The sequence below is a fragment of the Bos indicus genome, chromosome 20, assembly GCF_029378745.1.
Source record: "Bos indicus isolate NIAB-ARS_2022 breed Sahiwal x Tharparkar chromosome 20, NIAB-ARS_B.indTharparkar_mat_pri_1.0, whole genome shotgun sequence".
Lineage (NCBI taxonomy): Eukaryota > Metazoa > Chordata > Mammalia > Artiodactyla > Bovidae > Bos > Bos indicus.
Window position 1 is genome coordinate 28,194,744 of NC_091779.1, and position 288,358 is coordinate 28,483,101.

The 288,358-nt window shown below is 38.1% G+C and overlaps 1 protein-coding gene across 2 annotated transcripts; it reads right to left on the reverse strand.

The window, feature by feature from the left end:
* Window positions 1–24,055: 24,055 nt before the first annotated feature.
* Window positions 24,056–220,798, reverse strand: PARP8 (poly(ADP-ribose) polymerase family member 8). 2 transcript variants are annotated; one of them, XM_019982970.2, is made up of 27 exons: window positions 220,661–220,798; window positions 219,535–219,636; window positions 218,512–218,566; window positions 120,533–120,570; window positions 112,302–112,391; window positions 111,674–111,744; window positions 109,963–110,040; window positions 108,584–108,678; window positions 97,162–97,222; window positions 96,623–96,713; window positions 83,885–83,951; window positions 79,150–79,275; window positions 77,745–78,309; window positions 76,203–76,253; window positions 76,012–76,107; window positions 61,068–61,160; window positions 54,103–54,228; window positions 52,801–52,866; window positions 50,292–50,359; window positions 48,576–48,624; window positions 47,404–47,516; window positions 47,098–47,170; window positions 45,395–45,464; window positions 41,760–41,833; window positions 40,352–40,421; window positions 39,409–39,493; window positions 24,056–28,642 (listed from the first exon to the last, which is right to left on the reverse strand). In XM_019982970.2, exons 1-27 carry the CDS (start codon window positions 220,689–220,691, stop codon window positions 28,540–28,542), a joined length of 2,607 nt encoding a protein of 868 aa, XP_019838529.2. In that variant the 5' UTR covers window positions 220,692–220,798; the 3' UTR covers window positions 24,056–28,539. The 2 variants fall into 2 exon arrangements, with proteins under 2 accessions (XP_019838529.2, XP_019838528.2); XM_019982969.2 differs by lacking the exon at window positions 220,661–220,798 and adding an exon at window positions 219,724–219,853.
* Window positions 220,799–288,358: the final 67,560 nt, after the last annotated feature.

Below are 288,358 nucleotides of genomic sequence, written 5' to 3' on the forward strand. Positions count from 1 at the left end.
AACAAAATAAAATCAATTATTTGCATAGTATTAGCATGAATCAAATGTATTCAAATATTTTGTATTTCACAGTAAAGTATTTTTAACTTTGTTATTCATTTTTCATGTTGCAGTATGTCCTTTTTAATGATGCTCTTTTATTTTTTTTGTTTTATCTTTTACAGCAAAAATATCTACATATTTCAAAAATATCAGATTGAATCATTCTTACGTGCTCCACGCTAGGCATGTTAAATTCCATAGTCATCTTCAGAGTGACTTAAAAATCTATCCAGTGTAGTCTCTCAATGCCAACACTTCTACCACTCTTTCCTTTCAAAAATAAGTTGCATGCTGAGCTGATTCACTTGTCACCATTCTCCTAATGCTTCCTTTGTGTGGTCTCCACAGCCTACTCTCAAAGCTGTACAAAGACGTGCCTACACAACAACTCAGGGAGGTCTCTACTGGGGCACAGGGATGAACGACTCGGCCCAGGAATCCTGGACCCATCCCTACACACCCTCCTACCTCCAAACTTCCTCCCCACACACATACTCACACACACACATCTTAGCCTCACGACATTTTTGTTCATGAAAAAGATGCTTTGCAAAGTCTCTGTTCAGGAGAATAATTGTAATGCATTTTAAAATATGAAATGTAGCCATATTTTTTTTCTGAACTAATGGCTAAGAAAATGATAAATATAAGGAATGACACTGTATTAGAAATTCAACTCATGCAACCGTAAGTAAGAAAAAAATCAATCTCCTGAAACCATACACATTTTTCAACTTTTCCTTTTCAATGCACTGCAAAGAATACATTTTCAATATATTACAAATAATACCTTGTTAGAGGAAATAAAAAAAGAGAGAGCGAGAAGAAAGAAATAAAAGTAGGAGTGGGAGAAGCTGTATAGATAAAAACTTAAAAAAAAATACAATCATTTCTCTTGCGTCTACCCTCTCTGTAAAACTCAATCAGCCAATAAAAAAGTGAATGCTTTTAAGGTTGATAGAAGGTTATAAGAGAAGTATTGTTAGGAGAAACACACTGATTGAAACTGCCCACCCTGGCCAGGCACCATAGTAACCATTTGCATGAGTTGTTTTATGGCAGGAGACCCTGATAAGGAATACGGAACTAATAACCCACCACCAACCGGAAGAGTTCGGGAAAGGTCGAAAGGAGATTCCGTGTGTCCGTCCACGTCCCAGAATCCCTCTCGCCAGCATGCATCTTGGCTGAGCCATGCGTGCGCCACCAGGAAAGACTCTGAATTAGAATGATTGGCCAAAGACCACCCGGAAACTAATCCCATCACCATAAAACCCGAGACTGCGAGCCATGCAGCAGAGCGGTTCTCCTGTGTTCCCTTACCCTACTGCTCTCCACTCGGGGCCCCTTTCCCAATACAATCTCTTGTTTTGTCAACACATGTGTCTCCTCCGACAATTCATTTCTGAGTGTTAGACAAGAGCCCAGTTTCGGGCCCTGGAAGGGGTCCGCCTTCCTGCAACATTATCTCTATGATTATAATACTTTTGAAGTTTCCAACCACCAATACTTCTGCGATTTGAATGTTACTGTGAAAGAGACAACATTAACATTTGCAGAATCTGATTGAGATACCAACAGGGAAATAACACAAGTACATGCAAATAGAATATCCCCACCAGAGGAAAGCATCAGGTGAATAGTGACATATACCAGAATACTGCTGGCATTTAGGGCTTAGTGTAATATGGAAAAATAGTGAGGCAAACAGGGGGAAAAAAATAAGTAAATGTGTCCTAGAGAAATGCTAGTCTGGAAAATTTACATTCTCCTTTTCATTTTTCTCAACTAAAAATACATGGTGGGGTTTGACTGGAAAAATGTGCGTATTTTTAATAGGAGGCTCTGTAAATGACCCATCGGGGAACATGGAAGAAAAGACAAGCTATGGCATTAAAATGACCTCAGTGGAGGCTGACACAACAAAGAGGTGAGAATTCGCTGTGTTCTGGCATTGGTGCCACTGAGCTGTATCAGAGCCCACGCCCCTTCCTGGTTCATGCCTGCAGCAATGGGCCCTGAATGGTCTTCCTGGGGAGGTATTTAAGCAACTGAGAAAACATAAGTATAAATACACTTAAACCTGACTGGAGGGCAAAGAATTTTTGTGTTAATTGCAGGCTGAGTTGTTTTTTTTAGCCCTGTGGCCTTGGGCAAGTTTGTAAACCTCCTCATTTTATCTGAGATTATAGTCATATACCCAGGAACTCTGAGATAAGGCACAGGAGGTAAGGTCTTTCTTTCTGAGATGCCAGTCTTCTAACTTCCTTTTCTTCTCTAAGGGCTATCTAGTGTTCTCAAGGCATTAATTCAGTTTCATGTTTGTTTGTACACCAATATTCACACAGTTCGGTAGAATTTTATTAGGATCCTTAACCAAAACTTAAGGATACTTGGAAGAAAAACTGTGACAAACCTACACAGTGTATTAAAAAGCAGAGACATCACTTTGCTGACCAAGGTCTGCATAGTCAAAGCTATGGTTTTTCAGTAGCCATGTACAGATGAGAGATTTGGACATTAAAGAAGGCTGAGCACCAAAGAAGTGATGCTTTAGAACTGTGGTGCTGAAGAAGACTTGAGAGTCCCTTGGTCTGCAAGAAGATCAAACCAATCAATCCCAAAGGAACAATCCTGTATATTCACTCATTGTTGAAGCTGAAGCTCCAATACTTTTCCCACCTGATGCAAAGAGCTGACTCATTGGAAAAAACGTTGATGTTGAGAAAGATTGGCAAGAGGAGAAGAGAAGACAGATGAAATAGATGGATGGCATCACTGACTCAGTGGATATGAGTTTGAGCAAAGATAGTAGAGGATAAGGAAGGCTGGCATGCTGCAGTTCATGGGGTCACAAAGAGTCAGACACAACTGAACAACAACAACAATCATAACTTATAACAAATAAAAAGATCTGCTTGATAAATATAACACTAATATAGAGCCCTCATATTTAAGATTCTCTCCCACATTTTCAACGGCTACTAGAAAAGTTTAAGTAGTCTAGTTGTTTTCAGAGAAGATTGATCAATCTCCATGCACAGTCATAGTGACATGACTGGGACCTACCATGGACCTAATTTCTCTTTATTTCCCATTCTGTTTTCTTTTTAGATAGCTTTCCCCTCTTTGGCTCCAGAGGACTTTTCTTTTCTTTACCAAATACTTTTAACAGCATCCAGCCCTTGAGGGCTATGTTTGTGTGTGTTTGGCCCAACTTCTCTATTTTTTTTATTTTTTGCAGTATTGCTTGTGAAATTTCTATTTATTATTTTGTAACTCTGTTTGTGAATTTCTGTTCTCAGCTTGCAAATAATTCCTGGATTTGGTTTGCCTTTCCTAATGTGAGGCATGAAACTCACTTGCCCTGGAGTTGCATACACAGTCATAGATCTGCCTCAATCTGCACCAAAACTCTGGAGAGTGGAATGCTTCTGGGGTTTTCTTTCCAGGTAATTCTTGGCAGGGCTGAAGACTCTAGTAGCCCCTAAAGAAATTTTGTTGTCTGGGCTTCCTGAAAAAGGGCCTCCATGAAATCACAACCTTAAGGAAACAGACCTGCTCTGCTGGAACTTTCTGGTTTCATGGGTTTCAAACTTGCCTCTCACAGCTCAGAGACAGGAGCAACAGGGCTACTTTGGGAAGGAGCAGCAGCTCTTTTTATCACATACTCTGATCTATCTGGACATCATTTATAAAATAACACTGACATTTATAAAATGCTATAAGATTTGAGTTCTTTTTAATCTACCACTGGGTTGTGTAACAATAAAAATACAGGCCGTCATGGAGCAACATTCAATAAAACAACATTTTATTGCTATAGAACTAGCTTATTGGAGCCTTACTCTAGGAAAGTCTGTAACTCGAGGAAACCAACAACAAATTACAGCAAGGAAACTCCTCTTTTTACATAATTTATCTTCCTTAATTAAAACTATATTTTTTAAGCTAGCTCATAAATATACAAATTACCTAAGATTGAGAAGGTGGGGGAAAGAACTCTTGGAAGCTACTACTACCATAATTTGTGAAAAGTGAAAGTCACTCAGTCGTGTTGAAACCTTTGTGACCCCATGGATTGTAGTGTACCAGGCTCCCCTGTCCATGGGATTCTCCAGGCAAGAATACTGGAGTGGGGAGCCATTCCCTTCTCCAGGGGGTCTTCTTGACCCAGGGATTGAACCTGGAGAAATAGTGTACTATTTCTCATCTTACTTTTCTTTTCACTTAATTTATTCCCATGTTTCTATGAAGTCTTTATAATTACCATTTTTAATAGTAACACAACTGTTTTTTCTCACTTCTGCTTTGTGATTCTGAGTTACCCCAGTGAATATAGAATTATGCGTTCTCTATGATGTATTAAGCAGAGAAGAATTATTCTTTTATTCAATCTGTGGCATTGCTGATGACTTAGAAGCACAGACCAAAAAAAACAAACAAGTAACTATGGAACAATGCAGAGAGCTCTAAAGGATTTATCTTAGCAGTATGCCCATCACCACAGAATCCCTTCCTGGTGTTCAAAGATGGCAACATCATCATTTGAGAGATGATTGCAGAGTCCCCTGGCCTCCAAAACAGTAGCAAAAAAAATGACCCCAGTAGAGCTCTAGAGTGCCTAACAAAGACTAACACTTGTGAGGGAAACGAGGAGTCACAGTGTACACTTGCTTGTTGTTTAAAACTTCACCTAAATTGAATCAAGTTGCTTGAAGTATTAACTTCAATAATAATTTGGTAAAGTTAATTTCTGTTGCTAAGCTTGCCCTGTTGTATTAAATGATAGCAAACCTGGTAAGATGGTTCAACCAATATCCTCTGACAGCCCAGTCAAGGAATTCTTCATGCCCCACATAGGGTTTACAGCATGGCCATTTTCCTGGGCATGGCAGTACAGGTGAAGTTCCCTTCCCACCACCCTCAAAATGAACTAAAGTAAAGGCAGACAACTTGTCAGGAAGGCCTGATACCAGTAATCCATGGAGTAAGTAAATGATACAGCCATTTTTGAAGCAAGATTTTGTACTAGAATTGAGAATATCTGGAAGCATTTTCAAGTTTTCAACACAATCAAGAATTCCTTTTCTAAAAACACAGTTCAGGATGGGGAGCACATGTATACCTGTGATGGATTCATTTTGATATTTGGCAAAACTAATACAATTATGTAAAGTTTAAAAATAAAATTAAAAAAAAAACAGTTCAAAGAATTTCTTCTCTAAATCTATAGAAAAATATTAAATTTAAAGATTAATATCTAAAATATGACACCAACAAACTAATCAATGAAATAGAAGCAGACTCACAAACATACAGAACAGGCTTGTGATTGCCACTGGGGAGGGGTGAGGATTAAGGATGGCGTGAATGGGAGTTTGAGGCTCGCAGACACAAACTAGTACATATAGAATGAATGAACAAGGTCCTACTGTTTAGCTTCCCTGGTGGCTCAGAGGGTAAAGCGTCTGCCTGCAATGTGAGAGGCCTGGGTTTGATCCCTGGGTCGGGAAGATCCCCTGGAGAAGGAAATGGCAACCCACTCCAGTATTCTTGCCTGGAAAATCCCATGGACAGAGGAGCCTGGTGGGCTACAGTTCATAGGGTCACAAAGAATCCAACATAACTGAGCGAGTTTGCTTTCATTTTCACTGTCTAGCACAGGTAATTAGATTCAATGTCCTTGATAAAATAGTATGGAAAAGAATATCAAAAAGAATATATGTATAACTGAATCAACTTGGCTGTATAGCAGGAATTAACACAACATTGTAAAGCAACTATATGTCAGTTAAATATTAATTGGGATGGATAAAAGAGTCAAAAGTAAAATTACAGTCATTTAAAAAATCTAAAAGGAATTATGTACAAATGTTTACTTGATATTTTGATACAGATAGATTGTTCATGTTCTATGTGAGGGAAAAATCATATGGAAAACAATCAATATGTTTAATTCTATAAATATTAAACTTTTATATCTCAAGATTATAGACAACATTAAAAGCCTGTCAAAAAGCTGGTAAAATATTTGTAACCAAATAACACTGTTAATAATCTTAAACTATATGTAGGTAATTAAATAAAGATAGCAAGGATAATTCAATAATTGAATATGTAAAAACCATAAACAGAAAATTTATGAAAAAATCTTAACAAAAAATGAGGATCAAGTCAACTTTTATTTTCCAGAAGATGGAGTCAATATATTTTCCCCATTCCTCAACCAAGAGCAACTGAAAACCCTAAACATTTTATATAAAGCAAATATAAGACATCTATGGAAGGTGAACAGAAGAAAGCAGACTCAACAAAGACCTGAGGGATAAAAGGGACAAGACAGCGGTGAGTTCTCTGTGGTTCTCTGGGGTGTTTTGGGTTTTTTTCCCTTGTATATTCCAGATTTAGAGCTGAAGAAGCTAGCAACTCAAAAATGTCAACAGATACAGACAAATGGGGCCCCAACAAAAGCTTTCTCTCTCTAGCCAAAGGATCAAAAAAGAGGCAGCCTAGCAAAAAAGAGAAGTATTAGACAATAAAGCTATGACAAACCTAGACAGTGTAATAAAAAGCAGAGACATCTCACCAACAGAGGTCTGTATAGTCAAAGCTCTGGTTTTTCCAGTCATCATATGCAGTTGTGAGAGTTGGACCATAAATAAGGCTGAGTGCCAAAGAATTTATTCCTTTGAATTGTGGTGCTGAAGACTATTGAGAGTCCCTTGGACAGCAAGGATATCAAATCAGTCAATCCTAAAGGAAATCAACTCTGAATATTTATTGGAAGGACTGCCGCTGAGGCTGAAGCTCTAATACTTTGGCCACCTGATACAAAGAGCCAACTCATTGGAAAATACCCTGATGCTGGGAAAGATTGAAGGCAGGAGGAGAAGGGGACTATAGAGGTTGAGATGGCTGGATGGCATCACTGACTCAATGGACATGAGTTTGAGCAGTCTCTGGGAGATGGTGAAAGACAGGAAAGCCTGGTGTGCTGCAGTCCATGGGACTGCAAAGAGTCAGACACAGCTTAGCAACTAAACAACAATAAGACAGTAATCATTCTATTCTAAGCATCACAGAAAACACACACACACACAAAACCAAAAAAAAAAAAAAATCTGGCTCACCCCTGCCCACACCAGCAAAGGCCTAATCTAGACTTCCATTCCCACCTGGCAGTCATGAAGTGTCCCTTCCATTCCCCAGGTATAGCGTGATGTCAGAGACACCTAGTCGTGAGGACTTTCATCATTGCCAGAGGAGTGAGGACAACCTCTCTATGTTGTTTCAGTAGCAGCCTTGTAAGGTGCAGTTACAAGGTACTCTTACTTTTGTCAGCCAGGGAAGCATCCACAGAGACCCAGTGTGGAGCCAGAATGCTCAATCTGCAAGAAGAGGTCCACTTACTCAGGTGTCTATGAAGCTGAGTAGGGAAGCTGGACTTCCTACCCCCACCTGGCTGTAATGAAATGACACTCCAACATTTTCATTCCATTCTCAAGAACCTAGGACCTGAGGATGTTTAAGCCATAGCAATATCCTGAGTGATAAAATTGCTTATAACCCCTTTTGCTGGCTTAACCTCTTTATGAAGTTTCTTCCTTGTTGGAGTTAAGATGAGACTTGTTGGATAAGCTAAAATAAAGAAGTAATCATTTCAAAAGATGTATATTTTATTATTTAAATTCCCTGTTGGGTATCCTGGTGAGGGAACTGATATATGGTGGCCGGGTAACTAATGAAGAGCCCATGAGAAAACCCAAAGACAGAGAGGCTGGAAGGATGGAAGAACTCGCTAATGTTGACATGGGGATCATTTGCGTTGCAATGTGGTACCTGCCTCAATGCAAGTGGGGAAAATGAGAGAGCGGCTGAGTTTCATGTCTGAGTATAACCATGTAGGACACAGAAACAGTGCATGTTGGGATCCAGGAGGTGAAGGTGACTTGTTTACCTGAACAGTCCGCAAGTATCTTGAGTCCAGCTTTGGATTTCCACAGGGTGTTTGCCTAGGCATTTAAGTCAATCATCTCTAAAGGTCAAAGAATGAGGGTGGGGCCATAGAATCTTTGTACTTCACAGATCCAATTGTTAGGGGAAGCACACTGAATGAAACCACCCACCCTGGCCAGGCACCATAGTATCCATTTGCATGAGTTGTTTTACAGACAGGAGGTCCTGCTAAGGAACACGGAACTAATAAGCCACCACCAACCAGAAGGGTTCGGGAAAGGTCAAAAGGAGACACCCCATGTCCGACCACCTTCCAGAATCCTCGCTGGCATCCATCTTGGCTGAACAAGGCATGCACCACCAGGAAGGATGATTGGCTAAAGACAATCTGAAAACTAATTCCATCACCATAAAACCTGAGACTGTGAGCCATGTGGCAGAGCAGTTCTCCTGGGTTCCCTTACCCTACTGCTCTCCACCTGGGTGCCCTTTCCCAGTAAAATCTCTTGCTTTGTCAGCACATGTGTCTCCTTGGACAATTCATTTCTGAGTGTTAGACAAAAGCCCAGTTTCAAGCCCTGGAAGGGATCCCTCTTCCTGCAACACAATCATCATAATTTGTTTTTATTCTTTGAGATGCACAAGTGAAAAGGCACAGATGTTTATTCCAGCAGTTGGGGCTACAAGGATCAGTATAGTTAAGCAAAGGTTCCAGATTAACATAATGGCAAAACCACTGCTTCCTGAGAGTCTGAGGTTTCTTTTCCAACCTCTACATAATTCTAGTCTGTACATGACATTTTGTGTGAGTGGAGTTTTAGGCAATTGGCACATTGCAGCCATCTGGCAGGCGGTGGAGAAGCACACCTCTGACATTATAAGATGATGCATCAGTGGTTAAAAACAAAACAAAAGGTGGTGATGTTTATTGTGATGGAGCTGCACAGACCCTGAGGGGCTCAACCGATCAGTATTCACAAAGGTGTTTTTAGACTGGAGCATTTACTGCCACTGAAAATCATTTTTAAACTAGATAAAATATTTTAGCAACAGTTGCTTTTTGCAACAAAAACAAACAACAGACAAAGAAGGTAGAAACTAAGCAATCATTAAATGCTCCCTTTGGTTTTAGAAAGGGTATATCATGGGTAACAAATTTGTGTGTCTGTTTATATCATTTTCTTTTTTTCAATTTTTCAATGATTCTTCATGATAAAGGCAAATAAATTCCTTAGTCTGCATGTGAGGCTCTTTGTAATTTAGATCTGATCATCTTTTAATTAAACTTCCACAATTCTCAGACAGCAATTTTATGTCCAACCCTTGAAAAACATACAAAATAGGTCCCTAAATACACATATCTTTCTTTCTTATCTTCTTGTCTTTATTCACATGGTTTCTGATTCTTGGAAAGCACATTCCTTACTATTGAGCTGAAAATTTCTCCTTCAAAATTCAATTTCCCTAAACTCTCAAACACACCAAGAAATTTTTTCTTTTGTATTCCTGTAGTGCATATCCATTTTATCATCTTTAATGTATACACTATAATATATAATATAAAGTATATTATATATAATATAATGTGTATTCCCTATGGACTATAGCCCGCCAGTCTCCTCTGTCTATAGTATTCTCCAGGCAAGAATATTGGAGTGGGTTGCCATGCCCTCCTCCAGGGCATCTTCCCAACCAGAGATAGACTTTGTGTCTCTTAATGTCTCCTGCATTGGCAGGCAGGTTCTTTACCAGTAGCACCACCTGAGAAGCCCATACATAATATATATATAATATCAGTTCAGTTCAGTCACTAAGTCGTGTCCGACTCTTTGCGACCCCATGAATCACAGCACGCCAGGCCTCCCTGTTCATCACCATCTCCCGGAGTTCACTCAAACTCATGTACATCGAGCCTGTAATGCCATCCAGCCATCTCATCCTCTGTCGTCCCCTTATCCTCCTGCCCCCAATCCCTCCCAGCATCAGAGTCTTTTCCAATGAGTCAACTCTTTGCATGAAGTGGCCAAAGTACTGGAGTTTCAGCTTTAGCTTCAGTCCTTCCAAAGAACACCCAGGGCTGATCTCCTTCAGAATGGACTGGTTGGATCTCCTTGCAGTCCAAGGGCTTCTCTAACACCACAGTTCAAAAGCATCAATTCTTTGGCACTCAGATTTCTTCACAGTCCAACTCTCACATCCATACATGACCATTGGAAAAACCATAGCCTTGACTAAACGGACCTTTGCTGGCAAGGTAATGTCTCTGCTTTTCAATATGCTATCTAGGTTGGTCATAACTTTTATATAATATAATATATAATATAATAAATCTGTAAGTAATATAATGTATAATATATACATTTTAATGTATATATTATAATAACCCATAATGTATTTATCTTCCCTCATTAATTCATTTATTCTTTTAACAAATATTGAGCAATAAATATGTGTGAGGCTCATTCTATTCACAGCGAATACAGCATTTGTATTAGTCAGGGTCTGGGATAGAAAACGCTTTGAGTATTTACAACAGGGAGTATTTAATGCAGGGTATTAGTTACTCCAGTGATGAAGGAGATTAGAATCCAAACAAGGCCTGAGGAAGCAGTCCAGAGATTAATAATAACAGTTAGCCTGCACTGCAGGAGCCAGTTGGAGCCCTGAAGGAGAAAATTCTGCTGGAGAGGCCACCAGAGAACAAATGGAGGGAGACAGACCCTGTCTTCTCCCTTCTTCTATTCCCCAATCTCTTGTTTTGATTTTCTTTATCCAAGTCCATCTGTAAGGTGGCTATGCGGGAGCATGAGAAATGCAGTCGGTTCAGCTCCTCTTGCAATGCAGAGCAGTGGAAGAGTGCAGAGTGGATCTCAAGGCCAAGATGCCCAGGACTGGCCCAGAGGTAAAAAACAAAAACAAAAACAAAAATAAAAAAACTGCATTTCACTGTCCTCATGAATATATGAGACATTCATTGTATTGAGTTTTTCAAAAAATTTGGGTTTTTCCATAGATGTTATGGAAAAACCCAAATGAACTTTTTGGCCAACCCAATGTTACACCACTGTATTTGTAACTCCTCACGTAGTAACTGCACATATTAGGTGGCCAGTTTACATTTTGAATGCCTTAATTGATGAATGAAAAAATAATTTGGAATAAATCATCTTTATGATCCCATGGTTTCCTCCATAACCGACCAACAACTTCATGAGAAAATACTTTGGGTGGCAGCTTTCTCTCTTAATACCAGATTTACTTCCCACGTGGGAATCTATGATTCCTATTATAGACTGTGTTTTCTCTGGTATTTGCTGTGGACCTCATAAATCTGATACCATTTGAAGGCTTTAGAGTCCTGAGGATTATCAAGATCACTCTATTCCAGGAGATATGAATTGTGAACATTTCTGGGTTTTGTTCCATTTTTAAAAAATCTTTCTTGCAGTAGAGTTGATTAGCAATGTTGTGTTAGTTTCAGGTATATAGCAAAGTGATTCAGTTATACATATACATGTATCTATTCTTTTTCAAATTCTTTCCCCATTTAGATGATTACAGAATATTGAGCAGAGTTCCCAGGGCTACACCTTGTTCTATTGTATCTGCAGGACACAGCCTGTCCCGGGAGCTCTTCTGGCAGATGCCACACTCAACGTTCTGTAAGCAGAGCAGTTAGATTTACTGTTGGCAGCTTGGGCAAGGGAGAGGGCACTGGAACTGACCTCAAGCTCTTCTGGAGCAGACTTTGCCAGGATTCTGCTGAACTTGTTGGCAAAATTCTCAAAGTGTTGTGCAAAGCATTTATATCAGCAGCTGTTCTTCTCACTTCTATAAGGATCCTCTCAATGGTGAAGGTCTTTTCCTGGGCCATTATAAATGCCAACAACATTAGTTCAAAGTGCATAGATTTCGTAAACACTGTATAGGAAGTGATTTAGTTTAGCAAACATTTTGGCATATTGATCCTGTGCTTGGAATTGTGCTGATCAGCGGGTAAGAGAGACAAAATCACAGAGCAGTTAAGCATCTGAGTTAGAGTTGGATGGCCTTGGTTCTGTCAATTCACTGAAATGTGACCTTGGCCAAATTCCTGTGTCTTTCTGCTTCAGTGTTCCAATCGTAAAATGGGCATAATAATGGGATCAACCTCAAATGTTATGGTGAGAACTAAATGAAGTGAGAACAATGCCTTGTATGTAGTATAGGTAAGCATCATCATCACTCATTAATACATACCTGCAGGGCAAGGATTGAGGCATCTTCCCCTTTTTATCCACCAAGTGCCCAGTGAAGAACCTGAGCACAGTAACTACTTAAGTTTTTTAGAGATATTAAAATACAGTGGAATGTCTCAAGTTGCTTACACTATTCCCTCAGTAAATGCCCTAATTTCAGCCCAGATTCATTCAATCAGGGAAAATGTGTACTGTATCTCAGCCTCTAGGATGTCTCTTGTCTTTCTCACTGCCTGTCCATCCTCAGTTTGCATTTTAGGAATACTGGGAGTTCAAAAGGGAGAGTGGAGAAGATAAGAGAATACAGAGATGAGAAGGAGAAATTTAAAGTGGATGGAGAGTTGCCAAAGCAAGACACAAATGAAGACCTCTAAAGAGAACAAAATTAACAGGAGACTATACTCTTCTCATGCTTACACACTGTTTCTACTCTCATGGGAGACCTCATGTGAGTCCCCTTGGTTAGTAGAACTCTGTCTCCTCCTTCCTCCAGGCACTCAAATCTAACTATCCTTGCTGGTCCAAGGATGTGTTCCTCCAAAGGCCCACAGGATAATTTTTAACACAAAACATAATTCCCTGAGAAGCTCGAGTAGGTACTGCTTAGAGGCTCTTGCTGTTTTCACTCATTAATTCACTCTGCACCAAGTAACTTGCTCATTAACAAAGGTATATTGAGCATCTACTCTGTAGCAGACCATGGACTCAGATACACAAGACAGATGAATAATTCTAGGGCCTTTGCCTTAGAAGATACAGAGACATCAGTGTAAATTAATAACTACATTAATGAGATAACTCTAAACAAAAGTATATATGGATGCCTTCCTCAAACCCTAACCTTTTCATTCTCTTCTCTTCATGTTCAGTTAACTGGGCAATTCAGTTTGCCTATTCAATAATTTTGTAATTTAGCACTTGCTATATGCTTTTGAACTGTGGTGTTGGAGAAGACTCCTGACAGTCCCTTGGACTGCAAGGAGATCCAACCAGTCCATTCTAAAGGAGATCAGCCCTGGGTGTTCTTTGGAAGGACTGATGCTAAAGCTGAAACTCCAGTACTTTGGCCACCTCATGCGAAGAGTTGACTCATTGGAAAAGACTCTGATGCTGAGAGGGATTGGGGGCAGGAGGAGAAGGGGATGACAGAGGATGAGATGGTTGGATGGCATCACCGACTCGATGGACAAGAGTTTGGGTGAACTCCGGGAGTTGGTGATGGACAGGGAGGCCTGGTGTGCTGCGATTCATGGGGTCGCAAAGAGTCGGACACGACTGAGTGACTGAACTGAACTGATATGCTAAACATTTTAGAAATTTGAAGAATAAATAATATTTTTTTCCCTCCCTGGATCTTTACAAAGTATTAGGGAGACAAAAAATAACTTAAGAAGCATCTCTTAACACACTCTGGTAAGAGTTCATGGAGAAGGTGGAGCTTAGCTTGGGCCTGCCGAGAGTGGGTTAGAGTTGACTGGTACCTAAGAGTCAGAGGAAGAGAAACTTCTAAGCAAAGGGAGAAATCTGTGGTCCCCAGGTGAGTAGACAGGCTTGTGGTGGGTGGAGGGACATGAGAAAAAAAATAATGGCTAAATTTGGGGCACTGGAAAGTAGGAATAGGGGACATAAGGCTGAATTGATAGAAGTCAAATTATGCAGGACCTTATATAGAAATTATATAGAAATTCCAGGAAAGAAACAGTTTAATTCATTCAGAGTATCCAGTGTATACTTTGCCCAGGACCCCATTTTGCACTTTCTGAGAAAATAAAGTGCTAATAAATGAATTACAGGTTTTCTTTGGTAAATTGAACACACGAGATAGTTCTGTTGTGAAGAGAAGTTGATATCTTATAGATTGGACTTAATATTTAACTTCTTGCCTTGGCCATCTTTGTCAAATGTCAGTGCCTGCCACTGCCTTTAAACCTTTTCACTTTGATGTCTGTTGTGAGGTCTGTTGGTGGTTACACAGAACATCACGGTTACCCAGATTCCTACACTGTGCTCACGTTGCTGCCTTTTGTCTGCAGGTCCTAAGAGGATGACAGCTTGTCAACCATATCACAACCCCACGGGCCAACCTTTCACCTCTCACCTTCCAGACTGAGGTTTTTGAAAATACATCAACAGGTATGATTTGAAATGTGGTTGTGGAGATGAAATGTGGGTAAAAGTGCAGTTTTAGTCACACTGAGGAAAATGTTTATTTCATTGGATAAATAATATGAAAAACAGCAGATGAATGGAAACATATATTGTTTGACTTGAATAGCTAGACGACCTGAAAGAAATAATAGCAGCAGAGCTACAGGAGAAAAAAAAAAAAACAGGTAAGTTACCAAACATTTAAACCAAAGTTGAATCTTGTTTATAAATCATAGCATAAGAAATGTGTGGGACAGAGTCAGGATTGATATGAGTCCTTTAGCTAGAGGGCTGAGAAACAATTTTCTCTTCTTCTTCTTCTTGGTCCATGGGGTCTATGGGGTTGCAAAGAGTCAGACAAGACTACGCGACTGAACTGAACTGATTCTTCTTGGTTTCAGAACCAAGATTATGCCCAAGACCTCCTAGCTTTCTTACTTTCCCTGTCATTTTGACCTGGGCTCCTTTCCCCTGTTGGCTGTGCAATGAATGCAAGGTGTTATGCTCACCTCCGCACCACATGTCAATTGAAAACAAAACAAAACACAACACAAGGCTAATCTTCCCAGGCTTTCTGAGGGTTTTCCCAATTGTGTAAAAGGACTTTAGCTTATTAAGAACCCCTTCTCAGCAACCACCCCCTTTTTTTCCCCTACAGAAAAAAAAGTAGTTCCATGAATAGAGTGAAGTCACTTCATCTAATGTGTCAAAGGAGACATCTTGTGTGCTCAGGAGTATCCTGGGAATTTCATCCCGAGGTTAAAACAGGAAGTTTATGGCTAAGGAGGAGGGGCGCCAACATGGAAACTGGAGTCTACACAGCTCTAAGGGAAAGAGTCTTCATGGTTTACTCTGCTTTTCATTTTCATACTCTGCATTTCTGTAGCCAGCAGCCACACTCATCCTGCCAAGCCTGGCCAGGCTGTGATGTGAGCCCAGGAAATGCCTGTGGTGCTTTTGGGACCTCCCCTGCTGGTGCCTTCTCCCACCCTCACTCTTTCCCTGGCCACCCCACTGGCTGCCAGTCCCTCAAGTCCCCTCCTATCCTCTGGATGGTGCTGCTGAAATTCTCACTCTACTATTGTGTGTGTGCTTAGTCGCTCAGTCGTGTCCGACTCTTTGTGACCCCAAGGACTGTAGCCCTCCAGGCGCCTCTGTCCATGGGGATTCTCCAGGCAAGAATACTGGAGTGGGTTGCCATGCCCTCCTCCAACGGATCTTCCCAACTCCGGAATCGAAACCAGGTCTCCTGCATTGTAGGCAGATTCTTTACCATCTGAGCCACCAGGGAAGCCCCTCTATTAGATGTGAGAACCAGATTTTAATAAAAACATATCATGGCAACTGCATTTTCAAAACAAATTAGGAAACAGCAAATAATTAGGATCCCAAGATGAGGTTCAATTATTTTCCTTTTTCCCAGAAGGAATTTCCAGTTTCTATTTGACAACCGTCACCATCTTCTTACAGTGAATTTGCAAAACGAGGTTTAGATATATTATTTTCCCTTAGTTTATAGTTTGGTACCCATGGAGTGGGTTCTGAGTTGCTCAGTTGTGTTCAACTCCTTGTGACTCTGTGGGCTGCAGCCCACCAGGCTCCTCTCTGCGCATGGGGTTTTCCAGTCAGGAGTACTGTAGTGGGTTGTCATTTCCTCCTGCAGGGGATCTTCCTGACCCAGGGATCAAACCTGTGTCTCAGTGTCCTGTGTTGGCAGGTAGATTCTTTACCACTGAGCTACCTGGGAAGCCCCATGAGTAGAATGGCAGAAATCACTGAAGGAAGTGTCTGCTTTGCCTGCAATATTTGTGCATTATATTTCTTGTTTATTCAAAAATATTTGCTGCTCACTTGCTCAGGGTGGTGGAGGATACCAAAAATAAATATAAACATTTTTTTATTTGGAGGTGGTTCCATTCTAGTGGAAGAAATGAGGTAAGTTTGGTGCTGTTACTTGGAGCAGGATGTGATGGAAACCACAAGAAATGTTCAAGTTAATGGCTATGAAATTGTACACAAGAAAGAGACTGTATCTGAAGAGAGAGGATTTCCTCTGAGAATTTTAAGAAAGGAGAATTAAGACCAATTGATCTGACAGTAGGGAAGGGTAGAGTGATTTGGATCAAAGAGAAACAGTGTAATCAAAGATGTAAATTTTGTGATATATAAATAAAGATGGGAACTGTTTGGTTTCTTCATGGAGGGCTGATGCTGTGTGAGGATGTGTGACCTGCAAAGTATTGAGAAACCACAGGATCTCTGAGCAGGGGAGTACCCTGACAAAGATGTTTTCAAGGCCCAGTGAGAGGTTTCTTTCCACGTCACTACATCATGCAACATCCCGGGTTGTAACTCCTTCTATATGCACTCTCTTAAAGACTGTAGATTGTAGACAGCAACCACTTCTTGAAGATGAAAGATGAGCGTCTAGAGACCTGTCACAGAGTCTGATACATACCATGGACTTAAAAAAAAAGTGTTTTGAAGAGATAAATGAAGGTAATAGGGTTGACAAGTACTGTAACAGTGCTGCTGCTGCTGCTAAGTCACTTCAGTCGTGTCCGACTCTGCACGACCCCATAGACGGCAGCCCACCAGGCTCCCCCGTCCCTGGGATTCTCCAGGCAAGAACACTGGAGTGGGTTGCCATTTCCTTCTCCAATGCATGAAAGTGAAAAGTGAAAGTGAAGTCACTCAGTCGTGTCTGACCCTCAGCGACCCTGTGGACTGCAGCCCTCCAGGCTCCTCCGTCCATGGGATTTTCCAGGCAAGAGTACTGGAGTGGGGTGCCATTGCCTTCTCTGACTGTAGCAGTACAGAGGAGTATTTTGGAAGAAAATTTGACAGTTTTTGGAGACTGATTTAATGTAATGGAGAAGAAAGATGGTTTTCAACTGAGTGAGTGAGACTGAAGGTAGTCTTGAACAGAAACAAGGTGGTCAGTGAGCCCTCAGCACTGCTATTCTGATGGGAAATATGAGGGTGCACGCTTCCAAACCCTCATCGGTAGAATTATCCAAGCTGAAATAGTATTCCCAATCCCTGTAAACAGATGTCAATCAGACAACATTATGAAACAAATCAGTATGTTTAAGAAAATTCATGTTGGATTACACATACTTTTTAGAACTTTTGTATACTAAAAAGTGAATCACGCACTTGTGTGATGCTTTTCGAATGTCTCTATGCAGCTTAATATTTTGCCTTATGTTTAATGCATGAACAATCCTTTTCACTTTCAATAAATTAAGGAAACTCCCATAAAAAGGATGGAAAGAAAGTTGTGGATCTCTTATTCATTAAATTATTATACTACATATAACAATAATTATTACACTATCTATGGTAATAAATGATGAGTCTGCCCTGTTACTTCCCTCCAAACAGCCTGTTGGGTAGCAGAAGTGGATAAGGTATGAAAGAAATGGACTGTGATCACCTTCAGTCCAAACTGGTTGAATTCACTCTTTTTCAATAATATTAATTAAAATGTAAATAGTATTTAATTACAAGGTTTTAAAAAAATTAAACACTGAAAGTTTAATAGGTAAAGTTTACGAAATTAAGCACATTAGCAAAGAAAGATTATTGATGATAGTAGGTAGAGTATCATGTTTAGGAATGCAATTTTTATACAAAAAGACCCAGAAGCAGTGGTCACTATGTCAGTTCTCCAAAACTATAAAGTACTGCAGGTCTTTGGAGCAGGGAGACATGGTTTATGGCTGGATGATCCAGAAAGTATTCATGTATTTCAAGGTATATGAGCTTAGCCTTGAATTATGGGTAGATTTGCAATAGGCAGAAATGCAAGAAAAAAGATTCCAAATAATAAATAGCAGAAAGCTATACTAATATGGCTGCTGCATATTAGAACTAGAATATTGACTAGGCTGTAAGCCTACAACTATTAAGAATATGTATCCCAGAAGTTAACCAGGAAACACATAAAGAATAGAAATGTTCCCAATTACACAGCTGCAAAAATTAAGTTAGATGTCACAGGGTATTAAGAATGTGTAATAAAATTCAAGTTTGTTGCAATTTATACCATGTAGGAAAAATGCAATTCCTCTGGAAAGAACTTTACTTCCTCATTGACTTATAATTATAGATATACTTAATTCTATCAATAATTTATTTTTATTGGTAATGAATATTAGTACTTTAGCCTAAAGCATTTCTATTCCTTGTATGCCAAGTAGTTAATGACCTGTAAATGAACTCTTAAATATGCTAAGGAAGCTCATTATTTAAGGTAATTATTTAGCAAAGCAATGATCCTTTGGTTATGCAAATTACTGACATTAAAATTATAACTTTGTAGGTATCCAGTTATATGTTTCATTCTGGCCCACAAAATGACCTTTCAATCCAAGTATTGCTTGCTCCAAAGTTAAGATGAATAATGGGAAGATGAAAATTCATAACTCAAGAGTGACAGAGAATATGTTACCCACATCTCAAATGTGTTAATCGTTCAGTTGTGTCCAACTCTTTGTGACCCCATGGACTGTAGCTCACTAGGCTCCTCTGTGCATGGAATTCTCCAGGCAGGGATGCTAGAGTGGGTAGCCATTTCCTTCTCCAGTGGATCTTCCCAACCCAGGAATCAAACTTGGGTCTTCTGCATTGCAGGCAGATTCTTAACCATCTGAGCCAGCAGGGAAGCCCACATCTAGGGATTTCTCCATTTTCTGCAGGTGATGGAGCTGGAGCCCAGGGTGATGACGATGCTAGCTTTGGTTTGTTATAGTCCCTCTGTTGGGTAGTTGTATACATTTATGAATATCATGTGCCAATTATAAGACATTTTTGGTTTTAGTGTCACTTTATTGGAAGACCACCCTCATCAGACGTGTGTGTGTGTGTGTGTGCGCCAAGTTGCTTCAGTTGTGTCTGACTCTGTGCAACTCTGTGGACTGTAGCCCGGCAGGCTCCTCTGTCCATGGAATTCTCCAGGCAAGAATACTGGAGTGGGTTGCCATGCCCTTCTCCAGGGCATCTTCCTGACCTAGGGATTGAAGCCGCATCTCATGTCTCCTGCATTGGCAGGCAGGCTCTTTACTGCTAGCACCACCTGGGAAGCCCCGCCTTCATCAGATAGACATTTATAATTTACTTTTTTTGTGTGCCTATTAAGTGACACTTAACCCAGTACTGGAAACAGTTTGTGTACCTATTTTTTTGACTTTAACATCATGTTGTTTGAAGGCCATTTTCATCAGATAGACATTTATGATTTACTTTTTTGTGTGCCTACTAAGTGCCAAACACTTACTAGGTAGTGGAAATAATCTGTGCCTGGTAGCATAGAGGAAGGGTGACCAGGAGAAAGCAAACAAATCAATATACCTTTTCACTGTATGTTGAGTGAGACAACTGAGTGATGGTCAGATACTCTGGGGATATTTAGAAGAAACATCTGGTCCAGACTGGGAGTACAAGAGGAGGTTTTGAAAGAAGTGAAAACAGATTGAGGGCCAAGGAGTAAGAATTGGAGACAGGGAGTCAGGCTGTCTTAGGCAGAGAGAAAAAGCCTGTAACAGGAGGTGAGTAGCTTTGGGCTATCCTCTGGACTGCAAATCACTCAGGGTGGCCGAGTGTAAGTATCCCAGGGATGGTGGTGAACAATGAGGCTGGAGAAGGAAGAGGGAAACAGGGAGCCAGAAGTTTTTATTTCTTTAAATGATAAGGGTTTTTAAATTCAGATTTGCATTTTAGGAAGATCACATTCACTTTAGCATTATGTAAGGGTGTCAAGACAGTTGTGATATTAATATATAAGGTTCTACTGCATAGCACAGAGAACTATATCAATGGTGTGGTATGTGGGAAGACACAAGTGTGTCTGTGTGCTCAGTCGTGTCTGACTCTTTGCAGCCTCATGGACTGTAACCCGCCAGGCTCCTCTGTCCATAGAATTCTCCAGGCAAGAAAACTGGCGTGGTAGCCATTCCCTTCTCCAGAGGATCTTCTCTACCCGAAGATCAAACCCACATATCCTGTGTCTCCTGCACTGGCAGGTGGGTTCTTTACCACTGTGCCACCTGGGAAGCCTACTATACTCAATATCCTGTAATAAACTGTAATGGAAAAAATATGAAAAAGAGTATATATATGTGTAATTGGATGACTTTGATGTATAGCAGAAATTAACACATTATAAGTCAACTATACTTCAATAAATTTAAACATATGTATCTAGTAGCCTATTTAGTAGGGACCAAATGTAGGAGAGTCTGTTGTGCACTGAGTTAACCCTTAGTTAATTCCTGCATCTGGGCACGTGAGATTTGAGGCAGTGTCTCTTTACTAACATACATGTCTAACATTCAGAATATTAACAGTCATAGGCTGTGCTCATATTTGCAAGTTCAATGTCTGTTCCAGGGAGAGGGTCTCAGATTCAGTCAAGGAGAATCACAGGAAGATATTGACATAACTCACATAAAAGTTAACAAAAGAAGCCACAGAAGAGACCAAGAAAATTGAATGCACTCAAGACAATCATAAAGGGGAATTAAAATGATCTGGATATTGATTGGTGGGGACTGAGTGACAGGAGGGAATAGTGGACACCCTGCCTCCTGGTTTGAGTCAACAGGTGGATGGTGTTGATTGATTTTTGGAGAGGAGTACAAGAGGAGAGAATGGTGGGGGTGCGGGGTGGGGATACTGGTGAGAGTTTATCTGAGGTATCCTAGGAGCACCGAGGAAGAAGTGTTTGTCTGGCAGTATTTGATTATATGAATTTGAATTCAGGGGAGAGGCAGGAACAAGAGCTGTTTAGAAGTCATCAGACAACAAGTGGGAGCTGAGTCATTCATGGCGGACAGCGTCCCCCAAGCAGAGTGTGAAGAGTAAGAGGCCACCATCCTGAGTGACAAGTCTTCAGTGTTGCCTGTGTTACAATGCATTGAACACACACACACACACACACACACACACACACACACAACTTAACAATTTGATGGACTTGAGCTCAGTCACTCAGTCTTTGCGACCCCGTGAACTGTAGCCTGCCAGGCTCCTCCGTCCATGAGGCAAGAATACTGAGTGAGTTGCCATTTCCTGGGAAATGATAAGTCACATCATAACAGACAAAACTTAACCAAACTCCCGCCACCAGTCTCTTACAGATCTTAGTGTTTAGCAAGCCTGCTTTGACAGGAGGAGGTGAAGTGTATTTGCAAACATGTCCCTTTATGGTCCCTCCCCTACAGTTCCCCTTCACTTGGCTAAATGTGTGTTTTTAGGCTTTGTGTAGAGCACATTGAGAGGCCATTGTCTTCAGGTAGTCCTCTCTTTCCTGAATACTAAAAAGACTTGGAGAATTTTAAATGATCTCCAATACAAAGTTGAGGGGAAAATTGTCCTCAGTTTATATCAAGTTATCTCTAACATACACATTTAGTTGCTTATTTCCTAATTTATTGCTTTTCCCTAAATCCTCTCCATTTCTTCTACCCATTCTTTTTCTCCGTTCCTTATCTACAAGCTTTTGTACCTGTCAGTATTACTAAAACCGACATTCAATGTTTCTTGCTTTCTGCCTTCTCTGAAATCCTTCTGAATACAGCTGCCAGCATGCTTCCAAATCTCCACTTTCATGAGGTCACAAGGGTTGACAATGATTTTTCCATGGCAGTCAAGTGCAGGTTTCTTTCCTTCCAGATTCTCCAGAATAAAACCACACCACCCAGCCTGTGTTATTGTACTGAACAATTCCTTGACAGAACTCTTCAAAGCAACCAGACTTAACTCTTTACTAACTCTTCCTGGGAATCTGCTATGATTCTTACATTTGCTATCCATTTTGCCAAGTGAGGACCTCAACCGTAATAAACATGATTTATTAGAAAGAGCACAAAGATGAAATTAAGAAACGCTTATCCTAGGTTTGGAGCCTAGGGATCCCTTTGGCAAGGTGTTTAAGTTCTCATCTACACAAGATAAACATATCTGCTAACACATTTTACAGTTATGTTGATGAAAAAATGAGATAAGTGCTTTCTAAACTATCAACAGCTACATAAAGCAAATCTTATCTAACTAAAAATTACTCTTATCTGAAACTCCAGAATACATGATTTTAAAACTATGTATACATATTTGGTATCTTTGAAATTTTCAGCCTTTTTAGATACAAGTTACAAATGACTACTATTTGAAATATTTTTAAAAAGGGACCTGGAAGTTGGGAACGGAGATAGAGGCCAACTATTCAGCGAATTCTCAACACTGGCTTTCAAAAAAAGTGGCCTGTATAACTTTTACTTAGTTAACCCGGAATGCAGAACAACACTCTTGCCAGCAACATTCCTATGAGGAGAAATGTCATTCCCTGTCAGAGAGAATGACAGCTTCAGCAGTCAGTAAGACTGAGCCATGAAGTCAAAAAGATAATCATTAAAAATTTGGTTGAGCAATCCGAAACTAAACACTCAAAAGCAGTTAAGTGCTTTTTGATATACATATTATCTACAACAAAGCAAAAGCAGATATAAAAGCAAATCATTGTAACTTTGTTACAGAAAGATTATGAAAAAGTGGTGAATAAGTAAATGGAAATTAGTAGTACACTACTCATCAACACTAATTTAAGGATTAAGTGTCCTATTAACAAAGGATTAAAGGATCAAAATGCCATTTGGATTGCAGTTTTTATTTCAACAAACAAAAGTATTTAGGAGCTTGTGTAGCTTCACTCAAGTCTTTCATCTGTAAGCCTACTTTATGTCTTATACCCGCTTTCCTTCTATCTTTGTTTTAAAGATTTTGTCCTCAGATAGGAGACAGACTATTAATTGTCCTCATGCCCACAGATCTCCCAAGCCATCTCCTCCATTGTTGCCTGTATTGTTGGTGGTTCCCATTCAGCATCACTGACTTTGGGCTATAAATGAATTATTTCCAAAAGTGTGTTTTCATTTTCCAAATAGATTGAAAGCTCCATGAGGTCAACACAAAATCTAATCCTCTCTGTTCCTTATACTGACCATCAAGGTACAAACTCTTAACAAATATTTCTAGAGTGACTGAAATCAAACCTAAAAAACAGAAATCTGTTATCTATGGTTTCACAGCTATAAAGGTAACATAAGTAAAATATTTATTATGAAAATATAAACTTAGCTCTTCACAAATATTTACTACTAAAGTGTTTAGAGAACAGTATTTATTTATGGACTAATATCTTATTCAGTTAATGAAGTGCATTTTATAAAAAGTGGTGCTTTAACAATCAATTTCCAATTACTAATCAAGTCAGAATGCTTAGAGAAGTTGGGACAGTTCATTTGAGATGCTCCAGTTGATACCATGCCAGTGGGTTTATAAATAGAGCATATATATATATATATACATATATAATGTACAAAAATGTTTTGTTTGAATTCTGTATTTCTTGATGGAACTTGAAATTAAAATGGTATTCACATGACCAAATTAAATCTACCGCAACTATTAATAGTTGGGGGAATATTGGCAAGAAGAGTGTTTTTTTAATTCGCTCTTATTTTAAAAGTATTTTTAAGTAAAAAGGGCAACATCATTTTTAGAGTTTGTTGAAAACTTCAAATATCTAGTCCCCAGAAGCAAGATTCATCATGAGGAATATCTATGGCCTAACCGAGTTTTCAAAATAGTGCCCACATATACCATACTTGTTGAACAAATTCAGATTTATTGAAAGTAAACATTTACATTGGCTACAATGTTAGAACTATTACAAAGCTGAATAAAAGAGGCTTAAGTAGCAATAGAAAGCAAGTGCAGTAAAAAGTGAATAGAGAAAATATTTGGCCTTAGTGATCTTTTGGCAGTATTTACATTATGTACATATTGTTAAATATTTATAGTAACTCTAAGGCACCAAAGGCTAAATAGCAGGTTGCAATACTATTTTGTGCACAAAAGTCAATAAATTTATTGTAAAGAAGGCTGTAGAGTTAAAGAAACATAGGCATGTCTTAATGGTTACATAAAGGAGTGGCTGTATTTTTTAAAATCTCAAATGATACATTAAATATTGGGCAATTGAAGAAATTATTTTCAGGACATTAAATTATGTTGACTATGTAAATAAGCACTATTTTTTACTGACTTGCTGGTAAATGTATAATGTAATCTATTCTTCAACACAGCTTTTTCACACTCATGGATATGTTTTGTCTAAAAACTATTTGAAATTCCTTTGAACTACAAAAACTTATCCTAATACATCAGAGTGTATACAAAATTCCCAAGAAAAATTTACTGGGTAATAATATACATCAAATTTATAATCTGACAAAAATTTAGCAGGCATTCAATGCTAGAATACTTGAATATTCAGTCTGCCATTCTGGTATAGCAGTTGGGTATTTTAATTCTTTAATTGTTAAGAGTGGGCAATTTTTTGCAGCTTCAGGTAAATGGACATAAAATTGACCCATGTAGAAAACCAGTATTAAAGGGAACTAATTATCTTTAAATTTTGCAGATTGAAACCCCTTCACATAACTCACTGGGTGATAACTATGTTATTCATCATAGGTGACTGAAATATCCATATTACCGTACTGTCAAGAGGTACTTGATAACAAAGATCCAGCATGGTCTTGACTGTTTAATTATTTGATCACTTCTGTTTGTAAAATTTTATTTGATCCTTATACTGGAAACCCAATTGATCTTAACAGACATTCTATCATTCGTCCTGAGGTAGTATTATAATGAAGAATTCAGCAGGACAATAGAATAACATATTTTTAAAATGTGCTTCAAGTGCCACCATGAAATCCATATATTTAGATGGCAGACAGTCCAAAGTTGAATGTCCCCTCATGACATACTAAATCGCTATCTGATGAAGTCATTCAAACTTTAACAAGGATGATGAAGTCTTCCTTAGAATTTTCTAAAACACCATGCCCTAAGGCAAATTATGGTATTACAGTATAAAGTACTGTTAAAATTCTTTCAGTGATAATAAAGACTCATAGACTTACATATTAAAAGTTTCCTTTCTTTTAGCTGAGGGGAGAATAATTGAGAGATTTCTTTTCTAAACTCTTAAATTTTTCAATGAGAAATATCACAGCATTAAAATAGCTTGCCTAAGTTTCTTGTATCACATAGTATTTGAGAATGAATTTAAGGAGGTGATACTCTTACATTTAAATTTAAAAACCACCTTCAAATCCAATATTTGACTGAGATTTGTTGAGCAACAAAATAAAAATAATTGTAACAGAATACAATTTAAGGCATCAAAGACCTCACCATAATGTATTTTATAGCACTCGGCTATAAGTATATTATTACTGTTTTTCTCTTCTTGAATGTTTGATCATTTTCTTCTCTTCTTAAATACACTGGACAATGACAGAGGATGAATTATTCATAGTGAAATGTTTACAAAATCAGTAACGCAGGAAAAAAAGTAGAACTAATAAATTAAGGCTCTTCTTCCCCTACTTTAAGAATGAAAATAAATGATTGCTTTTGCTCAGTGAGTTAATATTAAGCAGTAATGGCTACATCAATAATGTAACTATTACAAAGCATCAGTGAACAGACTTCAAATGATTATAGAAGAACAACACAATATCACATATTTGGAATCATCAAATAAGTCAAAAGATAATTTCTTAAAAGAAGTGACTGAATCAAGGCGTGATAATAATGTTTAAACTTCTAAATTTAAAGGACCTGTTTGGATTTTGAAAGCACGATATTCATCTACTAACAGGTATTGAAATTAGATTCTGTAGAAATAAAGATAAGCATCAGTATACTATAGTATTCCCAATATCAAAAGTCCAATTAAAAGAATGGATTTTAGAATACTGATTTAAATATTTACTTTTAGAATATTGGCTTAAAAAGGCTCTGACAGTTTTTCAAAAAAAATTAAAATCTGTCAGTCTGCCTTGCAAAATCATTCAATTGATTATCATTAGAAGACATTATCATAAAAGATGTCTATTATCTGTAATAATTTAGTAGGCATTAAAGCTATCAATTACTTCCCTTGCTCTGTTAGCTGAATCTACTTTCATGCTTAAGTTGATAGTAGAAGTTTGTATTATGAAGTTTTATCTCCTCTAAATAGTCTCCCTTGAGTCCTCCAAGCTCCCTTTCCAGTTCAACTTCTAACACTACACTCCTTACTGATCACTCAACTGTTAAATAAACCCTTACTGGATTGGTGGTTTTTAAATTATGCTTGGAGGTACTACAGAGAGTTTTTGGAGGTGCCTCAGTGGTCCTAGTGGCCAAACATATGTGGTTTCAGGATTTCAATTTCCAAATCCTGCTATTACAGCTTTATATTTGTCATATATATGAATGTTCCACAAAATTATTTTGAAAAAGTAATTTTTTTACTTTTGTTACTTTTTAAAACACAGTAAAGGGACTTGGGAGACTATGGGAGTCATGGCAGAAAGCAGCAAGCAGTCCTCTTGTCCCACGTAAAGTCTTCAAATATCTAGTCACAGAAGACTGAATAAGATACTGTACCTTGGCCCTGCCATACCAATATTATCCTTCAGTCTGGCCTTGAGTTCAGAGGCACAAGTCAAAACAGATCAATATTTTAAGTGGATCCTATCACAATGATGAATATCCCAACCACTTCAAGTCTATTTTTGCAGAAATAAGTGGCATATCAATTATTTACAATATAAGAAAACAAATGATTAAGAAATGCTTCCTAGATGGCAACCTTTAACAATGCGGATGACCTTTGTTCTCACCTTTTATACCAAAGGAAAATAAGCGCAGAATTTATAATATTACACTTGCAAATGAGTGTACATTTTAAATTTTTTCTTTTTAAATAGAGTCAGATATGAGCCTTGATTCAGGGTTTGAATGGAGTGGCAGACTTGCTAATTAAACTGCTCTCATGAATGGCCTTATTCCAAAAACATCATGCAGGAAAATAAACACTGTCAATTAAAACTTGTAATGAATAAGAACTCAGGATCCAAAGAAACAGAAACAATTTTGATGAGCACATGACTCGAAAAGAGAATGCTGAGAGCTGGTGTTACTGTTCTCTGTAAACGTATTCATATTCTTTTAATATAAAAGAAATTTCAAAGTTTGTCTTCTTTCTCAACATGAAAAACAAACTAAGCACAGATCTTAAATGAAAAAATATAAAAAGGCTGGTGTGGTATAAATAAATGTAAAAAACATTCCATTGTAGGAAATAAAAATATATATACTGTTTGGTTAAATTCAAGGTCTTTCTTTGAAACATATGATCATTCAAATACAGATTTAGTCCACCAGGGGTGTCTACATACCCCAGATTACAACATTATAACATTATAAAGAGTTTAACTGAAGGGAAAATTCTTTAAACAAATAGAAAATTTGTTTGCAAATATTTTCAGTGAATGAATGGTGATGAATTTGGCTCATATCTTGCTTTATGTCCAGAGAGAATATCATTTTCTTACTGAATATTATTTTCTTTCCATTGAATGAGAACAGAACTGTGGAGCTATGCCATCTTTGTTGTTAAAATACATATATGTGTAGATGCACACATATATGCACAATCAGACATTTGATGCATGAATCTATAGATACGTATATTACATACTTTTAGGCAAAGCACTGCATCTAAAGACCTAATTGTTTTCATATAAGGAAAAATAACAGATTAGGAAACATCCTTCCCCAAAACATTCGAACTTTCATACTGCTAATTATATAGCACATCAGAATGGGCAAACATTATACTTTTTGCAAAGTCTCTTATAGATTTAGACGCCATTATAAAATGCTTTCAATTCTCTTTTGGTACCCTAAGATGTCGGTATATAATATTAAATTTCCAATTAGAGAGTTTAATATAAAAATATCAGCACAAAACTGTTTTTTCAATCTGTTTATTGTGTGAGGAACCCAAACTTCAGTTTAAGTGCTGTGTAATTTTATTACTAGATTCCATAACCCTACAATTGATAAATTATATACCATTTTAGGTATTTAATGATATACTTAGAAATACTAAGAAAAAAATCAGTATTCAAAGGATTAATTTTGTTTATAATAACAATAAATTATTTTATCATCTTCTTCAGTTCAAAATCCAGCTTTGAACCCGAGGAAGGCTTTCAAATCATGTGAATTAAATGGTGGTCCTCTAACCAGTAGCAGTTTGATTACCAATTACTCGAAGGATCTCTTTGTGAATGCCTCCTTCTTGCGTGTTAATATTTGCGTCTCCCACTTGGCCATCTTCATAGCTAAAACACAAAAACATCAAACATTCAAAAAGATGAAACATTCAAGAACATTTTGAGAGCACTTAAGACAGCTTAGAAATGATCTCTGATACCTAAAGTACTGTCCAAAGGAATCAACAGAAGGACAATTCTCAGTTATATTTAATAACATGATCACATTACTAAATGCAGAAAAGGTCACATCACTAAACACATGATTATTCCACATCATGCCCTGATTTGCCCCTTCATTTTAAATTTTAACCCCCCATAAAGCATTGCTTGAATGCAGGAAGCATGCCAGTGTCTTTGGCCCTGTGAACACTTCCCTCAGCAGTTGTTATTTGAAGCCTGCTGAGAAAGAACATACTGACTTCAGTTTTATGTTCCTTGGTTTCTTGACTTCTTTGCTCCATTACTACTTCAATTATTTCTTTATTTTCTGATCAGTAACACTCTCAGAAAAATCACCTTACCTTCCACCATTGCTCCTGCAGGATTCTTGCCTTTTAATTACTATTTGGTTGTAATCAGTGCTGTATTTTTTTTTTTTTCCCTTATCACTGGTTGCTGTATTTAGTCCAACTAAATTAAAACCCTATTCTTATTTATGCTGGTACTACACATAAGAAAGCAAGTCTGCCAAGTTTAGCTAAGTAATAGAAGTGAAAATACATTAAAAGACTGCGATTACTAAGTCCTTTAGAAAGAAATAATTACATTTTAGATGATAATTCATTTCCTCAAATAAACTTACTTGGGCAATAAGAATTTCCCAGGAATGAATTTTTAAACTTCCATGATAATATTCAGAGTAGAATAAGTAATGAATTAATTTTACTTCATAAAAATGACTTCAAGACAGAAGCTTTAGAGAAGTGGTAATTACTTCAAAATAGATAACCAGGGGTGTAAGCACAGAGTCTCAGAGATTAATGTGTGCCACTGTCTTTTTCCCACCAAACCTAAAATTCTCCTGAAATGGTACAATACAGAAAAACAAAATAAATGACATATAACAATGAGAAGTTAGGTCTTTATATAATCAACTGCTTAAAAACCCAGTGATAACTGCATTTGTATCAAGTTTAAACTCCTAAGGGGGCTTCCTTGGTAGCTTAGATGGTAAAGAATCTGCCTTTAATGCAGGAGACCCAGGTTTGAGCCCTGGGTTGGGAAGATCCCCTGAAGGAAATGGCTACTCACTCCAGTATTCTTGCCTGGAGAACCCCGTGGACAGAGGAGCCTGGCAGGCTACAGTCCATGGGGTTGCAAAGAGTCAGACACAACTGAGAGATTAGCACTTTTTTAAAAAAACTCCTAAGAAATGGCCCAAGGTTGCCTACTTGGTTAATTCTTACTGTGCAAATACACACATACACATATGTATACATAAGGCATTCAGTGGTGAAACATTATTGTGAAAAAAGAATAGGATATATGGTACAAAGCCCAGTTGTAAATATTTTCTCAGGAGATCAAACAATATTCTATCATGTCCGACTTTTTACGACCCTATGGACCATAGCCCACTAGGTTCCTCTGTCCATGGGATTCTCCAGGCAAGAATACCGGAGTGGGTTGCCATGCCCTCCCCCAGGGGATCTTCCTGACCCAGTGGTTGAACCTGCAACTCTTTATGTCTCCTGCATTGGTAGGTGGGTTCTTTACCAGTAGTGCCACCTGAGAAGCCTCTGTTACAAACTAGAGAATGTGTAAAGCAAAACACTTTAGAATTATCCAGATCTAATCAGGTGTTTTGAAGCAAACTGTATAGAAATATATCTTATTGGACAAGTAAAATATGTTAGCCTTGTTTTTATATAAATTCTGGCTACTCACTGGATCAAGAGTAGGTTGAGCCATCCATAATTCTGAGCAAGGCTGGGGAAGCAACCTGGCTTGCAGGCTCAGCCCAAAGAAGATAATGGTGCTTTACCAAACCAACTGAGCTAGCTCCTCTAGGATACAGATTATGGAAAACTTTTTAAAGAGATTGACAAAAAGAGTATAAAGCAGACACAAAGAAAACCATATTGCTTTGAGAGAAGTGGGAAGAATGGCAGGTCCTAGAATTGTTTTGTTCTTGATGACTTTCCAATTTCAGGTCCCAGTCCACCGTGTAACTCCAGCCTAAATTTCCTCATAGGAGATTATGTCTATGATACTTTGGGTATAGTCAACACACCTACTGTGTCCCCTGTGCTTTGGACACAATGTGGAGTAAAATATTCTCATCTTTATAGATATCCCAGCAGCAGCCTACATCTCTCTTCTTTTTAATTTAAAGTGGATGTTGATTAAAATTTGTCTGTAATACGTCATAATTTCCATTTTCTCCTTAACCCACTGCAATTATTCTTCAGGTCCTACTGCTAAGTTGCTTCAGTCGTGTCCGACTCTATGCGACCCCATAGACGGCAGTCCACCAGGCTCCCCCGTCCCTGGGATTCTCCAGGCAAGAACACTGGAGTGGGTTGCCATTTCCTTCTCCAATGCATGAAAGTGAAAAGTGAAAGGGAAGTCGCTCAGTCCTGTCCGACTCTTCGCGACCCCATGGACTGCAGCCTACCAGCCTCCTCCGTCCATGGGATTTTCCAGGCAAAAGTACTGGAGTGGGGTGCCATTGCCTTCTCCCTCAGGTCCTACTACTATCCCGAAAAATACTGACAATGGTTGCCCCTGGCAACCAGAAGACTATATCCACTGTGTCCGCAGCATGGGATACAGTTGATGGCTCTTTTTCGTGAAGCTGTATCATCTCTTCCCTCCTTAGTTGGCCCTTTGATAATTAATTCTCAGTCTCCTTCATTGCATTTTCTTCCCTAACCTCCCATTTCAATGCTGGTTTTATTCACAATTCACTCCTCTGTGTTCTTTCTTTTCATGATATGCAAAGAAAGAACATAGTCTTTAGTCTCTCCCACTGTTGTTACTATCAGCCACTTGCCGATTCCTAAAACTGTATCTCCAATCCTTACATCTTGCCCTAACTATACACTTCCTACAGAAATCACAGAGGTGGTGTATTTAAAACTGAAATTTAATTTATTAATTCAAAACCGACTGCTCTTTTCTATTCTGTCAGTCTTTAAACTTGAAGTACTACCATCTATCAGGAATAACAGGAAAACCAGTTATTCTTGGTTATGCCATGTGCCCAAATCTAATAAATCATCTGGTTATCTCACTTCCAGTTTCCTACTTATTCTCACTTGCAACTTCTCTCAATCTGACACCATCAACTTCATTTAGGCTTTCACTGGTAAACAAATCTAATGGTAAAGAATTCGATTGCCAGTGCAGGAGATGCAAGAGACTTGGGTTTGATCCCTGGGTTGGGAAGATCCCCTGGGGTAGGAAATGGCAACCCACTCCAGTATTCTGGGCCTGGTAAGTTCCACGGACAGAGGAGCCCAGTGGGCTACGGTCCATGAGGTCACACAGTAGGACACGACTGAGTGTGCACACACACACACACACACACACACACATACACACTATTCGTCTAATGAGTGATTTTCAAATTGCACGTTGTATACAGTTAGCAGGCTCTGAAATTAATTTAGACTGTGCAGGCTAGCATTTTTCAATGAAATTAGAATAGAGAAGGGCAGTAAGTACCAACCAAGATTGTTCTTTCCCTGGTCCCAATGTCAAATACATTTCTTTTTGTAGTGAGAAACGCTGATCTAGACGATTCTACTAAACATGGTAACTAGTTTTTCTAGCTCTACACTTATCCGCACCATCCCTCCTACAAGACTATTCTCTGCCCTGCTAAAGTGATGCAAATGGCCATTGCTTTACTTGTAAAACAAGATCCAACGTCACTGCCATTCACTCTAGAGTCCTTCCTAATCCAAACATAAATTTCCTCTCCAGTCATGCCCCATCTCTCTCCCCTCACTCTATTTTCCATTCAGATGGAAGGGTTCTCTGTACCCAAATACACATTCACTGACACTCAAAAAGCCTTTGACGTTACAGAGAGGAGGTGAGACTCACATTCTTTAAATAAACTATAATAATTTAGAGAAAGAACATAAGGGAGAAAAGAACAGAGAGCAAGAATGAGAAATTGAGCTGAAAGTATCAGGAAAAATGCTTATTTTTCCATTGTCTGTGAAGCCCATAGGAAATACAACAGTTGAGGGCTGAAGGATAAAATTGATCAAAGGCATTTGGGTGTCTGAAACTATGAAGCATATATAATAATAAAGGAAAACCCAACTACCATTTGAGTTAGTCAACCAGCAGGGCTTAGATACTTGAATTACTAGTGGCATTACAGCGTTTACTATAATATAGCATATAGACTATTTTCAGTTATTATTATTACTAAGTTGTTAATGTAAAACTGTTGTTTTACGTTAAACATGTTGCAGTTTACCTACATCTAGAAAGCAACAAAATTTTAAAAAGAAATAGAGCAAGAATGATATCAACAGGGAAGTGATACACTTGAGTGGGGGTTTCTGAAGAAGGAAATATGAAATTATCTGCAAGAAGACAAAAATTACTTATGTTATTAGTGATATAAAAAGTGTGGAAGTGTTGGTTGCTCAAGTGTGGGCAACTCTTGGTGACGCCATGGACTATACCCAGCCAGGCTCCTCTGTGTGTGGGATTCTCCACGCAAGGATACCGGGATGGGTTGCCATTTCCTTCCCCAGGTGATCTTCCTGACCCAGAGATCAAATCTGGGTCTCTCACTGCATTGGCAGGATTCTTTACCACTGGCGCCACTTGGGAAGCTCATAGCAGCTTTGGGACAGTTTTAAGACTGGTACACATACATGTGTTTTCTGATTTCCTAAATCTGGAATCCAGAAATGGTAGTACTGCTTTTCATTAGCTGCAGGGAGGAGAAATTCACTGTGAACTGAATGACATTCAGCACGTCTCCAAAGTTCCTGTAAGAAATCTGATGCTGTAAGTGCATTGTCTACTTCACAGCCCATGTAGAAATCTCTTGATTAAGTTAGAACATTCAGTCTTTTGTCACTGCTTTCATTCAATATGTATTAAGTCTTTCTGCACAAGACATGAGATTCCCAAACACAGACAGAATTTGCATTTTACTAGGGGAGATAATAGAGTTATGCAGTTAACTGGAGGACAAGGCAGCCTGGGTGAACAAAGAAAGGGCAAGCAGAAGTCACAGTAAAGACAGATATCCTGTCTGACTGGGACGCCGGGAAAGGCCCCATGGAAAAGACCACATAGTTACGCCTGGAAAGGTTGATTAAAGGCTGAACTGGTGAGAAGGCCAAGCACTAGTACTGACTGAGCAAAGGCATGGTGAATGGGAACAACAGTTGCAAGTTTTTTCAAGAAATGGCTTGGAAAATAATTTTATTCAATGAGTGGTTTATATGGATAATTGAAGTCAAGTCAGATGGGCACCATGTTGCAGAATGCCAATTTTTTTGTTTTGTTTTGTTAATAACTATTAGCCTTCATGAACAAGGAATAATCAAACTCTCCTTTTGGAAAAATAATGTGGTATAAATTGTATGATCTTATTAACTGTTGTTAACTCTAAGGTGGGACTATGATGGGTGACTGTCTCTCTTTCAACTTGCTTTTGATTTCAGTGTCTGTACATTGAACAGGTACCACTAATGTAATAATGTTTTTTATAATCTGGCAGTATAAAAAAATAGGTTAGGAGCAATGAAGAAAGCAGAAGCATGGAAAATAACTAGCAATCTTCTGGTGTACTGCAGGGAGTTTACGATACACATGGAAACTCGTGAAAAGATGTACTTGGGAACCGATGACTAGCAAGCAAGGAAAAAGAAACTGAAAGCTACAGCTCAGGTTCCAAGTCTCCTTGATGTATGACGTGAGCAGAGATGGAGGAAGTTGTGAAAGCAGATAGGGGATTTAGCAATAACAGGCTCCACTTTGTACGTAATGATCTGAAAATTAGTCGACTTTGGAGGGGAGGGAAATATCCAGCAAGCAGTTATAAAATTGGCATTTCATTCATTCCTACTTATCTGCCAAGCACTATACTGGTGACCTATGTAGTGCCCAGTCTCAAGAGGCATACAGAGTAGTAGTGGAGGAGACAATACATAAAAAGAACAATCCAATCATAGAAACACATCCAAGGTGTTATACAGTAACAAAAAGGAGCAGCACAAAGGCATCAAGAGAAGTTTCTGGGAGGAGGGAAGATATACACTAAGATTTAAACGAGCAGTGGGAATTAGACAGGTAATATTGAAGAGATAGGCAATAGAGAAAAGAATGAAAGAAAGGATCCAAGCTTAATGAAGAAAGGAAAGAAGAACAGCATGGAGTGCAGAAATTCCAGCATACAGGTCAGATTGCACAGCGTAACATTCCAGGTATGAGACAGCGGCCAGTGGAAAATGATGGGCCATGCAGCTGGGCATCTCTTCCTCCTTCAACACAGTGGTGTTGAAAAAAAGAACAAAGCATCAAGGAGTCAGTTGGTTCCCTTTGTAAAGGAGACTGGACTTCATCTTATAAGCAGTAAGCAGCTATCAAAGACTTTTAAGTAGGGGAGTGATGTGGCAGTTTCAATCTTGGAAAGAGATCTGGGTTAGAGACAGAGAAATTGGATTTATTACAGACTGGGGATGAAGCAAAGCTCTCAGATCGTATCAGTTTGATGTCACACAGCTTATGTCACTGAGCCATGACTGAATGTCCTGTTGTCTAACTTCATAAATAAGCTGTCTCCTTGCTATGCTCCCATTCAAACACTGTATTTTTTTTGCAAAATCATGGTGCAATGTATCTCTTATTTCTCAAAATAGCCATTCTACAGTTCTTATTTCATAAACTTCTCTTATAGCTACCTTTTTAAGATATATTTCAAACTCTGACCTAAAATAAAAACCATACATATTCTAAAACATTTTCCTTTTTGTGCCCCCTCGCCTTTTTGTTCATTAAAAATTAACTGAAAAGCAGCTGTGTATCATATATCATACAAGCTGATTCAGGGCATGCAGGGCAGTAAAAAACAACAACAACAACAACAACAACAACAATAGGAGTTCTGCCCTTTAAGAGTTAACATATAGCCTCATGAAAGAGTCAGACACAACGAATAAACTGGATTTAAATGGAAGTTCTGCACTGAGCTGTAGGAATACCAGGAAGAGAGGTTAATTTTTATTAGGAGCTTCATGGAAGAGGTGGTATTTGAGCTAGACCTTAAAAAGTAGATTTAGATAGGAATTTCTGAAATTTAGCACAGATACCTGCTTCACCCCAGAACCTGAAAATACCCCACATCTCTTTTCTGCAGATGGTCTGTTTTATTTTGTCCTTTCTGCTCTTAAATTTCTGAACATCTTGAAATGTTTTGAAAACATATACCTTATATTGATATGACAAAGAAAATACAGTAACAGTTCATCTGCAAACCTTCCTGCTCTAAACCAAAGAACCATGCTAGAACCTAACCAAACGCTTAGGTGGAAATATCAGATAGAAAGATACAAAAACTGGCAGTTCTTAAAGTGTCCTTGGTCCCGAGTAGCTGAGGGAGAAGATACACTCCCACCTCTGCAAGTTTTCACGATGGCAGTGACGGGGGTAGGATAGCATGGGGTGCCCATGGCTCTAGATGCACCCAATCGATTGCCTTCTCTTGGATTTTATTATTCATTCCCATTTACGGAAAATATCAATATTTTCTGTAAATATAAAATATATTTGATATTTGATCAAATATATTCCAAAAGACCAAAATATCAAGTTTTCCTCTCCAGCTTTAAAATCCCCATTTAGTGTGAAATAAACATTTTTGTTGTATATGACCAGAGCACAAAGTGGTTTTTACATCCCCTGTTTAAGCCCAAATTCTGGCCCTTTAAAAACAGCTGCCTGCTTTCTATATATTGACATTAATGTCTTTGTGCACATGAGTCTCAAGATTAGTAACAAAATCAAGCTTTAGTTTGATCAGTTCCTAGATACTCAAAACTGGCTGGAATCTGTTCTTAAAATCTGAATTACTACATTTTGCCTGAAGCATATATATTTGGTTAAGTTTATTCATTTTTGGAATTTTCCAACAAAATTTTTTTCAAACTTCTTATTCTTCTGTTTTCCCTATCTGATATTGTCCTTTAAATTTTACTTTAAATTTTTTCTGATGCCCTAATCCCTAAAATTTCCCCTGTTTTCCCCTCATTCTCTGGTATTGTTTACTTTTTGGGAAGAATGTGATTAGAATATCACATAGCTGTTTTATTCTCTCCTTCATTCTGGAAATCAGATTAGCCTGGAATTTATTATAATTCACTACTTTATATCCTAGTCATCAGGAACAGTTCCTAACTAGAAATCACACAATGTGTAAAATAAATAAATAAAATAAGAACAGAAATTTAGTTTCTGTCTGATTACAGAATATTTGTGAAAACTCATTTTTTCTCAATTTATTTTTTTCCTAGATGCTACCGCTCACTGGGGAGTCACAACACTAGTAGAAGTCTGTGATTATATCTTTTATAAAGAAAGAAACTGATGGTTGTAATTAGAATGTACATTCATTAGTGAATTGATTTTCCTTTTGATGTGTTTTGAATCTTATCAATTTTCCTTAATTAGTCTCTTCTCTCCTGAGGGATGAAGGATGAAATCTCATTTGTGTTTATAACGAAATGAAAATCATTACCTTAATAGAATTTTCCCCATTTGTGTTATTTGGAAAATATCTGAGGATACTGAAAGTATTTTCTTCTCTTGTCTTCAGATGGTCTTTCCTCATTTTTTTCTTATGAAATACAGAAATCCTTCTCTCCAGTCAATATCCACATATGTGCCCTACTGATTTAGTTTAGATATAATTTGTGTAAAACTGCAAAGAAATAATACTACTTCTGAGCACTTTCATATCTAAAGTTGTTTATTTAGCTCAACAAATTTGAATTTTAGCATTAACACTAAATGGGGCTTCCCAGGTGGCGCTAGTGGTAAAGAACCTGTCTGATAATACAGGAGACAGAGTTCAATCTCTGGGTAGAGAAGATCTCCTGGAGAAGGGAATGGCAACCCACTCCAGTATTCTTGCCTGGAGAATCAAGGACAGAGGAGCCTGGCGGGCTACAGTCAATGGGATCGCAGAGTTGGACACGAATGAAGCAACTTAGCACACATAACACTAAAAGGAATAGATTAACTAATTAGGGACAGGCTAAGAAAAGGACTCTGGAGTTACTATTCCATCAAAGTTTCCAGCTCACACTCACTGAACAACTTTGTGATTGGAGGTGTCTTATAGAAATTCAATCTTCTAACAATGAATAAGAAGCAATATGAGCAAGAAAGATGAAAGGAAAAAAATATTCAATGACTGCCTTTCATGAGAGACCTGTGCTGTGCTATAACTTCATCTGAATTATAAACTTAAAAAGCAGATGCTTTCCTGGGAGCCTCCAGGGCCATGGAACGCCCTTCTCTACTTTGCCTTTTAGCCCAGGAGGCTGACTGTATGGACTTGATCAATAATTTCCCTTGCCCTCTAGTTTCCCGTAGAGTTTGGCCAATGGAGTGTCCCAGCAGGGCGCTGGCAGGAGGGCAACATCAAGGTTTTGCTTGGCTCCACCCCACAAGAGCCCCCTGGACTGCCCACGTCTCTGAATTGACAGCCACGACTCCTTTCATGGAGCCACGATGAACTAGAAATGTCTCTCCTAACAGGTTTTCATAACTGCTTTCTCTTCTTGTCTTTAGGGACTGGAGGATGTATAACAGCTCTGGTGCTACAAGATCCAGGTTATTGTCCTAGACCTATGATTTCCCAATAACCACACTTTTGTAAGTAATCTAATGTGTATATCTACCTAGATACATATAAGATCTGTACACTTATATACACATGTATACATACATATGGGGCCTTCCCTGGTGGCTTAATGCTAAAGAACCCCCCTGCCAATGCAGGAGATGTGGGTTTGATCCCTGGGTCAGGAAGATCCCCTGGAGTAGGAAATGGCAACCCACTCCAGTATTCTTGTCTGGAAAATTCCATGGACAGAGGAGCCTGGCGGATGACAGTCCATGGGGTCCCAAAAGAGTCAGACGTGACTTAGGGACTAAACAACAACACAGTACATACATACACAGTGGTTAAAGAGACCGTGTTTTTCTTCAAATCTTCTAAGCTATGGCTTTTAAACATCCATGTTTTTCACAGCTTATTAAAATAAAACAAAAACATTAATTTGATGAGAAAATGCTGTGCTGTGCTGTGCTTAGTTGCTCAGTCGTGTCTGGCTCTCTGCAACACCATCTACTTTAAGCCTTCCCGGCTCCTCTGTCTATGGGGATTCTCCAGGCAAGGATACTGGGGTGCCACGCCCACCTCCAGGGGATCTTCTCAACCCAGAGATCTAACCCAGGTCTCCTGCATTGCAGGCGGATTCCTTACTGTCTGAGCCACTAGGGAAGCCATGATGAGAAAGTTAAAGAAAGTGACGTCGCTCAGTCATGTCCAACTCTTTGCTACCCCATGGACTGTAGCCTACCATGCTCCTCGGTCCATGGGATTTTCCAGGCAAGAGTACTGGAATGGGTTGCCATTTCCTTCTCCAGAGGATCTTCCCGACCCAGGGATTAAACCCGGGTCTTCTGCATTGCAGGCAGACGTTTTACTGTCTGAGCTACCCGGGAAGTCCATGAGAAAATATCTGTTATATTTTGGCAGCTTAAGTGACCAAACAATAATATAGTCACTATTACCTCATTTATGGAGAAGACAGTAACGTAGGATATTAAGCCTTTACACTTACACAAAAAAGAATCTTGTGCAGACATGATCAGTATTTGGGACGACCCATATCTCTCCATGTTTGTGCAGGTCAGGTGAGGTGATCACTGTAAAGGGAAGAAAAAAATTAAAGAACTATTTTATTCTAAATACTATATCCCTTTTCTTAGAAATCCAAAAGCAAAACTGCATGTACAAATTAACATATGAAAAATGTTTCATCTTATTAAACTATCAAAAAATGTAAATAAAAACAGTGAAATGCCAAGTAGCAATTTTATGTTTGGAACACACTTGGCATAACAATAGGAAGGAAATCACTTTGTATTTATGATGGCAAACAGGTCCTGACTTGGGAACTAGGTAGAAGGTAAGCTAGCATCCTCTACAACTATCAAACGTTGAAAAACCCAGAAGACAGTTAACAGTGGTTACCAAAACTCCCAACAGAAGAAGAAAAAGTGAACTTTTAGCCAAAGTCAGATTTTAAAGCAAGAACAAAGGAAAGTATATGATATTGTAAATCACCTATCAATTTTCTATCCCAAGTTCAGAAAAGAAGAATAATTTCAGTGTAGGAACAAGAAAGACTTCCTGGGTTATCTACTCAGTGCTCAGTTCATCTTTCAGAGTTTTCATGGTATTATACATTCAGACACCAACATAAAGAGGAAGGGGTATAGATGAACAATAGAGATGAACAATACTTGATCAGAAAGAGATAATTACTCTTCTGAGATAGCTGCCAAGAATAAAATATAGCACTGTTTGAAACCTTGCCAGTTGTGCTCTTTGTTTTAACCTTTATGATCTCTGTTGTATTTTCCATCTATGCTCTTTGAGATGGTCCTAAGGAAGAAAGCTTTCACTAGTCTATTATGAGCATTTTGTAAACACACTTAAATTCTTAAGTACTGGTAAAACTGAGAATAAATGCTATGAGGACTATAAAACTTTCAACTTACCTTCACATAAGGCTATGCATTTTAAGTTACGGCTTTGCAGGAACTGGGATTGCTGTCCTTTCTTCTGTGACTAAATTCCAAAAGAATTTAAAAATTAGAGTAAAAATGGAACAGTCACTCAAGTGAAAAGAATCATCATTAAAAAGTAATCATCACTAAGATAGCACCAGAGTTTTAAAAAATGGCCTTTCTCAACTAGCAGTAATATCCTTGAGTTATCTCTTAATGTCAATCTATATTTGTTACATCACTTAATTTCTGTACATAATCATAATTAAATCACTTTCAAAATAAGTGACCTGAAAATACTTAAAAGTAGCCACAACACAGAATCAGAACTCAAATTTTAGTTTTACTGGAAGTCTAGCATCTCTGTTTAGAGGGAAACAAAGCTGCATTATCTTTTCAAACATTACAATCAATTTTTCTAGATCACCTAACTATTCAAAATCAACCCATTTATAACACATTAAGCCACAGAGGTTTCAGAAACATCTCATGTAGAAAATCTGGGGGTTTGTTTTTGTTTTCAGATATTAGCTTAGCTACACGTTTTTTTTTAAAAAAATCTAAAGTCACATTATTCATCAGATGGATTTTAATTTGTCCAGAATGCCTGTTTTCTCTGAAATAACAAGGGATTTGTGCTTGCTCTTCTCTATGCCTGGAATGTTCTTTCTTCCAGAGAGCACCATGGCTCGTGCACTCATCACTTATTTACTCAACCCAATAAGTTGAGTCAAGGTTCTTTACTCAACTAGAACCTTCTCCGAGTATTCTTTCCCCATCATCCCATTTAACATTCATTCAAGTTCCATCTTCAATCGATAGCATTCAGCATCCTCTTTCCCTGATTTTTATCCAGATTTACCACCATCTGATATTTTACTAAAATAAATATTTAATTAATTTATTGAAGTTTTCCTGGATGTGGACCATTTTAAAAGTATTTTTTGAATTTGTTACAATATTACTTCTGCTTTATGTTTTGGTTTTTTAGTCTGTAGGTATGTGGGATCTTAGTTCCCTGACTAGGGACTGAACCCTTAACCCCTGCACTGGAAGGTAAATTCCTAACCACTGGACCATCAGGAAGTCCCATATTTAATTTATTTATATCACTCAGTAGAATGCAGGTTTCAAGAGGATTTGTCTATTGTAGATTATCACTATAGCTCAATGACTAGGAGATGTCCAGCATTTTAGTAGAAGCTCAATAAATATTTGCTGCATACTGATTGAATAAAGGCATCTGGATGATTATATTTTAGGGTGAGTTTTGTTTCTGTATGAGTAATGCCTAAAATAATTTTGCAGATTTAAAAAGCCTGAGTATTTATCAAAATCTTGCTGGCTAAGAACGCTAGAGTTCACCCATCAGAGACAGTCACCCAAGTTGCTACAATACCTGTGATGCGTTGCTGTTTTTACTGCTTGAAGCCGGCTCATCCTTGGCTGACACCTTCTGCTTCTTGTTCATCCCTAAAAACATTAGCAAAGTAATAATTTAGGGACAAAGCTGTATGATGCAGCTCAAAATACAATCCATCTACACTGCCAAGTTCCACTTTAGGCAAAGGCTTGACAGCATCAAGCCACAAAGGCTCCTGAAGACAAAGGGCTCCTGAAGGATCAGCCACTATGCCCTGAGCAAGGAGGGTGGAAAGTCAGTGGGTTTGGAAGTTCTGGTCAAGTTACAAAGTGGAAAGTACAGTTTGTTTTTCTTTGTGTTGAAAAGAAGGATAGGCTCACCTCTTGCATAAAGTTGATATAATCAGAAAATTTTTAAAACTTGATTTTAACAGGCTTTTAGGACCAAACTTTCATTCTTATCATCTGGTGATAAGAAAATAGATAAGGGGTGGGAAATAGGAATGATTTAAAAAAGATATTAATACTGCCTCTTCATGAGTGGCTGATATATGCTCAATACCTATAGAGTTTACTATTCCTCCTAATAAAGGAAAACCAAGTCCTTTTGTCTAAGATACTCACAAATCTTACCAGACTCTGTTAACTCCATGGCTTTTTTACTGTGAAATATTTCAGACAAAATAGAAATAAAATTCCTATCTGTTTAGAATAGGTAGATTTGTAGCTATACTTTAAAAAAAAATGCTCATCTACTATCCTGAAGTTGAGACTCCTGTTTATTGCTGTTTCAATAAAAGGCTTAATGAAAATGGGTAAAGTCTATGGGCCAAATTGCAAATGGTGTGACATAAGCATTTTCCAAAGTAGACATTCCCCTAAAGATACACAAGTAGGTGGAGTCAAGTTGAGAAACAGGCCTAAGGTTTCAGAGACAGTTCTGAAGGAAGTGAAAGTGTAGTAGTCGCTCAGTCATGTTTGATTCTTTGCAACCCCATGGACTGTCGCCCTCCAGGCTCCTCTGTCCATGGGAATCTCCAGGCAAGAATACTGGAGTGGGTAGCCATTCCCTTCTCCAGGGGATCTTCTCAACCTAGGGATCGAACCCAGGTCTCCTGCAATGCAGGCAGATTCTTTACCGTCTGAGTCACCAGGGAAGCCCTATTTGAGGGAAAGGCAGAGGCTATTATATGCACCTCCTATAGCTACAGCCTTCAAAATCAAGTATGGAGGTACTTGAACTTATGGTAGAGGTTCTTACTTTTTCTTTTCAGATCAAGGACACTTAAAGAATTGGATGAAATCTATGGATCCTCTTTCCAGATAGATGCACATTCACACAGACAAATTTCACATTCATTTGTATCCCCCCTTTCCATGAACCCATCTAAAGAGTCTGTACACCAGGATATGAAGCAGAAAATCACAGCACTTGTGTTTTTCTTATCTATGCTGAGGTTGCATTTAGTTATTAAACCTGGTTTTATATTACTTTTTTATTGTCTTTGGTTTAGGAAGATTTAGAGTCTGACTTAAGCTGATTTGAATCATCTTCTCCACTGAACTATGTTATTTTCTTTCCTATATTATCTTATTCTTCTGATATTTATTTTCCTAGTGTTATTTGGGCATATTGTATTTTCAAAGATCACTGCAACAATATTTCTCAACAATATGCTTTTCAACAATGTGACTTCGCTGCTCTTTCATCAGGAAATGGAGTCTAATTCCCCAGCCCTTGAATCTGGAGGGCCTTGTGACTGCTCTGACCAGTATCTGTATATGGAGAGTCGCACCATATGACTTTTGACGCTGAGTCATAACAGGCATACATGTCCTCTTAGGACATGTACTCTGGAAAAGGTCAGGATAGAACTCTGAGAAATCAGATGCTGTGGCTGAAAGAGTATGAACTTGGACAAAACAATCAGAGAGGTGAGCCTCGTTAATGCTCCCCTAGTTATTAGACCTCTCTAAGTCACCTTTCCTATAACATGACGATCTTGAAACTTACCATACAGGCACCACATGAGCAACATCTCCTGAAGTTGTTTAATGGAATCATGTAACCACACACACACACACACACACAAGCACATAAGCAAAACCAACTACATATATGCAGGCATACAGAAGGCCAAACATAAAGCATTTAAAAGTCTAAAGGGAAATGCACTCAACACTGAGACTGTAGGAAAGGAGGAAAATTTTTCATCTGTTATTTTATACCATTCTGTGTAGTTTCAATTTCTTTTTTTTTGGAGGCTAATTACTTTACAATATTGTATTGGTTTTTGCCATACATCAACATGAATCCACCACGTGTGTACATGTGTTCCCCATCCTGAACCCCTCATCCAGCTCCCTCCCCATACCATCCCTCTGGGTCGTCCCAGTGTACCAGCCCCGAGCACCCTGTGTCATGCATCGACCCTGGTCTGGAAATTCGTTTCACATATGATATTATACATGTTTAAAGCTATTCTCCCAAATCATCCCACCCTCGCCCTCTCCCACAGAGTCCAAAAGACTGTTCTATACATCTGTGTCTCTTTTGCTGTCTCACATACAGGGTTATTGTTACCATCTTTTCAAACAAAGAACATAACTACTTTATATTTAAACAATACATTTTTGTTCTTAAAAAAAATCTGATCAAAGTGAAATATTCCAAAGAAATATTGCAAAGAAAAAAACACCCCAAATTTTCACTACCTAAAGATTATAGATGCTAACAATTTGGTAATCATTCTTGCCATATTTTGAATTCATGAGGCTCCTCCTTAGCACATGCTTTCAATTTATTCCAAAATTAAAACAATCTCACCAAAATATTAACAACAAATTGTCAACAAGTAGTATGGTTTTGAGGGTGTCTTTCTAAACCTAAGTTTTCCATATCATTTAAAACTTTTTTATGGGATATATAATAATACAACCCAATTCAATGGACATGAATTTGAACAAACTCCAGGAGACAGTGAAAGACAGGGAAGCCTGGCGTGCTGCAGTCCATGGGGTCGCAAAGAACTGGACATGACTGAGTGACTGAACAGCAACATAATGATCCAAAGGTAAGAAGTTGGCATGCTACAGAATTACATTCAATGATAGTGGATTAATTTGTATATAAACTTTGCAGTTGTCTCCATAATACTTTGTACATACTATATTATCAATGTTTCATGTAGATGGAATAAAAATAGAAATGATTGAAAATTAAAAGTAACATTAAAATTTGTCAATTTTTGAAATTAACAAAACATATATTCCATGTTATACACTAGGGGAAATATTACAAATCTTGGCATGTGAGCTTTGTTTTTATTTCTGACACTTATCAAATGACACTTATCAAATTTAATACAAATACATCAAATAAGCTTTGTTCACTTGATAAAAAGGTTGTATAGCTCAGTTGGTAGAGTCTGCCTGCAATGCAAGAGATCTGGGTTTGATTCTTGGGTTAAAGAGAAGGAAATGGAGAAGGAAATGGCAAGCCACTCTAGTATTCTTGCCTGGAGAATCCCATGGACAAGGAACCTGGCAGGCTACAGTCCCTGGGGTTGCAAGAGTCAGAGACAACTTAGTGACGAAACCACCACCACCACCTGGAATATACAACAGTAAAACCCTAATAAATTTGAGGTTAGAAATGGAATACAAGCTTACCTGAGTAACCAAATGATATGCTTGACATTGGACTAAGATAGATTCCACTTCCATACATTGCACCGTGGAGCTAAAATGGAAAGAGGCAGGAGAGGAAGCTGTCAGTTCATGGTTTTAAATCTTAATATTTCACAAGAGAGGACTATCGTCTCATGCTGGAACACTTAGCTCTTAGAAAATGTTTAAGCCTTTATTCCAAGGTCTATTTGGAATTTAAGAAGAGTACTAATATCTTTGTCCTTAAAGTTAAGAATGCATTGATATATGGAAAATGACAGCCAAGGAAAAAACATCCTTAGAAAAGATTTTCCATCCTATCAATGACAGAGAGTCACTTAGTATAATGTACTGGAATAGTATGTTAATGGCTCTAAAACACTGAAAACAGGCTGAAACATATATGACAGAAGGTTGATTAGGACTCATCTATTTGTGTATCAATAAAATATCCTATTCAGATTTTCATTATACTACAGTGTCACCCCATTCTCCTCCTTCAAATTTTTCAAGTTACAGAGTGCTTTATTAACTGAAACTCTGACTAGTGTACTACTCAGAACAATTAAAATTCTCTAATATTACTTCCATGTTTAAGGCTCTCATACCCTTTTACTGTGCACCAAATATTAATTCAATCAATTTGTATTTATGGACATTTATATTTAATTGTAGGGCTTCCCTGGTGGCTCAGAGGTTAAAGTGTCTGCCAGCAATACGGGAGACCCGGGTTGGATCCTGGGTCGGGAAGATCCCCTGGAGAAGGAAACGGCAACCCACTCCAGGATTCTTGCCTGGAGAATCCCATGGACTCAGAAGCCTGGTGGGCTACAGTCCATGGGGTCACAAATGAGCAACTTCACTCACTCACTCACTCATATTTAATTGTATCATCCCAACTGTCATCAGAGTTTGTAATTTTATACTGGTAACTGGGTTGAGGATCTCATTTCCTGACCTCCTTACATCATCAGATGAAAATGAGTGGGGTGGAATGCTGGAGATGAAGGGCATAAAGATGAGGACCACACCCACTATGTCCTGCTCATGTGCTGCCCTGGGGCTTGAAAGGCAGATAGCCTACGGCTTTTTGGTGTCCAATCTCCACTTCTCCACTTTGTTTATTCTTAGCCCCACCTTTTCTTCTGTTGAAGTATTCACAGTGAGATAGGGCTCAAGAAATGTGTATTGGATTAGTAGAGAGAATTCTTGTAAGGTTTTACCTTTTTGGGGATCATCTTTTTCTTGTCGTTGTTTAGTCGCTAAGTTGTGTCTGACTCTTTGCGACCCAATGGCCTGCAGTGTGCTAGGCTTCCGTGTGCTTCACTACCTCCCAAAGTTTGCTCACACTCATGTCCATTGAGTTGGTGATGCTATCCAACCATCTCATCCGCTGTTTCCTCCTTTTCCTCCTGCCCTCAATCTTTCCCAGTATCAGGTTTTGTTTTCTCTAATTAAGTTTAAAGTGATTTTACTATTTCTCATAGGAAAACTCAATTTTCTTTTTCTTTTCATCCCTATGTTGTATATAGATCAATTCTGCTTGACTTTGTGAAAATTATGAATGTCCATTAGAAAGTCAATGTGATTTGTTTAAAGCACATGTGCTTCATCCTTTTGCAAGTAAAAACATAACACCAGGACTGCTTACTGAACTCCCATACTAAAGAACTATGAGATCGCATCAAGCCATTCAGAAAATGTACCTGCAGTCGTGTATTAGAAGCAACAACCAGACCATTCCTCAGGATGGAATGCCAGTTTTCAATGTGTGAGCCACTAAAACACAGGGAAAGAGAAGGAAAAGCAAAATCAGAAGTCAACGACGTTTTAATGGGGTCGCAATATAACAAGCCATGGTGCCTTCTCATAGCCCTGAGTTTCCTAGTCAAGCATCATGTAGTGACTGTCCTATGCTACCAACCAACTACTAAAAGAGGTGCTTTCCTCCCCCCGCATTTATGGAAGACTGGGTAGGGAACTCACACCCCTCAACAGTAAGCCATACTCACTGAAATGCAAAGGTGCTTCCGAAGAGTTTTTTAGCAGCTCTAAAATTGGATTCTTTGGCTGGTGGACTGCTGAGAAGAAGGAACTGATGGGGTGTGTGCATGAACTTCAGTTGCTGCCATTGAAAATAAGGGCACAGTAAAACATATCAAATTTAACATATTATATATTTTCAAACTATAATAATTTATATTAACAGGATCATTCATTTAACAAAACCCCTGCATAAGTGATAAATCACATGAAATTGCTGATATGAAGGATAATTCTTTAGGCTAATGGAAAAGGAATAGGAGACAGACGATCCAAAGTCATTTATATTTAGCTTTGGAATATGCTATGTAATCACATTCAAGCAGATCTGCCTTCCTAATTACATTTCTTTTTGAGACTTTTATTATTGAATTCCCTAAGTATCCACAAACTATTTGACTGGGGAAATATCTGAGTTTGCTAAGCAGAAAAGTTAGTTCAAGATTTTAGAATTGCAAAAATTATCATCATTATGCTTTATTTGCATATATTTGTAAAATCAGAAATTGCCAACACTCAAATTATAGTTTTCCCCTTTGTTCTTAAAAAAAAAAGTAAAATAGACTCTCTTGAATTAGCTTCTTGATACACTGCTTGACACAAATTTCTAACTGCTGCTGTTCCACCTAAGATTATATGTACTTATATAGGAATCTAACATACAGGAATCTCACAGTTGAGAGATTCAGAGATGACAGACCTGAGATTTTAGATACTGCTCCTGGGTAACGACCAGAACTAAAATCAGACTGCATGAGCTTTTCTTTTTTAATTTTGTAAGCACATTAGGCCCATAAGTAAGATATCTGGAGTCAGTATCTCCTCTGATATAGAAAAGTGAAGCTGTGCCAACATTAAACTGACAATGATAAAAAGTACGCAATCTCTAGATAATGTTCTTTCTATCACATGTGGAATAACTAAATGATTTCATATTGACTCGGTTACTTAAAAGCTCAGGGCAGCAGCCTGAAATTGAATTTGGTTTCTTGGAAAAACCTGGAACTGGAGCACATATGTCATTTCAAAGAATTAGGCTTAGCCTGAGTTTCCTTCAATTTCCTGGAGAGGCTGCCTAAAAAAATCACAACCAATAAGTAGCCCTCCCATTTCTGTATGTATATGTGAATAAATAACTTACCCTGTTAACTGGCAGTTTCACAATATGTGACCTATTACTTGAAATAACCCTGAAATTAATTGAAATAATCCATCAGTCACAAATATACACCACATATATTTAAAGTTTTTTTCCTCAGTTGGTAAGTGATTAAAACTTATTTTTGCTGTGACATGAATTGAGTAATCATTTTATCTAATTACATCATTCTGCTTCACTTCCTCAAACAATTTAAAGAGCTGATGTAATAAAAAAAAAGATAATATTTTAATCTGAGAAAACAAAGAAGTAGCTCTTTAAAACTTAAGATATATAACTTTTAATAACCACAATCTAAGATTAGAACTTGAATCACAATCTGCTTTCTCTGCTCTTTTCTACAATGTCTAACTAAGCATGAGTTTTCATGGAGATTTTTTTCCTTTCTATAAATATTTGAGCATCTTTGCACTGACACATACAGTGGTTTACATACAAAATGTTATTAACTGTATGTAAGACAATGAAGTTGGAAAAATCAAAACTTTAGGTATTTGAAAGAACTAATTGCTTTATACTTGTCAGCACAGAAAATCATAACTAAACAAATTGTAAAACATGTTGGTAAATTTCCCTCTGCTTGAAAGACGAGTGACTAACAAGTTCAAGGAAATGATCACAAATAATTAAAAGTGAAAAATCAAGCTGACTTTAGGGTTAAAAAGAAAGACTGGATGTTTGAGATGTTTGTCTTCATTCTGAAAATGACTTTGAGAATTTGAAAGATTAAAAAAGAAACAACTATGCATTGTTTACTCATCAGATTTTTAATAACAGATTGTGAAAGGTACAAAGATGAAAGACTTGTAAAACCTACTTTTTGTCATGATTTTACTAGAATAAATTTAATATGTTTTGTAAGGTTCTGTGTAAGTGAAAGTTAATTATGATCATGAGTAGCCAGAGTCTTTCTCCTTTCCTGATCTTTACATATTTTTTAAAAAACTTCCTGGTGTTAGCATAGAATAAGTACTCATTCAGATCAATCTCGTATAGTCTTCACATTTGTTTTATTGCATGATAATCATGATGAATCCCACAGCCTTTATTTGTCAGTGACTTCAGAGAGACGTACCTAAAACCCTCAAAGATACGTTGAGTAGATACTACTGTTTTCCTTTTGCAGATGAGAAATCAGAGGGCAAATTGCTTGAAGTAAGTGTAGAGCAAGATGAGTGCTCAACCCACTTCTTAACTATTCTTAGTCTAACTCTTCTTCTAGGATCCATGCTGAGCTAATGCTGTGGCCCTCAACAGACTTTCTCTGAAAGAGAACGTCCTCTGTAGTCATCAAAAGAAGAGTTTATCAAATTTATACTCTCTTTGTTATGGGAGCAAATTATACAAAACATACATTTAAGAAAGATTTTTCAGTAAGTGTTTGAAACAGTTTGATCACTTAGTTAACTAGAAAATTAAATGAGCCAAAATGGCTTCACCATGTAATATAGTCAATTTTTTTAAATCTATAGAGTCAACCACACAGTATATTCGTGTATTGCATATGACAGCATTTTCTTCCCCTTGTGATGTACAAGTTTTAATTAAAGTGGAAGTCATTAAGGACTCGTGGACTGTAAAATCACCAGTCCTCATAGGATTGAGGAACTGTACCATTGCAGGGCTCCACCCCCCTGCCTTCAAGCAGGCAACAGAAAATGCTGCTGTTTTCATTAAGAGGAAAACTAAATTTTATACCATTGCAGTAAGGGATGAGCAAGGGGGTCTTGTTTATCCATCTGCTTCTTGATTTCCAGATATGGTGCCTGGAAAAAAAAGTCATTATGCTCCTTGATTTTTCTTAAATTATTTTACTTTTTTTTTGCAAAAGGAAAATCACCGTTAACAGGTATGTCCAATCCAGTTAAATGTGAAGACTTGTGGTTGTGACATGATAACAACGACCATTACCCTAGTTGCTTCTCCCCAAGATGACATGAACTCTGACTTTCCACACTGCACAAAGGACTTGCCAGAACATTTGGATAAGAGTCTTAAATCAAATTTTAACCTGGCTTCCATGCACTGGGCCAACTCCCTGGACTCCTGCTGAATCTTTGCTCAGGAAAACCCAATGCTGCCAAAACACAAAAGGTACCAACCCACACTGCTAATCATTCAGTAATTCTCTACTTACCTCCTGTGAAATTTTCCAGTTCCCCAAAGTCCCTTATTTTCACTTCTCTGTAGCCCCTTTTTGTTCCCTCTTTGTTTTCACCTTAGAAACCTTGGTCACCTTGTTTTCCTCAGAGGTGACCTCAGCTCACACTGCTAATCTCTCTCCTCTACTGCAGTACTTGATGAAATCTGTCTTGCCACCTTTAGAAGTGTATGGTCTCTCTTTGACATTTTTAACTTTTAACTGACATTAAAACAAAACTTGTAATAGCTATAATCGTGCTCATATCTGAAGGTACTGACACTGGGTAGATCATTCCATGAAAAATCTGGACAAGATTTACATAAGAAGACAACTCCTTCTTTTAAAAGTATTGATGGAATTCACCCAGACAATTAACCTTTTCATAGAATGAAAGGCAGTCTGTTTGTGGCAATTTAGGTCTCATCTATAGGGCAGTACATTCTAGAAAATAGGACAGTATAATGTTATGTTTATTTGGAGAGGTTTAAAGCATCTGATGCAATAAACCCTAACAGCGTCCTTATGACATGTATGCTGAAGGAGGATGCAGCATTACTCTTTACCATCTCAGCAGAGAAGATACTGAGGCATCAAGCAATCAAGCAACTTGCCCAAGGTCACAAGCCACGTCACTGATGAGGAAATTATACCAGGTGGGCCGCCAACCTCCCAAGCTGACACTCAGTCATCTCCATTGCCTCCTATTAAAATAGCTTACACATGACCCAGAATAAAGGAGGCAATTCTTGGCACAGAGCTGATCCCAGAGACAGAGTTTGCAGCTATTCTTAAAACCAAGAATGATTTGGATCTATGGTACAGTACAAATACTCTATACCAAAGTCTTTGGTGACTAAAAGTGTATAATCATGGGTAAGGTACAGCAGTAGGTTCTTTCTTCCCCCTCAGTGGAAATGCTTTGATTGTTTTCTTTACCTTATACAAATAATACATATTTGTTTGAAAAGGAATTCAGATAATGTAGAAAGGGCATAGAAAAATAGCTAGAAAGAATGATGGCTTTTAAGCAAATAATATAACTTGTGAATTAAAATATCTCTTATTTACCATTGTCTGACACCTACTATTTGTTGAATGAATGAATATTTGACTTCATAAATAAGTATCACAAGAATTAAGAATCAAATTTGGGAATACAAAAATGTACTTTGTCAGCACATCTGCAAATGGAGTAGATGTTACGGTGGGGGGAGGGGAGCGTGGCACAGAAGCTCTGTGGACCCCAAGACTGGAGAAATCACTATTCCCTCCCCAGAGAAAGGCAATGACTGAGAGTAACACTTATTATAAACCTGCAAGGGCCTCTAGGGCAATGCAAGCCTTGAAAGCACCATATGCAAACTGTGCGTGTTGCTGTCAATTATAGGTTATTAATTTCTACTTATAATGATGAGCCCTAAACCTTTCTCCAAGTCTTTGGCAGCAGAAAGGCCTCAATAATTCAATAAGATGTGCTTTTCCAAGTGTTGGACTATAGCCCAGTGACATATTAGACTTTCATAATAAACCCAGATCCTTGCTCATCAAACTCTTCCACCAAAGCCTCCCTAATGGTCAAAAATATAAGCTCTCAAGGAGTCTGGTGTCTTTCAGAGTTGTTTTGAGATTTTGTATAAATATTCTAAAATATTTATGTGCAATTTATATTTGGCGGAATATTTGTTTTTATTTTAACATTAAAATGATGCTTTGAAATTGCTACCATTAATTAACACTGACAGTCTAGGAAGATAGTACCAGATTTAACTTTTGCCTTAAGATATTCCAACAAATTCTCATCTGAGTTTGAGAGCAGAGAGTTAGGATTATATTTATGCAATTACCCTCCAAAGTCACAGTGGTAGCATGCCAAAACACTGATGTGATTTCATTAAAACATCCTAGTACAAAACAATTTTAAATTTTTTATGATTTTAATTATACTCTCACACACAAAAAAAGTCTTCATTTTACTGCATGGTCAGTACTCTCAGATATTTTAAAAATATCATTTCACTCAAGCAAAACTGAACTGTATATAAGACCACAAGATGATATACTTACTTGTGTCATTTCTCTAATAGAAGTTATGCTATCCAATGCTTTCATTACTCGATCATAGTTCTTCTTCTGTTTGAAGGGGGAAAAACAGTATTCACTACAAGCCTTTGCAAGTCTGCACATCACTAGACAAACATATTATTTCTGTACCTGAATTTTCCATCAGGGTCAATTTGAAAGCAATGAGTGTGTGGTGTACATAAAAGGGAAGACTTTAATAAGATGGCTCAAGGATATAGCATGTATAATTGAGTCAGAGGGAAGGAAAAAGAAAACAATGCCAGTTTTAGTATAAGTATCAGTACATAAAACCATGTTCAGCTTACAGGGGAAAAACTCTAAGTACAAAAAAGCTATTAGGCTCCTGATTTTTGTTTTCACTACTAAAAAGTTAAGCCATGATGACTAAAGTAAGCACAGAATCCTTCTGAAACATGAAAATCCACTTTAAATCTTATAATTTCATCTTGCTTTTATTTTCTTTTGATTAGAAGGTTGTTACCAAAAGAGTATTACTAGTAAATGTGTAAATGACACCATATGCTCAATAGATAATTCATTTGTAAGAATATTGTAAATATGAAAGAAGGAAAGTTTTTCCTAGGAAATTTTATACAGTCATTGTTTCCATAAAATGATTTCAAGATGAGTAATAATAGAAACTGAAGCAATTTTGTCTCTCATGCAACTTGAAAATTGTGTTATTTCAGAAGAATTCTGCCTAACCTCCATGAATATTTACGAAATTGGTGTCTCAAGAAATGACAGCTGATCAACAATAGTAATTAAACTTTTAGTAACCTTCAGATAACTGGGGAGGGAGAGGGGGGAAGGCAAGAGAGGGTGAAATAAAAATACGGAAGAAAAGGGAAAATTTGTCCCCTTACCCATGATTCTTAAAATGAGACTACATATGTTATAATCTCAAAAAAAAATATGTGATGAAATTAAAAGTCATATTGACCATTATAAACCAATTGATTATAGCTATTTACCTACCTTCTGTGCAGTTGGAATGAGTAAAGATCAGCATGTGAGTCTGATCTTAAATGGGTCTAGTTTCGTGACAGTAAAGTTAGGAAAGTGATTTTAAAGGAGAAAAGGAGAGAAGTAACAGGGTACATGAAAAACAAGGTGGAAGTAAATCAAATTTGTAGAAAAGAATCATATTTGCTAAACAGATATAGAGTTCACGACAGGTTGTAGATTTGATGAGATGGTAATTTAGCTAAGAAAGAAGAAAGCTAGTGAGACTGAAGTCTCCGTTATTGTTACAGGAAACGGGTGCTGTGCAGGATTACTTACCCTGGGGTTGAAGGCCAGCATCTGAGGATCGTTAGGATCTACCACAGAAGGATATGGCTCGAAAATGACAACTTTTCTAGGAGATTCCAATGCAGACCTACACATGGATACTAGTAGATCTACCACCTTGAAATACATACATAAGATAGTTACTACCCTTCAGGTTTTATCAAGAGTTTTGCCATTGTTTCTCCCTCTCATGGTAATTAATTGGAAAGACTCAAGATAGCTATTAATCTCTGAAGTCTTTAATTTGTGGCCTTAGACTAAGTTTGACCAAGCTTGACTATTAAAGTAATTAATATGCGTTGCTTCCAACTATCACATTTTACTATCTCTGTCTCTAGTATGTCTTTGTCATGACTACATACAACGTGCTACAGTGCTGCAGGCTCCACGGCAAGTCAGTGCACGAGACAGGCCCGTGCTCGTGTGGAATTCACATTTCAAGGAGGAAGTGTGTTGAATAAAACAGTTAAACAGATATATGCTTACAGACAGTTCCTGGCAGTGTTAGACGCTATAAAAAATAAAGCAGACTTTCGAGACCAAGGCAGTAGAGGGGACTGTTTCAGAGTGGCTAGGAAATGTGGTGATGTTTCTACAGAGACATGAACGAAGTGGGAGAGGAAGACGTGTGACTGTCTAGGAAGAAACCATTCTGGGTGAAGGAAACTACAGAGAACGAGTCTGACCTACTCAAGAAAAATAAATATCCTGACATCATCTCACTTCTTCCTACTCTACTCTGACAAAGGCCATTAAAGACCGTTGGCTTGTTAAATAAGATGATTTTATTCCTATGTTCTTCTATGATTCTTCTGCACAATTTTCTAAGAGGCAGTACTATGTAGCAGTTAAGAGCATGGCTCCCTTCCCTGGTTCCCCAAACAATATGCTCTAGCAACCCAATCAAGAAAACCAATACTAAGTAGAGAGAGCTCATCAGAACACATGTATCTACAGTGTGATGACAAGAGACCTCATAAGGAAGCAGCTGACTTAATCTATATAAGGAAAGATAGCACCAGAAAGTTTTGAAACAGGCATTTAAACAATGTACAGTAAGAGCAGGACAATTTTTGATTCTTAAAATGTGGTTCATGAGGAGGCATTGTGACCTAATGACAGTAGGGCTCACTCTGATGTGTGTATACTCACAAAACACATCCACCCAATTACAGCATCCATCCAGAATTTCCAGTGACTGAAAACAATCAGCAACACTCAAGCACAGAGTATAGGATCTATAAATAACAGCCCCCAAAGTACACAGACATAGATACCCCTAGGACTTATTCAGAAAATGGTACAACTAAAACAGCTAATATGTCTCTACCACATTATTCCATTTATCTGTGTATGAGCACACAACCTGGATTCTAAGCAACAGGTATAATCATAAAGATATAATACACAAGTCCAAGTTTGATGCATGAAACAGGACACTCAAAGCCGGTGCACTGGGACAACCCTGAGGGATGGGATGGGAGGGAGTGGAGAGGAGGGTTTAGGATGGGGGACACATGCACACCCATGGCTGAGTCATGTCAATGTATGGCAAAAACCACTACAATGCTGCAAAGTAATTAGCCTCCAATTAAAATTAATAAATTAATCCATTTTAAAAAACAATAAAGATATAATAAAACCCTCCTTTTTGTTTTCCTCTCCCATACCCACACCCCTTCCACCCCAGAAAGATGCACCTTAACCCAGATACAAACTGTATTCAGCATGATCTGGCCTGTTAGTAAAGTAAAACCCAAGCAAGAATTCCTAAGAAAGACTCATCAGTAAGATAAAAGAGCCTTTTTGAAATTTTTGGAGTCAAGAATTGGTACAATTTTATAAATATCTTAAAAAATTATATGGCATAGTATGCATTTGAAGCTTTGTAAAAATACATGCCCTTTGTGTATGTGGTCAAATAATCTTTGACAAGGGTGCCAAGCAAGACCACTCAATGGGGAGAAGAAAGTCTTTTCTACAAATGATAATGAAAAAGCTGCATATACACACGCAGGAGAATGAAGCTGGGCCTTTATTTTACACCACATGCAAAAATTAACTAAAGTAGAATAAAAATCTAAACATAAAACCTTAAACTAAAATTTCTATAAGAAAACTTTATGACAGGGGAGAAGCTTCATGACATTGGATCTGACAATGATTTTGTAGATATAAAACCAAAGACGTGGGCAACAAAAACAAAAATTGACAGTACAACTATACCAAACTTAACTTTTATCATCAAAGGATAAAATCGAGAGAGTGAAAAAAGCAACATGGGATGGAAGAAAATATTTGCAAATAATTTATCTGATAAGTGGTTAATATCCAAAGTACATAAAGGACTCCTATAACTCACCAACAAAGGATTATATACCTTGATTTTAAAATGGGCAAAAGAACTAAACAGACATTTCTTTTAAGAAGATATACACATGGCCAAAAAGTGTATGAAACATACTCAACATCATTAGTCATCAGTCAGTCAGTCAGTTCAGTCGCTCAGTTGTGTCCGACTCTTTGCGACCCCATGAATCGCAGCACACCAGGCCTCCCTGTCCATCACCAACTCCCAGAGTTCACTCAGACTCACGTCCATTGAGTCATCAGAGGAATGTAAATCAAAACCACAATGAGATACCACCTCACAACCATCAGGATGACTATTATCAAAAACCAGAAAATACAAAGTGTTGGTGAGCATATGGAGAAATCGGTCCCTTTGTGCAGGGTTGATGGGATTGTAAAATGGTGCAACCACTACAGAAAACAGTCTGGAGGTTCCTCTAAAAAGTTAAAAATAGAAATTCCATAAGGGTCCTGCTGGAAGTGACTATCCCACTTCTGGGTACATATTCAAAAGAATTAAAGTGAAAACATCTTTAAGATATGTTTGTACACCCCTGTACAGCAGCATTATACACAATAGACAAGAGATGAAAGCAACCAAAATATCCATTGATGGATGAATGGATAAACAAAATGCTACAGACACATGTAATGGAATATTATTAAGCCTAAAGAAGGAAAAGTCAGTCACCTCTTACAAAATGGATGAACCTTGAGGACATTACGCTAAGCGAATAAGCCAGTCACAGAAAGTCAGATACTACTGACTATAATCATGAAGCATCTAAAGTAATCAGATTCACAGAAACAGAAAAAAAAGTGGTTACCAGGGATGTGGGTAGGGGAAAAATGGGAGTGTCTGAACAGGTATAGAGTTTCAGTTCTGCAAGATGAAAATGTTACAGAAATCTGTTTCATAACAATGTGAATATTCAGTAGTGTTAAATATAACACTACTGAACTGTGCATTTAAAACTGATTAGTGTGGTAAATTTATGTTATGTCTTTTTTACAACAATAAAAAAGGCAAAAAATGGATACAATAATAACCTGATAAATGTTCCCCTTTCAATCAAATATTTTAATTAAATACCTTGAGCCAAAAGCTTCAAATCAAAACTACCCAAATCACTGCATTGTTTTGCCAATAATTTCAAAGTAAATTATAATGAAAATAAGAGATATAGGGGTAGAGAATTTAACTAATAGAATATTTTTGTTAATATACATCCTAAACTAACTTCAAAGTAACAGTGCAACTACTCTGGCAAAATCCTGTGCTGTCCACCAAAGTTTCATACATTGCTTCCAAGGTATAATAGGGCTGCTGCTTGGAAGCAACTGCTCTGCAAGCAATATTTCTACCCTTTTTGTCTACATCAGACCATATGACTGATCTTAACCCATGGACAGTAAGCAGAAAGGGGCTGAGCTGATGGACAGACAGTGCTCCTTTCCTCTCTTCCCCTCTACTATACACCACATGTTGAAAACAGCAGACCCACATGGTGGACAGAATCCATTTCCTTCAACGATCAGAGCTACCCAACAAACATTCTAACCAGACAGTTGTGTGAGTTAGAACTAAAAGTATACCATATTAATAGTTTATCTATTATAGTAGTCAGATTTGGAACGTTGGCACAAAGAAAGGTTTATACTATAGTTTTTGAATTTGTATTCTATTTGCAGATGATAACTTTTCCATGGAATAAAATGATGTGTTTTTTTTGGAGAAGAGGTGAATTTAAAATTGTAGACCACTGGCTTTCAAGCATTTCAATAGTAATTCTTTTTTTGTTTTTAAAGAAAATTGTATGGAAGAGCCCCAGTACATAAAAGAAATAAAATAAAATGGAGCTGCCTTCTAGTTAAAGCAGTATTTGGAGGCCTGGAATCCCAGCTGTTGACACACTCTCTTCCCAGACCAGTCTCCTGCAGATCCCTCTAAAGAATGTTCATGTAACCTCCAGAGCTCCTCAGAGCCCCATGAAAAATTCAAGAGTCAGCTGATGAAATAAGACCACAGAGATACAGTGCTATTTAGAAAAAGAATCCATTTACACGTAATCTTTAAGATTACAGCCAGAATACTGGGGTATATCTTTGCTGCTGCTAAGTCGCTTCAGTCGTGTCTGACTCTGTGCGACCCCATAGACAGCAGCCCATCAGGCTCCCCTGTCCCTGGGATTCTCCAGGCAAGAACACTGGAGTGGGTTGCCATTTCCTTCTCCAGGGGTATATCTTTAAAGAGGTTAAAAGAATATTCTGCATTGGCATTCAAGTAGAATCACTAAATTCTCTCTTTTTTTTTTTTTTTGGATATTGATTTTTAGAGCTAAATCATTAAATTGATCTAAGTGAAAACTTGTGTTTTGTTACTATTGTTACATAATCCAAACATAATTTCACTTTAAGATCCATTATTTTTAGACATGTATCTATAATTAGAGGGGGAAAAAGCACCTATTATTCTATCAACTTAGCCTACTGTTAAGAGGTTAATTTTCCTTCTAATCAATTGTGCCTTATTTCTACTTTACTTTCTTCTCTGCTTAAACTGTATGAAAGACAATTTACATCCAGTAAAATGCTTAAATGTTAACCATACTACTCAAATAATTATACATATATACATATACATACACACATACATATATACCCATGAGAAAATACATGTATTTGTGTACACATATTCATATACACCTGTGTAAAGTTTATTTTTACATAGCTATACATAGCATAAATTAAAGTATCTTTTCTTTTTTGCGCAATATTAGTTTCCAAGGGATGAGAAAACCTTTTACATTAAAAAAAGAAAAGACTCACCACAGTCAGATACATTTGAGAAATCCTCTAAGTAAAGGCTAGTCATTTTCTTCAGTTTTAGAGATTCTTAGAACTTTCAGTATGCAAATTTGCACACACTGGATGCAAAGGTAATATTAAGCTGGATTTTTAAAGTTTATTTTAGTCATGGAATCATTTTTTCCATATCACAACTGGTCAATGTTCTACTGTTTGCATCATTTTCATTTGTAACTCATTACATCACAAATACTACCCTTAAAACTTCATCAAGTGTTTGCATCTCATTTTAGCTCATCAGTGAAATAATTAGGTTAAGGGAGTGTAAGTCCATGAGGCCTGGGCTGTCTGTGTTAACTGCTTTATCTTAGTCTAGTGTACCACCTGTTACACAGCAGGCATTTGATATTTACTGCAATGATGACCATATGTCTCTTGTATGACCATTCTTCCCACCCATCTTTGTGAGTTTTTAAAAATTCTCTTACATTTAGTTTCCTTTGATTTTTAGTGAAGGTAAATATTTTCTCATGTTTCTTTACTAACTACAGGTTCATATTTGTGAATTGTGCATTCATTTCCTTTATTAATTTGTAATGATATTCATGTTTTTCCTCTCTATTTTTATGAGCTTCCATGTAATTAAGTTAGTAGCAAAATACACTTTTTCATAGTTAGCTCTTAGTGCTCACTATATTTTTCAAGTAAAAGATGTAAAATATGTATGGACTCAGATCTCTTGTTTTTTCTTTATGATTTCTTATATGTGCATAAATGCATGAACCGAATGCCCTACATAAGTGGTACATGCTTAATTTGACTCTTCTCCAGTTGAGATATAATACTTTTAAACACTTGTAAAGCAATACTTAAACTTTTAAAGTCTAAGTCTTTTGGAATTTGATTTTACACACAAGTGTAAAGACCTAAAAGTGTTTCTTCCCCCCATTGCTGCAAGTCAGTTGTTTCCATCACACTAAACCATTTTTATTTTATGAGATGATGTGATACCTCCTTTAATATATAAAAAATGTATTTAAAACTTGAACAATTTTGGGGATTACCAGACTTTCTAGTCAGTACTTTCCTTGCCAGTACTGTATTTTGTTAAAATACTACAGGATTACATAATATGGCTTTGTGTTTGGTTGGTCTAGCCTCCCTTAATTAACATTCACTATTTTTTGATTTTTGGAATTTTTCTCATCTATTAGTATTTCAGTCATGTTCAATAAATGAACAAATACTAATTGAAATTTTAATGAATTACATGATGTAATACATTTTGGCATCTTTACAATTGTTTTTTTTTCCTTTCCAGAAACATGGGATGCTGCTCTACTTCCAAGTTTTTTCTTTGTTTTTATATTTTTCTTCCTATGTTATAAACACTGCTATTGTAAAACTGAATGCTCTCTTTTTATTACATGTTCTGCCCATTACCTTTTCACCTAAGTTTTAAAAATAAATTGGCTTCCATTTTATGGCACTGTAACTTTACAAATAAATTTTACATAATGCAAGTGCAAGGGCTTTGGTAGCTCAGTTTCACCATATAAAAAAGAAATGCAATTATTTTTCAAACAATTAAAGTTGGTTTAACTTCTCTTGCCAACTGCAAAATGACAAAACACATTAGATAAAGTTGGCAAACTGCAGTGTCTATCTAAAAATATCAAATGCCGGTTTGCTTTTTCAATGTATCAAGAAACTACCAAAAATTTGCCCAAAAGAAGGGCAGAATAAATAATGTTTTCAAATCAAAATATAAAATAATTAGTATCATGTGTTAGTACCTGAGCTCCAGTTGCGATTTCATCAGCAGCTTCATTCATTACTCCCAGGGTTTGAAAAGCAAATACACACAGCTCTCGTTCACACACCGTAGGCTACAAAAGAAAGGGGAATCAATTCAACAATTTTTTACCATCTTTCAATTCCTAAATTAAATGTATGATATTCTTTATAATAAATAGAAAATGCAAAGTTTTAGAATATTATTAATAAAAAGGAAGAGGGGCTTCCTGGTGGCTCAGTTGTAAAGAATTGGTCTGCCAATGCAGGAGACACGGGTTCTATTTGTGATCCACGAGGACCCCACATGCTGCAGCACAACTAAGCCCGAGGCGCCACAACTACTGAGCCTGTGCTCCAGAGCCGGGGAGCCGCATCTACTGAAGCCCACCCACCCAGAGCCCATGCTCCACAAGAGAAGCCACCGCAATGGGAAGCCCACGCAAGACAACTAGAGTACAGCCTCCACTCGCCACAACTAGAGAGAAGTCTGTGCAGCAACAAAGACCTAGCACACCCCAAAATAAACGAATAAACAAACATTTTTAAAAAGGAAGAAATACTATATAAATATTATTTACACTAGTCTTGGTATGGAAGCAACCTAAGTGCCCATTTATAGATGAATGGATAAAGGAGACGTGGTATATATAAATAAAATGGAATACCACTTAGTCATCAAAAAAGAATAAAATATGGCCATTTGCAGGAACATTACACTCACTGAAATAAATCAGAGAAAGACAAATACTGTATGACTTCACTTATATGTATCTAAAAAAACAAAACAAATGAGGAAGAATAACAAAAATATAAGCAGAGTCATAGACACAGAGAACAAACAGGTGGTTGCCAGGAGGGAAGGAGGTGGTAGGATGAGAGAAAACAGATGAGGGAGATTTAGAGGTACAAACTTCCATTTATCAAATGCATGAGTCACAGGGATGAAATGCACAGTGCGGGGAAGACAGTCAATAATAATGTAGCATCTTTTTATGGTGTCAGATAGTAACTAGAGTTACTGTGGTGATCATTTTGTAATGTACAGAAATATAAAATCACTACATTGTGCACCAGGAACTATCAAAGTGTTCTATGTAGGTCAATTATACTTCAAAAACAAATAAATTCATAGAAAAAGGGAACAGATTTGTGGTTACCAGAAGTGGAAGGGTAGAGGGAGAGGAAATTGGATGGAGGTGGTCTAAAGGTAGAAACTTCCAAGTACAAGATAAATAACTACTAGGGACATAATGTACAACATAATTAATATAATTAACACTGGTGCATGTTACATATCAGTTCAGCTCAGTTCAGTCACTCAGTTGTGTCCGACTCTTTGCCACCCCATGCACTGCAGCACACCAGGCTTCCCTGTGCATCACTAACTCCCAGAGCTTCCTCAGACTTAACGTCCATCGAGTTGGTGATGCCATCCAACCATCTTATCCTTTGTCATTCCCTTCTCCTCCTGCCAGGATCAGGGTCTTTACAAATGAGTAAGTTCTTCGCATCAGGTGGCCAAAGTATTGGAGTTCCAACTTCAGCATCAGTCCTTCCAATGAATATTCAGGACTGATTTCCTTTAGGATGGACTGGTTGGATGTCCTTGCAGTCCAAGGGACTCTCAAGAGTCTTCTCCAACACCACAGTTCAAAAGCATCAATTCTCTGGCGCTCAGCTTTCTTTAGAGTCCAACTCTCACATCCATACTGACCACTGGAAAAACCATAGCTTTGAGTAGATGGATCTTTGTTGACAAAGTAATGTCTCTGTTTTTTAATATGCTGTCTAGGTTCATCATAGCTTTTCTTCCAAGGACCAAGTGTCTTTTAATTTCATGGCTGCAGTCACTATATGAAGTGATTTTGGAGCCCCCCAAAATAAAGTCTTTCACTGTTTCCATTGTTTCCCCATCTATTTGCCATGAAGTGATGGGAATGGATGCCATGATCTTAGTTTTCTGAAGGTTGAGTTTTAAGCGAACGTTTTCACTCTCCTCTTTCACTTTCATCAAGAGGCTCTTTAGTTCTTCGCTTTCTGCCATAAGGGTGGTGTCATCTGCATATCTGAGGTTATTGATATTTCTCCTGGCAATCTTGATTCTAGCTTGTGCTTCATCCAACCCGACAATTCATATGATGTACTCTGCATATAAATTAAACAAGCAGGGTGACAATATACAGCCTTGACATACTCCTTTCCCAATTTAGAACCAGTTTTGTTCCATGTTCAGTTCTAAGTGTTGCTTCTTGACCTGCATACAGATTTCTCAGAAGGCAGGTAAGGGGATCTGGTATTCCCAGCTCTTTAAGAATTTTCCAGTTTGTTGTGAACCACACAGTCAAAGACTTTGATGTAATCAATAAAGCAGAAGTAGATCTTTTTCTGGAACTCTCTTGCTTTTTTGATGATCCAATGGATGTTGGCAAATGATTGATCTCTGGTTCCTTTGCCTTTTCTAAATCCAGCTTTTATGTTACATATAAAAGAGACTAAAATCCTAAGAGTTCTCATCACAAGGAAAAATTGCTTTTCTCTTTTTTATTTTGTATTAATATGAGATGATGGATATTCTAAATTTAGTGTGATAATCATTTCATGAAGCACGTAAGACAAATCATTATGCTGTATACCTTAAAGTTATACAGTGCTGTATGTCACTTATATCTCAATAAAACTGGAGAGGGGATGTAAAGAACTATCACTTTATTTTAAAAAATTGAATTTCTAAATATAAGTAACAATTAGTAAATAGCCATTTTACTGATATAGTCAAAAATATGATTAAAAATTCAATTCAGTTAGTTTTAGGTACTTGCACTCGGAATGATTTAGCAATATGTGAAAATATCCTTTGGATCTATCCCAGGTGGCTCAGTGGTAAAGAATTCACCTGCCAAACAGAAGATGCAGGTTCAAGCCCTGGATCAGGAAGATCCCCTGGAGGAGGGCATGGCAACCCACTCCAGTATTTTTGCCTGGAGAATCCTATGGACAGAGGAGTCTGGGAGGCTGCAGTCCATGCAGTCGCAGAGTCAGACATGACTGAGCATGCATACACAAAATATATTCTGTAAGTGGAAAATCCATCTTGCTTGCATAATACACATTTGCACGGAAGATGCATTTAAATTAATACACATTTGCACAGAAGATGCATTTGAAAGCAGATACCTAAGCTGGTGATATACTAAAAAATGAGATTCAATCCCAAAGCTGTGTAAAACAAATCTACAAAGGAGAATTCCATTTCTTCCTAGGTAATTTTCTCCAGAAGAAATAAGCATGACTCTGCTTACTTGCTACCTAACTCTTGAAAGACTGGTTTGTTTTGTTGCAAAGATTTTGACTTCAATAACCTCCTGAAGTCAACAGCACTGAAATATACACTCTGCAATTGCTTTGGAAGAGCTCTCATCTTTCAAATCTAATACAGTGTCATCTGTTTGATTTATCTCATCTCCCGAGTTACATCGCATTAGGTAGCTGATGAAGCCTAACACGATGCGGCCTGTGGTGCCCGGCACAGCAGAGAGACGTATTTGTTAGTGCCACTGCTCCCATGCTCACTGACTTCAGAGGATAACTTCGTCCACTGCTTAACTAGTGGGGAAGGACAGCCCCATACTAAGCACCCTTTATGCTGAGAATGGACCCACGTGGTGGCTTTGTAGACAAAAAGCCAATCACACAAAGATTTCTGGTGTTCTTTGTTCTTTGGAAGGAATGAAGCTAAAGCTGAAACTCTAGTACTTTGGCCACCTCATGCGAAGAGCTGACTCATTGGAAAAGACTGATGCTGGGAGGGATTGGGGGCAGGAGGAAAGGGGACGACAGAGAATGAGATGGCTGGATGGCATCACTGACTCGATGGACGTGAGTCTGAGTAAACTCCGGGAGTTGGTGATAGACAAGGAGGCCTGGTGTGCTGCGATTCATGGGGTCGCAAAGAGTTGGACATGACCGAGCGACTGAACTGAACTGAACTGAAAGAAAATTTTCCCCCAAATAAATTGATGTATTTTCTTTGTCAGTCTTAAAAAGACAGTTTCTATTTCAGAAACATCAGGAAAAACTACCTATGGCAGGGAATTAATTGGACAAAGTTCTTCATCCAGACTCAAGCATACACTGCTGTATGCACTTGGATAAACTTAGAGCAGACTGTTCAATTTCTACTACTTTTACTTTAGCATTTAACTTAATCTTGTCCTATTTTTTCGTGTGTATCTATGTGTATGTACGGCTGCCCCTCAATTTCTCCCACTGACATTGGGTTGTTTCTTTTGTTCACTTTCTGGGAGCATGGTATGTTCTGAAATAATAAGAGCAACCATTTTATTGCACACTTACTATAGCGTCAAACACTATTTTGGTGTTTGAGTATAATGAAACTGTAAAAAAAAAAGAATCCAGGGGAAGGTAAGCATTGTAAATCATTAAGGGGCCACAGGAATTAATTCATATTCCAGATACCCAAAGTTCACTGAGGAAGTAAACAGAGACACAGAAGGTACTTTGTTTTTAATAATACTGTTGCCAAATAACCATACAGTTTTTTATGACCAAAAATCCATCAATCCTAAAGCTGAATATCAAGATAAGGCTCATTTAATATATACGAGCAATGATCATTTTTAAAATGCTTTATTTGAACCCTGGAAAATTTTTTTTAGTTTTTTTTAAATTAAAAAGAATTTATTGGAGTATAACTGATTTATAATATAAGTTTCAGGTATACAATAAATGAATCAGTTATACATTTACATATATTTTAGATTATTTTTCCATATAGGCCATTAAGAGTACTGAGTAGAGCTCCCTGTGCTATACAGCAGGTTCTTATTAGTTTTCTATTTTATATATACTCTTGTGTTAATCCCAATTTCTCAATTTATCCCTCCCCCTATTTGCCCTAAGTAACTTTGTCTTCTACATCCACAACTCTACTTTTGTTTTATAAATAAGTGCATTTATAACCTTTTTAAAAAGATTCCACATATAAGCGATATCATATGATATTTGTCTTCCTATGTCTGACTTTTTGAACCTTGGATAGTTAATTATATTTATTTTGTGATCATCCTAATATATATATGTATGTATGTATATTCACACACATATTCAGGGAATAAAGTAGAAACTAATTTTTGGCATTAAATTGTTGCCTTATTAAACAGTATAGAGGAAAATGAAACAAATACTCTGCTAAACTAGACTGGAACATAATTATTTGAAATTTGAATATTCATTCTATCAGCATACTTTGTCCCCAGTCCTAGGAATTCATGGGCCACCCTGACTTCATCTCAAATGATTTTTTACCAATTTTGCCCAGACCTCCTAGTCTTTATCTTGAGTAAGAAACGAGCAATAGTTCAGTCTTTTCTGAATGGTTTTTCCTGCATTGCTGATTCATCCTCCTCCCAGACCTATTTCCATTCCAACCTCTAAATCTCCAAATCACATGGATTTATCAATTGACCCATTATTTTAAATTATAAATGTACAATCTTAATGATAAAGCTGGGTCCATCTAGTCAAGGCTATGGTTTTTCCAGTGGTCATGTATGGATGTGAGAGTTGGACTGTGAAGAAGGCTGAGCGCCGAAGAATTGATGCTTTTGAACTGTGGTGTTGGAGAAGACTCTTGAGAGTCCCTTGGACTCCAAGGAGATCCAAGCAATCCATTCTAAAGGAGATCAGTCCTGGGTGTTCTTTGGAAGGAATGATGCTAAAGCTGAAACTCCAGTACTTTGGCCACCTCATGCAAAAAGTTGACACATTGGAAAAGACTCTGATGCTGGGAGGGATTGGGGGCAGGAGGAGAAGGGGACGACAGAGGATGAGATGGCTGGATGGCATCACTGACTCGATGGACGTGAGTCTGAGTGAACTCCGGGAGTTGGTGATGGACAGGGAGGCCTGGCGTGCTGTAATTCATGGGGTCGCAAAGAGTCGGACACAACTGAGCAACTGAACTGAACTGAACTGATGGCTTCATATTTTTATAAATATTCCTTTTCTTGTCCTGCATTTTTTTCGTTGAAAAATGGCCTTTCTTCCCATACTCAAATCTGCAAGGCTGATTTCTAAGAATATCCTATTACTGCAACTGTTTGAAGAAGGAAATCAGGTACAATAGAAAACTTTGTGGAGGGGGGCAAGAAATGGTATTACCATTCTGAAAAATCTGAAGTAGAACTATACATTATATTCTTATAAAGATAATTTTATCTTTGTTTTTAAAATAGTAATGATAGAGGTAATAATATTGCTATTAATTTATGTACCATAGTAGGGGCTCCCAGGTGGCTCAGTGGTAAAGAATCCACCTGCCAATGCAGGAGACACATTCAATTACTGGGTCAGGAAGATCCCCTGGAGAAAGAAATGGCAAATCCCATGGATAGAGGAGCCTAGTGGGCTACAGTCCATGGGGTCACAAAAAGAGTTAAACACGACTTAGAGACTAACCACCACCACCAGCACACTAAATAAACGCCAGTGAATTTTAAAATAACAATGTTACATCTATCAATCATTTTACTAGAACAGTCAATAGAGTATTCAAGATATAAATAAGCTTAATTTTCAGATAATTATTTGCCAATCTAGTTTTTGTAGATAACTTTATCCACATTTTATATGAGAGGAGTTCAAAATGTCAACACAAGATGGTGTACTAAAAGAAAGTTCTCAAATCACAAGTAATCAAGACTAGATGGCTCACAGAAAGGACGTCCTATTCCAGGAAAGCAAGTGATTCATTCCTCCTTAATAAAATATACAGTTATATTGCAATTAGCATTCTCCCACCTTGAGCATACTGCCAGCCAGTGCCCTACTCCCAAGAAAATCTGCTATCACTATATTATTTGCATAGAAAACTCCAGTCTCAATTCAAAATAAAACATACCCATGGAATAGCTACTGCTGGATAAGCAAAACTGTATGTTTTATTAAACATGATTTAATAAAGTATACATGCCTAGATATCACCCGAAATGTACATTATTTACTAATTCAAGTTTACAAGAAATCTATTAGCTTCAATTTATAAAATACTACTTATTCTTAATATTATACTATTATATTGCCTTCAAACAATTAGTCCCTATAACTTAAACTGTAAAACCACGGCAAGTCCCTCTTGCCATTACACATAATATACATACTATATCTGCAATATAACATTCACTCTGCACCATTAAAAACATGGGGAACTTTATATGTCCCTAAATTAAGATTTATTTTAGAAATTTTTAAGCTAAAATGAATACATTTTTAATTTTACTTCAATCAAAACAATTTAAATGTGAGCAGTAAAAACATGACTCAAAAAATGATTTTAAGCCCTAAAGAATATTTTAGAACCTAACTGCATTTTAGAAGTCTTGTGTTTTCGATGAATTTAGATTACTTCCTACTGAAAACAGAAATAACACAACTCAGAATCCAGCTATGTATTTATATATAGCACAGTGTAGGTGAGTGGTTTTCAAACCCTTTTTGCTGTGATCATTTTTTTCAAACAAAATATTTCATGTAAGCCCAATATATAAAACAGATGAACATGGATGTTGTTCCAGCTGGAGCTTATGTGCACAGTTCAGTTTTCCTAGCTATAAAACAGACATAAAATCAGATCCAGTTCACCAGGTTGATAAAGGACCAAGAGAGAAGAATCCAGTGAGATAAAGATTATAAAATCTCCTTGAGGTATAGACAGCTGTTGAAATATTAACACTATTAGGTAAGCTCGATAATGTGCGAAAGTTGCTCAGTTGTGTCCAACTCTTTGTGACCCTATAGACTGTAGCCTTCTAGGCTCCTCTGTCCATGGGCATTCTCCAAGCAAGAATACTGGAGGACTGGAGTGGGTTGCCATGCCCTCCTCCAGGGATCTTCCTGACTCAGAGATTGAACTCATGTCCCTCACATCTCCTGCTTGGCAGGCAGTTCTTTGCCACTAGAGCCAGCTGGGAAACCCTGTCTCTTCTACTTATGTTAACTCAATCTATATACAGAAATATGTGTTTAATAAGAATTTTCATTGAAGCGTATCATGACATGGTACCTTTATTTTCATACCCATGGTTTATCAAAATTCTTAATTTGTTTCTAAAGCATTTCTTGCTAAAATAGAAATGAGCAATGTAAATACAACTTCATAATTTAAAAAAAAAAAAAAAACTAGTGTTGAAAACACATGAGAATAATTAAGAATATCAACTAGAAACACAAAATCTGCTGCTGCTGCTAAGTCGCTTCAGTTGTGTCTGACTCTGTTCGACCCCATAGGCCTCAGCCCACTAGGCTCCTCTGTCCCTGGGATTCTCCAGGCAAGAACACTGGAGTGGGTTGCCATTTCCTTCTCCAATGCATGAAAGTGAAAAGTGAAAGTGAAGTCGCTCAGTCATGCCCGACTCTTAATATCCCCATGGACTGCAGCCTACCAGGCTCCTCCATCCATGGGATTTTCCAGGCAAGAGTACTGGAGTGGGGTGCCATTGCCTTCTCCGACACAAAACCTACAAGCCCTTAATTTTTTGTATTTCCAGTTTTATAGTCAGTATTTTGGGTTCTTGTCAATGGTTTGGAAGAAAGACACATTTGGAGCAAGGCAAGATTTACTGTCAATTAGGAAAGACAGGAATCCCACAGAGATCAAGATAGATCCATAATGAAATAGGATCAGGCCTGGTTAGGCCTCAATATACATGCTGATCCCTACTATCTCATAAAACTAAAGCTGTTGTTTGATTATTAAAACCAATTTCTGCTCAATTTGGATGTAAAAATATTTATGTTTTAACTAAAAGTTTTTTGGCGAAATTATTTAGTTTGACCTGTTATGTCAAAACTTGCAACGTTAATTTCTGCAAAATGGATTTGGGGGGAGAAAATTGGCTATGCTTTTTCATTCATTCTCTAAATATTAAGGTATGAAGGTCAGACATAAATATAAGAAGACCTACCTGTTTTCCTCTTAGGTAAAATGGGACATATCTAGGTTTACCCACATACTCAGTTTCTCAAGATTGGTCTTGGGAGTGCCTTAAGCTATGACCAAACTATGAGTATTGTTAACTTTACTAACTCTTAAGGTTCTTTGTAACAAGAATCTTAGTTACAAACATTTGTCTAAGGTCCACAGCAAAACTGGGTACAAAAATGATTAGATTCATGGGTTTCTTTGACTTGACTTTAGTGGGATGGAGCATTATTCTCAAGAGGTGACAGGAGAATCTCAGGCCTGATAACACAAAGCAAGTAATGTGGCACATTTCCACAGGGCAGGAGAAGAAAACAAGATCATAATTCTTTTATCACATGCTAATGTGGGAAACAAGAAAGTCTGTTAACCCAGGACACAGGGAACACACACCCAGTGTCACTGACAAAGTTCCAACTTCGTCGGGACACTAAGCCACGCAACCATGTGAGTGGTTTTCTCCAATAGGATTCAGCAGCTCACATACAGGGCTCAGAGAAGACAAACACCTGCATTGATCCAAGAATGGGGCTTAAGGTGAGTATAACAAAAAGACAAGGGCACTAGGAATTTACAGGCTGATAAAAACAGTGGTGATTCTGGCAGTAAATCCTCCTTTTCCTCTTTGGCAAACACACTTGATGAAGTCCAAAATCAACATTCTAAAGCATCACCAAAACAGTCTACTGTATTAACACTCGAGTTGATTCCAAAATCAACTAGTGATTTGGTTTTGGTTTGGTTTTCTGATGGGATTGCAGACCATACTGCCAAACTGAAATTCTGGGACTCGGAACAACCCACCTGATAATGTGAGTTTTATGCAAATCTAAAGTATCACATGTCAGAACCCACCTGAGAGTGATATTTATAACCTTTGTAAACAAAAGAGAAAATCAGAGCCTTGTGGTATTTCTAAATAAGTAGTTTAGTTCCTCATGTTGCAAAAGTGTGACAAGCTTGCCTAGACCTCTGAGGAAAGTGACAGAACAGGAAATTAGTGACTAAAATTTTAGGACATTTGGGAAATAGGAGTAAATGGAGACTTATGTCATTTAAAAAACAATCAGGCTTGAAGAAAAGAGAAAAAAGTGAGAAACAGTTTGAATTTTGACAGAGAAATCTAACAAATGTAACAAACGTGAGGCAGAAAATCTATGGGAACAATTCTATCTAACCATTTAATCACCCATGGGGCTATAACGTCTCTTTTTTATAGCTTGGGGATTTACTGCAGTTTTTAATGTGTTACATGGGCTGAGAATAAGTGACCAATGAGTCCATTTATTGATTACTATCCATAGGAAATTACATTTATAAAAATTGTTATATATTATTGAAATGAATCACTATACATTATTGAAATTATAGCAAAATACATTGCAATGGAAATATAAGAAATAAAAAATGAATATGCCTGATTTAAGTGAAATATCTGTTTAATACAACAAGGAGGTATTCTGTTTACTTTTCTTCCTTTGAATATGAGATGTTTCTCTATTTTCATTTCCTGATCTGATTTCATGTGTTACTTATCTTACTATTTAAGAAAGTAAGGTTTCTGATTTCCTTAGATATCAGCCTGAATTACAGCAACATAAAACCTCTTGATAAACTATATTTATTTAAAAATGTTGTCTTCACTTTTATGAAAACATTTCCCTTTCTAGAAATAGACAGCATACTTAACTGGTGCAGAAAGACAGAGATAAAGTAAAAGAGAACTTGGAGGAAGGCACAGAGAATACTAATATCAACCACGATCTTTCTATCACCTATTATTGGAATGAACTGCCAGTAAGTAAACTGAGAAGAGCAAACTCCCAACACCAAGTGTAGTCAATTTCCAGGACGTGAAAGTAGTCAGTTCAAGTATGTAAGTCAAGAGTAGCATTATGATTGAGAACCATGGCCTTGGTGCCATTCTGCCAGGATTCAAATCCTGTCCCTATCAATTACTAGCATTGTGACATTAAAAAAAATTACTGTTTTCCTCATCTATAAAGCAGGCGTAGTAATACCCATCCTCAGAAGGTTATTATAAGGATTAAATAAGATAAGCCATGCAGTGAAAGTTGCTCAGTCATGTCTGACTCTTTGCAACCCCATGGTCTGTACAGTACATGGAATTCTCCAGGCCAGAACACTGCAGTGGGTAGCCTTTCCCTTCTCCAGGGGATCTTCCCAACCCAGGGATGGAACCCAGGTCTCCTGCATTGCAAGCAGATTCTTTACCAGCTGAGCCACAAGGGAAGCCCAGCTTCCAGGGAAGATCCATGTAAGGCACTTCAAAAATACGATTACAAAAAAACACACCAAAAAGCTTATGCTATTAATAACATGACTATTATATTCTGCAATGAAAATATTATTGCCATGGATTAAGAAATAAATCAAGGTCCACAGATGCACAATGACAAACAAAAGAAAGATGAGCCTTCTTAGTGGGATAAATGAACATGATAAAATGATTCTTTCTCCTTTCAGCATAACTATACATTTCTGTGTATCGAATAAAAATAACAATCTTGTACAAATCTTTACTAAAATAAATGCTGAGTCAGTTAATTTGGTTTCAGAATAGCAATATATCTCTTTGAGAGGAATAACTGTTAAAAATAGCATATGAGGGGCAAGAAAAACTTTTTTTATATGTTTTCCAAAAACAATAAAATGAAACAAATATATCATAAAACCTGACAGACAACTGTGCTCATTAATGGCTGTATATACGTTTTTATTACATAAATCTTGAAAGGCAAAAGTGTTCTAATAAAACTACCTGTTTCCAGGCTTTATAATTTATCTTTTCAAACACATATGATAAATTTCTCTTAAAAAGTGCAACAGACTCTAGCATAGTGCCTTATACTCATAAAGCATTTAATAAATGTTGGTGGTGCAGTTTTGAAATTGGACACAATCAGGTTCAAAGTTCAGCTTCCAGTCACACAGCTGAGGAGGATACTAAAGAAACTGCCTACCCTCTTTGAATCTTAATCTCCTTGGTTGCACCATGGGCATAAAAATACCTAAACCACAGAGTTCTGTGAAAATCAAACAAGGAAGTAATATGCAAAATACCTCGGGCTCCCCAGGTGGCTCAGTGGTAAACAATCTGCCTGCCAACGCAGGAGACGCAGGTTCAACCCCTGGGTCAAGAAGATCCCCTGGAAAAGGGAATGGCAATCCACTCCAGGATTCTTGCCTGGTCAATCCCATGGATAAAGGAGTCTGGTAGGCTACAGTCCTGGAGAAGGCGATGACATTCCACTCCAGTACTCTTGCCTGGAAAATCCCATGGACGGAGGAGCCTGGTAGGCTGCAGTCCACGGGGTCGCGAAGAGTCGGACACGACTGAGCGGCTTCACTTTCACTTTTCACTTTCATGCACTGGAGAAGGAAATGGCAACCCACTCCAGTGTTCTTGCCTGGAGAATGCCCGGGACGGGGAGGGCCTCGTGGGCTGCCGTCTCTGGGGTCGCACAGAGTCAGACACGACTGAAGCGACTTAGCAGCAGCAGCAGGCTACAGTCCATGGGGTAGGACAGAGTTGGACGTGACTAAGCGACTGAGCATGCACTCAAGCATGCAAAATATCTACCCAGAGTATCTGGCACATGGTGCATAAATCATCTGCAAATAGATATCATTTTAGTATTTCCTGTCTAATCTGGATACCTTCTATTATTTCTTTCTTCTTAATTGCCTGGCTAGAACCTCTAGTAAAATGTTGATTAGAAGAGGCACAAAATTCACACTTCAGATTAGAAAACTCACACTTCTTGATTCCAAACTTCCTACAAAGCTACAGTAATTCAGATAGTATAGTACAGTGAACAAAATCAAGAGTCCAAACTCACACATCTATGGTTAAATCATTTTCCACATGGGAGACAATATCATTTAATGAGGCCAGAATAGTCTTTTCAACAAATGGTGCACAGACAACTAGATATCCACATGCAAGAGAAGGAATCTGAACCTCTCTTCATACCATAAACAACAATTAACTCAATGTCTTACATGTAAGATACAAACTATAAAACTCTTAGATGTAAGATACAAACTATAAAACTCTTAGAAGGAAATATAGGCATACATCTTTGTTACCTTGGATTAGGCAATACCTCAATTGATAAATCTGGATTCTACTAACATTAAAAGTTTTGTTTGTCACAGGACACTGTCAAGAAAAAGAAAACCCACAAAACAGGAGAAAATACCTGCAAATCATATCTCTGATAATGATCTAGAATTCAGAATATATAAAGAACTCTTGAAGTGAAGTGAAAGTTGTTCAGTAGTATCTGACTCTGATTCATGGACTATACAGTCCATGGAATTCTCCAGGCCAAAATACTGGAGTGGGTAGCAGTTCCCTTCTCCAGGGGATGTTCCAGACCCAGGGATTGAACCCAGGTCTCCCACACTGCAGTGGGTTCTTTACCAGCTGAGCCACAAGGAACTCTTAGAACTCACTACAGAAAGCAAACAATCCAGTTAAAAAATGGGCAATGGATTTAAAGAGATTTCTCCAAAGAGGACATACAAATGGCCAATAAGCACATAAAGAGAAGCTCAAAGCATTAGTCATTAGCAAAGGACAAAGCAAACCACTATGAGCTACAACTTCACAATTCATAGGATGGTTATAGTTGGAGGAAAAAAGAGGTGAATAGCAAGTATTGGTGAAGATGTGGAGAAACTTGAACCCCATCATACGCTGCTGTTAGAAATCTAAAGTGGCACAGCCACTGTCAGAAATAGTTTGCTAGTTCCGGAAACAGTTAGACAGAGTCAACACAAGTCTCCAGCAATTCCATTAACTGATGAATGGATAAACAAAAGTCACATAGCTGTATAATGGAGTATTATTCCACCATTAAAGGAATAAATTATGAGACACACTATATAGAACCTCAAAAACATTTTACTACAAAGTGAAAAAAATGGCCACATAACATATAATTTAATGTCCATTCGTATGAAATTTCTAAAATAGGCAAATTCATAGAGACAGAAAATATATTAGTAGTTGCCAGAGGATGAGGGGAAGGGAAGATTGGGAGTTATTACTAACATTTATGGGGGTTCTTTTTTGGGGTAATAGAATTATAGAAAGTAGTATTCTGGAATTATAGAAAGTAGTCATAATTGCACAAAATTGAGAATATAAGTAAAAAAAAAACACTGAATTGTACACATTAAAACAATGAACTGTTTATTTATACAAATTTTATCTCAATAAAAAAACTGCAAAAAATTTTTAATTGGATAATTATCCCCCAAAATACCATTTACACATTGATTATTTCCATACTTCCTTAATAATGCCACAAATGTGTGAGTAGACATTTTTAAAAAAATCTTTATTTCTGATTCTACTATATATACCTCTTCTAATTGGAATAAGGACTACCCATTTCCCTCTATGTTAAATATCTTACTCTTTTTCTTCTGTTTTTTTTTTTTTTTTTCCCAAACTGCATGGCTGGTGGGGCCTTAGTTCCTCGACCAGGGATTGAACCCAGGCCCGTTGCAATAAAAGCATGGAGTCCTAACCACTGAACTGCGAGGGAATACCTCCTACATTAAGTATTGTAGATTGAGTGGTTTTGAAAAAAAAAAACGGTGTTTACAAGTTTACATATATATACATATCAATATGGATGGACACAGAGATATATAAAGACAGACCAACAGCAAGATGATAGGCGCATGTAAGAAATACAGTTAAGAAATATTTTCCTAAATTGAAATTGCTTGTTATCTTTCACAGAGTCCTTCAGAAATAGTGATACATTTGTCAAAACTATACAACTTTGTGTATTAAATAATTGACTCCATAGAGAGCATTTACTGTAAATGCAATTATTTACTTGTTTATATCTTAACCTTCTTCATTTCTGTTCTAAACCAACATTCCACCAGTGAGAACTTACCCTAAGCATGGGGCCATTCTGAAACACATGTGGTTCATCACAAACCACACAGTACTCATTCAACACAGGGATCCGCTGTTCAGCAAACTCAATTGTCTGAATAAGACAATAAAGAGAAAGAATTAAGTCAAGTTCAAGAAGGATTTGAAAACCCACTAAAGGCTAAACTATTTCAGGGGCTTGGCTCATACCTGCACTAGGAAGCCACGGTCTCGTATTGGAATGCATTTGGCACCATTTGGCTATAAGAAGCAAAGTAAAAAGAAAATGCTTTTTAATTAGGAAAAATATATAAATTATAGTGTTTTACTTTTGCAAGAATGAATGCAGATGTGATTTTCTAAGGTTACCTGTAAGTGAATCAAATCACTGATTATGACACTAAGATTTTAGAATTTATTATAACGCTCTTTCCACCATTATTATTGCAATCTTTGTTTAAACTAAATGAATTGCATTCTTAATTTCTGATCTTCTAGTAAAAATGACTGGCATCTCTAAATGATCACAAAAACTTGCTGTCTCTGTCCCTGATCACTGAACGTTCCCACTTCCTCATTTAGACTATTCAATCTCATTTTACAACTAGATAGAATTATTCCTCCAAGGATGTGTGAAAGAGGTACAATTCCTCCAAGCTACTGAAAGGGGTAGAATATTAAACTACCATATTATGCTCAACATAATACGGTAGGACGTATTATGGGAGGACACGAAGACATTTTCTTTCACAGAATATCTGAAATTATCTTTCTTGAATGAAACTAACTATGGGGTTCTTTCTACTATGTAACTCTGACAAAATTCATTTTCTGTATGTCTTTGATAGTTTTGAGAAGATATGGGCTTTTAGGGATGTCCACCTAAAACTACCAACATAGCCAAATATATTTTCTTCACACAAAATTTCACGGTATAGTTTACAACGTAATTTCAGAAATATATCTATACAAGAGCACCACAAACACACACACACACACACACCAATTTACTAAAAGCAAAGAAAACTTTTGGTCAGTTATTTTATGTAATTATAAATAAGATAGGTCTGCTTCTTTATCTGAAGCTGGCTATAATGCTAATCACTCTAGAGGCAAACTTTGTGTAAATCTGATTCCCAGTAAATACCACCCAAAGTACTTAAGTTTTAAAACAATCTCCCGCCAGCCCCATCTTCACCACAAAACAGCTTCAGGATAAAGCAATTTCAGTTTTATAAAGCAGACACTGAGAGCAGCTTGAAGTAACGCTCTGGGATACAGCGGTTAACTCTTACTTCACTCTGCAAGTTCACAGGCAAAGCGCTCTACTTATGCACGACAGCAAGGACACCACTCTGAATCTTTAGACAAACTGACTTCCACGACTTATGTGAGTAAACTAGAGATTAGATAAACCTGCTTAATTAAACATTAAAAATGCTATGCTTGCTTTGTGAATTCAATGGACTTCTATTTTTAGGAGCATTCATTCCCATGACAGGAATCTGGACTAGACCTCACATCCACAGGAACGTTTATTTTTCCAGAATCAAAATGAACATTCCAGTACTAGCTACAAATGTCTGGTATGCAAAGGAATATTCAAAAGAAGAAAAAAAAATAGTAAATCTTCAAAACCCAAAACAAAACCGTGCGTCTTTGACCAGACCTTTGCAACACAAACACACTCACAAAACCCTCTCCTGCCCCTTGGCTAACATCTAAGAACTCAAGATGAAAATATGTACGCACAGCAGGCTGGGAAGATGAAGATGACGATGGTGTTAAGATACCAATGAGCCCTGAGGTAAGAGAGAGCCTCCTGCCCTCTGCGTTGGGTTCCTTGAAAAGCTCCGTTTTGGATGACTTGGGGGCACTGGAGTAAGACTTGCTGAGCAACTTGTGATTCTTGAGTCCGTATAATTCTTCCATTCTGAGGTTACTGGAGTAAGACCTGCTTAACAGTTTGTGAGGCTTCAGGCTGGCATTGTGCTCACAGCGCGGGTCTCCGGAACAAGAGCGGGTCAAGAGTTTGTGCGACTTGAGAGCAAGGCAGTCCTCCTGCTTGACGGCTGCAGAGCAGGGACGGTTCAAGAGTTTGTGCGACTTAATGGTTGTCACTGCCTGCTCAGCCCGGGGGTCGCTGGACAGCGAGCGACCGAAGGTCCTGTGTGGCTTCGGGGCGCACACGTCCTCCGTCTTGACGGTGCTGGAACAAGTCCTCCGCAGTAGCTTGTGCGTCTTGGAGATCCCGTCCTGCTCCGATTTCAGTTTAGATTTGCTTTTTCCACAACCAGGGGGAGGATAACTTGGCGACCTTCGAAATCGAACAGTTAAACAGTTAACAGGGCAAATCGTGAGTGTAGCAGACCGTGGAGAACACCTGTTGGGCTCCATCAACTCAACTGTGCTACAAATACCATCTCTTTTAAACCCAGCCTAGCCAGTGAAAACTGAAACCAGAAGTATGTACCGAAAGATCACAGGGACTGAATTCTATGTTACCTGGAAAGCAAAAAAAAGGATTGATTGTCCAGTTTTTTTTTGTTTTTTTTTTTTCCCCTCCTACCTATTCTAGAGGCCTATAAAGCTGTGGTCCCTAACCTTTTCGTATCAGGAACAGTTTCGTGGAAGAAACTTTTTTCATGGACCTGGGAGTGTGGGGGTTTCAGGATGGTTCAAGTGAGTTACATTTATTGTGCAGTTTATTTCTATTTTGTGGCAATCTCAGGATATTCCACCTTGACTTTAAGGTTAAGGATTGAAAACCCTCTGAGAATCTTAATGTCACCAATGATCTGACAGGAGCTCAGGTGGTTATGCTAGTGACAGGGAATGACTGTAAATACATATGAAGCTTCACTTACTAGCCTGCAGCTCAGGGACCATTTGAGGACCCCTGCTATACAAAGGACTAATTTTGGTAGGGAAACTCTATGGAATTAGAAACCAAAAGAAATGTAATTTTAGTAAATTTAACCACTGTAAAAAACACAAACTCAAAACACAGAAATGAGTAGCTATGCTTTTTGATTTGTTCTTTAAAGTCATAAAGAAAATAAACAGATGCCGAGAGTGTAGAAGGAACGCGCTGAACTAAATAACCATGGACGGTGCTGCATTTCAGTAAGACGAGGGGAAGATGTCTATTACCCACCTGCGCAAGGTTGAAAATAAATGCAGGGGAGACTTGACTTTCTTCTCTGACAGCTTCTTATTGTGCAGGCAATTGGATTTTTCTTTGCTCTGCTTCCACTGTTGTGTAACAAATGTCTGCATGATTCTGTCAAACCAAAGATAAGTGTGTTGTCACAGTTCCCAGGTAATTTACTATCAGATTTCTGTATAGATTATGGAGAGAATGCATTTATCAAAGGAAAATAAATGCATGGTGATTAGAGAGAATTTAATTTTGAACCATACAAGATGATTTCATGTGTAGGAAAACATCCTATAGAAAATTTCTAGTGATTTTACTGTGTTGCAATTAATAATTAATTACTGTGACATAATTAAAAATACAAGTGATTAATTGTTAAAAGGTAAAAGAATAAGGATATAAAGAGATTTATAAGGACACTCTCTAGGATCAACACCTTTAGCTTTGGTGGCAAAAGAAAAGTCTGAAATATTTTGTAGGTGCCAGCCACATAGGTTTAAAAATGATTTTTGTTAGTAATTATGATGAAGATACAAATAAACTTTTTCTTTTTACTTGATTTGTTTATGTAGTTTTCTTCCTGAAAAGGAAACCAAAATGAAACTACAAAATTCTAAGCAAAAATAAGCTGTGCAAAACTAACTTTATGGAGAATAAGCAGATCAGCAAATTTTATGTTCAGCACAGCCCCATTCACTTGAAAATATGCTGTATTTTTTTTTCTTTTAATGATGAGCCTCTAAGAATTTTCAGTTCCTATCATAAGGCAGGAATTTGGTAACTTCTGACCTCAATATTTTCTAAATCAAGACCATGTCATCGCTGTTTTGCAGTAAAAAATTCTAGAATGTCAACTGCGGATTTAAGACGTGGCCTTATTTTCTGAGATGGGTCCCAGGCTGTGACAGTTTCTCTGGATCCCACCTCTCCAGTGGCCCTGGAGGAGGGTTCCTTAGCTGATATTGAAGTAGAGAAGAAATTTTACAATAAACATTGTGTGCAAGAGATTAAACATTTTCATTTTCTTTTTAAAGTCAATTCAGCACTGCCTGCTTTTCCTGCTGTTTTCAGTTATTTCTAACACAGATTGCTTTTGGACCAGGAAATGGTACCAGGATCTACCACTGACAATAGGCCAGGGTGTAAAGGAGGAACTTTATTTACAAATCTTTTTTCCTCCTTCTACACATTTCATAAGTAAGGTAAGGACGTGAAATTTGTCCAGGTTTAGCTGGATGGTAAGTGGCAGAGCTGTAATACCTATGTAATCCGATACAGATGAATCTATGTTAACATGTTATTCAAAAGGGGCAGGTGTGCCTCTTAATACTAGGCTGATTATTCATTTACCAAATTAACACAGATTGCCAGAAACTACATCACTCAGACTTACTACCCCAACTTTGTAAATTCAGAGGAAATATGGAATTATGGGGGGGCGGTGTTTATAGCTATAGAGGTAGTGAGGAAGAAGGGGGTAAAACTGCAGTCACAATCAATGATGCATGACTTCAAATTTGCAGTATATCCCTCCCAGAGATCAGAACAGAAAACCAAGGTTTTATTTCCCACTTAATTTTTGAAGATATTTTTCTCCTAAGATTTTAGCAAAATTTAAATGCAATAGAACAGCAGGGTCATCGTTTTCCCCTTTTCTTAACCTGAAGTCCCCAGTGACACCACCCTTGGTACCAGGCAGAATTGAATTCTTTTCCTCCTATGAAAAATTGCCATTCCTGTGTACCATTCCCTAAGAAATCTAACACGTGCTTCTCTGATTCTCAACAGACTAACCGGAACAAAACACAAGTCAAAGAGCTAAAATTGTTCTCACTTTCACATAACATTAGCATTCTAAAGTGTGACTTCAACATCTTAAACTAGTAATTCTTAAACTTGGACACCCAAATCCCTACCTATTCTTGGATTTGAAAGGGAGGAGTTAACTATCTCTGTAAGTAATTCAATATGGTGTTTCATTTCAATGGTAATTTGAAATATACAATGTGAGTACATTTAGTATAATGGACACTCCCTTAAAATAGATATTTCAGTGCTCATACTGGTGTTTGAGTTACTGGCACTAAGAAGAGCTATTACAACTGCCATTGGCTGATGATAAAAAGAAGGGAAGAGACTTCAGGGTAAATTATACATTCACATCAAGTGAAGACCAGAGGATGTCACAGTCAGCTATTCGAACAAAGATTCCAGGGTAGTTCAGATAGAGAAATGGGAGTATACATGGGCAATGTGATGATTTTCTACATGCTGATTTCAAAAGAAATGTGCACCACTGTAACCAGTACTGCGTTCAAACTGTGGTGGTGAAACAGCTGGAGCGAAATGACATCATCCATCAAGTTAAATTCCTGTATTAATTTGAAATGTGAGTTTTTATTGCAATTTACACATCAGTTATAAATTGAATTTTGGTTTATAAATTTGAACGCAACATATGAATAATTTATACCATGCTTTATTTGTTATGTACTTAAGGCAATGCTGGAGATTCACAATGTACTTTTCCTTTTAAAAACAGCTTAAGCTTGATTAATGCCAATTGAACATAAAGTCATACAGAGTTTAAGAATATTTCCATAGTCTGTGATATGCTTAGCCTTTGACTAATAGATACCCTATTCAAGACTGATCACTATATTACATCTGTTTGGAGTTAGTATTTTTTCCTTCAGGCTCTTTTAATGACTTCACGTTTTCCCCAATATGTATTCAATGCTGAAAATATATTCCAAGCTTTATGAAGGCAAGGAGTATCTGGGACTGTATGAGAGACAGATTAGTGGGTGAATCAAAAATACTGATGTGAAATCAAATCCTTTGTGGAGAAATCTCCACCACTTTCTCAGTGTGTGAGCTTAAGCAAGTTGCTTAAACTGTTGGGGCCTGGGCTTCATCATCTAGGAAACATGAAGAGTAATAGTACCTGCCTGATAGGGTTGTTATGAAGGTCAAGGGTGGTAATATATATCACAATGCTAAGTACTTGACTAAAAAAAGCAGCACTGCATAAGCAAAGGCTGCAGCTCCTGCTGTTGTTGAGATTCTGTCTTACTGCCAGAAACACAAAAGATAAAGAATCACAGAAAAAGTTTAATGAGTATTTCTTATTTCCTGAGCAATAACAAAAGGCCTAGATTCTAAATCTGCCTTCCTAACTTGCTGTATGTTTCTGGAAAATAGCCTCTTTATATTTCAATTTCCTCTTATGACTTATTCTGAGAATGAGATCAGGTTTTGAATTTTATTATATATTATATTAGACTAGAAGATCACAGGAAAACCCAGTTATTTAAAATTAAGGAAAGAAACTAAATTAGACTAAAACTGATCAAGAGTCATGAAAAAAAAAGTTCAAGTTCATATACCAAACTGTCCACATTAACTAAAATCTATACATAAAAGTAAATAACTTTTCTGAAATGCTATTTCCTGGTGGATCAGTTGGTAAAGAATCTGCCTGCCAAGAAGGAGACCACCTGGAATATAGGAGACCTGTGTTTGATCCCTGGTCAGGAAGATCCCCTGGAGCAGGAAATGGTAACCCACTCCAGAAACCCCATGGACAGAGGAGCCTGGCAGGCTCTAGTCTATGGAGTCACAAGAGCTGGACATGACTCAGTGACTAAACATATTCTATAATGTGATTAAACAGTGAAGATAGAATACACATTTCCTTAATTTCTCAGGGTTGGGGATTATACACATCATTACTTCTTCTGAGCCCAAATGATGTACTCAAATGCCAGTACGGGTAGGAAGCTATTTCTACACTTCTGAAATTTTATGTTTCTTGTCTTGTTTGGACTAATGTCATTTCACTCTCCCCAAATATCTCTTAAGTGGCTTACACATGTACATAAAGTAGAACTCTGGACTTTGGGTGATAATCATAGTCAATATAGGTTCACAAGTTGTAACAAATGTGCCACTTGGTAGGAGACGTTGCTAATAGGGAACCTATGTATGTGTGGGGGCAGGAGGCAAGCTCAGTACCTTCCTCTCAATTTTGCTGTGAACCTAAAACCGATCTAAACAAGTAAAGTCATTAAATTAAGAATAAGTTTTAAAACTAAGGAGAAAACTGGTGAAGGAAAAAAAAAAATCATAGAGGGGTGGGAAGATGTGGCAAGGTGAGGTGGTACCTAACTTGAATGGCTTAACATAGAAGGCAGGCTCCATGCTTTGCTCCAAGACCTGTAACATACTGGCTTGAAAAACAAAGTCCAGTCAAAAAAACAAAGCCAATTAAGTTGGAAAAACATACCTAATTCAATACAGAAAACTGAGAAAATTTCTCTTCAGAGTCCTTAAAAAGAAAACACCACATAATATAAAGTGCTAAACATATGTTGTAAATTGAATTTCATTTCAAAGATGTAGAATTCTAAACATTAAGAGTTTACTTTCTGATTTTCACATGCCCACCTTCTCAGGTGGAAGGCAGGGTGTTGCAGAAATGAGAAAGGATCCTGGCTGGGGGGTGGGGGTGGGGGGGGTAGGGGGCGGGGCAGGTGGAATCTAGCCCAGTTCTAAAAGTGAGCTCTGCCAGCTAAATTATTGATGCACCTCTCAGCATCAGGATGAATTCCTCTCCTGAGGCATTTACTTCAAAGAGCTGTGCTGAATAAAAATGGGGCGGGGGTGGCAATCAAAATGAGAACTCAGTTCTCTTTAACAGAAATTTGCTTTCACTCATTGGAAAACTTACTTTTTCAGCTGATGTCCCAGACCAAATCTCTCTTTTGTGGAAATCTGAAAGACATCAACAGTGGGCACTGCAAAGGAAAAACAAAAAACCAGTCTAAATATTGAGCTGAAACTCAACTATCAGCCAGGAAAACGACTGAAAAGTAATATATATATTACTATGTGTGCGTAATATGTATATACACATACATACACATTTTAAAATAGTCTGCACACAATCCTACACATCGTTGCTTATGTTTTATACAGAGATTTTGGAGATCATTCTAGGTTGCTATTGCTGTTGTTGAGTCACTAAGCTGTGTCTGACTCTTTGCGACCCAATGGAATGCAGCACTCCAGGCTTCCCTGTCTGTCACTAGCTCTCAGAGTTTGCTCCAATTCACGTCCATTGAGTCAGTAATGCTATCTAACCACCTCATCCTCTGCCACTTTTTTGTCTTCTGTCTCCTGTTGCTTTCAGTCTTTTCCATCATCAGGGTCTTTTCCAGTGACTCAGCTCTTTGCATCAGGTGGCCAAAGTATTGGAGCTTCTGCTTTAGCATCAGTCCTTCCAATGAATATTCAGGTTTGATTGCCTTTAGGATTGACTGGTTTGATCTCCTTGCTGTCCAAGAGACTCTCAAGGGTCTATTCCAGCACCACAATTTGAAAGCATCAGTTCTTCAGTGCTCAACCTTCTTTATGAACCAATTCTCACATCTGTACATGACTACTGGAAAAACCATAGCTTTGACTACATGGACCTTTGTGGACAAAATGATGATCTTGCTTTTTAATACACTGTGAGGTTTGTCACAGCTCTCTGTCCATATTATACACTAACGTATAAATATATGTATATGTAAGTGTACAATATGTATAATAGTGATGATTTTCAAAAATATATATTAAGTGTATATAGCAATGTATATTACAGTTTGCACTCTATTCTTCAGGTGTAAGAAAGTACACACATAGATCTTTTTCTAGGAATAAAACAATGGAGAATGACAGTAAGGCATAGGGAGATTCACTTTTCACTGCACAGCATTGTGTGCTTAATGTTTTTATCAGATATATGCATTTCTGTAAATTAATAACTATGCTGCTTACGAAATTGATAACCACCAAAAGAGTCACTCACCATTCATTATTCACTGGTTTAAAGGGTATTTATTATGTTCCCTCTGTGCCAGCCACTATAGATAGAGCTGCAAAATACACAAATACAAATAGCCCTGCCCTTCTAAGCCTTAGGAAACAGGGGGAGACAGATAGAAAACAGATAAGAAAACAGACCAAACGTCACATAGTGATAAAGGCTCTGGATGAAAAGGGGGAGGGGGCTAAAGGTTAGGTGGGCACAAAAAGACTTCAGCATTAGATAATATGGCAGAAAGTAAACGGTCCTGGCCAGAGGAAACACAGGGCAGTGCCCGTAAGAAGAAATGTGCTTCACCATTCTAGGACCACCAAGGGGAGTCGGAGAGGAGTGAACAAGGTATCTCATTAGTAGAGGAGATGAGAGAAGGAGCACAGGCAGCTCCTTCCTTACAGGATCTTCTGTAAAGACCAAAGGTAGAAACCGGAAACTCAGCCCAGAACTTAGAGTACTTAAGGGAAGAGTATGGTAGCTTGGATTAGTGAAGGTGGGGAGCATTCTGGATTCACACTCTCTGGGAGATCTGACAGGTTTTGCTGATGGACTGAATTCAAAGTATCAGAAAAAGAATGGAGTCAAGGATGAATCAAAAGATTTTGGCTTGAGCAACCAGAAGTATAAAACTTACAAATTTCTGGGTAAAAGACTGCAGGAGAATCAGATCAGAGCAGTGGGGAAGATCGGCAATTTCACTCTGGATATTGTAAATTTGGGTGGGGAAGATCCCCTGGAAGAGGAAATGGCAACCCAACGCCAGTATTCTTGCCTGGAGAATCGCATGGACAGAGGAGGTTGGCAGGCTATAGTCCATAGAGTCGCAAAGAGTCAGACACAACTCAGCACCCACCCTCACTGTAAATTTGAAATGCTTGTTTGTCACTCAAGTGCAAAAGTTTAAGTAGGCTACTACAGAAATCCAGTATTTACACACTTGGATGAGAGAAACATGCTAAAGACATACATTTGGACGAGTCAGAACATATATGTATTTAAAGGCATGAGGCTGGATGAGAAACTATGAGTGAGTGTAGATGGAAGAGAAGTTAAGGATTCAGCCTGAGCCATCCAGTATCTAGAGGCTCCACAGAGAAGGTTGAAGAGGAACAGCTAGGAGCATGGAAGATCCAGAATGCTGCTGATATGGACATATGTTCACAAAAGTTTTCCAAGGAAGGGATAAACAATTGTTAGAATATGCTGCTAAGTTAATTAAGATGAAGACTCCAAATTGGTCATCGGGTCATTAAACAATAGTCAAGTCACTGGTGACGCTGACAAGAGCCCTGGTTGTGAAATGATGCATACAAAACACATCTACAGCAGATTCAAGGAGAAAAAGAAGGGGGAAAATGAAGTAAGTTAACAGAGACAAGTCTAATGAGGAAACTCAACAGTCATGGGAAGCAGAGTACTAGGGACTAAATGAAGAGTGATTTAAGGTCTAAAGGTGTCTGTTTTAAAAATGAGAGGACTTTTTTTTTTACTAATGGGAATCTTTTAGAAGAAAGAGACATACATGAACAGTATAAGAAGGAGAGAGAAGAGTGTGCTAATTTAGATGAAAGAGGATGGAAGCTAGTATGCAAATAAAAGATGACCTTGTACAACAGCAACGGTAGTACCATTCTTACAAACTGTGGCAATAACAGATCATTAGAATGAAGACTGTCTAATTATTATACATCCTCAGACCACACATGCTCCACACAGCAAAGCAGGCTGGTATCCCCAACTGCCTCACTCCCTGTCTTGGCCATTAGTCTGGGATACAAACACTCCACTGATCAAAGAAAACTGGTGCTAATCACCCATCAGTTTCTGTCCAGCAAACATTCTAATCCTTAACAGAGAATACTTAACTTCAATTCCATGCATCCCAAACCCAGTGCCATAGAAAAATGAATTTTAAAAATCCTAACTTGGAAACTCAGGGGAATTATTCTTTAAAGAAAAAGATGACAAAATTAGAACAGAGTGTGTTCTCTCTAAGATTTAAGAAGACACAATCTCTTCTCAGGCAGATGGAAAAAGAAACTGGGAAGATGGAGGCAGAAAAATGAAAGGGGCCTGGCTTTTAAAAATGCAGAAAAAAATTCAAAATGCACTAGAAGAACTGAAATCTTCACTGAAGATAATTGTATAAGACAAAGGGAGAAAGACAGAAGAGGTATAATACACACAACTATTTATCCAAAATATACAAATTACTCCTACAAATTAATAATACAAAGACCAAAACTTATTCATACTATGAATTAGCAGAAACTAAATGTCACAAATATTGACTCAATTAGTAGTATAAAATCTGAATGACCCCAAATTGTGGAATATACTGAAAGAGCTAACAAGATGTTACTTCCAAAAATATTCCAAAATTCAAGCGACAAAATTCATATACTATTAAAATTAATGCAATTAGCTACTGAAATGTATTTAATGTATTCAAATAAGATGTTAGTAATCAGTTAAATTGGATATACATGTATGGGGACTCTATACTAACTCTGCCATTTTTCTGTAAATCTGAAAATGCTTTAATTTTTTTAAATGTATTTAAAAGTAACAGATATTTGCTAGCCAAAATAATCAGCTAGAAAATAAAATGGAATATAAAAGACCCATTAAGCAAATAAACAAATGTGTGTGTGTACGCTCAGCCGTGTCCGACTCTTTGTGACCCCATGGACTGTAGCCCATCAGGCTCCTCTGCTCATGGAATTTTCCAGGCAAGAATATTGGAGTGGGTGTCATTTCCTTCTCCAGGAGTAAACAAATATTCAGGTATAAATTTAGCTAAAAGTAGTCTTTTAAGTAGACTATTAAGAGTAGAATCTACAAATACATAAATATAAAAGTAGAATCTACACGAAAATGACCCTTTACAGGAAAAGTAATAAATATCATAGAAATACTTATTCTCCCTAAATTAAAAGTTTACCTCAACTAAATTCCCCTCAAGGTACATTTCTGGGGACAAAAGAATGAGAAAGATAAACTACTAAAATATTTGTTGTTTTAAAAGGGAAGGTTATTCAGCTTTTCCTTGTTTCTCATAATTTAGGTTGGGAAAGCAATAAGTGAGGGTCATTCAAGGTAGGTGGAAATTATTCCAACTCTGATCATATAAATGTAGTGGTATCAATAATGAGATGATTTGCACAAGAAAACATTTTTAATAATGTTAGTTGTGTGTCACTTTAAACAAAAAGCAGCCGTGTCCTTGAGACCATAAACTAGACTTATACACCAGTAATTTTCAGAAGAATACACAGTACCATAAAAATCATAACAATCTTGTCTTTTTATTTAAAGTATATTTCCCCATGTACAATGAAAATAATCTTTAACTTCAAAGTGGATAAGGAGGTTATTTCTTCTCTTCTTATCATTTCTGTTCACTCACAGATACACTGTCAGATTAGCCCTGGCCAAATGTTATAGTTCAGATAAGTATTACTCATACATTCTCCAAACTGAGGAACAAATGCTCTTCAAAAAGAACTGTTAACTACGTCAGCCTAAACCTTGGATTTTTGCAAGTCATACATTTTTTGCAAGTTCATTTTACTATAAATGTTGATATTGTCAAAGACATTGCAAAACAATCTTCAAGAAACTCTTTCTCATCTATTTATTTGCTTGCAATGATCCAAGTAAACTAGGATAAACTCTGTTTTTTATAGAATAATAAATTATATGTTTCTTTTTAGTATCCTTGTCTCTAGGTTGGCCATCTATTTCATATTATTCCTAATTTTAAATCATATTCTTCCTTAAATTTCTCTCAGGAAAAAAACATAGTCTTTGGGTAAATTTACTAGTTAAGCTGACAAAGTGAGTCAATCGTCCTGAACAAGGCTTATCATAATCGCTGCATTTTAGAAACAGGAGAAACCCAGCAAAAGGACCAGAAACATGGAATAATGCCACCCTCATATGAGAGAACCTTTAAGCAAATTTTGCTACAAATGGAACAGATGGAACTAATCTTGTTGTTCAGTCACTAAGTCATATTCAACTCTCTGTGACTCCACAGACTGCAGCAAACTAGGCTTCCCTGTTCTTCAGTATCTCCTGAAGTTTGCTCAAATTCACGTCCGCTGAGTTGGTGATGACATTGAACAATCTCATCCTTTGCCACCCTCTTCTCCTTTTACCTTCAGTCTTTTCCAGCATCAAGGTCTTTTTCAATGAGTGGGCTCTTTGCATCAGGTGGCTAAAATATTGGAGCTTCAGTTTCAGCATCAGTCCTTTCAATGAATATTCAGGGTTGATATCCTTTAGGATTGACTGGTTTGATCTTTTCACAATCCAAGGAACTCTCAAGAGGCTTCTCCAGCAACACAATTCAAAAGCATCAATTCTTCGGCCCTCAGCCTTATGATCCAACTCTCACATCTGTACCTGAGTACTGGAAAAAACACAGCTTTAACTATATGGATATTTGCCAGCCAAGTGATGTCCTTGCTTTTTAATACACTGTCTAGGTTTGTCATATTTTTCCTTCCAAGGAGTAAGTATCTTTTAATTTCATGGCTGTACTACCACTCCGCAGAGATTTTAGAGCCCAAGGAAAGAAAATCTGTCACTGATTCCACTTTTTCCACTTCTATTTGCCATGCAGTATTGGGACTGAATGCCATAATTTTAGTTTTTGAATGTTGAGTTTTAAGCCAGCTTTTTCACTCTCCTCTTTTACCCTCATCAAAAGGCTCTTTAGTTCCTCTTCACTTTCTGCCATTAGAGTGGCATCATCTGTATATCTGAGGTTGTTATTACTCCCAGCAATCTTGATTCCAGTCTGTGCTTCATTTAGCCCAGCATTTTTCATGATGTGTTCTGGATATAAATTAAATAACCAAGATGACAAAATACAACTTTGTCCTTCTTTCCCAATTCTGAACCAGTCCGTTGTTCCATGTCTGGTTCTAACTGTTGCTTCCTGACCTGCATACAGGTTTCCCAGGAGACAGGTAAGGTGGTCTGGTATTCTCATCTCTTTAAGAATTTCCCACAGTTTGTTGTGATCCATACACTCAAGGTGCTTAGTCAGTGAAGCAGAAATAGATGCTTTTATGGAATTCCCTTGCTTTCTCCATGATCCAGCGAATGTTGCCAATTGGCTCTCTGGCTCCTCTGCCTTTTCTAAACACAGCTTGAACATCTGGAAGTTCTTGATTCATGTACTGCTCAAGCCTAGCTTGAAGGATTTTGAGCATAACCTTACTAGCACGTGAAATGAGCACAACTGTGTGGTAGTTTGAACATTGTTTGGCATTATCTTTCTTTGGGATTGGAATGAAAACCTTTTCCAGTTTTGTGGCCACTGCTGAGTTTTCCAAATTTGTTGACATACTGAGTGCAGCACCTTAACAGCATCATCTTTTAGGATTTGAAATAGCTTAACTGGAACTTTATCACCTCCTCTAGCTTTGTTGGTAGTAATGCTTCCTAAGGACCACTTGACTTCACACTCCAGGACGTCTGGCTCTAAGTGACTGATCACACCATTATGGTTATCCTAGTCATTAAGATCTTTTTTGTATAGTTCTTGTGACCCTTCTGAATCTCTTCTGATTCTGTCAGGTCCATACCTTTTCTGTCCTTTATCATGCCCATCCTTGCATGAGATGTTCCCTGGATATCTCCAATTTTCTTGCAGAGATCTCTAGTCTTTCCCATTTTATTGTTTTCCTCTACTTCTTTGCATTGTTCATTTAAGAAGGCCTTCTTATCTCTCCCCGTTATTCCCTGGAACTCTGCATTCAGTTGGGTATATCTTACCCTTCTCTTCCCTTGTTTTCAGCTTCTATTCTTTCCTCAGCTATGAGTAAGGCCTTCTCAGACAACCATTTTGCATTTCTTTATCTTTGGGATGGTTTTGGTCATTGTCTCCTGTACAATGTTGTGAATCCTTTATCCATAGTTCTTGAGGCACTTTGTTTGCCAGATCTAATCCCTTGAATCCATTTGTCACTTCCACTGTATAATCATAAGGGATTTGACTTAGGTTATACCTGAATGGCCTAGTGGTTTTCCCTGCTTTCTTCAATTTCCGTCTGAATTTTGCAAAAAGGAGCTCATGATCTGAGTCACAGTCAGCTCCCAGTCTTGTTTTTGCTGACTGCATAGAGCTTCACCAACTTAGGCTGCAAAGAATATAATCAATCTGATTTCAGTTACTGACCATTTGGTGATATCTGTGTGTAGAGCCATCTCTTTTGTTGTTGGAAGAGGGTGCTTGCTATGGCCAGTGCATTCTCTTGGCAAAACTCTGTTAGCCTTTGTCCTGCTTCATTTTGTACTCCAAGGCCAATCTTGCCTGTTACTCCAAGTATCTCCTGACTTCCAATTTTGCAATCCAATCTCCTATAGTGAAAAGGACATCTTTTTTGAGGTTAGTTCTAGAAAGTCTTTTAGGTCTTCATGGAACCAGTCAGCTGCAGCTTCTTGGCATCAGTGGTTGGGGCCCAGACTTGGATTACTGTGCTGTTGAACGGTTTGCTTAGAAACGAACAGAGATCATTCTGTCATTTTTGAGGTTACACACAAGTACTGCATTTCAGACTCTTCTGTTGACTATGAGGGCTATTCCATTTCTTCTAAGGGCTATTCCATTTCTTCTAAGGGATTCTTGCTCACTGTCAGTTCAGTTCAGTCGCTCAGTCATGTCCGACTCTTTGCGACCCCACTGACTGCAGCACACTAGGCTTCCCTGTCCATCACCAATTGCTGGAGTCTACCCAAACTCATGTCCATCAAGTTGGTAATGCTATCCAACCATCTCATCCTTTGTTGTCCCCTTCTCCTCTTGCCTTCAATCTTTCCCAGCATCAGAGTCTTTGCCAATGAGTCATTTCTTCACATCAGGTGGCCAAAGCATTAGAGTATCAGTTTCAGCATCAGTCCTTCCAAAGAATATTCAGGACTGATTTCCTTTAGGATGGACTGGTTTGATCTCCCTGCAGTCCAAGGGACTCTCAAGAGTCTTCTCCAATGCCACAGTTCAAATGTATCAATTCTTCAGTGCTCAACTTTCTTTATGTTTATAGTCCAACTCTCACGTCCATACATGACTACTGGAGAAAACATAACTTTGACTAGATGGACCTTGCGGGAAAATAATGTCTCTGCTTTTTAATATGTTGTCTAGGTTGGCCATAGCTTTTCTTCAAAGGACCAAGCATCTTTTAATTTCATGGCTGCAGTCACCATTTGCAGTGTTTTTGGAGTCCCCCAAAATAAAGTCTCTGATTATTTCCACTGTTTCCCCATCTATTTGCCATGAAATGATGGGACTAGATGCTATGACCTCAGTTTTCTGAATGTTGAGTTTTAAGAGGACTTTTTCACTCTCCTCTTTCACTTTCATCAAGTTCTTCTCTTTAGTTCTGCTTCACTTTCTGCCATAAGGGTGGTGTCATCTGCATATCTGAGGCTCTTGTTCTTCTAACTATAGAATCAAGTAAATGTGGAATCCTCTTTACTGTTTTTTCCCTCCATGATGTTTCTGTATTTTCTATTTTCATTACCAAGAGTCTTTACTCTTCTTAAGGCAAGAAATTATACACAAACCACACTAATTTTTGAAAGAAGTGCATTTTAGCACTGCCTGAATTCTGAGGGAAACAAAATTCACATCTACAGGAACAAGATTATGTGTCTTGGATGACTGTTACAACTGTTGATTTTGTTTACAACAAAATTCCAAATGATGCATAAATAAAAGGAAAGTAATTGATATATAAATATGATATCAGTAGAGACTGCAGTCAAATTAAAAACAGAAGGGGAACATTAAATCAAAGACTAAATTATGAAAACATCTGCTTAATGTAGTAGAAGATTAATGGAAAAATAACTTATAAAACCAGAGGTGATGGGCAAAAGATTAAGACAAATGATAAAAAGCATGAAGGATATAGGAATTAGATCCAATCTGCATATACTGTGGAGAACAGATAAAGAAGGAACCAAAAAAATGATTGCATAGAACTTCCTTGAGGTGGAATAAGATCTAAGCATAACAATCAAAGATAAATATATAAATGGTAACAACAAGGAAGGGGCTTCCCAGGTGGCTCAGTGGTAAAGAATCTCCCTGCCAAAATAGGATTCGACCCCAGGGTTGGAAAGATCTCCTGGAGAAGGAAATGGCAACTTCAGTATTTTTGCCTGGGAAATCCCATGGACAGAGGAGCCTGGGAGGCTACAGTCCATGGCTTTGCAAAAGAGTTGGATATGACTTTATGACTAAATAACAACAACAATATCAAGGAAAACGAGGGGGGAAAGCTCAATAAGTACATACAACAAAACACAAACTTAATCAAGACAGATTTCTCCCAAATGAACAGAATTAAAATACTTCATACACAAACTTTGGTGACTGCAGTCATGAAATTAAAAGACACTTACTCCTTGGAAGAAAAGCTATGACCAACCTAGACAGCATATTAAAAAGCAGAGACATTGCTTTGCCAACAAAGGTCTGGTCAAAGCTATGGTTTTTTCAGTAGTCATGTATGGATGTGAGAGTTGGACTATAATAAAGCTGAGTGCGAAAGACTTGATGCTTTTGAACTGTGGTGTTGGAGAAGACTCTTGAGAGTCCTTTGGACTGCAAGGAGATCAAACCAGTCAATCTTAAAGGAAATCAGTCCTGAATATTCACTAGAAGGACTGATGGTGAAGCTGAAACTCCAATACTTTGGCCATCTGATGCGAAGAACTGACTCATTTGAAAAGACCCTGATGCTGGTAAAGATTGAAGGTGGGAGGAGGAGGGGACAACAGAGGATGAGAGTTGGTGATGGACAGGGAGACGTGGTGTGCTGCAGCTCATGGGGTCCCAAAGAGTCGGACACAACTGAGCGACTGAACTGAACTGAACACACAAACTAGCAGAAGTTTTTAAAGCACTTTTGCCTTTTGGGGGGAACTATTATGAGCTCATAAATTTATACCTGGTTAAATTTGTCTTGTTCACAAAAAAAAGAATCATTCTCCAGTATGAAAAATGAAGCATAACCCTCATGTTTCTTTAGCTTTTTTTTTGAAGTCACTCAGCCCTGTCCGACTCTTTGCCACCCCATGGACTGTAGCCTACCAGGCTCCTCTGTCCATGGGAGTTTCCAGGCAATAATACTGGAGTGAATTGCCATTTCCTTCTCAAACTATTAAATATATAAATCAATTACTGGAGATGAAAAAGTAAGAATTAAATTACGAATGAGTTGCAAAACTGAGTAAGTGGTACTGAACAACAAATCCTCTCAACATGAATTAAAACATAATTGTTGAAATATTTATAAAGCCATGCAGATATGATGAGTCTTTAAAAGATACTGTAAAGGAAAACCTCTGCCTAAAATTCAAGATTATATAAACACATGAAACAGTGGTAAAGGTTACATAAAAGTATGCCACATTGTCATCTCGCACAGATGGAACTGAGTGAGTAGAGATGAAATGACCCAAATTTGTTCCTAACCCTGTTAATTAAAAAAAAAAAAAAAAGTTTAGACATGAGGGTTTCTTTTGCTTTTAATCACCATCAGAATCAAACAGAATAAGTATATTTCAAATTACTAAAGAGAGAAAAATTTCCCCACAATAAGTGGGGAAACAGCAAAAACACATCTATCTACAGGCTAAATTATTATGCAGATATTACACATCATTCTGCTTTAGGATATTCAACAACTGGAGCAAAGGCTCATAACATTAAGGTGCATAGCTATTAATACAATTCAATGTCAACTTTATGAAAATAAACCACATGTGCACAGAAAACATAAAAAACACCAACTGATTTATTGGTTCCTCAGTATAGAGGGATTATAAGGAATTATTTTCCTTCTTTATTGCATTTCTCTCTATATGTATTTTTGCATTTATAAATATAATTTATTTTTGTACATATAATCAAAATAAAAATATGTCACCTCTATTTGTCTTTGCCTAGCATTAGGTGACATCAGTTACTATATGTTACTGCATGTTGTTAATTAGGTAGAATACACTAGGTAATAATTAAAAAGTGATGACAACAGAAATATTTTCAAAATGGAGACTTTCCTATATATTTAATAAACCTGAAAGGGCAGATAGTTTTCTTATAAGAAAACTAACAACAGATGTAAGCTCTTTGATACACCTAAAGCATAACATGCAGAGACAATGGTAATGTGTGCCCAGAAGATTAAAAATGGCTACAATTCCAAGACACACCATCTATGTCAGTATCCCTTGATTCTGGGTGGGTTCTTTGACTATTTTGATGAATAGAATACAGTGGGAGACTCCGTGAGCCTTTTACCACAGCCCCTTTCTTAGAGCACTTGCTTTTGGATTATAGTCACCATGCTACAAGAAGCTAAACCACACAAAGCAGCCAGATGCAAGGAGACACTATAGTCCCAGCTGAGCCCTACGTGGTCCTGAAATGATACCTGCATCAATTGCTAGTCATCTAAAGTCCAACCATTTTGAGCCTCCAACCTAATGGGGCCTTTAAAAACATAAACTTCACCCACCATCTGACTACAGAGGCACGGGAGACTCCAGGCAGGAGATGCCCAGTGGAGCACCAAAGAATGGTGAGAGAGAAGTTGTTTTAAGTCAATTCATTTTGGAGTGGTTTATTCTGCAGCAGTAGATAATTGCAACAATATGAGAGGATACTGGTGTGTGTGTATGTGAGAGAGAAAGAGAGAGAGAAGTACATAAAGTGAAGTGTCTCAGTTGTGTCTGACTCTGAGAGCCCATGGACTGTAGCTTGCCAGGCTCCTCCATCCATGGGATTTTCCAGGCAAGAAAATTAGAGTTGGTTGCCATTTCCTTCTCCAGGGGATCTTCCCGATCCAGGGATCAAACCTGGGTCTCTCATACTGCAGGCAGACTCTTTACTGACTGAGCCACCAGAGATGCCAGACAATACTGGAGTGGGTAGCCATTCCCTTCTCCAGGGGATCTTCCCAACCCAGGAACTGAACCAAGGTCTCCTGCATTGCAGGCGGATTGTTTAGCAGCTGAGCTACCAGAGAAGTCCCATAATACATATAGATTACATTTAAATCCAGTAAGTCTTGGCAAGGTTGATAATAGGGTCCTTTGTTATAAACAACTCTTCCTTCAGATACATCAAAATCATCCCTTTCAGGTATTGGAACACAAAAATATTATTAATACTTCATTTTCAAAAAAGAAATATGTTATACTTAGGCTAAATTCATTAGTAATCAAAGATAAATTAAAATTAAATATCAGGTTCAGAAACACAAAAAATTAAACCTAAGGGCAACTCTCAGTATAGTTACTGAGTGTTTTATTATATGCACAATTCTCTTTTAGGTTTCGTTGTTTTTCTTCCACAGCAACGCATCAGCTTCTGAAAACGATAACACGAAATGTATGCTTCTGTTTACATAAGTTATGTTGGTGATACGGCACCTCTGTTAGGATGCAAGTATGTTTAAAAAGCATTATCAAGATAGTCTCAATTATGTTCAGAATTACCCAATGAACCATACTGTACTTCATGCACAATGCACAACTGATGAATATGCAAAACAACAGGAAAACGAAACTCACCTGGGCCATTCAAATACTGTGTAAGAGAACAGTGTAATCGGACAATTATAGGTTCTGTTCGAATCACTTCCCATGCCACAGCAATCTCCTCCTGTGCAAATATTTGCAAGATGAATTAGTAATCTTTTAGAGTTCTTGATTTTTTTCCAAAATAAAAAATATATGTTTCTAAAACTTATTTTGAAGAAGTACTTGTCATTAAGGACTACAAATTATCTCAAAAACTTACAGGTCTGTGAAACTGAAGTCAAAGTACTTTTAATCTTTGCCTTCATTTGAAAATTCAACCGAAAACTTAACAAATAAGGACATACTATACTACTGATACAAACTCATAATTTTCAGAAAATATTAAAAGAACTGATGGAAGAAAACATATGCAACATCTCTGCTTTTTCAACCAGTCGTAGCATTTCTTCATAAATCACTTTAACAAAGTCATTATGTTTCTAATCGTATTATAAGAGAAACTAAAATTAAATTTCTTCCAAGAAAAAAAGTGTTTTTTAAATGCAGCAATCGTATAAGTCGATACTCACATCAAGAAAGCTAACATCAATATGCAGATCAATATCTACATCATCAATGGCTCCATATTCCCTGAAAGCAAAGATTAACATTATTGTTTCATTTTCATTAAAAGACAGTGTGTCCGAGGTTATTTTAAATTAAAATTTAGTCATGAATTCTCATCCCTGATGCCCATAGATAGTTCAGAAATGACTGTTAGTTAATAAATTAACTAACTCAATTTAGTTGGATTGTGGTCTCATGTGACCTCTGTATACCATATATATACTTTTCCATCTTATGTACAGGCAACTATGTACATGAACTCAAGAGTTATTTGGTTCATAGTTTCAAATACCCCCGGTTCTATTTAACAAATTCAGTGATCTTCTCATGTGATCACTTGGTGTTCAAGATTCAGAGCTGCCTCTAAGCGCAAGAAAGGAGTCTCTGACCCGAGGAAGGGGAGGAGGGATCACTGATTGCCACAATAATATGCCATAAATTTTCCTGCCACATTAGAACATCAGTAGTTCTGAAACTTATCCAGGTGTTCTGCTACTTAAATGTCACTGATGTTTCAATAGGCAGTTTTACATGTCTGATGTATCCAAATTAAAACAAGTAACAACAGTATATTCCACACAAACAGGCATATTTTTTAACTAACTAAAGGGCAAAAAGAGTAGTTTTTGTATTCTCCACACACACACATCTCTATTTTTGATATTTTTAAAAATTCTCAAGTTACCAATGCTAATTACAGTGACGGAAAAAACTATGATGATAACAGAAATTGTAAAAACTAATGGCCAATATTTATTGAGCACTTACCTGCCAGAAAGCATTCTAAAGATTTTGCATACATGTGATCATAACGCACAATAGGTACTACTTGTTGTTTAGTCACTAAATCATGTCCAACTCTTTTGCGACCCCATGGACTGTAGCCCGCTAGGCTTCTCTGTCCATGGGATTTTCCAGGCAAGAATACTGGAGTGGGTTGCCATCTTCTCCTCCAGAGGGTCTTCCCAACCCAGGGATCAAAATCGTGTCTCCTGCATTGGCAGGTGAGTTCTTTACCACTGAGACACCAGGGTACTATTACCATTTCCAATTTACACACCCATTAACTGAGGCTCAGAGTCATAAAGTAACTGACCCATCATTGCTTTGTAGCAGAGCCAGGATTTGAATGAAGGCTGAGCGCCGAAGAATTGATGCCTTTGAACTGTGGTGTTGGAGAAGACTCTTGACAGTCCCTTGGACTGCAAGGAGATCCAACCAGTCCATTCTGAAGGAGATCAGCCCTGGGATTTCTTTGGAAGGAATGATGCTAAAGCTGAAACTCCAATACTTTGGCCACCTCTTGCAAAGAGTTGACTCATTGAAAATGACTCTGATGCTGGGAGGGATTGGGGGCCGGAGGAGAAGGGAACGACAGAGGATGAGATGGCTGGATGGCATCACTGACTCGATGAACGTGAGTCTGAGTGAACTCCGGGAGTTGGTGATGGACAGGGAGGCCTGACGTGCTGCGATTCATGGGGTCGCAGAATCGGACACGACTGAGCGACTGATCTGATCTGATTTAAATATTTATGTAGGTGCTTAGCTCTTTATTCAATAAACTATCACTTTGTGTCGGAAACCAGGTCAAACAATGATGGATGACCTCACTAAGTCCTCGTCATAAACTTCTGACAGCAATAATATAATTGTCCTCATTCGCAAATGAGGAAACTGAGGTTCAGGAAAGTGGAACAAGTTGCCAGCGGGCAGAAAAGTTGGTGGAAATTCAGACACAGAATGTACATTCAATCTCAAACTGTCAAGTGCAGTATGTGGCACACGGTAAGTACTCAATGAACAGTTCCATGTATGATATTCATTATGTAGTACAAAACTATGGCACTTTTATAGGGTTCAGAGAATGCACTTTTATAATGATTAAACAGCTTTATGTAATTTGAAGAATAAAGGAATGTAGAGAGTCCTTTTACTTTTTTATATCAATGATCAAAAAATGCAGCATGTTAGAAACTAACAACTCAGCCTCTATGTTTTCTCCATTCTCTCCTTAAAAATATATCAAAACACTGAGTACATTTTCATTATTTATGCGTTTACACTTTCTATTTTTTCATGGTCCTTTCTAAAGGTTACATAAATAAGAAATGGATAAAATTATTCACATAGGAATTAACTTTTTAATTGCACGCTTCAAAATATTGGTGTTATAGAAAATAGATAAAATTATTCACATTAGAATTAATGTGGTGGATTCATTTCGATATTTGGCAAAACTAATACAATATTGTAAAGTTTAAAAATAAAATAAAATTAAAAAAAATAAATTTATATTAAAAAAAATCAGAAAAAAAAGAATTACTTCTTTAATTGCATGCTTCAAAACATCTGTCTTAATCACAAAGGATAAAAATTTTTATAATCTTGTGCAAATTTAGACATGCAAATTTAGATATAAACATATGCCAATTTAGTTACAAAATTATACAGAAACTACGACAAGAATAAGGATCAAGAACAAGAACCATTGCTTTCATGAGTCTAGTTCAGGGTTCAGAAAACTTTTCCTGTAAAGGTCAAAATAGTAAACCTTTTAGTTTTTACAGGCCACATAGTCTCTTTCACATATTTCTCTTTATTTTGGGGCCATTTTTTTTTACAACCCTCTAAGAAAAGCAAACACCATGAACTGTTCAAAACAGATCCCACGGCCCACTGGTCATAATTTGCTGACCCTGGACGTCAGCATACTATTCATAAGTACAAGAAGTCAAATATCTAAAATCAGACATGTCAAAAGGGAACCATTAAATACAATGATGAGGATAGACCACTGCTACTGCTAAGTCGCTTCAGTCGTGTCCGACTCTGTGTGACCCCATAGATGGCAGCCCACCAGGCTCCCCCGTCCCTGGGATTCTCCAGGCAAGAACACTGGAGTGGGTTGCCATTTCCTTCTCCAATGCATCAAAGTGAAAAGTGAAAGTGAAGTCGCTCAGTCATGTCCGACTCTTGGCGACCCCATGGACCGCAGCCTACCAGGCTCCTTTGTCCATGGGATTTTCCAGGCAAGAGTACTGGAGTGGGGTGCCATTGCCTTCTCTGGATAGACCACTAATGATGTTCAAACGACATTTTGGTGAGGGAAAGAAACCTTGACTATAACCATTCCCATAAAATTAGAACAAATATGTACAATGTAGAAATTAGGAAAAAATGAATATTGAATAATAAGGAAATACTTAAACTGTGGCATGATGGTATAATTTTTTTAAATTATCCATTACTAAAAATGTTGATATAAAAATATTTAGTATCATGAGGGAAATGTTCCAAATATATACTGTTCACTGAGCAAGTAGAATACCAAAACATTATGGAGAGTGAAATAATTTTTTTAAAATAAAATAGAAATCGGAACACCAAAAAAATAGGAAGAGGACTTGTATATTACATATAGGCTGTGGGTAACATTTATTTTGTAAAAAAAAACTATTTTCTAAAAAAATCTTTTTCTGATTACAATGGCAATATAGACTCATATAAAATGTGAGAAAGAGAAAAACAGACAATAAATAACTTGTAATAAAATTTAATACCACTCAGACACAATAGTTTTCCTTTATATTCATTCCAGTCTCTTTCATATATTAATATATCATTATAATACACATTACTAAGGATAATAGGTATGTAAAAATTTTTGTCCTGCTCTTCCACTTATTCTATAATGAGTACTTTTTTTTACCTTGTGGAATATTCTTTAAAACCATAAATTTAAATCTATAAATTTGTATGAATAAAATTATATAATACAACATGAGGGTGATCTCAATTTTTTTACACTATTAATATTGATAAATGGCCCTCTGGATAGAAGTCTACATGCAGCTGTCTTCTCAGAGATAAATTCCAGAATTAATAATTGAAAAAATAGCATAACTATATTTGGTAATCCTAATATATACTGTTTAGTTACTATTTTTAAAAAGTTAAAACAACTTATAATCACATCAGCCAGGTTCTCACAGTAGCCATTTCCCACATTCTCATCATCACCAGGCATTTTTTTCTCCCATCTTTGCCAATTTCAGAGGGAAGAATAACTCTGGATTTACTTATGATGGCAAGACTTCGGTATATTTAAAAGCAGAGAAAAGTGCAGCAGAGATAACAAAAGTCAGTACAAACCTTACCCCAGCTGTTTTCTTCATACATAGATTTCTATACCACTTCAGCAGAACAAATCATAGAGTTATGATTAGAATGTGACATATGTTCTTTATAAAACCTTTAATATGTGAATTTTATTCTTTATGTAATTTTTCAACACTTTTTAAAGAGCTTCCTCGGTAGCTCAAATGGTAAAGAATCTACCTACAATGTGGGAGACCTGGGTTTGATCCCTGTGCTGGGAAGATCCCCCGGAGAAGGGCATGGCAACCCACTCCAGTATTCTTGAGTGGAGAGTCCCATGGACAGAGGAACCTGGCAGGCTAGAGTCCATGGGGTCACAAAGAGTCGGACACAACTAAGTGACTCACTTTCACTTTCTTTCACGTTTTTTAGTTAAAAGTATCTTTAATTTCTAATACTATCAATTTCTTTCAAAAAAAACAAACACAGGAACAAAAGGGTTACAAGTGCTCTTTCACCACAGCAGAGCAGGAGTATAGAATTTTAAGGAAGCAGAGACATTAAAGGTTTGCAATTAACTGGATTCTGCAGCTGTAGATCTGTAAATAGTTATACTGTTTGTTTTTATGCCACACTTCAAAGAACTCACAACAACACTGTGTGTATGCAAACCAATTTCTGTTGTGATGCCCTTTTTATATAATGCCATTCATTTCACGTTTCCCACTGCAAGATTACAAAGTGTGATTACAGTCTGCCCAGATGCAATGACCCAGTCTCAGGATTGCTTCTGTATCTGAATATCTTTCAGTAGCCCCAATCTCATGAATAGCAAATGCAGAATCAAGGCAAATGCTTGAAATATGAATGCAACCTGAAGTGTGAAGCCTGATATCTGATTGAATACTGAATGCTGTGTTGGGTTTATAATAATCCAAAATAATTCCGTGCCCTGCCTGCATTTATTCATTGTGAAAAGATCACATCAAATTGAACTTGAATACTTTTTTAAGAGAAGGGAAGCGACACAAATTATCTGATGCAGTTGCTTCACTTAAGTACTGAGGTCTTGAGAAATGCTCCATAAATTTCTTTCCAGACATCTGAGTGAAGTCTTAGAATAGACAGATCTTGAAATCCAGCCATTGATTTTGAATATTTACATGTGATCTAGTTCATACGTATAAAGAACATATGTATGAAATATTTGCTTTCTATAAACAGGCATTTTTTAGGGCACTATGTATGTGTTAGAACACTTAGCAATTCATTCTCCCATTTTTTAACGGAGCTTATTAAGATAACATCCTCATTAATGACACCACATACAAACTTACAATATATTAAATACTTGACCGTCTATGTTGGTCCTCCTTCTCTATAAAACCACAGCTTGTTTATTATACTGTTATGATGTTTTATAATACTATCTGATCAAAATTAGCAGGGACTGTTCTGGTTATAAAAAATATAGCTTTCTCTTATCCACTGTCGAGCAAATCACATGTATAATACACATACATGAAACTCAACCACAAGTTTTTGAGAAATAAACTTCTATTGCTATTTAGTTACTGCTTTCAATAATTGGACAGTTATATTTTGAGAAGAAATATATTCTGCGAAGAAATATACACCTCCTTCTGACATCTGAAACTCAACAGCTTGCGTGTCTGTCTCCGCATGCCTACTCAGTGTGTGTTTCATGCTCAGTGTGGGAGAGATGCCTGTGAATGGGCCAAGATTATTCAAACTCAGTAGTCAGGAAGAAATCTTGGCATTTTTGCAAGACTGTATTCACGGTAGCTATATATTTCTCTAAAGGACAATAGGACTGAGACGAATTTAAAAATTAGATCCGGGTAAGAAAGGAAACCCATCTAAACTAAGAGTGTAGAAGAAGTACAGTGTAAACAGTTGCTAAAACTCTGCCCCCCATTTAAAACTCCTTGGTTTTGCTTGAGGAAAGCACAGATGCTGCAAGCAGAGGTGACTGTTGGGGATCTGACATTCTGAAGCTTGTACCTAGATTTTATGCCAGTGCTTTTGAAAGAGTCTCCCTTTTGTTTGTTTCTGCTGTGTGCCTCCTGCCATCACTTTCCCCTGGTGTTCAGAGTCAGACTGTTTTCACAGTAGCAGGAGAATCAATGTGCTGCAGAGGACATTACAAACATCCAACCCAAGATCTGCTGATGAATGACATGCTTCAGTGTAGAGTAAGTTGTACCATAGCAACCAACATCCTCAAGCACTAACTGGCTTAACATACAGAAAGGATTTATATCTCACTCACACTACCTGCGTACTGTGGCATCAGAAGAGGAGAGAGAACACTATTCACTAGTCGCCAAGGGGCTCAGAGAGTGGTGGCGTCCTGAAGATATGGGAACTTGCACACTAGCACTTTGGCTCATATATCACTGGCCAACACGAGGTTGCATGTCCACTGCTGATGTTATAATAGCTAGGGAAATGCAATCCTGCCATCTTCGAGAAGAGGAGAGCCAGATTTGTTAAGCTATTTTACTAACCCACTACTTATGGAAATGCAGAGACATTTACAGTGGACCACTCTGATTTATGTGGCTTTTCCTTTCATTTTCTTTCTCTCTCTTCCAGGAGATATATGTTTGGGTGGTGGGCCTGCATATAGTAGTATAGCTTCCTCAAACCTTAAAAACATCTTCTGCATGCCCTGTCCTCCAAAACAGCAATACCAAAATTACTCATTCATTTCAAACACACAATCATCCAACCACAAAAAAAATGATCAAAATGCAGAATAGTCACAATCTTGTAATCTTCCAACCTACTTTAAGCATTAGTCACAATCAAAAGGTTAGAATATTACTCAGATGCCTTCAATTTTTTAAATGGATGATGGATGGCTATGAAGCACCGGATATTTTATTTGGGATAAAACTTTCAAAATCATAAGCAAATTATCAGCATCATTTCAGTCCTGAGCAAATGAGAATTTTGTGACTTGTAATTCCGTACTTTCTAAAAATATTAATCTCAAATTGTTTTCAATGACACTGATCAATTTTTTTATGAATGCTGATTATAGGAGTAAATTTATAATGAAAACATAAAAGAACCTCATTCTTTTATTGATTCATGATGAAACACATTCACACTGATTAGAGGGTTGAACGTGTTCCTCCAGAGACCTAACTCATTTCCTTTACAACAGTTATGAATTAAAATTGTCATCAATGTTTACAAGTATGGTTCAACCCAATCAGAATGCTGTTTTAGAATGATTTGGTCAAGTAGAACTAAAACTACCTACTTAAGTAATAAATTTATCATCAGTCATTTTTGCTAAAGCCTCCTTCACCTACTTTAAGAGGGTTTTGCCTCAATTGAGGTAATCTCTGTTATTTTCATCTCTTACAGAGAACTTAGATGTGGTTAGCTGCCTTTCTCATTAGATGTCACATAAAAAAAAATGATACCAAATAGCCTATTATGCATATTGAGGTACTTTTGCTCTTCAAACTCCATTAAGTTCTTATAAACCTCAATTAAGTAAAAGAACAGCTAATTAGAACAGTCTGTTTTCAATAGACTTAGAACTTTGCAAAGAAGATGACTCCAAGACCTTAGGCCTAACTACTCCTTCTCCCATGTATCCAAGCCACGGTATTTTAGACCAGACAGTAAATTCATTCTTATTTAAGTAAATCAAACTAGTCCTGCTGTGATTCACTTATATCATGGGGCCTCTGGGAGCTTATTTATTCTGGAAACATACTCTGTAATTGGAGAAAATCTAGAGCAGACAAGAACATGACTTGCATTCATTAAGATTTAAATTGGATCAAACTTATAAGTGAAAGAGGCAAGAGGAAAACAATCAAAACCACTTATGACTTTAGACACTTCACTTGAATGAAATTCCGTATAGTAATCTAATTTAAACAGTCCATAAATTATCACTATTTTATTAATAATGGAAAGTACTAATAGAAATAAGTACTTAGTAAATGCTTGCTGAAGAAACTAAAAAATATTCACACATAAATAATGGTATGATTGAGGCCTAGATAGCATGGTGTGTGTGTGATACTCAGTTGCTAAGTCCAACTCTTTGTGACCCCATGAACTGTAGCCAGCCAGACTCTTCTATCCATCCATGGGATTTCCCAGACAAGAATACTGGAGTGGGTTGCCCTTTCCTCCTCCAGGGGATCTTCCCAACCCAGGGATCAAACCTGCATCTCCTACACTGCAGGCAGATCCTTTACCAAAGATAGCCAGAAATATGTGTTTAAAAAAAAAAACAAAACTAATTTTAAAAGCAATCAAAATGTGTGGTAAAGTGATTCTCTAAACAAAGATACATACTTTAGATGAAAAGTAATTAAATTCTATGCTGTGCTGAGTGATCAACTTACCAGGTGGTGCTAGTGGTAAAGAACCCGTGGCTAACCATATACAGACTTCTTTGTATATGGGAGAGAGGGTTAACTTTCTATGATTAAAGTTTTAAGATTTCAAGCAAAGTTCAACTAAAGAGAAAAGAAAAAATCAGTCATTGTTTCAGACTATTTATTTTTTTAGGCAGCTTGTGGGATCTTAGTTCCCTGACCAGGCTTCGAACGCGGGCCCTCAGCAGTGAAAGTGTGGAGTCTTAACCACCAGGGAATCCCTGAACAATTTACGGATAATCTCTATTGCTTTCTTCATAGTCAAAGACTTTGGCATAGTCAATAAAGCAGAAATAGATGTTTTTCTGGAACTCTCATGCTTTTTTGATGATCCAGCGAATGTTACCAACTTGATCTCTGGTTCCTCTGCCTTTTCTAAAACCAGTTTGAACATCAGGAAGTTCACAGTTCACGTATTGCTGAAGCCTGGCTTGGAGAATTTTAAGCATTAACTTTACTAGCATGTGAGATGAGTGCAATTGTGAAGTAGTCTGAGCATTCTTTGGCATTGCCTTTCTTTGGCATTGGAATGAACACTGACCTTTTCCAGTCCTGTGGCTACTGCTGAGTTTTCCAAATTTGCTGGAATATTAAGTGCAGCATTTTCACAGCATCATCTTCATCTTTCAGGATTTGAAATAGCTCAACTGGAATTCCATCACCTCCACTAGCTTTGTTCATAGTGATACTTCCTAAGGCCCACTTGACTTCATATTCCAGGATGTCTGGCTCTAGGTGAGTGATCACACCATCGTGATTATCTAGGTCGTAAAGATCTTTTTTTGTATAGTTCTTCTGTGTATTCTTGCCACCTCTTCTTAATATCTTCTGGTTCTGTTAGGTCCATACCATTTCTGTCCTTTAGTGACTGAACTGAACTGAACTGATTGCTTTCTTAATTTATTCACTCTATAATACTTACTGAATTTCCATCTTCCTTATCCTCTAGCCGAGGCATAGATCAACTATGAAATAATCACAGCTTATTTGCTAAAACTTTGAAGATTCCAAGATTAGCTTTTTGCAAGTATAATCCCTATCTCACTCACTCAACTGCAGTCTAATATTCCTCCACGAGTAGGAGAGGGGGTCTGGGTATATGTGCCACGCTGTCACATATACAGCATGTGTCTGATTCTGTGCAACCCTATGGACTTTAGCCTGCCAGGCTCCTCTGTCCATAGGGTTCTCCAGGCAAGTATACTGAAGTGGGTTGCCATGCCCTCCTCCAGGGGATCTTCCCAACCCAGGGATCAAACCCAAATCATTTAACATCTCCTGCACTGGCAGACGGATTCTGTACCACTAGCGCCACCTGGGAAGCCCCGTCTGGGGTATACAATCCCAGCTTATTTAGGCTGCAGGTGGTTATGAGTTTCTGTTTCTGCAGATAAAATGAAAGTTAGCAATAATAACTTACAGCTGTGTTATACTTCCCAACCACTAAAAGTATTTGTTTGCTTTCTCAAAATCTGGATGTGTCCACTGAAAAGAATATAACCAGAGAATATGAACATTTTTAATGGGTGTTCCACTGAAAACAATCAAGAAGCCTTCAGTTTGTATTTCATACATGCCTTGTACTATAAACCAGGATCGAAAACCAAACCAAAACAAAGTACACAAGCAACAAAACCGTGCACAGAATTAAGAGTCTAGAGGGGGAGAAGTAAACCAATAATGACAAGACATGAAGAGAATAATAAATGAGGTAAGAGACAAATGTGATAGGGCAGAATAACCAATCTGCACCGGAGCTTCCAGGAAGGCTCAAAGAGAAGCTGACCTTTGGACTGGGGCTTGAATAAAGACAGCAACAGGGTTTGAGAGGGAGGCACTGATTGGGCAAATGGCCAGAGTCAAGGGGAAACAGCGTATCTGGAGAACAGGAACAATCCTGGTTTGGGTGGATGAGGCTGGAACTGAGGTCAGGCTGTAAGAAGGGCTTGGAGACCACCCTTTAGGAAAACAAAAATCTAAATAAAAAGATCTGACTGGTGGGAGGATACAAGCATGATGGCAAAAAAAAAACCCAAAAAACGGTTTTTCTTAAAGAGAGAAAAGAAAGACTAAATAGGGATAGTTGGGTCTTCTGAATGATTACAGTAATACAAATTGGTTTGGAAATTTATCACCAAATAATTAAGTAACTACAACATTCAAATACGCACTGCACAAAGTTATGTCTTTTTTTCCTTTCCTTTTTTAGGGACCAGATTACTTATCACAAGGGCTTCCTTAGTGGCTCAGATGGTAAAAAATCTGCCTGCAATGCAGGAGATCCAGGTTCATTTCCTGAGTCGGAAAGACCTGCTGGAGAAGGGAATGGTTACCCACTCCAGTATTCTTGCCGGGAGAATTCCATGGGCAGAGGATCCTGGCGGGCTACGGTCCACGGGATTGCAGAGTCAGACACAACTGAGCACTAATACCTTCACTTTCAACACTTTACTTCTCACAACGTGATGAAACCAGCGGTTATTCATTATTTACTTCTGTTGTTCACACAGATATGTCTTTGATTTACAATAACAGCGTGGGCCCAGCTGACCAAATCTATTACAGGAATTGATAATGATGCCACTTAAGACTGCTATTTTATCAAACTAACTCTACAAAATAACTAATTTCTTTAATGAAATGAATGTAATCTTAAACTACATGTACAATAAAAAATAATCATAGCCATAATGATGCCATTTCGTTTAAGCAGAAATATAACAGACTCTCTCATATACTTTCAAATATAATTGAGCCTGAGAAAATTTCCACCTAAATAATTCCAACAGAAAATTCCAATGACTTTCCAAATAATTTTAAGTTGTAATCATCAAAGGTGTTTATTTACCTCAGAGAAACTGCATGTGGCCCATATATCTCTCTCACTGCCGACAAGTCAGCTTCAAGCTGGGGGTGTTTGTGCAGCTCCCCGTCATAGTTAACCTGATGAAAAGGAATCATTTAGGAGTGACTTACGGTGAAGAGAAACAAAAAAAGCAAAATACAAATAATCTCTTAGACAGGTTACCCTGTAGTTCTGCCATGGCCATTTTCTCTGTTGCCTTCATAAAAAATATATATAGATAATTCAGCAGTATATTCACTAAAGTTCTTAGGTTCAGATACATCTGGTATAATTCATTATGCTTAAGAAATTATTATCTGACTACTTTGATACGAAGACAATGCCACTGTTAAGATGAGTGAAGTAAATGGCAGATAATCTGGAAAAACTTCTAGACTGAGAAAAGAGCATTCACTTCCCCTCTGTAAGAATTAGTGGTGTAAACAAAAATCAAAACTAGAAGAATTATTTTATATACTGTTGAAGTGTTATCTGGTTAAAGAATCTTAGGAAAAATACCCCATTTCTAGTCAGGCATTCCTGGAGAGAAGAATTCTAGTTTTGTTCATGTCCGCCGATACCTCTACTGCTTTCCATATGCTTGATAGACCAGATTACTAGTTTTTGATTCCAAATGAATAAATCTATTTGCGTTCTTTACATAATAACAACTTTGGCTTTAAAGCATCTCTTTAACAAACTACCTTTCCATTATTCTATCCAAATTACAAAGCATATTTGATCAAGTTTACAAAAATAAAACAAGATACCTTAGACAGCCATATCCTAAAATCGAATGCTCAGTTTAAAATGTCAACATTATCCTAGAAAAATATAATGAATTATTTCGTATACTGCATGCATATGCAGCGGTGCCATTTCCATGTGTATAATTTATGATGTTTCTTCGTAACAACTGATCAACACTTTACATTCGTATAGAAGGAAAAGGAAGAGAGTAAATACAAATAATGAAGATGCTCGATAATAAGGGCCCATCAATTTTTATAAAGGTTAATCACCTTCCATTGAAAACAATCCATGCTTTTATTAGTGTCACCATTTCAAAACACTGAGTGAGCACAACATGCTTGATAGATGTAACAGTTAAAAGCGTAATAAGATGCTGTCTGCAAAATATCTGTAATGAAGGCAGATGACTTCAATGTAAATAAATGATTACAGTCAAAGAACTGCAAAAGCAACCTTAATTTCTGAAACTATATAGAGAATGAGCGACAGATAAATTATATGAATTTCCTTATTAGTTGCAGAGCGCTGTGGAACCATAGGCCTTTCGGATGACAAGCACAGATTTCTGCTAGAGCTTGTGCGGTTGTCTCTGCCTTGGAGCGGGTGTCAGGAGAGCCTCGTGTGCTCACCTGTCCTCCGTAATAAAATTCTTCCGAATCATTGTCTCCTTCAGAGTCTTCCTCCACTGTGCTATTCTGTCTTGACTCCTTAAAATAATAAAGTAAGAAGACAATTTTAATGGTCAAATTAGCTCTTCCTCCTTCGGAAAAAAAGGTAACGAATGGACCTAAAAGGTAGGTCTTGTGTATACCACGTGAATTTTAAATAAAAGCATTCTTGGTGCAATGCAAACCAAAAATGAAAGATAGTAACAGATAAGTTTTGTGGTGGGTGCATGAAGCTCTATGTCCCTGGTCTTGAGTTTTATAATTTAATATTTGATGTATATAAAAAACTATGTTAATCAATTCCAACTTTGGTGTTGTTCTGATAAAACATCTGACAAGCCCATACTGATTCAACTTTTTGTTAAAAAATTCCTCAGCATTATTTATCCCAGATTGTTCTCACTTTCACTGCCAACTCCACATAATGGTATGAAAGAAAGGGCACTTTGAATCTAATAATATAAAAATCAAATTATGCATATACATACAAATACATTACAAAGATAACTTTCAGTGTGTAGAAATTATTTGCTTTAAATTTCAATTTTCAAAAGGATATTTACTTAAATATACTTGATGAGTTTCTAATTAACTGAACTGTATCTGTCATGTGTCTAAAGTACAAATGACAAAAATTCATCTAAAGTAACTATTCCTGTCCCCGGGCCCTGTTAAAATAATTAAGAGAAAGGTAGCTGCATTCAGACACAGGAATCTATTAACTTGATGTTTTGTGATCATCCCTAAATTTCTAGACCAAATTTCAAATTATTAAAGAAAACAAAACAAAAAACCTAGAAAAGGGAATGTAGGTTTTATAAAATATAGTTTTTGGTTTTAGCGATGATAATGCTAAATTAGTGATGCTCACTTTGGCTACTGAAGTGCAGAATGAATGGTATAACACTAAAAGGAAAGCAGGGTGGCTTTCAGTGCATAGTTTTTGTTTTATTATAAGATTACTTGATCCTTTTTTTTTTCTTTTTTGATGTGAACCATTTTAAAAATCCTTATTAAATTTGTTACAATATTGCTTCTGCTGTTTTATGTTGTTGTTTTTAATGGCTAAAAGGCATGTCCCCAAAATAGGGAGGCGAAGTCTTAACCAACGGACCACCAGGGAAGTCCCAGTGTATAGTTTTAAAATCAAAGAATTGTTGATCCCACCATCATTTTGTTTGTTTAATGTCCCAGTATTTATTTACAGATTGCAGTAAATTTCCTAAAGGTGCTATTGTTCTTTTAACACTGGCAAAAAAATAGTAAGATTATACCCAAGCTCTGTGCTCCTTTAACTAGAAAGACCATCTTTTACAGATAAAATTTTAAAGATCTCATCAAAATTCTGTATACCACATACAGTCGTTCTAACTATGCTACGTAAGTGCTCTTCAGTCAACTACGTTATTAAATGAAAATACAGAAAATAAGTTAGGTTTTGTACACACCTTATTTAGATTTAAATCAGATGTTCTACTACTTTAAAGGTAGTTAATTTTAGGATGCTATCTTTCCCGTACATAAATCCCTAAGCCAGCAGCATGAACTTCATTCACTACATGCAGTCTTAATCTAAATAATGATGGTATTAACCACAAATACATGGTAAATTTCAAATACATCTATACTGTTTTGAAGAAATATAATAAAACATAAAATGTAATTTACATACCTCGCCATTTTCCTTCTGTAATTTGGATTTTATGGATAAGCAACAGTTAATGTCATTTGTCTTTCTTAATTCTGAAATATATAATTAAAGGATCATTTTAGTTTTCAGTATACTATTTACCAAACATTTATAAGTTTCAGTATAAAAACATCCAAAGATGATTCTTTTTTTGCAAGAGAATTAAGAAATGTTTTGAAATTATCTTATGTTAGAGAATTATACACAAACTATTCTGATTTTTCATTGCCCATAAAATGTGGTCAAACTAAAGTGGCCACAGTACAAATTCCGTCAGCTCTCACTATATATTTCATGGAATCTATGTTGTGTTATGTTTTTTAAACTTTTAGTTTGTCTAGCAGTATTGTTATGCATGAAAATATTTTCACAAGCAAATATCAACATAATGTGTTTAAACGGGACTTTTTTAAAGTACTAATTTATGCATTTAAAAAACTGTTGAGAGACAAACTAGTGATGTTAAATAGAAAATTTGCATAGAGAACCAGGCTTATAGATTCCAAAGATAAATATCTATTATATGGGTTAAAAGAAACCAAAAGACAAAGCTACCTACAATCAACAAAATATTAACCAGGAACGTAAGAAAACAGTGTATTCCCATTACCTGTTGCTAGTCGATGAAAAATTACTGGAATTGGCTCTGTAGTAACTAATACATCTTCATCATTTTCTGAACTTGACACATATGTATTATCTGCAAAAAAATATAGACAACTAACGGCATAGTAACTTGAAAAAGTACAACCTTTATTAAAAACAATTAAGGAATAGCGCTACATCACTTCCAACACTCATGAGGTACTATTATTCTGATTTAATCTGGAAAAAAAATGAAGGAAATTACAGGTTTACTTGCACATTAATAATGTGCAAATTAATTATAAATGTTTTCTTTAAAAATGCTTGTATCTCCTGGAGAAGTACAGACTTTGGATAGAGACTATTCAAACACATCTCTAACATTTCATGCAGTAATGGATCATTTGGAAGTGACTGGTTGCCTCAACTCATGGAAGAACATCCTTTGAAATATTGGTATAAGTCTGTGGTAATATCTGGGCTTCCCTGGTAGCTCAGCTGGTAAAGAATCTGCCTGCAATGCAGGACACCCCGGTTCCATTTCTGGGTGAGGAAGATCCCCTGGAGAAGAGATAGGATACCCACTCCAGTATTCTTGGAATTCCCTGGTGGCTCAGATGGTAAAGAAAATGCCTGGAATGTGGAAGATCTGGGTTCTATCCTGGGGTTGGGAAGATCTGGAGGAGGGCATGGCAACCCACTCCTGTATTCTTGCCTGGAGAATCCCCATGGAGAGTGGAGCCTGGCAGGCTATAGTCTAGGGGTTCGCAAAGAGTCGGACATGACTGAGCGACTAAGCACAGCACAGCACGTGATAATATCTGGGGCTTCCCAGGTGGCACAGTGGTAAAGAATCTGCCTGCCAGGTAGGAGACATCAGAGTTGCAGGTTCAGTACCTGGGTCGGGAAGATCCCCTAGAGGAAGAAATGGCAAACCACTCCAGTATTCTTTCCTGGAAAATTCCAGGAGGAATCTGGCAGGCTACAGTAAAAGGGGTCACAAAGAGTCAGACAGGACTGAGCATGGCACACGGCACACACATATTGTAACATAATACACAGTTGCTATATTTTTTGCTCACTGATGATTACAGGGCATCTGTGACACAACTATTTAACAAAGAGTTAAATAGACCATTAAATAATGGTCCTAAAATATGCTCATCAATGATGTATAAAAATGTAAACATATATATAAAATGAAAGCATAAAATACATCCAACAAATAATAGAAGGCTGCATCAATTTCTGCTAGGAGAAATGAGTGTTCAGATGACTTACTGAATACATGATAAAAGATCTTGAGCCAAGTTTTCATAATATTGTGTCAGTGCAGTGAGAGCTATCAAGCTAAGTCATTATTTCCAAAGATACATCTGTACTGTTTTTAGGCCTTGAGGAGTGAGTAAGTGAAAAGTGATATGTATTCGCAGTGTAGCCACAAAAGACTCTCAAAGTTATACAGCTGTAAGTTATTTAGGAAGGTGAGCGGTGATGGGGGTGGGCTGGACTTGGTTTGCCTCATTACTTTGTTCTCATTGTTCTAATTACAAATTCTTATTTCTTTTTCAACTAGCATCTAGGAGGGTGTGATATTTCTATGTTTATCTAGTGAGACCCCAGATTAAGAAACAGATTTTATATAAGTTTTAATTACTGTCTTGTTATATTAGGTGAAACTTTGCTTATCTGAAGTCTCTTCTGTTAGTAAGCTCACACGTTCAATTGAGGATCAAAAGCTGCTCTTAAACCCAGTTTTTAAATTTCTTAACCCTCATTCAGAGCCTCACGGACTCAAAGTTATTTATATGGAATCAATTTAGTTGGGCTTTCCCCATGCACAATGGATTCCTTGAAGCAAACCTGTGAAGAAAAAGAGCATTAAAACAACAAAAGCAACAGCTAACCACCAACCAGAAGGGAAGATACAGAAAAATCTGTAAAGTGGACACAGTATCATGGAATATTTGGTGTCATGGAATGAGGAGGTTTTTGCTAAAGCATCAAGAGGCAAATGAATTAGAATTTTCTGTTTAAGAAAACAAGGAAGTGAATAATTCAATTTAGAGGATCAAATGGCTTACTGGAAGTGAGGTGTGAGTCAAGAGAATATAATTTGGTAAATAAATGTTGCATAATACTAAAAGACAGGATTATGCATTCAACATAACATTTTTAAAGAGATTTTCTATTGGTTTGTATTTTGATTAGTATTTAAGCATCAGAACACTTCCCATTTCTGCTTTTGGCTTAATTTACCCAAACCAAAATGTTTTCAGTTTCAATGGATAACAGTATCCATTAAATCACCATTACAATACAACAGGCCAGATCACAGAGGAATATCCAGGTCAAGAAGAGAAATGCAGGAGCAGACAAAGCACTTCAAATCTAGACTCTGCTACCAATTAGCTGTTGATCTCTTTAAATCTAAGCCACATTCTGCTCAGTTATAAAATGAAGAGGTTTGCTGATGGGGGAGCTTTGAGGAGCATCCCAGCTGTCTGAATGAATTCTGTGTTTTCTTTTGCTGTTGTTGTTTAACTAACTATTTTTAAATCTTCCTCAAACTATTTTGACACCTGTAATAATACTCATCTTTGTTTAGACATAGGAAAATAGTACACAAAAAGGGTAAACAATGCATTTAAGGTAACAGAATGAGTCAGTGACAGACAGAATGCTTTCAAACTCAAATTCCTTCTCTGCAAGTCTCCTACTTGAGTTTAGGGCTGACAATTTCTTTTCTTTCTAAAAGCTTCTGCCTCAGATGGTAAAGTGCCTGTCTGCAATGCAGGACACCTGGGTTTGATCCCTGGGTTGGGAAGATCCCCTGGAGAAGGAAATGGCAGCCCACTCCAGTAGTCTTGGCTGGAAAATCCGATGGACGGAGTAGCCTGGTAGGCTACAGTCCATGAGGTCGGAGAGTCAGACATGACTCCACTTTCTTTTCTAAAAGCTTCTGGGGACAATTAGGTTCTTTAACGTGTACATTTTGTAGAGAACCTATGGAGATCCTTGTTAAAGGCTGTTACCAATATGAATATTTCCTTTTCCCTTCCCTGCCAGACTATGCAAGCATCACTGGAAATTCTGTGGACCGAGGACAGATGAGTAGAGAGCTATGAAAACATGTGTTTTAAACCACTGCTTTTATTCTATTTCATTCTATTTCTAATTTAAGCCATCATTCTATTATTCATTACTATGTAACTTCATAGAAATAATTACAGATAATAACTGTATTGATTTTATAACATAATCTGTACAGTTCCCCCATATATGATATTCATATAAACCATCCAACCCAGTCAATTATCAATGTCATCCTTATTTTAAAGATGAGGAAACAAAGAATCAGAGAAATTAATTCACCCAAATTATTTAAGTAATTAAAGTTTACACATAGTGTAGTAAGTGGTGAAATTGAATCCAAACATCAATGCTTTGCTATTTTTTTAATATCAAAAAAATAGAGAAATGAGAGAATTCATACCCTCCAGTAGGCAAGCGTCCTAATTAAAGGTGGTAACCCAAGAGGAAGAATTCTGCTGGTCTGTCACAACAGAGTCACAACCTATGATTTGTAATACACACGCATGTGTGCTAAGTTGCTTCAGTTGTGTCTGACTCTTTGCGACCCGTGGTCTGTAGCCCGCCAAGCTCCTCTGTCCATAGAATTCTCCAGGCAAGAATACCGGAGTGGGTTGCCATGCCCTCTCCAAGGGATCTTTCCGGCCCAGGGATCAAACCCAAGCATCCTGCTTGACAGGCGGTTTCTTTACCACTAGTGCCACCTGGGAAGCCTGATTTGTAATAAAATTAACTTTAAAAAACAGCAAATTGTCTACAGTATAAACTCCATGAAGAAGTACAGATAACCAGAAGGCTGCTCTATTTCTTCACTATTTCGAAAAGCCAATATATATATTTAATTTATATACATGTCATTTTGTACACCTAAATCTAAAAGACCCTCTAAATTTTCATTTTAACAAAAACAAACTATGAAATGAATTTCAATAGATGGCACAGGTAACTTAAAAGGTTAAATTATAAAATAGCAAATCTGCTCCTAAGGAAATAAATAAGATGGCATAGTCTTGAATTGGGAAGATTATGTTGATACACGTTCATAGGATAAAAAAAAAAATTCCGTACTGTATTTTCAAACTTAAATGATAAGATAATCATTAAGCCATAAATTCAGAAAAAGTTGGGGCAGGGGGAAAGCCTGAGGAACATTATCAGAAGGAATTAAGAAAAGTACTATCAAGATTACTGAATTTAGAAATTAGAAGTGACATAAAAGAGCTATTTGTTTGGAATAATTTTTAAAATAGACAAACATTTTAGAAGAAAAACAAAGGGGGGAAAGAAAAAAACAAATATAAAATAACATATATAAGGAAGGGGAAATAATCACAGAGATGCAGATTTTTAGATTTAAGATTGAATACTATTAAAAAAACTTTTTGCTAAAAGAAATTTGGACATTTCTCCAACATAGTGAACTTTCAGGAAGAACACGTGTTAAAAAATGGCTAAAGAAATAGAAAAAAAAAGAACAGATCACTAATCATGGCAGAAAAATATAACTGCCCTAGAACAATCTCTAAAAACATACCAGGCTCAGACAGATTTGCTAGCAAGTTTTATCAAATGCCAAAGAACAGTTTAATCTCTTCAGCAATTTGAAGTCTTTAATAACAGAATATATGACAAAATACACGTAACTCTTATAGAGCAACATTAAAATATCTGCTAAAATAACTTGTCACCTTTTGTTCAAAGGAGAAATCATATATGATACTGCATTTGATGCCAAACAAGAATTGGATAAATTGTAAATATTCATTCTTTAAAAAAAAAAAAATCTTGGTAAATGAGAAAAGAAATGATACCTGCTTTTCTGAAAGCGACTAGAAGCAAGCTCACTAATTTTGAGAAAAGGAGGGAAGCTGCCAACTTTCATATCTATTATTAAAAATCACTCTGGAAGTTCTGGCTAGTGCAAGAGGAGAAAAAATACAGGTATGAATACTGGGAAGGAAAAGTAAGCATATAATTTTTATATAATATTTTATATATATATATTTATATGAAAAACCAAGTGTAGTAACTGAACTCCTAGTACAAATAACTAGAATTAAATTTAATAATGGGGGAAATATCATAGTAATATTAACTTTGAAGAAAGCTCCATAAAAATACTGCTACTACTTCTTCTCCAGAAGTATCTTCAGAAGTGACAGGAATCAGAACTGAATTAGAGTCTTGGTTACCAGCAAAACTACACAGCCTTGGGGAATATTTAGCCTCTCTCAGCACACTTCTTCACGTATAAAATGGCATGATAACACTTGTTCTGTCTATACATAGACTATATTTAGAATAAATTCAATCATGTATATAAAAATACTTGGTTCTATCCCCAAATTCGCTGATCCTCTCTCTCCATCTTCACGTTTTTATTTATATTCCTTTTTAATAAACTAAATTATATTGGAAATTCACTACTAACTTGCTTCATGAATAAAATTCAATTTTAAAAAAGCACCAATGATAACCAATACTTTATTTTCAATTTTAATTTCTGTATACCGTAGTTCCAAGTGGGGCTCTTGTATGGTGAGGAAAACCAGAGTAATACCCCGTGGCCACAAGAGGGAGCTAAATATTTGGTTCTCTTAATTAAAGGCACCATCATATTTCCTACCCTACAAAATAATTCACTTACTGTCTTCAACTGGGCTTTGATTTGTGGCATTATTTCTATCACCTTGACTTAAAAGTCCTGCATCACACATGGCTGACATCTCTAGAAGCTACCTCAGATGAAACACATAATAATTATATTTACAATAAAAAGTTGAAGGCAGGAGGAGAAGGGGACAACAGAGGATGAGATGGTTAGATGGCATCACTAACTCGATGGACATGAGTTTGAGCAAGCTCTGGGAGTTGGTCATGGACAGGGAAGGCTGGTGTGCTACAGTCCATGGGGTCGCAAAGAGTCGGACACGACTGAGCAACTGAACTGAACAATAAAAAAGTAGGGCTTTTATTTTCCTAACTTTAAGCAAACACTCAGCATCAAAAGCATACTATATCATAAGGGAGAGGGCTGATTGCAAAATCATACAAAAACTTTTCTTCTTTATATAGTTCATGTCTTGGTTCTTCCAGTAGTATCTGCCTAGAATACTTTTGATACTACTATTAAAAATAGGTATATATTTAATAATGAATAACTCTCCTTAAAAATTGCATAATAGTTTTATAGAATGCTACACTTTCTATATATATGGAGAAATATATGGAGATCATAGCAAAGTAACAGTAAAGGAATTTGTGATTTATGAAAATTATTTTAAAATATTAAATTTGATTTTACAAAAAGGTTAAATGCAGAATGTAAATTGCTACAGGAAATACTTAGGTTAAAAGATAAAGAAATAAATTTTACAATATTCTGACACCACATTATTAACTAATTATTTTTTTAATATTCAAAATACATATAATCAAAATTATAGCAATCTACTCATTTTATATAGAAATTATGATCTCAATAATGCATAGTAAATGAACAAAATAGTTAGATTTAAATAGGAATTAGAATTATGACTTATAACACACATAGGTCAGTTTGGTAACCATCAGATTTTATTAGGAATGAATATGGAGTAAAAAGCATATATATGAAATATAAGCAGATAAAATTTGCTAATCTTTCCTACAGTGTATGATAAACAATAGATTCCTGCATTATACTTTTTGGGGTAAACTGTGTGCTTAGTTGTGTCTGATTCTTTGCAACCACGTGGACTGTGGTCCACCAGGCTCCTCTGTCTACGGGGATTCTCCAGACAAGAATACTGGAGTGGGTTGCCATGCCCCACTACAGGAGACGTTCCCAACCCAGGGACCGAACCCATGTTTTCCGCATTGAAGGATTCTTTAGCATCTGAGCCACCAAGGAAGCCCAAGAATACTGGAGTGGGTAGCCTATCCCTTCTTCAGGGAACCTTCCTGACCCAGGAATCAAACCAGGGTCTCCTGCAATTGCAGGAGGAATCTCTACTAGCCGAGCTACCGGGAAGCCCTAATCAAGACGGTTTCAGTCTTCTCTAAGTCTACAGTCTCATGCTCTTACTCAAGATAAAGTTATACATATCATTTGTGAGAAAAGAACTACAGATAAACAAATCTTGTTCATATCTTGAAATTATTATGACAAATGTTGGCAAACACATCCTGGGCTCTGGTGAGACTACAGTGAGTCCAGAAAGTAAGACTGAACATGGCCTTGAAGACAGACACTGGTTTGATGCATAAAAAAATGAATCTATTGTGATCTTACATTCTGCTTTTTATGCACAAGTGTTTGTGGACCTAGTAATCGATTTCAGGACACACAGGGAGGACGGCTGTGCATATGTAAGAAGCCTAGTGCAGTCTAGCGGTACGTCCCCGGGCTCTGGACTATTGGGTTCCAATTACAGCTCTTCTCCTTAATGGCACTGTCATCATTCATCTGTAAAATGGGGACATTACGGTAACTATCTCATAGGGTGGCTGCAAGAATTGTTTAATTATATATACACTTAGAGAAGGGCTTCCCTGGTGGCTCAGATAGTAAAGACTCTGCCTGCAATGTGGGAGACCCAGGATTGATCCCTGTGTCAGGAAGATCCCCTAGAAAAGGGAATGACTATCCTCTCCAGTATTCTTGCCTGGAGAATTCCATGGACAGAGGAGCCTGGAGGGCCACAGTCCGTGGAGTTGCAAAGACTAGGACACAACTGAGCGTGTTATCACATATACATACACTTAGAGAAATTGAGAATGGCCTGTCATTTTCAATTATTACTATTACTTTTAGCTATTGTTTTAGCTGTTGCTCCTACCTATTATTTTTAGGTTATGAAAAACCAAATGATTTCCCCAAACCAACAACTAAACCAGTTTAGAGAACCTTTATTTTAACCATAATGAGGTAAGTACATAGGCTGACACTATCATATGGGCTTAAAGAAAGAATAGTTTTCACAGGGAAACTATTTTGATTCTGGACTGCATCTCAGGGTAAGACATGTACCTAGCAGGCAATCAACAGAATTATATCTTTAAGTCTTCCCCTGCCAGTGATTCACCCCTGGATATATTTAAATACATTTCACATCTCCAGAAGAAAAAATATTCAAAGGAATCATGGCATAAATATTTGTAATAAAAAGAAGAAAAACATACCTGGGTAATCTTCAGATACATGTACTGAATAGGATACACTGTTAAAACAAGGCAGGGCGGGAGAGAAAAGACAGGCTCAAGTTACTACTAAGGTAGACATGCTTTTACACAGTAAAAACCAACCTCAGGTTACTCATTAATTTATACAGATACAAGTATAAACAGAAATCAAGATGGATTAGAAAACATCTTTGATAGTTGACACAGGAATCTTACAGATTTTTTAAATACATGACATAGTAATATAAATCTTTTGTGATACTTTTTTTAGTATAGCTAGGTCTTTTTATCTCAGCAGTGTCTAACATTCAGTTCTTTATAAACATGTGCATTGTTTGTGTGCTGCTGCTGCTGCTGCTAAGTCGCTTCAGTCGTGGCCGACTCTTTGCGACCCCATAGACGGCAGCCCACCAGGCTCTGCCGTCCCTGGGATTCTCCAGGCAAGAACACTGGAGTGGGTTGCCATTTCCTTCTCCAATGCATGAAAGTGAAGTCGCTCAGTTGTGTCCGACTCTTCACGACCCCATGGACTGCAGCCTACCAGGCTCCTCTGTCCATGGGATTTTCCAGGCAAGAGTACTGGAGTGGGGTGCCATTGCCTTCTCCGCATTTTGTGTAGGTTTTATCAAATCATCTTTTCTTACCAAAAAATGAAGTATTCTCCCATGTAGTATGGCACTTAAGGATCTAAACATTTATTTTTAATATTGCCTTTTCATAATATGTTGTGCTTTTTGAAACAGGTCCTTTACTTTAAAGAATTAACAAAATGGTGACAGTGTAACTAATAGGTATTCACAAACCAATCTCTCATCATCACCGTATATAGTAAATAAACTACCTCCTGTACTCAGAAGGATTGGGTTGTTTTAAAAATCACTTTTAACAACTCCATTCTCGGTAACCCCACTGTTTCTATGTATTTATCTCATGACACATGGGGATTTGTCATACTTTATTTATTCTCCTTTATCAACTAGATTGCAAGTCACTTGAAATTAAGGTCCATTGATATTTGTATTTTCAGCACAGTTATCTAGGCTAGACACACATGCATGATATTCAGCACATATTCAGTATTAGCTTTTTGGATGGATCAGTGGGGCTGCCACTTGTCACAGAAAAGTCAAAACTGAGTTCAAGTTCAGCCAAAATAACTACCTGTTCAGACCAAAAATTATCAATTGTCTTTGAAGAAACTTACAGAATACAGAGCCTATATCAAGTATCATTCACCAAGTCAATACAGTCCAAATTACTCGACACATTAACAAATAAAAAAAAACTTGAGCCTACTTCAAGAAAAAAATTTGACTCGTCTATGAGATTAGCCCTCAATAATGTTAAAACAGTAAGTATGGTCCGGGAGTTGGTGATGGACAGGGAGGCCTGGCGTGCTGCGATTCATGGGGTCGCAAAGAGTCGGACACGACTGAGCAACTGAACTGAACTGAACTGAACTGAAGGATGGGAAGGAAAATCTAATCTCAAGAAGAAACAAATACAAAGAGACGATCAGGGTCTTGTGGGACGCTAGCAAAATAGCAAATATTTTATATAATCGGAGCTTTAGAAGATGAAAAGAGAGAATAATGCAGAAAAATAAAGCTGAAAATCTCCAAATTTGGGTGAAAGACATAGATGTGTTAATTGAAGAAGCTCAGAATACTCCAAACAGGATAAGGGCAAAGACATCTACTTCCAGGCACACATAATCAAACTGCTGAGAAACAAATACAAAGAGAAATTTTCACAGAAGAGAAACAAAAGACACATTATATACAGGGAAATAAGAACCAGTGTTAAGTTTTCGTAAGGAACTACAGAGGACACAGGACAGGAGAAAAGCAGAGTAGGGGCGGCGGTGGGAGGAGGGGACGGGGAAGTAACAGCTATGAACCAAGAATTCTGTATCCAGGCCATAAATCTGTCCAAAGTGAAGGCCAATAAAGAATCTTTCAGATAAAGGAAAATTGTGGAAATATGTCTCAGCAGACTTAAAGTATAAGAAATCCCAAACAAAGTTCCCAGGCTAACTGATAATTAGAATTTCAAATACCCAGAAGGAATGAAGAGCACCAGAAACTGTCATGCTTTGTTTGACAAAATATAAAAGACTGTATTTCTCATAATGTTTTAAAAATACACATGGGTATTTAAAGTAAAAATGCAGCACTGTGTGATTTATAACATGTAAATGTAGTACCCATGGCAGGTACAGAATAATGTGCGGGAAGGGTTAAATGGTCATATATAGCTTCAAGGTCCTTAATCTTATGGGAAATGGTATAATATTAACCCTAAATAATACCTCTAAGAAACTGTAAGAATATACATTGTAATTCCTAGAGCAAGCCCAAAACAAGATTAAATACAATAATAAATTACATGGAATTCTAAAATCATTCTGGAAACTTTAATCCCAAAGAAAGCAGGAACAGAAGAACAAAACACAAGGAACAAATAGAAATCAAACAAATACTAAATAATATGAATCCTACCATAGCAAGAATTGCCTTAAATGCCGATGGAGTAAACACACTGAATAAAAGGCAAAGATGGATAGATAGATTTAAAAAAGCCGGATCCATTTCCATGCTGTCTTTAAGAGATCCACATTAAATAAAAACACAGGTAGACTGAAATTTTTTAAATGGAAAAGATATACCATGCAATGGTAAGCATAAGAAGACTGAAGTGTTTAATAACAAAGAACTCAAGACAGACACGAAGATATCATTCATAATGATACCACTCATTAATCCAAAGGATTAATCCATCAGGATGCAGGCACAATAATCACAGATGTGTATGTACCTAATAACAGAGCTTCAAAACACGTGAGACAAACCTGACAGTATTAAAAGGAAAAACAGACAATTCAACATAGTATGAGAAACTGACAGAACCACTCCCCTCCAAGAAAGAGATCATTAAAGACGCAGGTGATTTGAAATACATTTTCATAGAAAATTACAACCACAAAAGATATTCAAAAGACTATCTTTTTCTCTTTAGATACACATGGGTAAAGTCACATACTGGGCTATAAAACTGCTGCTGCTGCTGCTGCTAAGTCGCTTCAGTCGTGTCCGACTCCGTGCGACCCCATAGACGGCAGCCCACCAGGCTCCCCCGTCCCCTGGATTCTCCAGGCAAGAACACTGGAGTGGGTTGCCATTTCCTTCTCCAATGCATGAAAGTGAAAAGTGAAAGTGAAGTCGCTTAGTCGTGTCCGACCCTCAGCGATCCCATGGACTGCAGCCGTCCAGGCTCCTCTGTCCATGGGGTTTTCCAGGCAAGAGTACTGGAGTGGGGTGCCATTGCCTTCTCCGGGGCTATAAAACTAGTCCTAATAAATGTGAACGCATAGTTGTTCAGGGTTCACTAGTTTATATCCTGGTCTCCCCGGCTCATCTTGTCCTTAAAACACTAAATCTTAAGTCCTCGAAAAGCCACTGCCTTTTAGAATTCGTGACTGGACTCTGTTACCTTCGCCACAGGCAATGCAACTCTCCCAGTCAAGCCCAAGTCTCCAGGACTCCATCAGTCAAATCCCTGGCATGTTTTTCTAGTCCTTGGAAAGTAATCAGTCAGGGACAAGAAAGACTAAATAAAGAGGACAGTAGGAAAGAAAGATGGTTAATATGAGACCAAGCACTGATATGCTGGTTCTTTCATAAAGCATATTTAATTGTTCAACTAATTCAAGAAGCATTTCTTGGTAACTGCTAAAAGTCAAACACTGTGTTAATCCCAAATAAGATTCAGGTAGAAAAAAAACTGAAACATGATTAAACTATTAATTCAGAGGGAAATAACGAATATGAAATATAATGAATATGACAGACCAAGAAATCGGAATATTTTAAAGCACATCAGACGCTTTTTTTTTGCTTTTTATTTTTAAATAATTATAGAGTCACGTGAAGTTACACAGATAGTGCAGAGAAGTCTCATGTTTCTCCACTGACTACATCTTATGCACTGATAGTGCAACATCAAAAGGAGGAAACCGACACCAGTGTGTATGTCATTTGTTCACATTTGCATCATGTACCCACTATTGCAAATCAGGACACAGAACGATTTGATCACTCAACATCTCCCTCTTTAGAGTCATACTTATCTGCCTTTATACCTATATCCCTAAACTCAGGCAGCCACTAATCAGTTCTCCTTCTCTGTAATTCTGTCAGTTCAAGATTATTATTATGTAAGTGAAATCAGAGTATGAAGCGTAGCAGTATTTTAGGTAAAATTAGTACTTCGAAAAAATTACTATGATTGGAAACATTTAGGATAGACTGAAGAGGAGAGGGATCGAATTAAGTAATAAAATATGAGCAAACATCAGTGGGGAGGTATGTAATGGGAAGGAGAAGCAGGAACAAATGGCAGATGCTGGACCCCTGCCAAGAGCCCAGCTTTGGGCCCTGAATCAAATGCCAAAAATTAGAAGATAAAATAACCATGCCTCAAACAAGCTGGAGGAAATATATACTATGACCCCGTGTGAATTCATCTTCCCACAATTCGTTTCCTTACAATGGAATGATACTATATGTAGAAAGGAAATTATGGATGATCAGGGCAAGCCTTTATCTGGCAGTACTATGTGACAGAAGCCTGGGAATTTGCCAAAGATTATGCTCAGTACTGAGCTGAATTGATTCCCAACAGCTTACCATCTCAACCTACGGCACTTGGATTCATTTTTCATCCGAATCAATGTTTAGAACCAAAAGGAAGCCTTAGTACAGTCCCATGTCTATCTTCAATTAGGGAGACTGCTGTGGTTAGGCCAAGCAAACTGGATCAAATTCCAACTTTGAGCTGGGTGGCAGAAGAAAAGTAATTTCTATATACTCAGCTCCCATCTCTTTTCAGTAAAATGGAGGAATCCAGATCTACCCTACCAGCCTGCTGTGATGATTTAATGGCTTAACAGGTGTAAAGCCCCCAGGACAATGCCAGACACTAGCAGCAGGTGCAGAGTAATTATAGCTTCCAGTACAAGCAGTGAAAATTTACAGAAGTGAAATTTTACATGAATGAATGTTCTCTGGGTAACTCAGTTTGTTCAAAATCACAATATAATGCATTTTTTTTCAGAGACCAAAGCTAACATGGGTGATTTTATTTTATGGTTGTATTATCCTCATGATATTAGGAGACATTCCCATGTTCATGAGCATGCTTAATTTTTCAAATACAAAATAGAAAACAAGAGCCCTACAAAATGATTCATCAACTCCTGTGATGTATAGCATCTTCAGGGTTGTACACCAGAAGGAAAATCACTAGGGCTGTAAAATCTGAATCAGTTTCACTTACAGAGTCCTTAGGGAAACAAACTAATAGAAACAGACATGGATGATTAAAGCTAAAGGACCTAATAGGTAGGGCTAAAAAAAGAACAAAGAACCAAGCTTAAATAGATATGAGAGTAAGTGTAGCACATGCAGTACATAATAAATGTTAAAGCACGAAAAAAAAAAAAAAAAGATAGAAGTGAAAGTGAAAGACAGTGAGCATGAGAAGGAAGAAAAACTTGGAGCAAGCTCTGAAATCTCATTTTTAAAAATGCCTTCAGATATTTGGAATTTGCTAAATTACAAATACACTGAGGTGCTTTGACAGAGAAATTCAAGTCCATCGATAGGTATTTGGCATATACTGAATGCACCGTACTAGGTTCTTAATATTACAAGTTTAAAACCACAATCTATAAGTTATTTGTATGATCTCAATAATTTTTTTTGATAAAATGGTTGCTTCTGCCTCTTATTGCTCTGACAGCATCTATCCCAAAGATACCTTCCAATAGCCAAGAGCCTCTGGAGCAGTTCCTGGAAGAGCCCTCTCGGATGTTGAGTATCTACCTAATCTACCTAATCTTGTACTTTGTTTACGTATTTGTTTACTCCTATAATTAAATTGCCAACATCTGCTGGATCATTGAAAAAGCAATAGAGTTCCAGAAAAACATCTATTTCTGTTTTATTGACTATGCCAAAGCCTTTGACTGTGGGATCACAATAAACTGTGGAAAATTCTGAAAGAGATGGGAATACCAGACCACCTGACTTGCCTCTTGAGAAATCTATATTCAGGTCAGGAAGCAACAGTTAGAACTGGACATGAAACAACAGACTGGTTCCAAATAGGAAAAGGAATATGTCAAGGCTGTACATTGTTACCCTGCTTATTTAAATTCTATGCAGAGTACATCATGAGAAACGCTGAACTGGAGGAAGCACAAGCTGGAATCAAGATTGCTGGGAGAAATATCAGTAACCTCAGATATGCAGATGACACCATGCTTATGGCAGAAAGTGAAGAAGAACTATAGGGCCTCTTGATGAAAGTAAAAGAGGAGAGTGAAACGGTTGGCTTAAAGCTCAAAATTCAGAAAACGAAGATCATGGCATCTGGTCCCATCACTTCATGGGAAATAGATGGGGAAACAGTGGAAACAGTGTCAGACTTTATTTTGGGGGGCTCCAAAATCACTGCAGATGGTGATCGGAGCTATGAAATTAAAAGACACTTACTCCTTGGAAGAAAAGTTATGACCAACCTAGACAGCATATTAAAAAGCAGAGATATCACTTAGTCAACAAAGGTCCGTCTAGTCAAGGCTATTGTTTTTCCAGTGGTCATGTATGGATGTGAGAGCTGGACTATAAAGAAAGCTGAGCGCTGAAGAATTGATGCCTTTGAACTGTGGTGTTGGAGAAGACTCTCGAGAGTCCCTTGGACTGCAAGGAGATCCAACCAGTCCATTCTGAAGGAGATCAGTCCTGGGTGTTCATTGGAAGGACTGATGTTGAAGCTGAAACTCCAATACTTTGGCCACCTGATGCAAAGAGCTGACTCATTGGAAAAGACCCTGATGCTAGGAAAGATTGAAGGTGGGAGGAGAAGGGGACGACAGAGGATGAGATGGTTGGATGGCATCACCGATTCGATGGACATGAGTTTGGGTAAATTTCAGGATTTGGTGATGGACAGGGGGGCCTGGTGTGCTGCAGTCCATGGGGTCGCAGAGTCAGACACGACTGAGCGACTGAGCTGAACTGAACTGCTTTCTCTACACACCACCTTTCCCTCCTCTGCCGTGCGCTCCCAGCTTCCCATGCAGGTCACCTGCCTGCCTCCATCGCCAGGTTAACGCATGCCGGCCATTCTCCACTCCTAGCCCTGGGCTCTGAGTGCTGCTCAAAGGACAGAGGAGCTAAATCTAGTGGCATGCCATGTGGTATGTGACGCCAGCTGTGCACAACTAGCTCAGTGGCCCCCAGAGCCCACCTCTCACACGCTCCTTTGCTGCTGCTTCTCAGTAGTCTTTTCAACCCCCAACATCTTTCCAACACCTTATAACTATTAATACCTGCCCTTTCACAATGCACATTAAGATACAATAGACGATCATATGGTTACTCCCTCAAGGCATTCCCTCAACTGATTCTCCACCAACCACCTACAGGCTCATACTTCTCTTCTGGCATCCAGAAAAAAGGAAATCTCCTTCCTTTTATCTAAGACTAACACATCTACATGATTTATAGATCCCATAAGCTCACAGTCCATTTGGTACCTTTCTCGATTAATTTAATCTAACAATGACATCATTTTAAATTAATCAAAATTTGTAATTATCCAAGTGTGAAGAGATCTGCCCACAAAGATATTAATGGTAGTACCATTTAAAAAGAAAAAGTGCCCCCCAAACCATAAGTGCCAATAATAGGATTATACCAACTATTACATACACACAATGTGATGCCTGGCAACTATGAAAAAATAATGGTGTAAAATAATATGTAATGAATGAGATAAGTGCTTCTGATATATTAAGGTACATACAAAAAAATCAGACTGCTGTAAACATATTTTCGTTAAAAATGTATACATGCATGTCTACACAGATAGAAATGTGGCTTGAAAAATAATGACAAACTTGAACAGTTGTTATCTCTTGGTAATTGGATGAAAGGAAACTCTACTGTTTATATTGTTTTGATACTTACAATAAATGTATATGTGTAAAAAGGAAAAACCTAGTAATGTTTAAGCTCTCCTCTTACCTTGTAGCCTTTTTTCATCACTCTACTTTTTCTCTGAAAGTTGAGTTTTTATAAAGAATAATCTAACCAGTCTTCACTAGCTATCAACTCTACAGGCACCTTAAAATCTGGCTTACACGCCTACTACTCTACCAAAATTCTATTTCTCCAGGTCACCGTCGGCCTTTTTTATTTCTAGTTATTTTCTACATGAATTCTCAGATGCAGTTAATAAAAACAAAGATATCAAAGAAACCCTCCTTCCTTGGGTTTTGAACTCCACTTCTCCCTGGGTCCCTGGCTTGCTTTTGATGTCTCCTTAATCTCTTTCGATATTTCACATTTCATATTGTTTTTGTATTTCAATGCTTTCTGCTCTAGTTTTTCAAATGAGTCATCTCAACTACATCCATGAGAATCTCCTACCAGCCAGAAGCAGAAGATTCAAATATTCCCAATCTCTAAATCAAGCAGGCAGCTTCTTTTTTCTTCCCCTCTCACATTTTCAATAGGATACTCTGCTAGCAAATTAAACCCAACACATAAAAACAGAACTCAGAGGCTTCTTCACATGAATTTTCAACTCAGCAGATTAAATAGCAAGAAATTCAGTGCAAATAAGAGCAGCAGCTGCTGTTAGGGAACTAGGGACCAATTTACTACTTGACCATATCAGGGCACAAGCCCCTTGGCCACTTTCTGGAGCAGGAAAATTCTGATTCAGTAGATCTGAAGTGGAACCTGGGAGTGTGCATCTATACAAAGCACCCAGAGTGATTCCGATGAAAGTAAGCTCTGGATCTTGTTTTCAAAAACATACAAATACAGGTCCTACAGAGTAAAATTCTAACTCCTTAGCATGTCTTCCAAGGCTCGTCATTATCTGACTGACCCATAAGTTCCTAACTAGCTAAAACCCTCACAAATACCCACAGACCTTAACATCCAACCATGTCAGGTTCTACCATTCCCCAAAGAGGTCATCTTTTTCACATAAACGAAACTGGTTCCAGACTGCTGGGCTCTACCATTATTAACTGTGTGACAGACAGCTAGATAACTAACTGTTTTCTGCCTCAGTTACCTCGTCTGTAGTACCTGTCTCTTAGGGCTGTTGTGAGGAGTAAACAAGTTAACACATGTAAAGCACTGAGAAGACAAAAAATGACACCAAAGTATTCTATAAGTTGCTTCATTAATAATATTATTTCAATGATTATTACTTCTATAAATAGACTTATTTTCTGAGAAAACACCCCCTCTCCCCTCAATATTCAAATCTCTAAAGCAACTGCCTATGAAACTTCACGGAGAAGGCAATGGCACCCCACTCCAGTACTCTTGCCTGGAAAATCCCACGGACAGAGGAGCCTGGTAGGCTGCAGTCCATGGGGTCATATAGAGTCAGACACGACTGAGCGACTTCACTTTATTTTTTCACTTTCATGCATTGGAGAAGGAAATGGCAACCCACTCCAGTGTTCTTGCCTGGAGAATCCCAGGGACGGCGGAGGCTGGTGGGCTGCCGTCTATGGGGTCGCATAGAGTCGGACACGACTGAAGCGCCTTAGCAGCATGAAACTTCAAAAACTCGGGCAGACTTGGGTGTTTTTTCCCCCGTGTCCCATTTTACCTTGACCTTAACTGTCCTTAGACTAAACGTACAGACCAAACATTGTCATCTCCAAACCCCCACGGCTCTGCCACAGTAACTCAACAATTAAATAAATTCTGAATAAATGAACAGATCATATCTTTTTCCAAAATTACTTAAAAATAGACCATGCCATTCCTAGACAGAATACCTACCATGTAGTAAGCAGTACTCAAATATTTGATAAAAGTCAGATCAGCAAATGTGGTAACCAGTAGTTCTCCCTGTGGGTACATACCACTGTACATGCGTCAGTCCCTTTCATCACATTCTTTTCACAGGCTTTTTGTGATGTATAGAAGCAGAACCGGTTCTGAACACCCAGGTCATGGGTATTCTCTTTTCATTTTCGAATCTACACAGTGAGAGTGTGATACTTAAAATTATTACCAGACCTGATCGCATGAGCTGAAATTCAGTAACACAGTATAGGAGATCTCTGAGATGCTCTGAGAAATGGAAGCAACAGTTAGGTTCACAAAAGAGCAGGCATGTTAGCTTTTCAAACTGATCAGTAGTTTAACTATTTTACCTGCCATGAGAATGCTACACATGAAAAGTCTTTATTTAACTTACTCCTATCTTGAAAGTATGGAAGAAGGAATGTCCGTTCGCCTAGAAAAAAAGAGGCAGGGGTATAGAAAATGTTTCATGAAAGGAATAAGCACGCTTTATCCAAGGCCTTCAGTGGAAACCCTGTGAGTGTATATGACCTTCCTTCTTCCATTCCACTCAACGTGAAGACACAAATAGGTTGCTCTCACTCCGGAACAGAAGGCTCATCTTTCCCACCAAGGAAATACATTTTTGATACGAGGCAATTTACACCACACTTTGTTTGTGTGTTTGTGCGAAGTGAATTCAGTAATGTCTGACTCTTTACGACGCTATATACTGTAGCTCCTCTGTCCATGGGATTCTCCAGAATACTGGAGTGGGTTGCCATTTTCTCCTCCAGAGGATCTTCTCGACCCAGGGATGGAACCCGATCTCTTAAATCTCCTGCATTGGCAGCGCCACTTGGGAAGCCCCCTTTACAAAGGTTCAAGGGTGAAGATGCTTGCCCAATAAACACTGAGTTTCTCAATAATATGCATGTTCCCATTTTCAAAGCTTATTTTGATAATCTTTAAAGTTATACTTTTAGCAAGATCAAAAGTGATGATGCTTTTTGCTTGACTTTAGGGAAGTGGCTGAGTCAGCAATTTTCTATGCTTAAATATTACACTATTGGTTGAAGGCAGGAGGAGAAAGGGACAAAAGAGGATGAGATGGTTGGAAGGCATCATCGACTAAATGGGCATGAGTCTGAGCAAGCTCCAGGAGTTGGTGATGGACAGGGAACCTGTTTGCTCCACGGGTCGCAAAGAGTCGGACACGACTGAGAGACTGAACTGAACTGATAGGTTGAATGTTTAGACTTGTAAGTAAACCATCTTTTCAACAAGGATGAACTTGAAAGACTTAAATCCAATTTTGATTAGTAACCTAGATGCATCCTTTATTTATAGCATTAACAAACTATACAGTAAGAGCAAAATCATTCTTTTATACTGCCTTAGTTAAAAACAAGTCAATAGCTTATTTAAATAAAGTTCTACTTCTCTCTTTAATCGTAACCAAAAATAAGAGGAGATTACAAGTACAATTCCAACAAGACATGAATATTGGACAGAGAATGCCAGGTCATCACTATTAAGTTTTTGTTGTTCAGTCTCTATAGTCACGTTCGACTCTGCAACTCCATGGGTTGCAGCCAGGCTCCTCTTTCTTCCACTATCTCCCAAAGCGCCCTCAGATTCACGTCCATTGAGTCAGTGATGCTATCTAATGATCTCATCCTCTGCCACCCCCTTCTCCTTTTGCCTTCCATCTTTTCCAGGATCAATCTTCTCCAATGAGTTGGCTCTTCGCAACATGTTAAGTTAATTATATACAACTACCACCCGACACCTTCACTAGATTATGTATATAATTTCCATATTTCTTCCCTCAAAGTCTAATGTTTAAAGTTTTCTCTTCTGCAAAGTTTCCAGCTATAACTAATTCAATACTGTTTTGATAAATATTCACTAAAAAGGAGACGGGCTTCCAAGGTGGCACCAGTGGTAAAGAATCTACCTAGCAATGCAGGAGACACAAGACACAAGGATTCAATCCTTGGGTCAGGAAGATCCCCTGGAGTAGGAAATGGCAACCCACTCCAGTATTCTTGCCTGGGGAATCTCATGGACAGAGGAGCCTGGTGGGCTGCAGTCCATGAGGTCGCAGAGTCAGACACGACTGAGGATACATACAAAAACCTTTATCTTCACCATTTTAGATCTAAGCTCAAGTTATAAATGGTTTTAAAGTTTAAAGGTGCTACAAATTATTTGCATAGCATGACAAGGCTGAAAAGTTGAGCATGATGAAATAATTCTGTAACTGAAGCAAGGCTTTGCAGTGATAGGAAAACATGTTTTAAGAAAACATTATAAATACTCAGAGAAATACCTGCAATAAATATTAAGATATTGCCTCACCAACTTTCTCCAGTAGTTGAGGTACACAAAATCAGTTCTCTCCAAGACACCTGCTTGTGGGATATCAAGCACAATTCTTAATACCATCTGAAGACCCTTCAGGATCCAGCCTATCTCCTCTCATCCTTTTGTTTCTTCACTCTCTCTGTGCCTGACAAAAAAAGAGAAAAAAAAACCAAAAAACCCCTCTCTCAGTTCTTCCCCCTTCCCTCTGTCTGGAATTGTCTTCCTCCTCCTGTTCCTTTTTGCCCAACTCATCCTCACCCTTCAGATCTTAACTCAAATGTCACCTCCTAGGAATAAGCGTTCTGATCAAGCTTACCAGACCTGGACAGACCATTCAGAACACAGCAGTTGCCCAGTTTGTAATTATGCCCTTACTTATGTGATGTGAACATTTGCTTCCCCCATGAAATCTGTGAGATTAGAAGGCATCTGCCTTCCTCATCGTAATTTCTCAGTACCTACCACACACCTAGCACCTAGTGGGAACACTGTCAGTATTTGTGGAATGAATGTTTACTTCAAATGTATACATCTTTTTATCTTCCAACTCAGAATAAACTTCCTCACATTACTTAGCAAATATGACTTGGTTTACAACCTGAAGAGCGCAGGAGAAAGAGCATGGATTTGAGAATATGCCTTTACCAAGCCACATGAACCTGAGAAGATGAAACTGGCTAACTTTCTCCTGCTTCTTTGTTAGGCGAGGTAATATCTATTTTCTAGTCAGTCTTGTCAATGACAGTTACATGGAAGATGTGATGTGGAAAAAAGAAGCTTGTGGCATGGAAGGAGATGATCCAAAAAAATTGATTTTTCAACTTCCTCCCCTTCCCCAAAATTCAAGCATGAGAAAAGGTTTTTTAATAAGTCTGTAATGGATATCCACAAGGCCTCCTAGCTCATTGCAAGAAGAAGTCCTTGAACTTGTAGAAGGAGAATCCCTTCTCTCAGGCTGATCAGAATTGCCGATCCCTCTTTGAAAGTAGAAAAGAGAAGTCACTAGCCTATACCTTGGCATCAGTGGTTGGTTCAGAGTGATTTGTTCAGAGTAAAGCCTGGAACTTTTATTTAATGGTTTGGGAAGTGACACTTGCTCCTCCTGTTTGTGGATAAGGAAGCATATAGCCATAGTTTCTGTTGGTAGACTCCTAAAACCCATGGTGAACAGAGAAAGGCAGAGCTTAGAAAATTTCAGAGACAGAGACAGAGGCAAGACTCTGATCAAAACAATCTTAAGTCTCATTATCAATAAACTTCATGGCAGGGACAAACTTTTACAGTTAAAGTTAGCATAAAATAGTTTTGTTTCTTTTGACCAAAATCATCTTAATTTGGACATGGATCTATTAAACTGCTTGAGTTACTTTAATGTAAACATGTACAAGCTATTTAAATTAAAAACTAATAGACATTTGGGTTCTTCCAGGCAGCTCAAACGGTAAGGAATCTACCTGCAATGCAGGAAACCTAGGCTAGAACCACGGGTAGGGAAGATTCCCTGGAGAAGGGCATGGCAATCCACTCCAGTATTCTTGCCTGGAGAATTCCATGGACAAAGGGGCCTGGTGGGCTACAGTCCATGGAGTCATAAAGAGAAACGACTGAGTGACTAACACACACACAGCAAATATACAAGTGATTTATTTAGGGTTTTAAGTTATATCTATAATTTTAATAGAACATATGACCTGAAAGCAACTGTAATACATTAGATATTGTACACTGAAAGCTGCAAGCAATTTATTTTTTTCTGTTTGTCAAAGATTTCTTTCAAGTATAACATTTTTTTCTTTGTGGTAAAATGATTTTTTTTTTTAGCCTTTCATGGGCATTTGATTTCTTATTTTATTTGAATACTACATGTATGTAAAATTGGATTTGGAAAGCTGTAGTCCTATCCATTGCTCTTGGGAAGTCAGCAATGAAACAGGAGACTTTCAAACTGTAGAACAGTATTTCCTAATGCTTGCTAAAATCAATTAGCCTTTCACTCTTCATTAAGCTTTTGAAAAATGATTTGTTCTCACAAGATTAATGTGGAAAGTATAATTATTTGAAAACAAGGGTAATGTACTTAAATCTGACATATTTTGACCACCAAGTTAATTGATTACTAGATATTCAATTAGCAAATGCAATTCATTCTTAAGCCAGTGAATATGTAACTAAAAGACAGCCTCAAAGTAACAAAAATTTAACACAAAGAGCACCATGTGGATGGTTTAACCAAGGAAAAGTGGCGAGTTTAACAAACCAGTTACAATCAGAATACCTGTTTTGAATATATGTCTAAATACAACATGTGGATTTTTCTTGGAAGCAGAAGGCCAAGGCAGATTCTACTGACCACAGATCCAATGAAACAAGAATGACATCCAATTGAGTCAAGTGATCAGGAATATTTAATCATAGCTATCTGTTGAGATACTGTTGTTCCTGTTTTAATATTCTATTTTCTATCAAATAGATAAGAGTTTCATCTTTCTTCTTTCTTTTTGAGCTGTCTCTAACTTTCAGTTTTGTAGACACTGTTTTTAGAAACTAAAATGAAACATTTAGAAAAAGCATCTAGCTCTCACTGATCCTTCCAGAATTCAGAAACTCCTAATGAGTCCCCTTATGTTTCATGAGCATAGTTATTTTTACAGCTTCAATAAGAATCTGCCTCTCTTTTTTACCAGGATATTACAGGACAAAGCCATTGTGTAACCAAAGCTATCCTGAGAATATCATATTTCAAAATGATTTTCATTTAATCAGAAATGACAAGCAACTACTGAGGGACAAGAATTGACTTTTATATGGAACTAATGCTTACAAATTTCTGCCAGGAAAATTGCTTGGCTGGTAGATTCCCAGAGTTACAGCAGGTGAGAAAGGTCATTTTCTGGCAGGACCCAACTAAACAGCTACTCATCCAATTACATAGGTACTGAAAATGAAATCTGTTGTAACGTGTGTCTTGGTTTTGTTTTTCCAGCCTCAGAGAAGCAAATAATAGAGGCTTTACAACTCTAATCTAAGATTTCTTATGAAAAATTCTGGAGGGAAGTTAAATTCTATCACCTTACACATGTATACCTGTGGCGGATTCATTTTGATATTTGGCAAAACTAATACAATTATGTAAAGTTTAAAAATAAAATAAAATTAAAAAAAAATAAAATAAAAAAATAAAAAGTAAAAAAAAAAAAATTCTATCACCTTAATAAAACATGATTCTAGATCTACAAGCTCAAGGAGGCCTCTATGGCCAATTAATACTCTTGTTGATGCTTTTTGTGATGAAGAATTACCTTTGGGAATTACTTATGATCAGAGGAGGAATACTAGAGGAAAAGGTGTCAAAATCATGAAAATGGGCCAAAAGAATTCTGAGTGTTTTCCACTGGAACAATGGGCATTGTTCAGTGGGCCCTGCAAATGAGTATCTGATTCCTAACGGATTTTTAATCACCTCAGATATTTTTCTACTCTACAGGGATAAAAGTTTAGCTGTAAAAAAAAAAAAAAAAAACCTGATCATAATGCAAATAATTTGTCTGTAGCATTACAAATGAGATTTTTCTGATAAAGAACATGTATATCAGTAAATCAAATATCTGTACCTCCAATTCTCATTTGAATCATGTGAACATAAACAAAGAAGCTTAGGCATTTATAAATAAAGGTCTCTTTATTTCATATTTAGGTGTTAAAATAATAAAGTCAACTTCATAAATACTGCGGAGAAGGCAATGGCACCCCACTCCAGTACTCTTGCCTGGAAAATCCCATGGACAGAGGAGCCTGGTAGGCTGCAGTCCATGGGGTCGCTAGGAGTCAGACACGACTGAGCAACTTCACTTTCACTTTTCACTTTCATGCACTGGAGAAGGACATGGCAACCCACTCCAGTATTCTTGCCTGGAGAATCCCAGGGACAGGGGAGCCTGGTGGGCTGCCGTCTATGGGGCCGCACAGAGTCGGACACGACTGAAGTGACTTAGCAGCTTAGCAGCATAAATACTGTACACTTTATCTAAAGTACTTTTGGGTCATTGCAAAGTTAGAAGGAACTAAAATGTTCATGAACAGGGAATGGTTAAACAAATAATGGTGTATCTCACTCACAGGTGTGTCCCATGTATGCATGCTAAGTTGCTTCGGTCATGTCCAACTCTTTGTGACCCCAAGGACTATAGCCCACCAGGCTTCTCTGTCCATGGACTTTTCCAGGCAAGAATACGGGAGTGGGTTGCCATTTTCTCCTCCAGGGGATCTTCCTGGCCCAGGGATAAAATCCCTGTCTGTTAAGACTCCTTCATTGGCAGGAGGGTTCTTTACCACTGTTGCCACCTGGGAAGTCAAGGTCCCAGAAGCTCAAATTACGCATAGTATCTTAAGATGTGGGCTTCTCACATGGCTCTAGTGGTAAAGAACCCACCCGCCAATGCAGGAGACGTAAGAGATGCAGGTTCGAGCCCTGGGTCAGGAAGATCCCCTGGAGAAGGAAATGGCAATCCACTCCAGTATTCTTGCCTGGTGAATCCCATGGACAGAGGAGCCTGGCAGGGTGTGGTCCATACCGTTGCAAAGAGTCAGACACGACCAAAGCAACATAGAATGCATGCATACATCCTAAGATATGTTCAAAATTTATGTACAGCTTCCCTGCCATGGATACATACTGAATCACTCTTAAAATCACAGAATAAGTATTTTATGTCTTATCAAAGATAAACCATCTAAATCCAATTAACTTAAGTCTGTTTATAAGTCTGATTTTAGGTGACATGAATAACAGTGTCTCTCACTCATGGAACAGACTTTTTTTTAAATATATGAAATAGATTAAGAGAAATAACTTGGCCTATAATGTGTCTGCATGAAACTAATCGTTGTGGAATTTTATTGTATTATATGATGTTCTAAATGGAGAACACAGGAGTCCCATTGCCTGTGTTTATTATATACACATGCAAAGGGTTCAAGTACCTTCATCTATAATTCAACATGCTCAAAATTATGAAAATATTACACTTGATATTTGCAATGTTGATTATAATATCTGAACAAACAACAAAAGGCACTTGAAGATCTTGAAATTTCAATATTTACAAGCCATGCAAACATGTTTAAATAAATTACAGAAACTATCCTGCTTAGCTAGCTCCCCATGAGCCACACAAATGTACACTGGAATCCTATTACAACACTATCAAGTGAGAGGAGCGACCATCAATCTGACTTACAAAAATATTCTTCCAATCACTACAAATCCTTCATGATGAATTTCCATTGCAGTAATACATTACAGTGATACTAATGATATTGAGACTCTAGAATACAGTTTGTCTAACACATGGGTCTGCATAGATAATCTTTTGAGGATTTCAATTTAGGATGGGCAGAAAGATCTCACTCTCTTAGCTTCCCCTTCTAGGCAATGCCTGGCTAAAGAATGAACCTGTGTTTGGGCATCCTTGATTTGGGTGCTGTGAATTCACTGAAGAAAATGGGAAAACTCCAGCACCAATGGAAAGTCACTTCTCTATTTCTAAAAAGTGAGAAAACTCTTCATCCCAGGTAAGTCAATGAAAAAGTTTCTCAGGGCAAAGAATGCAGAGAAAAGCAAAGCAGAGAGGGAGAGACAGAAAATGAGAAAGAGCATTAGCTGTCTTTGTTCAGTCAATCTGCGATATTATAGAAAATGTACACTAACTGTCCTGGAAACATTGCAATTTGGCTGAGAATTACACAGTTCTAAGGACAGAAATAGGAAAGGAGAATCAATTTTATACAACAGTAAATACGTTAGTGACATACTGACTTGTTTGAAATGACTGTGATTATTTCTGCACATAATTCACTTATATGCCTCCTTCTGTTATCATGTAGGACTATGTATAATTATGATTACTATGATTAATGTACTCATCCAGGGATAGCCTAAGGCAAATGAAGAACTAGATTCTCTGCTTCTGCACCATCACGAAGGTCTTTTCTTTTCTTTCTTCCCTTTCCTTTTCTTAAGAAGGCCAGTGAAAAGGAAAATGAAATTTCCTTTATGAGATTTCCCAACCCCCAACTTTAGTCAAGAGATCCTTCATAAACTATTACCATGTTCACATATACCAACTGAAAAGAAGGTAAATGTCCATATGGGATCTGAAATAAAACATCCATAAAAAAGACAGATAAAGTTCAAAGGTAAAAATTTTTGTACAACTCTTTCTATATTTTTGCATTTAACATCATTAGTTCATAAGCTGCCACAAGATTTTCCAACATTATTTTCCATAGCAAATTTTGTCACTTAAGTTCATTTTCAACAGTGAAGTTCTCAGTTACTGTCCAGAGTGTGCGTGAAGTGAGGAAGTGCTCTCCATGGTACAAGGCGACTTAAAGAAGGCTTTTGGAGGTAGAGGTCACACTTGAGAATACACCAGAAGCTGATGAGTACTACAGATTTAAGGAAAAGATGAACAAGTGTGAGGACCAGATATGTAGGGAATTGTAGAGAATCTGACTTGGTAAGAAAATAAGTAATCACACTGAATGTGAAAATGAAACCTCACAAGGTAAGAGATTGGAACAGATAACAAAGCCACAGATTCTACCATAAACACTGACAAAAGCCCTTTTTTATGTACAACAAACTGTGAGGCGTATGATTGATACGCCATTTCCTAAATTATTTAACAACTACCTTTTCTGACCCTGAGTATCGTTAAATTGAAATCTAAGCAAACATTTATACAGGCTTCCCAGGTGGCTCAGTGGTAAAGAATCCACCTGCCAATGCAAGAGACATGGGTTCAATGCCTGGGTCCAGAAGATCCCCTGGAAGAGGAAATGGCAACCCACTCCAGTGTTCTTGACTGGAGAAATCCATGGACAGAGGAGCCTGGCAGGCTACAGTCCCTAGGGTCGCAAAGAGGCGGACACGACCGAAGGGTCATAGCTTTCACGCACGCAAACATAAAGAATACTGGAGTGGGTTGCCATTTCCTTCTCCAAGGTTTCCTTACAGACCCAGGGATCGAATCCAGCTCTCCTGCATTGTAATCAGATTCTTTACCATCTGAGCCACCAGGGAAGCCCATAACAGCTGTTACAGCTTAATATAATTATTCAAAAAATGTCTTACAAGAATATTAAGTTAAAGTCAATAAGGCAAACATTTTAAAGTTTTAGAAAAACTATTTCAAAAAGAATTTTAAAATATAAAGCTTTCTAAGCAATGTAAAATTTTCAAAAAGTATTGGTATCACAACAAACTAGTGAACATAACAAAAAAGAAGCAGACGTAAATACAGAGAACAAACTAGTGGCTACCAGTAGGGAGAGCGGAGCGGGGGCAACACAGAGGCAGCGGATTAAAAAGCATAAACTGTCAGGTATAAAATAAATGATAAGGATATACTGTACAACATGGGGAATATAGCCAATATTTTATAATAACTATAACTGGAATATAACCTTTAAAATTGTGAATCACTGTACTGCATACCTGCAAGTTATATAATATTGTACATCAACTATAATTTTAAAAACAGTGACAGTACTAGCAACTGAATTTTTAGTTTATTTTAAAAGTCAAGTTGCCCACCAGACAGCCCAATACACACCATCTGTTATGTCAGGAGCAAGCTTTTCATCAACTTTGAATGTCATCTATGAGCACAGATCGGAAATTTAAAAGCACTTTTATTTGAGAATTAGTCACAATTTCATTCCTATCAGTTTGGTCGCTCAGTCGTGTCCGGCTCTTTGCAAGCCTATGGATTTCAGCACACCAGGCTTCCCTGTCCATCACCAACTCCTGGAGCCTACTCAAACTCATGTTCATTCATATAGTTACTAAAATATATATATATAATCTGCGGAATCAAAACTATTGTATATCATTTGCATTTGTCATTAAAACACAATTTTTACCACTTTGTTTTCAAAGCCAAATTACTCAACAAAATATTGAATGTTTCCAGAGTAGTCCATTAATGAGCATTTATGCAAATATCAGTCTGCCTATCAACTATTTCTATTCCGAATTTCTTTTAATCATGTTTAGCAAGTCTGTACAAAACACTGTCAGAGGGAGTCCCTTGGACAGCAAGATCAAACCAGTCAATCTTAAGGGAAAGCAACCCTGAATACTCAATGCAAGGACTGATGCTAATGCTGAAGCTCCAGTATTTGGTCACCTGATGAGAACGGCCAACTCATTGAAAAAGTCCCTGATGGTGGGAGGGACTGAGGACAGAAGGAGAAGAGGGCATCAGAGGATGAGATGGCTGGACAGCATCATCAATGCAATGGACATGAACTTGGGCGAACTTCGGGAAATGGTGAGGGACAGGGAGACCTGGTGTGCTGCCGTCCATGAGGTCACAGAGTCGGTCACGACTGTGTGACTGAACAACAACAACAAAACACTACTGGCATTTAGAGCAAACAACACTGGCTTTAAAACTCACGGGTACCATGCACTCATTCCGATAAATAAGTACTTTATATGCTTTGTGTTTGTTAAGATCCTCTCCCATATTGTGTGTATTTTATTTTTCCAGATTTGAATTCCAATGTTTCTTAGGGGCAAGCACTAAATTATTGTCTAAATTATTGCATTGTATTTCCATTACCAGCAAAAATGAGTAAGAAACCAAACACTGTTCACATGTTAATCCTTTGGGAAAATTAATAATAATAAAGATCTCTGTCTCTTATCTGAATCCCCAGTAGCCAGATGTATCTTGAAATTCAGAGTTTTTCACATTATAGAACAGTAAGAGAGTGCATATTTTACACCTTACCATCAAAACCAGTAATACATACAGAGGAAGATGCATAAATGTTCCCACTATAAATAACTTCATGTCAGTTCAGATTAGTTTGTCACTAAACATGGGCCAGATTTGCAAAGTGATTCTGCTTCAATTTTCAGAGTATTTTAGATTTAGCAATTCTGAGTATTGAATTTGTATAACTGGAATGTATCAACTTTTAATATTTTAAAAGCATGACTCATGAGGCCACATTCTGTAGTTAAGCAGTCATATAACTAATTATAATAAGAAATCTACACACAAATACCTAAGCATTGAGTCCTATACTTTATGCTTTCCCAATAACTATATCCAAAAAAAGAGAAAAATATCTAAAGGAGATAATGGACATTTCCCACCATCATAAGATCAAGATGAATATGTCTTCACAATGGAAAGGACAAAAAGCTGTCTGGTGGTCCTTTATTCAAGGTTCAACAAGCACATCTTTCTTCTTTAGATACAGATAAACCTGAGATGTCTACCAGATTTACATGGGCCAGACCTGTACAGACAAATGCACAATGCTATGAGTTTTCTGTTTTACGTGTTCATTTGACTCAAATCCAAGAGATGAAGGTGCTCATTCTTTTGGACAAAGAGCAAAAATAATTAAACAAAGAAATTCAAAATGGAGAGAGTCTGTTTTGATTTCACTCTCTGAAGGCCAACCAAAGGATTTAAAAAAAAAGCTTTGGAAATGAAAAAAAAAAGGTATTCATAATATGATCTGTACTTCACAGAGTGTTCAAGTGGAACAGAAATTAGTAATCACCTCATGTACACCCTCATTTTACAGATTAAAATAAAGTGAAGTCGCTCAGTCATGTCTGACTGACTCTTTGCGACCCCATAGACTGCAGCCTGCTAGGCTGCAGTTGTCACCACCAGCCTCATTGCCTGGGACGGGAGACTGCTAGGGACCAACCCCAGGTACGCCTAGCTTCTGCTGACAACAGGCATTAATGGAGCACCTTCTGGGAGCTGACTTTTACCCTCCCAGTTGCCCCTTACCCGGGATGCTGAAGGGGTGGGGCCGGGCTGACTGCATCTATCCAACCTCCCCTGCCTTCCTGATCGAACTCTGCCTATCCTGGCATGTCTGTCTGCAGTCCCCTTGCTGCAGAATCTCCTACTAACCACAGGCCACCTGGGACATGGCGGAGAAGAGGGTGGTAGGGATAGGGAGGTGTGGCTGCAATGGGATTGATAAATGGGCAACCAAAGAAGGGTCAGACTGGGCTTTGAATTTGGGTTTGTGCAACAAGCTACAGGAATTGGGAGCAGCAAGCATATACCTTCTGTGTGCAGCCTGATGCTAGGTGCGGTGCAAGAGAAGAAATCCAAGAAAAACTATCTGTGTGTGTGTGTGGAAGGGTTGTGATCATGCCTCTAGACCAAAGCAGCTGGTCTCATCTTCACAAGGTCAAAGAGACAAGGACTATGGCCAAGTCTTCCAGGCTGAGAACACCCACCAACTCAACCCAGCCTCACTCACCACCCTGCCCCACCCGCCCCAGCCAACCCAGCACCCTAAGCCTCAGTCCCTTGAGTTTCAGCCACTGGCCTTGGGCCTCTATGTGGAGCCAATCCCCAGTGTCCAGCTCAGGCTTCACAAGAGTTTCTATGAGCATTGTTCAGGCCCTGTCCATGGGATTCTCCAGGCAAGAATACTGGAGTGGGTTGCCATTTTCTTCTACAGACTAAGAAACATAAATATACATGGATTCGTTCAATTCCAGGCGGAACCAGAAGCATAGCTAGGATTTCTGACATCCTCCTTTAAGTCTTTTGGAATTTTAGGATTTTGCACACTGAGCTTCATTATGGCAAGAAACTTCTAATTATTTTGAAACAAGATCTAAACTCCTTCCTTAAAGTACTCCTGAACATAGAAGACAACAGAATAAAGTCACAGTCCCAAAGTTAGCCCCCCTTCCCGAGGTATCCTTTCCCTCACAGGTTACATCTTGGCTTCTAAGTTTATGCAGTTGCTTCTTCATCTGTTGTATTTCACCTTTGATCTTCATAACTAAAGAACATTTTCATATTCTAAAAGTATAACTTATTTTCAAAGGAAATTATTTAAAATATAACAAAAACATCTCAACAATTTTTGTCAATGAATAAATATTTCATCTGCTAAAGTACTGGTTAATAAATCAAACATAACTCAGTTCTGTCATAGAAGTAGGTTTGAGATTTACAGAATTACAGAAACTAACAAAGAAAAAAATTGATAAAACTAAGACAAAATCCAGTTAAAATCCATCTACAATCCATGCTGATGACTTGAAGTTTTGTTTTTCAATCTCAAAAGAGGAAATATAGCCAGGTGCTTGCCCTAATCAATAAGAGACAAGCTAAAACACTCCATCATACCTCAGTTAATACATTTCCACATGTATTCACTTTAAGAAGGTATCGGAAATGTTTATTTGTCTATAAATGGATTCTCAAATGAATCTAGCTCCTTTCTTCTCCCATTTTACATTCTGAAATAAATTCTGTTCAAGTAACAAATATTTTTTAAAAGCAAAGAAATATTTCAAGGCTAAGCTTCATAGTACTAATGCATACTTTTTTTTTCCCTTTTAAAACCAATGAGGATTTTTATGTTTAAAGTCTGCAAGGTGACAAGAAGGATACTGAAGTTGTCATCAGTGTCAAGACAGAGTCCAAATTTACCGGTAAGAAAAGGAAGGAAAAACATTCAAGACAGCTAATCTGGAAATATGGATGGAAAATGCCTGCAGGAGATATTCATACCTAACCAAAAAGAAATAATTCAAAAAGAGTTAACTTTCTGAACTGCAAAGAGAGATAAAATTTACTCTCATAACACTCAGAATTATAGGCATAAAAATGGACCATCTTTCCGGGCCTCTCATTTAATAAATGAGGGAATTAAGATCCAGAGAGGTCTATCAATGAGCCCTTAGTTACACAGCATTTGGTCCAGAACTTTGCTCTTCTTTGGTCCTGATGTCTTTCATTACATTTTATCATTTTTCACAATTATTAAATTGAATCTGTACAGCATATTTATTAACATTTACATGTAGCACAACACCAGCTCTTGCTCCAAGTCAGACGTCATTCAATTTAAACAAATTATAAAATGTATTTAATAGCCAAATGTGAAAAAAAACATTATTGTTCCTTTGTACATTGTTTCCTTAGCAAAGCAACCTTTGTGAATGGAGATAATGTGCAATTCTATTTGGCATCAATTTTGCAAATCTATATTAGTTATCAAAGCAAAGATCCTATAATGGTGAGGTGACTATGGAAAACTTTTACTTGGTTCAGAGTTGTGAAAGCAGTAAAAGCAAAAATTTATGGATTTTTTTAAATGAATGAGATTTTCACTTTAGAAGAGGGGTAATTTTCAACAACTGCACATTTATATGTACACCACAAGACAGAAGCAAAAAATTATTACTATCACATAATTAAGTACGCATATGAGAAAAAAGTTTAAATCTTCAGTCACTTTGAATAGAAAATGAGCTATTGGTTACTTTTCTCTACATCAGTGAAGAACTTTTGTCTCATCCCAGTAAATAGTTTTCAAAGTAACATCTAGGTGTCCCTGATATGAAAAGGATATGGAAAAACTCTAAAATATTTCATATAAAATTTCATCTTGAGTGCTATCAAAATCATATCCTATAAATTTCCACAGTGTTTTAAACTTTGCTGGAGAAGCTATCAATTCAAAAATATTGCATTCCTTGATATTAAATTATTAAAAACATTAAAATGGTAGTTTTACTTCTCTTTTACAACTATTTCTCTATCAGGCACTCTCAGGAAAGAAAAGGCAACTAATTAGCAGAAGGGTGTAACCAAAAGTCCCATATGGGTGTCAAAAAGAAAAAGAAAAAACAAATCTGTGTAGTTCTTTAAGAACTGAGGAAACCATATTACCTTAACTCTGAAAGTGTGATTCCTAAGAAAACAAGGGCCTGACAGGAAATAAGACAGTGTGACAAACAGCAAAAGAGGGAAGCTGAGATAATCACCAATTAAACTGCACTCAGAATGGTAGAGAGAAAAGAGTAGAAGAATGGGGTCAATTTTAAAAGACTGTAAGAGAATATCAAAAGGACAAAAGTCGATCAGAACTCAAAATGTTAAGATCAGCAGAATCACTTTTACCATTTTAAATGACCTGGTTCCTAGACACTTTAAAATTCACATCATTCTTATGCCTCAGCCTAATTCAATGTATCCATTCATCACTCACACCCACTCCGTTTTCTAAAATTGCAAATATCAATGAAGTGTCTTCACTGGACATTGTGATTTAACAAAGGAAACAAGATATTGGCATAGAAATATTCATTAAAATGTAAAGGAAAATAGTTAAGCCTTAACTTACTTCCACCTACAAAAATGGCAGAGAACTAATGAATGCGGGAGTTGGTCCTGTCTACTCCAAGCGTTATTTCTCAAATACCCACTCACTTAAACAAAGCACTCAAATATTTTAAACCACTCTACCAATCACAAACATGACTCTGAGACAGCAATTCTAAGTGATTATCCCATGATAACTAAAAAATACTACAAAATAAAACTTTTAAAAGCATGGAAGAGAGGCTTTGTAAACACAGCAAATATTAATAAACCCTTGAGAGAAATGACATTCACATTCAGAGTGAAAAGAAAGAACAAGAAACTGAATTCAACAATTAGTTCTCACCACTCATTCATAGAGTTCAGTATTCATTTAACCAAATATGGACTAAATGATTATTGAGCACCTACTCTGTGCCAACACAGCTGAATTAAATAGATAGGAACCCTGAATTCAGGAACTTTCTAGCTCATTGAAGGAAAACACAAAGAAAATATCACCCAAATAAAAAAAAATTAGTTATTACAAATGCTCTGAAGGAAAGATTCACCATAAAGTGGAGCATAAAACAAGGGCATGTGATTTGCCCCATGGTGTGGGGGAAGGCAAGTTTCCCAGACAAAGTGAATTGGGCAGAAATGTGTAGGTGAACTAAGGTAAAGGATTGGAGTTTCAATGCACTACTCTCTTCAAGATTTTCATTTTCTAGCCTTTAGCTTCCAAACTAAGTGTAGAACCCAGACCTCTTCTTGGGCAGAAACTGCATTTTCTTCATCGATATATCTGCAGTTACCTATAGCCCATGGCACAGCAGAAGGTGCAAATCATAATATACCTAAAAACATTTTATTGAAAAGAACTGACTATAAGCTACAAGTAATGTAGATTACCTCACGTGTTTTACTTTTTAGAAATATTGTCCACATCTGCCATTGCAATAAGTTTGACCAAAGCACCCGACATAGTATCTACACACACATGCACACACATGAAAAGAGGGATATAGCTTAAGTGGATCAGTTCAGTTCAGTTCAGTTGCTCAGTCATGTCTGACTCTTTGAGACCCCATGAATCACAGCACACCAGGCCTCCCTGTCCATCACCAACTCCTGGAGTTTACCCAAACTCATGTCCATCGAGTTGGTGATGCCATCCAGCCATCTCATCCTCTGTCGTCCCCTTCTCATCCTGCCCCGAATCCCTCCCAGCATCAGGGTCTTTTCCAGTGAGTCAACTCTTTGCATGAGGTGGCCAAAGTATTGGGGCTTCAGCTTTAGCATCAGTCCTTCCAATGAACACCCAGGACTCTTTTAGGATGGATTCGTTGGGTCTCCTTGCAGTCCAAGGGACTCTCAAGAGCCTTCTCCAACACCACAGTTCAAAAGCATCAATTCTTCAGCGCTCAACTTTCTTCACAGTCCAACGTTCACATCCATACATGACCACTGGAGAAACCATAGCCTTGACTAGACGGTCCTTTGCTGGCAAAGTAATATCTCTGCTTTTTAATATGCTATCTAGGTTGGTTATAACTATCCTTCCAAGGAGTAAGCGTCTTTTAATTTCATGGCTGCAATCACCATCTGCAGTGATTTTGGAGCCCAAAAAAACAAAGCCTGACACTGTTTCCCCATCTATTTGCCATGAAGTGATGGGACCAGATGCCATGATCTTAGTTTTGTGAATGTTGAGCTTTAAGTCAACTTTTTCACTCTCCTCTTGCACTTTCATCAAGAGGCTTTTTAGTTCCTCTTCACTTTCTGCCAGTAGGGTGGTGTCATCTCCATATCTGAGGTTATTGATATTTCCCCTGACAATCTTGATTCCAGCTTGTGCTTCTTCCAGCCCAGCGTTTCTCATGATATACTCTGCATAGAAGTTAAATAAGCAGGGTGACAATATACAGGCTTGATGTACTTCTTTTCCTATTTGGAACCAGTCTGTTGTTCCATGTCCAGTTCTAACTGTTGCTTCCTGACCTGCATATAGGTTTCTCAAGAGAATCAGTGTCCATCTTTTGCAGAGAAAGCCAAGGCCAAAGGGAAGTAGAAGTGAGTGCAGGGACTGGGCAAACAGAAGGGAGTATGTGGCACATGACAGCCAGGGCTGATTCACCTAGCTTCCAAATGGGTCTACAGCTCTTTGTACAAGGAAGAAGCTCAAAAGCTCTTTACAAAAGGGGTAAGTGGTCACAGTAATTCTAGAGCCCTGCTGATAGGGAGCTGAGGATAAAATGATTACCATAAACCATTAACAGAGCAATGCTCTGTCATTCACAAAATTACTCCTACATAGTAAGTACCTGTTTATCCTACAAACTTCAAAGTCCCTGAGAAACCTGAGATGGTTTTTATTTATGGTTATAAATGTCACCATAGCATGGGATTACCTCATAATTTTTTGTGGCTTCCTGGTACCTCAAATGGTCAAGAATCCGCCTGCAAAGCAGGAGACCTGGGTTCGATCCCAGGTCTCCCGGGAAGATATCCTGGAGGAATGCATGGCAACCCACTCCAGTATTCTTGACTGGAGAATCCCATGGAACCAGAGGAACCTGGCAGGCCTACAGTCCATGGGATCACAAAGAGTTGGACAAGACTGAGTGACGAACACTTTTTTTCCCTATATATACATATGTCCATTCTTTTTTCAGATTCTTTTCAAAACATAGGTTATTACAGAATATTGAATAGAGTTCCCTGTGCTATAAAAGGGTCCTTGTTGATTACCAACTTTACACACAGTAGTGTATATATGTTAATCCTAAACTCTTAACTGATCTTCCCCACACCCCCACTTTTCCCCTTTAGGTATTACCTCATCCTTAAACTACCAAAGGGAAAGTAGTTTCCATGGCACACTCTTCTGTGGTTGTTTCCACAGAAAGAAATAAAGGAAGCTGGGAAGTATTATTCTAAGATGTGAATTTCCTCAAGGGGCACCTCAACCCTTCACCTCCAAAGAAAGGAGTCTTGCCTTTTGCATTCAGAGTGTCCTGGCTTCTGCCCTTTGGGTGAGCCTCCCCTCTCTGATACTGAAATCAAATCTGAGGTACTCATATCAGGAAACACCTATTTATAAAAGGGGAAAAGAAATAAAGCTTGGAAAGGGGAAAAGAAATAAAGGCAACTAATTAAAGTTTATGCATACTTCTTTCATTCAATATGTTTCACTGAACTTCTTTTATGTACCAAGCACTTCACTAGGTCATTTAATAAAATACCCTGAATTCACTATTACTGTACAGTTTAGACTCCAAAGTTTAAAAACACTCCCAAACTCACATCCTAACAAGGGAAAAAGTGAACCTTCAAACCCAGATCTTTTTGACACACAGCTAAGCAAGAGAATTTTTTTTAAGCTAAGAGGTAAACAACTGGAAACAAAATGGCATAGCTCTGGAATTGTTGCTGTTGCTTAGCAGCTAAGTCATATCCAACTCTTTTGGGCAAATTTAATTCAGGTGACCATTGTATCTACTACTGTGGAAAGAATCCCTTAGAAGAAATGGAGCAGCCCTCATAGTCAACAAAAGAGACCGAAATGCAGTACTTGGGGGCAATCCCCAAAACAACAGGATGATCTCTGTTTGGTTCCAAGGCAAACCATTCAATATTACAGTAATCCAAGTCTATGCCCCAACCACTAAAGCCGAAGAAGCTGAAACTGAATGATTCTATGAAGACATATCTTCAACAAAAAAAGAACTAACACCAAAAAAATGTTTCCTTTTCATCATAGGGGACTGGAATGCAAAAGTAGGAAGTCAAGAGATATCTGGAGTAACAGGCCAGTTTGACCTTGGAGCACAGAATGAATCAGGACAAAGGCTAACAGAGGTTTGTCAAGAGAACGCACTGGTTATTGTAAACACCCTCTTCCAATAACACAGGAGACACCTCTACACATGGATATCACCAAATGGTTAATACCGAAATCAAACTGATTATATTCTTTGCAGCTGAAGATGGAGAAGCTCTATACAGTCAGCAAAAATAAACCAGGAGCTGACTGTGGCTCAGATCATGAACTCCTTATTGCAAAATTCAGACTTAAATTGAGGAAAGTACAGAAAACCACTAATCCATTCAGGTGTGACCTAAATCAAATCCCCTACGATTATACAGTAGAAGTAACAAATAGATTCAAGGGATTAGATCTGATAGAGTGCCTGAAGAACTACGGATGGAGGTTCGTGACATTGTACAGGAGGCAGTGATCAAGACCATCCCCAAGAAAAATAAATGCAAAAAGGCAAAATGGTTGTCTGAGGAGGCCTTACAAATACTGAGAAAAGAAGAGAAGTTAAAGGCAAAGGAGAAAAGGAAAGATATACCCACCTGAAAGCAGAGTTCGAAAAAAATAGCAAAGAGAGATAAGAAAGCTTTCCTCAGTAATCCATGCAAAGAAATACAGGGAACAATAGAATGGGAAGGACTAGAGTTCTCTTCTGGAGAAGGCAATGGCACCCCACTCCAGTACTCTTGCCTGGAAAATCCCATGAACAGAGGAGCCTGGTAGGCTGCAGTCCATGGGGTCGCTAAGAGTCGGACACGACTGAGCGACTTCACTTTCACTTTTCACTTTGATCCGTTGGAGAAGGAAATGGCAACCCACTCCAGTGTTCTTGCCTGGTGAACCCAGGGATGGCAGAGCCTGGTGGGCTGCCATCTATGGGGTCGCACAGAGTCTGACATGACTGAAGTGACTTAGCAGTAGCACCAGAGATCTCTTCAAGAAAATTAGAGATACCAAGGAAACACTTCATGCAAAATAAAGGACACAAAAATAAAATAAAATAAAGGACACAAAATAAAGGGCACAATAAAGGACAGAAATGGTATAGACCTAACAGAGGTAGAAGATATTAGTAAGAGGTGGCAAGAATACACAGGAGAACTATACAAAAAAGATTTTAATGACTCAGATAATCACGATGGTGTGATCACTCACCTAGAGCCAGACATCCTAGAATGCAAAGTCAAGTGGGCCTTAGGATGCATCACTACCAACAGAGCTAGTGGAGGTAATGGAATTCCAGATGAGCTATTTCAAATCCTAAATGATGATGCTGTGAAAGTGCTGCACTCAATATGCCAGCAAATGTGAAAAACACAGCAGTGGCCACAGGACTGGAAAAGGCCAGTTTTTATTCCAATCCCAAAGAAAAGCAATGCCAAAGAGTGTTCAAACTACCACACAATTGTATTCATTTCACATGCTAGCAAAGTAATGCTCAAAATTCTCCAAGCCAAGCTTCAACAGTATGTGAACCGAGAACTTCCAGATATGAGCTGGATTTAGAAAAGGCAGAGGAACCAGAGATCAAATTACCAACATCTGTTGAATCAAAGAAAAACCAAGAGAATTCCAGAAAAACATCTGCTTCACTGACTATGCTAAATCTTTTGACTGTGTGGATCACAAGACACTATGGAAAATTCTTAAAGAGATGAGAATATCAGACCACCTTACCTGCCTCCTGTGAAACTTGTATGCAGGTTAAGAAACAACAGTTAGAACCGGACATGGAAAAACCGACTGGTTTCAAATTGGGAAAAGAGTATGTCAAGGTTGTATGTATACTGTCACCCTGCTTATTTAACTTATATGCAAAGTACATCATGCGAAATGTCAGGCTGGATGAAACACAAGCTGGAATCAAGACTGCCAGGAGAAATATGAATAACCTCAGATATGCAGATGACACCAGCCTTATGGCAGAAAGCAAAGAGGAACTTTTGACGAAGAGCCTCTTGATGAAGGTGAAAGAGGAGAGTGAAAAAGCTGGCTTAAAACTCAACATTCATAAAACTGAGATCATGGCATCTGGTACCATCACTTCATGGCAAACAGATGGGGAAACAATGCAAACAGTGACAGACTTCAATTTCTTGGGCTCCAAAATCACTGCAGATGGCGACTGCAGCCATGAAATTAAAAGATGCTTGCTCCTTTGAAGAAAAGCTATAACAAACCTAGACAGCGTATTAAAAAGCAGACACTACTTTGCCAACAAAGGTCCGTCTAGTCAAAGCTATGGTTTTTCCAGTAGTCACATATGTATGTGAGAGTTGGACCATAAAGAAGACTGAATACCAAAGAATTGATGCTTCTGGACTGTGGTGCTGGAGAAGACTCTTGAGAGTCCCTTGGACACAAAGGAGAACAAACCAGTCAATCCTGAGGGAAATCAGCCCTGAATATTCATTGAAAGGACTGATGCTGAATCTGAAGCTGCAATACTCTGGCCACCTGATGTGAAGAGCAACTCATTAGAAAAGACCCTGATGCTGGGAGAGATTGAAGGCAGGAAAAGGGGATGACAGAGGATGAGATGGTTGGATGGTATCACTGGCTCAATGGATATGAGTTTGAGCAAGCTCCAGGAGATGATGAAGGACAGGGAAGCCTTGTGTGTTGCAGTCCACAGGGTCGCAAAGAGTCAGGACACGACTGAAGTTTCTGAACTGAATTGCATCCCACCAGACTCCTCTGTCCTTGGGATTTCCCAGGCAAGAACACTGGAGTCGGCTGTCATTTCACACTCCAGGGAATCTTCCCAGCTCAGGGACTGAACCAGCATCTTTTGCATTGAGAGGCAGATTCTTTATCATTGAGCCACCAGGGAAGCCCAATTGTGGAATAACCGCATATAAAGCATCAAAATTGTCTCCTATCTAAAAAAGATGAATGGAAACAAATACCAGAGGAGTAGGTGGCATTGCTAGAAACAGTTCAGTCTCTAAGGGAGGCTTCGACAGTCTGATTTAAGGGGAATCTCGCTTATATGCACAGAATTAGAAAAACTAAGCAGAACTGCTTACAAACTGATAAGGCCAACATTAGCACTGCCATATTGAAATACAAACACCGACAGAAAAGAACATACTGATTATATTTTAGAAAGACTGGCTGAGAACCTAACAGATCTTCTACTGCTATGGCAACATAACTAAAGTGTAAATACTTGTTTTAGCACCAGTGTGGCATAATGCATAAACAATTTAAAATGTGTGCAATGGAGAAAAACAATTAGTAAACTGATGCATTACCCTTTAATTTACATTGTTTAGCCCACTCATTTTGCTTTGGTTAAGAGCCATTATTAGCAGTAAACTCATGAAATTATGTTTGAATTTCTGAGACATGCTCTGACTGAACATGTACTTATGTTAGGAAGCAACAGTAAGCCAATACTTTCTCAGATTAACAGTGATGATAAGCAGTAAAATCAATTACAAGATTTTTATTTTAACCTAGATATACATATTTTATTAAAAGTATAATAGTTAAATAATTCACTAATTGCTTTTTTTACTTTAGACATTAGTCAACATTCACTTCCAGTTAATACACATACACAGACATTATGTAAAATGCTTTATGAAAAACAACTAAATTCATTTAACTGGTATTAAACTACAACCAATCAAAAAAAGTTTCAACATTTTAACTCCAATTATAAAAATAAAAAAAAGAATATCACATACAGCCAAAATTACAGTATGTATTTCTTTCACACAAAAAATTAAAACAAATAACATAATTACATTATTCTCCACTAATAAATTGTGGACAGATGGGGAGAAGAGGACAGAATTATCTAATATTTCACCATATATTCAAGAGCAATCATCTCTTTTGGACACAACTGTGATTCCTACTCATCTACACATCAATTCATAAATATCAATTCATGTAGCTGCAAATTCATTTTTTGAACCAATCAACTTCCATCTGCAATAAAGGATAACCAAACTGATTTCTACTTTTGCTGTGCTGGCACACAACTGTGTCATTTAAAAGGAAACAAAGCGACACATTTGATTAGTTATAATTTATTTTATTTTATTTTTTAATTTTTTTTATTTTTAGCTATAATTTATTTTAAATGCATCTACTGAAAAGTAAGCAATTTGCATGCTTTATAAGGTAGGTAAGAGTAAACAATTTCCTCACATACAATATAATTTCACTGAGCTATATATTTGTCTGTCCAATCCAAAAGCAGAAAGGAAAGGCATGTAATCTAAACAGACAACTATATTTTTAAGAATTTCTACGGTTGGTCCTGAAGAATAATTATAAGAATATCACTGCACAGATGTACGTGGACCCAAAGAGAGTAATTTCTCCCGGAGGATTTCAAATACTCTACTGAAACTTTTAAGTGAAACTAAATTTCTCATAAATAAATCTTAGAAAATTTTGATGTTTCTAGAACTTAATATTTCAAGAATTATTTTAAACTCTCCCAATTTCCTGAAGGGGCTTCTCAGGTGGCTCAGTGGTAAAGAAACCACCTGCTAATGCAGGAGATACGGGTTCGATCCTTGGTCTGGGAAGATCCCCCATGCCACGGAGCAACTGAGTCCGAGTGCCACAACTATTGAGCCTGTGCTCTAGAGCCCAGGCAAGAGCCACAGCTGTTGAAACCCACATGCCCTAGGGCCTGTGCTCTGAAACAGAAGCCACTGCAATGAGAAGCCTGTGCAAGGCAACAAAAGAGCAGCCCCCATTCGCCGCAACCAGAGAAAAGCCTGCACGGCAACGAAGACCCATCACAGCCAAAAATAAACAATTACAATAAAATTATATTTTAAAAGAGAACTTATTCTCACCTCTAGAATAACAGTCACCAAGGATAAAGGTACTACCTCCCATGCAAAAATTATAAATTCAATGGATCACAGAGCTTTTATAAAGGGCTTCCTAACTTTTCCTGTTATAGGTATGAATGAATGAGAAAGGAGGGCAGTTAAGAGATTTATTTGATATTACTTAGCAAGAAAGTGATAGAATTAGGCCCAGAATCTAGTATTCAAGCAAGCCCAAACCACCAAATTACATATAAACCAAAAGCCAAACAACCAGTTCTTTTAGAAAAGACAGGCCCCTGGCCTTTGATATCCAAACACTTAATCACATTAACATTATCACCAAAGTCTTAAGAAGGCAACTGTTTTATCTGGGAACTGAGAAAGAACAGTCTCTTCCTGGTAGAAAATGTTCTAATTAAACACTTGGGCAAGAGTGTAAGAACAAGAAATTTAATGTCCTTCCATTGCTTCCTAAAACAGCAAAGATAGAGCTTTACTTCAGGCAAAATGAGTTTTTAAAACAAATCTAACTCTAAAACAAGCTTCTGAGAACCGAATGATAACATTTTTTAAAAGCATCATCCATCGAAGGCATTTGAAAGTTGATTCTTGAGGGAAAGGAATTTTTAGTTTATAACAATTATTTGCATGCCAAGGAAAAGCTATTACCATATTTAAGAGGCAAAAATCCACTTTAACATTCACTGAGTAGAAAAGCTGAGCACAAATTAATAACTTATCTCTAATCAGAAAATTATTTCAAATGGCTTCTGATAGCTGTTGACAGTTGCCAGCCTGCATTACAGATCATTCCAGTAAGCTGGCTATGAAACAGTGCAATTACCAACGTTAATGATCAGCTGCAGAAATATTCATGGTTCAGAGTGAACTGAAATGCCGGAACTGAAATGAATCTATGCCGGACTTTCCAAACATTCCTAGTGAGTATACAACTCACATCACTTTGCAGGGTTAGAAGACATCTGGGATAATGTAAGATACACAGAATTTTCATTTTAAGCACACAAAATATCTATGCCTGAAAACGTGGGCAAGTTAACTCTGGCAGAGACAGTGTCTTGTCTTCACTAAATCCTATTTCCTCCAGAGCACACAGCTTGATTCTAAGGTCCCAAGAGCTGAGAAGCATACACTTGTTGGTATGATACTTACATGAGTTTTCAGCAGTTTAAGCCTGCACTGACTTCTCATCCACATCACAATAATTCTGTTCCACAGAGTCACTGAGGGCTCCAGGCTTCCGGTCTGTTGTGTCCAGCAGTCAGCTAAGGCTTCACCCTCCCCAGCATCAATCACACGCTCATGAAACAACACGGAGGCCATGGAGAGGAGTTTCACAGGCAAAGTCTTGGAATGACATGCCATCTCCATCCACACTCCATTCTCTGGAACTCAAAGGCATGATCATGCTAAACGGGCAGGGAGGTTGGAAGATGTAGTCCAGCTGTGAGAGCTGTTAACACACGGAAGTTTCCCACAGCATGTGTTACCATTATTAATACATTTGGCTTACGGTCAAATTTCATGACTTTGAAAAGCTTTAGTTAACCACAGAACTTCAGTTTTCCAGTGCCCTTAGTTAGAAATTAAGGGTGAGAGAAAAACAAATATAGGTAATTTTAAAGCATATTTCAGTAATTCCCTAAACTTTCACAGAGAACAACTATTTTGGTCCAGCTGTCCCTCATCCTTCTCATAATACACTGAAACACTCACTATGAAAACTGTAACATATTTTAATTGGACACATTGAAAAGGGAAACAGCTTGGGCATGAAAAATAAAATCTGATTCATCTACTCAGTCACATTCTTAACACTATTACAAAGCTACACTTTTACAGCATGATATAAATTCACAGAAAACACATAAAAAAGTCTACATCACAGAAACTATCTGAAAAAAAATCAGAATACAGCTTTAGTAGTTTCTTTAAATCACGTGTTGCAAACAAAGGCATGATTTCTCACCAAACAACAATTTTTGTTTTTCATTAAGGAGAAATAATTCTATGAATTCACTCACACTTTCATGCTAAATAAGCCTACTGTGTAAAACAGTTACAGAAGATAGTTTCAAACTCATTCCCAAATTAGTACTATTTCAGTTATACTCCACTCACGTGAACTAATCAACTACAGTCAATGGAAAGCATAGAACAATACAACTGGTTGTTTAAGAAGTCTCAAGTACTTGGTTTGGAATTCAGAGAAAATGGGAGAAGAGATTCAATGAGTTGAACATTCTCTCTCAAGGTTGGCTTGATACCCTGAGATAAATTATCAAATTTGTGGACTACAACTCAAGCAAAATTAGCTTCATGTTTCTTAAACATCTGGCCAATTCTCATCTTTCCAATAAATCATATATCAGGGTATGACTCCATTACAAAAGTTAATGCTATCCCTAGAAAACAAACAAGAAATTTAGTCTCCTGTACCCACTGGAGTTTAAGTGGTATGCTTTAAGTGGTATGCTGAGACAGGCATCCACAGCTGTAACCTAACAACAAAACTACACTGAGAAAGACTTCTCTTCAGAATAGGGTCAGACTGCTATTGGAAAGTTTTGCATATAGAGATACTAAAGAACTGGAAGGGGTTTATTCCATTTCAAAAATATTTCATACATAACCCCTGTGGAAGGTAAAAATATATATATATATCACCTAAATTAGATAATTTGATTGCTCTCCTTCCCACAGGTAGCAGAGGACACAGAAGAGATCTCAGAGCAAGGAAACAGGGCTGCCATGTACAGTGTCACAAAGTGTGCACTGCACAAGGGCTCTGGGCCAAGAGCTCCCAAGAGAATGCTATCCAGCCTGCACTTCGCTTGGGAATACTTGAACCCTAGCACAGTTTGGCTAGAAGGAAGAGATGCCATTTTCTTACTCTCAAAGATCCATGTAAAACAGATGTGAAAGGCAAGAAGAAAGATGATCAAGAGCATGTATATTTCAAGGAAATGCAGACCTCTGTGACGTCAGGAGTTGGATGTAATGGCAGAACTCCTTAACCCAATATTTATTTCATGCCTTTTTCTATGGAAACTGAATGCTGACCTTGGAGCATGGATGCCCCAAATCAAGACTGTATTCCCTGGCTTCCCTTATACCCAGGAATTATAATATGGTCTCCTTCTGGTAACACGGTTCACACAAAACTATCCTGCAGCAGCTTCTGGGTTCCTCCTCTAAGAGGCAGCTGGTAAATGCTTGCCTTCTTCCTCCTCCATTCTTCCTTCTTTTTGGGAATATGCATATCACTCTGGCCCACCAAGAAGGGATGAGCTGGAAAGAGACCAGACCCTCCCTGAAAAACCAATGTAAATAGGAAAAAAAACTCAAGTTATTATGTTTTTTTGTTAATTGCAGCCAAATTATTATGAGAAGACACTAGAGCTCAGAATACACAAGAGGGGAGAACGGCCCGAGATACACACCTCTTCCCTAGATCCCCACTGAATGCAAACTGCTGCCTGAGGCAGACCCTGACAATGAAGTAGTAGTAAACATCTCTTACAATATAAGCATTGCAAAGTACGAGTTGGGAGCAATAATCGGAAGATTTCTAAAACATTGCTTTTGAAAGGTTCTCCATTAATGATTATATACAACTATTGATGGGATCCATAACAAGACAGAAGTAAGTCCATTATTCTCAATAATTTGCTTTAAGGATTATATGGCTTATAACAGGTATACCTAACAAGACACTGCAGATTCTGTTAAGTCTCTCAGAGTTCAATTACTGGTATGAAACTGAACTAGAGTCGACTTTGATTTTTCACGATGATCATTTCTGAAAATGTACTGCATGTTTTGTTTCCAAGGGGCGCTCTTTCTCTGGGAACTCTGTGAAAATACTTCTTTTAATAATTCCCCTCTTAATCTTTTAAACTACTTAACTTCTGAGAAAGAAGAAGGTCACAAATTTTAATATGATTCTTCTTAAAACCTACAACAAAGGACCAAAATACTGACAGTATTCTCTGGCCAAATTCCTGTTGGCACACCTTCAGAGATAAGATATACATATGCTTTCTCCATGGTTTTGAAAGCATTTCCTATTTACTCAATAATATGTTTGCAATTTTTATCAGGAAGACACAAGATTTCTTCAAGAGAGAAAATAGTTGTTCAGATCAATTTTTCCATGTATCACTTTCAAAATTTGGTGTAAAAAGATTCATTATGTTTCATCAAACTTCTTACCTATGGTCAAATTCCCAGATTTTAATATGAATTTCAACTGGTCGTAACTGTATAATTCCTTGATGCTTAGACTCTCAACTTCTTAACAACTTCAAGTGTAAAATTAGCCTGTTTGTCATCATCAAATTCTCCTTATCTCTTTCCATCAGCATCCAAACATATAGGTATATTCTACTATACCTAGAATAATTTTTCTGGGATCCCACCTTATTTCTCTGTTCTACTTCATATGAACATTTCTTGAAAGAACTGCCCATACTCACTATTTCTTCTATTTTCCTAGCTAGTGTTTTTCCTTTAACCTTTTAAAATTGGGCTTCTTATTAATATAATCAACAACTTCCTTGTCCCCATATCTGATGATCAGTTCTTTCTCCCTATCATAGCTGAACTCTCATTAGCTCTGGACAATTAACCATGTTCTCTTTCTTGCAACACTTCCTTTTCTTAGCTTCCGTGACACTATCCTCTCCCTGAGTTTCTTAGCTATGTCCCTCGTTAGTTTCAACTGCTGAACCCATGCTCTTTTTTTTTTTAACCCATGTTCTTGCATGACCACTAAATCATGGAATGTTCCAGGGCTCAGTCCGACAATTCTTTCTCTCTCCTCTATCTGCATATACATCATATCATCTATGCCTGGGCTTTAAATGTCACCTTTATTTCAGTGAGCCCCAAATCCATCCTTCCTGCCTTGATCCCCCGCTTAAAACTCCAGACTAGAAATCTAACCTCCTATTTGACTATTTCCTACTTCACCCCCAAATCTGTTCTTCCCCAGACTTCTGTATCTTGACCATCTAAATACCTACTCAGGCCCAAAACTATGGCATCATGATTAATTCCTTTCCTTTCCTCAACCACCCTTTCAAATCTGTCTACTGTACCATAAGTCTTGCCAACACCACCTTCTGAAATGTTCACTTTTCTATATCTCCTCTTCTCTAATTCCAAGGCAAGCCACCATCATTCTCCCCCTGAATAACTTTAATGCCTCCATCCGGTCTTCCAGCTTCCTCTTTGTTTCTCCAAATAATCCATGATGTGCAGAGAAGCCACAATGATGTATTTATAAATCATGCAACTTACATATTTACAAATTATGTAATTTTCCCACTTAAAATCCTTCAACAGTTAGTTAAAATAAAATTCAAATTTTTTTAAATGCCCCACCTGGGGATCAGGGTTCAGAAGGGGGGTATACATGTATACCCGCGGCTGATTTATGTCAATGTATGGCAGAGGCTACTGCAATACTGTAAAGTAATTAGCCTCCAATTAAAATAAATTAATTAATTTTAAAAAATGCACCACCTGGTCTTCTCATGTTGACTCTGCTTTTGTTTACTATTGTTAACAAAACACCAAGAACAGTAGCTGATACACAGTATCAGCATCACTATTTATTGAATGAAATAATGTATGGAATCAATATTAAGACCATGCAGGAGAGGCAAGTTCTATCCTTGGGTCAGGAAGACCCCTTGGAGAAGGAAATAGCAAGCCACTCTAGTATTCTTGCCTGGGAAATCCCATGCACAGATGAGCCAGAGCCTGGCAGGGTACAGTCCATGGAGTTACAGTCCATGTGTAAAAGAGTTCAACACAACTCAGCGACTAAACAACAACAACAAAACATACAGTATGTTTATTCAAACACAATTTACATTCACTAGTAGCAAGAAAATTTTACCACATTTCTTTACTCTGAGAATCTTAATGTTATCCAGGCATTATGCTCATTTAACATCAAACCATTTGATGAGCAAGTAAAAACAATGATATTCACTACACTGACATAACTATTAAATCAGAACTATCCTACATTATACAATTATTCTCACTGGTAAAATTCTGTGCCATGTCATCTAGTCATCTTCCTTTGTAATTTAACAGAATTCTAGTGGAGTAACAGAATCTTCCTTTCTTCACAGAAGGCTCCAACTTGGCAATTCTCAGCCTCCACGTGAAAGCACAAGAATTTTAGATGATCATTTTGAAGCACAGAAAAATTTTGAAAAGAATTACTCATTTTGACAAAACGTAATAAGTATGAGATTTCTTGTTACATCGTCAGTTTCATCCATTCACACCCGAGAATTCAAGGAGAACAGAATTAGAGTTAGAAACCTGGGAACTCAACACTCAAAAAAAAAAGAGATCTATTACAATGTTCATCTTTAAAGAACAAGTGAAAAACTCAATTATTCTTGCACACCTCCAGAGAATGAGAAATTAGCTCTACATATCTATTCTGTAAAGACCTAGTAGTTACAATTTTCAATTATAAAGAGACATGAGACACTTATATTAGCAAATATAAGTTATAAGGTAAACATACCATGTTGTTGCTGTTCAGTTGCTAAGCTGTGTCCACTCTTTGTGAACCAGCACACCAGGCTTCCCTGTCCTTCACTATCTTGCTGAGTTTGCTCAAACTTACATACATTGAGTTGATGACGCCATCCAACCATCTCATCTTCTGTCACCCCCTTCTTCTCCTGCCCTCAATCTTTCCCAGCATCATATGTATTACAATGCAAACACTAGGGTTTTTATATTCTTTTAATTAATATTTACTTATTCCTCATATTAACATCACCCTTGATAAGGTTGCCGCTGTTGTTATTCAGTCACTAAGTCATGTCTGACTCTTTGCGACCCTATAAATGCAGCACACCAGGCTTCTCTGTCCATCACTATGCCCCTGAGTTTGCTCAAACTCATGTCCTTTGAGTCAGTGAAGCCATCCAACCATCTCATCCTCTGTCACCCCCTTCTCCTCTTGCCCTCAATTTTTCCAGCATCAGGGTCTTTTCCAATGAGTCAGCTCTTCGCATAAGGTGGCCAAAGCTCTTTGGAATTCCCTTGCTTTTTCTGTGATTCAGCAAATGCTGGCAATTTGATCTCTGGTTCCTCTGCCTTTTCTAAATCCAGCTGGAACATCTGGAAGTTCTCCGTTAACACACTGCTGAAGCCTAGCTTGCATGATTTTGAGCATTATCTTGCTGGCATGTGAAATGAGTGCAATTGCACGGTGATTTGAACAGTTTTTGGCATTGCCTTTCTTTCGGATTGGAATGAAAACTGACCTTTCCACTCCATGGCCTCTGCTGAGTTTTCCAAATTTGCTGGCATAATGAGTGCAGGACTTTAACAGCATCATCCTTTAAGATTTGAAATAGTTCAGCTGGAATTCTATCACCTCTACTAGCTTTGTTCATAGTGATGCTTCCTAAGGCCCATTTGACTTCACACTCCAGGATGTCTGGCTCTAGGTGAGTGACCACATCATTGTGGTTAAATGGGTCATTAAGAGGTTTTTTAATACAATTTTTCTATATTCTTGCCACCTCTTCTTAATCTCTTCTGCTTCTGCTAGGTCCTTGCCATTTTTGTTCTTTATTGTGCCCATCATTGAATGAAATGCCCCTTTGGTATCTCTAATTTTCTTCAAGAGATCTCTAGTCTTTCCCATTCTATTGTTTTCCTCTATTTCTTTGCATTGGTCACTTAAGAAGGCTTTCTTATCTCTCCTCGCTATTCTCTGGAACTCTGCATTCAGTTGGGCATATCGTTCTCTTTCTCCTTTGCCTTTGGTCTCTCTTCTTTTCTCAGCTATTTGTAAGGCCCCCTCAAACAACCACTTTGCCTTCTTGCATTTCTTTCTCTTGGGGGTGGTTTTGATCACCACCTCCTGTACAATGCAGGAACAGTAGCTGATATGTCCATAGTTCTTCCAGAACTCTGTCTACCAGATCTAGTCCCTTGAGTCTACTCGTCATCTCCACTGTATAATCCAGGTCTTGTTTTTGCTGACTGTATAGAGCTTCTCCATCTACAGCTACAAAGAATATAATCAATCTGATTCAGGTTCCCTGGTAGCTCAGCTGGTAAAGAATCCACCTGTAATGCAGGAGACCCTGGTTCAATTTCTGGGTTGGGAAGATCTGCTGGAGAAGGGATAGGCTACCCACTCCAGGATTCTAGGGCTTCCCTGGTGGCTTAGCTGCTAAAGAATCCGCCTGCAGTGCAAGAGACCTGGGTTCGATCCCTGGGTTGGGAAGATCCCCTGGAGAAGGGAAAGGCTACCACTCCAGTATTCTGGCCTGGAGAATTCCACTGACTATTCTGTGGGGTCCCAAAGAGTTGGACACGACTGAGCGACTTTCACTTTTCATCTGGTGATGTCCATGTGTAGAGGCGTCTCTTGTGTTGTTGGAAGACGGTGTTTGCTATGACCAGTGTATTCTCTTGGCAAAACTCTGTTAGCTTATGTCTTGTTTCATTTTGTACAGCAAGGTCAAACTTGCCTGTTATTCCAGGTATCTCTTGACTTCCTACTTTTGCATTCTAGTCCCCTGTGATGAAAAGGATATCTTTTTGTGTGTGTGTTAGTTTTAGATGGTCTTGTAGGTCTTCATAGAATCGTTCAACTTCAGCTTCTTTGGCATTAGAGGTTGCGGCATAGACTTGGATTACTGTGATACTGAATGGTTTGCCTTGGAAATGAAGAGACATCATTCTGCCGTTTTTGAGACTGCAACCAAGTACTGCATTTCAGACTCCTGTTGACTATGAGGGCTACATTTCTTCTAAGGGATTCTTGCCCACAGTAGTAGACATAATGGTCATCTGAATTAAATTTGCCCATTCCCATCCATCTCAGTTCACTGATTCCTAAAATGTGGATTTTCTCTCTTGCCATCTCCTGTTTGAGTACATCCAATTGACCTTGATTCATGGACTTAACACTCCAAGTTCCTATGCAACACTGTTCTTTACAGCATCGGACTTATCTTTCACCAGCAGATACAACCACAACTAAGCATCATTTCCACTTTGGCTCAGCTTCTTCATTCTTTCTGGAGCTATTTCTCTGCTTTACCCCAGTAGAATATTGGTCACCTGCCAACCTGGGAGGTTCATCTTTCCGTGTCCTATCTTTTTTACTTTTCATACTGTTCATGGGGTTCTCAAGGCAAGAATGCTGAAGTGGTTTGCCATTCCCTCCTGTAGTGGACCACGTTTTGTCAGGCCCTAACTAGCAGGGACATGCCCTTCAGCTGCTCCATGTAGCTGGATGACATGCCTAGTGGTGGTCTGAATATTTGTTTAAAAATGAACATTTAAATTTTTGATTAATCATGTTATCTTTTCTGTACTAAATGACCAATTCTGGTCATCTCTTGGGCAGTATTTTATTTTTATAAAAGGTCTTTATGAATACCAGGACACTCTGACCCACACACACCCAAAAATGTATGCACTGTAATTCTCTTTTCTCTCCCAATACGGGGAAGGAGCTCATGAAAGTATGAGTAGACTTCCAGAAAATTTGTAAAAAAAATAAGTGAATTCATAGAAATCTGTCCTGAAATATGAAATGCATCCATTATGACTATCTTGGCAGGCTGTGAAAAAGCACTGCCTCCTACCTGCTGCCCTACCACTAAGATTGTATGGAAAGATTATTAAAGAGTACAAAACCCATGGGTGCTTTCATGATGACCACATGAGACATATTCCTTCTGGTCATCTGGCTGAATTTATGCAATTGTTTGCAATCTTTCCAGGGTACTGAAGTGACAGGAGGCATTGCCATGGGTCAAAAATTAATATGCTGCTTGGGGTGAGCACGGCTGGGTTGACTGCAGATTTTTGTTCCTTGATGAGCTCTTACTAAAATGAGTATAAAGACAGGGAAAAGATGGCATACATTCGCCAGGACAGGAAGCAATGAGAGAGCCACCAGGGGAAAAGAGATGTCTAACACTTTTGGAAAAAGAGAAGGGGCTAGAAAAGTGTTCAGTGATTTAACAGAATAGAAAAGCCAGTGGTGGGGCTACCTGCAAGAATGTATCTCAGGGAGAAGAGAGGCGATTGGTCACCTTAAGAGCCAGGGAGTTCAGGACTTCAGGAGGGCCTGACTGTAGGCCCCGCCCAGGGCTCTAGGCCCCGGGCTCCCGGTTACTATTCACTCACAAGGCCTAGCTGCCTGCGAGCCCTGCTCACTCATGCCTCAGAGCTTCCAGTAACCTTGCCAGTGATTTAACTTCCCAGAGTGCATTTCCTCATTTCAGAAAAGGAAATGTTTATTTGTTTTCTATTGCAGCTCTAACCAATTACCACAAACTCCATGGCTTAAATTGATACAAATTATCTTGCAGCTTGGAGGTCACAATTCCAAAATTGGTTTGACCAGGCCCAAATCAAGTTGCAGGGCCATGTCCCACACCCCAAGTTGTCATTGTTCAGTTGCTAACTCGTGTCCAGCTCTTTGCAACCTCATAGGAGCACAACAGGCTTCACAGTCCCTCACCATCTCCTGGAGTTTGCTCAGTCTCATATCCATTGAGTCAATGGTGCCATCCAACCATCTCATCCTCTGTCACCCTCTTCTCCTGTCTTCAGTCTTTCCCAGCATCAGGGTCTTTTCCAGTGACTTGGCTCTTTGTATCAGGTGGCCAAATATTGGGAGTTTCAGCTTCAGCATCAGTCCTTCCAATGAATATTCAGGGTTGATTTCCTTTAGGATTGACTGGTTTGATCTCCATGCTGTCCAAGGGACTCTCAGGTGTCTTCTCCAGGATCACAGTTCAAAAGCATCAGTTCTTTCACGCTCAGCCTTCTTTATGGTCCAACCCGCAAGGAATGAGCGGAAAATCCATTTCAGGCATTTCCAGCTTCAAGCACCTACCTACAACACTCATCAGCTCCTGTTGCTTTCTTCCCTCCATCTTCTCAGCCAACAGCACAGAGTCTTCAATCTATGACTACAACCCTCTGCTGTTCACATTACATTTCCCACTCTGACTCTCCCGCTTCTAAGGATCCCTGTAATTACACTGGGCTCGCTATGATAATCCAGGATGATCTCCTCATAGTGAAATCCTAACTTAATCCCAACTGCAAATTCCTCCGTGCCAGGCAACAGAACATGTTCACAGGTTCTGGAATTAGAATGCGAACACTGTGGTGCCATTATTCTGTCTCCCACATCAGCTTGTCATACTATTAAAAAGATGGTGTGCTACTGCTAAGTCACTACAGTTGTGTCGGACTCTGTGCAACCCCATAGACGGCAGCCCACCAGGCTCCCCCGTCCCTGGGATTCTCCAGGCAAGAACACTGGAGTGGGTTGCCATTTCCTTCTCCAATGCATAAAAGTGAGAAGTGAAAGTGAAAACGCTCAGTCGTGTCTGACCCTCAGCGACCCCATGAACTGCAGCCTACGAGGCTCCTCCATCCATGGGATTTTCCAGGCAAGAGTACTGGAGTGGGGTGCCATTGCCTTCTCCAAAAAGATGGTGTGGTATTATGTAAATAATAATAATAGCTGCAGTTTATTGATCACTCTGTACATGGCAAGCCCTCTTCTAAATCCCTTAAAGATTTAACTCACTGAAACCTCATAGCAGCCCTATGACATACACACTATTATCCCCACTTTACAGAAGGAAAATACACCACACTTCCTATGCCTAAATTCACACAGCAAGTATCTGACAGAAGGGGATTAAAAATCCCACCTTCACTCTTTAACCACCACCCAGTAAACTTTAGTTATTAAATTTTAGTTATTATTATTCTATCTCTGCATCGAGTAAATTTTAGTTATTATTATTCTATCTCTGCATCGAGTTTCTTATATAAATCTCATGCTGTGAAAGTAAAAACATGATCAAGTTCAATATTAGCATTTAGAACTTTTTAAAATTAAAGACACTTTAAGTGTCTCCCACTTTCCTATTTTAGATATTCCTTATACCAAAATACCTTTCTTCTCCTCTCTATAGATCTGTATTTGGTTCTCATCTTATTTGTTCCCACAGTTCCCTGTAGTCATCTGTACTGTCACTTACGATATTAGAATGAATGGTAATGTCTGACTCTTTATCTGTCCCCCGACCTTTGAGGACAGGGATTTTTCTATACTCAGGGTGGCCTGTAGAGCCCCATCTTCAGTGCTTACTGAATGAACGAGTGCAGTAGGAATAAACTGCGGTAATTTAAAAACCTGAATCAGTTGTTTTGCCAAGAATTGTTACCAACTGCTACTATTTTGTACATTTCTTAGAATAAAATATCACTTCTATTAACATAAAATCAATATGAAGTTGAATAAACTAATAAAATATTACTGTTTCTTTTGTTGCTGCAATCAACAAGACAGTAATTAAAGCATGAAAAACATGGTCATTCTGTGGCTTTATAGGTGCTTTACAAAAAACAGTATATATTCACTATGGAGAAATATGAAACCTTTCCCAAAAGCTTTTTTTTTCCTTAAATAAAATGCCATATATCTATTTAGAAATATACAGCTCTGCGAGTTTGGGACTGGTGTGTACACACTTCTACATTTAAAACAGATAACCGACAAGGACCCACTTATAGCACAGGAACTCTCCTCAATATTCTATAATAACCTAAATGAGAAAAGAATTTGAAAAAGAATAGATGCATGTATCAATATATGTATAACTGAATCACTCTGCTCTACACCTGAAACTAGCAAAACGTTGTTAACCAACTATACTCCAATATAAAATACAATTTTAAAATTTAGAAAATTTTAAAAATAATAATAAGTAAATAAATACACAGCTCTGTGGTAAGTCTACAAAATGGTAACCAGTGACCAGAAGTCAGTAAATTCTGTTTGTTCTCATTATTTTGGACATAATAAGAGCCAGTCCACTTTGTAATCTATCTCAAACCATCTTGAATAAAGCGAAGATTAATAAAACTTTAATCAATTGGTAAAAAAAAAAAAAAAAAAAACATATTGCACAGGGGAGGGGGATGTGGGCAAGAGGGGTAAGGCACATGACTGGATTAAACTAACTCCCTCTTACACCTGACCAGGAGAGAAGATCGCTCATTTTCACTAAGGGTGATTTCTTGAATAAAATTGGTTTTCTCTTTGCCTAGAAAAAGGTAGGAATTGATGTCTGATAGACAATAAAGTTTGAAACTTGGGAAATGAACAGTGTCATAAAGTTAACTCTACAATAGGCCAGATTACCAAGCTCTGAGGAGGCAGGATGAAGGAGGAAGATTTTGTTTACCAGAAGAGGAATCAAGTACCATTTTACAGATGACCAGTAACAATAAATCATTCAATTTCTAAAACCATTCACTTTCTAAAAAGTAGTTAAACATACTACTATATGCTGAGGCTAGGAGAGCATTCAAATATACTTGCGTACATACACACACATATGTATGTATACATACACACCTTTCATACTTTCTTAATCTATCAATTAAAATGAGGATCAAGATATTTTAGACATGCCCATCTCTCTGTGTGTGAATACACAACATACAGACAGAAACAGAGATAGAGACAGAGATAAATACACAAAGGCTGGGTTAAGTCATTCAACCTCATTGATCCAGAATTTTCAGATGCAATCATTTTTAATCAGATATGGACCTTGCAGACATGGAAACAAAATCATGTTCTTTTTCAAAAGTCAACAGCAGAGTTACATTGCTAAATCTGTTCCACTTAAATATTGACACTTTAAAAAGGGCAAATAGAATTCAAGAAAATCCATACCATGAAGGAGCAGACACACACACACACACATGAACACACACACGTTGTCCTGCATCTTTCTCTAAAAGGTTGCTATCAGAAAGAGGATATAGAAATGAGAGTTAGTAGGACTCAGTGAGACAGGTACCACTGAGTGTTAAATTCACTCTCATCTATGATTCTTCCAAATAGAAGCATTTCCTCTATAAAAGGATATAGATAAGAAGTGAGTACTTCTCTATTACTATTGCTGATAAAGTTTTAAGGCAAGTCCAACCACTGCCTCATAAATGAGCCCAAGATAAAGATAAAAATCAGTAGAAGACAAAATCTAAGCAAAGATCCACAAAATTACCAGAAAAACTCAATTTATATCTCAGGTTGAATAAGACAGGCAAATCAATCTGAAGTGTGCAATAAGTATAATAAGCTGATGGAAGGTACTCACTTTATCACCTTTAGATAATCAAGAAAGGACTACTTCAGGAGTAATAGTGTAATAAAATTAAAACATAGTAGTTAACCCCAGAAAACTATTAACGTGAATTTTCTCTTGTCATTTTTTTTTCCTGGCCAAAGTTAACACAAAGCTTCTCTCTCCTGAAGGGTCATTAAATTTACTTCAAAAACACCTCTGAACATATATTCTTATTATCATTTATTCTCTCTTCTTTCTCCCTTTCTCCTTCCTCTTGCATCCATACTTACCAATCCATCAACCCATCTTTGATTCTTAAGACTCTGAACTCTCTCTCTCTCTCTTTCTGGCTCTAGGTCTTTCCCTCTGTCTTATTTTTCCTTTCATTTTATGTTTTGCAACAGCAGCAGGTTTTAATGACACGGGGTATTTCTGGCAGGAGGGAGAAGTAAATTTCTGGATGAAACTTAAAATCAAACAGTCCTCTGAACAGTGTGGCTACTGCACTCCAGAGTTCCATTGATTACTGTCCCTTATGTTTACATGTCATTACTACATTTCACCCAGTGCCTTTGCAGTGAACAATCACTAGACATTTGAGAAAAACCTCCAACATGAATGTAGGAGACCAAAACAGACAGAAAAGCAACCTTGGAGAAAAGAGAAATGATGAAGGAAGTAGAATAAAACTAAACTGCTACAGAGAGACACAGCCAGAAGATATTAAGTACATAAAATAAAACAAAACGTTTTAAGAAAGTATTTTCAAAAGGAAAAAATTAGGAAAAATTAAGAATTACAAAAGAGCCTTGAAAATAAATATATATATAGTCAATTAAAAATTCAACAAAAAGAGTTCAAAGATAAAATTGAATAAATCTTGAAAAAGCAGAATAAAGAGATAGAGACATGGAAAATATGAAAATAAAGATAAGAAACAGAGGATCATTTTAGGAAGTTCAACAGTAGACTCAAAAAAAAAAAAAAAGAGGTAAAGAAATATTATCAAATATATAGTGCAAGAAAATTTCATAGGACAGGAGTTTCTATACCAGAAGACCTTCCTGTGAATGCCAAGTCTAACAGACTTTCTTAGAAAGTCTACTCTAAACCACATTATTGTGAAATTTCAAAACTTGAAAGTTCTAAAATCAGGTTTCCAACGAGATACAAAGACAGGTTAAGTAGATATGAGTCAGCAAGGTGCTGGATTACTCAATAGCACTGCATACTGGAAGACAGTAGGGCAACGTCTTCAAAATTATTCGGGACAATGAGCTCTAACCCAGATTTTCATACTTTCTCAAGTTGTCAGTAAAAGGATCAGATCAAAATATTTTAAGACGTTCTTAGAATTTTTGAAAAAAGGCTTCCAACACAACTTTCCTTTGGCAGCTAAAAGAGTATGTTTTCCAACAAAAAAGGAAAAGCGTGGCATCCAGTAAACAAGGATACAACACAATGCTATGCTGAAGGATAATACATGTGCATTAGACCTACAGACAAAATGGGGCACAGTCGAGAAAACAAAAACAAAAACTCAGGGAAGGTTGCCAGGAGTGCAGAGAGATGAGTCATTGATCATTTATTTGATGTGTTTGACCATTTGAGAAAATTATTGAGGGCCATGACAAATGTTCTGAAATAATTGAGAAAAAATAGATACATAGTCAAATAAAAGCTAATGAAAAAATTCACAGGCAATTTTTAACCCTAGGGAAAATAAAAAGTTGTATAAGAAAAAATATAGTTATAACACAGTGATATAGTCAATGTAAATGTAATGCTGATTTAGTGATGCAGCCAAAAATGCATCAATGCAAGAGAGGATAAATACTAATATAACAGGCATTTGACAGAAACTGTCTAAAATTGGCAAACTAGTAAAGAGCAGTTAAAGCATTCGAAAGTACAGTGAGTACTACAGTTGATATATTTTTGTACTTAGGTATGTGTTGGGAAGATCCCCTGGAGAAGGGAAAGGTTACCCATCACTCCAGTATTCAGGCCTGGAGAATTCCATGGGCTGTATAGTCTATGGGGTGGCAAAGAGTTGGACACTTATGAGCGACTTTCACTTTCACTTTCACATGTCAATGAATATACACTTTTTTTTTAACCTTCCATTAACAACAAGAGATCACAGCAAGTAGAAGCAGGACAATACCAGCATGCATTCAAATTCAAAAGAAGCAGTCAATATAATCAGCTTTACAATCTTGGCAAGTAGTATGGTCTCTACATTTGACTACTGTTCTCTGAAAAGTAGCAAAACATGTCCCCTAATGAGCGAATGAGTGAATGAATCTCTCTCCCTCTCTCTGGAGGGTCTTTCCTGGTGGCTGGGGCAGTTAAGTATCTGCCTGCGATGCAAGAGACTACGGTTTGATTCCTGGGTAGGGAAGATCCCCTGGAGAAAGGGATGGCAACCCACTCCAGTATTCTTGCCTGGAGAATCCCATGGACAGAGCAGCCTGGGGGGATACAGTCCATAGTGTCACAAAGAATCAGACACAACTAAGCGACAAAGCACACACCATCTGGAGTATCTCTTTGTAGTATTTTCCAAAGATTAAGCCTTAAAATCAAACACTGTATTCAAATATTAAAAGGTTAGTTTTAATGACTTGGATTTTAATCAAATCTTTAGAATTTTCCATATTGTTTTTACAAAAAAGATTATTCATTCTATACCTGTCAACTCTACTTAATTTTTACTATGAAATGAGTTTTTTAAAAAAGCTAAATTTAAAACATCTGCAAAACACAAAAACACCACAGGAAAATTATCAAATTAGAAACAATTGTAACTTCTATGTATCAAAGAGGAGGTAAATACTGACTGATCATGTATTTATGTTAATTGAATGATGAATTATGTACTCTGTCTAAAGAACTATGCTCACACTATATATAAAAAACAATTTACACTGATACATGGTTGACAACTGTCTGATTTATTAACTCAATAAATGTTCTTATGACTGTGTATAAAAAGATTTTATATCAGTTTACAAAGAACATATTGATTTAATGAACTACATAAATATATGCAAATCTAAGATTCAGACAAGACTACCCAATAAAAAAGTAGCTATACAGATTTTTGTGTAAATTATGAAGCCCTTGAGTAGTGATTTCATAAACAAGATATATGTCTACAGTATATAAAAATTACAGAATCAATCTACGCTTCTAGCACCACAACGGACTATTAAAATAGGAATTAGGAAATGCCCAGATAACCATGTATTACTTAAGTAAAGGCACCCTGAAAGCAAAAGCTATTTGATGAAATGAACATTGTTGGGGCTATTCTTTTTCCTATTATTAATAATAAAGATTTAGTACTTCCATTTATTGTGGGTATGGTTTCGAGCTCTGAGTTAAGTATTTGTGTGTGTATGTGTGTCTACTGTAGTAAGTTATGAAGTAACTACCCATTATCATGAAGAGCCTGGATTCAAACGGAAAGTCCTGGATTCAAAACCCTGATCTTAACTACTAAAATCACTGTTAAGTAGGCTTGTTTCTTGCATTAACCATCATAGGAAATTTATAATCAAAAGGCTCCAGATATAGTCAAATGGGACAGGAAGAGTATTATATGATTTTTCAGATAAAAGAAAATTGGTACCAGATATTAAAAGTTCTGCATCCCATGAGCCAACTCTTCAGAACAAAGAATTCATAAAAGTAACTAAGAAAAGTATTTAAGACCCAATAAAACAGATGCAAAAGAATATGAAACTTCACAGAAACAAAGTTCCAAATTTTCAATACTCAAAATACCCCAACTAATAATCAGTAGATGCAAATTAAAGATGGGACATGATTTAACACCCTAATATTGATACAAATTGTAAAATGTAACATCAATTACTGGCAAGAATAAGGAGAAATGATGACTTTCAAACATTTCTGCCTGACTGTATAAATTGGTACAATGAATTTAGAAAGCAATTTTTGACTACGAGCCTATCTTAATCCAACTATTCCACTTTTAAAATATACTCAAGAGAGAACCTAGCTCAAGTAAATAAAGAGACATACAGTGATGTTCAGCAAAATTAGTACCTATGCTACCTTGAAACAATCACAAAATAGTGGAACATGATAATTCCATTACAATGAAACTGATAGAAGTTAATACCTAGCTCTTTTTGTTGAATATGAACAAAGCAGCAAGAAAAGTGCTGATTGTTAATGCAGCCATCTTGGAAACAGGAGGAAAACCAGCCTCGGGATGAAGCCTATATAGCCAGTTCCGTAAGGACATCACTCAGTCCCTGATGTATGCCCTGACTGTTAATTCCCGATGTGCTGCTCGCAGTGTTGCAACTGCAAAATACCAACAAAAGACTTGCTTACCCCCAAGAACTGGGAAATAAGACCACGGACATCCTACTCCTGATACAGAAACTGTTAGTCCCCACCCACCACTATCAGAAAGCACTTTGAAAATCTCAATACTATGCTGTTCAGGACTAGCTAGAACTGTATATTATACCAATACCAATGAATTTACAGTGCACATTCATTTTAGTTATTGCTGAGATAATTCACATGTCATGAAAATTTGCACCAATATACTCTAACATCTTAAAGAGTTCTCACACTTAAATATACTTAAGATTCCACTGGGGGTATATATACATACATGGACTATTACTTAGCCATAAAGAAAAAAATACTGCTATTTGCATTCATCTGGATTGAACTGGATAATATTATACTTAGTGAAATAACATAGGAAAAGACAAATACTGTATGATATCACCTCTTTGTGGAAACTAAAAAATAATACAAATGAATGTATATCTATATGCAAAACCAAAACATACCCACAAATATAGAAAACAAATTTATCTTTACCAAATAGGAGTTTCCAAAGTACAGTTTAGTACTTCTGTACTATAGGTGGGTGGGACAAATTAAGGGTATGGGATTAACAGATACAAACTACTATATACAAAAAAACAAGCAACAAGAATATACAGTCCAGCACAGGAAATACTCATCATCTTGTAATAACCTCTAATGGAGTATAATCTGCAAAAACAGTGGATCACAATGCTGTACTTCTGAAACTAACATAATTCTGCAAACCAAACATACTTTAATTTTAAAAAATTTAAAATATTCCACTGAGATTCAAGTTAAAATACAGATTTCCAGGCATCATACCTAGAAAAAGAGAATTTTTCTGAGACTTAGGAATCTAAATTTTACATGCACTCCAATAATTCTAATGCAGAATTTCTGAACCACATTTTAAGAAACAGCTCTTGAGACTAAATTAAAAGTATATGTTAAGAAAATGTATACAAGTGGCAACAAATTAAATAGTACATGAAGCTAGCTTATTATGAAAATCAATCCTAGTCCTAACCCACCAACTCCTTTTTAATGTATGAATTTTAAACTACTTGATATAAGATTATCTCCATATTATTTGTATCTTATGTTACCTCCTTTACAATATTCACATTGTAGCTATAAGGACTCTGTTATTATATTTAGCTTTTCAACTGGACCTTGGTAATGTGGAATAATACACCTAAGTCATCATTTCTTATTTCATCAATTTTTGTCAGCAACCTGACTCTCCTCTACCCTTCATAATTAAGCAGATACTACAGAAAATAGTCCCTAGATATCTGATCAAAAGGCATCATCAATGTTCTTTTCATCTTTTACTTCTAAAATCATACAGTCTCCTGAGCCATGCTGTCTGAGATAATGCAATTGCTGGAATTGCATTATCCAGCTATTTTTGAAAGTAATAAAAGTATGTGGTTTAAAAACTTCACTTTCAATAATTTATTTCATACAAGTAATTATGTTTCCAATTTGTATATGCTACACTGCAGACTTCTGATTTTAAAAAGAAAATGAGCCCAGTTAACTAAAAACAAGTCAGACATCTTTATCAAATTAGTATTTTTCTTTCCTAACTTGTGTGACACATTAGGAAGTGGCAATTAAAAAAGAAGCAAGTTAATGAGCTACTGTGGTTGTTCTCCTATAATCAAGTGAGACGCATAATACTCACATGAAGAAAACCCCTTGATTTACTTTAGTGTCTGGAAACATTAAAGCATAACACAAACCCAAAGTAAATCTCTGACTAGTACTGACTATAGAACTAGTCAGGTCAATAATTTCAATTTTAAAATAAAACATTTTAAAAATTTAAAACAAAAAATTTCCACCAAAACATTTTTCCTTGTGTATATTAATCTCAATTTATATTGATAAGATAATCAAGATGGAAACAAAGACACTGCTCTGGCAGCTTGCAGTTTGGCCATCTGTAAATGTCATGTCCATCCCACACACAACATTAAAACCCTCACTTGCTTTATTATTGATCACGAAGTAGTTCTAAATTTAAAAATTACACTGCTGTAGAGTGATCTTGCATCTCTGCAAATAGATTAACAAATCCAGCCTTCCAAAACCGTTTTGAAACATTCTCTATGCATTCCTATTTTAAAGCACACTGTCTAATAAAAGAAATACACTGAAAGCCACGGGTGCAGTTTTAAATCGTCACATTGAAAAGGTAAAAAGATGATGAGACAAACAAGGGCTTAATCTCCAAAATATACAAACAGCTCATACAACTCAACAACAACAACAAAACCAAACAACCCCCTGAAAAATGGACAAAAGACCTTAACAGACATTTATCCACTGCTAAGTCACTTCAGTCGTATCCGACTCTTTGTGACCCCAGAGACAGCAGCCCACCAGGCTTCCCCGTCCCTGGGATTCTGCAGGCAAGAACACTGGAGTGGGTTGCCATACATGGCCAGCAAGGACATGAAAAGATGCTCAACATCATTAATTATTGCTGCTGCTGCTGCTGCTAAGTCGCTTCAGTCGTGTCCGACTCTGTGCGACCCCATAGACAGCAGCCCACCAGGTTCTGCCATCCCTGGGATTCTCCAGGCAAGAACACTGGAGTGGGTTGCCATTTCCTTCTCCATTGCGTGAAAGTGAAAAGTGAAAGTGAAGTGAGACCGACTCATGGCAACCCCATGGACTGTAGCCCACCAGGCTCCTCCATCCATGGGATTTTCTAGGCAAGAGTACTGGAGTGGCTTGCCATTGACTCATTAATTATTAGAAAGATGCAAATCAAAACTACAATGAGGTACCACTGTACCTCATCACTGTCCATCTCAATTCAGCTACGTTTCAAGTACTCACCATCCACTTTTGGCTAGGTGCTACCATCCTGGGGAAGGACAGATTTGAAGGAATAATTTTCAGAAATATTGATATTACTACTGCAAGTCTTTAGAGGTGAGCATTAAGGGAGTAAAGACTCATAAGATAAATCACCATGTGCTTACCCAGGTAATTACACATTGCTTGGGGTAGTTTTTCAAAGATGGTAGAAAAGTAAGCAATATTTTCTGATGATGACTTGAAAGAAGACAGTTACATGGCCTTTCTGAGGGGTACGTGGTGATCAGGATCTAAATACATCAAGGAGAATTATCAGGCTATCCAAAATGACAAGGACCTTGTGGCACCTCAAGTCTCAGAGGTTAGAAGTGAGCCAGACTCTCCAGCTGAGGTTGAATGGCACTAGATTCTGTACTGAATGCACACAAGATGACTTCTAACACAGGAAAAGATTTCAGCAAGGGCAAGACAAACACAATGTTAAATTCAGCTCAAAAACAATAGTAAAATCAATCATTTCAGTATATTACCAATTAGATCTTAAATTTTGCTTTATGCAGCAGGTACCTTCCCCTGTAATTCACATCTAAATATGGAAAATTAATGTTCAAAGAATGAATGTTCAGACATACAAAATTGACAGGCCTGGAGGACCCAAAAAAAAGTTGTTCAAAGTGAAGTCGCTCAGTTGTGTCTGACTGTTTGAGACCCCGTGGGCTGTAGCCTGCCAAGCTCCACCGTCCAAGAATACTGGAGTGGGTTACCATTTCCTGCTCCAGGGGATCTTCCCGATCAAAGCCAGGTCTCCCTCATCACAGGCAGATTCTTTACCCTCTGAACCACCAGGGAAGTACCTAGGAAGACCCTTAAGTATCTAATGGGAATAACAACCCATTCCAGTATTCTTGCCTGGAGAATTCCATGAACAGAGGAGCCTGCCAGGCTAGAGTCCATGGGTTGCAACAAGTCGGATATAATTGAGCAAGTAACACTCACAAAACCTTTTATGTAAGAAAAGCTTAAGTTGTGAGATATTGAGGCGTTAACCCATGGACATCAACAAACACACAGCAAAGTTGTTATTTATTGCTAATGTACTCTTATTTCTCACAGAGCTACATCCCTTTCATTGAGTCAGGGACTGGAAAACTTAAAGTGTGTTCACCATGCCCACTTCCAAGTATACATCATCATAGCAAGCACTTTAAATGTACCTGGAAATATCCATCCAACCAACAGGCCAAGTACCTAGAAGTAAACATACCCACTGCTGGAGAACATTGCACTTGTGACCCTTTTAATCTGAGTACCAGTGGATATTATAACTTCCTTCCTTTACTTCAGTACTCTCATTTTACTCAAAACTAAACTAATTCATAGGGTAGACCTAGATTTTTCTCAAATATTAGTATTTTAATAGGTCTGAGTAAGATATGGAGAGAAATGTAAGAACTGTAGTAAAACTTCTAATAAAAAAAAATGGGGAGTATGTACGCAGGCAGAATTAAGACAATGCCATGGACAAGGTCAGATTCTCTAAATAGACAACTGATGCTGAAAAACACAGAATTTCAAAGATTATGTCAAAGGTAACAGCATGTGTGACTGGGAAGGCCGTGGAAAAGAAGTTATAAATATAAGCTTGGGCAGTTCACAGGCTTTGAACTTCAAGATAAGATCGGAGGAAGCTATAACCAAGCACAGTATTAACTGGGAAGAAAATTTCAGTGCTGAAATGCAAGCCAAATAACCTTTTCCTTATGTTACTTGATGAGTGATCCATTGCCACTTATTGGTAATTAATTAATGGTAATTAAGCAAAGTCTAAGCCCTCTGTGGGGGCTTCCCAGGTGGCTCAGTGGTAAAGAACCTGCCTGCCAATGCAGGAGATGCAGGAGACCTAGGTTTAATCCCTGGGTTGGGAAGATCCCCTGGCAAAGGAAATGGCACACCATTCCAGTATTCTTGCCTGGAGAATCCCATGAACAGAGGAGCCTGGTGGGCTACAGTCTTTGGGCTACAGTCGCAAAGAGTTAGACAAGACTGAGCACACTCACACACACACACAAGCCCTCTGTGTTATCTTGCCACAGTTATAGTTTGGTCTTCATTAAGTCCACCAATATGACTATGATTTTAGTTAACTCCCATTTTTTAATGGTTTCCAAAACGAGAGATTGTGAGACCTAAATCTGTGTATTTAGAACTGCTTTTTACAATAAGCAAACTATCTGGTTTCTAAACTTGAAAGAAGGGAGGGCATAATTCATTTCTTAGGTTTGTTTCCTCCACCAAAAACAGTCCTATGTTGTGGAAGAAGTTCTGAAGTGAGAAAGGAGGTGTGGCTATCAGGCCTCTCTGCGTCCACTGTGGCTGTGAGGTGCCTCACCATCTGACACAGAAGACTGCACCAGTTAAACGCTGAATCGTTGAGATTTCTGCGTTCTCCTTAAGAACAAACACTGAAATGTAAATTCAACAAATGCCTCGCTTCCTTAGCCTTGCAAACTTTCAAGGAGAAACAAAAAAAGTTGAAGCAGCACTTGAAACAATTAACAATTGAGGGGCTAATTGTGAAAAGACAATGATCTTAAAATAACTACCAAAAGTTTTTTTTTTTTAAGTTTATTCTTTTGAAGTCATTTTCTCTTTACTGCTATTAAATTGGAATGCCCTTACATTACATTAACTACATAAGTATATCCTACAACAGGGCTTTGTTATATTTACATCATGTATTTTCCTACGATCTCATTTTCATTATATTTCTGATGTAACAGATGATAAGATAAAGGAAGAAAATACCCCCGACAAAGTTTTTAGTACTTAAATAATAATAATTTATTTAAAGCAGTTAAAGCTCAAAAACAGAAACTGTCAGCTCCAAGTAAATGACAGATTGTGTGCATGTATGTGTGTAAAACTGGAGCATGTAAGTGCCCAATAAGTGTGAACTAATTTTAATGTCACTGTTATCTTCCTGGGGTGTCACATGTAGCTCAGCTGGTAAAGAATCCGCCTGCAAGGCAGAAGACCTCAGTTCTACTCCTGGGTTGAGAAGTTCCTCTGGAGAAGGGATAGGCTGCCCACTCCAGTATTCATGGGCTTTCCTGGTGACTCAGATGGTAAAGAATCCGCCTGCAATGCAGGAGACCTGGGTTTGATCCCTAGGTTGGGAAGATCTCCTGGACGAGGGCATGGCAATCCATTCCAGTATTCTTGCCTGGAGAATCCCCATGGACAGAGGAGCCTGGCGGGCTACAGTCCTGTAGAGCCTTTACAGCTTGTACAGTCCTGTACAGCCTGGCGGGTCACAAAGATTCAGACAAAGAAGCTTTCTAGATACTTTTCTGAATTACATTTACATTTACGAACCCAGTGCCTCACCCAAGGCAATGCAGTTTCTCCTTTCTTTTGAATTATAACCATATATGTAGTCAGTATCATATGACATTCATCTTTAATAAAATTTCTTCACTAAATTAAATTTTATTAACTCTGCCCCATTACAGTTTTCTTGAAAACAGGGATCTTGCTGAACAATTATCACATCACATTTTCTACAAGAGTACTGGAAATATTTCATTAAGTACTTTTTGCCTGATTGCATAATGAAATCAAGCACATTCACCATGCTTGTCGTCATATTCCCAGCTGCCAGCAAAGTGCCTGTCACATAGTCGATACTAATAAAAACTTATAGAATCAATAATACATGCAGTACATTATTCTTTTCTAGCAAGCTCCCCAAAATGACATTTTTCTTACCTAAAAAGTAAATTTAAAATAAACCTCAGTCTCTACATTTTAAGAATATTTTGAAAGTTCAAGTTCTTAAGATTAAACATAAATAACAGTACATTTTAAAACAATGAAAAAGTCTCAAGGCAAATATAAATTATTAAGCAAATGTAGAAACAAGAAATTTATTACTGGCCTCCTGTATTTGACATAAAATCTTCAAAACAACACTTCACAAGGTCTCCAGATGAGTCTCTCCTTAATGAGACAGTATTCCACTAGCTGAAGAAGGCTCTATTGTTCAAACCCTAGTTTCTGACACACAGATAAAGGCCCTCAAAGTCAGTAATACATATGCGGCTAGATCAGTGGTCTGAACACACAGGTTGTCAGTCATTAATATTCACCAGCATCTCACCTGTGAAGAGCAGTGCGCAAGGTTCTAGGCAAAGAACTATCAGTAAAAGGAAAGAGGTAAGACAAGCATGACTAATTGCAAAATCTAACCCCGATTTTATCTCTGCTTCACTTTCCCAAGCCTAATGGAGGGTACGAACAAAAAACCAAGTTCTCTGGTACATCTTCCCCTTGAAGCTTTCTTCTGAGAAGAAAGAGACCTCCAGACAGTTTGTTCTCAAGGTGGGCTTTATTAAAGTCTCAGAGAACAAATGGCACGTTCTCTGAGATCAGGGGATTTAAATTTTGCTCTCCACAAACAGAAGAGGGCCTAAAATATCTTCATTTTTATTTCTGTATTTGTTAGTCACTCAGTCGTATCCGACTCTTTGCAACCCCAGGGACTATAGCCCTCCAGGCCCCCCTCTGTGCATGGGATTTTCCAGGCAAGAATACTGGAGCAGATTGCCCCTGGGCTGCCCAAAAAGTTCATTCAGGTTTTTCTATATGAAAAACCAGAGCAAACACTTTTTGACCAACTCAGTACAACAGACACTCAATCAGTACTGCTGGCCTGATGAATAAACAGTGGCAGTAATAATATCATGACTCCTTCAAAGGCCAAAACAAAACCCCTAGTAAACCTCCTAAGAAATGAATTGACCTGGTTGGACAGTTCAAGTATCACACCTGTCTCTATATGGAGTATTGTTAGTCGTTCAGTCGTGTCCAACTCTTTGCTATCCCATGGACTGTAGCCTGGCAGGCTCCTCTGTCCATGGGATTCTCCAGGCAAGAATACTGGAGTGGACTGCCATTCCCTTCTCCAGAGGACCTTCCTGACCCAGGGATTGAACCTGGGTCTCCTGCAATGCAGGAAGATTCTTTAGCGTTTGAGCTACAGGGAAGACCCTCTATTCTATACTCTATAACCCTACACTCTACATAGAGTAAATAATGAAAAAAAAAGAAACCATTTCCTTAATCAGAAATAGCATTTCTCAGGGATTATCTCATCATCCACTCAATTTGCTTTCGAAAAACTTCCTACCATCTGCAATTATCGGGTTTATTTATATGACCATGGTCTGTCTGCCCTACGAGGTCAGGGTCCCAGTCAAGTCATCACTACTATATCCACTGTGCCTAGCACAGAGAAAGGAAGCACGTGAACAATGACACGGACAAAAGGCATATATTTTCCTTATTGTTTCCTCTTCTGGGTAATGGATGGATTCACCTAATCCTTGTTTTTGCACTTAGCATTACTGGATCCTCAATTACTTCACAGGAGGATTAAAGACATACATTAATAAAAACAACCAACTCCCACTATTTTCATTGAATAGAGTGGAGAGAGGAATTGGGTGGAGGAAAAGGGCTGTAGCAGTGGGATTTGAAATTTTATATGTTTTTAAAATAGAGATAAGAGTGAGAAGTCAAAAGCAAGGGTGTCATCTACTAGATTCTTAGTTCAGGATGAACTAGGGCTTTTTTTTTTTTTAACTTAGAATGAATTTAAAATACTTTGCAGAAAATAAAAAATGTGTTAGGAAATCATATAACATTGACAAGCCTTGAAAATTATCATTTCAGAATGCTTTCACTTTGACAGGAAGGTATGAATTTTTAAGTTGGTATTGTTCTAGAGGCCACCAATAAAGTATAAATTGGTTTATCTACTTAAAAGATAAAATTTTACTTTCATGCTTTATCAGTGATCATAGGTCAAGTTATTTATGATCAGAAAGACTAGGTCTAATTATGGCAATTGTATGATTAAGGATAGTTTAATATCTACCTTTAAAAAAACAATATTCTTATTTAGGGAAATTAAGTAAGATTTAATTAGAAGTTTAAATAAGATCCTTCTTTTATTTCTAAAAGGACCAGACTTAAGAACACTTATGTAAATTGTACAATTGAAAATGAATCTTTTTTCAGGTTTCAAATCATATACTCTGCAAATTAGTCTGCAAAAGCAGGAAAACCAGATGCTGTTTTATTTAAAAGGTCAGTTGTCAAAACAAGAAAAAAGTATTCATTTATATTTACAAGATACAACAGTCACAACACCACAATTACACCCATTATTTTCATGAGTCAGAGCTGGAGGAACAAGGTCAAATTCTTGAATTTTTTTAAAATAAAATTATGACATAAAAGATTCCAAGTCTCTAAATAATAAAGGAAGAAGTTCTAAATGCTATGTATCACCGTGTTGCTGAACAAAAACCAAAACAAATTTCTCAAAGCCTACCCTCTCTGTAGCCCCTTGAGCAAGACAAGCTCTTCCCTGGATGTGGTTAGTATCAAAGCAAAAGAGTAAATGATTTATTTTGGAATCATGAATCAATACCTACTTTAAACGGTCTTCTCAAGCAAACTTTAACTCTTTAACAACTTAAACATTTTCCAGATCTCAAAAGACCTGATCTTGTTAACCAAAATTACTTCAAACATGATTACTCAAACTGGAAATCTAATTACTTAATTTGAATGTCATATGTATTATAAAATTACGGGAAAGAGAGCAAATTGATATTTACAAAAAGGATTCAGGTAAAAAAGAGTTAAATAAAGGCTTTATACTCAGTAAACCAAATTCACTATGCTGCAATCGATGGGGTCGCAAAGAGTCGGACGTGACTGAGGGACTGAACTGAACTGAGACTTTGTTTTAATGAAGTCCCCAAATTCCCATCCCATATATGAAATCGATACAGCTTACCCTACACATCCAAATCAACACCAAATCCTGCCACTTAACCTAAATTCATCCACTTATGCTCAGCCTTATGGCCACTACTACAACAGTCTCCTCCTTTTAAAGATTATATAAAACGCTTTTGTTTTATCACTCTACTAAGAAAAAATGCGGAGAAGGCAATGGCACCACTCCAGTACTCTTGCCTGGAAAATCCCATGGATGGAGGAGCCTGGTGGGCTGCAGTCCATGGGGTCGCTAAGAGTTGGACAAGACTCAGCGACTTCACTTTCACTTTTCACTTTCCTGCACTGGAGAAGGCAATGGCAGCCCACTCCAGTGTTCTTGCCTGGAGAGTCCCAGGGACGGGGGAGCCTCGTGGGCTGCCGTCTATGGGGTCGCACGGAGTCGGACACGACTGAAGCGACTTAGCAGCAGCAGCAGCAAGAAAAAATGAGTGAGAAGGGGAACAATGACTTAGGCTGTGGTCTTTTAATCTGTATTAGGTTAACTGAACTCCCAAAATTAAAATCTGTATTGATTTAATTCATTGACTTAATTGATTGAATTCATGTCAGTCATTAAATATAAACACATCTAAAATCAGAATTCAAATGATGTAAGATTTAAATATAAATTCTAATACAAAAAATTCTCCATAGCATAACCTGGGGAATTTCCACTGTCTCAGAGACTTGGAGGATTATCTAGTAATTATTTCAAGTATGAGAGTGAATATTACTAAGTACAACGATCATCTTGAGAGAAAGCTTTTGCCAGATTAAAAAAAAAAGACATGGAAATTTATGGAATAGTAGCTGAATTAGCATGACCACATTACCACATTAATATAATACTGCATTTGTGGGAGGAAAATACAATTTTGAAAAATGATGCCTGACACAATATTCACTTATTAAGTATAAGCAATAGTCAAGAGACTAAAATAATTCTAAAGAGACCAAAAGAAAGCAGTTAAAATCAAACATATATTCCAATTCTTACTAATTTAAATATTTGCCTTAAAGCATTGTTTAGTAAATTTGGATCACATTATGTTTAGCTTTTCGTAGTTGATCAAATTAAGTTTCAATTTCACTGCATTACAGAAAAGCAAAACAAAAATTTATGTTTGCAAACCACAGGCTACTTAAGGAAAGAAGTTTTTATGTGCAAACTTATTATCTTGTCTCCCAACTGTGAATGAAGATATCTACAGAATAATCAATAGTGAGCTGCGATTTGGTTTTCTCTGCAGAGTTGTATGCTGTCAGAGAATTTTAAAGAGAAAAAATCATAAAAAGATATGTTCTTTTTTCAGCATAGTGACAACAGATTAAAAACACCAGCTCTTTTCACCCCTAAACTAGTGCAGTTTTTTTTTTTTAGAAGTTGATTCCGGCACATCTGGCCCTTGGGATAGCAGGAAGAGGACAAATATTGATTACTGAAGATTTAAGTCTAATATTTTCTTGATCTTAAACTAATATTACCATCTGAAAGCCTCCTTTTTCTCACCAGAATGCCTACAGTTGGACTTTTAGAAATGGATATGTATTTAATCTGGCTTAATTCACTAATTTTCAGTGAAGACAGGTTCCATGAGTCATGTTGTCTGTCCTTCTATGTTTTAATGGGACAAAGGGTGACATAATCCTATCAAAAATGGATCAGCCAGAGAAAAACAATGGGAGAGCTTAGCTGCACCCAAAGACTTTCTAATGTCCTAGCAACTTGCTACTACTTGCAGTATGGCTCACAGTCCAGCAGCATCAACTCACGTAGAAGCTTATTAGAAACATCGCAACTTGGCCCATCTCAGACCTACTGAATCTGAACCTGTGTTTCAGTAGATGTTCGAGTGATCCCTATGACATTCAAGGCTGATATTCAGCACACTTGCTTTATCATCATATTGAATAACAGAGATGGTACTATAAATAAGTTGGCTGATTCACAACAGTCTCTCCAGGAACATTTTGAGAGGAATTCTAAGCAGGTGATACTGGCTTATTGAACCTAGCTGATCTGACTACCTCTACCCAGTGCTATGCTCTCAAGATGACTGGGAAACTGAAGCCGTTCTGAAAATGAGATCACATGGAAATGTATGCACAAGCATTCTGTAAATGGAGAGGTCTTAAATAACTTGGTACTGTGAGTTTTTCCTAAAGATCCCAATTCTGTGAAAGATCCATGTTCTTTGGGTTGTGAACTTGGCAAGGGAGGAATTTAAAGAATCAAGAAACCCAGCAACTCTTCCCATGTTCCAGTATGGAAGGCCCTCCGCAATCTTTCATTCACTTGGCCAGTCATTTATCACACACTTACTCAACACTACCTGTGTCCCACAACGTGAAGGATAAGAATTACAGTCACTGGGAGAGTAAAACAGACACGACTCTATCTGTATGGGACCAATGCTATCATGGGTCTAGGACAGGTTATCACACTCTTCCAGCCAGACACACAAGATCCAACGACACCACAGTGGACTCATTTCCTGAGCACAGAGATGTGTGGAAAGGTCTTGTTCCGCTACAGTTCCAAGGAAGCAAAGTTGGAAATTTTTCCAAAGAATTTTTTTTTCCTGTGAAACTAAGTAAAATCCTGTTCTAAGTCTTCCCAGCGGGGGATGACATGTCTTGAATAGATTCACTTGGTACATTTTTAACTTACCAGTTAGAAGCTACAGATCATCTTGGCCAGCACATCTTACATAACACCCAGTCTTCTAATCCTTTTCCTTCCCTGAACCCTTTCCAAGGAACCCCTGGCCCCAGAGTTTCTTTTCAGACTTTTGTTTGTTTGTTTTCCATTTATTTCTTCCAATGGTTTCTCCTTCCATTCAGAGAGAGGGTAAAGCAAAAATCTCATCAGGATAAAGTAAAAGTAAAGTCGCTCAGTCATGTCCGACTCTTTGTGACCCCATCAACTGTAGCCTACCACGCTCCTCTGTCCATGGGATTTTCCAAGCAAGAGTACTGGAGTGGGCTGCCATTTCCTTCTCCAGGGGATCTTCCCGACCCCAGGATCAAACCCAGGGCTCCAGCATTACAGACAGACACTTTACGGACTGATTATTCTTTGACTGACTAATGGTCTCTGGCCTTCCTTCTGCTCTTCAGGGTGCTGTGGAAGGGAAGGGGCAGGGGGAATCTCATTTCCATTGAGATTCTGCTGCACATTAAACTCTTAGGTATAATTTCAAGCTTCATATAAGGAAAAGGGTCATTTGACAAAGTGATAAGAAGTGAAAAGATGCTAAGGAATGAGAGGGGGATAAGAAGAACATGCTTCAAAAGAAGGTAATTCATTTGAGAATATTTCAGTTACAACATTCACTGATGTTCTAGGATTTCAGGAAACTCTGGAAATAGAGGAAGCTTTAGATTAACATGAACACCTACAGTGCAAGGGGTCACACTGAATTCATCTTTGTCTCCCTAGAGCCTATGGCTGCTGGAATGATGGATGAGTAGACCAGTTAGTAAACATCTCACAAAACAAATTCTGTTTTCAGAGGTTTTCTTATCTTTAACTTTATACTCATTCATTTATTAGGCACTCAACTGAGAAACAGTCATTGAGCACCTACTGTGTACCAGGCATTGTGCTGGGCCCAAGGCAACATAACACCAAAAGCCCTTGCAAAGTTCACAGTCCAGAGAAATAAAGTAAACTCTGATCGAGTAATCATTTACAAATGTGTAAAAGTTCAGTTGCAATGCTAGGAGAAATTTCCAGTGAATTTGACAATTCTTTTTTTTTTTTGCTTCCCCCCTTTTTTTTAAAATTTATTTATTTTAACCCAGTGAAAGAGGGGAGGCTTTCCTATGACACTTCATCAGTGAAAGCTGCAAAGAAGGTAAAAAAGGAAAGAGGTGTTACTGACCCAACACACTGATTATTTTCATTACTAGTTATAGTAAACAAGAGTTTATAAGCCACATGTTAAATTTTATCATGGGAGACAAATGAGAATATGATTTACTTAAAAGATACAGCTTTGTCAACATCTATCACCACCAATACATTTATCAAAAAAATGATGCAGATAATTGTTTTTTATTTTTTCTAGAATTGATGTCTTTTTAATTTATGTCTTGATTGAAGTACTGATTTTCTTCTTTCAAACACTGTTGGCCAAGATTTCAAACAAAAGAAACAGGATTTCCAGAAAAGATTCTGGCAGCCTGTTTAATAACTTTCCAAAACCCTAGTTTTGGACTCGGCAGGATATGAGAATGTTTTCAGACCCATTCTTTTTAATGTCCTGAGTAACAGATGTGGCGGCAAGCCTGGCCTCACTACCCTAAGTGAGAATAAGAACACCCAAGGCAAGAGCAGTAAGTCCAAGAGTGCAGAGAGAGATAAGAAGGTTGAGTCCCCAGGGCCTGACAGCCACAACTAAATTTGCAAAAGCATAAGAAATTCCAAAAGCTACAGCATCAATTAAGAAAGGCGCAAGGAGATTAAGGGGGCAAGCAAGCAGACAAAGTAGAAACGTGGAAATGTCAAAGTGTCAAAGCCTGAGAAGCGATCAGAGAAAGGGAAACAAACAAAACTAGGTGAGATGTTAGTAGAGTCAAAAGGAAAAAGACTTTGCAGAAAGAAGACACAAAGTAGAAGGTGACCAATTAGAATGGCAAGGTCAGAGGGCAGACACCGGGTAATGAGTAAATGGAAAATAAAGAGTACAGACTACTACTGCAGCAGGAAAGAGAAAGAGAAAGAGCTGATGGGAAAACAGGATAGATACTTTGTTTTTAGGTAATAAAATCCTGTCTGCCTTACAGTTTTTATCCTTTCATATTGAAGATTATAGGTTAATCATTCAAGAAATTTAACAGAGGGACCAGAAATTTAATGGCAGTCCAGAGCGGCTTCACTTTCACTCTTCACTTTCATGCATTGGAGAAGGAAATGGCAACCCACTCCAGTGTTCTTGCCTGGAGAATCCCAGAGACAGGGGAGCCTGATGGGCTGCCATCTATGGGGTCACACAGAGTTGGACAGGACTGATGTGACTCAGCAGCAGCAGTGGTAAATATTTCACACTTCCACTGAAGGGGATGCAGGTTCGATCCCTGCTCGGGGAGTTAAGATTCCACGTGTCGTGTGGCGTGGCCAAAGGGAAAAAATTTAGTGAACATTTTCTACATACAAATATGGTACTTTGGATGTCCACATTTAATTTAAAATTTGGGACAATTTTAAAACTTTTAGCGTTCATCCAGGTAAAGTTTTTAAAACCTCTAATTACAAAAAATTATTTCTGTACAGTAGCCTAATTGAAAGTGAAAAGTGAAAGTGAAGTCGCTCAGTCGTGTCCAACTCTTTGCAACCCCATGGACTTTAGCCTATCAGGCTCCTCCATCCATAGGATTTTCCAGGCAAGAGTGCTGGAGTGGATTGCCATTTCCTTCTCCAGGGGATCCAATCCAGGAATCAAACCCAGGTCTCCCGCATTGCAAGCAGACGCTTTACCTTCTGAGCCACCAGGGAAGCCCCCTCGGTAGCCAAACTAGTTCAAACAAATTCAACCACAGGAGGAGTCAAGGTATAGTCTGATTCTCCTCAATCCTTCGCTATAATGTCTATTCAAAATTACGGGCTTCCCTGGTGGCTCACTGGTAAAAAATCCGCACTCAATGCAGGAGATGAGGGTTCAATCCCGAGGTCAGGAAGATCCCCTGAGAAACAAATGGCAACCCACAATAGTATTTTTGGGTCAGAAATTCCATGGACAGAGGACCCTGCTGAGCTACACTCCATGGGGTCACAAAAGAGTTGGACACAACTTAGCAATTAAACAACCAAGCAACCAACCTATTTGAAATTAATCTGAAGTAATTATTTTTCTTTTCCTCATTTAAAACAAAATCTTTTATCTCTCCTGTACAAGCATTAAATTATGCCCTCTAGGAACTTCCCTGATGATCCAGAGGTTAAGACTTCAGGCTTTCAATGCAGGGGGGCTTGGGTTCCATCTCTGGTCAGGGAAGTAAGATCCCACACATGTGGCCAAAATATATAAAGAAAAAAAATGATGTCCTCTAAGTACTGATGTACAGATTTAATTTATAAGATTTACATAATTCATAACAATAAAGGACAAGTGTTTCTTTCATCTAAATCATGCTTTTTCCCAAAAATAAACAGTAATTTAAACTGAAACATATCAAGATGCCATAGTGAGGGATAATTTTTAATTCACCGAGGCGAAAATTTTTGAAACATAAATCCCAGAGCAACTCTAAATCACAAAAATATTGTTCAAGTACACTAAAGCTTAAATTTTGCACATTCAAAAGTATATCAACTTGTAGTGCTTCTGGAAGTAGCAATTCCTTATCTACTGAGTTATTTTTAAATCAAAATAATGTACTGTTGGGGGAAAAATTTAGAAATAATCCACTACTGTACTATATACTGAAGTAAAGATTTAAATTAAAAAGAAGCAAACTGAACAATAACTCATAAAAGTGATTCACATTTATTTTTTTAAAGCCATTAAAGAAAGATTAAATATTTTGCTCTTTTATTGACAATAATGATCATTAATTAGTACACATTATTAATACAGATTACAGAACGTGGCCATTGGCTTTTATGAAGTATGTCTAATAAATATTCAGTGGGCAAAACTGGTCAGACTCCAGCAATCATTAGCAACCTAGTTCACTGCTGGGTGACTAAGCAGAAACCAGGATTAGGTTGTTACTTTTTTCATTTTCTTTTTTTTTTTTTTTTCCAACTACAATTTTATTTTATTTTTAAACTTTACAAAATTGTATTAGTTTTGCCAAATATCAAAATGAATCCGCCACAGGTATACATGTGTTCCCCATCCAGAACCCTCCTCCCTCCCCATACCATCCCTCCGGGTCGTCCCAGTGCACTAGCCCCAAGCATCCAGTATCATGCATTGAACCTGGGGTGTTGCATGAAGTCAGGATCCCACCTAGAGCTCACTGCTACCTGAGCACCAACAATTCAGAGTGACTGCTAAGGCACCTGTCACACATATTATTCTCTCTCCACTTCCATACTTGAGAACCGATTATTCCATAGAGAACACACAGCCAGGTACACACAGCCCCATGGAGAAGCTGTACCGACAGGCTCATAGTTAAAACCAAGGTTCTTGAAGCCACCCTAAAAAATGCCTTGAGGACACTAAATTTATGTAAGCAGAGATGAAACCTGCTCTGCAGGTATCAAGATCCTCTAAGGGGATTTTGACCAAATCTAGTAGAATAAACTAAACATGAAGCATATTCAAACTGACTACCAATTAAATAAATGCAAATTAAAACTATAATGAGATCCTACTTTGTGTGCATGGACTTGGCAAAAATTTTAAAGAATTTTAACACCCTGCTCGAGCTAAGTCATAAGAGTGTTGGCAGGGGTGTAAATTGGTGTCACTTTCCTAAGGGCAATTTCGCAACATGTGTCAAAAGACTCAGAATTTTCATTCTAGGAATATATTATGAGTTAATAGACAAGTACAAAAAAACATAAGGACAAGGATCCTTGTTCACTGCAGGACACTAAAAGCAACAAAAATATTCACAAGTAGTTGCTTCAAGCATAAAGTGTCATACAGAAAGGGGTTGTAGACATTTATCGTTATTGTTATGTGGAAAGAAAAGGCTATTTACAAAACACCATTTAGAAATTTAGCATACTCTTTCTTTATACATAACATAAAAATATGAGGGAGAGAGAAAACATGCAAATATGTGTGTGTATTTGGACAGAAGAATACACTGAAGATATCAGACTGTTAATCCATTAATTTTGGGTGCTGAAATTATACGCAATTTTCTTTCCTCTGCACTGTCAGGAATATAAGAACAATTATGCACAACTCTAAAGTTACAGGCAATGTAAATGTGAATATAACCAAAAAAGCTTAGAATTCTATTACCCTAGACTCTGAACATGTTCTTCTATGAATGCAGTTAAGTTCTATCCTGAAGTAGGTTCTGACCTCCTAAGAAAATCAACACAATCAGCAACACCTGGACAGGCTTAATTTTCTAATGGCTGCAGAGCATGGCTCAGATTCAAAATGCTGGCTAAATGTAATTCATCCTATGCCCAAGGATGCTTTCAACCCTAGTCTCGAATGAATGAATAAAGAGTAAGAAAACACCAGGCCATAATAGCTACTTCCCATGCTTATTCAAGTTTTATTTGAGACAAACCATTTAAAAATCAGTGGGGGAAAAGCTATGGTCAGTTGTAACAATTATTGAACAGTAAAGGAAAGCAGTATTTAAAATATTCCTTTCATTTACTGTCAACTGATAATTTTGCTTAAAATCTACCAATGGCATTTGAGCTTGATAATCCTGTGGAGAACTCCTGTTTTACTTATATGAAGAATTGCTAAGGGCAGTCCCCAACATTCTTATATTGAAAATTTTAAGAGCTCCTCATTTCCTGGGTCAATCATCTAGAGACACAGTTAAGAACAGTATATATTCTTGCTTTGAATAATTTAAAGTCAAGAAGTAAATACAGGCAGGAAAGCCAATGATTATAAATCGTTTTAAGCACTATAACAAATAAGCATGAGGTGCCATAGAGGTGCAAATTAAGTGCCTCTAAGACAAGGTAATGACTGACCAAGTGTGACTACTTAAATTGAATCTTAGATATTGATGGTAAGATTTAGTCAAAGGGATTAGAGAAGTAAAGGGTTTTAATTCTTACCATCTTATGGAAGTAAGAAAAAGCAACCATGGGAACAGAGAATTTCTCATTAATAGGCCTGCCTAATTAGGTCCCGACAGCATTCACTCCTTCATTCAAAAGTTCTGATTCTCTGCTTTAACTTGGGTACTGTGCTAATCGAAAAAGAAATGGATTTTTGCTTTGAGGGAATATAAAACACAGAGTCATAAACAGGGAGTTTTAATCATGAAGTCACTATACATACAGCTAAGTATTAGGGGCCACAGTTTCATGGAAAACTTAGAAGAAATGACATCTAAACTGGAAGCATGACACACAGGAGTAAAGTGAAATGCAAAATAAAAATAAAATATCAAAAGAAGACAAAATGGCAAAGATCAATGATTAGGCAGGAAGATCAAGAGATGCCTGATCACAAGGCAGCTTTTGAATGACATCATGAAGATTTTTAGATTCATTCTGTGGTCAGTGGATAAACTAGATGGGGTTTTAAGAGGAGGAAGTAATCTGATCAGATTTAAGACGATTTTGCTAGGGTAGAATGGAATGGAATGAAGCAAGACAGGAAGAAGAGAGACTAATCTGGAAAATTAGAACAATCAAAGAAAGAAATGGTGGTGGTGGTGGTCAGAAGAAAGACAGAGGAAGTTGGGATGGAAAGTAACTGCCGCCATTCAGTATCAGTCATTTGACTGATATCAAGGAGTCAGACTTTATTTTTTGGGGCTCCAAAATCACTGCAGATGGTGACTGCAGCCATGAAATTAAAAGACGCTTACTCCTTGGAAGGAAAGTTATGACCAACCTAGATAGCATGTTCAAAAGCAGAGACATTACTTTGCCAACAAAGGTCCGTCTAGTCAAGGCTATGGTTTTTCCTGTGATCATGTATGGATGTGAGAGTTGGACTGTGAAGAAGGCTGAGCACCGAAGAATTGATGCTTTTGAACTGTGGTGTTGGAGAAGACTCTTGAGAGTCCCTTGGACTGCAAGGAGATCCAACCAGTCCATTCTGAAGGAGATCAGCCCTGGCATTTCTTTGGAAGGAATGATGCTAAAGCTGAAACTCCAGTACTTTGGCCACCTCATGCAAAGAGTTGACTCACTGGAAAAGACTCTGAGGCTGGGAGGGATTGGGGGCAGGAGGAGAAGGGGACGACAGAGGATGAGATGGCTGGATGGCATCACTGACTCGATGGATGTGAGTCTGAGTGAACTCCGGGAGTTGGTGATGGACAGGGAGGCCTGGCGTGCTGTGATTCATGGGTCGCAAAGTCGGACACAACTGAGCGACTGAACTGAACTGAAGGAGTTAAAATATAAACAGCAATGTGATGATCAATTTTAAGTAGGGAGTGTAGGAAACTAAGTCATCCTGGATATCAGCCAAGTCTGTCACATGTATAAATGTGTGTGAACAGTGGAATCATTCAATGGCACAGGAACTTGGAAGGGGGCAGAAGATAAGTTTCATTTTTGACATATTTAGTTTGAATATTCTTAAAACGTCCAAGTGGTCATGCCTAGTAGACCAGGAGATATAAAGAACATTGATATGGGCTAAAAACACAAAGCATCAGGAATTGGGGAGACCTAAGGCATGATCTGATGCTGGGAGGGACTGGGGGCAGGAGGAGAAGAGGACAACGGAGGATGCGATGGCTGGATGGCATCACCGACTCAATGGACATGAGTTTGAGCAGACTCCGGAAGTTGGTGATGGACAGGGAGGCCTGGCGTGCTGTGATTCATGAGGTCGCAAAGAGTCGGACACGACTAAGCGACTGAACTGAACTGAACTGAAGATGGGAGTTGATGGAGATTTCCCCAGATATTTGGAGAATTCCATGGACAAAGGAGTCTGGCAGGCTACAGTCGATGGGGTTGCAAAGAGTCAAACACGACTGAGTGATTAACACTTTCACTCTCACTTTGGTGTAGGTAAAGATCAGGGAAGAGAAGGGAATGTTAAGTTACCCTGACATTTGCTAGATTGGAATAGGGAATGGAGGCCATAAAAGGATGTGGGAGTCTAAGACGTGGGGCAGAACCAGGAGCCCATCATGGAGGCCAAGGGAGAAGAGCATTTCCAAAGGGAGGACTGATTAACCCTGTCAAAGGCTACATTCAAGCAAGTCAAGCAAAGTAAGAGCTGTGTCAATGGAGCGCGAGAGCCAACTATTAGCATTGCTGTTCAGCTGAAAGAAAGGCTGAGGATGTAAAGAAAACAACACAAACACTTCTGTCAGAGAATCTGGCTTTGGAGGGAAGGAAAGCAGGAACAAGAGAAGAATGAGGAAACAGGGAGTTTTTATTTGTAAGCTTGTTTGCTTTTTTTGAGACAAAGAAACTAGCAAGAAGAAGGTATGTGAAAGGGGAATAAATTGGGGAATAGATGTGTTAACATTAGCCATGGGCTCCTTTCCAATGCGACTGAATGATGGAAGCAAAGATGATGGAGGAAAACAAGGCTGTAGGTACCTGGCAAAGAGGGGAAAGAGTTGCTACCTTTTGGTTACTGATTTTAACAACAATTTTGATGGAATGTCATTCAGAAGAAGGTGGAGGAATACGAGGTCTTAGGAGGTAGAGAGAGAAATTACTACAGAAAACAGAGAGCAAGCTGAACAGGGAAGCAGACAGCGTTGGTGTGTCTCACTCTTCAGTGTCCTTTCAACAACTGCTGCAGTAACTGATACGTGAGGGACCAGTCGAGGTTGGAGATCACACATTTAAGAACATTAATGGTCACTCCCGAGTTTCTGCCTGCAGAAATGTGAGTCAGTCTAGGACAGTCACTAGGTAGACAAATCTTAGATGCAGTTTAGCTAGATGGATGCAACAGATAGCTAAAAGGACAAAGAAGTTGAGAGGATATTTCCAAACAGGTCTTTCAAATGGTGGAACGGGCTACAAGGGGAAGGAATAAAATTAGAAGTTAATAAAGAAAGTAAATGGGCAAGAAGATCAAAGGTCTCATTGAAATGTAGCAACAACGTGAGAGCTGGAAAGACGGCAAGCTGACGATATCAGAGAGTAAGATGTGTGGGCTAAATACACCAGAAGTTAAGCAGTTCCAGGAGATGCTAAGTTCCAGAGAGTGGCTATGACATGGGTGGCTAAAATGGCTAGAATGGGAAAATACTTGTGTTGCGATATCCAAAGAATGAAAGGCCTTTGTATATTAAGCAGAGCATCAGTGTGGATCCTGAAGTCACTGGTGTGTTGCCTGGATTTAGGGTTGATTGGAAAATTGACTGGAAAACTGCAAATCGGGTGTCAAAGTCCTCAATCGTGAGGGAGAATGCTGCAGACAAAAGATTAAAAGTAATAAAAGAACAAAAATAAATGTTCAAATTAATGATAATCTATCCTAATATGAAATTTATAGACACTAAAAATCACGTTTTAAAGATATTTATTGATATAAGAAAATATTCATCATACGCTGACACATACAATAAAAAACCAATTTTATTTGAAAAACAGTAGCTGTATTTGCGTGTCTGTATATTTGTATATAGGCTTCCCTGGTGGCTCAATAGTAAGGAATCCACGTGTCAAGGCAGGAAATACAGGTTTAATCACTGAGTTAGAAAGATCCCCCGGAGAAGGATATTGCAACCCACTCCAGTATTCTTGCTTGGCAAATCCCATGGTGTATCCATGGAGCCTGGAGGGATACAGGAGCCTGGAGGGCTACAGTCCATGGGGTTGAAAAAGATTGCCACATGACTGAGCAACCAAACAACAGCAGCAGCAGCAAGACGGAAGGGAAGGAGGTACAGTAAAAACATGGGCTTTACAACAGCAGAGGGTTTTGCAGAGTATGGCAAAGAATGCACTGAGGATCTCTCTCTCCTCCCCACTTCACATCTCTTCACAGTGACCATTCCAACTTCCTTAATCCCTCCATTCCTCTACCTTCCTTAAAAAAGAAATGGAAATCATCAAGTGGGAATCTTTGTTATCTTACTGCCATCTCACATAACTCACAGGTCCTATCTCCTAATTGTAAAGCAAAACGGTCTAAGCCTAAGAGCAGCTTTCTTGAGAGGGTTGCAGGGAGATGACCTCAGGGAAGGCTCAACCTCCAGCTAAGGATAGAAACTGACAAGCCTCACTGTGTTAGCAGCCAGAATGGTAGACAGTGTTTCCAAAACGAGTTTCCAAGAGATCCAAAACGAGTTTCCAAGAGAAAATACCTGCAATAATCCAGGTACATGGTGAGACATATGCCTCATTTAGGAATTATCAAGATCTATGAATTTCAAGAGACCACTGTACCAAGTAAGGTAGGTAGGGGAATGACTTAATCTCTAGGAACCTCACCAAATGTTCAGAAATTGTAAACTTTCCCAGGACAGAGAAATACAGCAGGCTTAATACTGCTGACATTCTTCTTGCCCCCTCTCACTATAACCCTTATAGCTGGGCAGGTCTACATGACTGATGTGAGCCTGTGATACAGCAGACGAAGTGCTGTGTGTCACGCCTGGTCTAGGGCAACGAGAGGTCCATGTAGAATTCTCCAGCTTCTTTCTTTCCCTGAAATAGAAACTGAGCAAGGTGTGTTTCCAGATAATACACAGGCAAGATAGAGGCTCTTCAATCCTATTCCTTGAGTGACTGTATGGAGCTCCTACCATCTAAAGGTGGAGGTAGACAGTAAGACCAGAATAAACCTTAGCAGAATGAAGTGGTTCAAATTTCAGTTATTTGGTTACACCAGCATAGCTAGCCTAAACTTACTGACCGTGCTCATGCTGGCCAAGAAAACCAAAAGCTGTGATAGATGGTAAGAGTGAATGGGGTGGAAAAAAGGACAGAGTAGCCAATTTAAAGGTTCAGGTCCCCCAGCTCCCTAGAAAAATCACAACTCTGCTAACTGGTGGACTAGTCTCTTCCTCAGAAGGCCAGAGGGTCAAACAACAGCTTAACAATCCCCAGGAAAAAATGGAGCACCCCCTGAAAAACTCAGCAGGAAATAGTCTTCATATGTAAACATCTTGCCACATCGCACCCCATTCCTTCGGCACAAACAAGGAAGTCATTCTGAATGATGAAATTTGTCCAAGATCACCAAAGCAATCATTTTCTTGTTTGAGTGCCTTGAGCCACAGCTCAACCAATAATATATCAAGACATTCTTAATTTTCTGAACTGACAAAGCTATATAATAAAAGGAATAAAATAACCTAACAACTCATCATACATAAGTGGTTTTCTTTCAGTAAAGAATTTAAATGCTACTTGAAGAGTCAAGCTAGAATTAACTTCTAGGCATTATATAAATATTAATTCAGGACTTTCATAATTACAATTTAATAAGAGATGAGAATTGAGTTTTAATTTCCATCATTATTAGTTTTAAAGTATTAATAAATATTTAAGCCATACATGTGAGTTTGAAATCACATCAATAATATAAAATCAACCGAACTGTAGAATATTATCTAAAAGAATAAAATATTTACCAATCATCATTGCCACCCTCTGCACTGGAAAGCCCTGGTTCATTATGACATACTCTGACCTGTTTCCCAATGAGTATTTCCTGTGAAGTCTCTTCTTCTGCAATGCCTGCTCACCAGGGATCTTTGAGGTTTGTTGCAAAACTACAGTTAGTGACTCCAGAAGCCTGCCCCAAGCACACTCAAACCAAGCAGAGTCTTTTGTTTGCAAGAGTTGTGTGTGAGAATGAACTACTCTCACATAGCATAGTACATCTATTTGTGGAAGATAAATCCAATTGTTCTGTAGCTTTTCCAAGGCCAAACAGGAAAATACATCACAAAATGAAAAAACTCTCTCTGGGGAACTTTGTGGTTGTCACACCAACAACATCTATTTGTTTTCTTTTTTTTCCAGAAATGTTCCTACTGTCCATGACTGTATTGTATCTTTCTCAGGGTAGCTAATTTGAGGACAGCTAATTTGATACCCAACTCTAGCACTGAGACATGGAATGCAGGCCCCAAATAATCAGCGTCTGAAAGCATCTCCCCTGTTTGATACAGGAAAGGAAAAACCACTGGAGTGGTCTGCAGCTGTCTTGCAATCCCTGAAGAAAGAGACACATACCAGCTGACATGGAAGACAAGAGTCAATTTTGGGAAAAAACCCAAGTAGTTGAAGACATTGATAAACTCTGATAAATCAACCCATAAACTCAATTTTTCACTGATTCCAGAGTGAAATAACGAAGAAAAATCTTTTATTTCAGCCAACTGAGTTGAATATTCCATTATTAGCAAATGAAGGCATCTTGACAGATACAAATGTCAAGACACACAGCTTGTGTGTGTTCCATGCTCTGAGAATGATCTGCACATTCCAGAAATCCTGGCGTGCTTATCCCTATTCTCTAATCAAATAACACTTTATGTGCAAAAAAAAGAAATGTCATAAAATCTGAATTTTCTGTAAAGGAGCCTATAGTCTAGGTTTATCTTATAGGTTATAAGCGGGACAGCAGAAGCCACAGAGATGTTGACTGATTTGATCTTCATGGGAATGGAGCTGCAGCAGAACCACAGGACCCCTGAGTGCCCTGCAAGCACACCACCCACAGAGAGACTTCACCCACCTCCTGCTTCTGGGAAAGGAACAGGAGGCAGAAATAGAAAAATATGTCATTTGTTACATTTACTAAACTCCTTGCTTTCAAAGTAGCCAAAGTGAAAAAACCATTTTTAAAAACCCAAGCTATAAATATGGAAGTCAAGTGAGTCCTGGAAATCACTCCTGACACTGGCTCCAAATAACATTAGGTTAGCCCCAAAATATCCTTATAAGGTTTCTGATAGGCTCATGTAATTGAAGCAGAAGTTGGATGCTGGTGCTCTGTCAAGACTACATTTAGGCATTTTATCATTTTTATAACATTACGTAAGATGAAGAGAAATAGAATATATGAATATATATAAAACTTTAGTTGTCACTTATCGTTATTCTTCATCCAGTATTTTTTCATCCCAGCCCAGGACATCGTCACAGCTCCGTTATTTGGCAGTGACAAAGGCTACTGATTCCAGCACTATTTTCCTTCTCCAAAAACACAAACCTAAATTGAGAAATAATCAAGGAGAGAAATTCCCTTCTCTTCTCTACTCATTCAGGAAGAAGAGTCTTTATTTCTTTTCAAACCCAAAGGAGAGAACCAGGCACATATTACAAATTTATCTACTTTCTCTTGCTCAGACTGAAATGAACAACTAACACTTTCAGGCTGGTAGTCAAAATTGTTCACTCATTATTCAGTGAACTTCAAGAACCAATTAGCTATAAAAGTCATCTAAGCTAGGAAACCTTCACCAGCCGTTTTGGAAAATAGTGTGCATTCTTCTACTAAAATAAACTACAAATGTTTATTGGAAATGTCTAAATTTTTGTCTTCAATAATTAGCATATAATTTTAATTCAAACTGTAGATTAATTTATGCTTCTTTAATGCTAATTAAAGAACATGAATATTAGAGACTTTCTTTTTTTAAATTCTACTTAGCAATATTTTCACAAATACGAATATATGGTTAACATTCTTCTCCATGTGCCATCTAAATATGACCTATATATTTTAATGGAAAAGGTATTATATGAGGGGTCTATTTTGATTTACTATTATAATTTGTGTTTTTCTGTAAGAAAAAGGCAACCATAGAGCAATGATTATAATATACAAAAATGTGTATGTTGTGCCTCTCTTACAGTAGAAGGTAGAGCAGTTCTAAATAGACTGGCAATGTTATGTCCCTGCACAATTACTCATATTAGAATGGAAATGTTTAAAATAAACTATGAACACAATACGTACGTAATGAGGGCAGAAGCCACCCTCATCATTCATCTTTATATTCCTAGTTAGAGCACCTTGCTATAGTGTCTTCATTGTAATTGATATTCAACAAATATTTGCAAAATGAATGAATAAGGAATGAATGATGAGAAAAATAATACATAGCTCCTCTGCCTCCTGGGGTTCAATACACTACTTTCTTTTAAATTTAATTAATCCTCAATGTCCTTGTAAAATAGCCAAAGGGGAAGTGTACTTGCATTACATCTGAAATTGATGAAATCTATGAGGAGGGTTAAACCTCTTCCTCAAAGTAAATAAAGCATTCACACTCTGTATAGCACCAGGGTATTTAAATCATTTCCTAGGTAGAAGGCTTTCAATTTGATTCCCTGCAGCATAAACCACAGGAATTCTCCTCAATCTCTTCAAGATAAACCCCTGGGATCCCTGAGCTCTGCTGCTAATCCATCCTCTCTACTATTCATTCTCTTGCTTTTAAAGTTCCTTTTCACTCCCTCCCCCTCCAAATCCATAAAATTTCCAGGTCAACCCTAATTTGAAGCATTTCATCCTACCGTCACCAAATGTACTCTCACTTACGTTTCGACATTCAGAAAGAAAAAAAAGTCATCATACTCATATGAGATCAAGAAAAATAGTTTACCAACATTTGAAAGTAATATTACTGCTCTCTGTTCACCGCTGCTGATCCACAGCTAAGTAAGTAGTAGGATATAAATATAACTTATCTTCACTATTCATGAGGATACTACTCATGAATTAAAAGTCTGACACAACATTTACGTGACCTCATTTTGAAAATTTAAAATAGCATAAGGCCTCTAGGCTTAATTTTATCACAGAAAGATTAAAGACACACAAGCAAGCAGAGATTGTCTGCTGTGGGACACTGGCAAGTTCTCTTAACTTAAAACATCTGATATTAAAAATGCCAAACTTCTACGTGTCTGCAGTAATAAGGTGATTATCACACTGAATACCATTTTTAACACATGGACTGAAAATGTTAAGTGACTACAAATAAGCCCAAATGATTTTATCAAAATTTACCTTCGCAAAATGTTACTTTCAAATTCTTGGTAGAAAAACGTCTTATTCACATTAAAATACAATGAACAAATTATAAGGAAAGGAAGTAGCCATCAAATGTTATTCCCTATACCACCTCCCCTTGTTATGCATTCAATTATGCTTAGTTCAGACCTGGATTTCTCCATTCAGGAGAAGTACAGAATATACTGTTACTTGGGAAAACAAATTTCTAATGGCACAGTCTAACTCAAACAACAAAATTCCAACCATCTATCCCTACACTGCCATCTGTCAACATGACAATGATAATAGGTGCAACATTTACACTGCTTTGTATTGTTGTTGCGCAGTCACTAAGTCGTGTCCAACTCTTTGAGACCCCATGGACTGCAGCACGCCAGGCTCCTCTGTCCTCCACTACCACCCGGAGTTTGCTCAAATTCATGTCCACTGAGTCGGTGATGCTATCTAACCAACTCATCCTCTGCTTTGTAGCAAAAGCTGTAAGTGTGAGCAACGAAACAGTGGTAACCATGAAATTCAACACAGAAGAAAACAAAACATACAAAACCATTTTAAACTATCAAAAAATATGTCATAAAATTTGTCCTTATGTTCCCTCTGGTCCCTGAACGAAGTCTGTGCCATTTTAGACGGGATTCTAACAAGCGTGGTTATTTGGTTTCCAATCACATCATATTCAAAAAGAAGAAACTGAAAAAGAAGAATGGGGTGTGGGAAGACAGAACACAGAAAGTGGGAGATTCAGGATTTGAATGTTCCTCAACCAGGTCACAGTATCTACAGGAATAGCTCCCCCTTAATAATCACACTGTATCATTTACTTTTTTACTTATTAGTCCTTGAACTCACAGACTTTCAACTTCAGGTTGAAAGAAACTCTCTTGTGATTCTTGAGTCTCCTCCATAACTTCAAAATGAGGACTTTAATTCTATTTTCAATAAACTGCTTCACAAGTAGCTGAAACTGAAATTAAATTTCATAATATGAGGCTCTTAGACAATTTGAGCTGTAAGAATAATGAATCTGTAAATTTGCTGCTCTAGATATCAAAAAGGAATATTCACCCTCCTTTTCAGCCACCCAATGCTAATCCCTGTGATTTTAAGTAAACAGGATCTAGCAGATGCTTATAAGTGACTACCCACATCCAGGATGGTAACATGACTTTTGCCTCATGGATCAGCAACCCAACAGCTCTTCAAGAATGAATAACTGGATTCAAAGCTAAACTCACTTAATTTTTAGCTGAAAAAAAAAATTAAGATATTGAAAGAACAAATCTCAATGCTTAATTGTATTTTACTGAAGCTATTTTTTTAAATGAACCAAAAGAACACTTAGCTATGTCATTAAATTCTTGTCATTTAAAATGTCAAGAGAAAGTAGCATTTTCTAACAGGACAGGACACATTTGATTCTTATTGTCTCTGGTAATATACGTTCTTTGAAGTTGGAACAAAAACTCACTCATACCCTATTATTAGGGAAACTACCTATGTAAATTAATTTTTAAGAAAAACTAGGATTGGGCTTCCCTGGTGTCTCAGTGGTAAAGAATACGCCTACCAATGTAAGAGACACTGATCCAGGACGATCCTGGATCACTGAGGATCCGAGATATTGATCCTTGATTCCTGATTCAGGACGATCCCACGTACCACAAGTGTGGAGTCTGTGCTCTAAAGCCCAGGAGCCTCAACTACGGAGCCCGTGTGCCACAGCTACGGAAGTCCATGCACCTGAGACCCTGTGCTCTGAAACAAAAGAAGCCCCTGCAATGAGAAGCATGCGCAGCGCAACTAGAGAACAGCCTGTGCAGCAATAAAGACCAAGCACAGCCAAAAATAAATAAATAATTTAAAAAAGAAAACTAGGGTCTATCTTTTGAATTCACAAAAAAGATAAAACTCAGCATTTCATAAAATTTCAACCATCTGCAAAATTTCTAATACAATTAAGTAATCCATGTGTTTTTCAGTAGGGTATCAAAAATAATTTTTGCTTGCTTCTTTAAATGGCGACGCATGGCTTTTATGAAAATCAGGCATGCCCTCAGGTCCTAACAAAGGACATGGGACAGATGGATTTGTACCAAATATATCAAGATTTTATTTTTATTTATATCTGATTTTGCAATTCTGCCCTCTTACCACATACATGGCTTTCAACATCACTTAGGAAATAACCCTTAGAAAGAGGAAGCTTGAGTTAGGGGAATATGGAGCGCATATGAAAGTGAAACATATTTTATGAGACAGCGATGTTTTTCTTCAGAGTGTATTTGATCAATACACTTAAGTAAGTTTCAAGGGGGGAAAAAATCAACTAATTTTATTTGCCAATTGGTATTTCCCTTAAGAAAATCAATTTCCCCAGGTTTTAACTGTGATAACAGTTGCTCTTAAAAAACTGTAGATTTCTGCATGTAAAATGTATATTGAAATAGACATGCACACAGAGAGAAGCGGACAGAGTGAATGGAGGAGCAGCAAGAATACAGATGGTTTACTAATGACCTCTATGATTATTCACCCTTCCCATTTCCCACTTTGCCTGGCGTATCAGCTCCCAGAGTCTCGAGTGCATGCATGTATACTCAGTCATTCAGTTGTGTTCAATGTTTTGCAACATTTTGGACTGGAGCCCGCCAAGCTCCTCTGTCCATGGGATTTTCCAGGCAAGAATTCAGGTGTGGGTTGCCATTTCCTCCTGCGGGGGATCTTCCCGGCCCAGGGATCACACCTGCGTCTCCTGCACTGCTGGTGGATTCTTTATGGCTGAGCCATCCAGGAAGCCCTAACAGCCTAGAGAGTCACTGTCCAAAAATAAAATTAAAAAGCAGCGCATAGCGTGTGGGAAGCAGGCGGGAGGGTGCTGTGAAAAATAAGAACAAGGGGCAATGATGCAGGGTAATGGAGGAGACAGAGGCAGTCAGCCTAGTGATGAATATTTGGTCCCTGAATTAGCCTCTCTACAAAATCTGAAAAATCCCTTCATTACATTGCTTCAAATTAATTTAAATTATCAAACAGATACTTCAATTAAGCATGTTAATGTCTAGGCTATCAGAATGCATAAAGTTATTCCAGTCACCTGTTTCTTCAAACAGCTTCTCCAGCATGTAAAGGACATGATATGAATGAGAAATCTGCTTGGGACCAAAATGTAAGAGGCAATTCAGAAGCAGAAATTAGGAATTATTTGCCTATCTCAAATTACTGGCTCAGTAAGTCTTTGTTTTTTTTATTGGATTTCCCTGATTATAAGATTCATGTTTCTAACTTATTATCACTAATATATCAAAGGATAAACTTCTTAACTACTATGTAGGAAGTAGTTGTGACATTTACCTGCCAATGTTAGCAAGAGAGAACTCAGACCTCAACAGAACATTTCACCTCATTTGATTGTCACCCCTGGGTCACTTGTGTTAGAATCACCATGTGCCTGTTGCATAAAGCTATGACACAGCCTTAAAATAATTTTTTCCCCCTATGGAGACAGTCACACTACGGGTCAGACACTGCCAGAAAAGTCAGGGGAAAGTGCCAAATGTATCAGAATATATGAAGACATTCTACGGATGGGGGAGGCTAGGACAGTAGGAGGGACCTGCCAAGAGGAGGGCTCTGGTAGTGACTCTAAAACATACTTTAACTAATTTTCCAGAGTTGTGTAATTTTCACAATTACACGACTCGATGAGAGAAAGGGAAAAAATACAAGGTAAAGCAAATAAGAAACGTAGACAAAAACCTGTCATTTTTCAAATTAAAAGAAAAGGAGGCCTAACTATTCTAAAGTTATAGGTGAAGATGAGGAACCCAGAACTTGGGGAAGGCAAGTCAATATCACTGGAATACTGCAGTGACATGACAACAGCCAGTGATTCCAGAGAATCTTCAGACTCTAAAAATGACAAAGGTCTACACTTTAACTTTGAGACACTGGAAAAAAAAAAAGAATAGCATGCAGTTATATAAGTGAACGTATGCTGTGGCTATCTTTTTAACTTTGGTGTATACTTAACACAGTTTTCATTAGAAGTTGTTATTCAATGATAGTATACCTTGCAAATTAATGCCTTTCTAAACTGAGAAAATTTTGTATTTCCAAATCAATCAGGGCAACTGTCCTACCCCAAATAGGGCATTTCTCCCCTTATTCTGCCTGCTCCTGGGGTCTAGACTCCAGGAATTAGCATCGGGTTTGTTGCTGTTCTTGTTTCAGTCACTAAGTCATGTCTGACTCTTTACAACCCCACAGACTATATAGCCTGCCAGGTTCCTCGGTCCATGGAATTCTTCAGGCAAGAATACTGGAGTGGGAGTGGGTTGCCATTTCCTTCTCCAGGAGATCTTTCTGACCCAGGGATCGAACGATTGTCTCCTGCACTGTCAGGCAAAGAATTCTGTACCACTGAGCCACTAGGGAAGCAGAATCAGGGCTAGTGCTATGAATAATTACAAGTATTGCCTTCTCTTTCAAGTCTTGTGTTGGACACAGCAGGAAAGGGTTAACTCGGGCCCTGGCCGTTCAAACCCTGCACATTCCCAGGAAAAGTCTGTCTTTAGGACTGGCCCTTGGCCAGTTCCTAGGAAATGAGCTTGGAGCCCTTGGAATGAATCTTCTACCTGACAAAGATGTTCCTGTAGGCCTGTGGTCTTGGATTTGCTCAGACAGTTATGCCAACAAATGTTTTTTTGCTTTGTGGCTGGAATTTAAATAGCTGAGGTCAGTCACAAAGGGGCATCATGCCTGTGTGCTTAGTTGCTTAGTCGTGTCCAACTCTTTTGAGACCCCAGGCTCCTCTGTCCGTGGCAAAAATACTGGAGTGGGTTGCCATGACTTCCCCATCATGCCTGTGACTGACCCCTAATAAAAGCTCTGGACACCAAGACTCAGGGGAATTTCACTGGTTGGCGATACCCTGCATGTGTTATCACACATCATGGTGGGGAAGAGCAAACGTGTCCATGTGACGCTACTGACCAGACACTTGGGAACTTGTGCTGGTTTCTCTTGGACTTTGCCCAGAGAGCCTGGGCCCTTTGTTGATTTTAATCTGTATCCTTTTGTTAGAATAAAATATAACAGTGAGTTTAACAGCTTTTGAGTCCTATTATTCCTTCTAGGAAACCACAAAGCCGAAGAACAGTCTTCAGGTCTCCCTATCAAACTTACTGGGCTTCCCTGCTGGTTCAGATGGTAAAGAATCTGCCTGCCAATGCCGCAGACCCAAGTTTGGAGCCCCAGGTCATGAAAACCCCCTGGAAAAGGAAATGGTAACCCACTCCAGTATTCTCGCCCGCGATATCCCATGGACAGAGGAGCCTGGCAAGCTACAGTCCAAGGGGTCGGGGTCGCAAAAAATCAGACACGACTGAACAACTAACAACACACTTTTCCAAACCTATTATGTAGTTCAGTCCTCCAAACCCTGCAGTATAACTACTGCCATTTCATAGATGATAAAATCCAGACTTTGAGAAGTTAGTTCATTTAACTGGTTGATTAAAATAATCCAAATTAATGGTGCTATACCATGCTGTAACGTTACAGGTTATAAAGAATTGTGAAATAACTATCAGTTAACCTACATTTGCAGTATTTTCTTCAAAAAACATAAAATACAATTTCATACTCTCTGAATATTTAGACTAAAATTAATTTGTAAACACAGTCAAACTTATAATCATTAAGAACTTTATGTATGTTTGTGGTGGTTCTAAAAGCTACAATGTGGTACCAAAACTTTTAAAGATTATATGAGACTCCTTGCTTACCTATCCCTCCCCACTAAAAAAAATTTTTCAAAGTAATTCAATTCTCTGTGCCTCCAATCTTTGAGAACCATATGCGGACGTGTGTATGTGAGAGAATGAAATAGGCAGCTTATTTTCTTAATGTCTGCAAATGTACTTCAGAATGTTATCTTTGTATGTTGAGGGGGAAAGCTTAAAATGCACTGTCATTTCAGGGTTTTGCAGGTTTGTGCATATGTGCATGTGTGTGCAAGAGAGAAATGTTTCAAAAATACGTTGTTTAAGTTCAGTATTCAGCCACAGAAATACCTGATAGCACCAAGTTCTACTTGGTTTTGAGAAATGCGCTGGCATTATCAATATTGGATTTCTATGGTGACTAAGGGCTTTTCTGGAGGCTCTGATGGTAAAGAATCCGCCTCCAATGAGGGAGACCTAGGTTCAATCCCTAGGGTGGAAGATCCCCTGAAAGAGGGCATGGCAACCCACTCCAATAATTCTTGCCCGGAGAATCCCCATGGACACAGGAGCCTGGCGGGCTACAGTCCATAGTGTCGCAAAGAGTCGGACACGACTGAGCGACTAAACACAATACAGCACATGGTGACTAAAATTCTGGAGGCAAAGAAAATCTGTAATAGTTACTGATATCTCCTGGAATACAAAATACTTATTATTTAATATAGTTTTATAATTTCTATTTGAATAAAACTGATTTCTAATTTAAAACTGATTTCCTTTTACAAAATTAGCTAAATGCTAAAACCATAACACAGGTTACCCATTTCAGTTTTGTGCCAAGACACTTTTATTTAGTAAAACTAAATAGCTAATTTTATACTTTCCTGATTTAAATTTATATACCTGTATAATACAGAAAGAAATCCTTAAACTTTCTATAGATCTGAATCATAAGTTGGAAAAGTTTTGGCAAGTACCTGCTTTTTTTACCCCTGGCAATTTTTTTAAACAGACTTTTTGTTTTAGAGCAGTTTTAGATTCACAGCAAAACTGAGCAGAATATAGAGATTCCTCATGAAAAGTGTGTGAAAGTGTTAGTCACTCAGTCACTGCCTGACTCTTTGCAACCCCATAGACTGTAGCCCACCAGGCTCCTCTGTCTATGGGATTCTCCAGGCAAGAATACTGGAGTGGGTAGCCATCCCCTTCTCCAGAGGATCTTTCTGACCGGAGAATCAAACCTGAGTCTCCTGCATCGCAGATGGATTCTTTACCATGTGAGCCACCAGGGAAGTCCAAACACCCTTGACACTCGACACAAGCACTGCCTCTCCCATCACCAACATTCCCCACCAGAGCAGTATATTTATCACTAACGAGGAACGTATACTACACATCAATATTATCCAGAATCTACAGTTTATTTTTAGGGTTCACTCTGCATGTTGTACATTTTATGGATTTACAAAAATGCACAGTGACATATATGCACTCATACAGTATCACATGGAACAGTTTCAATATCCTAAAAATTCTCTGTTCTACGTATTTCGCCATTCCTTCTCCTTTAACTCCCGGCAACTATCTCCATGCTTTTGTCTCTTCCAGAACGTCATGTAGTTGGAACCACACAGTACACAGCCCTTGAGATCGGCTTTTTTTACTTAGCAGAATGCACTTAAGTTTCCTCCACGTCTTTTTGTTTTGGACCTCTCTGGTGGTGGTCCTATAATGCAGGAGACCTGGGTTCAGTCCCCAGGTCGGAAAGATCTCCTGGAGAAGGAAATGGCAACCCACTCCAGTATTCTCGCCTGGAAAATCCCATAGACGGAGGAGCCTGGTAGGCTACAGTCTATGGGGTCACAAAGAGTCGGACATGACTGAGCAACTTCACTTCGTGTCTTTTTATGGCCTGATAGCTCGTTTCTTTTTAGCACTAAAAAACAATCCATGTCTGGATATACCACTGTTTACTTATCCATCCACCATCTGAAGGACATGTTGGTTATATCCAGGATTTGACCCTTTTGAGTAAAATTGCTGCAAACATCATGTGCAGATTTTCATGTGGACATTCATTTTTCAAATCTTTTGGGTAACTACCAACGAGTGTGACTGCTGAATCACAGGTCAGAGTAGGTTTAGTTTTACAAGCAACTATCTATGTAAGCAGTCTTCCAAAGTGGTTGGACATACACTTGGCTTTCCCACCAGCAGTTCCTATCGCTCCATATCTCCAACAGCATTTGTGCTTTCAGTGATCTGGATATTGGCCGTTCTAATAGCTGTGAAGTATTAAGCACCTGAATTCTGATTTCAAAGTACATTTGAAATGTAACATTTCCCAGAATAATCCAAAGACTGAAAAATGTCAACATTTCTTTTAAAAAACTTTTTTATGAAACTATTGCCCTAAGTAGATTTTTCCCTATCAATTACTTACAGCTAGAAAGAATTTTTTATATATTGGACATCGAGAATTGATACTGGAAATTTTAAATTAATGACATAGGAAGTCAACACAGAAAGCGCAAATGAAATCAAACTAGTATGATTTCAAAAAATTAAGTTCAAAAGCTTTCTTGGCCAAAGTTTCATCAGTGGGGGGATAAACTCAGTGAAGAATATGCAATTCTGATTGAAATCATTTAATTGAAACTCACTGAATTTACTGTTCTAGGCTAGTTTTCCCAGAAGGATCGGCTGATCCAAGAAGAATCAAGAAAGAATGTGGCTCGCAGTGAACTATTCAAACATCTTTCTTCGTTAGCTAAAAATGAAATGGCAACCCACTCCAGTATTCCTGCCTAGGAAATCCCACGGATAGAGGAGCCTGGCGGGCTATAGTCCATGGGGTAGCAAGCGTCAGACAGGACAAAGCAACTAAACCACCACCACCAATCACTATAGACATCATATCAAATTCTGTAGTAATAATAAAGCGATGACTGCTTTTCAGCTGGAGGGCCTGTATTTTTCCTGCTGCATATCTAGCTGTGGTGCATTTTAATGAGAAAGGATGACTGCACCAGCTTCTATCCAGGAAGCAGATTTTAGCCTTCTGCTTAGGTCTCCCACATGCTAATATGGATGACTTTGTTCCGAAGAAGATCACTGATACAAATACATGTAGGTGAATAAATGTATTGTCACAGTTACAAATTCAATGTTAACATTTTACACACTAACTTCCAAGTGAGAAACCTAGAACTAGATTCTCAGTATGTGTGAGGTTCCACTGAATCACAACAGTAGTTAGTACAGAAAAAAACATCTAATGTTAACATGAATCACTCTGAATACAGAACACTCTGAATACTCTGACCCTCTGTCCCCAGGAGTGCACTTTAAAGCAGACAATTCATTCTCCACACATATGTTAGCACAAGTAACGTGTGCATGCTAAGTCATTTCAATTGTGTCCAAGTCTTCACGACCCTATGGACTGTAGCTTGCCATGCTCCTGTATCCATGGGATTCTATAAGCAAGAATACTGGAGTGGGCTGCCATGCCCTCCTCCAGGAGATTGTCCTGACCCAGGGATTGAATCCTTGTCTCCGGCATCTCCTAAATTGGCAGGTGGATTCTTTACCACAAGCGCCACCTGGGAAGCCCAAAGTAATGTGTGGCTGCCTGAAGTTTAACGACTAATGCTCTTTAAAGAAGAGAGAGTTTATTTCCAGGCTAGTGTTGAAAAAATTCTGAGAAATGTTTGAAAACTCCTTCAAGTAATTTTCTCATATAGTCACTGGGAGGAAAATGATTTTACAAAATAGATACCTTCATTGATTTATTAAATGTAATTTGTCAAAGAAATGAAACATTTAGATAAATTCTAGTCTTCTCTCACCACCAACTTCTCCCAAAATATATATTCCATCAAAGATGGCTCACTAAGAAGCTCTACTGCAGTCAGAGTGGCAGAATCTAAGAGGACATAACGAGTCCTTCTGCTGCACAGGATCATTATCTACCTCTAACGCGTCCTTAAAAGGCTGACTTCTAATCATGTGCCAGAGAGGGCCCTGCTAACTTCAGTGCTTTCATAAAGAAGAATAGATGAGAGCTCTCATTATAAATGACTTCAATACAACCAAGGAGAGAGTGAGCAGCCCAGAAAAAGAAGTCCTCATGTAGAAATGTTGGTGGCATGAAATGCCAAGTGCCTTTAACTAAGACTTTCCCTGTCATAAAGCAAATTCTGTAAAAATGACTGCAAATAAATTCTTTGGGGCTCAGTGTGAATCGGCAATTTCCATTTATATTATACTGTTGTTTACTCAAAAACTTTTTAATGAATAGGACTCAGAGTTTGCCAAAGTGTTTTCCACAAAACAGCTCTCTTGAGATGTTCCAGATCTGTAATCAAATAAGTCTGAAAAACCCTGAATAGTTAATTCACCTCTTGGGTATGCATAATGCACACTAATATATAAAAGCCTCTAAGAAGACAACCATTAAAATTTTTTAATATTGTTTAACTAAGCATTTCCCAGACATATTTGGCTACATATCTAACAGCTAATTAAACAGTTTGGGAAATGCTACCACATAGGAAAAATATTACTATCATTTAAGAAATATTAGGAAATACTATACTCTGGGCACTATGCTAAAACGAGTTCTAGTTCTTAAAGTACTGATTTTATTTGTGTGACTTATTTTATTCAACTTATTATTATTTCTTTTATACAGCTCTATCCTTAATAGTATTTTGGTCTGTTGTTTTCCAATTTTGCCTGATTTTTTTTTCTGCATAGATATGAAAGTCTAGCAAATGTAAACTAGTTATATTAGTCTCTGGCTCAATTCTCTACTTCAAACACAGGAAATATTTTACAACTAAATCTTGGCTAATAACAACCTGTATTTGTTTTTTAAACAAAACAGTGATGAAAATGCAAATAACTACAGCACTTCAGAGTTGGTTAACAAATCCTAAGAATACTTTCAGGCCATTGGGAAGGTCTTTCCAACCTACATTTCAAAATGTTCAGAAAGAAGCTATCTTGGTTGCTAATTTCAGTATAAGGAAAAATGATCTGACTGCTCAAAGGCTTATGTGAATGTCTTCCTTTTAAATTTAACACTGAATCATTTGCATCCTCCATTTAATACCAAGAAGGTGTCAGCCACAAACCGGATGTCACCAAGATGCAAATAAACTACAAATGAGACCAGCTGTTGTTATTCAGTATAGGGACTGATCTATTTATTTTCTCATCCCACCCACCCTCCTCAGGTTTCATTTTTGTCTTCTCAATCTCAACTTGTTCCACTCGGGGTCTCCCTCTATCCTCTTCTGTGTGAACACATTACATATTTTCACAGACATGCCACTTGTGGTCAAAGGAAAGATGAAATCAATCAGTCTTTGTGATAATAAAAACCATGATCTTGATAGCCAAACCAAGAATATTATGCAACACAGATGTTATCTATCAATAAACCTTGAAGAGCCATATATGCTTAATGCACTGAGTTCATACAAACTGTTGCTAATTAGAGAGATGAGGTCAATAAATAAACAGCAGTGAGTTAGCATTTGGAAGGCTGAGAAACATATATGAATGGATGGGAAAGGTCACTTTTGAGAGTCAAGAATGGGAATTAAATTTAATCTGGAGAAAATCTTGGTTGCATTTGAAAGCTTCTGAGCAGGTAAGTGCTTTGATTAAATACATAGTTAAAGAGTTCAGGTATAAATGAACTGGATGGGTGAGTAGCTGTTAATCGAGTATTTTAAGTCACTTGGTTCAAAGTGACTGACCTAAGTCAGGGTTATCAGGACCCAGACCAAGTGTAGACATGGGGAGCGATGAAGGTGCCAACAATGATTTCAAAGTAAGAGCTGGTGGAGCTTAGAAGGTGAAGAAGGTGGGATACATGAAACCTGAGACCGAGGTTCCCCACACCAGGCTCAAATGATGTCAAGCTGACCAGGGGAAAGGCTGGGAAGAGAAGCTTCTTCAAAGGAGGAAATGTTTCCATGTGTTGGGTTGAACTGCCCAGCAATGAAGTGAGATAACTGAACAGAAAACCTGAAGTATGATCACAATAAGACAAGAATGACAAGTTTTATTAATAAAAACATATTTTGATTAGTCTTTCCTGGGGGCACATGGGAGACAGGATTGCAGAAATTTAGAGAATGAAAAAAAGAAAGATTACGTATCAATAACTTGATTAAAATTCCATACTAAGTCAGTGACAGCTGTCCTAGAGCAATACTTATCTATTACAGCACAACCCATCCAAAAGCAAATGTGTGCAGAGAATTACAAAATATTTTTCAGACTGATGAAATTTCACTTTTATGCCTTTTTTTTTTTCTTTTTTCCCCAATGCTGCAGAAAGAGATGATGGGGAATTTAAATTAGATGGGCCCAATATTTGCACAAGAATTCCACAGTCTATGTAGATAAGTTTCCTACCATTACTGCTTAGCGTTGGGCTCGGGCACTTGCCCTGTCAAGCAATAGATTTTCAGTACTGCCCCTGGCAGACATTCTACCAGCAAAAGCAATCCCTGCCCAGGCCCAAACATTCCCAGCTATTCTAGTCAGGCCAGTTCAACCCATGCCCCTTAAAACCTCACAAAAACACTGACTTATACTGCAGTATATCCCTACTCAGCTTCTTACTAACCATAAACTATTTAAACTACCCAACAGTTTCTTTAGCTATAAAATGTACAACAGCTGACAAAATACCTATTGGTCTTCTTTGTTGCAAATACAGGATGTAAGGTAGGTGAGACCATGCCCAATAAATATCATTAGCAGTATTATTTTAATCCATGAAATAAATGGAGTTTAATTTTTTTTAATATATAAGGTACAATAAACTTGTGTTAAATTGGTGGTTACTTTAGGTCAATGGTTTTAAAACTCATTTACCAATGAAACATTTTTCAAAGAAAATGTTATACCGGAACAGAAAAAGCTAGATAGAGCAGCTGTAATTTACAAAGGGATGTGAAAGCCTGGCTCTCACTCATTCAGCTTCCTTCACACTCCCTTCCACCAGTCACCTCAAACCTCCAAGGCAGGTTCCCAGGGCTCCAGCAAACACACTTTTAAAAAAAATATCATTTTGGGTAATAATTGATATAATCAAAAATTATGGAAAACAGGTCCCCATTGGTAAGAGAAGCATTCTAATTTTTTTTATTTTTTTTAAAAATGATCATTCTTTTCATTCTGACACCTTCAGGAGCTCTTGAAGGTTTCAAAATAATTACATATTCCAAAATTTTAGTGTACTTTTTGCATAGTGAAAATTGATGAGTCTTTTTTGAGATGCTGGAATTACTTCTCCACCCTCCCAGTTCCCCAACTCCTGCACACATGTACACACCTCCTTTCTAGGAAACTCAAAAGAAAACAAATGCACTTTAGCAATCAACTGGATTGCCTCTTTCCATAGCATCCCATCAGTAAAGGACTGTGCAATGGGAGCCCCAGCAGATTAGGATCCCCAGAAGATGTGGTCGACCACCAGAGTGGTGTTGATTTTTGTAACTGAAATAAATACTCTGAAAAAAACAAACTCTCCAGTGTACCACAGCCCCCATAACTCTCTATTATCCTAAAAAACTGCATTATCTGTCTTCTGGAAACATTTGAACAAGTCAGATAATAGGGCTTATAACTTGAGTAAGCAACTTCTGGATTCATAAGAAATTCCATTCCTCAGTGATATCACCAGATTGGGGGCTTTTTGAACTATCTGAGTATCCCTATACCTGGTTATTTGGGTTAGGAAATTGCTTTCCACCAGCCAGAAGACCTGTCAATCTGGGACTTACTTCCCTGATGGGGCAGTGGATAAGAATCCACCTGCCAATGAAGCGGTCACCCGTGTGATCCCTGGCCCAGGAAGTTCCCACATGCTGCAGAGCAACTAACCCCAGTGCACTCTAGAGCCCAGGAGCCCCAACTCCTGAGGCTGCACGCTGCAACTACTGAAGTCTGTGCACCTAGAGCCTGTTCAGGACAAGACAAGCCACGCAGTGAGAAACCTGTGCACCTCAAGGACGCGTGGCCCCACGCTCACTGCAACTAGACAAAGTCTAGGCAAAGGAATGTACACCCGGCACAGCCAAAAATAAAATTATTTACTTCAAAAAAGTAAAGCTGCGGACACACAATAAAGGGTGTAAACTCACAGGCAACTCTGAACATTCCACCAAACATTAAATTTCTAATTTATTAATAATTTGTAAAATAAATATTAGATTTCTTATCATGCACACTCCTTGACTGGAAAATTCCTAATTCAATTAAGTATTTCTTTACTCTCATATCCTTTCTAAAAGAAAGACATTAATGTTATATTCTTGGGTGAAAAACAGTGAGGTCTCGAGAGGATAACAACAGTCTTTGGATGTGTACATTTTATATGCAGACAGACACAGAAAAATTCTGAGAGAATAAATGCTAATGTTAATAGAAGACGGAGAAATCATGTGGTTTTTAATTTAATTTTATTTTTGACATCTCTTTTTCCATTTTCTTTTCTTAAACAATCAACATTTAAAACCTCAGGTATATCTTCACAATACCTTCCTTGCTAAAAGCTCAGTCAGGGAATCCTACCAGGGTCCATGACCAGGCTCCTTCAGGGCTCCCCCTACTCTCTATCTTTAACCTCTGGCCCCAAGTACTCAGCCTGCTTCCCCAGCCTCTCAGCAGCTGTCCCCACTCATTTGGCCCCTTCTGTTTCTTCTACCACTGACTGTACAACTAACTGCAAGTGAGGTGAAGGACAAGAGCCCCAAATCTCTGGTCTTAAGTTTACTACCAACCATAAGGGAGAAAGAAAAAAGTAAACAAACAGCATGACAAAGTATAGGGAAGGAGTGAATTTGCATCAGCTTACAAACTGTATACAATTGAGGCTCCTGGTTTATAGTTTTTAGCACACCCGTGAAATTGCGAGGCAGCATTCGGGAGGAGCCCACAGCAGGCCCAGGACTACCAACGACTGTGGAGTTCTTCCCAGGAGGCCAGGAATCAGAAGCATTGTAAGGATCAGTGCTACAATGAATTAACCTTGCCCAATATATATATACCCCAAGTTTTCAAGCATATGTAGATTGCATTAATAATCAATTCTTAACATTTAACACTTCTTTTCTCATTGTTTCTCAATCAAATGATGCAAAAACTACAACTCTCAGGTAAACGGCTGCATCATTTTTTTGATGTTCAAGAGTCTCAAGAGATTGTTCAAAGAGGCTGGGAACACTAGTGTATAGAAAAGAGGCCAGGTCTCAGAAGTGTGACAGAACTGGCTTTACGTGGAAGCTCCGTCATTAACTGAGGAAATCTGAGCCGGTTCTCTAAACTCTCTGAGCCTCAAGTTTCCAAATACAAAGCTGGGGATAATAATAATTCCATGAATCTTCCCACGAGGGAAAAGCAAGTGAACAAAGTCTTCTAGCTGACTATCTGCTCCCCTTCAAACCTCACCTGAAGTCCACACAGATAGAAGGGCAAATGTAAAAGGCACTCTGCCCCTCTCACAACCTCTAAATGAAAGGCCAACCTACTAGGCCGATGGCCAGCCCTGACACGCTGGCCTCTTGGCATGTCCTCTTATCCACAGAAACACACACACACACAAAATTATATGAAAAAAATTTTCAGTATTATTTCTTTTTTGAAGAGTAACATATAAAATCAACTTCTGCCTCAGAACAAAGTGTAACTATTCTTGGACAGTGTCAGAGAGGAAACAGTAGATTAAGTTTTATATATAACCTGAAACTGAAAATTATTTTTGAAATCATTTCTTGAACATAAATGTTTTCAATGGTTTAGATGAAATGATAGCACAGTATAATTCAAGATAAACATGGACTATCTCTCCAGAAGATCTCCACCTTCCTTTAATCAGGAAAATAAGTCTAGTTTACAGGAAATGACTGAGCACCAAGGAACTGATGCTTTCACATTGTGGTGCTGGAAAAGACTCTTGAGAGTCTCTTGGACAGCAAGGAGATCAAACCCAGTCAGTCCAAAGGGAATCAACTCTGAATACTCATTGGAAGGATTTATGCTGAAGTTGGAGCTCTAATACTCTGGCCACCTAATGTGAAGAGCCAACTCATTGGAAAAAAACCTTGATGCGGGGAAATAGTGAAGGCAGGAGGAGACAGGGGTGACAGAGGATGAGATGGCTGGATGGCATCACCAACTTAACCAACATGAGTCTGATAGTGAAGGACAGGGAAGCCTGGCAAGCTGCAATCCATGGGGTCGAAAAGAATTGGACACGACTTGGGAACTGAACAACAACAATCCAAAATGACACTATCAACTGAATATAGTAAGTCGATAAGCATTTTAAATCAAAGCAAAGGATTATTTCATTTTTAAATACCTGATGACACACAGCAATGAGAAATACTAACAAGTATCAAATTCTAATATAGACAATGTAGTTCATGCAAACAATTTTTTTTCTTTCAGAAAATTTATTTTCTGCCATTAGCTACAAACCCATAAAGGGGTAATATTAAAGGTATTATTATTACAGTACTAAAACAATCTTTTATACGTTGGTTTATAGAGCAAGCTTTTGGAAGGACAAAGCAATCACAGCAACAATTCACAACAGTCTTTAAAAAGCAGACTATTCCACATTACAAATGCAAGTGAACTGTTATTTAAATCAGGAAGCAAGGAAAAAACTATCCTTTAGGAGGATAACATAGATGAGGAAACATCTCTTACTTTACGAGCAGCCATGGTGTTTTCTTACTTTACGAGCAGCCATGGTGTTTGTTCCTACACTGAAAACTGATGTTATCGCAATTATCCATCCCAATCTCCAGGCCTTGCTCCTGGAGGCAGTTATAACTTCTCCACCTCTTACTGTGTTAACACTAGTTCAGTAGTTTCCTGATAAAGAATCTTACTGCAAACAGATCTTAGTGATTAACTGTAAGGTTCATCCCCTTCTTGTACAGATAAGTAAACTGAGGCCAAAACAAGTATCTTACTGTTAATAATAAAGCTAATTAGTTGAAAAGCCTACCCAGGGCTTTCCCAGTCCACACCTCTCATGAGAACCACAATTGTGAAACAGACAACTCAAGCAGGTATCAACCCAGAAGCATAGGAAATGTTTTCAGTGGGCCGCATAGCATAATTTTAACTATTAAAACAATTCAAGCGATTATTAGTTATACACCAGCATCCTTCAGACAGTAAGTGTAGGAACAGTGCTAATTTGCCTGAATCTCTTCTAATATATTCTTTTTATTCAAAAGCAACAGTACAATGGAAAATTTAGAAATATTGTCATTTTAATAAAGTCCATACTACATATGCTATATTTTCAACTAGTAAATCAAATCAATATACCAATCCTGACACTTAGGTACATTGTGCCTATGGGAAATGTGATAACTATTTCAATGCAAGCTTTTTTGAAATGTACACTGCAACACAAATCCTAAGCATTTTTAAGATTCACATTAATTCCAAGCTTTTTAAAAATGTATTTACAGAAGAAAGCTTCTTTTGCAATTTATATGTTCCTAAATGTTTCCATTAGCTAAAAGATATTTTGGAATATGATCAAACAGTATTGAATATCAGGTTCTAACAGCAAAGCTAAATCTCTGACAGTTCTCAGATGTGGCCACTGCTTTAAACCACTGTGTCCCCAAAGGTCTAACAGGGTAAAAATTCTACCTTAACAAGTGAAGACAGCATGGCATATTTAATGGTTTAATTTCATCTCTAAGTGGTAAACACAAAATTGGATTTGGGCTTACTTCACACTGCTAACAACTTAGTATTAACATATGCATCTCTCATTCTTCCTCCTCAAGAAAGAAGTTTACACATTCCAGCTACATATAACTTCCAAATTCTTTCTATGAAAACCAAAATAGGACTCCTTTAAAAAAAAAATAAAAAAAGATGGAGAATTGGCAGACTACATGTTTATGGTAACCTACAAAAAAACATAGAAATGTGCAGCCCTAGCTCACCAGAAAAATCACATGTGACCAAACTATTCTGTGACATCTTATGTCTTTTATGCCCAATATTCTGGTTTTGCATTCGCCTATGTCAAACCCTAAAGGCTCAAGAGCTAGGTACTACTGTAGAACATCTTTAGCACGAAGAGTGTGAGAGCTCTGTTGTTGGCCCGTGGCGTGATCTTAGAAACACATGAATCAAACCTATTTATTTCCCCTCTGCTATTTAAAATCGAGAGACCTCAGGCTTGGGACGTGGCTAAACGACAACAAAAAGAGAAGAAGAAAAAAACACCCGAACACGGAACACGCTAAGAACAAAGGAAACACCAGCTTGTGAACAGGAAATGAAGCAACTCTATACACATAAATACCTTTTGGGGCCGCCAACGTAGGTGAAAGTAAAGGTGGAGTCTGAGTATCTGAAATCTGAAACGAAAAGTCTTGTTAAAAGCTACCCCCTGGAGTGGATTTTTAACCCTCGTCCTGACTCGGACCCCTTATTTATTTGATAGAGCCAAGGGGAGGCCTGGCTGGGCGGGAGGCGAGAGCTGGAGAACCCCGAATTCCCCTCTCCGAGCGGTGCCGGAGGGGATGCTGCGCACCCCGAGCCGGGTGCCGCGCGTGGCCGCCCCCCGCAACAAGTGCCGGGTGCCATGGCAACGGCGGGAATTTCCCGGTCCGGGCTGCCGGAAGCGGCCCCCGCTGAGCTGTCGGCTCGGGGAGCAAAATCCTGTCCCCCTCCAGGGGGAGCAAAATGGACGAAAGACGACCCCCAAGCAGAGGCTCGGGGCGCCTTAGGGACCTAGGGCATCTCTCCTTTTTCCGGGGCATGACATTGCCAGTCGAAGGTACTAGAGGGAGCCGAAGCGACCGGAGATCGGCCCAACGCTGCCCACCGGGGGGGGGGGGGGGGGCGGGGGGGCCTCGGCGCCCGGCGCAGCCAGCCAGCGCCGCGCAGCGCAGCGGGCTCCATTCCTGGCTGCCGCCGCTCAGCCCATTGCGCAAACCCGGCGGGTCCTATCAGCCGCCTGGGTCGCTGCTGCTGAAACCCCGGAGGCGGGATCGGACGCTCCAGGCGTCCACAGGGGACTAAAAATACCATGCACGGCTCCTTGCCTAGACCCCTGCTCGGGGCCACCAGGGTTCTGTCCCCAAAGCTGGTGACCGCCCCAGACCGGGGGGAGGGGAGAAGGAGAGAGGCTGTTGCCCCCTCCCCCTTTTGGCTCCCGCTCCCGCTGCAGCAGCTGTTGCCAAATGAACCCCAGAATGGGGATGTACAACCCACCCCCCATCCCCAGCCACACACCTCGCGGCCAGAAAACTGGGCAAGGGGGTGACGGGCGGACAGAGGAAGCTGGCGCTGGGTCCGAGGCTCTGGAAAGGCGAGAACTCACCTGCAAACAGGCAGTCCTTCTCGGCTCTGGACTTCTGGATCACGACGTCGATATCCTTCTGAATTCGCTCTTGCCTTGAACACATCCCCATTAAATAAATCCCTGGAAAAGAAGCAGCCGCTATTTTCCACCCCACCCCACCCCCTCGCACGCTTCCAGCTTTCGTAAATATTCAGTTAAAAATGAAACCTCTGGCCGAGGCAGGGGCTGAAGGCGAAGTGGTTTCGGAAGTGATCCCGGGTGAGAGAGGAGGCGGTGGTGGCGGAGGAGGAGGCGGGGGAGGTCGGCTTTGCATTCCCAGATGTGACCGCCCAGCTGCTGCTCGCCGCTGCTGGATTCCAATTTCTTCCCCTCCTGACAATGGATGGTGATGACACCGACTCTCACTTTCTCCCTCCCCCCGCCAAGACCAACGGCCGTGGGGGGGCCGAGGGTGCTGGAGACGGCCGGAGAGCGATCACCGGCCGGGCGGCGGGCGCCGGCGAGGGGCGAGCCCCGCTCCGCCTCACGCGCGCACACCCCTCGCGGCCCGCACGCCGGCCTTCCACACCCGCGCACACTCGCGCCCGCGGGCGGCGGCGGCCGTGCCGAAGCTGCTGCAGCGCCGCCGGCCGCCGACCCTCCCGCGCCCGCCGCCCAGTCACCCGGTCCCGGCCGCCCGGGCTTCGCTAGTATCCCCGCCGGCAGAGCGCAGGCTGGATTCCCCAGGCCAGCCGCCGCTCGCGCCGGGGGCTGAGTGGGAATGTCGGTAGTGAAGACTCCCTGGGGCTCCTAGCCCGTCCCCCGCCCCCCTCTTCGCGCTTCCACCACTTTTATGAATTCGACTCCACTTTCGGAAGGAATTATGAGTCATATGGAAAACCCAAACCCGAGTGGCTGGAAGGGGGGAAGAGGGGCAAAGCGAAATCGTTCAAAATGGGAAATAAATAAATAAAACGAACAAACCCTTCCTTGTTGTCACATCAGGCAAGATGGAAAAAGCCTTGAAATGACTCCAGACGTACACCCTCCCGTGCCTACACTGCCAGAGTGTTTTCTCCCGGATAAAAGTAGTACAGCCCTTCTGGAGCGCCCTTTAGGAAACACAACCCCTTTTGAGAGACTTCTTCCACTTGCAGAGACTCACCCGTTCTGCTCTGCTCGGTCTTTCCGTCCATGAAAAATTGGCAGAATCAACTGGCACGTGCCAGGGTCTCCGTCAAGGATGGATATCTGTTTGGCTTGTTGTTTAATGCCACCCTTTTGCCAGTCAGTCAAGAGAAAGCTGCTACAATCCTGTTGTCTTGCCTAGAACTGAGATAGTGCTCTGAGCCTCACTTTCTGTTCTGCCTGAGGACAACTTGGGCCGAGGTAGCTGCCCTGCCTCTGTACTGCCATGTGCCCTAGGACGGGCTTGTTAATCTTTTCTCCGCTGGGACGGCTTCCCTGAGCAGTGCATGTCTCGCCTGGTTCTGCATCCCCAGTGCCTGGTGCAGTGCCTGGAATATAACGGGGAGGCGAAAATGCTTGCTGTCTGAATGCATGAATGAGTTCAGCCTCTTTATAGATAGTCCAGCTTCAATGTGCTTCCTTATCACTATGAGTACCCAAGAGTTGTCAAACTGGCTCAGACCCTTAATCAGTTCAGTTCTGATGCTGACAGTGACTATGTGCTCTTTAGGAGAATTAGGAATGGCTGTGATCCCTTATGGAGTCTTTAGATTCTAGAGAGAAAAGCATCCAGAGATCATATGCCCCAACTCCTCTGTCTTGCAGAAAGAAAACACAAAATGATTTGTTGTACAGCCTGGAATACATCACATTCATTGTGAATTATAAGAGGAAACGTTCATCTGCATTACTTGGACCACTGCAGTCTTCGAGTAGAGGCTCATCTGCTGCTCACCCTTCCTGAAATGCTTCTTGACTAGGGCAGGACAGGTTCAAGTCTTTCCTGGTCATGTTGCTTTGTACAGGCCCCTTGGCTGCCAAAAGCACTTTCTTCTCTTTCTCCTAACACTGGGTATCATGAACACTTCCTCCTGCCGTCCTGTGCTCTAAATTCCCGAAAAACTTAAAATCTATGAGCTCACAAGAGATAATTTTATAGTTGTCTATCCATCAAGCTTGTGTTCCCAAAGTAGTACTCTTTCCACAAATAAATTTGAAATCGTTTTAAAGGCATGGAATGTTTTGCCCTGGATCACCTCCTGGTTTACTACTCACTCCATAAAATAGGCCTTCTTGTGATTTGCCCTACATTTTTTTTTTTTTTCAGGCTTTACAGGCTGCCGTGTTTTGGTTAAACAAAGCTAACCTCACTCTGTTCATGCCCTGAAGGTGCAGTATATTTAAATATTTTTAAATTTTAAGGGATAAGGAAAAAAAAACTTTTCTATCTGCATTTCTACAAGATAAGTTTCTCTAATAAAAACTTCCAAGCCATCAATATTGCTAAGCTAGATCTTTATGACATGGTGCTTTCAAACTCAGCTCACAAGCCAGTGTCCTGCTTACCCCACCTCATCTCAGACTCTTATTTAAACATTTAGATTATTTGTGGTCTTATTAAAAACTATATTCACCTTTGAGATGAGGAGGTTATATCCCTACCTTAAACACTGTGCGCGCGCGCGCGCGCACACACACACACACACACACACACACACACACACACGCCTTCAGGAACATAGTAAATAGCAGACCCTCAATCACTATGCTTTAAAAAGGAATCATTTTTTCACAATGAGAGACAATTTCTGTGACATGCTATAGTAATTGGACGTAATAATCTATGTGTTAGATGATAGAGTCTAGCCAAAAATGTTCCACTGGTTTATAAAAATGATCCCAAGCCAACCAATAGAATTTACTAGAAAAAAAAATGTAAATTCCTCACCTATGCTAAAATCTTCAACTGCAGAAGTGTAACATAATGGAAATGTGGCAGCAAGTTCAACGGTGTGATGTAGCTATTTATAACTCGCACTTATTCAGAACTTAGTAGCCCAGCCTGATACTGCTCTAAAAGTTTTACTTATGTTAACATTTAATTCACAATAACCCTCTAGGGACGCTATACTGTTATTCTTCATATTTGAGAAAAGAGGAGACTGAGGCACAAAAGGGTTCATTAGCTAAGGTGGGACCTGATGGGCAATGAACCTTTTCCTCTATCCAAATCTTTCAGCAGTTGAACTGAACTTTAAGGAAAATAAACGTTCAGAAGTCTCACTGCTGAGTAAACTGGCCCCACTAATGGCATCAGGCCAGGAGTTAGGCCAACAAGAAGTCCTATAATGGATTCTGAGGGCGGCCTGGAGCCTATGGCTTCTCAAAATAGCCTCTTCTAGTGGCAGTTATATTTCTCTTTCCTGCAGTGAACTTCCTTTCTCAAATGAATCCCAGCCCTCAGTAAAGTCTAAAGTAAAAGCGTGAGCTCTGCTATTCCATGGGGATTAAGAAAAGAGGTTGAGGGCAGGATTGTCAAAGACAACAGTCCCCTTTCCCAAATGGTGTTATCAGTAGCAAATGCCCATGGGAATGCCCAGCAGACTTGGTCAACCATGGAAACAGCAGTGTGATAACTTGCCTTTGTGGTAGAATCAGAGTCAAAAAGGCAGAGGTTGAGTCTGAGGGGTTGCTATGGGAAGGGGTAACCAAGAACCTTAAGCTAGAGTGAGGAGGTGAGATTTTATCTGAGAGAAATGGGAAGCTACTGGAAGGAAGGCAATCTCAAAGCTCTTGCCAATTTTTAGGTTTATATAGGTTCTTCTTGCAATTGTTCTATAATGGAAACAAATCCATACAATTCAAATTCCTGCTAGCTAGCCCCAACTGGCCTGTTCTAAAATGAGGGGATTTGGACACTTCTTTATAAAGCAGCTGGTAGTTTTGCTTTGAGAGAAACTAATCATGCTATCTTAACTTCATCTTATTGATCTAACAACCAAAGTAGGGGCAAACCAAATTTGACCTTGAAAATGGAGAATTTTAGGTGGTATGATATGAAATTCACCTGAATTTGATCCTTACCACATTCCCTAAGTGAAGTGAAGTTGCTCAGTCATGTCTGACTCTTTGCGACCCCGTGGACTGTAGCCTACCAGGGTCCTCCGTCCATGGGATTCTCCAGGCAAGAATACTGGAGTGGGTTGCCATTTCCTTCTCCAGGGGTTCTTCCCGACCCAGGGATTGAAGCTGGGTCTCCCACATTGCAGGCAGATGCTTTAACCTCTGAGCCACCACACTCCCTAACCTAAGGTCAAATAGAGCAGCACAGTGGTCATGTGGAGGTTTTATGGTCCTTCCTCAAAATCCTAGTGAATTTAGCAAATACTGAGACTATAGCATGAAACCTGCACTGCTCTTCCTAGTTCCAAGGGTCTCTTTAACTTAGTCCCAATTGTCTTTCATTAAACTTTAATTCCTGTTTCTACTATAGATGCATCCACAGCCCTAGTTAGATTAGATTCATCACCATCCCATGCAAACTCATCCTTCTCAGCTTCCACTCAATCTTTATCTTAATTCTTTGATGTTGTTTGGTAGCTAAGTTATGTCCTACTTTTTCGTGACCCCATAGACTATATTCCACCAACTCCTCTGTCCATGGGATTTCCTAGGCAAGAATACTGGAGTGGGTTGCCATTTCCTTCTCCAGGGGTATCTTCCTGGCCCAGGGATCAAACCTGTGTCTCCTGCATTGGCAGGCAGATTTTTTACAGCCGAGCCACCAGGTACGCCCCGTCTTAATTCTACTTTCTTTAAATGCCTCTTCTTTGTTTATTTTTTAGACTGCATAAATACTGCATGAACATAGTCTCAGTGCAAACCATTTAAGACATATTAAGTCTGAAAATTCCTATCTATCATAACCTGTAAGTCTACTCCTCATTCCAAAGGTAACTGGCATTAATAGTTGTAAAATAATCCTCCCATTCTTGTATTCATCTAGCCACACACAAATGTACATCTATTCATCGATTTATACATGTATATTCTAATTTAAAAGGAACCACACAATCCACATTGTTTTGCAGCTTGATTCTTCCGCTGGCTTGGAGAACTTAGTGCAAAGAGATCTAGCGCATTTTTTTTAGCTACTGCAGAGAATTTTATCGAATGGATGCACTGTCTTATATTTTAACCATGCCTCTGCAGTCATGATGGTCTTTTCAAAATGTTCTGTGATTAAAATAATTTGCAATAAATGCACATCTTTATGCAAATTTCCCACGATCTCTTTGGGATAGATTGTTAGAAGTGGATTGATTGAATCATAGGGAACTGGTGTTTTATTTGGTAGGTACAAGCAAATTGCTCTTAAACTATCTTGTTTTATACTCTGCCAACTCTTTTTGCAAATACCTAATTCTCTGCAACGTTTCCAACAATAGGCACTATCAATCTTTAAATCTTCTTCTAATTGGTTGGATGAAAAATATTCACCTTGTTTTTATTTGTATTTCCTTGATTATTAGTGAGGTTGGGCATTTTTTCAAATGCTTATTGGCAATTTATAGTCTTTTGAGTATATAAGTATAATTGAGTATGATTGCCTGTTGTAGTCTTTCTCTATTTTCCTATTGGTTTTTCTGGATTTTTATTCCTTTTTTCCTAAGAGTTTTTATGTCTTGTGGACAGCAACACCTTTTCTTTTATAGGCACTGTTTAGTTAGTAATTTTAGGTCTTTATTTATTAAAAATAATACAGATTTAAGCTAACTCCTTCAGACCACATACTCTTTTCTTCAAAAACGTCTGTTCTGATTTCTCCAACTCACTAATATTTCCTCTGCTCTAACTCCGCATTTCTAGATTGTAAGTTCCTTGAAGGCAGAAACTAGTTTTACTCAATTCAGTAACCACTGCAGAGCTTACAAAAGAGACTGTTTAAACTTAATGCACAGTAACTCAATGGATAATTATTGGATTGACTTGAAGCTTTAATTATTGTCTTTTATTGCTTTGCTTTAAGCTCTTTGAAATTTAGATTGCCCCTGTTACTTACGCTGTTTCTGTTGCTCATAAATAGCTCCTGGCACAGTGCTGAATGTATTGAAGCTGCTCAGTACAGATGTATTGATTAACTGATTTCACTTTGTTATGACCTTCAACATTTCATGCTTTCTTCTGAAAAAGAGAAGCATTTCCTCAAAAGCATCCCATGGGATATTAACTTTATATTATATAATGAGATTTCCCCCCAAGATGGCTCCAGATTCCAGTAAATTTGAGGGAAAGTGGATTACATAAAGTTAATTAGGTTTTTATCTAATTAATGTTGAGTCTGTAATACACCTAACTAAGAGGAATACATGGCATTTCCAAGTAGTTTTAGATGACTGAACATTTGGGGTTTGTGTTTGTTTGTTGGCAGTGAACTGGGTTCTGTGTAATTACAATATTTTCTTAATTCAACTAAAAACTTCCCTTATACGTTCTTTCTCTTCTTTGTGATATCAACTGTGGAACAACTTTAACACTCATCCCACTGGACTTTAGAGTAAAACAGGATCAAATCCTGGCTCTCTAACTTACTAGAATTGGAAACTTGGGCAATATATGCAATCTCAATTAGTTTTCTTATCTGAAAGATGGGGACAACAATGGCCCATAGCCATTAACAGTTGAAGGCGTTTAAATGAGATAAGCCCATGTAAAGAGAAATATTGTGCTATGCTCAGTTATGTCCTACTTTCTGCGACCCTATGGACCGTAACCCGCCAGTCTCCTCTGTCCATGGAATTCTCCAGGCAATAATACTGGAGTGGGTTTCCATTCCCTTCTCCAGGGAATCTTCCTGACCCAGGGATCAAATCAGCATCTCTTGCATTAGCAGGTGGATTTTTTTACCATTGCGCCACCTGGGAAACACAGAGAGAAATATAGGAGTAGCTTAGTAAAAATTAACTATTATTAAAGAGCTGCTTTTAAAACTTCTATTCCTCACCCCTATCTACAGTTGACTAGTTTCTTGTTGGCTTCCCCAATTTACCTGGTAGTTGTCTGTCATATTGTCTGGATGTATTTGTTGTAAGTGGTAAGTCCCTGCATAGGGACTTCCTCTTCTTCATGTTTGTAGGCCTTGTCCGTGTGCTCTATGCCATCTGGAAGCCCACATAGACTCTAGGTAGTGGAAGGAACTGGAGGAACATGAAACGAGTGCCTCAATGAAGGTGCAGCTTTTATAAGCCAGTCTTAACCTCCTCCAGCTCACATCCATGGTTACTATATTTGTTGGGAAACGTTTGGTTGTATCACAGAACTCTCACTCACACCAGCAAAAGCAAGACTTGATATGCTGGCTCAGACAACGGAGAAATACATTTGGGTGGTATAGTGGACCAAAGCAAGAGCTGGCAGACCTGGCAGCTCAGGGAATTGAACTGGAGCTTCATTCAACCCATTTTCTCTCCCTTCTCATTTCCATTTCTGCTTGGCATTTTCATGTTTCCAAATAGGGAAAATGGCCCTCTGGTAATCTCAGTCCTATAACATTCCAGCTTATTAAGCCTGGGTAGAGGTGAAAGATGGCTTCTTTTCCCCAAAACTCTACATGAATCCCAGGTTAAAGGTAATATAGTTAACCGCTTTGGGTCAAAGGTCTATCTTTTAGATAATCGCTGCTGTCAAGTAGATGAAGTATTCTGATTTGTTAAACCCAGGTCTGTTACTTATTCCACATTTAGGGGCAGATGTGGGAAAGAACGAAGACAGTATCTCTTACTGGTCTCATTTACTATACCAGTTTACTGCATTTCTCTAGACTAGGTCTGAGATGTTCAATAATATTTTGGGAGGTGAAATATCTCAAAAATGTAGTATTTTATTCCTCCCAGTTTGGGTTTCTTCTCATCTTATTCTTACCGTGAAATACTGAAAATGCTTGCAGACTGTGCTCCACGCTGGTGCTGCTCCATTGCACTTACCACACATATTGTTTGTCTTTCTTTCTTACAAGGCTAAGCAAATGTGCCCTGATTCTGAGTAATCTGCTCTGTTCAACAGAATTTCTCTTATGCCTAAGCTAATGTGTGAAACAAAGAAAACACTCAATAAATACCCATTAAAAGAAAAAAGAGAACCCTTGCACAGTGCGAAATAGAAACACAGACATCAGGCGTATAACTCAGATGAGCTGGGGGTTGGGGGACAGGTATCAGTGATGCTGAGTGTGGAAGGCAGAGTAGAAGTAAAGAAAGTAAAGAACATTCTAGGCTGTGGGAAGGTCTGGAGTCAGTGGTGTGCCTGAGCTGGCTCCTGTAAGCTTGCAAGATCAATTGTATGCACCTCCTCCTCACTTTACGTTCAGTGATTTCACACTGGCAGCTTAAAATCAGCTGGAATAGGGATATTTACCACAGAACTCAGAGTCACTGCAAAGCAGGCACTCAACGTTCTTCTCCAGAGAGCTGACAGTGAAACATTTACTATGCCACTGCATGAAGCATGAGGAGGACAGAATATTACTACAGACGAAGCTAGCAAGCTACTCACAAGTCAAATTATGAAGATACTTATGTGCGAAGCATAGGCATCTGAATTTCTTAGCCACTGAAAGATTTGGAAAGGGGAAACACATGACATGACTTGCTCAATATCTGCTGGCTGGAGCTCTTCAACAACAGCTTTGTATGGCAAACTTGGCAGAAGGTGACGTAAATAGTCACACTATATTAAATGCTTGCAGTTCTAGGGAAGTTATTGCCTGTCCCGGCAAATCAATCTTAACCAACAGCTTAGCCTAGAGCTATGCCAGGCTCAACCTAAGCTTGATTTCATCAAGACCAAGCATAGCCACAATAGCAGCACTGCTTCAAGTCAGTGCCAGGAGCTCATGCATCCCATATAATACAAGTCTATTTCCTCCTGCCACCTGGCATACCAGCCTCCTGAAATGTTGACATTAGCAAACTTCCAACTGAAGTTTTGCCAACTCTTGCCATATTTTTTTTTCTTTTCTGTCTAGGTTATTTTAGGTGTGGTTCAGTCTAATAACAGAGGTATAACCTTAAATGGGCTTTCACATTGTTTCAAATTTATGAATATATATAGAAAAAAAGCTTATTTAAGAGAGGAAGAGATTGAGAGAGAGAGGAAGGGAAGAAAGGAGAGGAGGGAGGGAGGAAGGAAAGATGGCAGGAAGAAAGGAAGAAAAAGTAATAGATTCTTTCCAGGACTGTTGAGATGAAAACACATAGCGAAAGCAATGTGATTTGAAACAAGCAGCTACCTTGGAGCACTCTTTTCAGAGTCACTTTGTTGGTTTTTATTTAGTGTTTTGCTTTTATGAAGGCAAGAGGACAGGTTCTTGAAAACTCAGTGGACCAGTTCTTGAAAATTTCTTACTTGACTTCATAGCAGTCCAAGAGCCTTCTTCCCTTTCCCTTAGTTTCCGATCCCTAAAAGCAGTTTCAGGGTCTTAGTTCCTGAATCTGACCTTTTCTTTTCTTGGGGTCTCTGGCCTTTCCACTGCCCTGTTTAGGGAATATTTTGTGTGTAAAATGATTGTTCTACCTGTGTAAACTTCTTATAGTTTACAAGAGAAATTTAATATAGAATCAGGAGTTAGAATTAATATTGCTGTCACTAGTTACTGTCATAGAAAAGTGGTTACAGAAGACCCTAGTGAGGACCAATTCAGTAAAAATGTGTACTTCTTCTATCTTATGAAAGTGGGTCATCCATGAAAAGTTGTCATAGGGAAAATCTTTATAAATCAAAAATGTAAGTACCATTGACCGTAACAGAACAGAATCACTTCAAGAATTGACAAAGCAAACTTACGATATCCAATGTTTGTACTGAAATTTAATGCAATAGATTCTATTACTACTCAGTAATTCTCCTGCCCTCCAATCTGCACGAGCAAAGTCTACTTCTAACTGTTGCTGGAAATGTGATTCTTCTTGGTCTCCTGTCAGGTATAGTGCACATTGCTGCCTTCGGCTTTGAACTGGTCCATCAACTTGTCAAGGCTAATAGGCTGTTCACAGGTGTGAAGCAAGCAGAAGCTTGAAATGTGCAAGTGTGGTTGGACTTGCTCTCTTGCACCTGTGCTATCACCAGAGGGAGAACATAACTCAAAGAATCTGTTGGTTCCCAGACAAACATGTAGGGCAGATCTGGATTCAACTTGCAACTTGGAGCCAAGTCCTGTCTACTCCAACCTAAATGACGAACAGACACATAAATAAGAATGAACGATTGCTATTTTAAGCCACGAAGTTTGGAGTGGATTTATTACTCAGCATTGTTGTAGTAATTGTTGACTGACATAAAGAGTAAAAACAAAATAAATCAATAAAAACAATGTAAACAGTCTACCAGACCATTGCTGGTATGCACTAGAAAACTATGAGTTTCTTGCAAAGAAAATTTAATATAGAAGTAACCAACTTTTTACCTACAAAGACACCTTCGTGCCCTCATGGTGGTTCCCATTTTTTTCCACTTTAAAAAAAAAATAATGGAAGGATAATTGGTTAACAAAATTGTGTTGGTTTCCGCTGTACAGCAGGTGGCTCCGTATTGTCATGTTCAACACGTGCCTTCTAGGACGAAAAGACAGTATGGAATTAAACTTTTACAAAGTAAACGTCTTTACATCTGAATGGTCATCTCTCACAATGTGCTTGAAAATCACATTAAAATGTTAAAAGTATTTGTCTCTGAATATTGGTATTATGAATGCTTTAATTTTTATCCTTATTTAAAAATTTTTAATGGTTATTCAGATTATTGGCATGATTTTCAAATGTTTTCACTTATTTTAAACAAATTTACCTTGATTTTCAAATTATAGATTTAGTTAATTCAGAACTAACAATAACAAAAAGATAGAAAATGAACACTGTGGCTCTTCCATAACTGAGGTGTTTATTTTACTTTTACTCTATTTTTCTCAACTCTAAATAAAAGAGAGGACTTCTTTTCTAAATGAATTCTTCAGTAAAATCTTACTTCTAGGCGCCATTTAGATATTGCATATCTGACATTGGTGGTAGGCTCTGTAGTAGGGATATGTCTTACTGAACTGAGCAGGACCCTTTGCGGCCTTAACAGGGACCAACTCCCCCCATATCCCCCACCTATCATTTATAGAAATGTTTTAGCCTCCTAAGCCTTCCCTGAGTTCTATAGAGCAGGCTTAATTAGAAAAGTGAGAAAATGCCAAAATAAAGGAAAGCAGTCAAACAAGACAAAATAATAATAGTTCAGTCATAAACCAAAGTCAAGAATCTTTAGTTCCTCCTCAGGGGCAATAAATAAAATCCTGAACCATATCTTTACATTGTTTTGCAGATACAAAAGCCCGCATTAGGTGGAAGAAGTCAACTGCTGACCTCCAGTATGTAGACTCCAGACTGGTTGGAACCGGAAAGTTGATGTTGATTCCCAAAATACCACCTGGCTACCTCACCACCAACCAATCAGAAGAATGTCTACAGGTTGATCAGGTACCGGGCCACCCTCTTCCTCTTTTTTCCTTTCCTGAAACCCTTCTCTGAAATTCATCAGGGAGTTCTGGTCTTTTGAGCAAGAGTTGCCCGTTCTCCCTGCTTGGGCCTACAATAAACACTGTACTTTCCTTCACCATAACCTAGCATCAATAAATTGGCTTTGCTGTGAGTCAGGTGATGAGACCTGTATTTGGCTTGGTAATATTACCAGGTCTCAGGAACAAGGATTTTCTCATCCATATAAAATGCATCCATCCCCTTTCATCCAATGGCATTTTAGGGATGTCATTTTCACCCCCGTGGACACTAATAGGGGTCACTTGTGATCCTCCAGCACGATGTTCCAGAGAAAGAATCTGCAAAAGGTCAGAGAGGGGAAGTTCAGCTAGCATTACCCCTGTGGTGAGGCAGCACATTCTGCTTACACAAGTGCAGGCTGCTCAGCTCGCTCAGGTCCAGCTCCTTGGACCCTCAACGACACCTGTGGCTGCAGGTCCTCGTTGCTTGTTGCGACTTTCCTCCTTCCTGTTAGGGTGACCCTAAGGGTGCCCTCTCTCCAGGTCTTACTTCTTCCCAAGTTCATTATCCTCCCTTCTCTCTCTTCTAATTTGAACCTGAAGTATTTTTAATTTTTTTTCATTTTGGTTTAAGGAGAAGGTGGGAAAAAATTCTTCTCTGCCTCTAAATACCTTGGTAAGTCTAGAACCCTCTGTATTTCCTTAAGGCTTAGAACCTTAGAAACCAAAGCCTGAAAAACATTTTCCTTTGCTTTGCCTTTTCACATCCCTCTCTAGAGTCAGTGGGCACACAGAGGTCTGAAAAGTAAGTGAAATAGAGAGAAAAGAAGTAAAAGTAATAGGGCAAGAGAGAGGGAGATAGAGCTATCGCTCTGTACTTAATAAATTAATGGGCCTGTGACACCACCCTTATGGCAGAAAGTGAAGAGGAACTAAAAATCCTCTTGATGAAAGTGAAAGTGGAGAGTGAAAAAGTTGGCTTAAAGCTCAACATTCAGAAGATGAAGATCATGGCATCTGGTCCCATCACTTCATGGGAAATAGATGGGGAAACAGTGGAAACAGTGTCAGACTTTATTTTTCTGGGCTCCAAAATCACTGCAGATGGTGACTGCAGCCATGAAATTAAAAGACGCTTACTCCTTGGAAGGAAAGTTATGACCAACCTAGAGAGCATATTCAAAAGCAGAGACATTACTTGGCCAACAAAGGTCCATCTAGTCAAGGCTATGGTTTTTCCTGTGATCGTGTATGGATGTGAGAGTTGGACTGTGAAGAAGGCTGAGCACCGAAGAATTGATGCTTTTGAAGTGTGGTGTTGGAGAAGACGCTTGAGAGTCCCTTGAACTGCAAGGAGATCCAACCAGTCCATTCTGAAGGAGATCAGCCCTGGGATTTCTTTGGAAGGAATGATGCTAAAGCTGAAACTCCAGTACTTTGGCCACTTCATGTGAAGAGTTGACTCATTGGAAAAGACTCTGATGCTGGGAGGGATTGGGGGCAGGAGGAGAAGGGGACGACAGAGGGTGAGATGGCTGGATGGCATCACTGACTCAATGGACGTGAGTCTTAGTGAACTCCGGGAGTTGGTGATGGACAGGGAGGCCTGGCGTGCTGCGATTCATGGGGTCGCAAAGAGTTGGACACGACTGAGCAACTGATCTGATCTGATCTGATCCTCTCATAATTATTATTTTTCTGTACTAGTTTTTAAAAGACAGCATATTGCTTTCTTCTTCTAGAAAAATCTAAATTGATTTTTTTTTTGGCTTTTTAACTATTTTAATTGGAGGATAATTATAATATTGTGATGGGTTTTGCCATACATCAATATGAATCAGCCATAGGTATACATGTGTTCCCTCCATCCTAAATCCCTCCTTCCATCTCCCTCCCCACCCAGGTTTTCCCAGAACATCAGCTTTGGGTGCCCTGCTTCATACCTCAAACTCACACATAATAAATTTTTGCAACTGTGTCAGACACTCTGCAAGAAAGAATATGACATATTCTTATGACATCCTAGCCATTATCCAATCAGAAATTCTTAGCAGATAGGTTTTAATATAAGATGCAACTATGTTCAAACTTTTCTTACATACTTACATACCTTTTCTTACATACTTCCTCACACTTCATACATTTCCCTTTCTTCAGCACCAATTTTTAAGAAGTAATCATTTTCCCCCTGAATATTATTTGCCTTTTGCTACTTCATATACCATTTCAAAGCATGATCAAAACATCTATATTTTGAATACTTTTATTTGGGCTTGTTTGTTTGCTGAAGAGAAATTAACAGTACATCTCCAAGAGTCCAATAACTACGACAGAAAATATTCTCCTAGTTGAGTTTATATGGAGTTCTCCATCTAAGCATAAAATATTTTATAAAGAAATGTGCAAACCAAATACAAGCCATGCAGTCAATGCAGTTAACCAGGATCACTTAGTACAGCTCTTCTGTTTATGGTTGAGGTGAATAGAAAGAATTTTGAAAGAGACAGTGTCTAGAATTAAACAACCAAAAGAGAAGGACTTGTGTCACACAAACATGTGTACACATGAGCAGGGACTAGAGACCAAGAATCAAAGTGAAAGAGAGATTCTTACACTTGAGGTGGTGAAGTTGCAGCAGTTTCTTTGTAGTGGAAGCACCTTCCACAGCAAGTGCAAAACTCCGTGTGTTCAGTGGGGACACATGATGGAAGCTTTGAACTCTTCATTAATTCCCAGTAAGCTTATCAGATATCCATTTACCACTATCTTATCAAGCAAACTTACAGTGACATCTGTGAGGTAAATCTCTCTTATATACATCTGGTAACATCTGTAATCCCAGTCCATGGAATGATGGTTTATTTGGTTATAGAATTCTAGTTTGATGACTCAAATTGGAATATATTATTTCTCTATTGCCTGTTCTCATTGCAGATGAAGAAAAGTCTGCAATAACCTACCTGTCTCTCATTGCAGGTTATCTGCTTTCACCCCTATTACATTCCAGAGAATCTTTCAGTTCAGTTCAGTTCAGTTCAGTCGCTCAGTCGTGTCTGACTCTTTGCGACCCCATGAATCGCAGCACGCCAGGCCTCTCTGTTCATCACCAACTCCCGGAGTTCACTCAGACTCACGTCCATCAAGTCAGTGATGCCATCCAGCCATCTCATCCTCTGTCGTCCTCTTCTCCTCTTGCCACCAATCCCTTGCAATTTCACTGTGATATATGTTCAGTCGCTCAGTCATGTCCAACTCTTTGCACCCCCATGGACTGTAGCACACCAGGCTTCCCTGTCCATCACCAACTCCCAGAGCCTACTCAAACTCATGTCCATCACGTCACTGATGCATCCAACCATCTCATCCTCTGTCGTCCCCTTCTCCTCCCGGCTTCAATCTTTCCCATCATCAGGGTCTTTTCTAATGAGTTGGTTCTTTGCATCAGGTGGCCAAAGTATTGGAGTTTCAGCTTCAGCATCAGTCCTTCCAATGAATTTTCAGGACTGATTTCCTTTAGCATGGACTGGTTGGATCTCCTTGCAGTGGTATATGTAGCTATGCATTTATTTTTAAGACGTTTGCTCAGAGCTTGAGTACTACCTGTATCTGAAAAGCCTAGGTGTGAAAATGTTACCCTAAAGTATCTCTCTGATTTTAACTTAAAGATCTTTTGTTTGAAAACAATTTCAAACAAGTTTGAAATTAAATAAATTAAAAACACAGCAGCACCCATAATACCCACATGCACTTTACTCTAATGTTAATATTTTTTAGCAAATTTGTATTATCATCTTTTCTCTTTTTCTCTCAATATGTATTCCAACTTTCAATCCTTAGACCTGGGTCTTACAGAAACCTGCAATGTGATGTTTGGCTCTGTGCCAGGTGGAGACAGCAAATTTTTTTCTATTAGTCTGGTTCAGCTATGTATTTTAAAAGTATCCTCTATCATATTTTATCTATTATTTCTGTATGTTTGGAATAGGAGTGAGTTCTTCCACGTTAATACAACCTTGAACATAAACGTCTCAATGTAAATGAAGAGCTACATTGCAGGAATTCTAGAAAAGGGGTCAAAAATAGTATTATTTTCCTTTCTGCTTGCTTTGTTAGTATTTTACTTTATTTCTGAGAGGAGAGTCTGCAGTCTAAAAATAGCAGAAAGGAAGGGAGATGTGAGACTTTTTTCTTCTCTTGCTATCCACATACCATTGGAAAGAATGTTTATATATATACATGTACATATGTATGTATATATATAAAGGGCATGTATCTATGTGTGTGTGTATGTATATGTTTTTATGTATACATAAACATCCATATTCTGTATTAGTGTTTTAATTTTGCTAAAACAAACACCAGAGACCGGGCAGCTTAAACAACAGGACTTACTCTCTCACAGTTCTAGAGGCTAGAAGTGTGTGTCGGCAGGTTCGATTTCACTCTGAGGCCGCTCTCCTTGACTTGTAGATGGCCATGTTCTCTCTTTGTCCTCACAGGCTCTTCTTCTTTCTGTGTGCATGCACACCAGTGTTTAACTTTCTTCTTCCAATAGGAACATCAGCCCTACTGGTTTAGGTACCACCGATATGACCTCATTTTCCTTAATTGCATCTTTAAAGTCCCTCTGTCCAAATACAGTCACATTCTGAAGTGCTGGGGGTCAGGACTTCAACACATGACCGGGATGGGGGCATAACTCAGCCTGTGACATATCCCATGTATCAGTGGTCCCCAACCACTTCATGGCTTCATGGAAGACAATTTTTCCATGGATCCGGGTGATGGGTGGTGGTGGTGGTGGTTTTGGGATGATTCTCATTAAGAGCCGCTGCGCAACCTAGATCTCTCACATGTACATTTCACAGTAGGGTATTCACTCCTGTGAAAATCTAATGCCACCACTGATCTGACAGGAGGCAGAGCTTAGGCTATAATGCAGGTGATGGGGAACCCCTGTAAAAACAATGAAGCTTGGCTTGTCCACCTGCTGCTCATCTCCTGCTGGGCAGGCCAGTCCCTAATAGGCCTATCAGTCTATAGTCCCTATTAGTCCCTAATAGGGACCTATCAGTCCCAGTCCATGGCCTGGGGGTTAGGGACCCCTACTATATATCTACAACATATTTATATAATATATATGATTATATAAATATAATATAAGCTCTTGATTAGCTTTGTCACTCTAGTGATATTGGAAGGAAAAGCTTCAGGTGACTATCCCTTTTGTATGAATAAGAATTCTGTCTGCCCTTAACATAAGAATGAAGTAGAGAGAAATCCATTTAGGGAGCAACATGAAAAAATTCTAAGATTTCAGTATGATACCCTCATTTTTTCCAAGGGTCAAATGTTAGCATATGTGGCATGCCATAATGAGACAGAGTTTTTCAAAGCCATATTTCAAAGCCAGTTGTACTGGCTCACCATCTCCTACTGCCAGCATTCATCTAGCACTCAGTTGGAGAACTGAGCTAAAAATCAGGCTTTTCTATATCAGCAGAGTAGCACAGAATCTGAACTTAATCCTGAATTTCTACTCTATAATACCTTGCTTCCAAACTGAGCCACACACAATTTTTTCTTGTTAGAAGGTCAGATTGATACATTTTTTAACAATAATAAGACAAGAGTAGCAATCTTGGAAAAAGAATAACTGGAGGGCAAAGAAAAACCATTCATTCATTCATTCAGCCATTTATGAACAAACTTGTTTGCTTCATGATTAACACAGCCTCTTGGAGGTTAAGCAGATATTCTTTTGTAAATATCTTTCAGTTATTCATAAGTATGTGTAGTTTACCTTTGTCAGTAAACTATAAATTCTTAGAGGAAAGACCTGTAATTTCTTTCTTTTGACTTCCTTTTAGTAACTGGTAATCATGAACAACTAGTTGAATGTTTATAACAACTATCACAGATTAATAAGTCTTTCAGTGAATGTTTTCCATCATTTCCTAATTTCCAAGCCCTGTGCTATGCTCTGAGGAATGCAGAGATTAATGCATCCCCAACCGTACAGCAGATTTCTTGGAGAGAGACACAAAAAATAAGTGTTGTAAATGCTGAAGACGTTGTACTAGAAATCTCAAAAGAAAATAGCTGCTGTAGAGGCAAAGTGCTCCCACTCAGACTCATGTTGCCTAGATTTAAACTCTGGTCTCACCACTTACTTCTTTTAAGAGTTTAGGCAAATTTCATAAGTTCTTCAGACAAGTTTCATCATCCTTGTGAAGTGAAGTGCAGTTGCTCAGTCGTGTCTGACTCTTTGCGATCCCATGGACTGTAGTCTACCAGGCTTCTCTGTCCATGGGATTTTCCAGGCAAGAGTACTGGAGTGGGTTTCCATTTCCTTCTCCAGGGGATCTTCCTGACCCAGGGATCGGCCTAGGTCTCCTGCATCGCAGGCAGACGCTTTACCCAAATACTCTTATAAGAGTATGATAAGGATTAAAAGCAATTATGCATTGATTAAATTTCCTGAGTGCCTCACACTGGTAATGTTATTCTTTGCTCAACAATCAAATGGGAAAAGGTGATATATCTCCAAGGAAAATGTCCTGTAAGTGGCCTGCACAGAGGTCTGGAAGACTCCAAACCTAGCACTACTTATGGTATAAGAATAAAATTAGTTTACATAAAATATTTTTAAAAATCTTTCAAAATATCAAGAAATTTTATAATCATTGTTAACAACTTGAGAAAGATTGTTAGAATTATATGCAGCTGATAAGGGGGTCATTTTAAACCTACAAATTATTAAGGAAACAGTGAAGAACCCAACACACAGATGAAAGGAAGACGACATGGGTAAGTACATCTATCCCTCACTTTTCTGAAGTTCGCTTTCTGTCACTTCACTTTTACAAAAGATTTATATTAGCACCTGCTTTCTCACTAACTGAAAGAAGTCTAAAGAAAATTTTTGCTTTTATAAAATAAAGGTGAAAAAAATAACATTCAGCATTTGTTTTGCTGGGAACTGTCTTAGAGGCATCACTCACCCCCAGAGTCATCAAGCACCTTCCTGGGAACCACACTCAGCAACTCAGGATCAAGGCGCCAATAGCTTCAAACTGTGTCTGTGAGCATCTGTGCTTTATCTTGATTTATGTTGTGTGTCCATTAGCAAGATGTGACCTAAGGTAATTGATTTTCTGTAGGCCATTTTGGCTTAGGAAATGTTTCACAGGAACATTTTACTTTTTGAAAGCAAGGGAAACCTATATACATAGAAAGAGAAAAGCAACAAAGAGAGGCAAATTACCAATTGTGAAAAGATTCTCAATCACGTTAATTCAAGGCATTCAAATCCAAATAGCATTGACCACCATTTTTCCACCAATAAATTGGCAAAACATATTTCGTAATATCCATCATTGCTGACTACCTGGTTGGGAACAAGGGCTGTGCTCACCCACACGCTTGGAGAGTGTGTATACTGATTAAACTTCAGGTGTACAATTTAGTGGCATCTACCAAAATTAGTGGGGCTCCCCTGGTGATTCAGTGGTAAAGAATCCACCTGCTAATAGAGGACACACAGGAGATGTGGGTTCAGTCCCTGGGTCGGGAAGATTCTCTGGAGGGTGAAATGGCAACCCACTCCAGTATTCTTGCCTAGGAAACCCCATGGACAGAGGAGCCTGGCGGGCTACAGTCCTTGGGGTCGCAAAGTCAGACAAGACAGATGGACTGAGCATGTACACACACAGGCACCAAAATTAGTAGTGTATATTCTCTTTGACTGAGCAAACCCTACAATATATGTACAATAATATATGTGTAAGGATTATTCATTTCAGAGTTGTCTGCAAGGGTAGGCTGGGAACAACGTAAATAGTCACTGATAAAGAAATGAGTAGATAAATAATTGTACATCTGAATGATGCAGTACGCAGTAACTAAAAGCGTGGGAAGAGATATATACTATTATGGAAAAGGCCCTAAGACATATTATTAAATAATAAAATCAAGGTTCATGAATGGTGCTGGTTGGCGGTTTAGTTGCTAAGTCGTGTCCGACTCCTACGACCCCATAGACTGCAGCCCGCCAGGCTCCTTTGTCCATGGGATTTTCCAGACAAGAATACTGGAGTGGATTGCCATTTCCTTCTCCAAGGGATCTTCCCACCCCAGGGATCGACCCCGGGTCTCCTGCATTGCAGGCAGAGATAGCATGTATACTAGTCTAGTACACTACTTTTTAAAAAAGTAAATGAAACATACTAGGTTGACAAAGAAATTTATTTTTTTCTTGATCAAGAAATTATTAACAGCACCTACCTTTGGGTAATATTGTGGATAGGGGAGAGGGAGGGGGACATTAATTTTTCATTTTAAACCCAATGAGTTATTCAAATATAATGCCATTATAGTTCTGATGTTTATGATTAAATAACCAATGAAATACATTCTTATATATAAACATATAATACTCTAAAAAGCTAGAAATTATTGAGTGGAGATTAGACTATAGAAAACTCATGTGTCACAAATTTTAACTAAACTATGTCCTTTAGCATCCTAATTCTTTTGAGAACAGTTAAAGCTTCATCTTCTAGACTTCAAGTAATTCTTGGAATTTTATTTGGCTCTTTTCCTGTCCAAACTGCTAAATCTTCTGACAGGTTAAACTTTTTTTCTTAAAACATTAATTTTTTTTTCTTGGTGCATTTTATAGGGTTTTTGTACTATATCTGGTTCTTTATCTGTTTGATTAGTCTTTATCCTTTTGGGAAGACTAGTCCTGGTAGACCTCTTTCTTCAAAATTTTCCCAGTTCTTATGGCTTTTTTGCTTTTTGGCTTATAATCAAAAATCAATTTCTGACTTATTTTGTCCTAGAGAAGCTTAATGGAAGTTATAGCAAGCTAAATTGGTTATTAATTAAAAGTATAAAGCTTGCAAAACCCTAATATGGAGGCTGTAACCCAAAGACATTTCCAATAGTTGATAAAGCCATTCACTCTAAAACCAGCTATTTTTCTTTTGAATTGTATTACCTTTAATTCTGTAAATTGAATGTTATAGAGCACCAGGCAAACTGCTGTGAGTAATTATAATACTCGTTGCTGAGTGATGTGACTTCTTCCTCAAAGCTAAGCTTTTTAGGGAAATTGCATGATTAGGTCCCTAGGTGTCTTGGCTTGTTCAGAGAATCATGTTGGCCCTCCAGGGAGCTAATGTGTCTTTAATTATTTACAGGCTCACACAAGATCCTTTATAAATATAAGCATGTTAGCTCAGTAACTAAATAACAGTAACATGAAACATGGCGGAGACAGTAGAAAGAACTGCTAGAAGCCAATGCAAACCCAGGAGCTGCCCTCTCTATGGCACATACTGTAGCTTTCCAACAGTAATTGGTTGACAACTGTAGACCTTGGTGTCTGTATGCAATTATATATGTTAGGCCCTTCTGAAATATAGGGGCTTTCTAAATTTCTACAGAGGAGACTGAGGAGTAAAGTACATCTACTATATACTTTAAAAAATTATTTATTTATTTATGGCTGCACTGGGTCTTCCTTGCTGCATGTAGGCTTTCTCGAGTTGCACAAGTAGGGGCTACTCTCTGGTTGCTGTGTGCAGGCTTCTCATTGCGGTGGCTTCTCTTGTGGCAGAGCATGAGCTTTACTGCCCCAAGGCATATGGGATCTTCCTGGACCAGGGATTGAACCCATGTTCCCTGCAATGACAGGCAGATTCTTAACCACACAGATGATCAGGGAAGTCCCTAGCATATACTTTGACATCTTTTAGGTGAGAGCCAAATTTGTTTAAGGGATCTCATCTTCTGGTTTTAAAGTAGTGTTTAAATTCATGGGCGATCACTATGTGAAGACACAAACAAAGGGAAAAGAAGTCTGTGCGTCAATGGAGCCAGAGATTGGAATGATGCATCTATAAAACAAGAAACTTAAAGGATCGGTAGCAAACACCTCATAGAAGCTACAGGGAGCGAGGAGGGACTGTCCAATAGAGGTGTCGAGGGAGCCTGGCTCTGCTGACACCTGGATTTCAGGCTCCTATCCTTTGGAACTGTGAGAAAATACCTTTCTGTCATTTTAAGCCATAACAAATATAATTGTGAAAATAGCAATCCATCCACAAAGTACAATATTTAGATGCACATTCTACAAATGTCAACAAAGCAAAAGTTTTCTTTTCAACTTCTGCACCCATCATTTTTCTTCATTCTTTTGTGAAAAGTTTAATATCTGTAGCGGTGTTTGTGTGCAAATATTTTACATATTTATACATTATAATAACATATATACATATGCATAAACAAAAAATGGAATATCCTAAATATATGGATCTGAGAAGTTTTTAAAATAAATTTGGGCTAGAACATATGGGCATGGTTAAGACTCAAAACTCCTCGATTGAAAACAACCTCATTTTGTCAATTCAATAGAATTGGGAACGCCAGGCTCTGTTTTTTGATTGTTGTTCTAGCGGTATCTTAATGACAAAGTTTACTAAAATGGAAATACATGTAGTGACCCATTGTTGGAAATACATATCGTGCCCTCCTAAGCATTCAGTGTTCCCCACCCACACATACTCCTTAAAAAGATAGTGAATTTCCCAGCCATGACAACATCTGAGTGAGATAACCCCATGCCAAGAACTCTTGGTCATGATCATCGATGCAGGAAGGAGCATATGCTTTCAGCTAATCAAATCAGAACAGAGCACAGCTTTTTTATTCAATGACTGAGTGGAAAATAGCTTCTCTCTGATGGTGGCAGAGGAAGCATAAGGTAGTTCCGTGTGATGACATGGAATTTCAAGCCACAGAGTAAAATGGAGACCTAATAATGTCAATGGAGAAGGCAATGGCACCCCACTCCAGTACTCTTGCCTGGAAAATCCCAGGGATGGAGGAGCCTGGTGGGCTGCAGTCCATGGGGTCGAGAAGAGTCAGACACGACTGAGCGACTTCACTTTCACTTTTCACTTTCTTGCATTGGAGAAGGAAATGGCAACCCACTCCAGTGTTCTTGCCTGGAGAATCCCAGGGATGGGGGAGCCTGGTGGGCTGCAGTCCATGGGGTCTCGAAGAGTCAGACATGACTGAGTGACTTCACTTTCACTTTTCACTTTCCTGCATTGGAGAAGGAAATGGCAACCCACTCCAGTGTTCTTGCCTGGAGAATCCCAGGGATGGGGGAGCCTGGTGGCTGCCATCTATGGGGTCACACAGAGTCGGACACGACTGAAGTGACTTAGCAGTAGCAGCAGCAGCAATAATGTCAAAGGGAGACACTCATGCACTGTAGCCCACCAGGCTCCTCTGTCCATGGAATTCTCCAGGCAAGAATACTGGAGTGGGTAGCCATTACCCTTCTCCGGGGGGATCTTCCTGACCCTGGGATTGAACCCCAGTCTCCTGCATTGCAGGCAAATTCTTTACTGTCTGAGCCACCAGGGAAGCCCCACAGAGAGGACAAGAAGTATTTATTTTGTGTCATTGCTAAAGCTCTGTATCAAACTATCTTGAATTCTTTACTATTATCAAAATTCTCTCTATTATAAAAGACAGTCTGAATTATGCTTTTTGTTACTCACAACCAAAGTTACTCAAATATACTAGCACCAAAATGTTATCTCACAATTGATCGATACTAGATTTGCCAGAGTTATGGGGATATTTGTTTGCTAACTTAATTAGTAAATAGTCCATGTTCAAATACATTTGGAAAATATCCAGCTGTATTTTTCACACTTTTAGAGATCCACAAAGCACAAGACATGTTAAACATTTCAAGAAGTAAAAAATTAAAAAAAAAAATCTAATTATGATTACACCTACAGTTTTCATTATAATTAACCAAACATTTCCTTTTCCATGTAATATTTATTGAAAATCTATATTAAAAAAGGTTTTTACCTAGAACTGAAAAATACTGATTCAGATTATCAGTGTATTTTCATATTCTACTTTTCCCACAAGATTAGAATCAACATTTTTAGCCAGGACATTTGGACCCAGACACTCCAGGCCTTTTAAAACAAGTTACAAATATATATAACTTGTTTCCTACTTAGTCAAAAAACCTCAGGTCTGTCCAGTCACATTTCTAAGTCCAGCCAGGCTTAAAATATGGTTGGTCTTTACCTCACTTCAGCTTGTTGAATTTTTTTCATTTTACCTGATGTGACATAGATTATATCTTAAAAAGACAAATGTATGCTGTGCATCTCTTATATTTTTCTTGAATTTTTTAAAATATAAGTTACAGATGCCTAATAGGCCTGATTTTAACAGTAAATAAATTTATAACAGAAATATTGGGAACCGTTGAAAAGGCTGGAAAACCGGACTTAAAAGTTAAGCAGCCAGAAAACATGCCCCAAGCATGCTGTAGAACTGTTCAGAGAGGAAACCGCTGACAACACTGCTAAGAACTAACACTGTAGCTCGTCCCTGTTTCACAATCCGAGGCGGACTGTTAAACCACTGCTATCACGCCCACTGTACACCACAACAGACACTTTAGCAGTTACTGCATTGCCTCCACTAGAAACTGAAAGGTTAAATCTTTTTCTTTTCTATGAACTCTTAAGTCAAAATTGAGCACAGGCGAACAAATTGGCAGAATCTAAAGCATATTGTGGTACTCCAGCTGCAAGGGGGCACAGAAAGCATGCATTTGGCAATTTAGGTTCTAAAGTGTGTGTGCCTGCTCACTTACTTCTGACTCTTTGCTACCCCACGTACTGTAGCCTGCCAGACTCCCCTGTCTATGGGATTCTCCAGGCAAGAATACTGGAGTGGGTTGCATGCCTTTCTCCAGGGGTTCTTCTGGACTCAAGGATTGAACCCACATCTCCTGTGGCTCCTGCACTTCAGGTGGATTCTATATCCATGGAGCCAATTGGGAAGCCCAGCTTCTAAAGCAATAGTTTTTTGCTTCCATCAAGACTGATAGGCCAGAGAATTCCTCAAACATAGAAACAAACTTCAAATAGTAATAAATACTCATGCTTTGATTTGCTCAATATTAACGTAAACTTTCATTTTTTCAATAATGCAAAAAACCGATACTTTCTCCTAACATAATACAATGATTTCTCCAAGTGCACACTTTCCTACGTTCCTCCAACAAGGGGATAATCTGCAAATCTCATTAGTCATAACACTTACTTTAAGTCCAAGAGTTCTGGATGATGTCCGTTCCTCTTCTCAGTCTATCACTAATACTGTCTTGATATTTTTTCATGTGTTGTTTCAAAATTAACCTCCAATATACCCTACATTAAAAAAAGAGGGAATAATGGAAAGGAAAGAACAGGAGAAAAACTGTGAAGATATATAAATATATACAAGACAATACCAGAAAAAAGGCATGAGTGGAAGTTACGGCCTTTGTTTCTGTGGATGGTCACCAGGTCATTACTGGTGCTGAAGCGACGCAGCAGCAGCAGCAGCAGCAGCATGACCATGTGTCTTCCGCTAACATCTCTGACAGTCAGATTTTACATTATAAGGTAACCAAATCTTCACTCTCAACAGAAATGTCCTTCATAATCTATTTGTGTGCACTTGCTGTGGTCACTCTTAATTTATTTAAAAAAAATTAATAGACTTCATTTTTTAGAGTGGTTATAAGTTTACAGAAAAATTGAGTGAGAAAGTGCAGAGAGTTCCAAACAAGTTTAGCATCTTGTATATATGTGGTACTTCTGTTAAAATTGAGGAATCAATATTGATACACTGCTGCTACTGCTGCTAAGTCGCTTCAGTCATGTCTGACTCTGTGCGACCCCATAGACGGCAGCCCACCAGGCTCCCCCGTCCCTGGGATTCTCTAGGCAAGAACACTGGAGTGGGTTGCCATTTCCTTCTCCAATGCATGAAAGTGAAAAGTCAAAGTGAAGTCACTCAGTTGTGTCTGACTCTTAGTGATCCCATGGACTGCAGCCTATCAGGCTCCTCTGTCCATCTGTAAAATCCTGGGATTTTACAGGCAAGAGTACTGGAGTGGGTTGCCAGTGCCTTCTCCGATTGATACGCTTTTAGTAACTAAAGCCCATAGTTTACATGAGGGTTATGTCTTTGTGTTGCACAGGTCTGTGGCTTTTTCCAAGTGTGTACTATTATGTATCGACAATTAAAGCATCTCCCTGAATAGTTTCAGTGCCTTAAAAACCCCATGATCCATGTATTTATCCCCCTCCCGCCAACTCCTGGCAACCATTGATATTTATACTGTCTCCATACAGTTTTGAGAATGTCATATAGTTAAAATACTATAGTAGTGTGCCCTTTCAGACTACCCTCTTTCAGTTAGCAAAATGCATCTATTCCCTCCATATCTTTTCATAGCTTGATAGCTCATTCTGAAAAAAAAAATCACTGAATGATATTCAATTGTACAGATGTACCACTGCTTATTTACCCACCCACTTATTGGAGGATATCTTGGTTGCTTCCAAATTTTGGCAATTAGCCTTCATTAATTTTTACCACAGGACTTGCAAAATTTTGGATGGAATCCCCTGGATCCTTTCTACTTTTCTCAGAAATTGAGATTTTAATTCCTCTTGAAAGTCAAGGTTTATTATCCCAGCCAACAATGGATCCAACTTAAATTTTTAGCTGTTTGTCCACAGGCATGAGAAGCACTGAAAGTCCACATAGCAGTCTTATCCTCTCACTCAATGGAATATTTGTTGTCGATCTTCCCCTTGGGTACTAATTCAGGAAAGCCTAGAATCTCAGAGATAGGAAACAAAAGCTTGAAAGGAATCAGTAGTTGTAACGGTGAAATGACATCTGTAACCCAGATCAAAGGCTCTTGTATTCAATATTTACCCTTCCTGTACAAGTTCAGACTTGTTTACTAGTTTCAGAACACACACCACATCTTCTAGCATCAGCTCAACCTTACAACTCATTGTCTCTCAACAGTAGAGCAGAGTCTTTAACAGAATATTCACCATTCTGTAATAACAGTTATTTTAGGGTGAGAGGATAAATGGTGAGACAGGCAAACTCAATGAATACTCTCTTGTTATGAAGCAGGTTCCTTACATACAAGCAATGTAGAATTAAATACCATGGCATCATATGAAGCATTTGATATGCTCATGGAGAGTAGTATCAGATTGAGACAACATAATCCTAGAATAAACATCTATTCTAGTTACAAAATTCCCATTACCACTCTGACAGAGGATTGTCAGAATTATCAATGAGTCTGCCAAAAGGTGAGTGGTTTGTACACCCAAGACATATTATTGGGTGCTTAGCTTTGATCCCTGTGGCTTGCATGTTGGACACCTAACGGTGCTGCAGATAAATTGGCTTTGGTGAGGAACAGGGCATATGCTGAGTCTACGCATATTCCCTATTGCCCTCACCAAGGTTTCTTTGGTCACTAGCCTTCAGAACAAGCAACATAGTGCCTGGTAAAAGAGATTGTGTCACACCTGAATATCTGATTGGTAATCTTCTTGACAGTAGTTTGGTGAGCATTTGCATTAAGCACAGATGTTATCATACTCTGGTTCATTCCCCAATCTCTTCCCCCAAATTCATTGTTATCCATTCTCCAATCTTGTTCCTTCTAAGTTCCTAATCATTTAGCACAATCATTACCCACTACATATAAATCAGTACTATCCCCCCTTACAGGAATAGTGAAAAACCAAATACATGTCCTAAAGTTCTGTTAAGATTACACTCAAGTGGACCATAATGCCTAAGCAATCTACTTTTGTCTGGTGTTGATATATTGTGCATTTACTCCTGTCAATCAGGCTTAGTTTGTCTGTCATCGATCAACTGGCCATAGGGAACTGCCCATGAAGATACAGATGAGAAGGGGCAACAGTGCAGAGAGTAAATTCACGCAGCTTACTGCATCTTCAGAATCTGTGTTGGCTCAAGTCCACATACATGGATCCTGTTGGCCGATGAAGAAGACTTGTTAATTGTGTAGCACTCATTTCTTGATAAGCAATTCATGTTGTCATGTTTGTCCCATTGATAGGACTTCAATCTCTACAATGGCCTGGAGTCAATCGAGAGGTTTCTTAAAGAACAAAAATGTTATTTTGCAAAAAATAAAAAAAGCATCTTGCTTAATTCTGTGAACTTCAGAGGGGTACCTTAGACCATTAGGGTAAAGAAAATACTTTATTTCTAATAATGTATGTTTGAGGATTACATTATGCAAGTAAAGGCACCCACAGGGTATCAAATTAATGAAATGTCAATAGAATACGTAACAGAAATTAACATAATCTAATTATATATAATGCAAGAAAAGGTAGGCTACTCAGTATGAAGCTAAAGTAACCAGAAAAAGCCACTGAAAAATAAAGACTAATTCACACATTCAATACATAATTAATCATGTTAAATTATCCCAGCTACGTTGTGTCTACTGAAAGCAATAGAAAGCCTAATTAACACTGTAACATTTGATTTTTACTTAACGAGAAGCCTTAAGGTATTGGGTCCTACAGTTGGTTTGGCAGTTCAGTGGTATCTTAAAAAACCATTCCCCTCCTCTATCCTTTCCCTCTACCCTCCTCAGGGTATTGAATGTCACCTTCAGGCTCATCACCACATACTTATTAATAGCTTTGTGGCTCTACTTATTTGAAAGCTTCCAAAGTAGGAAAATAGAGAATAGGGCAAAAAAGGCCTTCTTTTTTATTAGAGGTGAAATCTTTCCCAGAAGCTCTCGACACACTTCTTCTTATATCTCAGAGGTCAGAAAGAGATCACAGACTTGCCTCTGAAACAATCACAGAAAAAGAGAAAATGATAGTACCCTGTTGACTCAGACTCCATGATTCATCAATTGAGACTAGGAACCTAAATGATAATAGGGATCTGTTATCAAGGAGGAACGGGAAATAGCTGTTGAATATGCAGCTGAAGATTCTGCTTCCATCATATTTTTTGTAGATGCAGTATTCCTTATAACCATCTGAGAATGGAGAGGGTCAACTCTATTCTCTAGATCTAGAAGCCATTTAATGATTTTGAAATTATGAAAAGTGAAAATGTTAGTCACTCAGTTGTGTCCAACTCTTTGTGACCCCATGGACTGTAGCTCACCAGGATCTTCTGTCCATGGGATTTCCCTGGCAAGAATACTGGAGCAGGTTGCCAATTCCTTTTCCAGGAGATCTTTCTGATCCAGTGATAGAACCTGGGTCTCCCACATGGCAGGCAGATTCTTTACCATCTGAGCCACCAGGGTATAACCCATTTAATGAATTTGAAAATCTGAAGTAATTTCACTAGACTCTTTTCCAGAAAGCAGGCTGATTGAAGATAAATTTATCTTTAATATAGCCACCCTGAGCTAATCTATTTCTTGTCCCCAAATCTTTCAGAGATGGGCAAAAGGAAAGCATGAATTGGTCAGGAAATTGAATATATAAGAATAAGTTAACAGGTCATGACAAATACCTCCAATAGCCTCTGATCTTGTAATAATAACTATGCACACAGATAAGAACATGATACACACAAGATAGTGAAGGACAGAGAAGCAGTCCATTGGGTTACAAAGAGTCAGACATGACTGAGCAACAACAAACATACAAGAAATAGCAGGAGATTAAAGAACACTGTAAGAAATACATTTTCATTATTACTTCTTAGTCAAAATTCTGAAATTACATGAGGGACCTTGTGTTAGAGTTCTCTGAAGAAATAGAACTAGAAGGATATTATACATTATATAATATATGTATATATTATAAGGAAATGACTCTCATGATTATGGAGGCTGGCGAGTCCCAAGATTTTCAGGATAAGACCAAAGCTGGACACCCAGGAGAACCAATTATATAGTTTCAGTTCAAAGACAGACAGGCTCAAGAGCAAGAAAGAGCTGATGTTTCAGTTCAATCGTGAGAACAGAAAAAAAGCTGATGGCCCAGTTCAAAAGAAGTCTGGCAGGAAGTGCTTTATTCAAGAGCATGTCAGCTTTTTTTATTCCATTCAGACCTTCACCTGATTAGGTAAAACCCACTCACATTAGGGAGGGCAATCTGCTTCCTTCAGTCTACTTGTGTAAATATCAATCCATCCAAAAACACCTTCACAGAAAAGCCCAAAGCAATGTTCAACCAAATATTTGGTCACCCTGTGGGCCAGTCAAATTGACCCACAAAATTAAGCATCACAGACCTGTGAATCTTCAACAGATTTTGACTCCTGCAAACTTTGCAATAACCAGTGTAAGTACTGAAGGCTCTTGAATGTACAGAAATTCTTAATTTTTTTTTCGGTGTTGTGGTGCATAGTTTGGAAAAAAGAAAAATACTAAACAGAATTGTCTGGCAATTTTCCCATCCTCCCCCTACTTATTGGCATACGTGTTTGTATGTTTACTATAAAACAGAAACAAGAGTTAGAGGTGAAGAAATCAAAATGAGCCAGGTTAGGAAAAAACAGGGAGCAGGCATTCATTGCGTCATGTAGACCAGAATTGTAGAGCCTGCCAAGTCCCACGATTACAGGCTGCTAAATTCTACTGGCGTGTTATTCTTTTCATATACTGTTGGCAACCCCGCCCCCCAACCCCCAAGGCTTCAAGAGTCCCAAGCGCAGTCACTTTTTAACTCCAAACTATGTGACATTGGCACTGTGTTGAGATAACCCTGATTCATCGAGAAAAACACTCATGATATTCAGTATACTCTGCTTATTTATCACTGAAGTTTAATACAAAAATTGCTGGAGTTAAAATGCATATTGCTTAAAGTACTTAGCTGACTATTCAAGCAATTTGGCTTCTAGATCTCTCCATTCTTTTGTTATTATATACACACACAATTTGTCTACTTATAAATTATTTTATTTCTAAGAGAAGCTTGAGGAGACAGATATATATATTCTAATATGTATATTAGAATATATATTCTAAGAACAAGATGGTTGGATGGCATCACTGACTTAAAGGACATGAGTTTGAGCAAGCTCAGGGAGATGTTGAAGGACAGGGAAGCCTGGCATGCTACAGTCCCTGGGGTTGTAAAGAGATGGACACAACTGAGTGACTGAACAAGGATGTTAGAATATGCATACATCTGATTTGTGCAATATTGAAACAGAGACTATATCGAACTATCTTTTTTTCCCATTTCATTTAATTTGGTACGGAAAAACATGTGGTTTGTATCATAATTTGCTTCAGTCACTAAGTATATTTCATCCAACAATATTTAAATATAACCTAAACCATTTTAAGTACTTCTTCATGATGCAAGAGGATTGTAACTTCAATATGAAAATATAAAAATTCAGGATCACAAAGTTTATGTATACTTCCCAGAATCTCAATTTCTACAGTTAATAGAAAAAATATATGTGCTTTTCAGAAGAAGAGAAGTTGTTGATTGCTAATAAATTAGTTTTTACATATTGCTAATCAGAGTTCAATAAGCAAAAACAAAAGAATTATAAGTAGTATTCCATAAAATGTTTGAAGTGAAATTACAGCATGTCTTTTAATTTTTTTTAGAATTAAATGTGTGCATACTTAGTTGTGTCTGACTCTTTGTGATGCCATGGACTGTATCCAACCAAGTTCCTCTGTCCCTGAATTCTCCAGGCAAGGAGTCGTTGGCTTTTTGAACGCTAACTGCCTCTCTACAATGTTTTCAAGAAAGCAATATGATGACATGGAGTAGGTTGCATAGCGTGTTTTTGCCACCTGGCTTCTAGTTCCTAGCATTCTGTAAGCTTATTGTTTCTTCCTTCTTCCTCAAAGAGAAGAAAGAAGAAACTTGCGTCAAATTGTTTAGGCAGTTTCATTCAGCAAATGCAACTGCATCACAGGCGTGTCTTAAATTAATAATCTTGATCTGGGTCTCTAACATCTCTGTGTTTAATGAGGACTGAATAAACCATTTTGCCACTCAAAACACAGCCAGTGACTGCTCCTTCTCCTTAAGAAATGTGAACCTTTTGCTTGATTAACTAATTACGTCACCTGCAACTTATGAGGCAGGTAGAAGAGTCTTCCAGTCTGCCAGAGCAGTGCTTCTGAACTGATATGCACATACAAATTACCTGGAGATCCTGATAAGTTGCAGATTTTGATTTGATGGCTCTGGGAGGGTTCTGAAATGTTACCTTCTTAACAAGTCCCCAAGTTAAGCTGATCCCAGGGCCCCTTTGTGAGCAGTAAGTTCTAAGAATTAGAAACCGGACAAGTATTCAGTTTAGTTCAGTCGCTCAGTTGTCGCTGACTCTTTGAGACCCCATGGAATGCAGCAACCCAGGCCTCCCTGTCCATCACCAACTCCCGGAGTTTACCCAAATTCATGTTCATTGAGTCAGTGATGTCATCCAACTATCTCATCCTCTGTCAACTCTTTCTCCTCCTGCCCTCAGTCTTTCCCAGCATCAGGGTCTTTTCAAATGAGTCAGCTCTTCCCATTGGGTGGCCAAAATATTGGAGCTTCAGCTTCAGCATCAGTCCTTCCAATGAACACTCAGGACTGATTTCCTTTAGGATGGACTAGTTGGATCTCCTTGCAGTCCAACGGACTCTCAAGAGTCTTCTCCAACACCACAGTTCAAAAGCATCAATTCTTTGGTGCTAAGCTTTCTTTATAGTCCAACTCTCACATCCATACATGACTACTGGAAAAACCATAGCCTTGACTAGACAGACCTTTGTTGGCAAAGTAAGATCTCTGCTTTTTAATATGCTGTCTAGGTTGGTCATAACTTTCCTTCCAAGGAATAAGCGTCTTTTAATTTCATGGTTGAAATCACCATCTGCAGTGATTTTGGAGCTCCCCAAAATAAAGTCAGCCACTGTTTCCACTCTTTCCCCATCTATTTGCCATGAAGTGATGGGACTGGATACCATGATCTTAGTTTTCTGAATGTTGAGCTTTAAGCCAACTTTTTCACTCTCCTCTTTCACTTTCATCAAGAGGCTTTTTAGTTCCTCTTCACTTTCTGCCATAAGGGTGGTGTCATCTGCATATCTGAGGTTATTGATATTTATCCCGGCAATCCTGGACAAATGTAAACAAGTATCAGAGAACATAGAAAAACTTAAATTAAAAAAATGATATATTTAACCTGTTCAGAATAAAACCCAGAAGAGTCCCAGGGATTCCCAATTCTGCTCCACTTGTGAGGAACATGACCTTAAGCTTCCCATTTATTTATCAGTACATCAATTTTCTTGTCTTCAAGTTGGTAAAATAATTAGCTTCCAAGAATCTTAGCACATTTTATCTTTTTGTTCAATGAGGGCAAACAAGGGTTACAACTGCTATCCTGGAAAAGGCATTAGAGAACGAAAAGCTTGAAGAACTTATATTCATAAAAAAATAGAATTGAATGAGAATAAGGAAGATCAAATTGAAATAAAGAATGAGTCAGTAGGGTATGAACTGTTAAACCCTTGATGAGATTTCCCAGGTACTGACACACCAGTAATTTGAAATAAGAAGAATAGAAGAAAAGGTCAGTTTCAACCCTTAAAATGTTGTGGGGGGACTGGGAGTAAGAAATAATATGTCAGAGAGTCTGGTACAAAAATTTTTATTTATCTTATGGAAGAAAGAAGAGACAGCAACGGCCAGAAGCAATAGGAAATGAAAGAAAGAGGTTTACCTGCAATCATTAAAACCAGAGGAAATTCTGTAAAGCTATTTAAAGGAAGATTTATGATGTTTAGATTTACAGAAAAAAAATATGCTAATAAATACAATATGTGTAACCAACTGTTCATAATTAATATATAATGCTGTTGCATTTCACAGAATATAAATATAAGAAAACAATCTAATCTAAGAGGTATGAATAGAGTTCCATATAATTTTCCTTAGGAGACAATTTTGGATAAAGAAAATAGTGATTCAGAATTTATATTAATATAAAAAGCAATATAAAAATTATTTAGATGATTAAGTGCTGAGTAATTTAGTATTCTGGTAATCAAACAAATGTAAAGTGAAATAATAAGAAGCCTTTTAAAGATTTGTGAGATTTACAGACATAAAAACATTGAAGACTTGGGTTTGTAGGACTGCAAGAAGTCGGTACTTTGACTAGTAGTTGCTCAGAGTATAAAATGGTACCATTTTATACTCTGAAATTTGAAAACATATATACCTCAATCCTCAAAAATCCATATGTACCATAATTCACTAATCACTCTTTATGAAATAATCACTCTTGTATAGATGTATATTTATTGGAGCATACTTCAAACAGAATTGAATACAACCCTCACTTCCAAAAAACAAAGAGGAGGGGACAGATTAGTTAAATATAGGATAACAAAAATATATTAAAGATGCTGTGAACTTATTTTAAAGTACATTTATAAAATATTAATGGCAATAGAAGTGACTGATAAAATATTTTCAAAAAGCAGGAGATATTTTTCTATCAGAAATATGGTAGTCTAGATTTGCTGAACCTCAATTCATGTACATCATCTTCCTATATAACATGTACACATTCCATAAAAAATGTACCTGTAATTTTAAATGTGTTTTGCTGACCTGCAAAGGAGTTAAAATAAACCCCATAGGCTAAACATGAGGAGAATACAGGAATTCAGAAGGCTCACCAAAACCAGAGACTTCCATAGGACAGTCCTGTCCCTGAAACCCTGGGATTCAATTTTTATGATCTGGGAAATGAGAGAGAGACAAAACTTAGTGACTGCTCAGTATCAGTCTTATCGAGAAATCTGCTTAAAGTCAGAACTCCAAAGGAGAATAATTCCAGTGAGAAAGAAAATTAGGGAAAAAAAAAACCCCAAAACAAAAAAACGTGCCTCTCAGAAGGGGCCAACTAGGAAATTTTTCTGCCTCAAAGTTAGTGCTAGGTTGAGGAGGGAAAAATCACAAGTCCATCTTCACATGAATTTGTAGTTTAAGACCTCATTATCTGTTTAATTAATAAAAAAAGGGAAAATTTAGTTTATATTTGCCCCAATTTGTGTTATCGCCAAGAACTTAGATAAACAAAAGCAAAACATATTTGGAGAAATCCATATGTAGCCTGGGTCTCAAAGAATTACCACTGACAGCATTCCATTAAACATGAGATTGAAAAGAAGACCATCACAAAATCTATGAGCTAATAGTCATCATGAGCAAAAACAGACTAGAATGATAATGATTTCAGATATTAGAACTACTGCTGCTGCTGCTGCTAAGTCGCTTCAGTCATGTCCAACTCTGTGCTACCCCATAGTCGGCAGCCCACCAGGCTCGTCCATCCCTGGAATTCTCTAGGCAAGAACACTGGAGTGGGGTGCCATTGCCTTCTCCAATGCATGAAAGTGAAAAGTGAAAGTGAAGTCGCTCAGTCGTGTCTGACTCTTAGCGACCCCATGGACTGCAGCCTACCAGGCTCCTCCGTCCATGGGATTTTCCAGGCAAGAGTACTGGAGTGGGTTTCCATTGCCTTCTCTACATAACCATAAAAATCTATGTTCAATATGTTTAAAGAAATCAAAGAAGTTTGCCAGGAATATAAATTAGAAATATATATATAATATATTAAGCAGGTTGGGAACTGAATTTAAGAGAACTTTTATACATTAAAAAAAACCTTAGAATTAAAATCTTAATGGATAAGTTAAATACTAGATTAGATACAACCAAAGATAAAATAAATGAATTAGAAGATATGAAAAAATTGTACTGGATACAGCACAGGGAAGAATGTAAAATGGGTATGTGAATAGATATTGAAAAATAAGGTCAATATCTAACGTGATCAACATAAGGAAAATGTTATATTCTTATATGTTATATAAGGAAAATGTTATATTTGTGGAGATCATATCTGAGAACTTTTCATAATTCCAATTTATCAATGTCAAGAAGAAATAAAAACACTTAGAAATTTTCCTAAGCATTAAAGATATTTAATTTAATTAGAAGTAAAAATCCTTTCCACAAAAAGAGAACCTATATGCCTAGACATTTTTATTGGTGAATTCTAACAAATGTTTTCAAGAACGGTATTATTCTTGTCACACAAAAAGCAAAAAGTAGATACAGTATTTTTCAGAATGAAAAAAGAAGGAAGAGTTATTCATTCATATTTTGAGGTCACTACCATCTTGATACCAACATTATACAAGAAATGTACACTAAAGAAAAATTATAATCAATTTTTCTCTTGAAACTAAAGGCAAAATTCTACATTAAAAATTAGCAAATGAAATCTAGCAATCTATGACAAAGATAATATAATATGAAAATGGCTTATTCTATGAATGCAAGGATTTTTAACAATAGAAAAAAGGAATCTATAAATGTAATTCATCACATTAAGTTAAAAGAGGGAAAGCAAATCATTGTTTCAGGAGATGCAGAATGTAAATTCAATAAAATTAAATAATTAAGCTTGATGAATCTTTTAGCAAACTAGAAATAGAAGAGCTTTTAGTGTCCACTTATAAATCAGAAACTATTCTAGGTCTTTCAAGCAGAGATTTAATGGAGATAATTGATTACCAGATGATGGAAGCCAAACCTGGCATGGTGAGCTAGCTATTTAAGAACAGGAAGCCAGGAATTCCCCGAGGGGCAGAAGGATAGTGGTAGGAAGTATCATTATCAGAGACAGGAGGCCAGTATCTCAGGCAGGTGCTAGGCTAAGATTAGCATTGTCTACTGTAGTCGTCATAATGAAAGTAGGGGCAATTTGTCAGGAGCTGGGCCCCCTTAAAAGAGACAAACTTTGCAGGAGATACCATATGAGACAGAGAGCTGTTAACCTGGCTTCTCTCAATGCCTCACAGATTCCTAGAAATGTATTTTCCTGAAATACAAAATAGTAGAGGAGGCAGGAAGCAATCTGAGAACAAACTGGTTTGGGACCCAATAAATGATTGAGTAGAACAGGGAAGAGAGGGCCTAGTCTAAGCAGGTGGGCTTTAAAGATATCTCAATGTCCTGGTTTTTTAAAAACCATTTTTAAAAATAATTTTATTTATTAAATTATTTATGGCTGTGCTGGGTCTTCGTCGCTACACACAGGTTTTCTCTAGTTTTGGAGAATGGGGGATACTCTACCGTTTTGGCGCATGGGCTTCTCATTGAGGTGGCTTCTCTTATTGCAGGGCACTAGCTCTAGGGCTTCAGTAGTTGTGGCTCCTGGGCTCTAGAGCGCAGGCTCAGTAGTTGTGGCTCCTGGGCTTAGTTGCTCCATGGCGTCTGGAATCTTCCCAGACCAGGTTCAACCTGAGTCTCCTGCATTGGCAGGTTGATTCTTTACCACTGAGCTACAAGGGAAGTCTCAATGTCTTAGTTTTGAAACTTGGAGATAATTGTTTTACAATGAATGTGTATATCTTATACATATTTTCTAAGTATTTCACATATATTCAGTATTTAACTGTTGTTGTTTAGTCACTAAGTCATGTCCAACTTGTTGCAACCTCATGGACTGCAGCACACCAGGCTTCCTTGTCCTCCACTATCTCCTGGTGTTTGCTCAGACTCATGTCCGTTGGGTCAGTGATGCTACCTAACCACCTCATCCTCTTCTGCTCCCTTCTCTGCCTGTCTTCTATTTTTCCCAGCAACAGGGTCTTTTCCAAAGAGTTAGCTCTTCTTATCAGGTGGCCAAAGTATTGGTGCTTCAGCTTCAGCATCTGTCCTTCCAATGAATATTCAGGGATGATTTCCTTTAAGAGTGACTAGTTTGATCTCCTTGCTGTCCAAGGGACTCTCAAGAATCTTCTCCAGCACCACAATTCAAAAGCATCAATTCTTTGGTGCGCAGCTTTCTTTATGGTCCAACTCTCCCATGTGTACATGACTACTGGAAAAACTATAGCTTTGACTGTATGGACCTTTGTCGGCAAAGTGGTATCTCTGCTTTTGAATATGCTGTCTAGGTTTGTTACATGTTTCCTTCCAAGGAGCAAACATCTTTTAATCTCATGGCTGCAGTCACGATTCACAGTGATTTGATTTTGGAGTCCAGGAAAATAAAATCTGTCACTGCTTCTAATTTTTCCCCTTCTATTTGCCATGAAGAGATGTGACCAGATGCCATAATCTTAATTTTTAATGTTGATTTTAAGCCAGCTTCTTCACTCTCTTCTTTCACTCTTTCACCTTTATCAAGAGGCTTTTTAGTTCAACTTCACTTTCTGCTATGAGAGTGCGAGCATATTTCAGCTTGTTGATATTTCTCCCAGCAATCTTTATTCCAGCTTGTAATTCACCCATCCTAGCATTTCATATGATGTACTCTGCATAGAAGTTAAATAAGCAGGGTGAAAATATTCTTTAAAAAAAATTGTTTCTCTGGCTGTGTGTGTCTTAGTTGCAGCCTGTGGGATCTTTGATCTTCCCTGCAGCATGTGAATTCTTAATTGCAGCATGTGGGATCTAGTTCCCTGACCAGGTACCAAACCTAGGCCCCTGCATTGAGAATGCGATCTTAGCCACTGGGCCACCAGGGACGTCCACTTAATTGTTTTTCAAAACAGCATTATATAAATCTGTATGTACACTATAATATCATTATTGTTTTATGCATCACTGGCTCAGTGGACATGAGTGTAAGCAAACTCCAGGAGATGGAGAAAAACAGGGAAGCTGGTGTGCTGCAGTCCATGTCGTCGCAGACTGGGACACGACTGAGTGACTGAACAACAACAAACATGTAAATATGGAAATATACCTGGACTTTGAAATAGAGAAAGAATATGAACATGAGACAAAAAGTACCCCAAATTGTAGTTATATTACAAGAATTGAATTTTTAAAAAATGAGCAATTTGCTATTCTGTGGTCATTCAAAATCCAATTGTTACAAACTTAGGAAAGCTAACTGAATTGTAGTTTAACTCAGAAAGCTTATATATATAGTAACCATATTTATTCTGTCTCAGGAAATGATGTCTTAACAGAATAGACATGGAGTCTGTAAAAGGGAAGCTTGGATAGAATTAAGCTATTTATTTGTCCAAAATTGTCTAGAGGCAAAGGACAGTTGTTTGACAAGAGTGAAGCTCTGATTTTTTTCTTTTGACATTAATAAGAATAAGTTAAATTGAGAGAAAAAATACTGAATGATTTTAATAGTGAATGTCAATGATTTTTATTTTATTCTTTACTATTTTCTATATATTTCTGGTGTTTCTTAAGGAGTATGAAACATTTTAAAAACACAAAGACAGAAACGAGTAATACATTGAAATAATTTTTTTTTTTAATTGTGACCTTTGCCATTGTTTTAGTCTGCTTAGCCTGCTGTAACAAATTACGACAGACTGGGTGGTTTATAAACAACAGAAATTTATTTCTCATAGTTCTCACAGTTCTAGAAATCCAAGATCAAGGCACCGGTAAATTTGGTATCTGGTAATAGTCCACTTTCTGGTTCATAGCCAGCTGTCTTTTCACATATCCTTACATGGCAGTATTCTTGCCTGGAGAATCCTGTGGTCAGAGGAGTCTGGCGAGCTACAGTCCATGGGGTCGCAAACAGTCAGACCTGACTGAGCAGCTAATACTTTCACTTTGCATGGAAGAAAGGGAGAGGGATCTCCATAGGGTCTCTTTCACAAGGACACTGATCCCATTCCTGAGGGCTCAGTTCTCATGCTCTAATTATCTCCCAGAGCCCCACCTCCTTATAGCATCACTTTGGGGTTTACTATTTAAACATACAAATTTTGTAAAATAGAAACAGACAGGCCACAGCAACCATGTTTGTGAGCCAGTTATGAAAGGGAGAGACACCAATAGAAAAAGGGCAGGGGGTGGCGGCGATCAATCTCCCAATTTGCTCAGGAATTAAGTATTGTCTAGATGTGGAACTTTTGTTGCTAAAATCAAGACGGTACTGGACACAACAGGAATTCATTTTTTAGCTGTGAATTTCCATCTTAATCTAGAGACTTGACTATTCTGATGAATAGAGTGAGAGGATATAATATCCCTGAAAAGAGGATTGAAATCTTCTCATAATCTTCCTTATTAAATATTGATACTCTACACCCTTGTGAGAAAATATACCTTTGAAAGCTAATGTCTTAGCTAATTAACTGAGAGCACAGCCTTTTGAGATTGCCACATAAGGAAGTTTCCTGGATAGAGAAAAAAGAGAAGTGGATAAAAGAAATTGAGAGGAGGCCATGGCAAAAAAACTTCTAATCTCAGTATTTTTCCTAGGCCTGGCCCTGTATTGCAGAGTGAAAATATGTTTTCTAGAGACAGAATTCTAATAATGAACTCTAACACAGAAATTTACAAACCAAGTGTCAAAAAAACAGAATTTATGTCCATATAGTGATTTTACTTTGTTTCCCTTTGCCTGTCATTATCCTGTGATCAGATGCAGTACTCGGGGTTTCTTTGGAAAGAGGGGCACTGTATTTGACAGGATAGGACTTAAATTTTATTAAATATCTTGTTCCTACAGGGTGTTTCTCAGCATAGGCTACACATAAGCATCATTTGGAAAAAATTCTAAATATCTCAATGCCCAGTCACACTCTAGACTTTGGGAGTGGAGCAAGCATCATTAAAGCTCTCAGACCAAAGAATCATTAATCTTAGAACACTGCAATTTCTATGAAGAACACAGATACTGTAAGTAGATTTGATACAACTGTATTACCACTAGGCCAGGTCAGCCCATAGGAATCTGTCAGTCGTAAGGACTTGAATTAAATGTAAGAGAAGTATCATTAATGTAGAGTGGTAGACTTCCTTAGTGGTCCAGTGGTCAAGAACCTGCCTGCCAAAGCAGGGGACACAGGCTTGATCCCTGGTCTGGGAAGATTCCACATGCCTCAGGGCAACTAAACCTGTGCACCACAACTGCTGAAGTCCGTGCACCTCGAGCCAGTGCTCTGCAACAAGACAAGCCACCGCAGTGAGAAGCATGCGCGCCGCACCTAGAGAGTAGCCGCCACTTGCTGCAACTAGTGAAAGCATCTAGGAAGACCCAGAGTAGAATGGCGTTTGGGCTTGTTTGAGACCCAAGATGTATGTATGGGCATCACAGAATCATGTTTAGAGCTTTAAAAAAGTTTCCTGGCCCCACTTTGTCCCAATTAAACCCAAATCTCTACTCGATTGTGTCCAGAATATTAGTAGTAAAGAAATGGTGATTCTGATGCATAGCCAGGGTTAAGAACCAGCATTCAGAAGAATCCTTATGTGAAACAGCTGTTTCAGAAGAGACAGTCTTCAGACTTAGAATTCAGAAGAGACAAGACAAAGCAGTCATACAGTCAAGCCAAAGGTCTTGAAAAGCTGGTCCATAATGGGGCACTGTTTTAAATTAATTCAGTTTTTTGGTTAAGACTGGCTAGAGTAAAATTTCACTTAAATTCCAGTTAGCCAAATAGAATGAGAGTATTGAGCATCCTTTTATAGAAACAATATTGTGTATTTTGAGTGCTTTGAAAGAGGCTGGAAGTGTTAGATATGAAATACACCCATTTGTTAAATGGGCAAAGGTTTTGTTTTATTTACGTAATGCGAAATGTTTGGCCACCTGGAGTAGTGCCTGAAAGTGGATGTAAAATGGAAAATGTAGTCAGTGAGACTGATTAATAACCATGGGCAGAAAAATAGGCCAAGTGGAAAAACTTATTCATGTAATTGCTTCATTTTGCTGACTGCAAAAGAATTTGTTTTGGAAGCGATTTCAGCTATTTAACTTTGTAGATTGATAGATCAGAGAAAGGTCTTTAAAAATGACATTACACAATTCTGTTCATAACCTGAAAATAGTTTGACCCAAAGGAGGCATGTTGCTTTTTGTACCTACTTCATAAGATCATTGTCTTAAAAATAATTGTACAACATAAACAGTCTTTGTGAAAGAAAATAGGAAGATAGAGAAGTACTTTCCTAAAAATTGTGGATTAAAATTATAAAATTTTAAAAAAGATGAGACTTTTTTTTTTTGACGTGTAATTGACTTATAAAGTTGTGCTATCTGTCTGGTAGACCGATCTCTACTTATACAGCAAAGTGACTCAGTTATACACATATATACATTTAAAAAAATATTTTCCATTATGGTTTATCACAGGAGATTGAATATAATTCCCTGTGCTATGAATTAGGACATGTTGTTTATCCGTTTTAAATGTAATAGTTTGCATCTACCAACTTCAAACTCCCAGTCTATCCCTCTCCTTCCCTGCTCCCTTCTGGCAACTACAAGTCTAATCTCTATGTTGGGGAGTCTGTTTCTGCTTTATAGATAGGTTCGTAAGACTTATTTTTCTTTATGCACAAAAATAAATAGGAGAAAACAGAAACAGTTATAATTTCATTTACCTGAGAATTCATGCACCTGATAAGAAAATTCAAGAATTAAATTAAGATAAAAATAAAATATAAAATTCCCCTCCTCTAGTCTTCCACCACCAGACATCTAGAACTTTTCCTGAACATAATGACTGCTGGCGATTTCTTGCCTTACTAAAAATGATTTTTAATACATATCCCCCAGTATAGAATATATATCTTAAGCAAGTTTTAGAAAATATAACTATCTTTTAGAATTACACAAAACGATTGTGTAACTCAGGCTTTGTGCTCTTTCCCCAGCTTTACTGAGATAGAATTGACAACATTATGTACGTTTAAAGGTGCATAGTATAACCATTTGATACATGTATACATTGGAAAATGATTACCTAGGCTTTGCATTTTTAATAATTTATCTTCAAGATAGTCTTATTTTAACAACTGCATTGTATGACTACTTCATTTAAACAATCCACTACCAATTACATTAATAACAAATCTTGGTTCATGTACTTTCACAAAATTATCTGTGTGATAAGTTCCTGACAGTGAAATTGCAGTAGAATATATGAATTTAGCATTTTTTGTTGTTGTTGCTGAATCTTGGTGCTCAAGAAGTAACACACCAGATTTACAAAAAAAATATTCTGGCTTCTTGGACTGCAATCTCTATTTTTTATCATACTATTTACCAACACCAGGATGTTATGACTATTTCTCAGAGAGTAAGAGAAAGATCAAGGAAAGTGAGAAATAATGAAACTAGATTCAGTTAATCTCTGGCTTGTCAGCGGCTTTCATGAAAGATTTGCTTATTGAAAAAGTTGGGCCCATTAGCTTAAACAGGGATTAGCTCTGTTAGCTTTCACAGAGCATGGGCAATTAAAAGTTTATTGGAAATTAATTGAAAATAATGCAGTGTTATGAGATGGGAGGAAGATCATTTAAAGGAAATTATACCAAGTGTTTTGAATCAGCCAAAGATAAACAAATGCAAACTACCATTCGGTAAATGTTATAAACTGATAAAATGGTTCAAAGTATAAGAATAGGAAACTGGAAAGAATGAGTGAATTTACAGAGACACATAGAAAATTTGAGATGGCTGGATGGCATCAACGACTCAATGGACATGAGTCTGAGTGAACTCTGGGAGTTCGTGATGGACAGGGAGGCCTGGCATGCTGCGATTCATGGGGTCGCAAAGAGTCGGACACAACTGAGCGACTGAACTGAACTGAACTGATAGAAAATTTGTAAAAATTTGTAAGAGAAACAGTGAGTGGGTACATGAGATGATTATATGGTTTCACTGGGGACACTTATCCACTTATGAAGAAAGTTCAATCTTCAAAACACTACCATTTCAGCAGTCAGAATTACATGAACTCACTAAGATTTGTGTTTATGTGGTGTTTTTTTTTTTTTGCTTCTTTTTGTTTTGCTTAATTTTTTTGGTGGAGGGAAAGGGTAGGTGCTGATGTTCTGACTTCATATTGTTTGCCTCTAGAGGTTAAATACATGATCAGCGCCCAATTAAGACAGTATGTGTCTTCTGTTTTGCCAGCAAAATATTTCAAGATATTTAAAATGTGACTACATTGAGATCATCAGCTGACATCATTCTGCTCTTGTTCTGCATCCACATGTTTCCCGCAGGATCCTAGAGAACATACTAGAAGATGGTAAGGGTACTTGTAATACCAGTCACTATTGTTGCTTTCTTTCTATGCGGCAGGGCTTGAGTTGACCACTTTAACAGGTGTTAACTCCTTCACGTGATTGCAATACCCCAAGAAGTAGATATGATGATTTAGTCCAATTTAAATAGTATAGGAACCGAAACTGAGAAAAGCAACTGGCCCATATTTACAAAACCAGTAGGTGGAAGAACTAGGATTTATATAGGAACTTTCCATCTCCACAGCCAGTGACTTGTTCCATAGGAATTCAATTTCCAGGACTCTTGGCTTACAGACTTGACATTTATTATAGTTATACATATTTTCAGAATTTGCATTTTAAAGGAATAATGTTGATGTTTAATCTCATTAGTGAACAGGGAATTTCAAATTAAAGAAGAAACTAGTTTGTTTTTTTGTCCATCAGATTATATTAAAAAATGCAGTGCTGATGAGGATTTTGGAATATCAACATTTTATGTTGATGGAAATGTGAATTGGAAACTCTTCGTAAAGTAAACTGTGAATAATAATTATTTTTCTTAAAGACAAAATACCTTTTGACTTGAAGTTCTACTTTTGGGATTCGAGCCTACGGAAATTAATGCACCGATGTTTGTCACAGATTCCAGAAAGTTAGATGTTTATTGCTGCTGTGTTTGCAGTAGCAAAATATATGGGACCATGGTAAATCTCCATCAACAGGAGAAAGATTAAATAACTTTTAAAATTAAGTTATATGTACACATATATATTCATACACATACATATATATACATACACATATTTTATATCTATATGTTGATATTATGCAGTTATGTAAGATAACAGTTGTGATTTTTTATTGACCTAGATAAAAAAAAGCAAAATGGCTGTCTGGGGAGGCCTTACAAATAGCTGTGAAAAGAAGAGAAGCGAAAAGCAAAGGAGAAAAGGAAAGATATAAGCATCTGAATGCAGAGTTCCAAAGAATAGCAAGAAGAGATAAGAAAGCCTTCTTCAGCAATCAATGCAAAGAAATAGAGGAAAACAACAGAATGGGAAAGACTAGAGATCTCTTCAAGAAAATTAGAGATACCAAGGGAACATTTCATGCAAAGATGGGCTCGATAAAAGACAGAAATTGTATGGACCTAACAGAAGCAGAAGATATTAAGAAGAGATGGCAAGAATACACAGAAGAACTGTACAAAAAAGATCTTCACGACCCAGATAATCACGATGGTGTGATCACTGACCTAGAGCCAGACATCCTGGAATGTGAAGTCAAGTGGGCCTTAGAAAGCATCACTACGAACAAAGCTAGTGGAGGTGATGGGATTCCACTTGAGCTATTTCAAATCCTGAAAGATGATGCTGTGAAAGTGCTGCACTCAATATGCCAGCAAATTTGGAAAACTCAGCAGTGGCCACAGGACTGGAAAAGATCAGTTTCCATTCCAATCCAAAGAAAGGCAATGGCAAAGAATGCTCAAACTACCACACAATTGCACTCATCTCACATGCTAGTAAAGTAATGCTCAAAATTCTCCAAGCCAGGCTTCAACAATCAGTGAACTGTGAACTTCCAGATGTTCAAGATGGTTTTAGAAAAGGTAGAGGAACCAGAGATCAAATTGCCAACATCCGCTGGATCATGGAAAAAGCAAGAGAGTTCCAGAAAAAACATCTATTTCTGCTTTATTGACTATGCCAAAGCCTTTGACTGTGTGGATCACAATGAACTGTGGAAAATTCTTCAAGAGATGGGAATACCAGAACACCTGATCTGCCTCTTGAGAAATCTGTATGCAGGTCAGGAAGCAACAGTTAGAACTGGACATGGAACAACAGACTGGTTCCAAATAGGAAAAGGAGTACATCAAGGCTGTATATTATCACCCTGCTTATTTAACTTATATGCAGAGTACATCATGAGAAACGCTGGACTGGAAGAAACACAAGTTGGAATCAAGATTGCCAGGAGAAATATCAATAACCTCAGATATGCAGATGATACCACTCTTATGGCAGAAAGTGAAGAGGAACTAAAAAGCCTCTTGATGAAAGTGAAAGTGGAGAGTGAAAAAGTTGGCTTAAAGCTCAACATTCAGAAAATGAAGATCATGGTATCTGGTCCCACCACTTCATGGGAAATAGATGGAGAAACAGTGTCAGACTTTATTTTTTTGGGCTCCATAATCACTGCAGATGGTGACTGCAGCCATGAAATTAAAAGATGCTTACTCCTTGGAAGGAAAGTTATGACCAACCTAGATAGCATATTCAAAAGCAGAAACATTACTTTGCCAACAAAGGTTCATCTAGTCAAGGGTATGGTTTTTCCTGTGGTCATGTATGGATGTGAGAGTTGGACTGGCAAGAAGGCTGAACACCGAAGAATTGATGTTTTTGAACTGTGGTGTTGGAGAAGACTCTTGAGAGTCCCTTGGACTGCAAGGAGATCCAACCAGTCCATTCTGAAGGAGATCAGCCCTGGGATTTCTTTGGAAGGAATGATGCTAAAGCTGAAACTCCAGTACTTGGCCACCTCATGCGAAGAGTTGACTCATTGGAAAAGACTCTGATGCTGGGAGGGATTGGGGGCAGGAGGAGAAGGGGACGACAGAGGATGAGATGGCTGGATGGCATCACTGACGCAATAGACGTGAGTCTGGGTGAACTCCGGGAGTTGGTGATGGACAGGGAGGCCTGGCGTGCTGCAATTCATGTGGTCGCAAAGAGTCGGACACAACTGAGCGACTGAACTGAACTGAACTGATATAAATATTCATACTGTATGACAAGAAAATCAGTATGTTTACCTGAGTGGAAGTGGTAAAGTCAAATTACATTTATAAAGTTTGCATGCCTGTGTGCTCCAGTCGTTTCAATAGTGTCTGACTCTTTGCGACCCTATGGACTGTAGCCCGCCAAGTTCCTCTGTCCATGGGATTCACTAGGCAAGAATACTGGAGTGGGTTGCTGTACCCTCCTTCAGGGGATCTTCCCAACCCTGGGATTAACCTGCATCTCTTAAGTCTCCTACAATAGCAGGTGGGTTCTTTACCACTAGCACCACCTGGGAAGCTCTTATAAAGTTTACCATAGACTTTATAAAGGGTAAAATTTTAATTATAAATTTCATACCTATGACTGATTCATGTTGATGTATGGCAGAAACCATCACAATATTGTAGTTATGCTCCAATTAAAAATAAAATAAAATTGAAAAAAAAACACAAATCTTAAAACACCATGGTGAATCACATTGTGCAGTGTATTTTTGACAGCTCTGAGGACATTGGTTCCAACTTATCCTCCACTGTATTGCTAAATGGGGTCAGCCTTCATTGAGGCAATGAATAATTCGATTATTCCTCCTTGTTTTTGTACAACTAAGAAAAAAATTGGAAAGTGATGGATTCTTTTATTCTGGAATTCTTAATAAAATTTCAAAGAAGTTGGGATAAAAATTTTGTATCAACGTATTTATGTCCTCCTAAAAGAAAATGAAGAAATTTCAAAAATTTAGATTTCTTGAATAGCAAAAACAGTGAAAAAAAGCAGAATACCAGTGAGACTTGCATGGTCTGGAGCTGGGCTGGACATAACCCACATGTGATATTGCTTAAGCCTGAATAACCCAGATGTTCTAATTTTGGGTCTCTGTGTCCAAGACTCTTGGAAACTTGGCAGACCACAGCTCCTTGATTTTGTGTAATGCCAGGGAGTCATTTTTTATTAGGTGAAAGTGTTAGCGAATATGACAGATAGCCTTTCTTTTTTTTCTGGTCTATTTGTATCAAAGATTTTGATACCTTTTAGCATCCTCTGTGTTGTTGTTGGCAGCGTAATAACAGGGGCTCAAAATTTTTGCCCTATTGGAATGGAGAACCACACATTGAGACCTGGGGGTCAGTGAGCTTTAGTGTCCTATGCTTTCTTCTAACCTGTCAGTGAAGTTGTAAAGCTTTTTTGTGACTGTGAAATGAAATGCACATTTTTTCCTATTTTTACGAGAAAAGGTTAATCAACTTTTTAGAGTGGTCTGTTTTTTAGTGTTACCAGTCTTTCATTTTTTTCTCTCTGGAATCTTTTGGAGATTAATTGGACAAAAAAATTGGTTATCTTGTGAACATTCTAGGACAGTGGTTCTCAAAGTAGTCCTTGGTCCAGTGTTATCAGCCTTACCGGGAAACTTGTGAGAAATGCAAATTCTTGGGCTTTACCCACTTAAGCACTTATTGCCGATTGAGTGGCAAGGAATCTGCATTTTAATAAGCCTTCCTTGCAGGTGATTCTCCTGCACATTCAGGTTGAAACATTGTTGTAGTAGCAAATGAAGAAATTTTGCATGGCTTGTAACATAGAGAGTTCTGACGTTTGAGAGGTGTTTGCTTGGTTTGCCTGAACCAAGATTTTCGTGAGTCTGAATACGTTTTGTTGTGGGATCTGTGGCTTTTGTCTTGTCTGGAGTTGTATCCCCTTCTGAAAACTTTAAAGAGTTTCAAGTTTTTATCTTTCTCCTTTCTCTCAAAAGGAAAATCTCAGAAATATAAAAATGCATCACAGTAAGATGCGAGGAATATTCGGTATGCCAAAAATAAGGTATTACTAAATCTCAACAATTATGTCCCTAACTTGACCCATAATCTGACCCAGATGAGGACTATAAATAAACAGCACATAAAGGTACATAAGAAAATAGGGAGAAAATAATCACTGGCCCAGAATACAATAATGACCTTCTGTTGTGTGATGTAAATATCTTTTGAATAAATTCTAATATATTTTTCTATCTCTGGAGAAAACTAATAAATTAAGGTAAGCAGTCTCTTAAATTGAATGAAGCTCCTATTTTCACTGACTTATCCATATAAATGCATGTAACTTGATGATCTGTATGTAGCTTGGAGGGAAAAATACAGAGGTTTAGCTCTTAGTTGAATTAATGGGTTTTATTGCTATATGAGATGAGAAGAAGCAAAGGAAGGCAGATGGGTAAAAGGAACTGAATAATGCTAAGGACTTTGGTCCTTTGTGGGTTGTATTCCACAGGACTACAAGGCCTGTGCTTGCTCAGCTTCAAAATGGAAGAAAGACCCCAGAACCAGTAGCAGAGATATCCATGTTTTAACTGAGTGGTGGAGCCCACAGGTCTGAAGGCAGTTCCTGGGGAGTCGCTCCACCATGTGTGGCTGACAGCAGACAGGGCTTGGTGGCAGCCTTCGCTCCTCGAGTCAGGGGTGGGAGTGATGCGGGGATTGATTACCAGTTGTAGGGGAATTGATGTCAGTGTCAGATGAGCACATTAGTTACTAGTGAAAAACCATCCTGTATACTTGCCCCAGGCCCCTCTTTGATAAGCTGGGGCCTTGGGCAAGAATATAGGAAGGTCAGTCGTGTAGTAAGATATGAGTGAAGCAGGCACTTGTCAGGCAGGAGATGGACAGTGAGCGAAACAACAGCCATCCTGAGTGGCCTGACCATATATACAGTACTTTAAAACCAAATTTGAAGGGGTTTTCTATTTAATTAAAATTAAGCTTACTAATATTTTTAATTGTGGGAAATTCTTAAATAAATTAATATGGTTGGATAGTTTGGTTTAAATAAATTATGTTTTCTTCCTGATTTTATCACAATGTTAGAACTGATGTTAGCATTTTTTTTTCTAATTTATAACATACCCTAATTAATCAGAGGTCTCTAAATGTCTCATGTTGGTTTTATGGTTCAACTAATTTGAATTATAATAATTATTATCTTTTAAAAAGTTTTATTTCTTCTGGAACTTAGGTGGGGTTACAAATCACTACATCGTCTAGGTAAAATCACATACTCTGGGAAAAACTTTTCAAATTTCATATCCAACATAACTTTAATATGTATTTCCATTTCTCTGCAATGTGTCATCCCAAATTGAGTTTTAATATACTACTTAACTCTGAGAACTTGGACTACATTAAGATAAATCTGGATACTCAACATTTTTTTATGTCCATGTCCCTTACTTTTATATGTTATAGAGTGGCTATCAGATAAGAGAATGAACAGTGTTTACAAAAAATACCTTTAACTCCTATTGGTGCACTGTATATTTTTACTACTTTAAGAAGTTGTCAGTGTGATTATAGGCAAAGTACATGCAAGATAATAGGCTTTATTTATCAGAACAAAAAGGGAGTAACATTTTTGGAAAAGTAAAATTGTTATGTCTGTGCCATGATGCCAAGTTAGATTTTAAAATACATATTTGAGGGTGTAAAACAGTGGTGGAATATGTGAGGGAAGTAAACTTTATTCACTATACAATTCATAATACTTGTAAATAATGAGTTTAAATGAGCAATACAATGCTTACAGTTTTTGGATCAAGCTGTTTTAAATTTTAATGAGTTGATCTATAAAATATAAAAGAGCTTTTGAATCTCTTATTGCAAAATCTTATATAGATGATCCAAAAAGGAATAGTATTTGGGTTTTCTTTTTGATATTTTAAAATAGTAAATCAATCTTTTGTATCCTAGTCTGCTCTTAGCAGAGATAGTACAGTTATTTTTTGCCTTCCAGATGGCAAAGGTTAATGCTTTCACTTTTGTTATATATTTGAATAACTCTTTAACAAAATCTCCTTTTTAATAATCAATTTGTCTTTTTGTTTCTAATTATCAGTTTCTTATCACTGTGCTTATTTTGTGCGTTTTATTATTCTTGTCCTTGGGTGTTTAAAGCTTACATTCATATTTATATCTTCTGACAATTCTTTTAAATTTTATTTTTTTCACTAGGCATGGAGTCTTAGAGAGGAAGCCTGAGTCAAGACAGTTATGACTACTTGTCTAACTAAAAGTTCAGTTACTTTTTTCAGAACCCTAGAGCAATTAGAGAGTCTGATATCACAAAAGAGTAATTAGAGAGCTTGAGATCACAAGTACACTTACATTTAGCACCTCCTTTGCTTTCTTGTCTTTATTTAGTGTCCTACCAGGTTAGGAATTGCCCTTTAGACATAAATTATACATGCCAACAACAATATTGTTGTTTGTAGCAACACAGGAAATAGAAATTTGTAGCAACACAGCTCTGTACTCTTAGAAAGTCTCTTGGAACGTGGAACAACCGACTGGTTCAAAATCGGGAAAGGAGTAGTCAAGGCTGTATATTGTAACCCTGCTTATTTAACTTCTTTGCAGAGTACATCATGTGAAATGCTGGGCTGGTTGAATCACAAGCTGGAATCAAGACTGCCAGGAGAAATAACAATAACCTCAGATATGCAGATGACACCACTTTAATGGCAGAAAGCAAAGAGGAACTAAAGAGCCTCTTGATGAAGGTGAAAGAGGAGTGTGAAAAAGCTGACTTAAAAATCAACATTTAAAAAACTAAGATGATGGCATCTGGTCCCATCACATCGTGAAAAATAGATGAGAAAAAAAAATGGAAACTGTGACAGACTTTATTTTCTTGGGCTCCAGAATCACTACAGATAGTGACTGCAGACATGAAATTAAAAGATGGTTGCTCCTTGGAAGAAATGCAAGTGTGAAAGTGAAAGCCGCTCAGTCATGTCTGACTCTTTGCATCCCCACGGACTATACAGTCCCTGGAATTCTCCAGGCCAGAATACTGGAGTGGGTCACTTTTCCCTTCTCCAGGGGATCTTCCCAACCTAGGGATTGAACCCAGGTCTCCTGCATTGCAGGTGGATTCTTTATCATCTGAGCCAGCAAGGCTTACTTACTTTGCCCTAATCGGAGAGAATGAAAGCTGATGAATGATGTGAGACAGTTAATATGGATACAGAAAAATTTTCTGCATCTATTATATAACTAACAACTAATGTCCAGATTGCTTTGGCATAATACAGATTTTTTTTTTCTGCCACTAACTAAAAAGTAAAACATTTACAAGTCAGAAAATTAAGTTCTAAATTTTGAAAGACCCCAACAAAGATTATCTTTAAGTTGACTGTCTATGATTGTTGATTTGGAAGTTCTTAAAGCCTTTGAGATTTAATATACCAAGGCTTTGAGAATTTGGATAGTTATGCAGTATAATTTGTTACAAATAGAAAATTCATTCTTCATAAGAAATTGTATTCAGAACCATCTTGTCTTCCAAATAGCTTCATTTTTTGGGTTACATTCAAGAATGTAACAGCTTTGATGACTAATGCTTGGGTAACCACTATCATATAAATAAAGTGAACGAACATTTTCTGACCTCTTCTTTCTGTACTTTAACTTGTAAAAGTCATTGGACACTATAGTTACAAAGCTGGTAACTCTCTGAGGACAAAGTGGAAGCTCTGAATTTCCTGATAAGTTGGAATAACTGCCTTTCCTCTTCATTTGCACACCAACTGTTCTCTGAAGACTGTTTTTGTCTTTGAAATGTCCCAGCACTTGCTGTCTGCCTTCTGATGTTCCTTGAGCAGCAGATCCATACAACAGTGCAGTCTAAGGCAGGATGTGTTTACATGAATTCTCTGGCTAACTGATAAAGGGAAAGCCCAGACTCACAAACCCCTGGGGGAGTGGCCAGATGCTATTGGCCAAGATTTCCACAACCTCTGCTACAAAAGCAACGGTAGTGGCACCTAGGTCATGAAAAAACTTAATTAAGTCTTCAGAAGAAGACATATTTACTTTATTCTGCCTTTCTCATGAGAGCTCCATCTTAAGCCCCAGTATCTGATCCCTGGACAGGGACTGAAGGGAAAAGCGGGTACAGGGGTATAATCGGCTGGTGTAGAGGTGCAGGGACCTCGATGAGATTCCTGCTCTTATAAAAGTTGTGCTTTCCCAGAGCGTCGCCATCACAGCTGGGATGCTGAATTGAGTTGGAAGCCCAGCTGGGGCTATCTAATTGCAAAACCCTTCACCCTGAAACTTCTATTGTTGACACTCTTTTTGATACTACTTTTTCAAAATTTAACCTTCCAACTCAAAGTCCTAAAACTATTAAGACGTCTTTTATGAATACAATGTTTCTAGCTTTCCTAGATGATCACTGTGTTCAGTCATGTCTGACTTTTTGTGATCCCCATGGACTGTAGCCCACCAGGCTCTTCTGTCCATGGAGTTTTTCCAGGCAAGAATGTTGGAGCAGGTTGCCATTTCCTGCTCTAGGGCATCTTCCTAACCCAGGAATTGAACCTGTGTATCATGTGTCTCCTGCATTGGCAGGAGGATTCTTTGCCATTGCGCCACCTGGGAGCCCAGATGACCATTGGGCAACCCCACAGATCTGCAAGAAATAAGAAATAAAGGTGATGTTTTCCATTCTCCAGATCCTTAATTAGTTCAACACTACAGTGAGAGCCATTCTGTTTTTTAGCCCACAATATAAGAAAACCTAACAAGTTAAAAAAGTCCTAGATTAATTAAATAGAATAATTATTTATAATTACTATGGCTACATTGTAACAACTATATGCACATTTCAGGTTGGATTGAAGTATATTTATAATCATATGCAAAGACTGGTATAACTGTCTACCAATTAATTTTTTTAAATAACCTTATCAACTGGTGACTAAAATAATATATGCTGCTGCTAAGTCGCTTCAGTCGTGTCTGACTCTGTGCGACCCCATAGACGGCAGCCCACCAGGCTCCCCCATCCCTGGGATTCTCCAGGCAAGAACACTGGAGTGTGTTGCCATTTCCTTCTCCAATGCATGAAAGTGAAAAGTGAAAGTGAAGTCGCTCAGTCGTCTGACTCTAGCGACCCCATGGACTGCAGCCTACCAGGTTCCTCCGTCCATGGGATTTTCCAGGCAAAAGTACTGGAGTGGGGTGCCATTGTCTTCTCCGAAAATAATATATACTTATGTAGTAAATTAAAGGCCCTAGAGATGTATCAGAATTCTCTTAGTGTCCTTAGTATACTTGTTCTTTTATGGCATTCTCTGTTAAAAGTTTCACTAAGTGAATCTATATGATAAGTCAAAAGAGAATTTCATTTTCTTCCATTGTCATGTTGATGACACAAAATAGAGCAGACTTTTCAGTCTTGCTATCAACGTTTTCTTTAAAAAAAACAAAACAAAACAAAACAAAACCTAAAGGCCTCTAGATGCAATACCAAAAGAGCTTCAGAAAGAACTGCACCAGACATGGCAGACAGTCTTGATACCACAGGAAACTGACTCATGGATGTCAGCCTCCCAAATGAGCTAACCTTGTTCTCAGAAACAATATTCTAACTATACCCAGTGAATGAGTCAGGATTTCCAAGGCTTGTAATCTAGAAGTTGTTGAATTCATGAAGGTATACTGCACAGCTCAAGGCCAGTAAAAGAAGAAGTGATTGCTTAGGACTGGAGGGACTTAATAAAGTGATCTGATTGGGGTTAATCTAATTTTGTTTTAATGAACATGACAGCAACCCCTTTTCTTTCTTTTAAATCTATCTCTAACCCTCAATTTAAGAGATTAAATGTGTAAAAACCAAATGAAGCACTTCAAACCTGAATCCTCACTGCTGAGAAAAAAAATAGCTTATGAAAATTCTTAATATAGAATAGGAACTAATAAGTTTCCAAGAAAAAATACAAATAATGATTTTGTAAGAAAAAATTATGACATGCTACATTTGACTTTGTCTGTTAAAGCACTCATAAAATTAGTTGTAGTGGTTAGATAGTGTATAAACTTACTTCCCTCTCCCCAAAGTTACTTTTAATAAAGACCTTTACTTTTCATGACAATGTAGTTATTTGTATTGGTTCAATAAGAGCTGGTTTTCTTTTCTACCTGCATATAATTGGAAAAAGCAAATTTTTACCATTCCCATGCTACAAATTCCATTTAATTAGATAAGATAGATCCAAGAAATAAAAACCAGTTCTATGTTTTGCATGCAGAAATGATGCCTACAATATCCTTCAGGAACCTGATCTGGTTCCTGATATGGACTACAAAATCTCAGCCCTGGAGATAGAAAAGATTGTCGCTTCTTGGAAGGACAAATACAGTGAGAAATTTGTGTATCTTTTATAAAAAGGACACCGTTGAAATTATAAGTACTGTAGGTGAAATCAGGTAGAATGAATTGGATGGGTTAGTTTGCTCTCATCTGAACAAATAAATACATACAAATAAAAGCATACGGCTTTATACACCTATAGACAGAAGTAAACTCTTGAATCTTAGTATCATATGTCCCATTTAAAAAAAATCAAAGAAGTAATTCTATATTAATCAACATTTCTTGTTACATCCATGCAAATGAGTCAAAGTAAAATATAAAATCAATAATACTGATTGAGAAAATGTTAAGCAAATGTAGGTAGACAAATGTGTCCTACAGGGAAGGAAACTTGACCACAGGAAGCACCATAAAAAGCAGAAGTGACACCTGGTACTGCCACCATTATAAGCACATTCACCACATCCCACCACTGAAGAAAGAAAGAAAGAACAAAAAAACCCTCACACTTCACCCTGATATAATCAAAAAATAAATAAAAGACTGTCTAGTTCTAGTCTTCCAAATAAATGACTCTTGGAGTATTTCCTTTTAGTCGCTATCTCCTTAATGAAAGTGACTTTATTGTCGATAATGCTATTGTCTGAAGATAGGCCGTGAATTTTATGAATATGGTAAACATAAAATTGCTGTCTTCCACCATGAACAGGCGAATGTAAAATTGATAGTCTTCCAAATATTGTGTGTTTGCTTTAAAAAATTTGACCTGCTTTTTAATTTGTTGGGCTAGTTTTTCTGAAGTCTGACTTCCTCGTATTTCTTTGTAAGTAGGTGCTGCCTCGCATGTTTTTCCGTATGCTTTTGTTTCTGAGCCTTCTTTTCATACTCCATACACACAAACCAGTAGGTGATAGAACCTGCAGCTATATTTGGGATTTTATGCTTCACTGCTCACTTTCAGTGGAAGAGAGTATTTTTGCTCTAGCCTCCTTAACAAAAGACCTGAAATTCACCCAGAGCCAAGAAATGTCCTTTATATTTACCTTCGGCAAGGAGGATTTAAATATTTCTAGCTCATTATTTCAGAACTCAATATTATTTCACCCTTGCTGCTAACCCTGACCTAATCTGTGTTCTTATCTTGTCTTATGCCCTATAATTGATTCAGTGACTCAGACAGGCTTAATTTCTTAACAATTTAGGCCATGCTTCAGTCTTGCTATCTCTTAGCCATTTTCCTCACCATACCCCTGCCTGTCCACCTTCTATTTACTTACCAATTCCTCAAGTTGATTTATCCATTCTTTGAAATACTTAATTGTAGGCCCCTATATTGATTGATCAGAGAAGGCAATGGCACCCCACTCCAGTACTCTTGCCTGGAAAATCCCATGGACAGAGGAGGAGCCTGGTGGGCTGCAGTCCATGGGGTCACTAAGAGTTGGACATGACTGAGCGACTTCACTGTCACTTTTCACTTTCATGCATTGGAGAAGGAAATGGCAACCCACTCCAGTGTTCTTGCCTGGAGAATCCCAGGGATAGGGGAGCCTGGTGGGCTGCTGTCTATGGGGTCGCACAGAGTCGGACACGACTGAAGCGACTTAGCAGCAGCAGCAGTAGCAGCATACTGATTGATAGCTTGCCTGGGTTTGCACTGGTATTTGGTTGTTACCATCTTCAGATTCTGAAAACATCATCTAGATATACATCACCGCCAGCCAAGCCTATTCTCCCAGAGTCTGCCTTAAAGAACAAATTTTAAGTTCCATCTTCACCTCGTCTACTCCACTTCATGACAGTTAGAGAAGACTTGCACTAATGTACGACAAGTGGTAATTTAGCAGAGAAAAATGTTGTTTCAGGGTGAGTTCAGGCAAAACAGTTTGATGGAGAGTCAGCTAAGATCAATTCTGATAATCGACAATTTGCATAGAATGTAGATGATAGAGTGATGAAATGGAAAATGAAGCAGATACAAATTCTAAGTAGAAACAATGTAAGCAAAAATACAATGACAAGAAATGGCTTTGACAAAGACAGGGAAATAATTTAGATTCTTTGGATCATCAGTGATGGGGGGAGCTGGGCTTATGGAAAGCAGTGTTTAACGTACCAGAGCTTGAGTATTGTTGGGAAAAGTGACACTAATTGGGTGACTCATGTACAAGTAACCATTCAACAGGGAGAGTGGCTTCTTGGTTGTAAACAGCTGAATGTCACCAAATGATAAGGCCATTTTCAGTTAAAACCTTACTGAAATTATACTGAGCTCTGATGACCTTCACAGAGCACCAGTGGGATGGATTGATGGTAAGAGAAATCTGAGATGGTGATAGAGCAAATCTGTGCATGAATCCCTACTATGTCATTAATCTATGGCTTCAACTCAATCCAGTGATTTGTTTGTTCTGACTGTGGTCAAAACTCTAGGTACAACCCTATTGGAACAATAAATCCAGTCATAATAAATGACAAAAGGCATTCAAGCAGAGGCAAGAAGCAAAATACTTTACAAGTGTAAAGGGTAAATGTGTTAGGTCTTGCCCTTCCAACAAGCTTCTCCAGTATTTTCATGCTGCAGCCTTAACTGTGTTCCCTCCAACTGCCTAGACTCTTTCTCTTTTCTAATTTTCCTGATGGTGATTACCTGATTCTCTATTCCCCAAAATGATTCATCCTGTTCATTGAGAAATGTCATTTTTAGACTGCTAATATTACATGAATATAAAGGAAGCTGAGTTTTATCAAATAAATGATTAAAATAATAGAATAATACATAATAGAGAAGTTAGAGTTTCCTTACTTGATGATTAGTTAAGTAGAATATTATAGAGGCCTGAAGAAATAATGACTATATTACAAAAGAATATGACAACAGTTGGAAATCAGAAATCATGTCTTTTAACTAATTCAGTGATTTGGCTGTTTTTTCTCACCTGAATGGTAATGTCTTTTTTTCAAATAGCTTTTAATTTACATCATGGAGGGTTGAGGGGGAAAGAGCTGAGTACACATTAGAAAAAGCTGTTGGCAATCATCTCAAGTTTCAGTTTCTATTTTCTGTAAATTGACTGTTGTTTTTGGAAACAACTTTTTAATGTCTTCCTAAAAGTGCTGTTGCTCCTACTGGTTTAGCTATTGTATCAAACAAATAGCCAATTCCTTTGGGGAAGGATTAGAGGCTTGTAAGTGAGAATCAGTATTTTATCTGCTGCTGCTGCTGCTAAGTCACTTCAGTCGTGTCCGACTCTGTGCGACCCCATAGATGGCAGCCCACCAGGCTCCCCCGTCCCTGAGGTTCTCCAGGCAAGAACACTGGAGTGGGTTGCCATTTCCTTCTCCAATGTATGCAAGTGAAAAGGGAAAGTGAAGTCGCTCAGTCATGTCCAACTCTTAGCGACCCCATGGACTGCAGCCTACCAGGCTCCTCCGCTAATGGGATTTTCCTGGCAAGAGTACCAGAGTGGATAACGTCTAAAAAATATCCCAACTGTCAAAATAAAGGTGAGATTAAAACCATGATAATAACTTAGAAGACAGAGCAAGGTGGAAGTGTGAACTAAGGGAAATGACTCAACACATTCAGCCACAGGAAACTGTGGCCTCAATTCATTCTGACAGTTGTTGTGCCAAGTGCCTGCTACCCAACTAAAGTATATAAACAAAACACATCATGGGGACCAGGATGATGTGTGGTCAAATGCTTTCTGTGTGATGGATCTCTTTCATACATCTATTACCTTCTTAGTTGGATTGCACTATGGGAATTTTTATTATTTCTGAGAATCAGTGTAGTTTAAAGAACACTGAACTCTCAGCCAGAGACTCGAGTTCTGTCTAGTTCAGACTTGTCACAAACTTGTTGTGTGCTTTTAAACAAAGGGCTTAATTTCGCTCTTTCTTAAACACTTTTTTGAAAAGTTCCCTGCTTTCCTTCCAGGGCTGTATTAAGAATCAATACTTGGTGAGACAACAGCCACATGGTCTAAACGATAAATGGGTCTCAAACCAATGGGTAAATTACTAAACAAGTAAAACAACACATTCTAGAGGAAGGTGGGTTGAGTGAGAACCTGTGGAGGGGGAGGGCATGCCATGGAAATGCCACTGAGGTCTTTCATTTCTTCATTGATCTACACCCTGAACATCTGCAGGTGGCAGGAGCCATACAAGATGCTAAAAATATCCAGGTGAAAAACACCACTGTGCTTCTATTGATTCTGCGGGCTTAAGGAACAGATCTGAAGTTTTGATTTTCTCCCGTTCCTTTTGACTCAGGCTGAGAAAAAAAAAAAAAAAAGCGAAAAGTGCTACATTTTTGGAAGAAAAGGACATAACTAATTTATAGAAAAAAAAAGAATTATGTATAGATTAGGATGGGACACCCCAGAGAAGAAAAAGAGACAATGTGTGAAAAGGTTTAGAGAACATTGAAGTTCCACAGAAAAGTAGTAAGAGGTTCTATCTAGGAGTATCTGGGCTCTTACATTTTTGTTGTTGAAGTGAACCTCCTTTATCCAGATTGTGGTCATAGCTTTTGTAGGAGGTTCTTGGTTGATTTGTTTGGGAGGAAGTATACCCTTTCTTTACTCATCTACTTCCTCTCCACCCCAAGTGATGTTTTTTAAGATAATATTTTAAAAGGATATATATTATGCACATTTTAATGCTTCCACATTGAACTGAAGGCAAATATTACCATGATAATGGAGCATATAACAAAATGTGTTCTCCAGAGAGTGAAAAGCATTAAAGACAATACAATGTGGGATTCTGTGCTGTTATCTGAGGGCCTAGAGTAAGGAGGAGCAGTCACAGGACAGAAATATCCCAAGGCCATGGCTAATATGACTAGAAGTTAGTGGTCAGGAGTGGCTATTAAACTATATTCAAGTGAGAAGATAGATGTGAAAGCCACTACAAAGGAATAGTATGGGTTGCTCAAAAGTTCATTTAGGTTTTTCTGTAAGATCTGAAAGAACTTTTTGGACAGCCCAATATTATGCAAATATAAACTATGACCATTAAAGTGCATGATGAATTGAGGTGTCATGAAAAGAGTTTCAGTATTGAGTCAGAAACATGGGCTTCTAGTTTCTCATCATTAGAATGAAGGAGCTGGTTATACAACCCCGAAGCGTCCCTTGGAGGCCCTGTGGATTCTGAGTAACTGGTCATAACAAGAAAAGAGGGGAACCGGCCAGTTTCAAACCAAAAAATAAAACTGAAAATTAAAGAAATAAATTGGATATCCTGTCCAAATGACTGTTTTTATTTTGGGAAAGAAGTTTTATCTAAGTCTAGCAGTGGAAAGGTAGAAAGAGGAAAAGAATATATGGGTAAATCAATAAAGGAAAAGGCTCAAAGAAATAAGGTTAACAGACCGAATGAAATGGACCATAATGCCTGGAAGAACTAGGAGGACAAGGGCAGGGCGATAACAATAGGCCTGGAGACAAATGGAAGAAGCAGAAAGATAAATTGAAGGGTATGGAGGGGAAAGCAAATTGTTGTTTTTGTTATTATTATTCAGTGTTTTCCATGCACCTAGATATTTTACAATTCCCTCTTGAGAGTATTGCACTTTCTTTTGAGAGGAGAACATGAGAATTTTTAATAGGGGTACTCTTCAGGGAAATATGAAAAGTTATCTGAGGATAATTTTCCTGCATCTAGAAGTTATTCAAAGGAGATTTTAGCTGCATCTCAGGGACAAGAGAATAAAGAAAAACAATTTCTGAAGCCAAATAATAGCAATCAATACAATAGACGATAAGATGAAAGTCTGTGTACAATATTTATGTATGTGTGCTAACAGTTTGGATTGTAATATGAAAAGAGAAAAGGAAAAGAAAAGCAAGAAACAAGTCAATAACAGATAACAATGCATCTGGATAATATTGTTATGGCTACACTATATTTGCAGAAATGTGATCCCAATTGAACTTTAAAACCTTCTTGTGATGGAAGATGGCACCTTTCCTGATAATGTCAAAATTTATTTCTCAAAACTTGAAAAGCTGGCAGTAGCACATAGAAGATGAACAAATTCCATTAGAAATGGGAATGCATTTAAAATATAGGACACACCTTTAAAATATTAAAAATTTTATTCTTGCACAACTAATACTAATATATCATAGTAGAAACCTAGAAAACACAGAAAGGAAGTCATCCAGCAATTCATCACCTATACTATGGAAATTTTCAAAAATTTATAAAAGTAGAGAGTGAACATGATGAATCCCCTTGTCTAATAATTATCAACATCCTGTCAACCTTGTTATCTATTTCCCCACCCCACACCAACACACACAGTTCGACAAGTGGTACTGGAATATTTTAAGTCAAATTTCACCTATCACAACACTTCACTAGGAAGTACTTCAGTGTGCATCTCTAACAGACAGACTTTAAAAAAATATAGCCAGAATGCCATTATCACACATAACGAAGTTTAATTACTCCTTAATACAGCTTTCCTGATTTTCTCAAAAGCATATTTTAACAGTTTTTTTTAATTGTTCTTTTGTTTGTTTGCAAATGAGGATACTGACAAGGATTTTGTGACAAACCAAAGTTTTAAGTCTGTAATTGCTTCTCTTCCCTCTGATTTTTATGACTTTTATTGTTGAAGAAATTAGGTCCATTGTTGTGAAGAATTTCCCACTTTTTGGATTTGGTTGGTTGCTTGTTTCCCATGTGGTATCATTTGACTTATTCTTTTCCACTTTCATTTTATTGATTTATTTACAATTTGGTAAGTTAGATTTAGACTTGGTGTATAAATTTGTTATATACACATTATTTCTATAAAAATAAGATGTTCTCACTCTAGCTTTTGTGACTTGCTTTCATACTTCATATATCATATATATAAAAGAAAGATAACATTGGAAAGGAAACCATTGATCATTTCTAACTTTAAAAACTTTTGGAGAATAATGAAATATGTTAAATATGATAAAAGTTTTAATAGAAAAATTAATCAAAAGATATTACAAATAATCAATTTTCAAAATGACAAAATGCAATTGAATGGCCTAAGAATTAGAAAAAAAATCAAGAGGCAGAGAGACTGAAAAGCAGAAATATTAGAGGTTAGATGGGAAAAGAAAAAACACAAAGAAGCCCTGCACAGAAATTAGAAAATGTTACAGCTGTGAGAGTCCTGTGTTAGGATATGTCATTCTGGTTGCCAGTATATTACTGTTGATTGTTGTCCTAATGCTTTTTCACATTCATTTCTCACACAGGGAGATCACAGAACTCCCTAACTTTGAGAAGGAAGTTAAATTCCTGGTAGAAGTGTTGCAGGAAGGAGGACCCCTTCCAGGGCCCGAAACTGGGCTCTTGTCTAACACTCGGAAATGAATTGTCCGAGGAGACACATGTGCTGACGAAGCAAGAGACTTTATTGGGAAAGGGCACCCGGGTGGAGAGCAGTAGGGTAAGGGAACCCAGGAGAACCGCGTGGTTCGCAATGTCGGGTTTTATGGTGATGGGATTAGTTTCCTGCTGGTCTTTGGCCAATCACTCTAATTCAGAGTCTTTCCTAGTGGCGCAGGCATCGCTGGGCCAAGATGGATACTAGTGAGAGGGATTCTGGGAAGTGGACGGACACGTGGTGTCTCCTTTAGACCTTTTCCGAACTCTTCTGGTTGGTGGTGGCTTATTAGTTCCGTATTCCTTATCAGGATCTCCTGTCATAAAACAACTCATGCAAATGGTTACTATGGTGCCTGGCCACGGTGGGCAGTTTCAATCAGTGTGCTTCCCCTAACAGAACTACAGAAGGAAAATACATGAATTCTTGGGCTTTCCTTGTGGCTCAGTGATAAAGAACTTGCCTGCCAATGCAGGAGACATGGGTTCGATTCCTGGGTTGGGAAGATCCCCTGGAGAAGGAAATGGAAACCCACCCCAGTATTCCTGCCTGGGAAATCCCATAGACAGAGGAGCCTGGTGGGCTACAGTCCATGGGGATGCAAAAGAATCAGCCATGACTTAGTAACTAAACAGCAAAACATGAACTACTGCTTCTCAGTTTCTCTGAGTTAGTCCAGTGGTTAAGTATTCCAACTTTTCTTCAGATTCTTAGAGATGCCTGAGTAACTTTTCAAAAAAATTCTTTTATTGCCCCTTCAGGGTAAATGAATTTTATATGTATTGTTGTCTGGGCTCTGAAATTTTTCTCCCGTAGATTAATTCCAGTAAAAGGGATGGGGGCAACTCAGTTTTATAAATGTTCATTTGTGAGGAGGGGAAAGATAGTGGATGCCTTAATCATTTAGAAAAAGGTTTCTCTAGCCAAAAGAAATCAAACTAACAGATCCACTATTAAATCTTATTTTATAGTATCTATTACTTAACATATTTGGTGCCAATATGCCATTCTGCTTTTCCCTCAATAATTGTCTTCATTATCACTCATTTCTTTGTCATTGAAATGTCTTGCCCTTGTTGCCATGTAGACCATTAAGCCACATTATATGGAAGCTTTCCTTATTTATATGTCGCCATTCAGGTTTCCCTGGAGGCTCAGATGGTAAAGAATCTGACTACAATGTGGGAAACCCTGGTTTGATCCTTGTGCTGGGAAGATTGCCTAGAGAAGGGAATGGCTATTCGCTCTAGTATTCTTGCCTGGGGAATTTTGTGGACAGAGGAGCCTGACGGGCTACAGTCCATGGGGTTGCAAAGAATCAAACATGACCAAGTGACTAACACACATGTGTGTATTCAGCAGTTGAGGGCCGGAGTGAGTTTGTTACCAAGTCCAACCTGACTCTGTTCACCTCGTGACAGTCCAGTAAATCTGAGAGACGATGTGTTAAGGCAAAGAATTCAACTTTATTAAGAGAGTTGGCTGACCAAGAAGATGGTAGATGAAGTCTCAAAGTAACTGTCTTATCATGGTCTGGATGCCAGGTTCTTTTATAGAGCCAGAGGGAGAGCAGCAATGGGGAACTAAAGGCAAAAGGCAGAAGAGAGAGGGAGAGGCAGTGAGGAAGTAAAGTAAAAAGGGGCTTCAGTCTTGCAAAATAGCTCCTGGAAGGGCCAGCCTTTGGAAAGGAGTGTGTTAATCTCTCTCGTTTTTCTTTTTTGGTAGCCATTCACAGGTGGGCAGACTGCAGCCTTGAAATTAAAAGATGATGCTCCTTGGAAGAAAAGCTATGACAAACCTAGACAGTATATTGAAAAGCAGAGACATTACTTTGCAAACAAAGGTCCGTGTCACTCCAACATCTCTTGTGCAGCTTCTCACTTCGGGAAAAACAAGAGTTACTTGGAAGGCATATTTGGTAACATTGGAGTCACTGGCGAGATCCCACTAGAATGTGTTCTTATTCTTATATTTCATACTTAACGTATTTTCTTTCTTCTTGTTATCGTCAATCTGACAGTAAAACTAAAAGATTCTTAACTAAGATAGTACACAAAGAAGTACTTTTACACTAATCTACAGAAAGGTGAGAATATTATGTATCATTTTGATCACTATCTTCTGTGCATCAGTCTGAGGCTAATTAGGAAATGACTCTGGTTAAATTAAGTCAGTAAGTGAATGTAAAGGGAAGATGTTGCATAGATCACACAGTAGAGGGAAACCAGGATAATCAGGCCTCAGGAAAAAAGAAAAATAGAACTGTGGCAGCTTTGAGCATCTCAGTCAGAAATTCAGAGACAGTTTCTTTTGAGAGCCCACAAGTCAACTTCAAAAACACCATCTAACACAACATTGTAAAGTGACTATACGCCAATAAAAATTAATTTAAAAAAATAATAAAAAAATTTGAAAAAGAACACCACAGCATTCTAATAAAGATTTAGATTCCCAGGAGAAAAAGAATCTTGGTTTATGTACTACCTGTTATTAATAGTTAGGGAGGGGTGGGCCACCATGATTTAGTCTGAGAGCACTGTGCAATTAAAAAGGAAGAGAAAGGAAGATAACTGGGAAGATAATGACTGATATTCACCTTACTTATGACCACTGGATCTGTAGAGAGAAATGGAGGAGAATGGGCAAGGTTGGTAGCTATGTATATTGAGTCTATCTTTAGAAATGGAATTTAAATGTGGTAAAAGTCAAAAGATGAATAAGAATACAGACATAAGACCTGAGTCTTGTCATACCCAGTATAAAGAGATATGATGGCAAAAGTACCAAAAAGGGTCAATACTTTAAAAGGGATATGAATTTCAAATAAGAACCCATTAGATAAGATGCCACCTCAAATTTCCTTTAAAAATGGATGTAGAGAAATCTTGTATAATCCCTTGCAAATGGTATGTCAAGAAAGTAACAAATAGAAATAAACAAAGGAAACCAGAAAAATGAAATATGGGGCACTGTATCATTAGAAATCAGATCAATAAAATTAGATTAGAAATTTAATTAAATTTTATGAAGTGGAAGGGAATTCTTGTATCATTTATTGCTGAGGGAGGGAAGCCTCATTTGTTTTTTGGACCTAAATGTCTCTTTCTCCACTCCAAATTTGACACTATTATTTAATACTGTTCAGATCAATGTACAGACGTGTATTAATCTCGACTGTTGTGGTAACAAATTATCACAAACTTGATTGCACAAAACACATAAATTTATTTTCCTACAGTTATGTAGATAAGAAATCTGACAAGAATCTTACTGAGAAAAAAAATCAAGGCTCGGTGGGAGAAGACTTTCTCAGCTTTTAGAAGTCATTCCTATTCCATGGCTCAAAGCCAGCAGTGGCCAGCCCTTCTCAAGTCTCACTTCTCTGACCTTCTTCTGTCTTCACATCCTTCTCAGACTGAAGCTGAGAAAGATTCTCTGCTTTTAAGGACTTAGGTGATTAGACTGGGACCATCAAGACAATTTCCCTATTTAAAGGCCAGCTGATTAGCAACTTTAATTCAATTTGCAATCTTAGCTTCCTTTTGCATATTCACAGGTTCCAGGGACTATGACATGAAAATCTTTGGGAGGCCATTGTTCTGCGTACTAAAGCATGGAACAAGAATAGAGTAGAACTTTTTTAACAAGATGGGATATAATTGTTAATATTTTTAGATAAGATGATACTATGGTCCATTAGGAGTATGAAATATATATATATATATATATATATATATATATATATACACACACATATATTTCACTTTCTAAATTTTCCTAATGCTCCTAATAGGAGTATGATGATATGAGAAAAGAAGGTGAAAGTCGCTCAGTCATGTCCAATTCTTTGCAACCCCATGGACTATATATTTCATGGAATTCTCCAGGCCAGAATACTGGAGTGGGTAGCCTTTCCCTTCTCCAGGGGATCTTCTCAACCCAGGGATCGAACCCAGGTCTCCTGCATTGAAGATGGATTTTTTACCAGTTGAGTCACAAGGGAAGCCCAAGAGTACTGAAGTGAGTAGCCTATCCCTTCTCCAGTGGATATTCCCAACCCAGGAATAGAACCGGGGTCTCCTGCATTGCAGGTGGATTATCAACTGAGCTATCTGGGGAGCCCTTGTATCTCTATATAAATAGAGATATGGTATATATATCTATAGATATATATAGAGTATAAAGTATATGTATATATATGGTGTGTATATATATATATATACACATATATATTGCACTTTCTAAATTTTCCTGTCATGAGTATTATTTATATTAAAGAAAAATAATGAGTTGAGCAATTTGATTGATACATGGATCATCTGTGAGGTACCACAATTAATAGCATGTTAGTTTTAAAGGCAGTTTCTATTAATGAAAAAAAAATAAAGAAAGAAAAATAATAAATCTTACATTTAAAATAGTAAAAATATTAGGTACACATCTGTAAAAGAAATTTTACTGAGAAACAGTACTTGAAAAAGAAGCATACCGAGTCCTGAGTCTATAAATTCAATTGCTTTTGAATTAATTTAGAAGTTTGATGCTATTTTACATAAAGTTACAATGGGGAACATTTAATAGAATTTTCTTTTGGAATAGAACAACATTTTAACAAAATGTATTTGGTAGAATAAAAAGTCTAAACAATTTAGACTATTCTGAAAAAGGATGAGGATGGTGGGAAAGGATATTTCTCATCAGATAAAAAATATATTCTGAAGCTGCAGTGCATAAAACTGAGGAAGGTGTTTCAGACATAGGCCATACCCACAGTAATCTTCTGAATCAAATGCTACTGGTATATATGCCCTGCAGTACCTGTTTGAAGAGTGAAGGGAAGTAAATATTTATACTGGGTACTTGCCAAGGAGATCCAAGGTTTGATAGAAAAGAGAAATCCCAGAGTTCATTGGACTTGTTAAAAATTAAACACTTGATGGAAATTTATTCCTTCTTAGCCAAACTGTCACGTCTTTTTGAAAAGTTGTGTCTTCATCATTGTAAGAAATTTTTATTATTGAAAGTTGTCAGCTTTAGGTGAAATCATGAATCCTCACTCAGATACTATTTCATTATGTCTCAAAGGATTTCTTCAAAGACATGTTTTTCTTATAATTTGTATACCACCCAAACAACTTCTGGCATGTGGGAAATCTTAAAACTCCAAATATCCAAGGAAATCAGTTAAACTCTCCAACTTCTACTTGACATCTGTTAAAGCTCAACCACCCAGTCTACCACTCTCAAACCTGTAGTTTGACAAAATGGTATTTATTGGCTTGCAAGCATTGGAGCATAGTGCAGAGGAACCATGAATGGTGCTCTCCACAAGGGGCCATGCATGCATGCTAAGTCGCTTCAGTTGTGTCCAACTCTTTATGACCCTATGGACCATAGCCCACCAGGGTCCTCTGTCCATGGGATTCTCCAAGCAAGAATACTGGCGTGAATTGCCATGTTGACTTCCAGGGGATTTTCCCCACCCAGGGATCAAACCCACATCACTTACATTTCCTGCACTGGCGGGGAATTTTTTACCACTAGTGCCACCTGGGAAGCCTCCACAGAGGGGAGGAGGGTACTATTTATGGTGAGGTTTCAGTTCCTGCTGAAGGATTCTGAGGAAGCTCTCCAGGGAAAGGGAGACCTGTTCTGGGTCAGATGCTCTTTCTGCAGCAGGATTAGTAAAAACCCAGGTGGCGCTAGTGGTAAAGAACCCGCCTGCCAATGCAGGAGATGTAAAACGTGCGGGTTCAATCCCTGGTTGGGGAAGATCCCCTGGAGGAGGGAACAGGCAATCCACTCCAGTATTCTTGCCTGGAGAATCCCCACAAACAGAGGACCTTGGCGAGTTACAGTCCATAGGGTCCCAAAGAGTAGGAGGACTGAAGCTACTTAGCATGAGGCCAGTGTGGCACAGTAATTGAGTATCCCCAGTAATAGATGGCGGAGAAGGCAATGGCACCCCACTCCAGTACTCTTGCCTGGAAAATCCCATGGATGGAGGAGCCTGGTGGGCTGCGGTCCATGGGGTCGCTAAGAGTCGGACATGACTGAGCGACTTCACTTTCACCTTTAATTTTCATGCATTGGAGAAGGAAATGGCAACCCAGTCCAGCATTCTTGCCTAGAGAATCCCAGGGATGGGGGAGCCTGCTGGGTTGCTATCTATGGGGTCGCACAGGGTCAGACACAACTGAAGCGACTTAGCAGCAGCAGCAGTAATAGATGGGGGCTTCCTGGGTGAGTCAGTGGTTAAGAATCCTAATGGATGGGCGAGGATAGCAAAGCAGGGCTGCAGGCATTATAAGTGACAAAGCAGTGGTCACACAAAGAAGGATCTTTGTGTATTTTGTAGCTGCGTGACCTTGGAAGAAACAATGTTTCCTGTGAACAACTGGTTTTATCTGTGTCTGCTGCTCTCAACCTGCTTAAGGGCAGGACTTCTTTTTCATTTTTCAGCCCAAGCTGATTTTCAGTTCTTCAGCCCCAGACAGATTTTACTCTTTCCCCTTTACAGAACCAACTCCAGTTTAATTTTCCTGTCATAGCTTCTGAAAATAGCTATATCCATTGATGACCAGCTTTATGTTAACAATCCAAGAGAAAAATAATGTGAATTTATGTGGTTGTTATTCAAAATTATGCTGTGAAGACATGGATTAATGACTAGGAAAATTCAGTGTAAGGCTGTTTTAGAGTTGGGTTTTGAGTTTTAATATAAAGGAGAGAGAAAATGAAAACATTAGAGACAAATGCTAACAGTTGATCAGATATGAACCAGGATATTTGCCTGAGTCAGAGCTGGGCCTTGGGTGAGAGAGGGTGAAAAACCCTCTAAAAATGTGAAGAACTGAGCATATATAACATCCGGTCTTTTTATAATTACCGTCTTTATGTACCTCTCTGTTAGACTAACACTGACATTGCCGTCACCATTTTTCAAATGCTTCCCCCAATGTCTTTCCTTCCCTTAGTCTTAAGAACTTTTGGACAGGGGGGTCCTTCTGTTAAGTAATAGACTCAGAGGAAGCAATGAATTCACCGGTTTTGTTCTGCTCTCCTCTCCTTCCTTCCCTTCTGCCTCACCTTC

Bases quoted from the DNA above. Each gene is read 5' to 3' on its own strand.
- PARP8 (XM_019982969.2), bottom strand. From the start codon at position 219,829: ATGCAAAGCCGACCTCCCCCGCCTCCTCCTCCGCCACCACCGCCTCCT. The intron at 111,745-112,301 runs GTAATGGGAATA...TATATATTTCAG, and splicing joins TTTTCATCGACTAGCAACAG to AATTAAGAAAGACAAATGAC. The intron at 47,517-48,575 runs GTAAGTTATTTA...TTTCAATGGCAG, and splicing joins TGAAACTGCCAGTTAACAGG to CAACTGAAGTTCATGCACAC.